General features: G+C 46.2%; 1 protein-coding gene across 1 annotated transcript; it reads left to right on the plus strand.

Moving 5' to 3' along the window:
* Positions 1-5,096: 5,096 nt before the first annotated feature.
* On the plus strand, positions 5,097-224,224 carry CNTNAP1 (contactin associated protein 1). The gene is made up of 24 exons (XM_063960038.1): positions 5,097-5,906; positions 116,674-116,775; positions 116,980-117,176; positions 123,808-123,955; positions 124,793-124,996; positions 135,239-135,423; positions 135,555-135,695; positions 143,150-143,411; positions 144,944-145,093; positions 152,492-152,663; positions 153,510-153,616; positions 154,251-154,370; positions 155,775-155,978; positions 169,770-169,926; positions 170,371-170,498; positions 174,750-174,923; positions 175,804-176,022; positions 182,166-182,405; positions 189,608-189,835; positions 195,842-195,972; positions 207,409-207,502; positions 209,364-209,594; positions 217,248-217,292; positions 223,523-224,224. Exons 1-24 carry the CDS (start codon positions 5,843-5,845, stop codon positions 223,711-223,713), a joined length of 3,894 nt encoding a protein of 1,297 aa, XP_063816108.1. The 5' UTR covers positions 5,097-5,842; the 3' UTR covers positions 223,714-224,224.
* The last annotated feature ends 14,425 nt before the right edge of the window (positions 224,225-238,649 follow it).

The following is a 238,649-nucleotide window of genomic DNA, read 5'->3' on the forward strand; positions in this document are numbered from 1 at the left end:
CTGGAGAGGGTCATGTTGGGAGGTATGACATCGCACAGTGTGTGTATACACTCCCTACATATATACCTGATATATAGTTAAGGACCAATCTACCAAAAGACACATGATATATTTGCACTATGGGGGTCATTCTGACCCGTTCGCTTGCTGCTTTTTATCGCAGCCGAGCGAACGGGTACTAACTGCGCATGCGTCGGCGCCGTAGTGTGCCGGCACATGACAGGTGCCGTGCGATGCCTTTGCACTTCTGCGGGGGAGGGCCTATATCATTTGTCTGGGAGTTCAAGGGAAAATGGGATGATCATCGAGTTGCTTGCATGGGATCCAGTAAGGATCCTGACAGTCGGGATCCTGACAGTCAGCTATAAGAGATTATACTGAAAGAGCTGAAAATGTGATGGGTCACAAATAAATCCCTTAGAATTAACATCCATTGCTGTGAGAAGCATTGCACAGAGCATGTGCCCCGAGTCTGACATGCTGGAGAATAGTGCACTTAAGCACTGTCTATATGTATAACTGGTGTAGCAAGCAGGTATCTTTGTTTACTGCCACAGATACCATTCATGTGTCCGCCTTTTAGGAGTGCAAGATGAATGGTATTTGCTGTCGCAGGCTCTGCACTTCAGCCACAGGCGTGCGCAGAGACTGACTGGCGGGTGCCGCTCCGGACTTCCCCCCCTCCACGGCATTATAGTGTTCTCTCACCTCCCCTGTCCTGGATATAAACTGCTCACCTGGGCGGCCCAGGTGAGCGGACCAGGTGAGCAGTCTATATCCAGGACAGGGGAGGCGAGAGATCACTATAATGCCGTGGAGGGGGGGGGGAGTCCGGAGCGGCACCCTCCAGTCAGTCTCTGCGCACGCCTGTGACTTCAGCGCCGACCTACTTTACGCACTGTGTGGTCAGCGCTGCAACCCAGAGGCAGCAGCCACCACTGGATGTATCTGTACTGTATGGTGGTCACTGGCATACTGTCTGTATTTTATGGTGGTCACTGGGATATACTCTATACTGTATGACAGCCATTTGAATATTCTCTGTATGGCATTGTTGCTAGGGTTAACAGCTGTTAACCGACAAAATGGAATAAACTTACATTAGTTTATGATGCATGATTGCAATCCAAATGGAATTCATGTGTATACTACTGTGAAACTAGCCAATGGAAGTCTGGGGGCGGGCTTATAGTGGAAGGAGGAAAGAAGCCTAATGGTGAGTCCCCGAAGCAGCTGTGATACACACATTGCTGCTGATCCCTGGGTAACCAGCCAACACATATCTAACATACAGCATAACATGTATAAGCAGTTAGCAGGACTACCATGCCCCAATAATTTTATTGGCAACAGGAGTAACAAATTTTGGTTGGTATCATTTTTATAAAGGAAAACACTAGTTTCACTTATCCATTATATAATAAATAAGTGGTTCCCAAACTTTTTTAAATCATAGCATCCTAGAGTATCAGCATTTTTTTTCAGGGTACTACCCATAAGTGAAGAGTTTCTTATTGAGAAAGTCAGTAAAAGCTATTCAATTAAGTAAATTGTGCTTAACTGTCATCGGCTTGTGGTCATTGACTTAGGTCAACAGTCATGAGGTCGACCACTATTGCTCGACATGCACTCGGTCGACAAGGTCATTAGGTCGACATGGAAAAGGTCGACATGAATTTTTCACTTTTTTCTCATTTTTTTGAACTTTTTCATACTTTACAATCCACGTGGACTACAATTGGGAACGGTAACCTGTGCCGAGCGCAGCGGTAGCGGAGCAAGGCACCTTGCCCGAAGCATGGCGAGTGACGCAAGCCATGCGCGGGGACACGGTGCACTAATTGGGGTTCCCTGTCACTTTACGAAGAAAACCACACCAAAAAAAGTAAATAAAACTCATGTCGACCTTTTTCCATGTCGACCTTGTTCATGTCGATCTAATGACCATGTCGACCTAGTCAACCTATCAACCTAGTGCATGTCGACCAATAGTGATCGACCTAATGACTGTTGACCTAAATCTTGTCGATCTAATGACCCGTACCCCTGTCATCCTTAGGTTCAGGGTTGTGCTTATGCTCATCATGGTTTGGTTATACAGTAATTACTAATTTGGCGATTGTCAGTTTAATATAACATGACATGAGCTGTGACCTTTTGTTTTATTTTGAATCACATATGCATATTTACTACTTAGGAAAGCCTGCTGAGACAGTGTGCACATGTCCTACTTGTCCACACTCCATTCAAGATGGCATATGGTACGGTACAGTGAAAATTCGTTGTAGTTATTTTTATTTGGACTAATAATAATAATTGGAAGTAATAAAACAAATATCCAAGTGCTGCCCCCCATGTGCCTAATGGGAAATTCACCACTGTTGGGAGTAGGAGGCCTATCCCAGGCTGATTTTTTCAATCCCAGGATTGAAAAATGCTCAATCCTGGGATTCCCGGAATCCCAGGATTGTACTGCACTTCAATTAACCCCCGTTTCAAGTTCATAATAAAAAAAATAAAAAAATACTCACTATGGAGTAGAGGGGTCACCCCTGTCCAGAAGCAGGCAGCAGGGCAGCACAGCGTGAGTAACACTGACACTGTCACCTCGTCATGTGTCACTCGCACTCCACCTGCTTTAGGCACCTGCTTTGGTCCCCCTCCGCTTAAAATAATGGCGGGAGGACGGGCAAGCTGGCTGGAGGGAAGGCACGCTGGTGGGCGGACGTGGCTGAAGTAGCATGCCTGGTTGGCAAGTGACTGCGCAGCGTGACCTCGCTGACATGACACCGCACACAGCAGACAGCTGGGGCTGGGCAGCGTCTGAGGCTGAGCTGAGCGCTAGTGCACAGCAGCGCTGCCCGGTCAAGAACCAATAGTGCACATGCGCAGTATAATCCCGGTAATCCCGCGATTGGAGGCTCCAATCCCAGGATTCAAATACCGCCGTTTTTGACCCAAAATCCTGGGATCCGGCCGATTCCGATCCTGGGATTGGCCACCCTAGTTGGCAGCCACCAGCACTGGTTTTGCCTATAACATTGACCATAATTATTAATTATTTTGATTTGGTCCTTGACCACCAACCCATGGCACTCTTGAAAGTGCCCTGCGGAACACCAGTGTGCCAGTTTGGGAACCACTGTAATACATTATTCTTGAAGTGCTGTTTATACAGTTCAGAGACTCTCTGTATTTTATATACAGTATATGTATTTATAAAGAATCCAACATTTAATAATTTTTTTCTTTAAGTTTACAGTATTTTCTTTTCATACTTTGAATAGACAGTATTCTATTTTTTTTCTTATGCTTTGAATAAACACTATATTTACGTATATTTTTTGTGTAAACTAGATTTGTTATACAGTAGGTCTGTATTGTTAATCTTTGTCAAACAACTTTTTTTTTTCTTTATATATTTTAAAATCAACACGTTTATATGTGGAGTCCCACCTCTATGTTATAATTATGTAACCAGGGGCAATACAGTAGCCACAGCAACCCATGTAGCTACTACTGGGGCTGGATCCAAAAGCAGCCTGGAGCAATTCAGTACCAGATTTTCAATGTCATATGGGCATTTTCAATAGTGGGTGCCTAATCATGGTAAAGTAGGGGCCATTGAAAACTTTGCTATAGGGTCTAATAGTCTTTAGTTACAGTCCCGAGCAGAACAATGTTGTGTGGGGAAACTAAGCTCAGGGTCTCTTTAGCAATGTTGATATTAGACTCTTGTATTCAGTTACAGGCTTGTCGATCTAATGACCCGTACCCCTGTCATCCTTAGGTTCAGGGTTGTGCTTATGCTCATCATGGTTTGGTTATACAGTAATTACTAATTTGGCGATTGTCAGTTTAATATAACATGACATGAGCTGTGACCTTTTGTTTTATTTTGAATCACATATGCATATTTACTACTTAGGAAAGCCTGCTGAGACAGTGTGCACATGTCCTACTTGTCCACACTCCATTCAAGATGGCATATGGTACGGTACAGTGAAAATTCGTTGTAGTTATTTTTATTTGGACTAATAATAATAATTGGAAGTAATAAAACAAATATCCAAGTGCTGCCCCCCAGCAAGAAACACCCCTAGGCACGTGCCTCATGTGCCTAATGGGAAATTCACCACTGTTGGGAGTAGGAGGCCTATCCCAGGCTGATTTTTTCAATCCCAGGATTGAAAAATGCTCAATCCTGGGATTCCCGGAATCCCAGGATTGTACTGCACTTCAATTAACCCCCGTTTCAAGTTCATAATAAAAAAAATATAAAAATACTCACTATGGAGTAGAGGGGTCACCCCTGTCCAGAAGCAGGCAGCAGGGCAGCACAGCGTGAGTAACACTGACACTGTCACCTCGTCATGTGTCACTCGCACTCCACCTGCTTTAGGCACCTGCTTTGGTCCCCCTCCGCTTAAAGTAATGGCGGGAGGACGGGCAAGCTGGCTGGAGGGAAGGCACGCTGGTGGGCGGACGTGGCTGAAGTAGCATGCCTGGTTGGCAAGTGACTGCGCAGCGTGACCTCGCTGACATGACACCGCACACAGCAGACAGCTGGGGCTGGGCAGCGTCTGAGGCTGAGCTGAGCGCTAGTGCACAGCAGCGCTGCCCGGTCAAGAACCAATAGTGCACATGCGCAGTATAATCCCGGTAATCCCGCGATTGGAGGCTCCAATCCCAGGATTCAAATACCGCCGTTTTTGACCCAAAATCCTGGGATCCGGCCGATTCCGATCCTGGGATTGGCCACCCTAGTTGGCAGCCACCAGCACTGGTTTTGCCTATAACATTGACCATAATTATTTTGATTTGGTCCTGGACCACCAACCCATGGCACTCTTGAAAGTGCCCTGCGGAACACCAGTGTGCCAGTTTGGGAACCACTGTAATACATTATTCTTGAAGTGCTGTTTATACAGTTCAGAGACTCTCTGTATTTTATATACAGTATATGTATTTATAAAGAATCCAACATTTAATAATTTTTTTCTTTAAGTTTACAGTATTTTCTTTTCATACTTTGAATAGACAGTATTCTATTTTTTTTCTTATGCTTTGAATAAACACTATATTTACGTATATTTTTTGTGTAAACTAGATTTGTTATACAGTAGGTCTGTATTGTTAATCTTTGTCAAACAACTTTTTTTTTTCTTTATATATTTTAAAATCAACACGTTTATATGTGGAGTCCCACCTCTATGTTATAATTATGTAACCAGGGGCAATACAGTAGCCACAGCAACCCATGTAGCTACTACTGGGGCTGGATCCAAAAGCAGCCTGGAGCAATTCAGTACCAGATTTTCAATGTCATATGGGCATTTTCAATAGTGGGTGCCTAATCATGGTAAAGTAGGGGCCATTGAAAACTTTGCTATAGGGTCTAATAGTCTTTAGTTACAGTCCCGAGCAGAACAATGTTGTGTGGGGAAACTAAGCTCAGGGTCTCTTTAGCAATGTTGATATTAGACTCTTGTATTCAGTTACAGGCTTGTATGCAACTTTTCAATTTGTACCTACATATTCACGTTTACAATGACAATATATGTATACTTTAAAAAAAACAAAAAAGAACCATATGCAGCCCATAACAAAGATGTCTACTTCTGACTTGTGAATATTGTCATGTGACCCCTTTCCCAGCCTTTCTGGGATGCTAGTGCCACAGTGTGGGAATGATAGACTAAGCACTCTGCGCTCTGCACTGCTATTATGCTGCTGTATGTAGGAAGCTGATGCTACCTCGTGTCCCAGCTTCATGCATCTTTAGAAGCCCCTGGACCAGCTAAGGTCTAAAGCTGAAATCTTCAAAATTTCAGAGGAAATCATGTATCCCTTATTGCTACTTATATGGGCTTCTGTTCTCCAGAGGGGACATTCAACCCTTGCAGGTAAGATGAAAATATGATGATGATGATGACTTTTAAAATCTCTTTTTGTTTTTTGTTTTTTTGTAATGTCTGGGAGAGGGAGCAATGTAGACAGCTTTATAAAGTTGTTATCTGCAATGCAGTGCTAAGAGCCCAAGCAGGCGCACACACCTCTGCCCTGCATTGCAGTGCTTATCCCATGCACCAGCCTGCCTTGGTCATTCCTTTATAGCACACAGGGACATTCTTACTAAAGAGCACGATGCCATCCTCTTTCTCTGCAAGCTGGTATTCACAATATGCCCAATTATGACACTTTTTAAAGTATATTCACCCAAATAGCAGATTATTTTTTTTCATTATGTATGCATTCATTATTCTGATTTCTAAAAGCACAATATCTGAAGGGTTAGGAGGTGTCCCACTGAAGTGTATGGAGCCAGATCCGCAGTCAGTGCTTTATCTGTGGGTGGTTTTTTTTGGGTCCAGTCCAAGAATTAGAATAATCACACAACAATTCTCAATATGCATTTAAAGATGTCATTGAAGAAGAAAAAATATTGCTAAGCAACTAGGACAGGTGCTAATTTCACTTATCAGTACAAGTAATTCATTTTAACAGTGTAAATGTTACAGTTTGGCTGTGGATTTAGTATAATAAAATATGTTGTATGGGAGGTTAACCCTTTAACTTTCAAAAGTCTTGCACAATGCTGTTTTAGGCAATGGAGGGTGGTTGTTAAAACACTTGCTTGGAAGGGGTTAATGGATCTTAATGCAGAACTTTTCTCCAAATGACCTCACTGCAGTCCTTCGCTACCCTGCCCTTTGCAATTTGCATCCCCACCCTTGTCTTTCAGGATGGTAGTGTAATGAGGTTTGGAATACTTTAGTGGTAGGTGGCTGGTGGGTATGATAAGTTACCATTGAATTTAACCTTGCTGTCTGCATGTTTGGAAAGAAGTCTGAGTGTCATTTACAGGATGAAGGACACATGTGTGATGTGAAGTGGGGTTGCTTTAGAGAAGATGCTCAGTGCAGAATTTTGCATGATCATTGTAGAGAAGAGCAGTGGGGAGGACTGGTTTGTCCTTTGATAGGTGTGAGGCAATTATTTATGAAGTATTTTATGAAAATCCAACACATTAGTACATCACAAACCATAGAATGACTGTGATGACCTGAAGTAATGTATGCTGCAGGAAATAAACATGGATTTTGGACTTCGCACATGAGGTAGTAAGGTCAAAGAGAACTCAATTAATTGTACAGTATATAATTCATGTGTCCCAATTTATTAATTTGCTTATGTTACTCTCTGGTAACAAAATATATGTATATAAAAATAGCTTCTAACCAATCTACTTCTGATCTGTGGATTTCATATGACCTGGCTGTTTGTAAAAACTCAGGGTGAAAAAGAACTATTACATCTACTTTTCTTAATGACTAAGTTATAATTAGGTCTTGTACCTACTGGTCATTTCATGTGTTTTTCTTGTACCACGACTGTAAATGGATCTTAACTATAGCCCAATTCCTGTTCTTACTACTAGCATAGGTTTGTGTTGCGTTTGTGCTGTATTTTCCTGAACATCTCGATGTTCACATATATTAAGCATCTTGGTAAGGCCACCATGACCTCAAAACACACCTAAAACATGCATGTCAAATATGCTTGTGTCTTACACGCTTTATATCAATGTCATTTTCCTAGCAATAAAACCACTGATGAAGTACCAGTAATAGATTATCAATATTTTTATTTTATACAGTATTGAAACAGTGTTGTCTGCAAAATAATTTATCTTTATTGGTACAGGCGTCATTTTAAGTCTGGTCATTAGAAATCTTTCCAGCTTTATGGGAGCATTAAAAAAAAATGGATATTTTCATTAACAACAGGAGATAATACGTTTACACAAATTATTGATTGCAGATATGTTTGACTAAAAGGCTAGTAGACTTTGGTCGGATGTAATGCCGCCCAGGTTCGGCAGCTTTGTAGGATGCCGGACGAATTCAGATGTTTTTTTAAAGGGGCAATCACTTACAAGGCAAAAACCATGCCTTCTGAGTGATTGCCCCTATAATAAAATCTCTGTGTGAAAAGAGTATTAATGCGCTATTTCTAAATACGTTATCTCCCTATCCATCGAGTGACTTGTTTGTTACACTGTTGGTCACCTACTAAAGTACTGCAGCTTCTTAATTTATTTCATTGCTCTTGGGCAGTATGGATGGTGTAATGGTTAGCATTACTGCCTCACAGCATTGAGGTCACGGGCTCAGTTTCCACCATGGCTCTACCTGTGCGGAGTTTGTATATTCTCCCCGTACTTGCGTGGGTTTCCACCGGGTACTCCGGTTTCCTCCCACAATCCAAAAATATACTGGTAGGTTAATTGGATCCCAACAAAAATAAGATTTTACTCACCGGTAAATCTATTTCTCGTAGTCCGTAGTGGATGCTGGGGACTCCGTAAGGACCATGGGGAATAGACGGGCTCCGTAGGAGACTGGGCACTCTAAGAAAGATTTAGTACTACTGGTGTGCACTGGCTCCTCCCTGTATGCCCCTCCTCCAGACCTCAGTTAAGGAAACTGTGCCCGGAAGAGCTGACATTACAAGGAAAGGATTTTGGAATCCAGGGTAAGGCTCATACCAGCCACACCAATCACACCGTATAACTTGTGATAAACTTACCCAGTCAACAGTATGAACAACAACAGAGCATCAAACAATGGATGCCACCATAACATAACCCTTTATTAAGCAATAACTATATACACGTATTGCAGAAAGTCCGCACTTGGGACGGGCACCCAGCATTCACTACGGACTACGAGAAATAGATTTACCGGTGAGTAAAATCTTATTTTCTCTAACGTCCTAGTGGATGCTGGGGACTCCGTAAGGACCATGGGGATTATACCAAAGCTCCCAAACGGGCGGGAGAGTGCGGATGACTCTGCAGCACCGAATGGGCAAACACAAGGTCCTCCTCAGCCAGGGTATCAAACTTGTAGAACTTAGCAAATGTGTTTGAACCCGACCAAGTAGCTGCTCGGCAAAGCTGTAATGCCGAGACCCCTCGGGCAGCCGCCCAAGAAGAGCCCACTTTCCTTGTGGAATGGGCTTTCACTGATTTTGGATGCGGCAATCCAGCCGCAGAATGAGCCTGCTGAATCGTGTTACAGATCCAGCGAGCAATGGTTTGCTTTGAAGCAGGAGCACCCAGCTTGTTGGATGCATACAGGATAAACAGCGAGTCAGTCTTCCTGACTCCAGCCGTCCTGGCTACATAGATCTTCAAAGCCCTGACTACATCAAGCAACTTGGAATCCTCCAAGTCACGAGTAACCGCAGGCACCACAATAGGTTGGTTCAAATGAAAAATGACACCACCTGCGGCAGAAATTGCAGACAAGTCCGTAATTCTGCCCTGTCCATATGGAAAACCAGATAGGGGCTTTTACATGACAAAGCCGCCAATTCTGACACACGCCTAGCCGAAGCTAAGGCCAATAGCATGACCACCTTCCACGTGAGATACTTTAGCTCCACGATCTTAAGTGGCTCAAACCAGTGGGATTTCAGGAAACCCAACACCACGTTGAGATCCCAAGGTGCCACTGGTGGCACAAAAGGGGGCTGAATATGCAGCACTCCCTTAACAAACGTCTGAACTTCAGGAAGAGAAGCCAGTTCCTTTTGAAAGAAAATGGATAGGGCCGAAATCTGGACCTTTATGGACCCTAACTTCAAGCCCATAGTCACTCCAGACTGTAGGAAGTGCAGGAACCGGCCCAGCTGGAATTCCTCTGTAGGGGCCTTCCTGGCCTCACACCAGGCCACATATTTTCGCCATATACGGTGATAGTGTTTTGCTGTCACGTCCTTCCTAGCCTTTATCAGCGTAGGAATAACTTCGTCCGGAATGCCTTTTTCCGCTAGGATCCTGCGTTCAACCGCCATGCCGTCAAACACAGCCGCGGTAAGTCTTGGAACAGACAGGGCCCCTGTTGCAACAGGTCCAGTCTGAGAGGCAGAGGCCATGGGTCCTCTGTGAGCATTTCTTGCAGTTCCGGGTACCAAGTCCTTCTTGGCCAATCCGGAACAAGGAGTATTGTTCTCACTCCTCTTTTTCTTACGATTCTCAGCACCTTGGGTATGAGAGGAAGAGGAGGAAACACATAGACCGACTTGAACACCCACGGTGTTACCAGTGCGTCCACAGCTATCGCCTGAGGGTCTCTTGACCTGGCGCAATACCTTTTGTAGCTTTTTGTTGAAACGGGATGCCATCATGTCTACCTGTGGCAGTTCCCATCGATTTGTAATCTGAGTGAAGACTTCATGATGAAGTCCCCACTTTCCCGGGTGGAGGTCGTGCCTGCTGAGGAAGTCTGCTTCCCAGTTGTCCACGACCGGAATGAACACTGCTGACAGTGCTTGCACGTGATTCTCCGCCCAACGAAGAATCCTGGTGGCTTCCGCCATCGCCACTCTGCTTCTTGTGCCGCCCTGGCGGTTTACATGAGCCACTGCGGTGATGTTGTCTGACTGAATCAGCACCGGTTGGTTGCGAAGCAGAGGCTCCGCTTGACTCAGGGCGTTGTATATGGCCCTTAGTTCCAGGATATTTATGTGCAGACAAGCCTCCTGACTTGACCACAACCCTTGGAAGTTTCTTCCCTGAGTGACTGCCCCCCACCCTCGGAGGCTAGCATCCGTGGTCACCAGGACCCAGTCCTGTATGCCGAACCTGCGGCCCTTGAGAAGGTGAGCACTCTGTAGCCACCACAGAAGAGACACCCTGGCCCTCGGGGACAGGGTGATCAGCCGATGCATCTGAAGATGCGATCCGGACCACTTGTCCAACAGATCCCACTGAAAGATCCTCGCATGGAACCTGCCGAAGGGAATGGCTTCGTATGATGCCACCATCTTTCCCAGGACTCGCGTGCAGCGATGCACCGACACCTGTTTCGGTTTTAAGAGGTCTCTGACTAGAGTCACGAGCTCTTGAGCCTTCTCCGCCGGGAGAAACACCTTCTTCTGGTCCATGTCCAGAATCATGCCCAGAAAGGGCAGACGCGTCGTAGGAATCAGCTGCGACTTTGGGATATTCAGAATCCAGCCGTGCTGTTGCAACACTTCCTGAGAGTGTGCTATGCTGATCAGCAACTGCTCTCTGGACCTCGCCTTTATGAGGAGATCGTCCAAGTATGGGATAATTGTGACCCCTTGCTTTCGAAGGAGCACCATCATTTCCGCCATTACCTTGGTAAATATTCTCGGTGCCGTGGAGAGCCCAAACGGCAACGTCTGGAATTGGTAATGACAGTCCTGTACCACAAATCTGAGGTACTCCTGATGAGGTGGATAAATGGGGACATGCAAGTAAGCATCCTTGATGTCCAGAGACACCATAAAATTCCCCCTTTTCCAGGCTTGCAATGACCGCTCTGAGTGATTCCATTTTGAACTTGAATCTTTTCAGATAAATGTTCTGGGACTTTAAATTCAATATGGGTCTGACCGAACCGTCCGGTTTCAGTACCACAAACTTTGTGGAATAGTATCCCCTTCCCTGTTGAAGGAGGGGAACCTTTACCACCACCTGCTGGAGATATAACTTGTGAATTGCCGCTAACACTACCTTCCTTTCCATGGGGGAAGCTGGCAGGGCCGATATGAGGTAACGGTGAGGGGGCATCACTTCGAATTCCAGCTTGTATCCCTGAGACACAATCTGTATAGCCCAGGGATCCACCTGTGAGCGAATCCACTGGTGGCTGAAATTTCGTAGACGCGCCCCCACCGCTCCTGGCTCCACCTGTGGAGCCCCAGCGTCATGCGGTGGATTTAGTGGAAGCCTGGGAGGACTTCTGTTCCTGGGAACTAGCTGTATGGTGCAGCTTCTTTCCTCTACCCCTGCCTCTGGCAAGAAAGGACGCACCTCTGACCTTCTTGCTTCTTTGTGATCGAAAGGACTGCATTTGGTAATACGGTGCTTTCTTAGGCTGTGAGGGAATATATGGCAAAAAAATTGACTTCCCAGCCGTAGCTGTGGAAACTAGGTCCGAGAGGCCGTCCCCAAACAATTCCTCACCCTTGTAAGGTAAAACCTCCATGTGCTTTTTGGAGTCGGCATCACCTGTCCATTGCCGAGTCCACAGGACCCTTCTGGCAGAAATTGACATTGCATTTATTCTAGAGCCCAGTAGGCAAATGTCCCTCTGGGCATCCCTCATATATAGGACAGCGTCTTTTATATGCCCCAGGGTCAGTAAAATGGTATCCTTGGCTAAGGTATCCATTTCCTCAGACAGATTATCTGTCCATGCTGCTACAGCACTACACATCCAGGCCGACGCAATTGCCGGCCTCAGTAGAGTACCTGAATGTGTATAAACAAACTTCAGGATACTTTCCTGCTTCCTATCTGCAGGATCCTTTAGGGCGGCCGTATCCTGTGACGGCAGGGCCACCTTCTTAGATAAGCGTGTCAGAGCTTTATCTACCCTAGGGGAGGATTCCCAGCGCACCCTGTCCGTTGGCGGGAAAGGATACGCCATAAGTAACCTTTTGGAAATCAGCACTTTCCTATCGGGGGAGTCCCACGCTTTTTCACATAACTCATTTAACTCATGTGAAGGGGGAAAAGTCACCTCTTGCTTTTTCTCCCCATACATATAAACCCTCTTGTCAGGGACAGGGTTTACCGCTGATATGTGCAATACATCCTTCATTGCTATAATCATGTAGCGGATGGCTTTAGCCATTTTAGGCTGCAATTTTGCATCATCGTCATCGACACTGGAGTCAGAATCCGTGTAGATATCTGTGTCAACAATTTTGGATAGTGGGCGCTTCTGAGACCCTGACGGCCTCTGCGCTGTAGGATCAGGCATGGGCTGAGACCCCGACTGTCCCAAGGCATCAGCTTTATCCAACCTTTTATGCAAGGAGTTTACATTAACATTTAACACCTTCCACATATCCATCCAATCAGGTGTCGGCGCCGTCGGCGGAGACACGTCATTCATCTGCACCTGCTCTGCCTCCACATAGCCCTCCTCGTCAAACATGTCGACACACGCGTACCGACACACCACACACACAGGGGATGCTCTATATGAGGACTGGACCTCCACAAAGCCTTTTGGAGAGACAGAGAGAGAGTATGCCAGCAGGGGTGTATCTACCTATTGGCCATGATGGCACTCGCCAGAGGCGCCAGGCAAGAAGGGGGCACCATCTGTCAGTGCCATCCATGGCCAGGGGGTAGAACCAAGTAGTGCTGTCAGACTTGGTGACTGTCTGTTGGTGCTGTCGCCAGTGTCCGGCAGCAGCACCCCGCACCTTGCTTGTAATCAGACTCAACATAAACTACAGCTCCCAGCAGCCCTTGTTGCCAGGAGCCCCCGGCAGCAAGGGCTGCTATGATCTGTAGTTTACTTTGAGTCTGATTGATCCCTAGTGAGGAGCTGTGCTGTTGGACACTGGCGCCGGCAGTGACAGACAGTCACCAGGTCAGAACCGGGCTATGGGGACGAAGGGGGTCGAGGCACAGGACTGCCCTGCCCGGCATTGGGCTAGGGCAGTGGATGGAGTGGAAGCACGGCACTCACTGCCAGGCAGCCCAGCAGCATGGAGTTGAGGGAGAGAGGACAATGAGCTACTAAAGTAAATGCAGTCAGCGTACCCTGTCTGTAATGAGGGGTGTGTGTGTGTGTCTGTGACTGAATTTATGTATGTGTGTGACTATGTCTGTATGTTTGTGTGTGTATAAGTACCTACTGTATTTATGTGTGTATTAGTATGTGACTATGTATGTGAATAAGTGTGTAACTATGGGGGTAATTCCAAGTTGATCGCAGCAGGATTTTTGTTAGCAATTGGGCAAAACCATGTGCACTGCAGGGGAGGCAGATATAACATGTGCAGAGAGAGTTAGATTTGGGTGGGGTGTGTTCAATCTGCCATCTAATTTGCAGTGTAAAAATAAAGCAGGCAGTATTTACCCTGCACAGAAATAAAATAACCCACCCAAATCTAACTCTTTCTGCACATGTTATATCTGCCTCCCCTGCAGTGCACATAGTTTTGCCCAATTGCTATCAAAAATCCTGCTGCGATCAACTTGGAATTACCCCCTATGTATGTATGTATGTATGTATGTATGTGACTGTATTTGAATCTACTGCATGTGTGACTGTAGTGTATATCATATGTACAGTATGTGTTTTGTGTGTGACTATGTATGTAAGTGTATACTGTATGTGTGTCTGCCTATGGGCAGGATCAGATATACTAATGGCAAATGTGGTTTGACTGCATTCCCCACATAAAATTAGAAAGGGGTACAACTGCAAACCCTCCAGCTGCACCTTTTTGGCAGGTACAGTACCTTATTTTTATGGTCTGTACCGATTTTTGGCTCTCTAAACTTCCAATGAAAGTATAGGAAAAGGGGCGTGGTCACCCCTTTACCCGTGGGCACGCCCCCTTTTCGAATTTGTACCGATTTTTATGTGTAAAATGTTGGAGGATATGAGACTGTGTGGCATAATGTGAATAGGAGACACTACTGTGCGTTGTAATGTGAGTAATGGACACTACCATGCTGTGTAATGTGATACTATACGGCATCATTTGAATTGGAAGTACTATTGTGTGGCAATGTCCCTTTCCCACAAGGCCACATTCCTTTTTTGACACCCCTTCCTTATTTCAAACATGTGTATGCATGTGTATGTGTGTGTGTGTGGGGGGGGGGGGGGAGGGGCACAAGCCCCTGACTTTGCCAGGGGCGCTCAGACCCCTAGATACACCCCTGTATGCCAGCACACACCCCGGCGCTATATGACCCAGGAATCACACAGTAACTTAGTGTTTACCCAGTAGCTGCTGTATATATGATTAAAGCGCTAAATTTATGTGCACCCCCCTCTCTTTTTACCCTCTTTCTACCGTGAGTCTGCAGGGGAGAGCCTGGGGAGCTTCCTCTCAGCGGAGCTGTGGAGAGAAAATGGCGCTGGTGAGTGCTGAGGAAGAAGGCCCCGCCCCCTCAGCGGCGGGCTTCTGTCCCGCGATTTTTTGTGAAATTAATGGCGGGGACTCATGCATAATACAGTGCCCAGCTGTATATATGCTGCTTTTGCCAGGAGGTACTTAATTGCTGCCCAGGGCGCCCCCCCCTGCGCCCTGCACCCTACAGTGACCGGAGTGTGTGGGTTAGTGTGGGCGCAATGGCGCACAGCTGCAGTGCTGTGCGCTACCTCATATGAAGGAGTCTTCTGCCGCCGATTTTGACGTCTTCTTGCTTCAACCCGCCGGCTTCTGTCTTCTGGCTCTGCGAGGGGGACGGCGGCGCGGCTCCGGGAACGGACGACCAAGGTTAGGTTCCTGTGTTCGATCCCTCTGGAGCTAATGGTGTCCAGTAGCCTAAGAAGCGCAACCTAGCCGCAGTTAGTAGGTTTGCTTCTCTCCCCTCAGTCCCACGTAGCAGAGAGTCTGTTGCCAGCAGAAGCTCTCTGAAAATAAAAAACCTAACTAAAATACTTTCTTATTAGCAAACTCAGGAGAGCTCACTAAATGCACCCAGCTCTGTCCGGGCACAGATTCTAACTGAGGTCTGGAGGAGGGGCATAGAGGGAGGAGCCAGTGCACACCAGTAGTACTAAATCTTTCTTAGAGTGCCCAGTCTCCTGCGGAGCCCGTCTATTCCCCATGGTCCTTACGGAGTCCTCAGCATCCACTAGGACGTTAGAGAAATCAACCATAACGTGAATGTGTGTGTATGTACTTGTGGTAGGGAATATAGATTGCAAGCTCCACTGGGGCAGGGACTGATGTGAATGGCCAAGTATTCTGTGTAAAGCGCTGCGGAATATGTGTGCGCTATATAAATAACTGGTAATAAATTATGTAGTGATTTTGTATATATCTGCGAAATTACCTGCCTGTAATGTGTTTATGTTTTGCATCATAACATTAATTTATCTTTTTCGTGCAGTAATCAATTTCCAGGTATACTTAAGAGGCTTATAGCATGCAGTGAATGGGATCAGATTTATTACCCTGGCAGGCTCGCCATACCTCAGCCTGGGTGTGGTATGGAAGGTCAACCACACTTAGGTCGACAGTGTCTAGGTCGACCATTCTCAGTCGACAGCAACTAGGTCGACAGGGATTCTAGGTCGACAGGGTCTTTAGGTCGCAATCGTCTAGGTCAACAGGTAAAAAGGTCGACATGAGTTTTTTAAAAATGTTTTGTTGGTGTCGTTTTCGCCGTACAGTGACCGGGATCCCCAATTAGTGCACCGTGTCCCCTTGCATGGCTCGCTTCTCCTGCCATGCTTCGGGCAAGGTGCATCGCTCCACTACCACTGCGCTCTGCACAGGTTACCGTTCCCAATCATAGTCCATGTGGATAGTAAAGTATGAAAAAGTTCAAAAAAAGAAAAAATGTGAAAAACTCATGTTGACCTTTTGACCAGTCGACCTAGAACATGTCGACCTAGAGACCCTGTCGATTTAGAAACCATGTCGACCTCGTTACTGTCGACCAATAGTGGTTGACCTAGACACTGTCGACCTAGTTACTGTCGACCTAGAGACCGGATATCCCTCAGCCTCTATTTACTATATAATTGCAGCAACGAAAATGCTGCTGTTATGTCTTGTGCCACCCCATAGTACTAGGAAGGTTTTTATGTGGCATACCCAAAATATTGGTAATATTTAATCAACTTAAATTGATTTAAAAATGTAGTGTTCCGGTTAAGTGGTCACTGTAAAATGGAGCATATATTGGGTAGAGGATTGTGGCCCTGGCCAGTTTTGTGTCTGTTTTCTTTGCACTTTCATTGGAAGATATGCTGCTATGTGGTTTACTATATAATTCTATTGTAATATGATTTGTTTTACAATTCTGTCTATATTGTGATAATGTATGTACTTGGATTTTATCTTGGCTGTTCCAAAATCTCCATCTAGGTACTATGGCTGCAAAACAACCCATAATCATCACAACCTCAACACGATGATTGACAATTGGTATGAGGTTCTTGTAATGGGTCTGCAGTCTATAGATCTACGGCATCTAGGTAGACAGTAAGTCGACATGCATTAGGTTGACATGGTTAAAAGGTCGACATGGTCCTTAGGTCAACATGTAAATAGTCGACATGGTCGACAGATACAGAATGTCAATAGGTTCAAAACGGTTGCTATGCCAATGGTCAACACAGCACATGGTCGACGTGAGTTAAAAAAAAAATCTATTTTTTCATACTTTACCATCCACGTGGACTACTATTGGGAATAGTAACCTGTGCCGAGCGCAGTGGTAGCGGAGAGAGGCACCTTGCCCGAAGCGTGGTGAGCCATACGAGGGTACAAAAATGTGTTGTCAACCTTTTTCTGTGTCGGCCATTGTACATGTAGACCTTTTCACGTGTCAGCCTTTTATACATGTCAACCTTTTTCCAATGTCGACCTTTTAGAGCAGGGGTGGCCAACCAGTCAGAAACAAAGAGCCAAAAAATCTTGTTAGGCACGTCAAAGAGCCGACTTCAAGCCACAGGCGCACATGCAAAAATGGGGTGTGGCCTTGTGCCTGTTAGGCCACGCCTCTGGTATAAAATACATTTAAAAAGCCAGATCCACATAAAATACTTTTTTAAAGCCAGATCCAACATAAAATACATTTAAAAAGCCACTTCCACATACCTTACTGTGTCACTTCAGCAAGCTACCTCATGTGTCACTCCTGCTAGCACACTCCTACAGTATGTCACTGCAGCCAGCTCCCCCATGAGTCACTCCTGCCAGCACTCTCCTGTGTCACTCCTGCCAGGACCCTCATGTGTCACTACAGCCCCTCCGAAAATACACCTCGTGCCATTGCAGCAGCCCCTTATGTGTCCTCTGTTTGCCAGTGGGTGTCTCACCTTTAGTATCTGGCTCTCTCAGTTCTCAGTGTCCGTAGTGCTGCTGCTGCCTGTCTGGCTGGAGTGCAGCAGTTTCCGGGTCTGTTGTGGTCACGTGACTTTGAGTGTCGGGAGCCACATTTGAATAAAGAAAGAGCCACATGAGGCTCAAGAGCCACAGGTTGGCCACCGCTGTTTTAGAGGTTGACCTAATGACCATGGCGACCTTTTGTCCATGTTGACCTTTTCCCTGTCGATCATTTGGTGTCAACCTATTAATTGTAAACCTTCTTACTGTAGATCTATTGAACCGAAACCCTTGTAGTGATATGTAGTCATCTTATTAGTTTGTGGCAAAATTATATTAAAGCTTCTTATTTTATATAGAGGTACAGTAATATCACTTCATGATGGTCAATAGTGCAGCACCTTTTTCATAAGGGGGGTACACACGGAGAGATCCGTACTTAAAATCTAAGCAATCTTGCTAGATTGCTTAGATTTTAAGCACGGATCTGCCGTGTGTATGCCCTCCAGCGATAGCGATGCGCGGCCCCGCGCATCGCTATCGCCGATGCTAGATTGAGCTGCATGCAGGCTCAATCTAGCGGGTCGCTCACTTCACCGTTGTGTGAAGTGAGCGGCCCCCCCGTCGGCTTTCCCCCTCGCTCAGCACATCGCGCTGTGCTGAGCGGGGTGAGAGATGTGTGCTGAGCGGTCTGTGTTAAGATCGCTCAGCACACATCTCTCCCGTGAGTACCCCCCTATATTCACAGGTCAGAAGCAGCCGGCATCTACTCCTCCATGTCAACAGCCAGCGCTTATTGTAGGAGCGCACGGGGAAAATACAAACACAGAATGAGTAACATTATGTCACTTATTCAGTGTTTAGGCATCCCCCTTAATTATCCCTTATTTATAGCTACCACCTAGATTTGCCTCATGGTTGCACTGGCCCTGCATATTAAATTATATGTAAGATCCTAAACAGTATAGAACTATGGGGGTAATTCTGAGTTGATCGCAGCAGCAAGTTTGTTAGCAATTGGGCAAAACCATGTGTACTGGAGGGGGGGCAGATATAACATTTGCAGAGAGAGTTAGATTTGGGTGGGTTATTTTGTTTCTGTGCAGGGTAAATACTATCTGCTTTATTTTTACGCTGCAATTTAGATTTCAGTTTGAATACACCCCACATAAATCTAACTCTCTCTGCACATGTTACATCTGCCCCTCCTGCAGTGCACATGGTTTTGCCCAATTGCTAAAAAAAAATTGCTGCTGCGATCAACTCAGAATTAGGCCCAATATCGTGGCTAATTATGTCCTCATGAGAGAAGAGGGAGCACTTTATTTTCCCACATGGCTGTAGTTACAGTACATAGCAAGTGAGGCTGAAAAAAAAAAGAACCTAAAGGATTTTTACATAGTGATTATATATTTGTATTTTAATTGTTATATTGTGTGTATTTAAATATATTGCTGATAGGTTGTTTCATACCTCATGCTTAATTGTTTTGGCTAATTAGCCTTAATAATACAATAATAAATTATTTTTATACCAGACAGTGCCTCTTTTCCTATATTTTAGCACCTTTATGGCTACTTGTTCTGAAGTAGTTTGTTAGGTCTTTCATTATAATGTAACCACTCCATTCCTTTTAATAATACGGTATCCTGTTTCTGGACCTTGTCAAGTTCTCCTATATCTGTGTTTTCCCCAATGGCTCACAGTGACCTCCAACTCAGGTTCGAACACTTATGAAAGGCTAATAACAAACACATGTGAAAGATGCTAATGATATTTGTTTTCACACATTTTCACTCCCCATTGGTGTCTTTTTGTTTCTGGAACCCTGCAACAATACTACCTCCATATTATTTTACTGGAATACCATTTGGCCTCTGTACCTTTTTCATACTTGCCTACCTGACCCTCTCCATGAGGGAGAAAATGCTCTGTTCCTGGACTTTCCTGGTAATGTATGATTGCCATCACCTGTGGTGAGCTAGTTAATTGATAAGAAAGGTGTTTCACCACAGGTGTTGGCAATCATACATTACCAGGAAAGTCCAGGAACAGAGCATTTTCTCCCTCATGGAGAGGATCAGGTAGGCAAGTATGTACCTTTCTGTGAAATAATAGTATAGCAGACGCAGTCAGAACCGTGTTATTGTCTGTTTGAGCTGTTCAGAACGGACCTTTCTAAAATTCATAGATGGAGGTGCACTACGGACAGCTGATGACTATGAAAAGAGTGGCCTGTATAACGCAGCAATAGCGCTGACTGTAGAAAAAAAGAATTCTTGTAAATGTTTTGTATTGTATAATTGTTCCTAGTGCACCTGCATTGCATATAAAGCAGCATAGATAGATGTATTAAAGCCTTTCCTGTGCACTAGCCCTTCTAGTTTATTTATACCCTTTTCAGACCGCAAATGGCGGGTTGCACCCGGGAGCTGTACACGGTGCTTCCTGGGAGCGACCCACCTCAGGCCCCTTTTACACTGGCGTCTCAAGCCCGGCATATTGCCGTGTTGGGGACGCATGCCGAGGCGGCTCTTGGAGATCGGATGATCTCCAAGCGCCACCCGTCCATACAGTGTGAATGGGAAACGGGTTGCATCGACCCGGCAAGCCATTCACACCACACAGCGACCAGGGTTGAAACCGTGTTCAACCCTGGTCGCTCGACCCGGGATATTTCCCCTGGGACCTTTCAGACCGCACAGCAACCCGGGTTACTGTGCACTCATGTGCAATAACCCACTCATGTGCAATAACCCGGGGTAACAAGCTGGCGGTCTGAAAGGGGTATTATACTTGTCACCCTAATAGAGTCGTGTTCTGGGACCATTTGAAGAATTTAGCATGTAGTGTTTTAAGGATTGCCAAGAAGGGAGGTAGCCATGGGGACAAATGATAAATACACATTATGGCCTGACCTTCTGGTGTACGGTGTCACAGAACACTGCATTTGCAGAATTTAGATTTAAGTCCTAATGAATTTTATCACCGCCCCTAATTTAATTTGAACCTATATAGGGATCTATCCACTGTTGGACTGGGGCATGCTCAGCGGTGTGGCCAGTCTCCGGGGGTGGTGTGGCCAGCCATAAAGAGGCTTGGCTAATCATTAGAGAGATCATGGTGTGGGCTCCTTGATAAATATGTAAATACTGCTTGTCTGTGCATGATAATGCATACCTCCCAACATGACCCTACATATTTATCAAGGAGCCCACACCATGCTCTCTCTAATGATTTTCCCCTGTGAGCCTGTGGGGCAGTCTGGCCCGACCCTGGATCTATCTACAAGAGAGGGAAAAAAAACAGATTTCCCCTGTACTAAAAACAAGTGTTTTCATTAGCAATGTGGCTTCTGCCCATATATACAAATTCTCAGGCCAGATTCTAGCTATCAATGGGTCTCGTTAGTAAATACTTTCTTAATCAAACTTGTCAGCATCACAGGATTTTTGACTAAAGCACACATTTTTTTTAAGGTAAATGCGTTAAAATAATTTTTATTTTTAATTATTTTTTGCTTTTTTTATTTTTGATGTTTTATCTTTCAGAGTCTCATGTGAAGAGCAGGTGGATAAATAGTGTGTTATTAGTGCGTACACATGTTGAGTCTTCTGTGAAACTGTATGGGACCAGAAACTTTAGTCTGAGATGTATGAAAATAGTAGCACTATTCAAGTGCTTTTAAAGTTTCATGATGACTGATTTGGACCTTTTATTTGTGGCGGAAAGATGCTGAGTAGAGAAGAGATAGCAGTCCTGGAATACAACATTCCGGTCTGACGGATTAGGGGATCTGACTTTAAAGAGGGCAAGTTTTGCTAAATGTACTAACAAATAGTTTTCATACAGTCTATCTGACTGTATGGGATGTCGATAAGTTGTCGATGGTCACAATGTCGACATTTACAGTGTGAATAGTGGAATGTTGAACACGGCATGGCAGTTATGTGATAAAGCATCATAATCTTTCTAATTAGAACCTTAAATATGATGTTTAATAATCTGCAGTGGCTGCTAGTGGCGCAACTATAAATTAGGCGTTACCAGCCCAAAACGTTTCAGGTGCCCAAATCCCCCCCACTCCCCCAATATCTGCTCGTTGTTAGAGGTTCTGCTTGTTGTCAGGGGATTGCCCCACTCCGGCCACCGCGGGTCTGCGGCCCTGTCGCGACTTCCCCTATTGAAAATGTCCTGCTCGTTGTCAGGGGTTCTGCTCGTTGTCAGGGGATTCCTCACCCCTCCGCCCGCCGCCGCGTGTCTGCGGTCCTGTCATGCCTGCCCTTATTAAAAATGTCCCTCCCAAAATGGCCACTGCCTCCTTTAGCATCCTTAATAACTCTCTCCTCTGAGGTGGCGGCCATTTTGGGATGGGCATTTTCAATGGGGGCAGGTGCAACGGGACCACAGACCAGCATCTCCAGGTTAGGGCATTGGGCAATGGGGTAGCAATAGCCCCCACAGACCATTAGCACCCACAAGCCAACCAGCACCTCCAAGCCAAAGCAGGGTCTGCAGGGGCTATTGCTACACTACTGGCAGCTGCTGCCCCTGGGTTGCAGCACCAATCAAAGACTGCAGGGGGGAGCCGGCCAGCACATATAAACAATTAAACGTACATGTAAAATTATATGTAATATATGTTAGCTTCTACGAGGAAGTGAGCGATAATCTTGACCAAGGTAAAGCAGTGGATGTGGTCTATTTACATTTTGCAAAAGCCTTCAATACAGTGCCTCACAAGAGACTGATGATCAAATTAAGGGAACTTGGCCTAGTATATACTGTTTGTACATGGATAGGTAATTGGCTGGATAACAGGATACAACGAGTAGTGGTCAATGGGATGTTCTCCAGCTGGGCACCAGTAGTCAGCGGTAAACCACAAGGGTCCGTACTTGGCCCGCTAATGTTCAATATATTTATTAATGACCTAGGAATAGATCTGGGAAGCACAGTATCAATCTTTGCAGATGATACTAAACTGTGTAAGGTAATTCATTCGGAAATAGATGTGGAGTCCCTACAGAATGACTTATGTAAACTTGAATCCTGGGCGTCTAAATGGGGAATGAGGTTCAATATTGAAAAATGCAGTTATGCATTTTGGGATTAAAAACAAACTTGCATCCTATTCACTTAATGGGGAAAATATAGGGGTAACAGTAGTGGAAAAATATTTTGGGGTCCTCATAGATAATACGCTCAATAACAGTACACAGTGTCAAAATGCAGCGAAAGGGGCAAGTAAAGTCCTTGCTTGCATAAAACGGGGTATTGAGACCAGGGACGAGGATGTGATCCTTCCGCTGTACAAATCATTGGTACGTTCGCACCTGGAATATTGTGTTCAATTCTGGGCACCATATTATAAAAAGGATATTGGGGAACTCGAAAAAGTTCAAAGGCGAGCTACTAAACTGATTAAAGGGTTAGACACACTGGAGTACGAGGAAAGGCTAACTAAGTTAAATATGTATACTCTAGAAAAGAGACGTCTTAAGGTGCATACACACGGAGCGATATAACTGAGCGATTTTGACTATATAGTCAAAATCGCTCAGAAAGTTAGTGCAGATCGCTCCGTGTGTATACAGGCAGCGATAGCGATGCGCGTCCCCGCTAGGTCGCTATCGCTGGGAAAAATAGTCAGTGCAGGCAAGTCAATTTTGGCTATGTCGCTGCAAAAGTTAGTCAAAATCGCTAATACTTTAAGAGGCCAGCGATTTTTCCCAGCGATAGCGATGTTGCAGGCGGCGGTGGTGCGGGCGGCGGCGGGTTGTGGCGGCGGTGCGGGCGGCGGCGGGTTGCGGTGGCGGTGTGGGCGACGGCGGGTTGCGGCGGCGGTGTGGGCGGCGGCGGGTTGCGGTGTGGGCAGCGGCGGGTTGCGGCGGCGGTGCGGGCGGCGGCGGTGCGGGCGGCGGCGGGTTGCGGCAGCGGTGCGGGCGGGGGAAATTTACCTTTATCTTGCAGAGTTTGGCAGCGGAGCGGTACCAGTTTCAAAAATGGCGCCTCAGCGTCATTTTTGAAATTCAAGATGGCCGCCGCGAGCCAATCACGGCTCGCCGCGTCATCGCCCCGCCCCCTCCCGCTGACTTATATAAGTCAGCGCGAGGCAGCGGCTTTCAGTCCGACGGCGGAGGAGGAGCGGAGAAGAGCTCCTGAAGACTGAAGATGCCGTGGAAGTCCTGGGAAGGCGGCGGCCATGCAAAAGAGCTTAAAGGCCGCCGCCTCCCAGGTGAAGACGTCGTGGAAGTCCTGGATGGGCGGCGGCTATGCAAAAGAGCTTAGCAGCCGCCGCCCACCAGGTGAAGACGCCGGAGCAAGACCCCAGAAGCCCTGGGGAGGTGGCGCCCCCCCAGGTGAAGACGCCGGAAGCCCTGGGAAGGCGGCGGCCATGCAAAAGAGCTTAAAGGCCGCCGCCCCCAGGTGAAGACCCAGTTTAATAAAGGATTTTTTAAAGAATGTGTCGTGTTTTTTTTCCAATATTTTCTGTACAGGTGGACTACAGGTGCCAGCGGGCCCTTTATGTCCGGGCATGCTGGCACTTGTGGTTCTCCAAGAGCCAGCATGCTGGGGCAGGCTTGCTGGGACCTGTAGGCCACCTGTAAAGAACAATATTACTATTGAAAGGCTATCAGCCTCCCATCCACCGCCCACGGATGGGGGGGACAGCCTCGGGCTTCACCCCTGGCCCTTGGGTGGCTGGAGGGGGGGACCCCTTGATTTAAGGGGTCCTCACTCCTCCAGTATACCCCGGCCAGGGGTGACTAGTTGGGGGGGTAATGGCACGGCCGCAGGGACCAATATAAAAGTGTCGCCCGGCTGTGGCATTATCTCCCTGGCTAGTGGAGCCCGGTGCTGGTTTGAAAAATACGGGGGACCCCTATGTCTTTTGTCCCCCGTATTTTTTAAACCAGGACCGGACGCAGAGCCCGGTGCTGGTTGTCTAAATATGGGGGAACCCTACTCATTTTTTCCTCTGTATTTTAACAACCAGGACTGGCTCAAAGAGCCCGAGGCTGGTTTTACATAGGAGGGGGGACCCCACGCAAATTATTTTTTTAACTTTTAGCTATTTAAATACCAGCCACCCTGTAAAATCGTCCTATATATGACACTCATCCCCTTATTTAAATGAGATAGTCAAAATCTCCCATAGCCAAAATCTCCCATAGCCAAAATCTCTTGCATAGTTAGACAAAATCTCTGGTAAAGTTAGTCAAAATCTCCTACTGCCAGTTCAAGGGAAAAGTTAGTCAAAATCTCTCATAGTCAAAATCTCTCCGTGTGTATGCACCTTAAGAGGAGATATTAATATCTTCACATATGTAAAGGGTCATTACAAGGAGTTAGCAGGGGATTTATTTATTAATAGAACTCTGTATAGCACACGTGGACACTCACTGAGGTTAGAGGAGAGAAAATTCCGTACAAAACGTAGGAAATGGTTCTTCACGGTAAGGGCAATAAGGATTTGGAACTCCCTGCCATTACTTCAGCTGGTGCATTATAATGTGCACAGCTAAACGAACCCGATGTGCATTTTCGCCTCTTTTCAACCTCAACAACTATGTTACTGTGTTACTATGTTTATATGTTACCTGGGGATCAGCAATCGCAGCACGTATGGAACAAAGGCACACAGTGCTTACTGTATCTTCAATAAGCCTGCCACCACACTCCCATTGGCTAGTTCCACAGAAGTCAGGGGGCGGGCTTATTGAAGCTAGACAGGCAGAGTACTGTATGACTGTGTCCTGTGCTCCGGCTGCTGAGCCCCAGGTAAGGAAGCCAGCCAGCACATATGTTACATACAACTTTATATGTATGTTTATAGGTGCTGGCCGGCCCTGCCATGCAGTCTTTGGTCGGCGCAGCCCGCTGTTTACGATCATGTTTAAAGTTCTAAAGCTCACACAGTTAGAATGCTTTAAATCACATTAATACTGTGTCAGCATGTAGTGTTCAGCATTCCGATATCCACATTGTCAGTGTGGACATTGGGGGTCATTCCGACCTGATCGGAGCTGTGCTAAATTTAGCACAGCTACGATCACTTACACTGACATGCGGCGGGGGGACGCCCAGCACAGGGCTAGTCAGGCCGGACTCCCCCCCTGCACAAGTACAAAAGCATCGCACAGCGGCGATGCTTTTGTACTTGTAGAGTAACTACCGGCCAGCGCAGCTCCTGCGACTGGCCGGGAGTTATTCTTCGCTGCCCTGGTTCGCAGTGGCTGTGTGTGACATCACGCAGCTGCTGCGGCCCGCCCGCCGCACGGTCTGGCCACGCCTGTGTTGGCCGGACTGCGCCCCTAAAATGGCGGGTAAACGCAGCCGTGCGCCCCCTACCGCTCAGCGACCGCCTCTGTCTGTCAATCAGGCAGAGGCGATCGCTAGGCAATGACGTTCTTTGGCCGACTGGCATGCGCCGGAGCACTGTGGCGCCGGCTCATGTGCAGTTCTGACCCGATCGCACCGCTGCAAACAACTGCTGTGTGCGATCGGGTCGGAATGACCCCCATTGTGGCTATCAATGCTCCATACTGAACCGTACTCAAGTTGTGTGACCTCAAGTTGAAAATCTCTTGGTAATGGAACATGTGAGTATATGAAAGCTAGAACATACTCCGAATGAGATGTTTCACTGTATTAGGTATACCAGTGGTTCTCAAACTGTGTGCCTAGGCACCCTGGCATTTGCAGGGGTGCCTCGGGATGCTGGTCCAAGACCAAATCAAAACCAAAATTATTTATGGTCAAAGTAATAGCCAAAACCAGTGCTAGTGGCTGCCAATCATAAACGTGGACAATCAGATGCATAACTTTACACCATTACATTAAGGAGCCTAAGGATGACAGGTAGGCACAATATACTTTAATATTATTTTCCAAATATATCAATAGAAAAACTTTTTTCCTAGTGGTGGTGTGAAAAAAAATGCTGATATTCTAGGGCGCCATAATTCAAGAGATTTTGGGAACCTCTGGTGTATACATAAGTTTCTAAATTTCTTTTTGGTCTGCCAGAATTTGCTTCTTCTTATATTATATATATTTTTTTTAACTAACATGTTTGTACAAGAATATTTGATCAATAAGAACTTAATTAATTGTTCTAATTGTAAAGCGCAACGGAATATGCTGCGTAATATAAGAAACTGGTAATAAATTAACTAATGTCCTTTTGAGGTTTAGGCAACTGCTACAGTATATACAACTTTTTAAAGTTCTTTGCAAGGACCCTTTGCCATTAAGCAGGGAAATTCATACCTCTTAACTCTCTTGAGTTCAGTGAGACAGTACCACTGTCAGCATGTGTTTCTCAACTTGCGGGAGGTGAGGTGATTGGATGCTGCAGGCATTAAAGCATTCTTGCCAAAGGATGCAGCAGGGATTGCTCTAACATGCGGGGGGACGCCCAGCACAGGGCAAGTCCGCTCCGCATGCCGGATCCTGCCCCCTCCCCTCGGAAACATACAAGTGCATTGCAAGACAGCAATGCTCTCGCATGTTTAGGGTTACCCCCTGCCTACGCAGCCTAGTAGGTAGACAGCTTCCCGCCATCATTTTGATCGCAGCAGCTGCGTGTGACGTCAAAGAGCCGCAGCGACCCACCCCAGCAATGGTCTGGACACGCCTCCGTTCTCCGGACCACACTCCTTAAACAGAGTGTTGACGCACACAAAACACGGCGTTGACGCCCCTTTTCCCACCCCATCCAGGTCTTAGACTGTGTTCTGAAGAGAACGCAGTTTTAGACCTCACGCATACACGTACATGCATACGCGCATGTGCTGATGTGCTGAAATCACTCCATAGCTATTTCAACATAGCCCCTGAATCATGTCATGCTAGCCCACCCCCTTTCCTGCTATAAAATGCTGCAATTTGCTCCTTTAAACAGCAGGGGGCGAGGCCAGGATGAGGAGAATGCGGAGGCCATGTGACTGATCCCTGCCCATTGGAGTTGATTGACTCTTACGGAAGGGGTTTAAATAAAGTAGGTTTTACTGCATCATAGGCAGGTGTCTCTGGTGAATTCTTTAATAATACATGCATGTTTTTTTTATCAGGATGCAGAGGGATACCACTCACCAGATTGCAGAGAACGCAGTACTGATTATGGATATTGTATTTCATTAGTGAGAGTGTGCCATTACTTCCTGGAAGAACAGTGCAGCTAATGCCAGCAAGGTCCCTGTAACATGTCTACAGTACACTGAGTAAGCAGAATGCAGTCTGCTGAGTGAGCACTATAGGTCAGGCAGGATGACTGCTGCATTTCTTGTTCAATACTTAATGTATATCACCGTGCCAGTTTCTGCATTGGATTTCTAAGAAATAATGTTGCTATATTCAAAAGCCAATGCAGTTTCATTGATAGCTACAGTAATTATTCTAACTTTCAAACAAAATATAGGGCCTAATTCAGACCTGATCGTAGCAGCAAATTTGTAAGCAGATGGGCAAAACCATGGGCCTAATTCAGACCTGATCGTATCCCTGCAAAATTTTGCGCCGGCTGTCAGCCATGCACCGGCACATGCGCACTTCTGACCTGATCGATGCGCTGTGATGAACGTCAGCAAGCGATCAGATCAGAATGACCCCCCATATGCACTGCAGGGGAGGCAGATATAACATTTGCAGAGAGAGTTAGAGTTGGGTGAGTTATATTGTTTCTGTGCAGGGTAAATACTGGCTGCTTTATTTTTACACTGCAATTTAGATTTCATTTGGCACACACCCCACCCAAATCTAACTCTCTCTGCACATGTTATATCTGCCTCCCCTGCAGTGCACATGGGGCCTAATTCAGACCTGATCGTAGATGCATACCCTCCAACTGTACTTTATTGGCAGGTACAGTACCGTTTTTTATGGTCTGTACCGATTTTTGGCTCTCTAAACTTCCATTGAAAGTATACACGCCCCCTTTTCGAATTTGTACCGATTTGTATGTGTAAAATGTTGGAGGGTATGTAGATGTGCTAAATTTAGCACATCTACGATCAGTCACACAGACATGTGGGGGGACGCCCAGCACAGGGCTAGTCCACCCCGCATGTCAGGCCCGATCCCCCTGCACAAGTACAAAAGCATCGCACAGCGGTGATGCTTTTGTACTTTAGGAGTAGCTCCCCACCAGCGCAGCTCCTACGCACTGGCAGGAGCTACTCATCGCTGTGAGGGTTGCAGCGGCTGCGTGTGACGTCATGCAGCCACTGCGGCCCGCCCCCCCAATGGTCCTGGCACGCCTGCGTTGCCTGGGTCGCGCCCCCTAAATGGCCCCCTCCCGCCCAGCGACCGACAGACAGAGGCGATCGCAGGGCTGAGACGGCCGGAGCAGGCAGGGAACGAACGCAGCCAGCCAATGTGAAGGAGAGGGACAGCTGCAGCGGCGCAGCCACCAATGACATTGCGCTGTTGTGGCTCCCGAGTCCCCCTCCCTCCTCCTCCTCCTCCTCCTCTCCTGCCCCCCGGCCCGGAGCTGCTCCTCTTCTCTCCGGAGTCCAGTGGCAGCACACACACACAGGCAGCTTGTAATGAGTCAGTTTGACTCATTACAATGCTGCTGACTTTAGGCCAAGGATGCGGGCAGTTGAGCCCCCAGGGCGACTGCGCTATGTGCCAGGCACACCTGGCACACGTAGTTACGGCCCTGTGATTAACATCATTTCAATCCTTCCCACGGACCCGCAAATCGCACCATTTTGACGCAAAATGCCCTAATGACTAAAGGTCCTGGCCCTGCACCCAGAGTGGTCTGTCTGCATCTCCTCTCCATGCTTCTCCCGTAGAGGAGAATTTCAATGTTAGCAACTATGTAATTAATGCAGATATCTAATCATCCAATCATAAATCAGCAACTTAATGCATAAACGCATGCAGACATGGTTAAGAAGTTTGCATCGATTGGAAAGTTAAACATTACCTGGTCTGATGAATCTTGATATCTGCCGCAGATGGCAGGATCAGAATTTGGCGGCATGCATTGGGCTGACCAATAAATGTCGACATGCATTGGGTCGACAGGGTGTCTAGTTCGAGAGGGTCGTTAGGTCGACACGTGCAAGGTCGACAGGTCAAAAGGTCGACATGGGCTTTTTGACTGTTTTTGGTGTCGTTTTCTTCATAGAATGACAGGGAACCCCAATTAGTGCACCGCGTACCCTCGCATGGCTCGCCATGCTTCGGGCAAGGTGCCTCGCTCCGCTACCGCTGCGCTCGTCACAGATTACCGTTCCCATTAGTAGTCCACGTGGATCGTAAAGTATGAAAAAGGTCAAAAAATGAAAAGAAAAAAAACAACAACGTGAAAAACTCATGTCGACCTTTTGACCTGTTGACCTCGCATATGTCGACCTAACGAACCTGTCGACCTAGTGCATGTCGACCTTTAGTGGTCGACCCAATGCATGTCGACCTAATGCATGTCGACCTAACGACCGCAACCCGAATTTGGCATAAACAACATAAATCCATGGATCCATCATGCATTGTATTAATGATGGTTCATGCTGTCCGAGGTTGTATATTGGTGAATGTTTCCTTGGGACATGTTAGGCCCTTTTTTACAAGCTGAGCGTTGTTTAATTACCACAGCCTGCGTAAGTGCTATTGCTGAGCATGTGCTATTTGTGGCAATAAGAAATGAATGATCACCCAAATGTGATTGAAAACGCCCAAATATAATAGAAAACAAGCAGGGACAGGGCCTCCAAAATGAGCCCATCACTGAGTGTTGTAGAAGTGACATTATTGCTAATGCGATTACTTTATTCTTCCTTCAGCGCTACTTCCATAGGGGGTAATTCATACCCTCCAACATTTTATACATAATAATCGGTACAAATTCGAAAAGGGGCGTGGCCACGGGTAAAGGTTTCCTATACTTTCAATGGAAGTTTGGAGAGCCAAAAATCGGTCCAGACCATAAAAAAAGGTACTATACCTGCCAAAAAGGTACAGTTGGAGGGTATGGTAATTCAGACCTGATTGTAGCAGCAAATTTGTTAGCAGTTGGGCAAAACCATGTGCACTGCAGGGGGGCAGATATAATATTTGCAGAGAGTGTTAGATTTGGGTTGGTAATTTTGTTTCCGTGCAGGGTAAATACTGGCTGCTTTATTTCTACACTGCAATTTAGATTTCATTTGGAACACACCCCACCCAAATATAACTCTCTCTGCACATTTTATGGGGTATATTCAATAAGAGTCTGATCCATTCCGACATGCAGTTGTCGGAATGGACCCGACAACCCCTATTCAAAAGAGCGTCCAAATCCGACTGTCGGATTTGGCCGCTCCCGTTGTCATGGCCTGCTGCTGCTGTCAGCGGCGCCTGGGGAGGGAGCTGTCTGCAGCGCCGGGGAGAGGTGTTATCGGCCAGCCGGGTGCAGTTGAAGGCGGACACTCGGGGGAGACGGAGCAGACAGCGGTGGAGAGGAGGAGACGGGGGACCAGCAGCGGCTGCAGCAGAGGCTCACGGCTGCGTCCACCCGGCTCCATCAAGCGGGACGTCGCTTGCTGGAGCCACGTGGCCGCTGCCACTGGGTACCTGCTCTACCCGCTGCTCCCCCGTCTCCCGCTCTCTGCTCACTTTTCTCAATCCGACTTTTTTTAAAGTCGGATTGAGATTGTCGGAAACGGGGCTAAAACCTGTCGGGTTTGGCCCCGCTTCCGACAATGCACGCTGATCGGCAGCTGAAGCCGCCGATCAGCGTGCATTCCGACAGCAATAAATGGGGCCCTAATGAATAGGTCGGAACCCCTTCCGACCTAAAACTGTCGGAAGCTGCCGTCTTTCCGACAAGACGGCAGCTTCCAATAGTTATTGAATATACCTATATATCTGCCCACCCAGCAGTGCACATGGGGGGTCATTCCGACCTGATCAGTGCTATGCGTTTTCGCACAGCAGCCGTTCAGGTCGGAACTGCACATGCGCCGGTGCCACAGTGCGCCGCCGCATGTCAGACAGCCGACGGCTGTTGTAGCCCAGCGAACGCCTCTGCCTGATTGGCAGGCAGAGGCGTTCGCTGGGAGAGAGCATTTTGTGGGCGCTGTCCGGCCACAGCAGGCGTGGCTGGACTGTGCGGAGGGCCACTGTGCGATGCTTTTGTACTTGTATGGGGGGGGGGCGTCCTGACATGTGGGGCGGACTAGCCCTGTGCTGGGCGTCCCCCCGCATGTCAGGGAAGATGATCGTAGCTGTGCTAAATTTAGCACAGCTACGATCAGGTCAGAATGACCCCCATGGTTTTGCCCAACTGCTAGCAAATTTGCTGCTATGATCAGATCTGGATTACCCCCCTAGTTGCATAGTTGGGGAGGTTGAAAAAAGACAAATGTCCATCGAGTTCAACCTGTATTATAAAATTATATATCATTTAGATGCTGTAACCTTGGATATTTCTATCAGTTAGGAATTTATCTAATCCATTTTTAAACTTATTTAGTGAGTCCACCATTACTACCTCCAAATCCTTACTGCTCTTACTGTGGAGAACCCTTTCCTCCGTTGTGTATGAAATGTTTTCTCTTCTAACCTCAGGGGGTATCCTCGTGTCCTGTGTAGCCTTTTTTTAAATAAACAGATCGTCTGATAAGTCCTTGTATTGTCCCTTAATGTATTTATAAATATTAATTATGTCCCCTCTCAGCTGCCTCTTTTCCAGTGTAAACATATCTAACCTTGTAAGTCTTTCCTCATAATTCAGAGCCTCTAACCCCTTAACCAGTTTGGTGGCTCGCCTCTGAACCCTATCTAGTACCAAGATATCTTTTTTTATAGTGCGGTGCCCAGAACTGTACACAATGGGGGTAATTCCAAGTTGATCGCAGCAGGAAATTTTTTAGCAGTTGGGCAAAACCATGTGCACTGCATGGGAGGCAGATGTAACATGTGCAGAGAGAGTTAGATTTGGGTGGGTTATTTTGTTTCTGTGCAGGGTAAATACTGGCTGCTTTATTTTTACCCTGCAATTTAGATTGCAGATTGAACTCACCACACCCAAATCTATCTATCTCTGCACATGTTATATCTGCCCCCCCTGCAGTGCACATGGTTTTGCCCAACTGCTAACAAAGTTCCTGCTGCGATCAACTCAGAATTACCCCCAATATTCCAGGTGCGGCCGTACCAATTATTTATATAGTGGCAGAATTACACTCTCCTAAAACCTTATTTGCTTTTGTTGCAGCATTTTGACATTGCGCACTGCTACTAAGTCTATTATCGATGAGCACTCCAAATCCTTTTCAACTACCGTTATCCGTACAGTTTCCCCATTTAATTTATAGGCTGCCCGATTGTTCTTAGTCCCAAAGTGCATAACTTTACAGTTTTCTATATTGAAGTGCGCATGAGTGGTCTGCAAACCACGTATTCTCAAGTGGAAAGTGCAGAGAGAGGGATCCGACTGATTCCTTTCCTGGAAACTCTTGCAATTTGTAGCCCATAGACTACAGAGCTAACGGCATATAGAGATGGCATTATCTACTGTGGTCAAGCTCCAGGAGTTTGGTAAATTCGGCAAAAAATCAGCTGCCGTAGAAACTATGGGGGCTGTTTTATGAACGAAAACTGGATACTACAGCAGATGTCTCCAAAATCTTCTGTCGTCACCCCATAGATATATTAATAATAATAATAATAATAATAATAATTTTATTTATATAGCGCTCTTTCTCCAATAGGACTCAAGGCGCTTAACAGATACATAGCATAATATAGTACAGAAAATAATGAAGTACATTTTCATAAAATACAGAAGCATGAAGAGTCTACTTATGAAGGGTTCTATAGTTGGGGCCTCTCGCACTGTGCGGGGAAGTGAGTTACATAGAGTCGGAGCCGCATGACTAAAAGCTCGACTCCCAGATGAATTACGGGAGATTCTAGGTACTGCTAAAAGTCCTTCATCTACAGATCGCAGTAATGGAGTGGGGCAGTATGGGGTCAGAAGCTGTTTCAGGTACCTTGGGCCCTGGTCATGTAATGCTTTGAAACTCAGTAAGCCAATCTTGAAGATGATTCGCCATCTTACAGGCAGCCAGTGAAGGGAGTAGAGGATGGGTGTTATGTGGCTAGAACGGGGCTGGTTGGTTAACAGCCTGGCAGCTGTGTTTTGCACCGGCTGTAAGCGTTGCAATTCTTTTGCTGGGAGACCAAGGTAGAGGGCATTACAGTAGTCTAATCGAGATGATACAAATGCATGTATGACTTTTGGCATATCATCTGAGGGAATTAAGTGCTTGATTCTGGCTATGTTCCTCAGGTGAAAGAATGAGGATTTGATTGTGGTTGATATCTGATGTTTAAGTGTCAAGCCACAATCCAGGACTACGCCAAGATTCCGCACACGATCACTGGTCTGTAATTCTGAATCCCCGAGTGTAAGTCCAGTTGGTTGGCTATGCTGCAGTCTTGTCCTTTGATTTTGCGGTCGTATCATAAGGACCTCTGTTTTATCCGGGTTCAGTCGCAGCCAACTGGCGCTCATCCACTCCTGTAGCTCAGCTAGACAGTCATTTAGGGTTGCTATTGGGTTATCAGTGCCCGGAGCAAAGGACAAGTACAGTTGTGTATCATCTGCATAGCAGTGGTAGACCAGGCCATGGCGCCTGATTATTTCGCTCAATGGGAGCATGTATACTGCAAAAAGCATGGGGGATAGTATAGAACCTTGTGGGACACCACATGGCAATGGCACTGGTGGTGATGAGTAGATGGATACTGATCAGGTGGATACTGTAAAAATTGGTGTTTTCTAAGGATATCTTGAAAATTTACTTTGGTAAATAGGCCCCTTAGTGAATAAAATAGTTTTAGGCAACCTCTAACTATTGGCGCACCCAGGGCACCACCTAGGTTCACCCAATAGTAGTGCCATTGTACCGGGTGTGGTATGACTTGCCGGCGCTTGGGATCCCGGCGCCCAGCATACCGGCGCCAGGATCCCGACCGCCGGAAAGCCGGCAGCAGGGCGAGCGCAAAAGAGCTCCTTGTGGGCTCGCTGAGCTCGCCACACTGCACTCGCCACGCTGCATGCACGGATGATATTTATTCTCCCTCCAGGGGTGTCGTGGGCACCCCAAGAGGGAGAATACTTGTCGGTATACCGGCGTCGGTATGCTGAGTGACAGCCGGTATATCAAGTGCCACCCATTGTACCATGTAGTCGATCTGTTCCATAGAGGCTATAAAAAAAGATTCCAGGAAAAATGTAATAGGAAGTGAGTTTCTGTGCATATGCAAAAATCTCACCTACTCGCTGTGAGTTTGGTGCGCGTCAGCAGGCGTGAGTTTGCCTGGCATGTGAGTCAATGCAACTTTAATTGCATGTAAACCCCCACATTGTAATGCGAGCTTCATTACAATGTGCAAATTTGAAAGAAGCCTGCACAGTTCAGCGAGATCTGTGCAGACTTCTGTGTGTAAAAGTAATTAGTTAAACATCTGAAAAACTAATGATGTTTGGTTCCCACCCGGAAAGCATAACCAGTCCGGGGCTCTCTGAGCCTGCCCTGGTTAACAAATACAGGGAACAAAATGTGTAGGAGTCCCCTGTATTTAATGAACAATCACCAGGTTCTTTAAACTGGCCCTGCTTATAAAAATATGGAGAACAAAACGAGTAGGGGTCCGCTGTATTTTACAATCAGCACCGGACAACACCAGCAGGGGGTTAATACCACAGCCAGGAAGCACACTTGCTGTACATTCAATGGGGCTTCCATAAGTGGCAGAACCTACGTCAGTTCTGTCACTGACAGAGCTGCCAGCCGCTACCGTGGAAACAGGCCGCTGATTTGCTGTGAATGGCCTGACTGGCGCTGGCGGTGGACACTGTGGCAGTACAGGCGATCCCACTAGATCACCAGGGCATGGGCGCAGGTCAGGTTTTCTCTCTAAACCAGTTTACTAATAGCCCGCAGTACCCGGTGGTTTTGCCAGCAGGGGGATAAGGCTTAGACCTGAAGCCACTCCCCCAGCCCCAGGGCGCCATTTCCCGCAAATGTTCCCGCCCTGGAGCTGCATATCTGTCTCTCCTTCACTCCCTGTCAGTGTCTGGGCGCCATTATCCCTCAGCTTCACTGTTCCTGGGACTGCTTGGGCAAATCCTCCTGTGTAAAGCCGCCTGGTTGACAGTGCTGTGACTTTACATGACACTTAAGTATTCTACCTGCCTTTTCAGTCAGTGCTAGTTAAGAAAGAGTGCATTTAGTCAGGGTTTTCTAGTACAATTACCCTGTGATATCCATCCAGTTCTTACTGTGTAGTGTTATATCTATTGCCTATATAGCTATATATATATATATATATATATATATATATATATATATATATATATATATATAGTGTTCACTCTAGGCTGGTTTAGCAGGGTGCCGCACCCTGCCCGTTTTTTAACAGGCAAAACCCGCCCTGCCCCTTTTGCGGCGCCCTGCTAGAACAGCCGCCCGCTCCCTGCCCTCCCGGCGTGTATAGATGCCGTGCGCATGCCGCGGCATCCATTCACGCATTGGGAGAGGGCTGGGGGAAGCCCAGCACCGACGGTGACGTCGCCGGCCACAGACGCTCTCTATAGTAGCGTCTGTGGGCCGCACCGCCCCCTAAAATGACGGGGGGGTGGCCACGCCCCCTAATTTGCGTGGCCGTGCCCCCATTTCGGACGCGTGCACATGTGCCCCCGTAGTCCGGCGCCCTGCCCCTTTTCACTCCTAGAGTGAACACTATATATATATATATATATATATATATAATATATATATAAAAGCTAGTCCAGTGCAGTATTATTGTTAGTAATAACTTCTGCATTGTACAAACTGTGACTATCTGTGTGTGCATTTGATAGCGGTGGTGTCCATTTCGTGTCTTTCACTCAACCTGCTATCCCTATATTCTATAACCTGAGGGGGCTTGATGCGTCAGGCTTATATTGATATAGGTTTTTCACAAAGATATACTCTAATACGTATTTTTCTCTGTGCTTTAGTCACCATATCTCTCCTGTATCCCTGCTTGTGCTGACTACACTGCGCAGGGGTTTGGGTAGGAGGTATTGTGCTGTTACCAATTGTACTGTGTTACCTGATACTGCAAGTTATATCATGTCTGCTTCAGAGGGTAACGGTTCTGGGGCTGAACACACTGCCGGTGTTGCTGACACCACAGATCACTATGAGGAGAATATAAAGCAGCTGTGGGCTCTGGTTCTGGGGGCTCTTTGCCCCCCAGTGGGACTGTGGCAACGGAGGCACATAATGACCCACCGTGGGCCGGTTTTTCCACGCTTCTGCATACGCTACTTCATAAACAAACACCCCCTATGGGACCCCCAATGCCGGTACAACCGTATGTGGACCCTGCAGCTAACCCGCCGTGGGCGGACGATTTATCTGCTCAATTGAAGAAGTTGAACCAGTCCCTGACTACTAAAAAGTCTGACCATCGCTCGCCAAGGGGTCCTCTAAGCGAGCGCTTGTCTCCTCACAATCCACTGCTGTCACTGACACCTCGTCTGATGTAGACGGCACTTACACTGACCCCACAGGTTCTGACTCAGATACGGCTGATGGGGAGGGTGGTTCACATGTGGATGTTCCTGATCTTTTGGAGGCTATTAAATTAATTCTACAGATTACGGATGATCCCGAACCATCCGTCCCTCCTAAGAAACCTGATAGGTTCAAGCGTCAGAAGGTGGTTAAACAAGTTTTACCTCACTCTGATCACCTAGTGGATATACGCCAGGAACCCTGAGAAAACCCGGGTACGAAGTTTGTGCCTCAAAAGAAGATGCTGGCTCGCTATCCCCTCGCGCCAGAGCTGTTTAAGAATTGGGAAATGCCTCCTCCAGTCGACTCACATGTGGCTAGGATGGTGGTTTACTCAGCTCTGCCTGTCACTACCGTCACGTCTCCCCAAGAGCCTACGGATAAATCTGTGGAGGGTTGTCTTAAAGCGATTTACACCCTCACGGGTGCTGCACAAAGGCCCACTATTGCAGCTACATGGGCTGCAGAGGCTATTGAAGCATGGGCCTTTGAGTTAGAAGCTGAAATCTCCTCTGACCATGCTAGACAATGCTTGTCATATATTGTCACAGCTTCTCGCTATATTAAAGAGGCGGCTTCTGATGCTGGTATCCTAGCAGCCAAGGCCTCTACCACGTCAGTCCTGGCTCGCCGGATATTGTGGCTGAGATCCTGGTCTGTGGATCTGGACTCTAGAAAAACCCTGGAGGTACTCCCTTTCAAGGGAGATATTCTGTTTGGGGAGGACTTAAATAAGATTGTGGCTGACTTGGCTACTGCCAAAACTGCCTGTCTGCCAAGTACCGCTCCTTCTGTGTCGAAGGCCAAAGGTACTTCCTTTCGCCCCTTTCGTCCTTCAGGTAAAGCAAAAGGTCAGGCGTACAACAAGCAGGCCCGCACTTCCAAACCTGGTAAGCCGAAGCCAAAAAGAGCCTGGGCGGCCCGTTAGCCAGCTTCCAAGACCGATAAGCCTGCCGCATGACAGGGCAGGCCTCCCCCTGGGGGATCCCAGGGTGGGGTCCGGCTTCTAGGGTATACCCAGGAATGGTTGAACACCACTTCAGATGCCTGGGTACGGGAAGTCGTCACTCGAGGTTAAGCCATAGCCTTCAAAAACCGACCCCCTCATCGATTTTGCCAGACAGACGTCCCGTCGGACCAGACAAAGGCAAGCACTCTACATTTGGTGGTACAGACCCTCCTGGATACAGGAGTCGTAGTACAGGTGCCTCTTACGCAGAGGGGCCGGGGGTACTATTCTCCGCTGTTTCTAGTCCCGAAACCGAATGGGTCCTCCCGACCCATTCTCAACCTCAAGACATTGAACAGGTTTGTGAAGGTTTGAAGGTTTCCAAGTTCCGTATGGAAACCCTTTGCTCTGTAGTTCTAGCCTTGGAACCTGGGGACTACAGGGTCTCCCTGGACATACAGGATGCTTACCTGCATATTCCTATAGCAGCGTCACATCAGCAATACCTGAGGTTTGCTATTGGCAAACTCCATTACCAGTTTCGGGCGTTACCTTTTGGTTTAACAACGGCTCCGCGAGTCTTCACCAAAGCAATGGCGGTGATGACGGTGGTACTCCGCCGTCAAGGGGTCAGGATTCTGCCGTATCTGGACGACTTGTTAATCCTGGCAAATTCCCCAGAACTTCTCCTTCCTCATCTGGATATGACGGTCCGGTTTCTACAAGCCCACGGGTGGCTCATCAACTGGAAGAAATCCTCCCTGATTCCTGCTGAGAGCATGGTGCACCTGGGAGCGCTATTGGACACTTACAAGCAGAGATTGTTCTTGTGTCAATAGAAGGTCCTGAAGCTTCAGGACAGGATTCGTTGCTTCCTTTCTCGTTCGCAAGTGTCGATACATTCGGCAATGCAGGTGCTGGGCCTCATAGTATCAGCATTCGACATGGTGGAGTATGCTCAATTCCATTCTCGCCCCCTCCAGAGGCTGATTCTAGCCAAGTGGGACGGCCTGCCTCGCCGGATCAGGTCTCAAATGATCTCATTGACTCCGTAGGTCCGTCTGTCGCTGCTCTGGTGGCTCCAGGACCAACAATTGTGCAGGGGCCGTCCCTTCTGGATATCCAACTGGGTCCTGTTGACGACAGATGCCAGTCTAAGAGGTTGGGGCGCAGTGCTGGAGCAACACTCCCTTCAGGGTCGGTGGATCAAGGAGGAATCTCTCCTCTCGATCAACATTCTGGAATTGCGGGCGGTCTTCAATGCATTGAACCTGGCCCAGCATTTAATTCAGAACCGTCCTGTTCAAGTGCAGTCGGACAACGCCACCACAGTGGCTTACATAAATCATCAAGGCGGCACTCAAAGCCGTTTGGCAATGAAGGAAGTCTCACGGATTCTACATTGGGCGGAACGCCATCTACCGGCCATATCGGCAATATTCATTCCGGGTGTCCTGAATTGGGAAGCGGACTTTCTCAGTCGTCAGGACGTGCATTCCGGCGAGTGGGGCCTCCATCCAGAAGTGTTTCAACTCCAAGTGGAAAAGTGGGGTCTTCCAGACGTGGATCTGATGGCGTCTCGACACAATCACAAGGTTCCGGTCTTCGGAGCAAGGACAAGGGATCCTCAAGCAGCATTCGTGGATGCGCTGGCGGTGCCATGGAGGTTTCGGCTGCTGTACATGTTCCCTCCGGTGTCACTCCTGCCCAGGGTAATTCGGAAGTTAAAGCAAGAAAGAGGAATTCTGCTTCTCATAGCTCCAGCGTGGCCCAGACGGCACTGGTTCTCAGACCTGCAGGGCCTATCGTCAGAGCGTCCAATTCTACTTCCACAATGCCCAGACCTCCTCGTTCAGGGCCCCTGTGTCTACCAGGACCTAGCCCAGCTGTCTTTGACGGCGTGGCTCTTGAAGCTTCCGTCTTGAGGGCTAAGGGTTTTTCTGAAGAGGTCATTAAAACTATGTTGCGGGCCCGTAAACCGGCTTCTGCTCGGATTTACCATAGGGTCTGGCATTCCTACTTTGTTTGGTGCGCATCTAACAATTATGACGCTTCCAAGTTTAGTACAGCCAAACTTTTGTCTTTTCTGCAACAGTGCCTGGATTTAGGCCTGCGTCTGGCCTCCCTCAAGGTTCATATTTCTGCCTTGTCGGTGTGGTTTCAGAGAAAAATTGCGACTTTACCTGATGTTCACACTTTCACTCAGGGTGTGTTGCGTATCCAACCTCCCTATGTCCCGCCTGTGGCTCCTTGGGACTTGTCGGTGGTTTTGGAGGCGTTGCAGGAGCCTCCGTTTGAACCTCTTGGTTCACCTGACCTTAAGTGGCTTTCCCTTAAGGTGGTGTTCTTACTGGCTATTGCCTCTGCTAGAAGAGTGTCGGATTTGGGTGCCCTTTCCTGTAGTTCCCCATATCTGATTTTTCACCGTGACCGGGCGGTACTTAGGACTCGTCCCGGTTATTTACTGAAGGTGGTGTCCTCGTTCCACCTTAATCAGGAAATTGTGGTTCCGGCCTTTGTCTCTCCTGATTTGTCTCCCAAAGAGCGGTCTTTGGATGTGGTACGGGCTCTCCGTATCTATGTGAAGAGAACTGCTTCTATTCGAAAATCTGATTCTCACGCTTTGTTTTGTTTGGATTTCACAAACGTGGCTGGCCTGCTAACAAGCAGACCCTGGCCCGGTGGATTAGAATGGTGATTGCACATGCTTATGTGAAGGCTGATCTGTCAGCTCCTACTCACATTACGGCCTATTCTACTCGGTCTGTTGGACCTTCTTGGGCGGCCCAACGTGGTGCGACCCTTGACCAATTGTGCAAGGCGGCTACTTGGTCCTCCGGGAACACGTTCATAAGGTTCTATGCCTTCGATACTGCCGCTTCCCAGGATGCTTCCTTTGGACGCCGGGTTCTTGTGCCCGCTACAGTGCGTCCCCTCCCATAAGGAACTGCTTTAGGACATCCCCATTGTCCATCCTTGTGGAGCCCAGTGTACCCCGCAGCAGAAAACGAGTTTTATGGTAAGAACTTACCGTTGTTAAAACTCTTTCTGCGAGGTACACTGGGCTCCACTAGGCGCCCACCCTGACGCACTTAGCTTCTTTGGGTTGGTATGGCATTAGCCGCTGACACTTCTCCTGTCGTGAGAGTGTGGTGTATGTGGCTACTAACCGTTGTCGTCTCTTTTCCTGCTACTGCATTGGGCTGGTTAACTAAAAACTGAGCTCCTGTGCAGGGAGGCGGGGTTATAGAGGAGGCGGCGCTGTGCATTCTGGGAACAGTCAAAGCTTTGAGCCTGTTGGTGCCTCGGATCAAGATCCTACTCTACACCCCGTTGTCCATCCTTGTGGAGCCCAGTGTACCTTGTAGAAAGAGTTTTAACAATGGTAAGTTCTTACCATAAAACTCGTTTTGTTTCCCTATCCATTTAGCGAGACTCTACTGGAGGAGAGGACCAACAGTGCCAGGGACAAGGTGAGTATGTATGAGTGTACTGTATGTATTAAAGTTTTACTGTCTAAGGTGTGTGTGTGTACTGTGTTTATTTTAATATTAATACAGTGGGGCTATAGGTACCAGTGGGCCCATCAATGTACTGCATGCTGGTACTTGTGGTTATCCAAGTGCCAGCATGTGGGGAGGGCTTGCTGGGACTTGTAGTCCTCCTGTAAAATACAATATTACTTTAAATCGAGCTTTAAAACAAATGCAATCAACTCAGCACCCACCACCCAGGCCTTGTTTTTCCAGAGGTAAACTAACTTGTTTTCTATTATATTCTGCCCGTGATATTTGTGGAAAATACTAATATTATCTGCTCATTCTAACACATCAAATAATTTTTATTTTATTTTTGTATTAAAATGTCAATAAAGTGAACCAAAAGCAAACGTGATTTATTTTTTTTAATCAACACCTCAAAGAAATACTTTTGACCACAATCCATCTTTAAAATACCAATCAGCAGGCTTCTAGGCATAGGTGTTGCAACAGGTGGGGGGGGAAGAAGGGGGGTCGACAAGAGAGCGCCTTGTCACCCCTAAAACATTTGATGGCCGCCAGTTTATGTACTGGGCCGCAGGGTACAGTGCAGCCGCCATCTAGGATTACCACAAGAAGCACTCACATGTTTTTGATAAAAGTCATGGAGACTGAAATGTTGGTTAAGTAGACACAGTTTCATTGGCGTATCTGGGCCCACACCACACACCCTGCACCCATATAATTATACTTATCCCTTTGGAGTCCAGCAGCAGGCGCTGGTGCAATAAATCACTGTGAAAATGGCGCACTGGCTATTTTCCTGGTGATGCACACATGCGCAGTAGCTATGTCCCCGGGAATAAGGCACTGGCACCATTTTCCCGGAGACCTGCAAATGCGCAGTAGACTCTAGCACAAAGCCAGAGCCTACAGCGCTGCGGCCGCTGGCAGAGAGAAGGGGGTCCTCTCTTAACCCCTTAAGTGGCATACCCGGAACATTTCCGGGCATACCACTGCTCCCCCTCCCTCCTCCTTGCAGTCCGTTCTGCCGGTGGGCGTTTGCAGAATGCCGGTGGGTGTTTGCAGGCGTGACGTCATGACGCGATCGCGTCATTCTGCAAACACCCACCGGCAGAACAGAGTACAAGGGAGGAGGGGGGGAGAGGATATCAGTGCTGGCGGGCTAGTTCCCTCCAGCACATGCTGCCCGGGGGATGGCCAATAAAAATTGGTAACACTGAACCATCTGGTTCTCCCCCATTGATGGTAAAAGTATTCAACATCGGTCATAGACCATCGATGATTTTAATTCATCGATGGTCGGTGGCCATCCCTAGCTACCCCTAGGCAACGAGCATTCCCTAGGCAACGAGCATTCCCCATGGCAACGAGCATGGATCCCAGAGCATAAATCCCCTGGCAAAAAGCATGACACAACACGTAAAACCCCTGGCAATGCGCAGGTAAAAAAAAAAAACCTGCCCTGGGAAGTATGACCAAATTCGAAAAATCCGCCACTGAAGGGGTTAATCCACCTTTGCACAGTTTGTCAAAAGAATTATTTATTGGAAGACCCATGAGTGCTGCCGTGCATACATGATATATAGGCATTTATTTATCTAGGAGGGCACCAGAGCAATTATCTTTCAGGTGACTGTAGCGTGCTGGCTGTGGAGTTCTGATACCCCTGCTTTTAGGTGCAAATTTACACTAAGAAACAAGCACTTGAAATTGACTTTTTTCCCATCTCAATGTAAAATCTAAGGGGTAATTTCCATTTACTTGCCCCCGCGATTCTGGGTGAGTAAGTGCTGCTGTATGCCGTGCTTACAGTAGCACCGGACAGAGTCGGCGCTAGCCGCTCAGCAAAGGCAGGGCCGAAACTAGGATTTTCGGCACCCGGGGCGAGGCAGTAATTTGGCACCCCCCCATACAAAAATAAATAAATCCAAATTACGCCACACATTATATTACACAATAGAGCCCCTTATTCACAATATACCACACATTAGTATCCCATATACGTCTTGCGCTTCACAGTAGTAATGCTTGCAGGCAGGGGCGGATCTAGATTATTGTTTTAGGGGGGTTGAACAGTTAATCCTGACAGTGCGATCAGCGCAGCAACTAATGGAGCAGCGGTGGTTTAAGAAAGGGGTGTGGGGTGTGTGTGTGTGTGTATATCTGTTAAAAGGCGGCGCTATTAGATGCACTGCCTGAGGGCAGCACGACTGGAGAACACTTGGCTAAGTATTCTATGTGTGAGCATGTGAGTGCCGGTATAAGAGAGAGAGAGAGAGATTAGCTTTAAAAAAGAAAGTTAGTGAATGAAAAAAAAATTCCCACTGCATTGAGCCATCTAATGACCCTAATAAGCACTAGAGACGTTTGCAGCTACAGGTATAGACAAGTATGCAGATACTGATAGAGGACCCATATAATAGCACTGTACATACATGGTTTACGTCTGTAGGATAGGAGACTGCTGGGATGTGGGCTGTGCTGGTACAGAGAGCTTTCATAGGACATCCTACACGGTTCCGGTATGAATGGTCGACCATGTTATGGTCGACAGTCATTAGGTCGACCACTATTGGTCGACATTGACATGGTCGACATGGACACATGGTCGACACATGAAAATGGACGACACATGAAAGGTTGACACATGAAAAGGTCGACATGAGTTTTTTTACTTTTTTTGGTGTCGTTTTTTGCGTAAAGTGACTGGGAACCTCAATTAGTGCACCGCGTCCCCTCGCATGGCTCGCTTCGCTCGCCATGCTTCGGCATGGTGCCTTCGCTCCGCTACTGCTTTGCTCGGCACAGATTACCGTTCCAATCATAGTCCACGTGGATCGTAAAGTATGGAAAAGTTTCCCAAAAGAAAAAAAAGTAAAAAAACTCATGTCGACCTTTTCATGTGTCGACCTTTCATGTGTTGACCATTTTCATGTGTCGACCATGTGCCCATGTCGACCATGTCAATGTCGACCAATAGTGGTCGACCTAATGACTGTCGACCATGTGAACGGATACCGCCCTGCACGCTGTCAGTGTAATATATAGCTGCTGCTGCTGCTGCCCTGGATCTGGCACGCTCACTGTACGCTGCTCTGCAGTCGATAGATCTAGACTGCAGCAGACAGCATAATGGATCCGTAAATCTCTGATGCCGGCAAAGAAGAAAGCAGAGATTTCACACAGCGGGGACTTACTGCAACTGTCTGAGGGTGCTGAATGGGAATCTCGCTCCCATAAAAATCCGGCGCCCAGGGCTTATGCCCCCCTAGCTACGGCCCTGGCAAAGGAATGCAGTGCAGGGAGGCGCCAAGCAGAGCCCAGCAGAAGAGGCGCTCTCCCTGCTCTGCATCCCTGCTGCTGCCAGGTCTGCACCTGTCAAACTGGATGACAAGTAGCCCTGGCAAAGGAATGCTGGCAAAGGATGGCAAGTAGCCCTGGCAAAGGATCACCCCCCTTCCCCGGCCCCCACCCATACAGGACATACATGCCGACATCCTGGCTGCTCTGGAAGAGAGCAGCCAGGTCGGCTCAGCAGGGGAGCGGGGCAGGCCTATGACATGCATAGGGGGTGAGACGGAGGCGGAGTGGGGTTATCGCGGTACATCGGTTAAGCCACGCCCCCTGCTCTGTAATGCCTCAATAAGTGGGCGGCCGGGCAGGGGGGACCCGAAAAATCAGGTGAATTGCCTGCTCTTCCGGGGGGCCGGGAGGGTCACCTAATTTTCGGGAGCCTCCCGCCCATTCCGGGAGAGTAGGCAAGTATGATACAGGAACAGGCTTAGGCTCAGCCGAAGCAGCAGCCTCTCTGCCCCACTGCAGCACAGCACACTGCAGCATGTGCTGTGCTGCCAAGATGAGAGCTGATGCTCCTGGCCAGTAAGGTGGGAAGGGGGTGGTAGTGCAGCGGACCAGGGCCCCTGCCAGGCCCCTCCATCAGTCCCAGGTCCGGGTAATTAGTACCCGCTCCCTCCCCCCCTTTGGGGTCACTGACAACATCCTACAGAGCCACTGTAGTAACGGAGCCTGCGAGTAATCGGAGGAGAAGGGAGAGGAGGAGCAGCGCCCTAGCCGGGACATCCTGCAGGTACCAGGTCCGCACTGTGGAGGGAATGAAGGCTGTAACTGGCATAGGGGTCATTCAGAGATGAACACAGACCGCTGCATACGCAGCCAGATTTGCGTTCATCTCTGCACATGCTGAGGGCCGCTCAGCACAAAGCAAGGCTGCACAGCATGTGTAGTGCCACCTCCCGATGCATCCGCAATTACATTGCCGACGCATTTAATCTAAGGTTGACCCCTGGCAGTGCAGCCTGGCTGCACTGTCAGCAGCCATTTTTTTTCCAAAGCATCTGTGTGTGATGTCATGCAGCCGCCCTGAAAATGGTTCTGGCCCGCCCCCATTTTTTCTGGCACCACCCCTGCAACACCTTAACCCCGCTGCCCTGTTGCCTGTCAATCACATTGGGGTCGCATCCATCAGGGATGCGACCGTAATGTATATGCCCACCGGCAAACTGCCCTGCGGGCCACTAATGTGGCGGGGTCTGAATGACCCCCATAATGAGTATAATGGGCTGTACATGGCATAATGTGTATAATGGGCTGTACCTGGCATAATGTGTATAATGGGCTCTACCTGGCAAATGTGTATAAGCTGCTTTACCTGGATAACATGTATAAGGTGCTCTACTGTGGCGTAACGTGTATTGGAGGCTTTTACTCTGACGTAACATGTATAAGCGACTCTCCTGTGCGGTGTAACGTGTATAAGGGTACTACTGTGTGGTGTAATGTGAATAACGGACACTACTGTGCAGTGTAATATGAGTATCGGATACTACTGTGCGGTGTAATGTGACTAACGGACACTACTGTGCTATTTAATGTGACTAATGGACACTACTGTGCAGTGTAATGTGACTAACGGACACTACTGTGCTATTTAATGTGACTAACGCACACTACTGTGCAGTGTAATGTGATTAACGGACACTACTGTGCAGTCTAATGTGAGTAACGGACACTACTGTGCAGTGTAATGTAACTAACAGACACTACTGTGCAGTGTAATGTGACTAACGGACACTACTGTGCAGTGTAATGTGAGTAACGAACACTACTGTGCAGTGTAATGTGACTAATGGACACTACTATGCGGTGTAATGTGACTAACGAACACTACTGTGCTATTTAATGTGATTAACAGATACTACTGTGCGGTGTAATGTTATTAACGACACTACTGTGCAGTGTAATGTGACTAACAGACACTACTGTGCTATTTAATGTGACTAACGAACACTACTTTCCAGTGTAATGTGACTAACGGACACAACTGTGCAGTGTAATGTGAGTAACGGACACTACTGAGCAGTGTAATGTGACTAATGGACACTACTATGTGGTGTAATGTGACTAACGGACACTACTATGCGGTGTAATATGACTAACGGATACTACTGTGCTATTTAATGTGACTAACGGACAAGACTGTGTAGTGTAATGTGACTAATGGACACTACTGTGCGGTGTAATGTGACTAGCGAACACTACTGTGCGGTGTAATGTGACTAGCGAACACTACTGTGCACTGTAATGTGAGTATCAGACACTACTGTGCTATTTAATGTGACTAATGGACACTACTGTGCAGTGTAATGTGACTAACGAATACTACTGTGCAGTGTAATGTGACTAGCGGACACTACTGTGCAGTGTAATGTGAGTAACGGACACTACTGTGCAGTGTAATGTGACTAATGGACACTACTATGCGGTGTAGTGTGACTAACGGACACTACTGTGCAGTGTAATGTGACTAACGGACACTACTATGCGGTGTAATATGACTAACGGATACTACTGTGCTATTTAATGTGACTAACGGACAAGACTGTGTAGCGTTATGTGACTAATGGACACTACTATGCGTTGTAATGTGACTAGCGAACACTACTGTGCGGTGTAATGTGACTAGTGAACACTACTGTGCAGTGTAATGTGACTAACGAATACTACTGTGCGGTGTAATGTGAGTAACGGACACTTCTGTACAGTGTAATGTGACTAACGGACACTACTATGCAGTGTAATGTGACTAAAGGACACTACTATGCACTGCAATGTGACTAACGGACACTACTGTGCTATTTAATGTGACTAACGGACAAGACTGTGCAGTGTAATGTGACTAACGGACACTGCTATGTTGTGTAATGTGACTAATGGACACTACTGTGCTATTTAATGTTACTAACGGACACTACTGTGCAGTGTAATGTGACTAACGGACACTACTGTTCTATTTTATGTGACTAACGGACTACTGTGCAGTGTAATGTGACTAACGGACACTACTATGCGCTGTAATGTGACTAACGGACACTTCTATGCATTGTAATGTGACTAACAGACACTACTGTGCTATATAATGTGATTAATGGACACTACTATGCTATATAATGTGACTAACGGACATGACTGTGCAGTGTAATGTGACTAACGGACATGACTGTGCGGTGTAATGTGACTAACGGACACCACTGTGCGGTGTAATGTGACTAATGGACACTACTGTGCGGTGTAATGTGACTAATGGACACTACTATGCGGTGTAATGTGACTAGCGTACACTACTGTGCGGTGTAATGTGAATAACGGACACTACTACGCGGTGTAATGTGACTAGCGACAACTACTGTGCAGTGTAATGTGACTAATGGACACTACTATGCGGTGTAATGTGACTAGCAAACACTACTGTGCAGTGTGATGTAACTAACGGACATTACTATACGGTGTAATGTGACTAGCGAACGCTACTGTGCTGAGGAGGAGGGGTCATATTAATATGTGCTGGGGAAGGTGGGTTCATAGTAATGTGTGCTGGGGGAAGTGGCATGTGTAAAAGGGTGCCCTGCCTGGCACAAAGTGTAAAAAGGAACTCTACCTGGCTCAGCGTGTAAAAGAGGACTCTACCTGGCGTGTGTAAAAGGGTGCTCTATCTGGAATAATGTGTGACTGGCTCTACCTGGCATTATAAAAGGGGCTCTAGCTGGCACAATGTGTAAAAGGGACTCTACCTGGCATTGTAAAAGGAGATTATACCTTGCGCAATGTGTAAAAGGGGGCTCTATCTTGCGTAATGCATATAAGGGTTCTACCTTCCATAATGTATATAAGTGGTACTACTGTGTGGCGTAATTTTTAATAATGGAGACTACTGTGCATCATAATTATTTACGCCCCTATATTTTACGTCATTTGTTTATGCCCCTATATTTTTGCGGCGGGCCTTTGGCATGCACTGTCCATGTTATTGATCTTGAGGGGGGCACCAAAATGTCTAGTTACAGCTCTGAGGATGAGATCGGTCACATTTGTATTTGGAGAAAGACACTAAATTGATAGTTTGCAGGAGGGCGCCGAACACCCTAGCACCGGCCCTGGCACCGGACTCACTGATTTTTGTCCTATATGCTGCATTTTTATGCCGTGACAATAACAACTTGTCCCCCTTACCAGTGGCGTAACTAGAGGCTTGGAGGCCCCTGGCAAACTCAGATAATTTCAGTATCATGCACATAGCAAAACTCCCAGAGGCCATGGAAGCATTGGCTTCCAGATGCCAGCTGTCAGATTGGCACAAAGATCTATCTATAACCACTGGTTATGGATGGATATATCTGTGATTTCTGGGCAGCCGCTGTCACTTGTCGGCGGCTACCTGGTACAATAAAGTTGACGGGGCTGGCTGGCTGGCTGACTGACTGATTGAAGAAACAAAAGGAGAGTTGGCTGGATGGTAACACAAAATGTAGGCCAGCTGGTTGGTGAGGCACTGGGAGCTGGAACTGCTGAAATGGGGGAATGGGGCTAGAGAGAACAGGGTAGCTGTGCTACTGAATCGACAGGGAGTTGGGGGGTGTGTGGCATATCCAACTGTTTCGCCTCCGGGCACCTGGAATGAACTACGCCCCTGATCATGCATATTAGAAATACGTAACAACTCTAAATACAATTTACAGTGAAACTCCAATTAATTGATCAACACATACAACACAATATATGTAAACCCGTTCAGCCAAGGACATTCTAAAGAACTGGAGTTTCACTGTATATGCAAAATAAATAATAATCAGAATTAGTTACTGTACTTGTTCAATTTTATTACTGTATAGCTTTTTCATACCGTACCTTACAATTCCTTCCTTCTGGCTTTGACCTCTGTCTATAACTTCTTCTAAATCCAGCTTCCTAGCCAGATACTGCTCGGTGGATAGAACTGCTAAACTTTTCAATCTTTCTTGACCAATGATGGGTCGCAGATAGTTTTTTATGATTTTATGAAGTTTAGAAAAAGAAAGTTCCAGGGGACACTAACCTCCACAGGCAGACCCTAATGACAGAGGAGCCTCCACAGGTAAGTGTCAGACAGCAGGGGGGTCAGGTGGGCCCAGCAGGCAGCAATATTGGCGTGGTCACAGCAGGCAATGATCCAGGAATCCGGAAATCCAAGATGCCTATCCAGATGCCAGAGCTCTTATGGACATTTGCCAGTCTAGCCATCTTGTAGTTACACCACTGGGCCTCAGATGTAATTGAATTGACCACTAACTATGTGTAGGTATAATATGGTAGCCCAACAAAGCCTGCTATTTCTAAAATAGATATCCTACCATATTTTCTCTTACGTCCTAGAGGATGCTGGGGACTCCGTAAGGACCATGGGGTATAGACGGGCTCCGCAGGAGACATGGGCACCTAAAAAGAACTTTTCCTATGGGTGTGCACTGGCTCCTCCCTCTATGCCCCTCCTCCAGACCTCAGTTAGATTCTGTGCCCAGAGGAGAAAGGGTACACTGCAGAGAGCTCTCCTGAGTTTTCTGTAGAAAAATAATTTTGTTAGGTTTTTTTATTTTCAGGGAGTCCTGTTGGCAACAGGCTCCCTGCATCGTGGGAGAGAAGCAGACCTACTTAAATGATAGGATCTGCTTCTTAGGCTACTGGACACCATTAGCTCCAGAGGGAGTCGGAACACAGGTCTCACCCTGGGGTTCGTCCCGGAGCCGCGCCGCCGTCCTCCTCACAGATGCCGGAAGATAGAAGCCGGGTGAGTATGAGAAGATAGAAGACATCTCAGGCGGCAGAAGACTTCAGATCTTCGTGAGGTAAGGGCCATTGCTCCCAGACACAACACACAGAGGCAGCACTGATGAGTGCAGGGCGCAGGGGGGGGGGGGGGGCGCCCTGGGCAGCAATAATCCTCAATTTTGGGCACAATAGAGTATGATTAGGCTGTGGAGGCAGTAAATCACAGATCCCCCGCCATTTTATTACAATTGTACTGGGACCGAAGCCCGTCGTTGGGGGGGGGGGGGGGGGGGCGGAGCTTGATCCTCAGCACTAACCAGCGCCATTTTCTCCACAGAAGCTGCATGAGAACGCTGGCTCCCCGGTCTCGCCCCTGCTGAACACTTCACAGGCTGGAAAAAGAGGGGTTTCCAGTGTTATTTGAGCGCTGGGTGTGTGCTGGCATACTCTCTCTCTGTCTCTCCAAAGGGCCTGGTTGGGGATTTGTCCCCTTATAGGTATATCCCTGTGTGTGTGGGGTGTCGGTACGTGCGTGTCGACATGTCTGAGGCGGAAGGCTTCTCCAAGGAGGAGGTGGAGCAAATGAGTGGTGTGTCCCCGTCGGTTGTGCCGACTCAGGAATGGATGGACATGTGGCATATGTTGAATGCAAATGTGGCTTCTTTACATAAGAGGCTTGATAAGGCTGAATCAGGGGAGGCATCAGATTGGACCGACTCACAGGGCCCGTCGGGGTCTCAAAAACGTCCCTTGGCACAAATTGTGGACACTACTACCGACACGGACTCTGATTCCAGTGTCGACTATGATGAAGTAAAATTGCACCCTAAGGTGACAAAAAGCATTCAGTGTATGATTGTGGCAATAAGGGATGTGTTGCATATTGCTGATGAACCCTCTGTTCCAGACACGAGGGTACACATGTTTAAGGGAAAGAAACAGATTATAAATTTTCCCACATCTCATGAACTAAATGAGTTCTTTGAAAAGGCTTGGGAGACTCCGGAAAAGAGACCGCAGATCCCCAAAAGAATTTATATGGCATACCCCTTCCCTAAACAGGACAGGGTGCGTTGGGAATCACCTCCCACTGTGGACAAGGCCTTAACGCGCCTGTCCAAGAAAGTGGCGCTACCGTCTCCAGGCACAGCGACCCTCAAGGATCCTGCGGATCGCAGGCAGGAGACTACTTTAAAGTCTATTTATTCGCATACTGGAGCTGTGCTAAGACCGACAATTGCGTCGGCATGGGTATGTAGCGCAATTTCAGCATGGACAGATGATCTAACGGCTGAATTTGGTACCATGGATAGAGATACTGTATTGTTAATTCTAGCCCATATTAAAGATGCAGTCTTATTTATGAGAGATGCTCAAAGGGATATTGGATTGCTGGCTTCCAGAGCCAATGCCATGTCTATCTCAGCGAGCATAGGCGTGCGCACGGGGGGTGCCTGGTGCGCACAGGCACCCCCTAATGTCAGGCACTCTCCATATGCCACACCTGTGCAACACAGTGGTGATCGCCGCTGCCCGCCGCCAGCCCGCCCCAGCTTGTTTCTCAAACCTGGCTGTGACATTGACTCCCTCTTCCGCTGCCTCCACCACTGAGGCAGGAAGATATATATTCTGAGTGCTGCTGCTGCCGCTGAGTATACTTTACTGGCCGGCGGCTGCAAAGGGGGGACTGACGTCATGTTGAAACATCCTTCCAGCTCACACCGCACGGCACCACACTCTCTTCTCCCGCACCACGCTCTCAATCATCGTGTGCCACTACAGCCACGCTAAGGTTCCTCTCAGGAGTACTGAGACACTGCCGGAGGACACATTCAACTGAGACATTTCTGCAGAGTCTGTCACTGAGACAGTAAGTCGCTGAGGGGGAAAGAGAGGGGGCCAGGCCAGCCAAGTGGGATTAAATGATGTTATATAGTTACAGTACATTCATGACGTGAAGTTAAGTTACTCCCTCAAAAAAATTAGATCTGTGGGTGCTCATGAAGAAAAAACAATGTAAAGAAAAGGCTTTTTTGTTACTTACTGTATTTGACCAGGCCAGCCAGGGAGAATAGCTCATACCATGTGGCGTAATGTGAATTTAGCTCATACTGTGTGAGGTAATGTGAATTTGGCTCATACTGTGTAGCGTAATGTCAATTTTGGCTCATACCATGTGGCGTAATGTGAATTTCGTCTCATACCATGTGGCGTAATGTGAATTGGCTCATACCGTGTGGCGTAATGTGAATTTCGTCTCATACCATGTGGCGTAATGTGAATTGGCTCATACCGTGTGGCGTAATGTGAATTTCACTGGGGTGTAATATATCTACTTTCTTATTAGGAACTAGGGAGAAATTAGATTACGCCATGTGATTTTACTGAGAGAATGTAAAATAGTGCTAGACATGTACCGGGGCGGTTCTAGACACGCCCAAAAGGCGGTGCTGGACATGCCCAAAAGGCGGCGCTAGACACGCCCATCCTGCGGTGCACCCCCTAATAAAATTAGCTGCGCACGCCTATGTCAGCGAGACGATCCATATGGACTCGCCAATGGACGGGTGATGCGGATTCAAAAAAGCATATGGAAGTCCTACCCTATAAGGGAGACGTATTGTTTGGGGATGGGCTGACGGACCTGGTTTCCACAGCTACCGCAGGTAAATCAAATTTTTGACCATTTATTCCCCAACAGCAAAAGAAAATACCACCGTATCAGATGCAGTCCTTTCGGTCGCAAAAGTCCAGAAGAGGTTGGGGGTCCTCCTTCCTTGCCAGAGTTAAGGCTAGAGGGAAAAGAGCACCCGCTTCGGCCGGTGCCCAGGAACAAAAGTCCTCCCCGGCTACTACAAAATCCTCGGCATGACGCTGGGGCTCCCCTGCGGGACTCTGCACCGGTGGGGGCACGTCTTCGACTTTTCAGCCAGGCCTGGGGCAGCTCAGACCTGAATCCTTGGGTGTTGGAAATAGTTTCCCAGGGTTACAAACTGGAATTCGAGGAGGTGCCCCCGCGCCGATTTTTCAAGTCGGCATTACCAGCTTCTACACCAGATCGGAATGTAGTGTTAGCTGCAATTCAAACACTGTGTCTACAGCAAGTAATTATCAGGGTTCCCTTGAACCAGCAGGGAAGAGGCTACTACTCAACCCTCTTTGTGGTCCCGAAACCGGACGGTTCGGTAAGACCTATTTTGAATCTAAAAATCCCTAAACCTGTACATGAAGAGATTCAAATTCAAGATGGAATCGCTCAGGGCGATTATAGCCAGTATGGAGGAGGAGTAGTTTATGGTGTCACTGGACATAAAGGATGCGTGCCTTCATGTCCCCATATATCCCTCCCATCAGGAGTACCTGAGATTCGCTGTACAGGATTGTCATTACCAATTTCAGACGTTGCCGTTTGGGCTTTCCACGGCCCCAAGGATTTTCACCAAGATAATGGCGGAAATGATGGTGGTCCTGTGCAAGCATGGAGTCACAATTATCCCATACTTGGACGATCTCCTGATAAAGGCGAGATCAAGAGCGAAATTGCTGAGCAGTGTAACGCTCTCTCTGAGAGTGCTCCAGCAACACGGTTGGATTCTGAATCTACCGAAGTCACAGTTGATTCCGACAACTCGACTAACGTTCCTAGGTATGATACTGGATACGGAACAAATGAAGGTTTTTCTCCCGTTGGAAAAAGCCCAGGACATCCAGAACATGGTCAGAGACCTGCTAAAACCGAAAAGGGTGTCAGTTCATCAATGCATTTGAGTTCTGGGAAAAATGGTGGTGGCCTACGAGGCCATCCCCTTCGGCAGGTTCCATGCGAGGACATATCAATGGGACCTTCTGGACAAATGGTCCGGGTCGCATCTGCACTTACATCGGAAAATAACTCTGTCCCCAGGGGCCAGGGTGTCTCTCCTATGGTGGCTGCAAAGTGCTCACCTGCTGGAGGGTTGCAGGTTCGGAATTCAGGACTGGATCCTGGTAACCACGGATGCGAGCCTACGACGGTGGGGAGCAGTCACCCAAGGAAGAAATTTTCAGGGACTGTGGTCAGACCAGCAGTCCTGTCTACACATCAATGTGTTGGAACTCAGGGCCATATACAACGGCCTTCGACAAGCGGAGAGTCTTCTTCGAAACCTACCAGTTCTGATTCAATCAGACAATGTCACAGCAGTGGCTCGTGTGAACCGCCAAGGCGGGACAAGAAGCGATGGCGGAAGCCACCAGGATTCTTCGCTGGGCGGAAAATCACGTAAGCGCTCTGTCGGCTGTCTTCATTCCGGGAGTGGGCAGACACGATCTCCATCCAGGAGAGTGGGGACTTCATCAAGAAGTCTTTGCAAACATAACACGTCTTTGGGGAATTCCTCAAATAGACATGATGGCGTCACGCCACAACAAAAAGCTTTGGAGGTATTGTGCCAGGTCTCGGGACCCTCAGGCAGTAGCAGTAGACGCCCTGGTAACGCCATGGGTGTTCCACTCGGTCTACGTGTTTCCTCCTCTTCCTCTCATCACAAAAGTGTTGAGGATCATAAGGCGAAGAAGAGTACAGACGATACTCGTTGTTCCAGACTGGCCTCGAAGGGCCTGGTACTCAGATCTTCAAGAGATGCTCACAGGAGATCCCTGGTCTCTCCCTCTGAGGGAGGACCTGTTGCAACAGGGGCCCTGTATATTCCAAGACTTACCGCAGTTACGTTTAACGGCATGGCGGTTGAACGCCGAATCCTAGCGGAGAAGGGGATTCCGGAGGAGGTCATCCCTACTTTAATAAAGGCTAGGAAGGAGGTGACGGTGAAACATTATCACTGTATCTGGCGAAAGTATGTGTCTCGGTGTGAAACCAAGAACGCGCCTACGGAAGATTTTCATCTGGGGCGTTTTCTCCACTTCCTGCCGACAGGAGTGGATATGGGACTGAAATTAGGTTCCGTTAAGGTACAAATTTCGGCCCTTTCGATTTTCTTTCAGAAGGAATTGGCTTCTCTTCCAGAAGTCCAGACGTTTGTAAAGGGAGTGCTGCACATCCAGCCTCCTTATGTGCCTCCAGTGGCACCATGGGACCTGAACGTGGTGTTGCAGTTCCTAAAATCACACTGGTTTGAACCACTTAACAAGGTTGAGTTGAAATTTCTTACCTGGAAGGTGGTCATGTTGTTGGCCTCGGCATCGGCAAGGCGAGTGTCAGAATTGGCGGCCTTGTTTCACAAGAGCCCCTACTTGATTTTTCATGTGGATGGAGCGGAATTGAGGACACGCCCTCAATTTTTGCCTAAGGTAATTTCTTCATTCCATCTGAACCAACCTATCGTGGTGCCTGTGGCTCCGAGTGACTTGGAGGATTCCAGGTCCCTGGACGTAGTCAGGGCTTTGAAGATTTATGTAGCCAGAACGGCTAGACTTAGGAAAACAGAAGCACTGTTTGTCCTGTATGCTGCTAATAAGATTGGCGCACCTGCTTCGAAGCAGACTATTGCTCGCTTGATCTGTAATATGATTCAGCAGGCTCATTCTACGGCTGGATTGCCGGTTCCAAATTCGGTTAAGGCCCATTCCACAAGGAAGGTGGGCTCTTCTTGGGCGGCTGCCCGAGGCGTCTCGGCATTACAGCTTTGCCGTGCGGCGACTTGGTCGGGGTCAAACACCTTTGCTAAATTCTACAAGTTTGATACCCTGGCTGATGAGGACCTAGCTTTTGCTCAGTCGGTGCTGCAGAGTCATTCGCACTCTCCCGCCCGATTGGGAGCTTTGGTATAAACCCCATGGTCCTTACGGAGTCCCCAGCATCCTCTAGGACGTAAGAGAAAATAAGATTTTAAACCTACCGGTAAATCTATTTCTCCTAGTCCGTAGAGGATGCTGGGCGCCCGTCCCAGTGTGGAAACTCTGCAAGACTTGTATATAGTAGTTGCTTACATAAGGGTTATGTTACAGTTGGAGTCGGTCTTGGACCGTCATGTTGTTGTTCATACGGTTAACTGGTTATGTATGTTCCAGGTTACATGGTATGATTGGTGTTGGCTGGTATGAATCTTGCCCTTGGATTTTTAAATCCTGCCTTGTATTGTCCATCTCCTCTGGGCACAGTTCTCTAACTGAGGTCTGGAGGAGGGGCATAGAGGGAGGAGCCAGTGCACACCCATAGGAAAAGTTCTTTTTAGGTGCCCATGTCTCCTGCGGAGCCCGTCTATACCCCATGGTCCTTACGGAGTCCCCAGCATCCTCTACGGACTAGGAGAAATAGATTTACCGGTAGGTTTAAAATCTTATTAAATGAGGCGAACCCTTTTTTATTTTTGATATAAGATGGTGAAGATATGGTTTTTAGATCCCCCCTTCCCTTTTTTTGGTGTACTCTGTAAGTTATTGTTGGTGATCAGTGAACGAGGAGACTCCCCCCTTTTTAAAGCAGAGTACCCCCATGTGTGTAATGGGAGATATCAAACAATGATGCTGATTCTGAGATTGATACAATGCCGAAGTTCACCAAAGTACAGATGGGTTCACGTTTATCTTGACCTTTAATAGGATTAACTGAGACTGGCCAGTCGGACTTAATCCCCTGCTGTAATGACTTAATCCCCTGCTGTATTGTTCTCTGTATTGTATTGCAGCTGAGAACAATAGATGAAGGGTTTATGCTAATAAATCATGTTGTGCCTAGGCGCAGAAAACTAGTCAAGATAACCGTGGACCCATCTGTATGTGTCAAAGAGCCTAAAAAGTTGCACAATGCATGTGTTCCATTGTGTTGTCACACAGAGTCGCAGGACTGATTGAGCTGCACAGACTCTGGAATGTACAGGGTGTTCCTGAACAATGGTGGTCATTCCGAGTTGTTTGCTAGCTGCATTCGTTGATGAGGCAAAAAAAGGCACTTCTGCGCATGCGTATGTGGCGCAATGTGCACGCGCGGCGTACTATTACAACGAACAATGTAGTTTTACACAGGGTCTAGCGTGGTTTTCAGTCGCACTGGCAGCCGCAGAGTGATCGACAGGAAGAGGGCGTTTCTGGGTGTCGACTGACTGTTTTCAGAGAGTGTTGTGAAAAACGCAGGCGTGCCAGGAAAAACGCAGGCGTGGCTGGGTGAACGCAGGGCGTGTTTCTGACGTCAAATCAGGAACTGAATGGTCTGAAGTGACTGCAAGCGCTGAGTAGGTTTGAAGCTACTCTGAAACTACACATAATTTCTCTAACGTCCTAGAGGATGCTGGGGACTCCGTAAGGACCATGGGGAATAGACGGGCTTCGCAGGAGACATGGGCACTTTAAGAAAGACTTTGACTCTGGGTGTGCACTGGCTCCTTCCTCTATGCCCCTCCTCCAGACCTCAGTTTGAGACTGTGCCCAGAGGAGATGGGTGCACTGCAGGGAGCTCTCCTGAGTTTCCTGCTAAGAAAGTATATTTGTTAGGTTTTTTATTTTCAGGGAGCACTGCTGGCAACAGACTCCCTGCATCGAGGGACTGAGGAGAGAGAAACAACCCTACTTCTCTGAGTTTCAAGGGTCTTGTTTCTTAGGCTACTGGACACCATTAGCTCCAGAGGGAGTCAGAACACAGGTTCGCCCTGGACGTTCGTCCCAGAGCCGCGCCGCCGTCGTCCTCACAGAGCCAGAAGAAAGAAGCCGGGTGAGTATGAGAAGAAAGCTGAGGTAAATTTCCCTCCTCTCATGAAGAAAAAGAGCGGGAATCTCCAGATAAGAAGCTGCTGCTTCCCAAAAAAGAATCCTCAGGGAGTATCCTTTCCCTAATGGGGCCAGGATAAGATGGAAATCTTCCCCTAGGGTGTACAAGGCATTGACACGTTTACCCAAAAAGGTAGCGCTGACTTTACAGCTATCCTCAGGGATCCTGCAGATAGCATGCAGTAAAAGTACTTTGAAGTCCACTCCATTTACACACATTCTGGTACACTACTCAGACCGGCGATTGTGTCGGCATGGGTTTATAGCGCTGTAGCAGCGTAGACAGATATCTTATCAGCGGAGATTGAAACCCTAGATAAGGATACCATGTTTTTGTCCCTATATATATATATATATATATATATATATATTTTTTTTTTTTTATATGTAAAAGATGTCTTATATATATATATATAAGACATGCCCAAAGAGACGTTAGTCTACTGGGTTCTATCTAGAGTCAAACAAGGGTGAGGAATTGTTCGGAGAGGGCCTCTCGGATCTCGTCTCCATGGCTACGGCAGGTAAATAAAATTTTTGGCCATATATTCCCTCACAATCTAAGAAAGCGCCTCATTATTAAATGCAGTCCTTTCGTTCCAATAAAAGCAAGAGAGCACGTGGTTCTTCCTTTCTTGCCAGAGGTAAGGGCAGAGGGAAAAAGCTGCACAACACAGCTAGTTCCCAGGAACAGAGGTCCTCCCCGGCCTCTGCTAAATCCACCGCATGACACTGGGGCTCCCCTGAGGGAGTCAGCTCCTGTGGGGGCACGTCTTCGACTGTTAAGCCATGTCTGAGTCCACTCACAGGTGGATACATCGGCAATAGAAATTGTTTCCCAGGGCTACAAGCTGGAATTCGAAGAAGTGCCTCCTCGCCGGTTTTTTCAAATCGGCCCTACCGAAACAACCCCTGGAAAGGGAGATAGTGTTACATGCGATTCACAAATTGTGTCTGCAACAAGTGGTGGTAGAGATTCCCCTGCTTCAAAGAGGGCAGGGGTACTACTCAACTCTGTTTGTGGTTCCGAAACCGGACGGTTCGGTCAGACCCATTTTCATTTTAAAACCCCTGAACTTTTACTTAAAGCGGTTCAAGTTCAAGATGGAATCACTCAGGGCGGTCATCGCCAGCCTAGAAGGGGATATTTTTTTGTATCTCTGGACATAAAGGATGCATACCTACATGTCCCCATATATCCTCCTCATCAGGCGTACCTGAGATTTGCGGTACAGGGTTGTCATTACCAATTTCAGACGTTGCCGTTTGGGCTTTCCACGGCCCCGAGAATTTTCACCAAGGTAATGGCGGAAATGATGGTGCTCCGGCGCAAGCAGGGTGTCACAATTATCCCGTACTTGGACGATCTCCTCATAAAAGTGAGATCACGGGAGAAGTTGCTGAGCAGCGTATCACTTTCACTGAATGTGTTACAGCGACACGGCGGGATTCTCAATATTCCAAAGTCGCAGCTGAATCCTACAACTCGTCTGCCCTTCTTGGGCATGATTCTGGACACAGACCAGAAAAGGGTTTTTCTTCCGAAGGGAAAAGCGCAGGAACTCATGACTCTAGTCATGAACTTGTTGAAACCAAAACAAGTGTCAGTACATCATTGCACTCAAGTTCTGGGAAAGATGGTGGCAACATACGAAGCCATTCCATACGGCAGATTCCATGCAAGGGCCTTCCAATGGGACCTATTGGACAAATGGTCCGGGTCGTATCTGCAATTGCGTCAGCGGATCGCCCTGTCCCCCAGGGCCAGAGTATCTCTCCTGTGGTGGCTAAACAGTGCTCACCTTCTAGAGGGCCGCAGGTTCGGCATTCAGGACTGGATCCTGGTGACCACGGACGCGAGCCTCCGAGGTTGGGGAGCGGTCGCACAGGGAAGAAATTTCCAAGGACTTTGGTCAAGTCAAGAGACTTGTCTTCACATCAACATCCTGGAACTAAGGGCCATATACAACGCCCTACATCAATCGGAGATCTTACTTCGCAATCGACCAGTTCTGATCCAGTCAGACAACATCACCGCAGTAGCTCATGTAAACCACCAAGGCGGCACAAGGAGCAGAGTGGCAATGGCGGAAGCCACCAGAGTTCTTCGCTGGGCGGAGAATCATGTAAGCGCTCTGTCAGCAGTGTTCATTCCGGGAATGAACAACTGGGAAGCAGACTTCCTCAGCAGACACGCTCTGCATCCGGGAGAGTGGGGACTTCATCAGGAAGTCTTCGCGCAGATTGCAAGTCGGTGGGGACTACCCCAAATAGACATGATGGCATCCCGTCTCAACAAAAAGCTACAAGGGTATTGCGCCAGGTCAAGAGACCCTCAGGCGGTAGCTGTAGACGCCCCAGTGACACGTGGGTGTTCCAGTCGGTATATGTGTTTCCTCCTCTTCCTCTCATACCCAAGGTGTTGAGGATAATAAGAAAAAGAGGAGTGAGAGCAATTCTCATTGTTCCAGATTGGCCACGAAGGACCTGGTATCTGGATCTGCAAGAAATGCTCACAGAAGATCCGTGGCCTCTTCCTCTAAGGCAGGACTTGTTACTACAAGGTCCCTGTCTGTTCCAAGACTTATCGCGGCTGCGTTTGACGGTATGGCGGTTGAACGCCGGATCCTAGCGGAAAAATGTATTCCGGATGAGGTCATTCCTACGCATATAAAGGCTAGGAAGGACGTGACATCTAAACATTATCACCGAATATGTTTCTTGGTGTGAGGCCAGGAATGCTCCTACGGAAGAATTCCACCTGGGCCGTTTTCTTCACTTCCTACAAACTGGAGTGAATTTGGGCCTAAAATTAGGCTCCATTAAAAGTTCAGATTTCGGCCTTATCCATTTTCTTTCAAAAGGAATTGGCCTCATTACCTGAAGTACAACTTTTGTGAAGGGAGTACTGCATATTCAGCCTCCTTTTGTACCTCCGGTGGCGCCTTGGGACCTTAACGTGGTGTTAAGTTTCCTTAAGTCACATTGCTTTGAACCACTTAAGACAGTGGAGTTGAAATAACTCACCTGGAAGGTGGTCATGTTGTTAGCCTTGGCTTCGGCTAGGCGAGTTTCAGAATTGACGGCTTTATCACATAAAATCCCCTATCTTTTTTTCCATATGGATAGAGCGGAATTGCGCCCCCCGTCCTCAATTCCTACCTAAGGTGGTCTCATCCTTTCATATGAACCAACCTATTGTCGTGCCTGTGGCTACACGTGACTTGGAGGATTCCGAGTCCCTGGATGTGGTCAGGGCTTTGAAAATTTACGTGGCCAGAATGGCTAGGATCAGAAAAACAGAAGCACTGTTTGTCCTGTATGCAGCCAACAAAGTTGGCGGCCCTGCTTCAAAGCAGACTATTGCTCGCTGGATCAGTAACACGATTCAGCAGGCGCATTCTACGGCAGGATTGCTGTTGCCAAAATCGGTTAAGGCCCATTCCACTAGGAAGGTGGGCTCTTCTTGGGCGGCTGCCCGAGGGGTCTCGGCACTACAGCTGTGCCGGGCTGCTACTTGGTCGGGGTCAAACACCTTTGCAAAGTTCTATAAGTTTGATACCCTGGCTCAGGAGGACCTCCTGTTTGCTCAATCGGTGCTGCAGAGTCATCCGCACTCTCCCGCCCGTTTGGGAGCTTTGGTATAATCCCCATGGTCCTTACGGAGTCCCCAGCATCCTCTAGGACGTTAGAGAAAATAAGATTTTAAACCTACCGGTAAATCTTTTTCTCGTAGTCCGTAGAGGATGCTGGGCGCCCGTCCCAAGTGCGGACTACTTCTGCAAGACTTATATATAGTTATTGCTTACATAAGGGTTATGTTATAGTTTCATCGGTCTTGGACTGATGCTATGTTGTTGTTCATACTGTTAACTGGGTAGTATATCACAAGTTATATGCTGTGATTGGTGTGGCTGGTATGAATCTTGCCCTTGGATTACAAAAATCCTTTCCTTGTACTGTCCGTCTCCTCTGGGCACAGTTTCTCTAACTGAGGTCTGGAGGAGGGGCATAGAGGGAGGAGCCAGTGCACACCCAGAGTCAAAGTCTTTCTTAAAGTGCCCATGTCTCCTGCGGAGCCCGTCTATTCCCCATGGTCCTTACGGAGTCCCCAGCATCCTCTACGGACTACGAGAAAAAGATTTACCGGTAGGTTTAAAATCTTATTTTTTTTGTAGCCGCTCTGCATTACAATCGTTCACACTTCTGCTAAGCTAAAATACACTCCCAGTGGGAGGCGGCATAGCGTTTGCACGGCTGCTAAAAACTGCTAGCGAATGATCAACTCGAAATGACCACCAATGTCTGAGAGGTAGCAATGCAGACGCATCAAGATATTCTTTGTCATGGGTGTGTTATGGGCTTTGCGCAGGAATGATTTTGGATTCCTACGCTTAACCGCGAACATTGCAGATAATACTCTGACAGATATTCTGCACCTAGCATGGGGTTAGTGCAAGTCCTGATTGTACTTTCGCTGGTTTGTGAATGCAGCCACTCAGAGTATTCAGCGGTATACCAGTGGCAGGTGATGCCGATGCTAGCATAAGCATAAAGTCATTGACACAACTGCAGCAAAAGACACTAATGAGGTACAGTAGCGTCCTACGTAGAATCAGCCTCAATGCGCTGTTCTCCCATCCATGGAAAATATTTTTGTTTTGTTTTTTTCATAGTGCTTGGTGATATTTTTGGTGTTATGTTTTGATATTATTTTAGTGATAATATTCCTTTAATGAAGGCTGAGGAGGTGTTTTATGTGCTATTTATAACTATATGTTCTCTTGTGCTTTTTCTCTGTATTACTGTGTCTGTTTAATTTTGCTCTGCTGCCAAAAACAGGCAGCTGTAGAGTGGTGAACTCTCATCTTATTCTGCCAAAGCAGAGGAAAATGCAGATCATTATGCACAATCATCTGATATCCATTTTAGCTACTGAAATTTACAGATAAATACATTTTAATTATGTAATGTTGCTTTGTAATTGTATAGTTTGGAGAAATTGCAGGTCTGGTTTTACGTAGTTACATCTCTAGTTTATGTTTCATATATTTAGTGTTTACACCAGTGGTTCTCAAACTGTGTGCCGTGGCACCCTGGGGTGCCTCAGGTCACTTGCTGGGGAGCCTTGGATTGGTGGTCCAGGACCATTTAAGATTATTTATGGTGAAATGTAATAAGCAAAACCAGTGCTGGTGGCTGACAATCATAAAATATGTGGACAAACAAAAACAGATCTTGTCCGTCACCACACAATTGAACCTAAGGATGGAATACACAATTTACTAAATGTAATATTTCATTTTCAATTTCTCATCAAGAAACTTTTGGCCTAGGGGTGCCGTGAAAAATTCTGATTCTTTAGGGCGCCATGATTCAAAAAAGTTTGAGAACCACTGGTTTACACCATAGTTGAACCCAGGGATGCAAATAGAACTTTGTGGGCCCCATACTAAAATCCTGAAAGAGAGACAAATAAGGTGTCAGGGGCAGAGAGAGAGAAAGAGAGGAGGAAGACAGAGAGGGAGAAAGGGGGTGTCAGGGAGAGAGACAGAGATGGTTTCATGGAAAAAGAGGGAATGAGAGAGAGGTGCGAGAGAGGGTGTCAGGAGAAAGAGAGATAAAGGGATGAGAGGGGAGAGAGAGTGGGCATTAGGGAGAGAGAAGGTGTTAGAGAGAGAGGGAGGGGAGCGAGCGAGAGTGAGAGAGATTGTCAGGGAGGTAGGGAGAGAGAAAGAAAGAGAGGGGAGCAAGAGAAAGTGAGAGAGAGTATCAGGGAGAAAAGTACGGGGAGACAGAGAGGGAGAGAGAGTGTGTCAAGGAGAGAAAGAGTGTGTTAGGGAGATAGAGAGAGTGTGTGACAGGGAAATAGAAAGCTACAGTGTCAGGGAAAGAGAAAGAGACAGTGTCAGGGAGGGAGAGAGACATTGTCAGAGTAAGTGACAGAGGGGGTAATTCAGACCTGATCACTGTGCTGCTAATGTTGTTGACCTGCGATCGCCAAAGGGGGAGTGGAAATTCACCCGTGCAAGTGTGCGATCACAGGCGAGCAGTTGCAAATACGTTCGCACCTCACTCAGTGTGTGCAGTCTCTGTGCAGCCCAGGACTTACTCTTACAATGTGATCACAATAGGCTGATTGGAGCAGGAGTTGACATCAGACACCCTCCCTGAAAACGCTTGAGAATGCCTGCGTTTTTCTGGACACTCCCAGTAAACAGTCAGTTACCACCCACAAATGGCCTCTTCCTGTCAATCTCCTTGCGAATGCCCGTGCAAATTAAATTTTCACACCATCCTGTCGCTGGCCAGTGATACCTTTTGTTGTTGTCCGACATGCGTGCACATTGAGGTGCATACACATGCGCTGTTACGACCTGATCGCCCGCTGTGCGAAAACGCACAACAGCCATCAGGTCTGAATCAGGCTCAGCGTCAGAGAGAGAGAAAGTGTCAGGGAGAGTCTGAATGTCAGGGAGAGAGAGAGAGAGAGAGAGAGAGAGAGAGAGTGTCAGAGAGAGAGACATTGTCAGGGATAGAGAGAGTATAAAGTGTCAGGAAGGGAGAGATTGAAGGAGAGAGAAATACAGTGTCGGAGAGGGAGGAAGAGACAGTCAGGGAAGTAAAGAGAGACATTGTCAGAAAGAGAGGGAGAGACAGTGTCAGAGAGATAGTGTCAGGGAGAGAGAGTTTGTGTGTCAGGGCGAGAGAGAGACTGGTCTGAGAGACCGGGAAAGACAGTGTCAGAGAGAGAGAGAGAGAGAGGGAGGGAGTGTCAGGGAGACAGTGTGAGTGAGATAGAGACAGTGTCAGGGAGGGAGAAAGACATTGTCAGAGAGGGAAAGACAGTGTCAGAGAGAGTGTGTTAGGGAGAGAGGGAGAGACAGTGTCCGAGAGAGAGGGAGAGAGTGTCATGGAGAGAGAGATAGAGAGTGAGAGACAGTGTCAGGGAAAGAGGGAGAGACAGTGTTGGCGATACAGTGTCAGGGAGAGAGCGAGTCTGGGTGTCAGGGAGAAACAGTGTCCAAGAGAGAGAGAGAGTGTGTCAGCGAGAGAGAGAGTGACGGCATCAGAGAGACGGAGAGAGATGGGCAAGAGAGAGTGTCAGGGAGAGGTGGAGAAAGAGAGAGTGGGAGGGAGCAGGAGGTACATTACCTGACTTCAGCAGGGGTCTCTGATGGGGGCTGGCACTTCATGGCATTAGGCCCTACCCCCTAAATACCCACAAATCGTGCCACTGCTCTGCTGTCAGGACTCATCTCGGAGCCAGCCTGGTAGTGGTACTCGGTAGGGCCCCCGTTGCTACACCCTCCGCGCTGTTGCAGGCTGGGGGGAGGTGCTATTGGTGGTGGTCATTCTTCCTGTGGATGGGGGGTGAAGGGGGAGCTGTGGGGTACGGGACTTGGATACAGCCCGTGACTGGGTGCCCGTGACTATGGGCCCTGGAAGCAGCCCGGGTCCCATAGCAGCTGCACCCCATGCACCCTCAGTACTTACACTACTGGTTGAACCTTTACATTAGTTGGCAACATGCTTTAGGACTAACAAACCATAGTCCAAAACTCCACCACCCACTCTCAGCATCGTACTGAGGCATGAAGGGGCTACTACGGAACAAGGCTGTCGAGACAATCAGTGGCCTGGGTGATATAAAGTGGTGTGGCCAAATATGGGGGGTGTAGCCATACTTCCTCAAATAAATGCATGTATAATACTATGTGCAATGCTACAAACGGAGGGGGACATTTGCCGTCCAGTGCTTGCAAATGATGTGGTGTTAATGGCCCGTTCCCCTGATTCCCAGTTCCGCTGGCACCGCCTCTCCGCTGATCAGATTTGACGTTCAGCGGCCAGCAATGATCAGCAATCTGTCAGGGAATCAGAGAAATTAAACATGTTTAAAATGCTTTATTTGACGATCTTGACTGTTTGAGGACAGGAAATCAGGATTTTTAAACATGTTTAATACACCTGATTCCCCGACCAAGCTGTCAGGGGATCAGAACATTGTCCCAATATGTCTGTAATGTATGGAGTCTTGAGATATAGAGAATGAGAAGGATTGATTGTAGAGGTAGGAGGAGAACCATGAGAGGACAGAATTGTACAAGCCAGTGGAGTGGGCCATTTGAAGGAGGTAGTAGCAGACAGAGTAAAGTAGAGTGAAGTGACCCTTAGATTTGGCTTATAGAGGGGTAATTGATGACCGTAGCCAGGGCAGTTTAAGTGGAGTGTAGGTTGTGAAAACAATATTGAAGAGGCTTCAGAAGGTAGCTAAGAATGTGGTAATGCCGAAGTAGACATTCCTCTTAAGGAGCCTCGAGGCAAAGAAAAAAAAAGAAAGCAATAAGGTGGTAGTTTGATAGAGAATCTAGGCTGAGAAAGGTTTACTCAAAGATGGGTGAGGCTATGGCTTGTTTGAAGGAGGGGGGGATTCAGCCAGAAGAGAGGGAATGGTGGAAGAGATAAATGAGGTTGGAACAAGCAGGGATTGAGTGGAGAGATGAAGATAAGCTGATGCGGACTCCATCCTTGGTGAGGCGGGAAGGTGGATAGTGTGACAGCAGGACTCTGGGAGAGAGAGAGAGTTATGGAAACCTTTGATTTTGGTAGTAAAATGGATGTCAAAGCCAAGAGCAGAGAGATAAGAAGATATGTAGGAGTAGGCGAGCAGTGGATGGTGTTGAAAGTGGCAAAACGGTGTCATGAGTTGAATGATTGGGAGGAGATACGAGGGTGTTGATGGAGGGTTGAAAAGGCCAAGGATAGAAGACAAATTCAGTGAAGCAGCATATTGTAGAAATCAGGGTAAAACTACACTCCGGAGCCAGAGATTGCTGAGGAGCTTGCAGTAAGCAAAAGTTCAGATAGCAGGATAACTTTCTTGGAAGAGACTTATTGCTCTGGTATGGGCTGAATGTCAGAAGATCCCTTTACAAGGACTTGCAGGTCAGTGATTAGTTGCACATGCCAGCTAGGATGAGAAGCGCTGTAACTGGAGGAATACAATCAGCTGACATGCTCCAAGATGGTGATGTCCTATGCATCAGATTCTTATCTGGAGCAGTCCGGTCCAGTCCTCAGATGTTCCAGCTATCCGGCACAGTCCAGTCCTCAGCTGTTCCAGTATCTGGTTCCATTCTGGTCCAGTACCCGGCTCACAACTGATCCAGCTATCCGGTTCCAACCCGGTCAAGTGCCCGCTAACAGCCGATCCAGCTATCCGGTTCCATCTTGGTCCAGTAATCTGGCTCCAGCCATCATCCGGTCCTGTCCGTTATCCGGTTTCAGACGTAATCCGGTTTCAGTTCATCACTGGTTCAAGACCAGTTATCTGCCTTGCCTCAGTCTTAGGGGTATATTTACTAAAATTCGTAATTTTTGGAATTTGGTTGAACATGAATGACATCGGGAGTGATAATTTGCAACTTTTTTTTATGCATCATTTACTATGCTGTCGTATTCTGCATTGTCGTGTTTTCCGATATCGATGTCATTCGTAATGTCTGGCAGTGTTTTACAGGAGTGATTAGTAAAACACTACCGGACTTAACACAATGAATCCCGGCCGGATCAGTGTGATCCATGCCGGGCTTCATTGTGTACCTTAAAAGAAGTGTGGAAAGTGTTAAAAATCCCCCTAAAAAATTGCATGGGGTCCCCCCTTCTAAGCATAACCAGCCTCGGGCTCTTTGAGCCGGTCCTGGTTGTAAAAATACGGGGGGGAAATTGACAGGGCTTCCACCATATTTTAACAACCAGCACCGGGCTCTGCGCCTGGTCCTGGTGCCAAAAATACGGGGGACAAAAGACGTAGGGGTCCCCCGTATTTTTAACACCAGCACCGGGCTCCACTAGTCAGAGAGATAATGCCACAGCCGGGGGACACTTTTATATTGGTCCCTTTGGCCCTGGCATTAAATCACCAACTAGTCACCCCTGGCCGGGGTACCCTGGAGGAGTGGGGACCCCTTAAATCAAAGGGTTCCCACCTCCAGTCACCCAAGGGCTAGGGGTGAAGCCCGAGGCTGTCCCCCCCCCCCCATCCATGGGCGGCGGATGTGAGGTTGATAGCCTTTTGTGTAAAAAAAAGAATATTGTTTTTTGTAGCAGTACTAAAAGTCCCAGCAAGCCTCCCACGCAAGCTGGTACTTGGAGAACCACAAGTACCAGCATGCGGGGGGGAAACAGGCACGCTGGTACCTGTAGTTCTACTACAAAAAAACACCCAAATAAAAACAGAACACACACACCTTGAAAGTAAACGTTTATTAAACATACATGTACACTTACATACATACTTACCTATGTTGACACAAAGAAGTCGGTCCTCTTCTCCAGTAGAATCCCGGGGTACCTGTAAATAAAAATTATACTTACAAAAAATCCAGGGTAGATCGGTCCTCTTCTTTAAGTTTGTAATCCAGGGACTTGGTAAAATAAAAAAAAACGGATTACCCGAACCACACACTGAAAGGGGATCCATGTTTACACATGGATCCCCTTTCCCCGACTGGCGGGACCCCCTGTGACTGCTGTCAAAGAGGGTCCCTTCAGCCAATCAGGGAGCGCCATGTCATGGCACTCTCCTGATTGGCTGTGCGATCCTGAGCTGTCAGTCAGTCTGCGCACTGTAGATACAATGTAGCGCATAGGCGCTCCATTGTATCCAATGGTGGGAACTTTGCAGTCTGCGGTAGACCGCGAGGTTAAGTGGGGCCAACCACAAGAGTGACCCCACTAAACCGGGGGAGGCTTGCTGGGACTTGTAGTACTGCTACAAAAAAAAATTCTTTTTTTTACACAAAAGGCTATCATTCCTCCCATCCGCTGCCCTTAGATGGGGGGGACAGCCTCGGGCTTCACCCCTGGTCCTTGGGTGGCTGGAGGGGGGACCCCTTCATGTAAGGGGTCCCCAATCCTCCAGGGTACCCCGGCCAGGGGTGACTAGTAGAGATGAGCGGGTTCGGTTCCTCTGAATCCGAACCCGCCCGAACTTCATGTTTTTTCTCACGGGTCCGAGCGACTCGGATCTTCCTGCCTTGCTCGGTTAACCCGAGCGCGCCCGAACGTCATCATGACGCTGTCGGATTCTCGCGAGGCTCGGATTCTATCGCGAGACTCGGATTCTATATAAGGAGCCGCGCGTCGCCGCCATTTTCACACGTGCATTGAGATTGATAGGGAGAGGACGTGGCTGGCGTCCTCTCCATTTAGATTAGAAGAGAGAGAGTGAGATTGATTTGAGACAGAGACACTTGATTTACTGGAGCTTAGGAGTACTGTAGAGAGTGCAGAGTTTACTAGTGACTGACCACAGTGACCACCAGACAGTGCAGTTTTATTTAATATAATCCGTTCTCTGCCTGAAAAAAACGATACACACTGACTCAGTCACATACCATATCTGTGTGCACTGCTCAGCCCAGTGTGCTGCATCATCTATGTATATATCTGACTGTGCTCACACAGCTTATAATTGTGGGGGAGACTGGGGAGCAGTGCCAGTTATAGGTTATAGCAGGAGCCAGGAGTACATATTATTAAAATTAAACAGTGCACACTTTTGCTGCAGGAGTGCCACTGCCAGTGTGACTGACCAGTGACCTGACCACACTGACCACCAGTATAGTTAGTAGTATACTATATTGTGATTGCCTGAAAAAGTTAAACACTCGTCGTGTGACTTGTGTGGTGTTTTTTTTTTTATTCTATAAAAAACTCATTCTGCTGACAGACAGTGTCCAGCAGGTCCGTCATTATATAATATATACCTGTCCGGCTGCAGTAGTGATATATATATATTTTTTATATCATTATTTATCATCCAGTCGCAGCAGACACAGTACGGTAGTTCACGGCTGTAGCTACCTCTGTGTCGGCACTCGGCAGTCCATCCATAATTGTATACCACCTACCCGTGGTTTTTTTTTCTTTCTTCTTTATACATACTACATCTCATTATCATCCAGTCTATATTAGCAGCAGACACAGTACAGTACGGTAGTCCACGGCTGTAGCTACCTCTGTGTCGGCACTCGGCAGTCCGTCCATAATTGTATACCACCTACCCGTGGTTTTTTTTCCTTTCTTCTTTATACATACATACTACATCTCATTATCAACCAGTCTATATTAGCAGCAGACACAGTACAGTACGGTAGTCCACGGCTGTAGCTACCTCTGTGTCGGCACTCGGCAGTCCGTCCATAATTGTATACCACCTACCCGTGGTTTTTTTTTCTTTCTTCTTTATACATACATACTACATCTCATTATCAACCAGTCTATATTAGCAGCAGACACAGTACAGTATGGTAGTCCATGGCTGTAGCTACCTCTGTGTCGGCACTCGGCAGTCCATCCATAATTGTATACCACCTACCCGTGGTTTTTTTTACTTTCTTCTTTATACATACTACATCTCATTATCATCCAGTCTATATTAGCAGCAGACACAGTACAGTACGGTAGTCCACGGCTGTAGCTACCTCTGTGTCGGCACTCGGCAGTCCATCCATAATTGTATACCACCTACCCGTGGTTTTTTTTTCTTTCTTCTTTATACATACTACATCTCATTATCATCCAGTCTATATTAGCAGCAGACACAGTACAGTACGGTAGTCCACGGCTGTAGCTACCTCTGTGTCGGCACTCGGCAGTCCGTCCATAATTGTATACCACCTACCCGTGGTTTTTTTTTCTTTCTTCTTTATACATACATACTACATCTCTTTATCAACCAGTCTATATTAGCAGCAGACACAGTACAGTAGTCCACGGCTGTAGCTACCTCTGTGTCGGCACTCGGCAGTCCATCCATAATTGTATACCACCTACCCGTGGTTTTTTTTTCTTTCTTCTTTATACATACATACTACATCTCTTTATCAACCAGTCTATATTAGCAGCAGACACAGTACAGTACGGTAGTCCACGGCTGTAGCTACCTCTGTGTCGGCACTCGGCAGTCCATCCATAATTGTATACCACCTACCCGTGGTTTTTTTTTCTTTCTTCTTTATACATACATACTACATCTCATTATCAACCAGTCTATATTAGCAGCAGACACAGTACAGTACGGTAGTCCATGGCTGTAGCTACCTCTGTGTCGGCACTCGGCAGTCCATCCATAATTGTATACCACCTACCCGTGGTTTTTTTTCTTTCTTCTTTATACATACTACATCTCATTATCATCCAGTCTATATTAGCAGCAGACACAGTACAGTACGGTAGTCCACGGCTGCAGCTACCTCTGTGTCGGCACTCGGCAGTCCGTCCATAATTGTATACCACCTACCCGTGGTTTTTTTTTCTTTCTTCTTTATACATACATACTACATCTCTTTATCAACCAGTCTATATTAGCAGCAGACACAGTACAGTACGGTAGTCCATGGCTGTAGCTACCTCTATGTCGGCACTCGGCAGTCCGTCCATAATTGTATACCACCTACCCGTGGTTTTTTTTCTTTCTTCTTTATACATACATACTACATCTCTTTATCAACCAGTCTATATTAGCAGCAGACACAGTACGGTAGTCCACGGCTGTAGCTACCTCTGTGTCGGCACTCGGCAGTCCGTCCATAATTGTATACTAGTATCCATCCATCTCCATTGTTTACCTGAGGTGCCTTTTAGTTGTGCCTATTAAAATATGGAGAACAAAAATGTTGAGGTTCCAAAATTAGGGAAAGATCAAGATCCACTTCCACCTCGTGCTGAAGCTGCTGCCACTAGTCATGGCCGAGACGATGAGATGCCAGCAACGTCGTCTGCCAAGGCCGATGCCCAATGTCATAGTACAGAGCATGTCAAATCCAAAACACCAAATATCAGTAAAAAAAGGACTCCAAAACCTAAAATAAAATTGTCGGAGGAGAAGCGTAAACTTGCCAATATGCCATTTACCACACGGAGTGGCAAGGAACGGCTGAGGCCCTGGCCTATGTTCATGGCTAGTGGTTCAGCTTCACATGAGGATGGAGGCACTCAGCCTCTCGCTAGAAAAATGAAAAGACTCAAGCTGGCAAAAGCAGTAGCACCGCAAAGAACTGTGCGTTCTTCGTAATCCCAAATCCACAAGGAGAGTCCAATTGTGTCGGTTTCGATGCCTGACCTTCCCAACACTGGACGTGAAGAGCATGCGCCTTCCACCATTTGCACGCCCCCTGCAAGTGCTGGAAGGAGCACCCGCAGTCCAGTTCCTGATAGTCAGATTGAAGATGTCAGTGTTGAAGTACACCAGGATGAGGAGGATATGGGTGTTGCTGGCGCTGGGGAGGAAATTGACCAGGAGGATTCTGATGGTGAGGTTGTTTGTTTAAGTCAGGCACCCGGGGAGACACCTGTTGTCCGTGGGAGGAATATGGCCGTTGACATGCCTGGTGAAAATACCAAAAAAATCAGCTCTTCGGTGTGGAACTATTTCAACAGAAATGCGGACAACAGGTGTCAAGCCGTGTGTTCCCTTTGTCAAGCTGTAATAAGTAGGGGTAAGGACGTTAACCACCTCGGAACATCCTCCCTTATACGTCACCTGCAGCGCATTCATAATAAGTCAGTGACAAGTTCAAAAACTTTGGGTGACAGCGGAAGCAGTCCACTGACCAGTAAATCCCTTCCTCTTGTAACCAAGCTCACGCAAACCACCCCACCAACTCCCTCAGTGTCAATTTCCTTCTTCCCCAGGAATGCCAATAGTCCTGCAGGCCATGTCACTGGCAATTCTGACTATTCCTCTCCTGCCTGGGATTCCTCCGATGCATCCTTGCGTGTAACGCCTACTGCTGCTGGCGCTGCTGTTGTTGCTGCTGGGAGTCGATGGTCATCCCAGAGGGGAAGTCGTAAGACCACTTTTACTACTTCCACCAAGCAATTGACTGTCCAACAGTCCTTTGCGAGGAAGATGAAATATCACAGCAGTCATCCTACTGCAAAGCGGATAACTGAGGCCTTGGCATCCTGGGTGGTGAGAAACGTGGTTCCGGTATCCATCATTACTGCAGAGCCAACTAGAGACTTGTTGGAGGTACTGTGTCCCCGGTACCAAATACCATCTAGGTTCCATTTCTCTAGGCAGGCGATACCGAAAATGTACACAGACCTCAGAAAAAGAGTCACCAGTGTCCTAAAAAATGCAGCTGTACCCAATGTCCACTTAACCACGGACATGTGGACAAGTGGAGCAGGGCAGGGTCAGGACTATATGACTGTGACAGCCCACTGGGTAGATGTATGGACTCCCGCCGCAAGAACAGCAGCGGCGGCACCAGTAGCAGCATCTCGCAAACGCCAACTCTTTCCTAGGCAGGCTACGCTTTGTATCACCGGTTTCCAGAATACGCACACAGCTGAAAACCTCTTACGGCAACTGAGGAAGATCATCGCGGAATGGCTTACCCCAATTGGACTCTCCTGTGGATTTGTGGCATCGGACAACGCCAGCAATATTGTGTGTGCATTAAATATGGGCAAATTCCAGCACGTCCCATGTTTTGCACATACCTTGAATTTGGTGGTGCAGAATTATTTAAAAAAACGACAGGGGCGTGCAAGAGATGCTGTCGGTGGCCAGAAGAATTGCGGGACACTTTCGGCGTACAGGCACCACGTACAGAAGACTGGAGCACCACCAAAAACTACTGAACCTGCCCTGCCATCATCTGAAGCAAGAAGTGGTAACGAGGTGGAATTCAACCCTCTATATGCTTCAGAGGTTGGAGGAGCAGCAAAAGGCCATTCAAGCCTATACAATTGAGCACGATATAGGAGGTGGAATGCACCTGTCTCAAGCGCAGTGGAGAATGATTTCAACGTTGTGCAAGGTTCTGATGCCCTTTGAACTTGCCACACGTGAAGTCAGTTCAGACACTGCCAGCCTGAGTCAGGTCATTCCCCTCATCAGGCTTTTGCAGAAGAAGCTGGATACATTGAAGGAGGAGCTAACACGGAGCGATTCCGCTAGGCATGTGGGACTTGTGGATGGAGCCCTTAATTCGCTTAACAAGGATTCACGGGTGGTCAATCTGTTGAAATCAGAGCACTACATTTTGGCCACCATGCTCGATCCTAGATTTAAAGCCTACCTTGGATCTCTCTTTCCGGCAGACACAAGTCTGCTGGGGTTGAAAGACCTGCTGGTGAGAAAATTGTCAAGTCAAGCGGAACGCGACCTGTCAACATCTCCTCCTTCACATTCTCCCGCAACTGGGGGTGCGAGGAAAAGGCTCAGAATTCCGAGCCCACCCGCTGGCGGTGATGCAGGGCAGTCTGGAGCGACTGCTGATGCTGACATCTGGTCCGGACTGAAGGACCTGACAACGATTACGGACATGTCGTCTACTGTCACTGCATATGATTCTCTCCCCATTGAAAGAATGGTGGAGGATTATATGAGTGACCGCATCCAAGTAGGCACGTCACACAGTCCGTACTTATACTGGCAGGAAAAAGAGGCAATTTGGAGGCCCTTGCACAAACTGGCTTTATTCTACCTAAGTTGCCCTCCCACAAGTGTGTACTCCGAAAGAGTGTTTAGTGCCGCCGCTCACCTTGTCAGCAATCGGCGTACGAGGTTACATCCAGAAAATGTGGAGAAGATGATGTTCATTAAAATGAATTATAATCAATTCCTCCGCTGAGACATTGACCAGCAGCAATTGCCTCCACAAAGTACACAGGGAGCTGAGATGGTGGATTCCAGTGGGGACGAATTGATAATCTGTGAGGAGGGGGATGTACACGGTGATATATCGGAGGATGATGATGAGGTGGACATCTTGCCTCTGTAGAGCCAGTTTGTGCAAGGAGAGATTAATTGCTTCTTTTTTGGGGGGGGTCCAAACCAACCCGTCATATCAGTCACAGTCGTGTGGCAGACCCTGTCACTGAAATGATGGGTTGGTTAAAGTGTGCATGTCCTGTTTTGTTTATACAACATAAGGGTGGGTGGGAGGGCCCAAGGACAATTCCATCTTGCACCTCTTTTTTCTTTTATTTTTCTTTGCGTCATGTGCTGTTTGGGGAGGGTTTTTTGGAAGGGCCATCCTACGTGACACTGCAGTGCCACTCCTAGATGGGCCCGGTGTTTGTGTCGGCCACTAGGGTTGCTTATCTTACTCACACAGTCAGCTACCTCATTGCGCCTCTTTTTTTCTTTGCGTCATGTGCTGTTTGGGGAGGGTTTTTTGGAAGGGACATCCTGCGTGACACTGCAGTGCCACTCCTAGATGGGCCCGGTGTTTGTGTCGGCCACTAGGGTCGCTAATCTTACTCACACAGCTACCTCATTGCGCCTCTTTTTTTCTTTGCGTCATGTGCTGTTTGGGGAGGGTTTTTTGGAAGGGACATCCTGCGTGACACTGCAGTGCCACTCCTAGATGGGCCCGGTGTTTGTGTCGGCCACTAGGGTCGCTTATCTTACTCACACAGTCAGCTACCTCATTGCGCCTCTTTTTTTCTTTGCGTCATGTGCTGTTTGGGGAGGGTTTTTTGGAAGGGACATCCTGCGTGACACTGCAGTGCCACTCCTAGATGGGCCCGGTGTTTGTGTCGGCCACTAGGGTCGCTTATCTTACTCAGTCAGCTACCTCATTGCGCCTCTTTTTTTCTTTGCGTCATGTGCTGTTTGGGGAGGGTTTTTTGGAAGGGCCATCCTGCGTGACACTGCAGTGCCACTCCTAGATGGGCCCGGTGTTTGTGTCGGCCACTAGGGTCGCTTATCTTACTCACACAGTCAGCTACCTCATTGCGCCTCTTTTTTTCTTTGCGTCATGTGCTGTTTGGGGAGGGTTTTTTGGAAGGGCCATCCTGCGTGACACTGCAGTGACACTCCTAGATGGGCCCGGTGTTTGTGTCGGCCACTAGGGTCGCTAATCTTACTCACACAGCTACCTCATTGCGCCTATTTTTTTCTTTGCGTCATGTGCTGTTTGGGGAGGGTTTTTTGGAAGGGACATCCTGCGTGACACTGCAGTGCCACTCCTAGATGGGCCCGGTGTTTGTGTCGGCCACTAGGGTCGCTTATCTTACTCACACAGTCAGCTACCTCATTGCGCCTCTTTTTTTCTTTGCGTCATGTGCTGTTTGGGGAGGGTTTTTTGGAAGGGACATCCTGCGTGACACTGCAGTGCCACTCCTAGATGGGCCCGGTGTTTGTGTCGGCCACTAGGGTCGCTAATCTTACTCACACAGCTACCTCATTGCGCCTCTTTTTTTCTTTGCGTCATGTGCTGTTTGGGGAGGGTTTTTTGGAAGGGACATCCTGCGTGACACTGCAGTGCCACTCCTAGATGGGCCCGGTGTTTGTGTCGGCCACTAGGGTCGCTTATCTTACTCACACAGCGACCTCGGTGCAAATTTTAGGACTAAAAATAATATTGTGAGGTGTGAGGTATTCAGAATAGACTGAAAATGAGTGGAAATTATGGTTTTTGAGGTTAATAATACTTTGGGATCAAAATGACCCCCAAATTCTATGATTTAAGCTGTTTTTTAGGGTTTTTTGAAAAAAACACCCGAATCCAAAACACACCCGAATCCGACAAAAAAAATTCGGTGAGGTTTTGCCAAAACGCGGTCGAACCCAAAACACGGCCGCGGAACCGAACCCAAAACCAAAACACAAAACCCGAAAAATTTCAGGCGCTCATCACTAGTGACTAGTTGGTGATTTAATGCCAGGGCCGCAGGGACCAATATAAAAGTGTCCCCCGGCTGTGGCATTATCTCTCTGACTAGTGGAGCCCGGTGCTGGTGTTAAAAATACGGGGGACCCCTACATTTTTTGTCCCCTGTATATTTGGCACCAGGACCAGGCGCAGAGCCCGGTGCTGGTTGTTAAAATATGGGGGAACCCCTGTCAATTTCCCCCCCGTATTTTTACAACCAAGACCGGCTCAAAGAGCCCGAGGCTGGTTATGCTTAGGAGTGGGGACCCCACGCAATTTTTTTTCTTCTGATTTGTAACTCTTTCCCACCCCTACCCACTGATAAACATGCACGGATCTTACGGATAAAAAAAAGCAGGTCTATTTGAAAACGGCTTTTTTGTACGATTTGTATTTTTTAGCGGCAGTGTTTGGCTATTGCCGGCAGTGATTTGTGAATACGAATTTTTAGTAAATTACCGAGTTGTATAAAATAACAGGTGTGTTTGACCGATGGTGTATTCATTTGTATTTTTTTTCTTTGCCTTCAAAAAAAATACGAATGCCCTCATCACTGCCGAGATTTGTGTTTAGTAAATTCCCGAGATGACACTTTGAAGAAAAAACACCAACTCGGTGAGAATCGTGAGCTTAGTAAATATACCCCTTAGAATCAACTACAGCAAGTAGCTTCATTAGTGCTCTAAGCTATACTCAATTCGGTCCTATCTAAAGCCCAGTGGTCCCAGCCCCTGGGCCATCAAAACAAAGTACAATGGATCCAAACAGACCGGATCCTGAAAAAATGTAAAAATATATATAGTGTACACTGTAGTATAATATGGCACTATTAAATAAAAAATAAAAAAATGCAAACACATCATTTTGGTATTATTACACAGGTGTTGGAAAGTTCTCACATCGATATCCTTCAGTGGTTGCATAAACAACAGATGGTGATCACCCGAGCTGCAGGTACACATCCCAGATGCGCCTCCCCAAGATACATAGCGCCGCCTCCTCTATAACCCCGCCTCCCTGCACAGGAGCTCAGTTTTGTAGTTGGTGCCGCAGATAGCAGGCACATAACAGAGGGACTGCTCCAGGCAGCCCTAAGAAGAGCTTTTTTAATGAAGAAAAGTGAAGACTTCAAGGGCTGCAGCAGTGTGTAGATGTCAGGAGACATCCACTGCTGCAGCTCCATCTCTCCCCAGCGGCGCTGTACACTCCCGCGCCCTGGTTGCCGGGTAACTACAGCGGGAGGCTCCAGTTTTCTTCTGGTCAGGGACACACGACTGGGGCTCTCCGGGATCGCGTGGTTGCGCTTCGGGAGGTGGTGAGTGGGTCCCGCTCGCGGGACCCGTGCTGTATCGCGATCCGGTGTGGCCGGTGGGAGGCGGGCCGTGCGTGCTGGCGGTGGACCCTGTGGCAGTACAGGCGATCCAACTAGATCACCAGGGCATGGGTGCAGGTCAGGTTTTCTCTTTAAACCTTTTTATTCGTAGCCCGCAGTACCAGGTGGTTTTGCCAGCAGAGGGGATAAGGCTTAGACCTGGAGCCCCAGCCCCACGGCGCCATTTTCCAGTAAATGTTCCCGCCCTGGAGCTGCATATCTGTCTCTCCCTCACTCCCTGTCAGTGTTTGGGCGCCATTTATCTCAGCTACACTGTTCCTGGGACTGCTTGGGCAAATCCTCCTTTGTAAAGCCGCCTGGTAGTCAGCGCTGTGACTTTACAAGACACTTATGTATTCTACATGCCATTTAGACAGTGATAGTTAAGAAAGAGTGCATTTAGTCAGGGTTCTCTGGTACAAGTATCCTGTGATATACTGTACATCCAGTTTTTACTGTGCAGTGTTATATCTATTGACTACATAGCTATATATATAAGCTAGTCCAGTGCAGTATTAGTGTTGGTAATAACCTCTGCATTGTATAACTGTGACTATGTGTGTGCATTAGCTTGCTGGGTGATTTCCATTTCGTGTCTCTCACTCAACTTGCTATCCCTATATTCTATAACCTGAGGGGGCTTGGTGCGTCAGGTTTATAATAATATAATATAGGATATTCACAAGATATACTCTAATTTGTATTTTTCTCTGTGAGTTTAGTCACCATATCTCTCCTGTATCCCTGCTGGTGCTGACTACACTGCGCAGGAGTTTGGGCAAGAGGTATTGTGCTGCTGACAATTGTACTGTGTTACCTGATATTGCAAGTTATATCATGTCTGCTTCTGAAGGTAACGGTTCTGGGGCTGAACACACTACCAGTGTTGCTGACACCGCAGATCCCTATGAGGAGAATATAGCAGCTGCGGGCTCTGGTTCTGGGGGCTCCTTGCCCCCCCAGTGGAACTGTGGCAACGGGGGTCCATAATGACCTGCCGTGGGCCACTTTCTCCACACTTCTGAATACGCTAGTTACTAAACTAACGCCCCCTATGGGACCTCCTATGCCTCCTATGCCGGTTTAACCCGCCGTGGGCAGATAACTTGTCTGCTCAATTGAAGAAATTGAACCAATCCTTGACTACTAAAAAGTCTGACCCTCGCTCGCCTAAGACCAAGGGGTCCTCTAAGCGAGCTCTTACCTCCTCACAATCCACTGCTGTCTCTGACACCTCGTCTGATGAAGATGGCGCTTACACTGACCCCACAGATTCTGACACAGATACTGCTGATGGGGAGGGTAGTTCACATGTGGATGTTCCTGATCTTTTGGAGGCTATTAAGTTGATTCTACAGATTACGGATGAACCCGAGCCATCCGTCCATCCTAAGAAACCAGATAGGTTCAAGCGTCAGAAGGTGGTTAAACAAGTTTTACCTCATTCTGACCACCTAGTGGAAATACGTCAGGAATCCTGGGGAAACCCAGGGAAGAAGTTTGTGCCTCAAAAGAAGATGCTGGCTCGCTATCCCCTCGCGCCAGAGCTGTCTAAAAATTGGGAAACGCCTCCTCCAGTGGACTCGCATGTGGCTAGGATGGTGGTTTACTCAGCTCTACCTGTCACTACCGTCACGTCTCTAAAAGAGCCTACGGATAAACGTGTGGAGGGTTGTCTGAAAGCGATTTACACCCTCACGGGTGCTGCACAAAGGCCCACTATTGCAGCAACTTGGGCTGCAGAGGCTATTGAAGCATGGGCCCTAGAGTTGGAAGCTGAAATCTCTTCTGACCATGCTAGACAATGCTTGTCATATATTGTCACAGCTTCTCGCTATATTAAAGAGGCATCTTCTGATGCCGGTATCCTAGCAGCCAAGGCCTCTACTACGTCAGTCCTTGCTCGCCGTATATTGTGGCTGGTCTGTGGATCCGGACTCTAGAAAAACCCTGGAGGTACTCCCTTTCAAGGGAGATATTCTGTTTGGGGAGGACTTAAATAAGATAGTGGCTGACTTGGCTACTGCCAAAACTGCCTGTCTGCCAAGTACCGTTCCTTCTGTGTCGAAGGCTAAAGGTACTTCCTTTCGTCCTTCAGGTAAAGCAAAAGGTCAGGCGTACCACAAGCAGGCCTGCACTTCCAAACCTGGTAAGCCAAAGCCCAAAAGAGCCTGGGCTGCCCGTCAGCCAGCTTCCAAGATCGATAAGCCTGCCGCATGACGGGGCGGGCCTCCCCCTGGGGGATCCCAGGGTGGGGGGCCGGTTTCTAGGGTATACCCAGGAATGGTTGAAGACCACTTCTGATGCCTGGGTACGGGAAGTCGTCACTCGAGGTTTTGCCATAGCCTTCAAAAACCATCCCCCTCATCGATTTTGCCTGACAGACGTCCCTTTGGACCAGACAAAGGCAAAAACTCTACACTCGGTGGTACAGACCCTCCTGTATACAGGAGTGGTAGTACAGGTGCCTCTTGCTCAGAGAGGCCGGGGGTACTATTCTCCGCTGTTTCTAGTCCCGAAACAGAATGGGTCCTCCCGGCCCATTCTCAATCTCAAGGCATTGAACAAGTTTGTGAAAGTCTCCAAGTTCCGTATGGAAACCCTTACCTGCATATTCCTATAGCAGTGTCGCATCAGCAATACCTGAGGTTTGCGATTGGCAACCTCCATTACCAGTTTCGGGCGTTACCTTTTGGTTTAACTACGGCTCCGCGAGTCTTCACCAAAGTTGTGGCGGTGATGACGGTGGTACTCCGCCGTCAAGTGGTCAGGATCCTACCGTATCTGGACGACTTGTTGATCCTGGCAAATTCCCCAGAACTTCTCCTGTGTCATCTGGATTTGACTGTCCGGTTTCTGCAAGCCCACGGGTGGCTCATCAACTGGAAGAAATCCTCCCTGCTCAGAGCATGGTGCACCTGGGAGCGCTATTGGACACTCACAACCAGCGGTTGTTCTTGTCTCAGGAGAAAGTCCTGAAGCTTCAGGACAGGATTCATTGCTTCCTTTCTCATCCACAAGTGTCAATACATTCGGCAATGCAGGTGCTGGGCCTCATGGTGTCAGCATTCGATATGGTGGAGTATGCTCAATTCCGTTCTCATCCCCTCCAGAGGCTGATTCTGGCCAAGTGGGACGGCCTGCCTCACCGGATCAGGTCTCACATGATCTCATTGACGCCGGAGGTCCGTCTGTCGCTGCTCTGGTGGCTCCAGGACCAGCGATTGTGCAGGGGCCGTCCCTTCTGGATATCCGACTGGGTCCTGTTGACAACAGATGCCAGTCTAAGGGGTTGGGGCGCGGTGCTGGAGCAACTCTCCCTTCTGGGTCGGTGGACCAAGGAGGAGTCTCTCCTCTCGATCAACATTCTGGAATTGCGGGCGGTCTTCAACTCGTTGAACCTGGCCCAGCATTTAATTCAGAACCGTCCTGTTCAAGTACAGTCGGACAACGCCACCACAGTGGCTTACATAAATCATCAAGGTGGCACTCGAAGCCGTTTGGCAATGAAGGAAGTCTCACGGATTCTGCAATGGGCGGAACGCCATCTACCGGCCATATCGGCAATATTCATTCCGGGAGTCCTGAATTGGGAAGCGGACTTTCTCAGTCGTCAGGACGTACACGCTGGAGAGTGGGGCCTCCATCCAGAAGTGTTTCAACTCCTAGTGGAAAAGTGGGGCCTTCCAGACGTGGATCTGATGGCGTCTCGACACAATCACAAGGTTCCGATCTTCGGGAGCAAGGACAAGGGATCCTCAAGCAGAATTCGTGGATGCGCTGGTGGTGCCGTGGAGGTTTCGGCTGCCGTACTTGTTCCCTCCGGTGTCACTCCTGCCCAGGGTAATTCGGAAGTTCAAGCAAGAAAGAGGAATCCTGCTTCTCATAGCTCCAGCGTGGCTCAGACGGCACTGGTTCTCAGACCTGCAGGGCCTATCATCAGAGCGTCCAATCCTACTTCCACAATGCCCAGACCTCCTCGTTCAGGGCCCCTGTGTCTACCAGGACCTAGCCCAGCTGTCTTTGACGGCGTGGCTCTTGAAGCTTCCGTCTTGAGGGCTAAAGGGTTTTCTGAGGCGGTCATTCAAACTATGTTGCGGGCCCAGAAACCGGCTTCTGCTCGGATTTACCATAGGGTCTGGCATTCTTACTTTGTTTGGTGCGCATCTAACAATTATGATGCTTCCAAGTTTAGTACAGCCAAGTTGTTGGCTTTTCTTCAGCAGGGCCTGGACTTAGGCCTGCGTCTGGCCTCCCTCAAGGTTCAAATATCTGCCTTGTCGGTGTGGTTTCAGAGAAAAATTGCGACCTTACCTGATGTGCATACCTTTACTCAGGGTGTGTTGCGTATCCAACCTCCCTATGTCCCGCCTGTGGGTCCTTGGGACTTGTCGGTGGTTTTGGAGGCATTACAAGAGTCTCCGTTTGAACCTCTTGGTTCAGCTGATCTTTAGTGGCTTTCCCTTAAGGTGGTGTTTCTGTTGGCTATTGCCTCAGCTAGAAGAGTGTCGGATTTGGGTGCCTTGTCTTGTAGTTCCCCATATCTGATATTTCACCGTAACCGGGCGGTACTTAGGACTCGTCCCGGTTATTTGCCTAAGGTGGTTGTCTCTCCCGATCTGTCTCCCAAAGAGCGGCCTGGATGTGGTACGGGCTCTCCGTATCTATGTGAAGAGAACTGCTTCTATTAGGAAATCTGATTCTCTCTTTATTCTGTTTGGGTTTCACAAACGGGGGCTGGCCTGCTCACAAGCAGACTTTGGCCAGATGGATTAGAATGGTGATTGCACATGCTTATGTGAGGGCTGGTCTGTCAGCTCCTGCTCACATTACGGCCCATTCTACTCGGTCCGTTGGACCTTCTTGGGCGGCCCGCCGTGGTGCGACCCTTGAACAATTGTGCAAGGCGGCTACGTGGTCCTCAGTGAACACGTTCATAAGGTTCTATGCCTTCGATACTGCCGCTTCCCAGGATGCTTCCTTTGGATGCCGGGTTCTTGTGCCCGCAACAGTGCGTCCCCTCCCATAAGGAACTGCTTTAGGACATCCCCAATGTCTAGCCTTGTGGAGCCCAGTGTACCCCGCAGCAGAAAACGAGTTTTATGGTAAGAACTTACCTTTGTTAAAACTCTTTCTGCAAGGTACACTGGGCTCCACAAGGCGCCCACCCTGACGCACTTAGCTTCTTTGGGTTGGTATGGCATTAGCCGCTGACACTTCTCCTGTTGTGAGAATGTGGTTTTTGTGGCTACTAACTGTTGTCGTCTCTTTTCCTGCTACTGCATTGGGCTGGTTAACTAAAAACTGTGCTCCTGTGCAGGGAGGCGGGGTTATAGAGGAGGCGGCGCTATGCATCTTGGGAACAGTCAAAGCTTTTGAGCCTGTTGGTGCCTCGGATCAAGATCCTACTCTACACCCCAATGTCTATCCTTGTGGAGCTCAGTGTACCTCGCAGAAAGAGTTTTAACAAAGGTAAGTTCTTACCATAAAACTCGTTTTGTCAAGTCAGGCTGGAGAGGAGTATCCGACGAAAGGACTTTAGCTGGAGAGACAGAGGTCACTGAAGGAAGAAATTGAAGAGGTTGTATATCCAACCTCTTCAATTTCTTCCTTCAGTGACCTCTGTCTCTCCAGCTAAAGTCCTTTTGTCGAATACTCCTCTCCAGCCTGACTTGACATGAACTTCTGAGGTTAATCATGATACGTGCAGATAAGTGTACATGAGGACACAGGTTACTGCAGACTAAGTACTGAGGTACTGTAATCTAAAGACACTGGATGAAGAATGGAAATAGAACTGTGATCAGTAAGCGCCACCTGCGATAATGAATACACAAAACTGGTGAATTAAAGACCTTGACTGTGAAGACTGGGTACTGGATACGATGACCCGATGATAATGACCGTGAAGACAAGAAGCTTGGTAGCGGTGACTAATAGATGCTGGCTGTGAAAACTGGATATTTAATAACGAATAAATAGTAAAAGACACTAAAGACTGGATACTTGATAACAGTGGCTGAAGAACACTGAAATGACTGAAGAACACTGATGATTGAATACTCGGTAACTGTGGCTGAAAACCCTTGAAGACTGAATACTTCATAACTGTGGCTAAAGAACACTGAAGACTGGATACTTGATAACTGGGGCTGGAGAACACTGAACAAGAACTCCAAGATTCCTCCAACAGCGCCAGGACACCCAAAGCCGCCGCCCAGTGGGTGAGCAGCCACAGCACCGGACTCTGGACCAAGGTGCAGCGGGCGAAAGAGTAACGACCAGATATGTATAGCTGGAGACCTCCAAGGATACATGTATGAATTGGTCTCCAACATGGCGGCTCCCGGTATTGTAGACACACAAGGGAGCGATCCATTACCTGATGCGTACCTGACTCCTGAGCTCCAGAGCCCGCAGTCTCCTCTGCCAGACCCACCGCACCTCTCACCATGAGCGGAGACCAGCCGCCCACCACTGCAGCACCCGGACAGGCAGACCATGGGACCTGACTCTGGAGGTGAGTCCCTGATCCTTGACACCCTTTTTGTATTAATGAAGCACTTTGGACATTTATTTCAAATTCACTATTTCCTTTGGTTATGAACACAAAAATAGTTCCAAGAAGGACTACTGCATAAATAGTGCTTACAAAAAAAAAAAAACAACTTTAATTGTTTGGGGAAATTACAAACAGAATTAGCACTTAGGAAAAAGCATCATATTAGAGTAACCATTAAATACCATATAAAGCTACGCGTTTCATGGAAAATCCATCCGCTTCCTCAGGCTGGTAGTGGGAGATTGACCAGAAATGGCTTTAAGTACAGAGAGTAAGGTTCTCAAATGATAATTGACAGGTGATGTGATTTAATCATAAAGTTTCTCTAACGTCCTAAGTGGATGCTGGGGACTCCGTAAGGACCTTGGGAATAGCGGCTCCGCAGGAGACTGGGCACATCTAAAGAAAGCTTTAGGACTACCTGGTGTGCACTGGCTCCTCCCCCTATGACCCTCCTCCAAGCCTCAGTTAGATCTCTGTGCCCGAACGAGAAGGGTGCACACTAGGGGCTCTCCTGAGCTTCTTAGTGAAAGTTTTAGTTTAGGTTTTTTATTTTCAGTGAGACCTGCTGGCAACAGGCTCACTGCATCGAGGGACTAAGGGGAGAAGAAGCGAACTCACCTGCGTGCAGAGTGGATTGGGCTTCTTAGGCTACTGGACATTAGCTCCAGAGGGACGATCACAGGCCCAGCTTGGATGGGTCCCAGAGCCGCGCCGCCGGCCCCCTTACAGAGCCAGAAGGCAGAAGAGGTCCGGAAAATCGGCGGCAGAAGACGTCCTGTCTTCAACAAGGTAGCGCACAGCACTGCAGCTGTGCGCCATTGCTCTCAGCACACTTCACACTTCGGTCACTGAGTGTGCAGGGCGCTGGGGGGGGGCGCCCTGAGACGCAATAAAAACACCTTGGATGGCAAAAAATGCATCACATATAGCTCCTGGGCTATATGGATGCATTTAACCCCTGCCAGAATACATAGACAAACGGGAGATAAGGCCGCCGATAAGGGGGCGGAGCCTATCTGCTCAGCACACTGGCGCCATTTTCCCTCACAGCTCCGTTGGAGGGAAGCTCCCTGACTCTCCCCTGCAGTCACTACACTACAGAAAGGGTTAAAAAAGAGAGGGGGGCACAAATTAGACGCAGCATTAACTATACAGCAGCTATAAGGGGAAAAACACTTATATAAGGTTATCCCTGTATATATATAGCGCTCTGGTGTGTGCTGGCAAACTCTCCCTCTGTCTCCCCAAAGGGCTAGTGGGGTCCTGTCCTCTATCAGAGCATTCCCTGTGTGTGTGCTGTATGTCGGTACTTTTGTGTCGACATGTATGAGGAGAAAAATGATGTGGAGACGGAGCAGATTGCCTGTAATAGTGATGTCACCCCCTAGGGGGTCGACACCTGAGTGGATGAACTGTTGGAAGGAATTACGTGACAGTGTCAGCTCTGTATAAAAGACAGTGGTTGACATGAGACAGCCGGCTATTCAGCTTGTGCCTGTCCAGACGTCTCATAGGCCATCAGGGGCTCTAAAGCGCCCGTTACCTCAGATGGCAGATATAGACGCCGACACGGATACTGACTCCAGTGTCGACGGTGAAGAGACGAATGTGACTTCCAGTAGGGCCACAAGTTACATGATTGAGGCAATGAATAATGTTTTACACATTTCTGATAATACGAGTATCACCAAAAAAGGGGTATTATGTTCGGTGAGGAAAAAATACCTGTAGTTTTCCTGAATCTGAGAAATTAAATGAGGTGTGTGATGATGCGTGGGTTTCCCTCGATAACAACTGATAATTTCTAAAATGTTATTGGCATTATATCCTTTCCCGCCAGAGGTTAGGGTGCGTTGGGAAACACCCCCTAGGGTGGATAAAGCGCTCACACGCTTGTAAGGGCTCTACCTTCGCCTGAGATGGCCGCCCTTAAGGATCCTGCTGATAGAAGGCAGGAGGGTATCCTAAAAGGTATTCACACACATACTGGTGTTATACTGCGACCAGCAATCGCCTCAGCCTGGATGTGCAGTGCTGGGTTGGCGTGGTCGGATTCCCTGACTGAAAATATTGATACCCTAGATAGGGACAGTATATTTTTGCCTATAGAGCATTTAAAAGATGCATTTCTATATATGCGTGATGCACAGCGGAATATTTGCCGACTGGCATCAAGTCTAAGCGCGTTGTCCATTTCTACCAGTAGAGGGTTATGGACACGTCAGTGGTCAGGTGATGCGTATTCCAAACGGCATTTGGAAGTATTGCTTTATTAAGGGGAGGAGTTATTTGGGGTCGGTCTTTCAGACCTGGTGGCCACGGCAACAGCTGGGAATTCCACGTTTGTACCCCAGGTCGCCTCTCAACATGAGAAGACGCCGTATTATCAGGCGCAGTCTTTTCGTGGACAAGCGGGCAAAAGGTTCCTCATTTCTGCCCCGTGACAGAGGGAGAGGAAAAAGGCTGCAGAAATCAGCCAGTTCCCAGGAACAGAAACCCTCTCCCGCCTCTGCCAAGCCCTCAGTATACGCTGGGGCTTTACAAGCAGAATCAGGCACGGTGGGGGGCCCGTCTCAATGAATTTCAACGCGCAGTGGGCTCACTCGCAAGTAGACCCCTGGATCCTTCAGGTGATATCTCAGGGGTACAAATTAGAATTCGAGACGTCTCCCCCTCGCCGTTTCCTAAAGTCGGCTTTACCGATGTCTCCTTCTGACAGGGAGACAGTTTTGGAAGCCATTCACAAGCTGTATTCCCAGCAGGTGATAATCAAGATACCCCTCCTGCAACAGGGAACGGGGTATTATTCCACACTGTTGTGGTACCGAAGCCGGACGGCTCGGTGAGACCGATTCTAAATCTAAAATCTTTGAACACTTACATACAGAGGTTCAAATTCAAGATTGAGTCACTCAGAGCAGTGATTGCGAACCTGGAAGAAGGGGACTACATGATGTCTCGGGACATCAAGGATGCTTACCTTCATGTCAAAATTTACCCTTCTCACCAAGGGCACCTCAGGTTTATGGTACAGAACTGTCACTATCAGTTCAGACGCTGCCGTATGGATGGTCCACGGCACCCCGGGTCTTTACCAAGGTAATGGCCGAAATGATGATATTCCTTCGAAGGAAGTGAATTTTAGTTATCCCTTACTTGGACAATTCCCTGATAAGGGTAAGATCCAGGGAACAGTTGGAGGTCGGTGTAGCACTATCTCAGGTAGTGTTGCGGCAGCACGATTGGATTCTCAATATTCCAAAATCGCACCTGGTTCCGACGACGTGTCTTCTGTTCCTAGGGATGATCCTGGACACAGTCCAGAAAAAGGTGTTTCTCCCGGAGGAGAAAGCCAGGGAGTTATCCGAGCTAGTCAGGAACCTCCTAAAACCGAGCCAAGTCTCAGTGCATCAATGCACAAGGGTTCTGGGTAAAATGGTGGCTTCCTACGAAGCAATCCCATTCGGCAGATTCCACGCAAGAACTTTCCAGTGGGACCTGCTGGACAAATGGTCCGGGTCGCATCTTCAGATGCATCAGCGGATAACCCTGTCACCAAGGACAAGGGTGTCCCTCCTGTGGTGGTTGCAGAGTGCTCATCTTCTAGAGGGCCGCAGATTAGGCATTCAGGACTGGGTCCTGGTGACCACGGATGCCAGCCTGCGAGGCTGGGGAGCAGTCACACAGGGAAGGAATATCCAGAGCTTATGGTCAAGCCTGGAGACATCACTTCACATAAATATCCTGAAGCTAAGGGACATTTACAATGCTCTAAGCTTAGCAAGACCTCTGCTTCAAGGTCAGCCGGTGTTGATCCAGTCGGACAACATCACGGCAGTCACCCACGTAAACAGACAGGGTGGCACAAGAAGCAGGAGGGCAATGGCAGAAGCTGCAAGAATTCTTCGCTGGGCGGAAAATCATGTGATAGCACTGTCAGCAGTATTCATTCCGGGAGTGGACAACTGGGAAGCAGACTTCCTCAGCATGACCTCCACCCGGGAGAGTGGGGACTTCACCCAGAAGTCTTCCACATGATTAAAAACTCGACAGGTATTGCGCCAGGTCCAGGGACCCTCAGGCAATAAGCTGTAGACGCTCTGGTAACACCGTGGGTGTACCAGTCAGGGTATGTGTTCCCTCCTCTGCCTCTCATACCCAAGGTACTGAGATTGATAAGATGGAGAGGAGTAAGCACTATATTCGTGGTTCCGGATTGGCCAAGAAGGACTTGGTAACCGGAACTTCAAGAGATGCTCACGGAGGATCCGTGGCCTCTACCTCTAAGAAGGGACCTGCTCCAGCAAGGACCCTGTCTGTTCCAAGACTTACCGCAGCTGCGTTTGACGGCATGGCGGTTGAACGCCGGATCCTGAAGGAAAAAAGGCATTCCGGATGAAGTCATCCCTATCCTGATCAAAGCCAGGAAGGATGTAACCGCAAAAACATTATCACCGCAATTGGCGAAAATATGTTGCGTGGTGCGAGGCCAGTAAGGCCCGACGGAGGAAATTCAACTGGGTCGATTCCTACATTTCCTGCAAACAGGAGTGTCTATGGGCCTGAAATTGGGGTCCATTAAGGTTCAAATTTCGGCCCTGTCAATTTTCTTCCAAAAAGAACTAGCTTCAGTCCCTGAAGTTCAGACGTTTGTAAAAGGGGTACTGCATATACAGCCTCCTTTTGTGCCTCCAGTGGCACTTTGGGATCTCAATGTAGTTTTGGGTTCCAAAAGTCACTTTGGTTTGAACCACTTAAATCTGTGGAGTTAAAATATCTCACATGAAAAGTGGTCATGCTGTTGGCCCTGGCCTGGGCCAGGTGCATGTCAGAATTGGCGGCTTTATCCTGAAAAAGCTCTTATCTGATTTTCCATTCGGACAGGGCGGAATTGAGGACTCGTCCTCAGTTTCTCCCCAAGGTGGTTTCAGCGTTTCACCTGAACCAACCTATTTGTGGTGCCTGCGGCTACTAGGGACTTGGAGGCCTCCAAGTTGGTAGACGTTGTCAGTGCCCTGAAAATATATGTTTCCAGGACGGCTGGAGTCAGGAAATCTGACTCGCTGTTTATCCTGTATGCACCCAACAAGCTGGGTGCTCCTGCTTCTAAGCAGACTATTGCTCGTTGGATTTGTAGTACAATTCAGCTTGCACATTCTGTGGCAGGCCTGCCACAGCCAAAAATCTGTAAATGCCCACTCCACAAGGAAGGTGGGCTCATCTTGGGCGGCTGCCCGAGGGGTCTCGGCTTTACAACTTTGCCAAGCAGCTACTTGTCAGGAGCAAATACGTTTGTAAAATTCTACAAAATTGATATCCTGGCTGAGGAGGACCTGGAGTTCTCTCATTTGGTGCTGCAGAGTCATCCGCACTCTCCCGCCCGTTTGGGAGCTTTGGTATAATCCCCATGGTCCTTACGGAGTCCCCAGCATCCACTTAGGACGTTAGAGAAAATAAGAATTTACTTACAGATAATTATATTTCTCATAGTCCGTAGTGGATGCTGGGCGCCCATCCCAAGTGCGGATTGTCTGCAATACTTGTACATAGTTATTGTTACAAAAATCGGGTTATTATTGTTGTGAGCCATCTTTCAGAGGCTCCTCTGTTATCATGCTTTTAACTGGGTTCAGATCACAGGTTATACGGTGTGATTGGTGTGGCTGGTATGAGTCTTACCCGGGATTCAAAATCCTTCCTTATTGTGTACGCTCGTCCGGGCACAGTATCCTAACTGAGGCTTGGAGGAGGGTCATAGGGGGAGGAGCCAGTGCACACCAGGTAGTCCTAAAGCTTTCTTTAGATGTGCCCAGTCTCCTGCGGAGCTGCTATTCCCCATGGTCCTTACGGAGTCCCCAGCATCCACTACGGACTATGAGAAATAGAATTATCGGTAAGTAAATTCTTATTTTTCTCCAAATAGAGAAACTCAAAAAGAAGAGAAAACCTTGATTATAAGTGAGCAAAAATGACGGGGATGTAAGAGGGAATTGAAATATGTGATTATGCTTAGCATATAGGGGCTGATTCAATTGTTGCTCGCACCCCCCCGATAGGCGCCTCTCTGAACTAATCTATTGTTGTTCCGATCAGGCGCGAATGAGCCACAGCAGTCACATTTTTTCTCGCAGCCTACGAAGGTGCAAGACAAAAATGTGTAAAAAATGCCATAGTTTGGGCACCCAAATCACCCAAACCCGGATTTTAAGCTCTTTAGTTGGGTTTAGCTGCTTTGCGTGGCTAACCCGGAGCTGTCAGGTGCCTTAACTAACAATGGGCATCTGATCGGAGAAACAACTAAAAGGCTCAAAAAGACGCCCATTCCTATAGACGCCCAGCAGGGGATGCGCGCAACAGTTGAATCAGCCCCACAATGTGTCAGTGAGCCTGTGGCAATTAATGAATAGGATTTGATAGTGACATTCTGTGAGGTATTTAAACCAAGATGGTGATGTATCAGCACTGCTGGCTGTGTAAAGGGGAGTGAGAGAGGCACTTAGGGGTATACTGTATTTACTAAACTGCGGGGGGTTTACAGAAGTGGAGATATTGCCTATAGAAACCAATCAGAATTTACTTGTCATTTATCTAGCACCTTCTAGAAGATAATGGCTAGAATCTGATAGGTTGCCATGGGCAACATCTCTACTTCTGTAAACCCGCACTTTAGTAAATATACCACTTAACCCTTTGCGGGGTTGATTATACATGGGTATTCAGTGTTGTAATTACAGTATGTCTGTGACTGTATATGGAACATTCATTTAGAACATTATTTTAAAAGGCAGAATAAAAAGTGTATTAAACAAAAGTATTTAAAAAAGGGACCTTCATTAATGAGTACTGAGGATATTGACATAATATATTATAAATAATAATAAATAAAAAACAACAACAGTATAAATGTTCAGCTGACACTATTTTTTCACTTAGTGATGCTTTTAGTGAATGTTATGCTCTTGGAGCATGTTCAGCCGTTCAAGATATTTTTTGTTTTGCGTACATGAGATGGGAAGCTGTTTCTGCTGTGTTGCAAAGTTTTTTTTGTAGTTTAACTGACAATCGTGAATAAAATAAATAGTTGTCTGAGACGTAATTGTCTATGACATGTGCCTTGCGTAAAGCAGGTGAATATGCTGCTGTTGTATCTCGAGCTCTGGTTTTCAGTGAAGCTGTTCTATTTTTGTGTGCTACCTTTTCAATCAGAATTCCGCTCATTTTGCGCTAACTCAGCATCAGTTCCCTTGTTCCTTACATTATCTAATCTGTCTATCATAGGTTAAGGAATTTGAAGGCAGTTTTAATGGGAACTAGTTACTATAAATCCTCTTTAGATGAGGTGAAGTCACAAATTTGGACCCTATTCAGGTTGGATCGCAAAATTTGAGAATCGCAATCCGACCGATTATCGAACGACTGCGCATGCACAGCATTCGCATTGCACGTGCGCACCCACAAATAGTGATTATTTGTGTAAATGCATTGTGCTTCAACGCAATAAAATTTTGATTGACCAGAAGCCAGCATTTAGGGGAGGAAACATGGCATTTTGTGGGTGTGTTTGTAAGAACGGAAGCGTGGCAAGGCGTTTTTCGAGTGGATCTCTGACGCCAGCGATGACCACTTCCAGCCTCTTGCATATGCCGAATGGTGGATGACTTTGCCTGGCACAGATAGATAAACTCTTCGATGTCCCAGTATTTGTGTATGTTTATGCAATCACATTGCGTATTGTGATGCGTTCACAATTTTTACAATGGGCGTTTTTTCCCCCACTATTTCTGGGTGGCAACTATTTGATCGTAGCAACTGCTTTTTAGCAAGATTAGAGATCCAACCTGAATAGGGTCCTTTGTCTCAGGCACACTGCCATGGGGCAGCCAAGGAAGTCTTCCTTTACTTTCTGGCTTGCTGGTGAAGTAGTGTCTGACCACTCCCTCTCTGTACAGCTGGTTCCATGTGGAGGGAAAGGGAGGAGTCAGGAGAAGGGAAAGTGAGAAATAGTAAGGGTAGGGCTGCCAAAGTGACAAACTAATGTCATGGGAGTCCCTGATTATCCGAGTGTACTGTCAGTGTAGGCATTTTGTCTGACAGACAGGGAGCTCAGCAAAGGCAGAGCAGTAGGCTGATTCCGCTTCCTTCTTTTCAGTTTGTCCTCTTTCCACCCTGCCTGCTCTTTCTGTACTGACCAAGAAAACAGCTGTAAGTGAGGCTAGATCCATGGGCCACCCTTTTGTTCTGGACGACTGTCTTAGGATTTATTTAAGTGAGGAGGTAGATTCATAGGGTTCTATTTACTAAGCCTTGGATGGATATAAAGTCGATGAAGATAAAGTACCAACCAATCAGCTTCGAACTGCCCTTTCACAGGCTGGTCTTGAAAAATGACAGTTAAGAGATAATTGGCTGGTAATTTATATCTCCATCCAAGGATTAGTAAATAGACCTCTTAGTGCATAGACCCCATAGTGCCTGATTCAGAATTGTACACAAACCCGATGGTTTGCTCACAACTCCAATGGCGAGAGGACTGCGAATGCACAGGACCCATTCTGTGTGTATGCAGATTGGGACATGTGCATCGCACACAGTGTCCCCTAAGTCGCAGCCTGGTTGACAAACCTGGGCCATTTGGGGGCAGGGAGAGGGTCACCCCTGTTTTCTGGGAGTGCCATGGTCATATTCTGCATCTTCTGATGCAGGTTTACTGGCCCTGGAAGCCCAAACAGACTGGCCTTCCTGAGTAACCTGAGAGTTACTGAGATGATTGATATTCTTGCAAGGGCTGCAGCTGCTGATCACAGACACCAGCAGGAGGCGTCTTATTTACACAGGACACCTTCTGCAACATTAGCATAATTTAGTAATAGTGATTGTGACAGCCATCACAGCTGCTACTGATTATGTTCATCTCTAAATCAGGCCCATAGTGCAGACAGGTAGAGAAGCAAGACAGGACTGTGGTCAGTCATACAGACAAAGGCCAAAACAATAACATATAGGGAAGTTAAATGCAGGACAAGGGAACACAGTCAATACATAACAGGAGAGGAAAACAGGAGTCACAAAACAAAACAGCTGGGACAGATATGGACTGTGAATAACAATAATGGTAACAAAAGTATATAGGGATAGAGAAGTGCAAAAACAAAGTTCAATAAAGCACCAGGAACAGGCAAGGCTATGTCATGCATGTACCAGCAGCTGCCGATGTATTAGGAGGCCACAAATAAGCCTGGAGGCTGCTGGGAATTAATTGCAGTTGACCTCATTAGCAGACACACAGAACGCTGCTGAAACACAAAATGAAGAGATGAAATGTTACGTAGCAGGCACAGAGGTATTTAGGTCCTCTGTTCAATTCTTAGTAGACCACCCGCCCTCACTTATGATGTGATGTAGAGTTGGACATACAGTATTTGACATAAAATACATACAACATAAAATGTGTCCCACCAGAAATATAGTTATGTGTGCATGCTATGTCAGGCATATTTCAACATGTGTGTCACTACTTGGCAACAAGCCCGAATTTAGAGGCACTATCGTCATTGTGAAGTTTGAATGACATGTCTTACAAATTTTGAGGACTGGCCAGGTGGGACATGGTTGGGTGAGTATTGTGTAGCCTGGATGGAGTAGGAGTGGTGTTAATTATATAGTACCCGGTTTGTGAGTCGACACCACTTAGGTCGACACCCATTAGGTTGACACCCATGAGTCGACATGACTCGTGAAATAGGTCGACATGACATTTAGGTTGATATGAACAAGGTCGACATGCAAAAAGGTTGACTTGAGTTTTTCAAAAAAATTTTCTATTTTGAACTTTTTCATACTTTACGATCAACGTGGACTATGATTGGGAACGATAAACTGTGCCGAACGCAGCTATAGCGGAGCGAGGGGACACAGTGCACTAATTGGGGTTCCCGGTCGCTTTACGAAGAAACCGATACCAAAAAAACATGAAAAACTCATGTCAAACTTTTTTCATGTCAACCTAATGGCCATGTCGACCTATTTCTAGTGTTGACCTAACCACTGTTGACCAATAGGTGTCACCCTAGACACTGTCGACCCTGAGTCCCATACCCAATTGTATACTGATAGTTTAGCCCTGGAAAGTTGGTGGGCCTATAGTAAATTGTGTGTTCTTGTCCATGTGTGTGTAATACAGTATATGCCTCTGTTTTTGGAAGTGTTGCTCATACTTGCCAACTCACCCGGAATATCCATGACCAAAATAGTAAGTGATCTCCCTGATGTTGTGCAGGAACCGGAAGTACAGGTTGACACTTGGCGTAATAACCTGATATGTTTCATACTGTGGTGGGAGGAGCAGAATGTTGATGAAAGTTGTGTCATAGAAGTCAATTTATCAAGAATTTTTTTTAGTGATTAACAAGGGAAAATGCCACAGAAATTCACAAGTCACTGTATTAAAATATTGTGCCAACGCATCAGTGAGTTAGAGCTGGGGCAGCCATTGTGAAAAAAAATGGAGATGCTGTAAAGGACAAAATATGAAAAATGTAATCACAGGAAATCACAGATCATATTATAGACACCATGGGAACTGCGGTGAACAGACAGTACAGCTGTGATTCTTAAGTGACACGGGATCTTTGGGAAATCTCCTGTCCGAATAGTTTGGCACATGTAGGTTAAGCTAAAAATTCACTAAATTTATCTGTAATAATGCTAATTACTGTATCTTTATGTAAAATAAGTTTGATAAATAGGTTCCATAATGAGAACAAATATATAAAAAAACAACTCTTAAATTCACAATGTCAATTATTATATTGTAAATATGGGATGCATTCAATATCCCGGCTATCGGGATTTCAGCGCTCAGCATACCAACGCCGGAATCCTGTCTGCCGGGATACCGACACCTATTCTCCCTTTTGGGGTGTCCACGGCACCTCTGGAGGGAGAATAAATAGCGTGGCGCACGTAGCGCACCACCGTGCCCGCAAGGGGCTCTTTTGCGCTTGCCCTGCTGCCGGCATTCCGGCGCACGGCATCCCGCGGACGGGATTCTGACCGCTGGGATGACGGGCGCCAGTATATCGATATCAACCCTGTAAATATATAAGGGGTAATTCAGAACTGATTGTAGATGTGCTAAAATTAGCACATCTACAATCAGATTCTCTGACATGCGGGGGGGACGCCCAGCACAGGGCTAGTCTGTCCCACATGTCAAGCCCCCCCCCCCCACCCGCACAGGTACGAAAGCATTGCACGGCGGCGATGCTTTTGCACCAGCCGAGTGCGCACACCACAGAAGCCTTCAGAGTGCGATTGCTGCCGTTGCAGCGATCGCCTCTGAATTACCCCCATAGTGTGGTAGCAGATTCTTAATACGGGGTCAATCCAAAAGAACCCTCAAGAGTTATTAAAACACAAAAAATGAAACTTTATCTTGCACATAGCCTGTATACCTTATACATCTCTATCTAACCATGATAATGTTCCCAACAAGGAGCTCAAAAAAGTAAATGATGTCACAATAAATGATAGACATAAACGTATTAATATAAGATAAATAAGCAAATACACATATTAATAACATACCACAATAATACCATAAATGACAAAAAATGCAAGCCTGTACAAATGTACCTACTGTAGTTATAGCAATGAATAGGTAACCAGGGAACACCGCTGCAGTAGGTGTCCCACATTCCTGATAGATGTATTGTTCAGGTATCCATTCTCCATTGAACAGGAATAATATGGAATTGCAAAAATAGTCACGGTGATAAGCATCTACAGTATCGGAGGAATCCGTACAATGAACAATTAATAACCTCTGGAGAAGATCATCACCACTTCCATTATTAGGACAGTGATTTGGAACTGTGAGAAAACGATCCTTATTCGGTCTATTAGGATTATTCACTCTGGCTTAAGATTGCTCGATTCGGTGACACAGGTCTTTGCAAGGCAATGTGTAGACACTTATGCAATTATAATACCTTTACTACAAAGTTGACATATCTGTTACAATTAGGTGCTTTGCGCCTCATTAAGTATTACATAAGTGTGATCAAAGGATACAGGCCCTCATTCCGAGTTGATCGCACCAAGCAACTTTTTGATGCTGGTGCGATCAACTAATCTCCGCCTATGGGGGAGTGTATTTTAGCATAGCAGGGCTGCGAACGCTTGTGCAGCCCTGCTATGCTAAAAAAGTTTCACACAAAACAAGACCAGCCCTAGACCTACTCACCCTGTGTGACGGATCCAGCGATGAAGGTCCCGGCTTTGACGTCAGACATCCGCCCTCCGTTCGCCTACGTTTTTCTTACCACTCCCCGAAAATGGCTGGAAACGGTGAGTATCCTCCCCGGAACGCCTCCCGCCTGTCCATCGTTTTGCGTTCGCCACTGCGATCACATTTGTCGCTGGTGGCATCGTTGCCCGGCAACGCTGCACGTGTGCAATGCGTCCACCGCGCATGCGCATTTCCGACTTGTTCGCACCACAGCGAAGAACTGCTGCGTGCGAACGGGGCAGAATGACCCCCACAGTTCAGTAGTTTAGGATCGTAGTGAGCTGCTGTGTAGTCTGCTATAAACTTGCAAATAGTAGGTCAAGTGTTGGTGAATGTCAGTGTAACAAGGTGGCTTACTGCTGGTGACCGATGTCACTGACAGTAAGCTGGTTAGGAGCTGGTTAGCCCTCTTCTGGGCCAAACTGTATTTTCCATAAGATAAGTTTTATTTTAAAGTCCATTTTGAGCTGCTTCTTTTCTAAAAACTTTATCTATCTATCTATCTATCTATCTATCTATCTATCTATCTATCTATCTATCTATCTATCTATCATTTTTTTTAATAGCTCCACCCCCAGGCTCATAGTTCCTGAACCAATTTCTCCAGAAAAATAGTATTGGCCTTAGTCATATGATAATAGTGGTTTCTTTCTGCATAATATGAGGCTTGATAATAGGCCGTCATAGTCTTTTTGCAGGCTTGGATCATGTATTCTGTCCATTTATTTTCGTGAAATTCTATGTTTATCCTATGCACATTCATATTGATTTATTGTTTTTTTCCCTGCTGCACTCAATATTTAGTAAAATGAGTCTGGAGGCTCACTAATGTTACATGCTGTTCGCTTTATTTAGTAGATCTTAGCATTATACAATCAATATGAATCTTTGCCAGCTTCAGTACCTCCCTGGGATGTTCACACAGTTCAATTGACTATGAGGGAAAGTCCTGCAATACTAGTTCTAAATATATATGTTTTAGGATTCAGTGGGTGCTGTCCAGTCCATTGTAGCTGGTTTTATTGAAACTTGCGGATGTGTTATGGAAACCTAGAAAGTAGGCACTGTGTAGTGGAATAATTCATATCAATCTGGTACTGAGTGCAGAGAAGACAGAAAGTGAGGGGGCAGGAAGACAGATGTCAGTGGGGGAAGTCTTCGATAAAGATTAACGCGGATAAAGCATAACTGCAATTATCAAAGAGATTTCCACCAGCTTCAAAACATCTGTTATTGCTGGCTGGACCATCTGAACTGGCTTTATTATTGATACATTGTGAAGATGTGTTACATTTAAGCTTTCCCGCAGCTTGGTGTCTTTTTTGTTTAGTGAATTTATGTATAGTTGTTTTGTTTAAAGATGGAAATCAAAGCATAATTATACAAAAATTATTATATACAGTGATCTAATGTTGCCGCTTTATGGTATTGATATAGGTGAGGATATTTGGTAACCAAGTCAATGTGGCTTCTTAGAGTTATAAAATCAGTTATTCTCCAAACGGGATGCGGTTAGCTGACCAGCACTTGGGATTCCGGCGGTCAGCATGCCGACGCCGGGATCCCGAACGCTAGAAATGGCGGCACACACAATGCCAACCAACAGGCTCTATTCCCACGACACTCATAGAGTGGGAATAGAACCTGCGTGAGCCACCGAGCCCGCTGCATGGTGAGCGCAGTGAGACTGCAGGGGGGGGGGCTTAGTTGCACTCCCCTCCCCCTCCCCCGCCTGCATTCTGCTGCCGGGAACACAGGGTCGGAATACTGACCACCGGGATCCCAGCAGCCAGTAACGCAGCCCCAAACCCTCAAAAACAGATGGCGCAAGGTTGTGGCATACAGTATCCTTAGGCAAATCCCTGTCATGAGCGAAGGTAAAAAACAGATTGCTATAAAATTGAGTTTGCATTTGATATTGAATGATGGTACTCCTGTTTGTGAGGTTGGCCTGCACCCATCCAGATGGTTATCACCTGGGGATGCAGAACCGATCAAGGCAATTTCGGTGGGCGTCCCTGGGAGGCACAGTGGGGTGACTAGCCAGACGTGGGTGTGTCGTGGCCTGCGACTACATCCAAAAATGTAGTTGTTCTGGTACTGGTGGCCATGTTCCGACGGACATTCTGCGCCACCACAGGACTGGTGTGATATCTGATGGTGCGACCTGCATTAGCGCCCACCTCCGAAACAGGCCCATAGTCTCTTCCCAATGGAATGTGCTGGTTTATTACCTGCTGTAAACATTTGCTCATTTTGCACATGCTCCTACAACACAGAGGTTCTGTTTGGAGAGATGTTTCCTTCACTTTCATGTGCTCTAATACGCTCACATCTTAAAGGGGAACAGAATGCAAGGAAACACTTTTGTAATATTTAATGTGACACTTACAACCTGGGTGGCTATGTTTTGCAATATGTTACTAGAGTGTGGTTTCCTCCACAAAAGTACTGAAAGGGCATGTTGTTGTCACACTCTTCACCGGCTCAGTAGGGAGCACAGTGTGGAGTTGTGGTTTGTTCTGCTGGAGGCAGGGGACTAGAGAGACAAGCTGCAGACCTAGGGGTATATTTACTAACAAGGTGATTCATCGCGCCCTACGGGCGCTCTTCACACCGTCGGTTGGGGCTACGCCCCGTCAACCCCTGCACGCCTTTGAACATACGCAGGCTGGTAGATAACAGAATCAGAAACACAGGGCAGTATAGAGGGCATACAGAATTGGGGTCCGGTTGAGAAAAGATAGAGAGGCGTAGGGGGGGAGAAAGGGAATGTACAGAAACGCTGTGCGATCAGTAAAGGATAGGGAGAGGCAGGGTGGTAGGGAGAGGATAAAGAGAGGGAAGGTGTTATACAGAAAATACCATTGCAAGAGGCTATGACCGGTTAACACCTGCACGGGCTTCAGCTGTGCTATAATTGTTATTATATGGAGTATTACCTGAAATTTTTTTCATGGCAGTGGGTAAATATTGTAAGGGGGGAGGGCGTGCGATTGTCAAGGGGGCGTAGCCCTTTGTGAGGGCATGCAGAGTGGCCGCAGGGCACAATGAATAACATAGTGTAGTATATACTGCTAGTGTCTGCATCATGAAGTACCAGATGACTAACAGCAATGCACTGTAGATAAGACACCAAAGTGCTGTGGCCACAGGTAGCAGAGCCGCTTCTACACACAATGGCCACAGGTAGCAGAGCCGCTTATACACACAATACCCCCAGGTAGCAGAACCGCTTATACACACAATACCCAACAGGTAGCAGAACTGCTTATACACACAATACCCAACAGGTAACAGTGTCGCTTATACACACAGTGCCCACAGGTAGCAGAGGCACTTATACACACAATGCCCACAGGTAGCAGAGGCGCTTATACACACAGTGCCCACAGGTAGCAGAGACGCTTATACACACAATACCTACAGGTAACAGGTGCTTATACACACAGTGCCCACAGGTAGCAGTGGTGCTTATACACACAATGGGCACAGGTAGCAGAGCCACGTATACACACAATACCCTCAGGTAGCAGAGCCGCGTATACACACAATACCCACAGGTAGCAGAGCTGCTTATACACACAGTGCCCACAGGTAGCAGAGCCGCTTATACACACAGTGGCCACAGGTAGCAGAGCCGCTTATACACACAATACCCACAGGTTGCAGAGGCGCTTATACACACAGTGGCCACAGGTAGCAGAGGCGCTTATACACACAATGGGCACAGGTAGCAGAGGCGCTTATACACACAATGGGCACAGGTAGCAGAGCCACTTATACACACAATACCCACAGGTAGCAGAGCCGCGTGTAGACACAGTGGCCACAGGTAGCAGAGTTGGTTCTACACACAATGGCCACAGGTAGCAGAGCCGCTTATACACATAGTGCCCACAGGTAGCAGTGTCGCTTATACACATAATGGCCACAGTATTGGTATACTCACAAAAGTTTGGGGGTTTTTGAAAGGGGGTGGGTTCAGTGAGGTGCCTATCCGTGCGGCTGATCATCCCGATTCAGGGCATCACTTGTAGCGGCTGCGGATGGTGTCCGAGGTGCTACGTGTGGTGGAGGGGTGGGTGTGGGAGGGGGTCCAGAGGTGTTGTGGGTGGCGGAGGGGTGGGTGCAGGGGCACGGATGGCGGAAAGGGTGCAGAGGTGCTGTGGGTGGGGAAGGGGTAGGTGTAGAGGGGGCGCGGATGGGGAGTGTAAATGCTGTTGGTGGGGGAGGGGTGGGTGTGGGGGACTGTGGATGAAGGAGGGGGTATGGAGGTGATGTGTGTGTGGGAGGGATGATGTAGGGGTGTGCGTTTGGAGGTGCAGGGGGGTGAGATTAGGTGATGGGTTTCAGAAGTGCTGTGGGTGGGGGAGGTGTGGGTGTGGGATGGCACGGATGGGGGATGTAGATGTTGTGGATGGGGGAGGGGTTGATGCGGGGGAGCTGTGGATGGGGGAGGGAGTCCGGAGGGGGTTCGGGTGGTGGTCCAGAGGTGTCGCGGGTGGGGGAGGGGCAGGTGTGGGAGGTCCGCAGATGGGGAGGGTGTCTGTAGATAATGCGGGTGGGTAGGTGCTGTGGTTGTGGGAGTGGCGGGTGCGGGGGTGTTGCGGGTGGGGTAGGTGATCTGGATGGGGTAGGTGATCTGGATGTGCGGTAGCCAGGGGAGGGGCGGGTGCGGGGATGACACGGATGGGGGAGTGGGTCCGTGGGTGCTGTGGATGAGTGAGGGGTGGGTTACGGTGGTTGTGGCGGCCCGGGTGTGCTGCTGCGGTGGGTGGGGGAGGGTGCCGGTGCAGGGATACCGAGGTTGGGGTAGGGTGGGGGTGCAGCTGCGGCGGGTGGGGGAGGGGCAGGGGCGGGGGTGGGGAAGAAGCGGGTATGGGAATGCTGTGGGTGGGGTGCCAGGGGGGGGGCGTGAGGGTGTGTGGATGGGGTCTGTAGATGCTGCTGGTGGTGGTGGAGGGGCAGGTGCGGGAGGCTGTGGATGAAGGAGGGGTCTGGAGGTGCTGTGCGTGGGGGAGGGGTGCTGTAGGGGAAGGTGGGGTTGCAGGGGTGTGGGGGTTAGGTGATGGGCTGTAGAAGTGCTGCGGGTGGGGGAGGTGTTGGTGCGGGATGGGGTATGTAGATGCTGCGGGTGGCTGCAGGGGAGCCGTGGATGGGGGAGGGGGTCCTGAGGTGCTGTGGGTGGTGGTCCAGAGGTGCGGGGGGTGGTGGAGGGGAAGGTGTGGTAGGTGTGCGAATGAGGGAAGGTGTCTATAGATGATGGTGGTGGGGGAGGGGCCGGAGGTGCTGTGGGTGGGCGAGTGGCGGCTGTGGGGGTGTGGTGGGGGTCCTGATGCGTGGCGGGTAGGGGAGGGCGGGTGCGGGGATCAGAGGGCGCTGTGGGTGGGTGAGGGGCTGGTGTGGGGTTCACGCAGTTGGGGAGGGCCAGCTGTGGTGGTGTTGCGGGTGGTGGAGGGGCAAGTGCGTGGGTGTTGGGGGGGAGGGGCAGGTGCTGTGTGTGAGGGAAGGGGGCCGTTTGCTGGGGTGGTGCGGTTGGGTGGGTGGGAGGTTGGTGTGAGGGTGCCACGGTTGCGGGGGCGGGTGGTGCTGCAGGTAGGGGAGGGGTGGGGGTACTGGAGCAGGGGTGCTGTGCGTAGGGGAGGGGCGGGGGTGCCATGGGTGGGGGGTTGGGAGCAGGGGTGATGTGGGAGTGGGGGGGGGGGCTGTGGGAGAAGCTGGTGTGGGAGTGCAGTGGGTGGAGGAGGGGGGGGGTGCTGCGGGTGGTGGGCTGGTGCCATGGGTGGGGGGACAGGTGCGTGGGTGCAGGGGTGCTGCGGTTGGGGGGTGGGAGGCGGCTGCGGGGGTTTCCGAGGGTTGGGAGGGGGGAGGGGGTTGCGGGAGCAGGGGTGTTGCGGATGGGGAGGGGTGTGTGCAGGAGGGGCAGATGCGGTGGTGGTGCGGGTGGGGTGGAGGGTGCAGGGGTGTAGCAGGGGGAGAGGTGGGTATGGGGGTGGGGGAGGGGGCCGTTTGCCGGGGTGGTGCAGTTGGGTGGGTGTGAGGGTGCCACAGTTGAGGGTGGGGTGGGGGTGCTGCAGGTAGCGGAGTGGTGGGGGTGCGGGAGCAGGGGTGGTGTGCGAAGGGGAGGGGCGGGGGTGCCATGGGTGGGGGGTTGGGAGCTGGGGTGATGTGGGTGTGGGAGGCGTGGGGGGCTGTGGGAGAAGCTGGTGTGGGAGTGCTGTGGGTGGGGGAGGGGGGATGCTGGGGGTGAAGGCGTGGTGCATGGGTGGGGGGACAGGTGCGGGTGGGGTGGGGGGTGCAGGGGTGTAGCGGGGGGAGAGGTGGGTATGGGGGTGGGGGAGGGGCGTGGGTGCCGCTGGTGGTGGAGGGGCGGGGGTGCCGTGGGGGAGGGTCGGGGTTTGCTGCAGGTGTGGGGGCGGGAGTGCTGCAGGTGGGAGTGGATGTGGGGGGATGCGTTGGGTGCCGCGGAAGGGGGGGGCGGGTGTCGGTGCTACGGGCGAGGACGGGAGTGCCGCGGGTGGACGGCCGCGGGTGTTGGTGCTACGGGTGGGGGAGAGGGCGGGAGTGGCGCGGGTGCTGGGAGGATGCGGTTGGTTGGCGCGGGTGGGAGGGGGAACGAGTGCGGCTGTCAGTGTCAGCATTGTCCCCTGAACTCTGCAGCAGCCGCTAGTCTGTGAGGCGGGTAGTGTGAGCTCCGCTCACAGTCAGCGGCTGCAGTGTCACCAGGAGGTGTACGGGGAGGAGGGAGACAGGGGACAGGGCGGAGAAGGGGAGGGGACTGGGCGGGGATGGGCGGTCAGAGGGAGAGGACTTCAGGTAGATCTGTGCCTGTGACTCCGCCCAGCGTAACGGCCAGGCACAGAATCACAGAGTTGGGCTAATATATAGGAGAAGCTTCCATTTTTCATTTTTCGAAGCTTTAGTAAATCTACCCCCTAAACCAGTTCTGCCCTTTATACTGCATGTAGTGTCGCTAGCTAGGCTATGGGGAAAAGGTTTTTCAGAACAACTGGAAACCCTCACCCTGCATTTGGCTATGAGTGGGACACAGACAAATGGTGCTCGGGGGATGGAGAGGATGGGTTTGGGGGGGGGGGGGGGGGGTCATGGCCACGTCCTGTCAGGGGCCCTCTGCAGAAGGGTGGCATAGTTACAACTCCTTTGCACTTCTGGGGGTAGATGTATTATACTGCTGGCTTTGGTCATTATTTGCGTGGACCCGCTTCACCTATGGATAGGTTCATATACCATCCGCATGTATGAAGCAGTCTTTTGCAGAAAAGGGAGAGTGTTAACTCGCTTGCCTGATGAATTCCACTTTCCCTTTGTCGGCTTGTGACCAGTGCTTGTGGAGCTTCTGCGCATGTGCCGGTCATCTTCTCCCAGTGCAACCGTGGCTTATTGAAGAAAAAAAACATTATTGTTCTTTTGTAAGCACTATCCCTGCCACTGTGTGGTACAGGAACGACAGCTGCAGCTGTCAAAATTGATAGCTGCAGTTGACAGTAAGTGCCGCTGTCCATTCATACATTACCTGTATGCCCGTGCACTATCGTGGAGATAGGAGCGCCGATAACGATGGGGGTGCATAGCGTCCCTGTCATTCTGATCACTTCCCTGAATTATTACATGCAAGGAAGGGGTAACTGCTACCCATAACTTGCAGTTACCGACTTTGCCCCTAATCTCCTCCTCAGTTCCCAGAGAGTAGCCTCCTGGCATCCCTGGTCCTTAAGGAGACTTTCCACCAGACAGATGTACTGATTCAGAAGTGACTGGAGACATGGTCATGATGTACCTATTGGTGGTCACCCATCTGCATCTTGCAAATGTCGCTACAAAGCCCTTCCCTGGTGCACAACCGTGTGTCCGAATGTGCAAGGACTGAGACGCCCACTGTCAGCGTCCATAGGAGCATTAATTGGTGCGTCATTAGACGCATCATCGGTCACAAAATGTAAACTTCCACCAGCTGTATGGCAGATGCAGTTCCTTTGTTCATGTATGGTGTCTCTGTAGACAACCACTATCACTGACACACCTGCGCCACTCCCATAACACGCCTATAAAACGGACCTTTCCATGCCTGCACCAAGCCATCCTCCATTTACCACCCAGGAACGCCCGTTACTTTTCCAAGACATTTCTGATACTGTACGTCTTGATTACAGCAGCGCCTGTGTGCATACACTCTATGTAACATATGCGCCCCAGGAGCATGCGCTCCAGTAGCAGGCTTGGACTGGGCCACAGGGGTGCAGAGGAAACCACCAGTGGACCCCACTACCTGGGGCCCCACCTCCTGCTCTAAGGATCAGGTTCCAGACTGTGCACTTGAATTATACATTATACCTATGTTACCTTATACTGGACTATAATATATTTTCTACAGTGCATTGCTGTTATTAATCTGGTACATTATCATGCATGCAGCAGCTGAATTTACTGTATATATTTATGAAGGGGCCCAGATGTTGCACTCTCTAATAGCTAGTCAAACTAATGAGGTGGCAGGCCACACCCCCTCTGCAGACTGACCACATCTCTAAACATGGGCCTCTACCACAGCATTTTCCTGGTGGGCCCCACATGTCCCAGTCCGACCCTGTCCAGTAGTAAGAAATGGTTCAGCCACGTGAACATCAGCATTGCCTGTGGTCTGATCAGGCCAAGAGTCTGAAATAGAGACTGACGATCAGAGAGCCCAAAGCCATCTATTGGATCAATATGGGATTATTACCTGCAAATAGATACCACACAATATACAGTGCAGTAATTGGGGGAAATCTATTTTAGCACAAATTGCTCATTAGTACATGTGCACTAGAGACCATCTTGATTCACAGGAAAGCAGCAGAACATTTCTCTATCAGTGGGAATGGCTGTTATGAATCAATTTGCTAATATACCACATTGGCAGGTCAGTAGAGAGCCTGGCTGAGCTCAGGTACTTTTCAGGGGGCGTGACCTAATCACAGGAGGCATGGCCATGCACCCTTAGAAAAAAATACAGAAAAATTGTATTTTTTAAGCACCTCCCTGGCCACACTGCAGCCCAGCACACAGCAGCTGGGCTGAGGAGAAAAGTTGCAGCTGCTGCTGCCAGGTAATGGGAGAAACCTGGGCCCCGGTAATTAGCACCCTCTCCCTCCTCTCTTAGCGCCACTACGCACTGGCTGCACTGATTGGAATCCATTAGGACCTAAACACCAATATGTTATATATGTTATATGTTAGATATAGAAGGCCTGATTCAGAGCTACATGCAATACTGATGTTCTCTTAGTTGAGCGATTATTTGCAATTGAATCTGAAATCTCCTACAGCGGATGAGTTACCCTGAGTCTACACATAATGCGTACGGTATCAGAAGTAGTGATGAGCGGGTTCGGATCCTCGGGATCCGAACCCGCCCGAACTTCACCTTTTTTTGCACAGGTCCGAGCAACTCGGATCCTCCCGCCTTGCTCGGTTAACCCGAGCGCGCCCGAACGTCATCATCCCGCTGTCGGATTCTCGCGAGATTCGTATTCTATATAAGGAGCCGCGCGTCGCCGATATTTTTCACTCGTGCATTGGAGATGATCGTGAGAGGACGTGGCTGGCGTCCTCTCAGTTTCTATGTTCAGTGGGCTGCAAATATCTGTGCTCAGTGGGCTGCAAATATCTGTGCTCAGTGTGCTGCAAGTGCAAATATCTACGTTCTCTGCCTGAAAAACGCTCCATATCTGTGCTCAGTGTGCTGCAAATATCTGTGCTCAGTGTGCTGCAAATATCTGTGCTCAGTGGGCTGCAAATATCTGTGCTCAGTGTGCTGCAAATATCTGTGCTCAGTGTGCTAATTGCTTTATTGTGGGGACAGGGGACCAGCAGTATTATATAGTAGGAGGACAGTGCAGAGTTTTGCTGACCAGTGACCACCAGTATTATACGTTCTCTGCCTGAAAAACGCTCCATATCTGTGCTGCATTGTAGTATATAGTAGGAGGACAGTGCAGAATTTTGCTGACGACCATTATAACTATATATATATAGCAGTACGGTACAGTAGTCCACTACTCTACCTCTGTGTCGTCAAGTATACTATCCCATCCATACCTGTGGTACATTTCAGTTTTGCACAGTTTGCTGACCACCAGTATATAATATATAGCAGTACGGTACAGTAGGCTACTGCTCTACCTACCTCTGTGTCGTCAAGTATACTATCCATCCATACCTGTGGTGCATTTCAGTTTTGCACAGTTTGCTGACCACCAGTATATAATATATAGCAGTACGGTACAGTAGGCCACTGCTCTACCTACCTCTGTCGTCAAGTATACTATCCATCCATACCTGTGGTGCATTTCAGTTTTGCAGTTTGCTGACCACCAGTATATAATATATAGCAGTACGGTACAGTAGGCCACTGCTCTACCTACCTCTGTGTCGTCAAGTATACTATCCATCCATACCTGTGCTGCATTTCAGTTTTTTTTGCGCAGTATATATAGTAGTAGGCCATTGCTATTGATAAATATATTACTGGCATATAATTCCACACATTAAAAAATGGAGAACAAATATGTGGAGGGTAAAATAGGGAAAGATCAAGATCCACTTCCACCTCATGCTGAGGCTGCTGCCACTAGTCATGGCCGAGACGATGAAATGCCATCAACGTCGTCTGCCAAGGCCGATGCCCAATGTCATAGTACAGAGCATGTAAAATCCAAAACACAAAAGTTCAGTAAAATTACCCAAAAATCAAAATTAAAATCGTCCGAGGAGAAGCGTAAACTTGCCAATATGCCATTTACGACACGGAGTGGCTGAGGCCCTCTCCTATGTTCCTCATGACTAGTGGGTCAGCTTCACATGAGGATGGAAGCACTCATCCTCCTGCTAGAAAACTTAAAAGACTTAAGATGGCAAAAGCACAGCAAAGAACTGTGCGTTCTTCTAAATCACAAATCCCCAAGGAGAATCCAATTGTGTCGGTTGCGATGCCTGACCTTCCCAACACTGGACGGGAAGAGGTGGCGCCTTCCACCATTTGAACGCCCCCTGCAAGTGCTGGAAGGAGCATCCGCAGTCCAGTTCCTGATAGTCAAATTGAAGATGTCACTGTTGAAGTACACCAGGATGAGGATATGGGTGTTGCTGGCGCTGGGGAGGAAATTGACAAGGAGGATTCTGATGGTGAGGTGGTTTGTTTAAGTCAGGCACCCGGGAAAACACCTGTTGTCCGTGGGACGAATATGGCCATTGACATGCCTGGTCAAAATACAAAAAAAAATCACCTCTTTGGTGTGGAATTATTTCAACAGAAATGCGGACAACTGGTGTCAAGCCGTGTGTTGCCTTTGTCAAGCTGTAATAAGTAGGGGTAAGGATGTTAACCACCCAGGAACATCCTCCCTTATACGTCACCTGGAGCGCATTCATCAGAAGTCATTGACAAGTTCAAAAACTTTGGGTGACAGCGGAAGCAGTCCACTGACAACTAAATCCCTTCCTCTTGTAACCAAGCTCCTGCAAACCACACCACCAACTCCCTCAGTGTCAATTTCCTCCTTAGACAGGAAAGCCAATATTCCTGCAGGCCATGTCACTGTCAAGTCTGACGAGTCCTCTCCTGCCTGGGATTCCTCCGATGCATCCTTGAGTGTAACGCCTATTGCTGCTGGCACTGTTGTTGTTGCTGCTGGGAGTCGATCGTCATCCCAGAGGGGAAGTCGGAAGACCACTTGTACTACTTCCAGTAAGCAATTGACTGTCCAACAGTCCTTTGCGAGGAAGATGAAATATCACAGCAGTCATCCTGCTGCAAAGCGGATAACTCAGGCCTTGGCAGCCTGGGTGGTGAGAAACGTGTTTCCGGTATCCACCGTTAATTCACAGGGAACTAGAGAATTGATTGAGGTACTGTGTCCCCAGTGGCAAACGCAGGATTTGCATGGGGGGGTTTCCAGGACTGGGTGGAGCCAATCACAGGGGTGGGGACTGAGGTGACCCAGTATATGCTGGGTCCGTAAAACTAGTGTGTCTGTGTGTGTGTATATATATATATATATATATATATATATATACATATATACATATCTACACATATATAGGGTTCACTATGGTATGCCGGCGGACAGGCTCCCGGCGACCAGCATACCGGCGCCGGGAGCCAGACCGCCGGCTTACCGACAGTGTGGCGAGCGCAAATGAGCCCATTGCGGCCTCGCTGCGCTCGCCACACTACGGGCACGGTGGCGCGCTATGCGCACCACGCTATTTTATTCTCCCTCCTGGGGGGTCGTGGACCCCACGAGGGAGAACAATTGTCGGTATGCCGGCTGTCGGGATCCCGGCGCCGGTATACTGTGCGCCGGGATCCCGTCAGTCGGCATACTGAAGACCACCCCATATATATACCGTGTGTGTGTGTATATATATATATATATATATATATATATATATATACATACACACACACACACATACATATACACATCTACATAGCATATTAAACATGCATATATATATATATATATATATATACACATACAGTACACGTATATATACACATGTATATATATCATATGTGTGTGTGTGTTTATATGTATGTATGTATATACATGTGTATATATGTATGCACATGGATATATATGTACTATAATTAAAATAAAGTAAACTTTTATTGCACTTACAAGTGCCACCAGGAAGACAGCAGGCTGCAGAGGACGCTAGACAGCCATTAATAATACTCATGCAGCTTTAAAAAAAAAAATTTTTTTTTTTTTTTTTTTTTTAGTGGAGGGGGGTTTCTGGGTGCTCGGAAACCCCCCCTGGGTGCGCCACTGGTCCCCGGTACCAAATACCATCTAGGTTCCATTTCTCTAGGCAGGCGTTACCGAAAATGTACACAGACGTCAGAAAAAGAGTCACCAGTGTCCTAAAAAATGCAGTTGTACCCAATGTCCACTTAACCACGGACATGTGGACAAGTGGACCAGGGCAGACTCAGGACTATATGACTGTGACAGCCCACTGGGTAGATGTATTGCCTCCCGCAGCAAGAACAGCAGCGGCGGCACCAGTAGCAGCATCTCGCAAACGCCAACTCGTTCCTAGGCAGGCTACGCTTTGTATCACCGCTTTCCATAAAAGGCACACAGCTGACAACCTCATCATCGCAGAATGGCTTACCCAATTGGACTCTCCTGGGGATTTGTGACATCGGACAACGCCACCAATATTGTGCGTGCATTACATCTGGGCAAATTCCAGCACGTCCCATGTTTTGCACATACATTGAATTTGGGGGTGCAGAATCATTTAATAAACGACAGGGGCGTGCAAGAGATGCTGTCGGTGGCCCGAAGAATTGCGGGCCACTTTCGGCATTCAGCCACCGCGTGCCGAAGACTGGAGCACCAGCAAACACTCCTGAACCTGCCCTACGATCATCTGAAGCAAGAGATGGTAACAAGGTGGAATTCAACCCTCTATATGCTTCAGAGGATGGAGGAGCAGCAAAAGGCCATTCAAGCCTATACAGCTACCTACGATATAGGCAAAGGAGGGGGAATGCATCTGACTCAAGCGCAGTGGAGAATGATTTCAACGTTGTGCAAGGTTCTGCAACCCTTTGAACTTGCCACACGTGAAGTCAGTTCAGACACTGCCAGCCTGAGTCAGGTCATTCCCCTCATCAGGCTTTTGCAGAAGCAGCTGGAGAGATTGAAGGAGGAGCTAAAACAGAGCGATTCCGCTAGGCATGTGGGACTTGTGGATGGAGCCCCTAATTCGCTTAACCAGGATTCACGGGTGGTCAATCTGTTAAAATCAGAGCACTACATTTTGGCCACCGTGCTCGATCCTAGATTTAAAACCTACGTTGTATCTCTCTTTCCAGCAGACACAAGTCTGCAGAGGTTCAAAGACCTGCTGGTGAGAAAATTGTCAAGTCAAGCGGAACGTGACCCGTCAACAGCTCCTCCTTCACATTCTCCCGCAACTGGGGCTGTGAGGAAAAGGCTAAGAATTCCGAGCCCACCCGCTGGCGGTGATGCAGGGCAGTCTGGAGCGAGTGCTGACATCTGGTCCGGACTGAAGGACCTGCCAACGATTACTGACATGTCGTCTGCTGTCACTGCATATGATTCTGTCACCATTGAAAGAATGGTGGAGGATTATATGAGTGACCGCATCCAAGTAGGCACGTCAGATAGTCCGTACGTATACTGGCAGGAAAAAGAGGCAATTTGGAGGCCCTTGCACAAACTGGCTTTATTTTACCTAAGTTGCCCCCCTCCAGTGTGTACTCCGAAAGAGTGTTTAGTGCAGCCGCTCACCTTGTCAGCAATCGGCGTACAAGGTTACTTCCAGAAAATGTGGAGAAGATGATGGGCATCAAAATGAATTATAATCAATTCCTCCGTGGAGACATTCACCAGCAATTGCCTCCAGAAAGTACACAGGGACCTGAGATCGTGGATTCCAGTGGGGACGAATTAATAATCTGTGAGGAGGGGGATGTACACAGTGAAAGGGATGAGGAATCGGACGATGAAGAGGAGGTGGACATCTTGCCTCTGTAGAGCCAGTTTGTGCAAGGAGAGATTGATTGCTTCTTTTTTGGTGGGGGCCCAAACCAACCAGTCATTTCAGTCACAGTTGTGTGGCAGACCCTGTCGCTGAAATGATGGGTTTGTTAAAGTGTGCATGTCCTGTTTATACAACATAAGGGTGGGTGGGAGGGCCCAAGGACAATTCCATCTTGCACCTCTTTTTTCTTTCATTTTTCTTTGCATCATGTGCTGTTTGGGGACTATTTTTTGAAGTGCCATCCTGTCTGACACTGCAGTGCCACTCCTAGATGGGCCAGGTGTTTGTGTCGGCCACTTGGGTCACTTAGCTTAGTCACACAGCTACCTCATTGCGCCTCTTTTTTTCTTTGCATCATGTGCTGTTTGGGGACTATTTTTTTAATCTGCCATCCTGTCTGACACTGCAGTGCCACTCCTAGATGGGCCAGGTGTTTGTGTCGGCCACTTGGGTCGCTTAGCTTAGTCACACAGCTACCTCATTGCGCCTCTTTTTTTTCTTTGCATCATGTGCTGTTTGGGGACAATTTTTTTAATCTGCCATCCTGTCTGACACTGCAGTGCCACTCCTAGATGGGCCAGGTGTTTGTGTCGGCCACTTGGGTCGCTTAGCTTAGTCACACAGCTACCTCATTGCGCCTCTTTTTTTCTTTGCATCATGTGCTGTTTGGGGACTATTTTTTTAATCTGCCATCCTGTCTGACACTGCAGTGCCACTCCTAGATGGGCCAGGTGTTTGTGTCGGCCACTTGGGTCGCTTAGCTTAGTCACACAGCTACCTCATTGCGCCTCTTTTTTTTCTTTGCATCATGTGCTGTTTGGGGACTATTTTTTTAATCTGCCATCCTGTCTGACACTGCAGTGCCACTCCTAGATGGGCCAGGTGTTTGTGTCGGCCACTTGGGTCGCTTAGCTTAGTCACACAGCTACCTCATTGCGCCTCTTTTTTTCTTTGCATCATGTGCTGTTTGGGGACTATTTTTTTAATCTTCCATCCTGTCTGACACTGCAGTACCACTCCTAGATGGGCCAGGTGTTTGTGTCGGCCACTTGGGTCGCTTAGCTTATTCACACAGCTACCTCATTGCGCCTCTTTTTTTCTTTGCATCATGTGCTGTTTGGGGACAATTTTTTTAATCTGCCATCCTGTCTGACACTGCAGTGCCACTCCTAGATGGGCCAGGTGTTTGTGTCGGCCACTTGGGTCGCTTAGCTTAGTCATCCAGCGACCTTGGTGCAAATTTTAGGACTAAAAATAATATTGTGAGGTGTAAGGTGTTCAGAATAGACTGGAAATGAGTGGAAATTATGGTTATTGAGGTTAATAATACTATGGGATCAAAATGACCCCCAAATTCTATGATTTAAGCTGTTTTTGAGGGTTTTTTGTAAAAAAAAACACCCGAATCCAAAACACACCCGAATCCGACAAAAAATTTTAGGGAGGTTTTGCCAAAACGCGTCCGAATCCAAAACACGGCCGCGGAACCGAATCCAAAAGCAAAACACAAAACCCGAAAAATTTCCGGTGCACATCACTAATCAGAAGTGTGGCAGATAAGTGATATGCATTCCTGGCCAGTGACAGGGCAGTGGTTACTAGTGCTTGCAAAGATGGGCCGTTCAGTGGGCATATTATGGGAGTGTCGCGGGCAGGTCAATGCAAGCGGCTGAATTCCCAGACGCAGAGTCACAAGCATAGAGGGCCATAGTCAGATGGAGACACTACACCTGCCATAATGATATTTACTGATATTTTTTGATCCTTACTATTTTTGTTTATATACTTTTTTTAATTCTTATATTTTTCAAAGAAATTATGATGTTTAGTTTTATATTTCCATTAGCCATGTGCAGTCTATTTTCTGCAAAAGTTTGGGTGACCTGGGTCACCTTAGCCCACCCTGTCCCTCCCCATCCCATCCCTGCTATTCTTACCGATCCCCAGTGCAATGGTCCTCGTACTCACCAGCTGGTCTGTCCGTTGGTGCTGCCGCTGCCCCGCCAGCTCTTACTGCACATGACACAGACGAGACAGGCTAGGGAATTATATTATAGATTCCAAATACACAGATTCTGGCTACAATTGCCACTGTGTGGCTAGGTAAGGAGCCAGCTGAAGCAATGGGTGTGGTTCATTAGGTCGACATGAGTTAGGTCGACATACATTGGGTCGAACACGTTTGGTCGACATAGTCATTAGTTCGACATGGAAAAAGGTCGATATGAGTTTTTTTACTTTTTTGGTGTCGTTTTCTTCGTAAAGTGACTGGGAATCCAAATTAGTGCACCGTGTCCCCTCGCATGGCTCGCTTCGCTCGCCATGCTTTGGGCAAGGTGCCTTGCTACGCTCGGCACAGGTTACCGTTCCCAATTGTAGGCCACGTGGATCGTTAAGTATGAAAAAGGTAAAAAAATGCATTTTTTTTTGAAAAACGCACGTCAACCTTTTTACATGTCGACCTAGTACATGTCAACCTAATGACCATGTTGACCTAGTGATCATGTTGACCTAATGCATGTCAACCAAACGTGGTCAACCCAATGTATGTCAACCTAACTCATGTCGACCTAATGACCGCCATCCTTTTCAGACATTGGGGGTAATTCCAAGTTGATCGCAGCAGGATTTTTGTTAGCAATTGGGCAAAACCATGTGCACTGCAGGGGAGGCAGATATAACATGTGCAGAGAGAGTTAGATTTGGGTGGGGTGTGTTCAATCTGCAATCTAAATTGCAGTGTAAAAATAAAGCAGCCAGTATTTACCCTGCACAGAAATAACCCACCCAAATCTAACTCTTTCTGTACATGTTATATCTGCCTCCCCTGCAGTGCACATGGTTTTGCCCAATTGCTATCAAAAATCGTGCTGCGATCAACTTGGAATTACCCCCATTGCCATTTTGTCTTGTTTAGATGGGAATCTTCCCTTTCCTGTGAGTATTTTTAAACTCCCTTAATCTTTTCTGACCTTACAGCTACACAGGCTAATGCTGGCAGAAAGCTGCAGAGGAGAGAGATAGGATAGGTCATACTTGCCTACCCTCCCGGAATGGCCGGGAGGCTCCCGAAAATCGGATGACCCTCCCGGCCCCCCAGAAAGGTGGGCAAGCCTCCCGCTTTCCCCCTCGGCCGCCCGCAGCAGTGAACAAGTAGGCGGGCCGAGGGGGTCCGATGACGCGATTCGCACTGAATCGCGTCATCGTAGCTCCGCCCCCCCCGCTATGCAGCACCTCGTTTCTCGGCACAGCACAGGAGGGTGGAGTCACGATGACGCGACCCTGATGCAACGCCCCCAGACCGCCCATCCTGCTGCCGGCCACGCCCCCGAACCACCCGTCCTGCTGCCGGCCAAGCCCCCATTCGCCTACAACGCTGCCTCCTCCCCGAGGAGGAGGCAGCAAAGTAGGTAAGTATGGTATAGGTGTTTTTTTTTTTACCACCCATTTCATGTGATTTATATAATTTTCAAAAGAATTTAATTACATTTTACTTAGATAAGTAAGTTTGTAATGTCATCATTATCACTTAATATCACTGTCTGGGCCAGACTTTCAAGATATGCTCCTCCTAAAATATATCTCTGCTGTTCCATGCATATCATGTCACACTTGCATGCTCTGTACTCATGTTCCGTACTGTACTCATCTAATGCTTGCCAAACCTATCACCTTCAGTGGGAGTACTGTAAATCAATAATGCCTCCCCCAAAATATATATATGGATGTATCCAATCCGCCCCTGTATGCATTGCATATGAGTCTTTGCTGCAGTGCAGATATGCACATTTTTAACAGTACAAACAGTGTTGGACTGGCCTACAGGGATACAGGGGAAATTCTGCCTAACTTTACATGTGGCACACAAAACTGGCCAGCTATAATGTATCACTTTCATTTATAGTTGCACTAGGATATGCCCACCACTTTTTTATGTTTGCCCCATAAGCAGCCTAACATAACATTGTTTTGCTAAAGTGCAAGAATTGTACCGCTCTAGCTGGTTTTACTTCTAACTCTAAATGCATATGGACATTTTTATCATCAGTATACAGGGACCTGAAAACACTGTGACCTGGCTTTGGGAGTAAAGATGTTCCTATGAAGGTGGATTTTGAACATCTCTGTTCCCTCGAGGTGCCCTATAGCTTCAGGGTTTGTAGAGTAAAAGAACAGTAACAGGATAAATACAAATATAAATGACAGTTTGTGTCTTGAGCAAAACCAATGGCAATGAAGTGATTGGTCTGAGTAATTTCAACAGAAGAAGTGATTGGTCTGAGTAATTTCAACAGCATTATTTGTCAGTATTTAGGGCACATTTAAGAAAATTTCTCATTAAACTTTTCCTGGATTTGTTCTCAACTGCTGAACCAACCATCATTAAACTGTTGATTAAATTAGGAAATTAGAGTTTGTAACAATAAATGCAACTATTTATCTCTGCTGCATCTCTTGTGTATTTTAGTCATATTTCTTATTTTCCCTCACAGAATGGTGCTACAATGACCTAGTTTCCCCTCTGTACTTCACGTCCTTTGAGGCTTCCTCAAGATACTCTATTTTCTACACTGCTAACTTTGCACGACTATTCGGTGAGCACATAAGCATCTGGGAATTCATAAAGAGTAAGAGGTCAAGGTACAACTGCTGAGGTGACATTTATGAGCTTAGAGCTATACACGACATTATAGGCCCACCCTGTGGCCTAAGATTATTGCAACGTTCATATAATAACTTTTTGTTATTAAACTTTCTAGTAAAAAAAAACCTGTTTCCCTATGTTCTCCACCTTTCAGGCAGCAGTGGATGGTCTCCTGCACCTGGGGATAAACAACCCTGGCTTCAAATAGACTTAAAGAGGAAATATAAAATAATGGGAGTTGCCACTCAGGGAACACATAATACGTATTACGACTGGGTGACCAAGTACACCCTGCTGTATGGTGATCGGCCAGATAGTTGGAAACCATTCTTTCAGCAAGCCAGTAATTGGGTAAGTGTAAGAATGGGGACTTTGTAGTGATCAGGGGGACGTGTGTATGATGAAATATATAGTATATCCACTGAAATGTGAATCTGGTAAGCCAGTAATTGATAACATTTAATTCTCTTTGTTCTCAGCATTTCAGCCCCATTGAAGCTGTGGTTTATCGTAGAGTATGTTATTTTTTAATACTGACTGACTTCGTCAATTTAGCCAAAGCCCAACTTCTTTATTAAGATTGTTATTACAGTATTTTTACTTTAAAAAATAAGAATTTACTTACCGATAATTCTATTTCTCATAGTCCGTAGTGGATGCTGGGACTCCGTCAGGACCATGGGGAATAGCGGGCTCCGCAGGAGACAGGGCACATCTAAATAAAGCTTTTAGGATCACATGGTGCGTACTGGCTCCTCCCCCTATGACCCTCCTCCAAGCCTCAGTTAGGTACTGTGCCCGGACGAGCGTACACAATAAGGAAGGATCTTGAATCCCGGGTAAGACTCATACCAGCCACACCAATCACACCGTACAACTTGTGATCTGAACCCAGTTAACAGTATGATAACAAAAAACGAAGTAGCCTCTGAAAAGATGGCTCACAACAATAGTAATAACCCGATCTTTGTAACAATAACTATGTACAAGTATTGCAGACAATCCGCACTTGGGATGGGCGCCCAGCATCCACTACGGACTATGAGAAATAGAATTATCGGTAAGTAAATTCTTATTTTCTCTAACGTCCTAGTGGATGCTGGGACTCCGTCAGGACCATGGGGATTATACCAAAGCTCCCAAACGGGCGGGAGAGTGCGGATGACTCTGCAGCACCGTATGAGAGAACTCCAGGTCCTCCTTAGCCAGAGTATCAAATTTGTAAAATTTTACAAACGTGTTCTCCCCTGACCACGTAGCTGCTCGGCAAAGTTGTAATGCCGAGACCCCTCGGGCAGCCGCCCAAGATGAGCCCACTTTCCTTGTGGAGTGGGCCTTTACAGATTTAGGCTGTGGCAGGCCTGCCACAGAATGTGCAAGTTGGATTGTGCTACAGATCCAACGTGCAATCGTCTGTTTAGACGCAGGAGCACCCATCTTGTTGGGTGCATACAATATAAACAACGAGTCAGATTTTCTGACTCCAGCTGTCCTTGAAATATATATTTTTAATGCTCTGACAACGTCCAGTAACTTGGAGTCCTCCAAGTCGCTAGTAGCCGCAGGCACCACAATAGGCTGGTTCAAGTGAAAAGCCGAAACCACCTTAGGGAGAAAATGAGGACGTGTCCGCAGGTCTGCCCTGTCCGAATGGAAAATCAGATATGGGCTTTTGTATGATAAAGCCGCCAACTCTGAAACTCTCCTGGCTGAAGCCAGGGCCAATAGCATGGTTACCTTCCATGTAAGGTATTTTAAATCTACCGATTTTAGAAGCTCAAACCAATGAGATTTGAGAAAATTCAAAACTACGTTCAAATCCCACGGTGCCACTGGAGGCACTATTGGGGGTTGTATATGTAGTACACCTTTGACAAAAGTTTGTACTTCAGGCACTGATGCCAATTCCTTCTGGAAGAAGATTGATAAGGCCGAAATTTGAACTTTAATGGACCCCAATTTTAGGCCCATAGACAATCCTGCTTGCAGGAAATGTAAGAATCGACCCAATTGAAATTCTTCCGTTGGAGCCTTCTTGGCCTCACACCACGCAACATATTTTCGCCAAATGCGGTGATAATGTTGTACAGTCACTTCCTTTCTAGCCTTAATCAAGGTAGGAATAACTTCCTCTGGAATGCCCTTTTCTTTTAGAATCCGGCGTTCAACCGCCATGCCGTCAAACGCAGACGCGGTAAGTCTTGGAACATACAAGGTCCCTGCTGAAGCAGATCCCTTCTTAGAGGTAGAGGCCATGGATCCTCCGTGAGCATCTCTTGAAGTTCCGGATACCAAGTTCTTCTTGGCCAGTCCGGAGCCACCAGTATTGTTCTTACTCCTCTTTTCCGTATAATTCTCAGTACCTTTGGTATGAGAGGCAGAGGAGGGAACACATACACTGACTGGTACACCCACGGTGTTACCAGAGCGTCCACAGCTATTGCCTGAGGGTCTCTTGACCTGGCGCAATATCTGTCCAATTTTTTGTTGAGGCGAGACGCCATCATGTCCACCTTTGGTCTTTCCCAACGGTTCACAATCATGTGGAAGACTTCTGGATGAAGTCCCCACTCTCCCGGGTGAAGGTCGTGTCTGCTGAGGAAGTCTGCTTCCCAGTTGTCCACTCCCGGGATGAACACTGCTGACAGTGCTATGACATGATTCTCCGCCCAGCGCAGAATCCTTGCAGCTTCTGTCATTGCTCTTCTGCTTCTCGTGCCGCCTTGTCGGTTTACGTGGGCGACTGCCGTGATGTTGTCCGACTGGATCAACACGGGCTGACCCTGAAGCAGCGATTTTGCCAGGCTTAGAGCATTGTAGATCGCTCTTAGCTCCAGTATATTTATGTGAAGGGACGTCTCCAGGTTTGACCACACGCCCTGGAAGTTTCTTCCCTGTGTGACTGCTCCCCAGCCTCGTAGGCTGGCATCCGTAGTCACCAGGACCCAGTCCTGTATGCCGAATCTGCGGCCCTCTAACAGATGGGCACTCTGCAACCACCACAGGAGAGACAACCTTGTTCTTGGTGACAGTGTTATCCGCTGATGCATGTGCAGATGCGATCCGGACCATTTGTCCAGCAGATCCCACTGAAATGTCCGTGCATGGAATCTGCCGAATGGAATCGCTTCGTAAGAAGCCACCATCTTTCCCAGGACTCTTGTGCATTGATGTACTGACACAGTTCCTGGTTTTAGGAGGTTCCTGACAAGTTCGGATAACTCCCTTGCTTTCTCCTCCGGGAGAAACACCTTTTTCTGAACCGTGTCCAGAATCATTCCCAGGAACAGCAGACGAGTTGTCGGGGTCAATTGAGATTTTGGAAGATTCAGAATCCACCCGTGTTGCTGAAGCACTACCTGGGTTAGTGCTACACCGACTTCCAGCTGTTCTCTGGACTTTGCCCTTATCAGGAGATCGTCCAAGTAAGGGATAATTAATACGCCTTTTCTTCGTAGAAGAACCATCATTTCGGTCATTACCTTGGTAAAGACCCGAGGGGCCGTGGACAAACCAAACGGCAGCGTTTGAAACTGATAATGACAGTCTTGTATCACGAACCTGAGATACCCTTGGTGTGAGGGGTAAATTGGGACATGCAGATAAGCATCTTTTATGTCCAGGGACACCATGAAGTCCCCTTCTTCCAGATTCGCTATCACTGCTCTGAGTGACTCCATCTTGAACTTGAATTTCTGTATGTACAGGTTCAAGGATTTCAGGTTTAGAATAGGTCTTACCGAACCGTCCGGCTTCGGTACCACAAATAGTGTGGAATAATACCCCTTTCCCTGTTGTAGGAGGGGTACCTTGACTATCACCTGCTGAGAATACAGCTTGTGAATGGCTTCCAAAACCGACGTCCTTTCTGAGGGAGACGTTGGTAAAGCAGACTTTAGGAACCGGCGAGGGGGAGACCTTTCGAACTCCAACATGTAACCCTGAGATATTATCTGCAGGATCCACGGGTCCACTTGTGAGCGAGCCCACTGATTGCTGAAAATCTTGAGTCGACCCCCCACCGCTCCTGAGTCCGCTTGTAAAGCCCCAGCGTCATGCTGATGGCTTTGTAGAACCCGGGGCGGGCTTCTGGTCCTGGGCAGGGGCTGCTTGCTGCCCTCTCTTACCCTTTCCTCTGCCTCGCGGCAGATAAGACTGTCCTTTTGGTCGCTTGTTTTTATAGGAGCGAAAGGACTGCGGCTGAAAAGACGGTGTCTTTTTCTGTTGGGAGGGGGTCTGAGGTAAAAAAGTGGATTTGCCGGCAGTTGCCGTGGCCACCAGGTCCGAAAGACCGACCCCAAATAATTCCTCTCCTTTATATGGCAATACTTCCATATGCCTTTTGGAATCCGCATCACCTGACCACTGTCGCGTCCATAAACTTCTTCTGGCAGATATGGACATCGCGCTTACTCTTGATGCTAGAGTACAATTATCCCTCTGAGCATCTCGCATATAAAGAAAAGCATCCTTTAATTGCTCTAGAGTCAATAAAATACTGTCCCTATCCAGGGTATCAATATTTTCAGTCAGAGAATCCAACCACACTACCCCAGCACTGCACATCCAGGCTGAGGCTACTGCCGGTCGCAGTATAACACCAGTATGTGTGTATATACTCTTCAGTGTAGTTTCCAGCCTCCTATCTGCTGGATCCTTGAGGGCGGCCGTATCAGGAGACGGCAACGCCACTTGCTTTGATAAACGTGTGAGCGCCTTATCCACCCTAGGGGGTGTTTCCCAGCGCGCCCTAACCTCTGGTGGGAAAGGGTATAATGCCAATAACTTCTTGGAAATTAGCAGTTTTCTATCTGGGTTAACCCACGCTTCGTCACACACGTCATTCAATTCCTCTGATTCTGGAAAAGCTACAGGTAGTTTTTTCACCCCCCACATAATACCCCTTTTTGAGGTACCAGCAGTATCAGAGATCTGCAAAGCCTCCTTCATTGCCGTGATCATATAACGTGTGGCCCTATTGGAAAATACGTTTGTTTCTTCACCGTCGACACTAGATTCATCTGTGTCGGTACCCGTGTCGACTGACTGAGGTAAGGGACGTTTTACAGCCCCTGACGGTGTCTGAGACGCCTGAGCCGGTACTAACTGGTTTTCCGGCCGTCTCATTTCGTCAACTGACTTTTGTAATGTGCTAACATTATCACGTAATTCCATAACTAAAGCCATCCATTCCGGTGTCGACTCCCTAGGGGGTGACATCACCATTACCGGCAATTGCTCTGCCTCCACACCAACATCGTCCTCATACATGTCGACACACACGTACCGACACACAGCAGCCACACAGGGAATGCTCTAATCGAAGACAGGACCCTCTTAGCCCTTTGGGGAGACAGAGGGAGAGTTTGCCAGCACACACCAAAAGCGCTATAAATGTATATAAACAACCCTAGAAGGTGTTGTTTTTGATATAAGCGCTTTTAATATATCAATATCGCCAAATTATGCCCCCCTTCTCTTTGTTACCCTGTTTCTGTAGTGCAGTGCAGGGGAGAGTCCAGGGAGCCTTCCTCACCAGCGGAGCTGAGCAGGAAAATGGCGCTGAGTGCTGAGGAGAATAAGCTCTGCCCCTTTTTCGGCGGGCTTTTCTCCCGGGTTTTAAGAAAACTGGCCTGGGTTAAATACATACATATAGCCTTAATGGCTATATGTGATGTATTTATTTTGCCACTAAAGGTATTTAATATTGCTGCCCAGGGCGCCCCCAGCAGCGCCCTGCACCCTCCGTGACTGAATCAGTGAGACGTGTAGCAACAATGGCGCACAGCTGCAGTGCTGTGCGCTACCTTCATGAAGACTGAGGAGTCTTCTGCCGCCTGCTTTCCGGACCTCCGTCTTCAGCGTCTGTAAGGGGGATCGGCGGCGCGGCTCCGGGACGAACCCCAGGAGGACCTGTGTTCCGACTCCCTCTGGAGCTAAGTGTCCAGTAGCCTAAGACTCCAATCCATCCTGCACGCAGGTGAGTTGGAAATCTCTCCCCTAAGTCCCTCGATGCAGTGATCCTGTTGCCAGCAGGATTCACTGAGATTTAAACCTAAAAAAAACTTTTTCGAAGCAGCTCTTTAGGAGAGCCACCTAGATTGCACCCTTCTCGGACGGGCACAAAAACCTAACTGAGGCTTGGAGGAGGGTCATAGGGGGAGGAGCCAGTACGCACCATGTGATCCTAAAAGCTTTATTTAGATGTGCCCTGTCTCCTGCGGAGCCCGCTATTCCCCATGGTCCTGACGGAGTCCCAGCATCCACTAGGACGTTAGAGAAACCCTGTTGTCTGGCTGTATAAATATATAACAAATTGTAACCAGAAATGGGACTACATATCTTGTGATTTATGCAGAGATCGTTCTCTTTTTGTTTTACAGAAGAACTCTCATTTCATTGCAGTTAATTCAATTCTTAGCTGAATGCAGATCTTTCTCTATTTAATATATACCACCAAAACCATCGCAGCCATTATTTTATTAATTAGCGCAGAGCCTGAGAAGCTTGGTCATTTGGTGTTCAGGTTAAATAACTTGTCATGGCCCATGGATTTTTCTCTATTGTGGGTGGCCAATGTCCTCTCATGTATGTCATCAGCCAACCAAATTTTCCATCCTCAGATATTCAGATTCAGACATTATATTATTGAACTTTGATCAGACATTTTGGTGGTACGATTGGCCACATATGCTTCATAGAAGTTGTATTTTAATTAAAAGCATATTCATTCTCCATCCCCACCCACCCCACCAGCTTCTTATGCATACTTTGGCTAGCATAATCCAGGTTGCTGTTGGCTGTTGCTGCCTGTCCAGTAAGATGATACAGACACGTATTCAGTGGCATGTCTGCCACTCTATGGCTGGTATACAAATAGATGAATAGTTTTACCATAGTACTAGCTCCAACTACCTCTTCATGATCTATAAATACAAGTTGCATTTCTTAATGCCAATCATTTTTATGTACTTTCAAATAGACATTCTTTGGCAATGTCAACACATCGGGAGTGACAGAGCACCGCCTCTACTACCCCATTAAGGCTCGATATGTTCGCTTCATTCCTGTGGCCTGGAATCCAAGGGGAAAGATTGGACTAAGGGTGGCTCTTTATGGTTGTGAATCTAGTAAGTGGACACCAAAGTTGAAGATGTACTCATATTCCTTAGCATTATTTTTGTGTATTCTGTTCGGTACGTGAGAGACGAATCTTGTTTTCTTGGCACGTCTATCATTTTCAGCTCTTTGCGGCTTTCTTCATTAGCCTTACATTAGTTCTTTGTAATCTGAAGAATAGGAAGCTTGGTGTTTACTAAAACACAGAAAACACAGTTCTCACTGGCCTTGGAAACTTATACAACCAAATAGCCAGGGCCATTGAGACAGCCACGGGGCCCAGGTACTGATGGGGATGTGGCCAAATCTGGAAAACATGGCATGACCCCTCCAGGAATAAAAAAGAGTGGAAAAGGCTATGTATTGCAGAGGAAAGTGGCACCATGCGCTGTAAAGTGGGATTTTTGCCCTCTTAAAAAGCTGTCTCAGGCTCCCGCTGGGCTACTCCAACAGACCTGGGCCCCCAGGTAATTAGCACAAACTACCCCCCCCTCGGTGCCTCTGCATATAGTTATCATAAAATGACTAGATTTGGAGGCAGGCTTGAAAATGATCAGATTAATTTTGGTTAGATTATTTCCTTGCGTTGTGCTGATATTTAGGTCATACAAGTGGCAGTATCATTCGATGATTATACTGTATATTATTATTGGTGGTTTATATCTAATAATTAGGGAATTAGATTAATCAGAGTGCATGGTTGAAAAGATCAAAGAAGATCATTCTGACTTTTCCAAAACATCATTGCAATGACTTTTTGTTTGCCCATCATTCATTAGTATTAGTACAGTAATAGTTGGAGACAAAACAGTCTGTACATGGAATAACAGTGTTCTTCTGTTTCTCAGACCATGATGTCCTGTCTTTCGATGGTGATGACTTAATCTCCTACCAGTTCAGAAAAAAGACCAATCGCACTTTGCAAGATGACATCTATTTTAATTTTAAGACCTTGGAGAAGGATGGGGTGCTGATGCATGCTGAGGGGACACAAGGAGATTACATTACCCTGGAATTAGAGAAGGCTCGCTTGGTCTTCCGGATGAGTCTCGGTATGAAAGACTAGAGCAACTAACATTTAGTATTGACCAAGTATGGTAAAAATAAGATAAGTGAAATGCTGAGGAGTATACATTGGGTAATATTCGTCATCTAGGAATGGAATGATTTTCCGGGCATAAAAAGAAACCAAAAGAGAAAAACAGTAAACAGTGACAAAGTAGTTGTATAATAAAAATACAATAATGGACAATAAAAGACACATGGGGTGCAGACCAAACCATGCACTAAAATAAACAAATGTGTGTAAAACAGTATTAGACCATGCAAAATAAGATCTGGGGCCAGATGTAAAAGGGTGAGAGTTTTGAAAATGTGAGAGTTTACCAGTAAACTATCACACTTTTTAAACTTGGTCAATGTAATAGAATCCGAGATCTTACAAACTCGCATGTTTTCGGGTCTTAAAAATCTTTCACGATTTAAACTGTCATCCAGATGTTTTCCCATGTTGAACATACAATGTAATAGAGTGAGCGTTTGAAACTCTCACATAAAACATGTCTAAAATCTCTCCAAAATAGAGGTGTGTTGTTTTTTTAGGTGAGTTGTATGTGTCAATGCGGAAAACAATTAGAAGTACACATTTTAAACATATTTAATAATAATAATAATAATAATAATAATTTTATTTATATAGCGCTCTTTCTCCAATAGGACTCAAGGCGCTTAACAGATACATAGCATAATATAGTACAGAAAATAATGAAGTACATTTTCATAAAATACAGAAGCATGAAGATACTAAAAGGGACACTATGGAAATGCCTGAGTAAACAGGAAAGTATTGAGTCTACAATAAATAAACATAGAAAAACTATTTCTAAATAAAAATACTTTTACCTCTACAAATAGTCTCTTTACATGTATGTGTAAAAGCACATTACACTAACCCATAATAGCTAAAATGTACCCCCTAAATAGTGTTCCTACATGTATTTTAAAACCTAATTACCTTGCTGTACCCTCTAAATAGTGTACCTACTTATACAAACAATTAAAACAAACATTCCCCCCCCAAAAAATATTATACTTCTAAATTAAGTTATGGCAAAAAAAACACAAACACATTTTCTCTTACGTCCTAGAGGATGCTGGGGACTCTGTAAGGACCATGGGGATAGACGGGCTCCGCAGGAGACATGGGCACTTTAAGAAAGACTTTAGGATTTGGGTGTGCACTGGCTCCTCCCTCTATGCCCCTCCTCCAGACCTCAGTTGATTACTGTGCCCAGAGGAGACTGGGTGCTTTTCAGAGGCTCTCCTGAGTTTCTGACAGAAAGTATTTTGTTAGGTTTTTTATTTTCAGGGAGCCTGCTGGCAACAGACTCCCTGCATCGTGGGACTGAGGGGAGAGAAGCAGACCTACTTCTGTGAGTTGAAAGGCTCTGCTTCTTAGGCTACTGGACACCATTAGCTTCAGAGGGATCGGTACGCAGGTCTCATCCTCGCCGTCCGTCCCGGAGCCGCGCCGCCATCCTCCTCACAGAGCTGAAGGTAGAAGCCACGTGAGTATGAGAAGTTAGAAGACATCAGAGGCGGCAGAAGACTTCAATGTTCTTCACTGAGGTAACGCACAGCACTGCAGCTGTGCGCCATTGCTCCCATTCACCTCACATACTGTGTCACTGTAAGGGTGCAGGGCAGGGGGGGGGGGCACCCTGGGCAGCAAATGAACCTCTCCTGGCAAAAGATGGGTATATACAGCCGTCCACTGTATATACCTACGAGCCCCCGCCAAAGTTTTGTATTTTAGAGCGGGACAGAAGCCCACCGCCGAGGGGGCGGGGCTTCTCCCTCAGCACTCACCAGCGCCATTTTTTCTCCACAGCACCGCTGAGAAGAAGCTCCCCGGACTCTCCCCTGCTTAGATCACGGTGACAAGAGGGTTTTAAAGTAGAGGGGGGGCACATAATTGGCGAATTGAGTATAAAAGTGCTATCTGGGTAAACATAAATATTGTGTTTTTGTCCTGGGTTATTATAGCGCTGGGTGTGTGCTGGCATACTCTCCCTCTGTCTCTCCTAAGGGCCTTGTGGGGGAACTGTCCTCAGATAAGAGGGTTCCCTGAGTGTGTGGCGTGTCGGTACGTGTGTGTCGACATGTCTGAGGTAGAATGCTTTTCGAGGGAGGAGGAGGAGCAAATGAATGTGGTGTCGCCGTCGATGGCGCCGACACCTGACTGGATGGATATGTGGAATGTTTTAAGTGCCAATGTAAATTTATTGCACAAAAGATTGGATAAAGCTGAAGCTAGGGAACAGTCAGGGAGTCAACCCATGCCTGTACCTATGTCGCAGGGACCTTCGGGGTCCCAAAAGCGCCCACTATCCCAAATAGTTGACACGGATACCGACACGGATTCTGACTCCAGTGTCGATTATGATGATGCAAAATTATAGCCAAAGGTGGCTAAATGTATTCGATATATGATTATTGCAATCAAAGATGTTTTGCATATCACAGAGGAACCCCCTGTCCCTGACACGCGGGTACACATGTATAAGGGAAAGAAAACTGAGATAAATTTCCCCCCCTCACATGAGCTGAAGATACCTTATCAGCGGAATTTGATACCCTGGATAAGGATACCATCCTATTGACACTAGGACATATAAAAGATGCTGTCTTATATATGAGAGATGCACAAAGAGACATTGGTCTATTAGGTTCGAGAATCAACGCTATGTCGATCTCGGCTAGAAGAGTCCTTTGGACCCGACAATGGACAGGTGATGCCGACTCAAAAAGGCATATGGAGGTTTTACCTTACAAGGGTGAGGAATTGTTTGGGGAAGGGCTCTCGGACCTGGTATCCACTGCTACGGCAGGCAAATCTAATTTTTTACCTTATATTCCCTCACAACCTAAAAAAGCACCGCATTATCAAATGCAGTCCTTTCGATCAAATAGAAACAAGAAAGGCCATGGATCGTCCTTTCTTGCCAGAGGTAAGGGCAGAGGGAAAAAGCTGCACAACACAGCTAGGTCCCAGGAACAGAAGTCCTCCCCGGCCTCTGCAAAATCCACCGCATGACGCTGTGGCTCCACTAAGGGAGTCCGCCCCAGTGGGGGCACGTCTTCGAATTTTCAGCCACATCTGGGCCCACTCACAGGTGGATCCCTGGGCAATAGAAATTGTTTCCCTAGGTTACAAACTGGAATTCGAAGAGGTGCCTCCTCGCCGGTTTTTCAAATCGGCTCTGCCAACGTCTCCTCAAGAACGGGAGATAGTGTTAAATGCAATCGACAAATTGTATCTTCAACAGGTGGTGGTCAAGGTTCCCCCGCTTCAACAGGGCAGGGGATTTTACTCAACCCTGTTTGAGGTCCCGAAACCGGACGGTTCGGTCAGACCCATTTTAAATTTAAAATCCCTGAACCTATACTTGAAAAGGGTGTCGTACGGTATGCCGGCGCTCGGGCTCCCGGCGCCCAGCATACCAGCGCTGGGAGGCCGACCGCCGGCATACCGACAGCGTGGCGAGCACAAAGGAGCCCCTTGCGGGCTCGCTGCGCTCGCCACGCTACGGGCACGGTGGCGCGCTACACGATTTTATTCTCCCTCCAGGGGGGTCGTGGACCCCCACGAGGGAGAATACTTGTCAGTATGCCGGGTGTCGGGATTCCGGCGCCGGTATACTGTACGCCGGGATCCCGACATTCGGCATACAGAAGACCACCCCTTGAAAAGGTTCAAATTCAAGATGGAATCGCTCAAGGCAGTCATCGCCAGCCTGGAAGGGGGAGATTTTATGGTATCTATGGACATAAAGGATGCATACCTTCATGTTCCCATATATCCACCTCATCAGGCGTACCTGAGATTTGCGGTACACAGAGGCGTAACTAGGGTTTTCGGAGCCCAGGGCAAGATGGAAAATGGCGCCCTCCCCCCCCCCAAAAAAAAAAAACCACACACACAAAAAGTAGCATGTGGCGAAAAAATGGGCGTGGCCACACACCAGAATGGGTGTGGCCACGCTCCAGAATGGGTGTGGCCACTGAAAATGGCCCACAGTGCCAGTTACATTGCCCCACAGTGCCGGATACATGCCCCACAGTGCCAGTTACATTGCCCCACAGTGCCGGATACATGCCCCACAGTGCCGGATACATTGCCCCACAGTGCCGGATACATTGCCCCACAGTGCCAGATACATGCCCCACTCAGTGCCAGTTACATTGCCCCACAGTGCCAGTTACATTGCCCCACAGTGCCAGTTACATTACCCCACAGTGCCGGATACATGCCCCACAGTGCCAGATACATTGCCCCACAGTGCCAGATACATGCCCCACTCAGTGCCAGATACATGCCCCACAGTGCCAGTTACATTGCCCCACAGTGCCGGATACAATGCCCCACAGTGCCGGATACATGCCCCACAGTGCCAGATACATTGCCCCACAGTGCCAGATACATTGCCCCACAGTGCCAGATACATGCCCCACTCAGTGCCCCACTCAGTGCCAGTTACATTGCCCCACAGTGCCGGATACAATGCCCCACAGTGCCGGATACATTGCCCCACAGTGCAGTTACATTGCCCCACAGTGCCAGTTACATTGCCCCACAGTGCCGGATACATGCCCCACAGTGCCAGATACATTGCCCCACAGTGCCAGATACATGCCCCACTCAGTGCCAGATACATGCCCCACAGTGCCACTTACATTGCCCCACAGTGCCGGATACAATGCCCCACAGTGCCGGATACATGCCCCACAGTGCCAGATACATTGCCCCACAGTGCCAGATACATGCCCCACTCAGTGCCAGTTACATTGCCCCACAGTGCCGGATACAATGCCCCACAGTGCCGGATACAATGCCCCACAGTGCCGGATACAATGCCCCACAGTGCCGGATACATGCCCCACAGTGCCGGATACATTGCCCCACAGTGCCAGATACATTTCCCCACAGTGCCAGATACATGCCCCACAGAGCCAGTTACATGCCCCACAGAGCCAGTTACATGCCCCACAGAGCCAGTTACATTGCCCCACAGTGCCAGATACATGCCCCACAGTGCCAGATACATTGCCCCACAGTGCCAGTTACATTGCCCCACAGTGCCAGTTACATTGCCCCACAGTGCCAGATACATTGCCCCACAGTGCCAGTTACATTGCCCCACAGTGCCAGTTACATTGCCCCACAGTGCCAGATACATTGCCCCACAGTGCCAGTTACATGCCCCACAGTGCCAGATACATGCCCCACAGTGCCAGGCCCCACTCAGTGCCAGTTACATGTCCCATTTGGCGCCAGTTACATGCCCCACAGTGCCTGATACATTGCCCCACAGTGCCAGTTACATTGCCCCACAGTGCCAGATACATTGCCCCACAGTGCCAGTTGCATGCCCCACAGTGCCAGATACATGCCCCACAGTGCCAGGCCCCACTTGGTGTCAGATACATGCCTCACTGTGCCGCCGGACCCCCCCCCCCCCCCCCGTGCCGCCGGACCCCCCCCCCCCCCGTCACTTACCGGCCGCTTGTTGCTATGTGAGGGGAGGAGAGCGCAGCGTAGCGCCTCTCCTTCCACTCACCGCTCCAGGTCTCCGGCGGCTGTCTGGCGCCGGTTCGCTAGCCAATCAGAGCTCGCGGACCGGCAGCCAATCAGGATGTGGTGGCAGCGGCGGTGAAGGGAGGGAGAGACGCTGCGCTATCCTCCCCTCACATTTAGGGTTGACGGGGGCGAGTGGGGCATGATGCCCTGGACGCCGGCGACGCCCCCCTCTCCTGGGCCTGCCAAGGCACCCAGGGCATGTGCCCCACTCGCTCTAACCTAGATACGCCTCTGGCGGTACAGGATTGTCATTACCAATTTCAGACGTTGCCGTTTGGGCTTTCCACGGCCCCGAGAATTTTCACCAAGGTAATGGCGGAAATGATGATGCTCCTGCGCAAGCAAGGTGTCACAATTATCCCGTACTTGGACGATCTCCTCATAAAAGCGACATCAAGAGAACAATTACTGAACAGCGTGTCACTTTCACTGAAGGTGTTACAGCAACACGGCTGGATTCTCAATATCCCGAAGTCGCAGCTGGTTCCTACGACTCGTCTACCCTTCTTGGGCATGATTCTGTATACGGACCAGAAAAGGGTGTATCTGCCGATAGAAAAGGCTCAAGAACTCGTGACTTTGGTCAGGAACCTATTGAAACCAAAACAGGTGTCAGCGCATCACTGCACGCGAGTCCTGGGAAAGATGGTGGCATCTTACGAGGCCATTCCATTCGGCAGGTTCCATGCACGGACCTTCCAATGGGACCTACTGGACAAATGGTCCGGGTCGCATCTACAAATGCATCGGTTGATCACCCTGTCCCCCAAGGCCAGGGTGTCTCTCCTGTGGTGGCTGCAGAGTGCTCACCTTCTAGAGGGCCGCAGATTCGGCATTCAGGACTGGGTCCTGGTGACCACGGACGCGAGCCTCCGAGGTTGAGGTGCAGTCACACAAGGAAGGAACTTCCATGGTCTTTGGTCAAGTCAGGAGACTTGTCTTCACATCAACATCCTGGAGCTAAGGGCCATATTCAACGCCCTTCGTCAAGCGGAGACTTTGCTTTGCGACTTACCAGTTCTGATCCAGTCAGACAACATCACCGCAGTAGCTCATGTAAACCGCCAGGGCGGCACAAAGAGCAGAGTGGCAATGGCGGAAGCCACAAAGATTCTACGCTGGGCGGAAAACCATGTAAGCGCCCTATCAGCTGTGTTCATTCCAGGAGTGGACAACTGGGAAGCAGACTTCCTCAGCAGGCACGACCTGCATCCGGGAGAGTGGGGGCTTCATCAGGAAGTCTTCACACAGATTGCAAGCCAGTGGGGCCTGCCCCAGATAGACATGATGGCGTCCCGCCTAAACAAAAAACTGCAAAGGTATTGCGCCAGGTCAAGAGACCCTCAGGCGGTAGCGGTGGACGCACTAGTGACACCGTGGGTGTTCCACTCAGTATATGTTTTTCCTCCTCTTCCTCTCATCCCAAAGGTGTTGAGAATAATAAGATAAGGAGGAGTTCGGACAATTCTCATTGTTCCAGATTGGCCACGAAGAGCCTGGTACCCGGAATTGCAGGAGATGCTCACAGAAGATCCGTGGCCTCTTCCTTTAAGACAGGACCTGTTGCAACAGGGGCCCTGTCTGTTCCAAGACTTACCGCGGCTGCGTTTGATGGCATGGCAGTTGAACGCCGGATCCTAGCGGAAAAGGGCATTCCGGATGAGGTCATTCCTACTCTAATAAAGGCTAGGAAGGATGTGACAGCTAAACATTATCACCGTATATGGCGTAAATATGTTGCTTGGTGTGAGGCCAGGAATACTCCTATGGAAGAATTCCATCTGGGCCGTTTCCTTCACTTTCTACAAACTGGAGTGAATTTGGGCCTAAAATTAGGCTCCATTAAGGTTCAGATTTCGGCATTGTCCATTTTCTTTCAAAAAGAATTGGCTTCACTTCCAGAAATACAAACTTTTGTAAAGGGAGTGCTTCATATTCAGCCTCCTTTTGTACCTCCGGTGGCGCCTTAACGTGTTTTTGAGTTTCTTTAAGTCGCACTGGTTTGAACCACTTCAGACAGTAGAGTTAAAATATCTCACTTGGAAGGTGGTCATGTTGTTGGCCTTAGCTTCGGCTAGGCGAGTGTCAGAATTGGCGGCTTTGTCTCACAAAAGCCCCTATCTAGTTTTCCATATGTATAGGGTGGAATTGCGGACCCGTCCTCAATTCTTGCCTAAGGTGGTGTCATCCTTTCATATGAACCAACCTATTGTGGTGCCGGTGGCTACACGAGACTTGGAGGATTCCGAGTATCTGGATGTAGTCAGGGCTTTGAAAATTTACGTGGCCAGGACGGCCAAAGTCAGGAAAACTGAAGCGCTGTTTATCCTGTATGCAGCCAACAAGGTTGGCGCTCCTGCGTCAAAGCAGACTATTGCTCGCTGGATCTGTACCACGATTCAGCAGGCGCATACGACGGCTAGATTGCCGTTACCTAAATCAGTCAAGGCCCATTCCACTAGGAAAGTGGGCTCTTCTTGGGCAGCTGCCCGGGGGGTCTCGGCACTACAGCTGTGCCGAGCGGCTACTTGGTCAGGGGCAAAAACGTTTGCGAAATTCTACAAATTTGATACCCTGGCTGAGGAGGAACTCCTGTTTGCTCAATCGGTGCTGCAGAGTCATCCGCACTCTCCCGCCCGTTTGGGAGCTTTGGTATAATCCCCATGGTCCTTACGGAGTCCACAGCATCCTCTAGGACGTAAGAGAAAATAAGATTTTAAACCTACCGGTAACTCTATTTCTCGTAGTCCGTAGAAGATGCTGGGCGCCCATCCCAAGTGCGGACTACTTCTGCAAGACTTGTATATAGTTTTGCTTACATAAGGGTTATGTTATGGTTGCTTTCAGTTTCCGACTGAAGCTATGTTGAATTTCATACTGTTAACTGGTTAGTTTATCACAAGTTATACGGTGTGATTGGTGTGGGCTGGTATGAATCTTGCCCTTGGTTTAACAAAAATCCTTTCCTTGTACTGTCCGTCTCCTCTGGGCACAGTTTCTCTAACTGAGGTCTGGAGGAGGGGCATAGAGGGAGGAGCCAGTGCACACCCAAATCCTAAAGTCTTTCTTAAAGTGCCCATGTCTCCTGCGGAGCCCGTCTATCCCCATGGTCTTTACGGAGTCCCCAGCATCCTCTACGGACTACGAGAAAAAGATTTACCGGTAGGTTTAAAATCTTATTTTTTTTTAAACAATTTACTTAAACAGGCAAATTTAATAAGAAATCCAAACAGATCAAGGGGGGAAAAACCATGAAAAAAAGTCCAAACAAAACCTATTGTGAGGAGGAAGGCCCTCAACCTCTCCCTGCCCCTTCTGGTGACCCCCCACCCACGTCCAGACGCTACGCATTGGGTGAGGCAGTCTGCGGGCCGTTCTGGTGAGAGCTGACTGCGTCCTGGACTGACCTACACAAGGCCTTCTTCCGGAACGCAGGGGTCCTGTGCACCTGGGCACCCAGCAGGTGAGGGAAGACCTGCACCACGGCATGGACCAGGGCGCAGTTCTCAGCATACGAGAACTTGATATTGCACCCTGTCCTTATTTTGCCAGGTACAGCCTCCTCTTTATCCTCCCCATGCGTACAGCATCTATTCACGGGAGACAGAGAGACTGGGGGCATGCCAGCAGCTTACGGAGCGCTGGGCATGACCCCACAATAACCGAAAATGGGGGCGTGGCTCATGATTGAGGCACTCCCACCAAGCCACACACGTTCTCCACAGGCTACACACGTGGCTTCGCTACGTGAGAAAGTCCCTCCTTGCAGCCTACAGATGTTGGGCAGTATGCCTCCTCTTCTTCTCCCTCCTCCACACTCCTCTCTCTCCTAGAAGTCATGCCTCTTTAAATTTCACAAAACAGTAATGCAAACTGAAAATTAAACTATAGTAGCTCTCTCACAGTCACAAACCACCAACATCTCTCAAAAACACCTATTGCATTTCAAAGGACAACATAGAGGATCCAGGATTTATATGATTTTGTGTGATGATTGCATCTGGTGACTTTTGGGTGCCAGTGAGTCAATTTCTCTCACACTATGCAACCCTCATAATGAAAGTAGCTTTCTAGTTGGTCTTATAAACTCGGATGCTTTCTGCTGTAAAAATCTCTCGAGAGTTAAACTCTCATGACAACTCTCATGAGAGTTATGTTTGGCACTGAAAACTCGGACGGGACCCTATTACATTGCCCGAGTAGTGGGGAAACTTTCTCGACCATAAAGCTCTCACCCTATTACATTTGACCCCTGGCTTGAATTTGTTTATCTGTGTACCATTGATTGATTGATTTTTTTTATTACACCAACATAAATGTAATCAAGTATATTGTGATTGGTGTATTTATTTATTTTGACTTATTACAAATAAGTTGCACTAAGAAATGACATTTACTTTTTAGCAATTGTTCTTTTTCATTGTCAGTAAAAAAAATTTTTTATCACTGAAACAGTCATTATTTTCTTGTAACATGTATCTCTTTTTAGTCAGGTATATTTGTTTACTTGTCATTTATTGACACATGGCACAATTCTTTGTAAACACAACTTTATGTATTATGTAAACATAATTGTGTTACCTACCGTATAAAACAGTCCAATTGCTTTTTTTATGTTTCCCCATTCAAATTTCCCCATCTCCTGTGTTAACAGGAAACAGCCCCCTCCACCCTGTAGACAGCCACACAGTTGCCATCCTGGGGAGCCTACTAGATGACCAGCACTGGCATTCTATCCACTTCCAACGTAATGGGCGTGACCTCAACATAACATTGGATGGGGAAATACAAAGGATACGCTGCAAGGGGGATTTTGACCAGCTAGACCTGGACACAGAGGTGGAATTCCATATATATTATATATATATTATATATATTTTTTTAAGTAGTAGATTAGTTATTCTTTATATAGTCCTGAAAACCTAGTTTGGGTGTTAAGAAGTTTATGGACTCCTTTCTTGTCCCTGCAGATTTTCTTTGCTGGCATTGTATATCAGGAGAAAAGCATCTCTCACAAGCAGAACTTCCGTGGCTGTCTGGAGAACATCATTTTCAATAAGGTCCACGTTGCTGACCTTGCAAGGAGAAAACATTCATCCATTCGCTTTGTGGTGAGTCTGCAGAGCAGTTTTGCTTGTATCTGTGTAGCAGAATAATCTGGTAGAGTAACAGCACATCTGTATTGTAATCAATGGATATCAAAGAGCACTAGTGTGACACCAAGGTGAGTATCACATGAATAAATAGTTCACAATATATTGCACAGAGACATTACACAGTTGCCTTAAGGTGTTTTTATTAAACTGGAATGCTTCTTCAAGAACTTTTCTTTTACTGTAAGAACTTTAAGTTGGTTATTTCTACAAAGGCATTTATGTTTTACTCAAGATACTGTACATTGTACTCTCATACATTTTCCATGCATAAAATACAAATGACAATAAAAAGTGTTGGCAAATGACAATCTTAATAATCTAAAATACCAACTTAGTAAACAGCCACATATACATTTACTCTATGAATTGGGGCCCAGTAATCTCTAAGTTTAAAGTTAGCTGAGTTTATAGTGCGTTTTTCTCATTTGTAGCAACAATAATCTTTGGCAACAATGTTTTCTCCGGGATATTCTCTAAATTAACTCAAAGTTCAACACACATACTATGGCAAATTTAAGATGAAAGTTATACTAACTATTTCCAGGTCCCATTCCTTAGTTGAGCGCTGACTGTCCAGTTCCGGCTACTTCTGTTAAACAATAGATTCATTTCACTGCAGGGCTCTGTCCTGGCACTACTTACCAGTGGTCAGTGGCGGATCCAGGGGAGGGGGGCATTCGGGCCCGTGCCCCCCCTGTCATTTGTGGCCTCCGTCCCCCGTTCTCCCCCGGCGCTGGCGCCGCACAGGGAGATGACGGGCGCCCGCTGAGATTGTGTTACCAGCGGGCGCCCGTCTCCCTGCACAGCGGCAGCCGGAGACAGGAGCTCAGTAGTGAGCTCCGGCGCTGTCACTGTGCGGCGTGCGCTATGGGAGAGACGTCAGTCATGACGTCTCTCTCATAGTGCTGAGGAGCGGACGCCAAGAGAGGACTGCAGCGGTCTGGAAGCGGGAACGGGGCTCGGTAAGTATGATGTTTTTTTCTTCCTTAATGCAGCGGGGGCATCTACTGGGGACAAACTACGGGGGGACATTACTACTGGGGGGCATCAACAAGGGGCATTACTACTGGGGGGGCATTACTACTGGGGGCAAACTACTGGGGGCATTATTACTTGCGGGCATTACTACTGGGGGGTCATCTATTGGGGGCATTACTACTGGGGTCAGCTACTGGGGGACATTTTTACTGGGGGCCATCTACTGGGGCATTATTACTGGGGGGCATCTACTGGGGGCATTACTACTGGGGGTTCATCTATTGGGGGCAAACTCCTAGGGGGCATTACCACTGGGGGCAAACTACTGGAGGACATTATTACTGGGGGGCATCTACTGGGGGCAAACTACTGGGGGACATTATTCCTGGGGGGCATCTACTGGGGGACATTATTACTGGGCGAGTTAACTGCAAAGGGGCTAACTACTGGGGGCATACTACAGGAGGGCATTACTACTGGCGGTGTAACTACAGGGGCATTACTGCTGGCGGCTTAACTACAAGGGCATTACTACTTGGAGGCTAAACTACAGGGGGCCAAACTACTGGGGGCATAACTACAGGGGCCAAACTACTGGGGGATAACTACAGGGGCCAAACTACTGGGGGCATTACTACTGGGGGCTAAACTACAAGTGGGGCATAACTACAGGGGCTAAACTACAATGGGGCAAACTACAGGGGGGCATTACTACTGGTGGCTAAACTACAGGCAGGCAAACTACTGGGGGCATTACCACTGGGAGGCTAAACTAAAGGGGGTGGGGGTAAACTACTGGGGTCATAACTGCAGGGGCATTACCACTGGGGGCATAACTACTAGGGCGCTAAATGACTGGGGGCATTACTACAGGCACCATTACTACGGGGGGCAGTACGAGCATTGCATAAGGGGCACCACTACTATGGGGTCTATATAAGGGGCACTACCAGTACAGTGGATATTGCATAATTAGCGCTACAACTGTGGGCATTGTATAAGAAGCGCCACCTCACATGCACCGAAGCCACACGCAAATGTATTTGCCCCTTCCATGGTGCCAATACACAAACCGCAACCAGGCGCTAATGATTAGCTAATTTCAATTAATAAATCACCATTCGTTATTTTCAAGCTGCAACACAGAGCCACTGACTTGGGGTCTTCAAGTCAGAATAATTAGCACAGGTGAACCCTGTGCTAATTCCCAAAGCTAATCTAACACTTAACTCTTTGCGCTAATTGTATATGGTATGGCTGATGTTCAAATAAACAAACTGCAAATTTTCTTATAATTCATGAGTTTTAATACACAAAAGACTAGACCGGTCTAAGATATCTTAACAATATAAGAACAATATTATAATCAGTATTATCACAATACTATTAAAAATAACTCAAGGAGGTGGAGCCAAGCTAACCTGTGCACAGTTCTCAAACGGACAAATTAGTAACTATATTTCAGTCCGCATAACACACTTGTTATAATGCGCAACAATTTGCTTCTAGAACCCATGTAGAAATATAAGTTCCTTAGATGTTTCTTATGTAAAAGCAATGTTCCTTATTAAATTGCCCATCAGCATAGACAGAATAATGGCATGAAGATATGCTCCTATACGGAGCCTTACGTGTGGTTTCCGTCAATATCGTGTAACGCAAGATGAAGCCCCAATGGTAAGTACAGCAGTCCCGGTTTCAGGGGATCCAGCGCCTGCAATGACGCCCGCTGATGGCGAGGATGTCCAGCCACAGGGAACAACGAGACCGCACCGTTCCAGTGCTGCTTGCAAGCACCCAGGTCCCGGTCTCTCTCCTCTCAATAGGTGTCGGGCTGATGTTAATGGTGATGAACAGCAATACAGATGGGTTCAAAGGCAATGTAAGGGTCCAAAATCCGCACTTCTGACGCGTTTCGCTCCTTTCACAGAAGCTTTATCCAAGAATTATGAACCTTATCCAAAATTATTTTAGTAAAAAAAAAAAAAAAAGGGAATCCCCCCCCAAACATCGGAACATCGGCTGGGAAGATCATCAACATCGGAACATCGGTAACAACGCGGCCATCCCAAGACAGCTGCCCGGTACACGGGGGGGGGGGATTGGGAGGAGTGGATTTACACTTTGCCAGCGGCTGTCATTGTCTGCAGCCGCTGGGTGGAGGGTCCTGCCATGCTGACCGATCAGTAATGATCAGCAGCACAGCAACACTGAGGGGAGGGTGCAGGGAGGCAGATGTACCTTCCGGTACCCCTGAAAGCAGCAGCGCAGAGAAGTTTCCCTTCCCTGCCGCTGCTAATACTGTTTACCAGACTGGTCGCATCCTGTGCGACCAAGTCAGATAAAGCACTTGTTGGTGTGGTCGCATCTGATGCAACCATGCCAGGCAAGTGGTTAAAGACGAATGTTGATGTATGCAACTAAAAGGGTCCTAAGCCAGCCTAAGGTCAGAATCTCACAATTCAAAGTTGTCAATACAATCAATGCACTACCCAGGGTCGTCTTAATAGCAGTGTAGGCCCCTGGGCAAAGCAATGCACTGAAACCTCTACCTATCCTCCAGAGGTTGGGGTGGAGGTGGGGGGGTGTTATCAGCAGCAGCTTTGATGTCCCATGGACAGATGGTGGGAGGGAGAACACTAAACTGTAGAAGGGGGCATTGGGCTGAATGAAGGGGCCCCGGTACATGACTTCCAAGACTTCTTAGCTTTCAATGGGATAAAAAACTATAGAGTCCTTTCTTTCAGGAGGTACTGGGGACTTGGGTATCAGAGTGTAGGAGCCAGAGCAATCCACTAATGTGTTAGGATATGGTGTGCTCTGTGCCTGTCTCCTTCTACACAGCAATCTATGGGCGCATCCCATAGTGTTAATCCCCTACTCACACGGAGGCGGAGATATGTGATGTAATCCCTGCTCCTCCATTTTAGAGTGGGAGAGACTGAGTCCTGGTGTGTGCAAGCGTGCAGAGCTGAGACTGGGAGTGGATCTCAGCTACAGAGACTCACAGCGTTTCCACTGCATGTATCACGGCTCCGGAGCTGGTGCTGAGCCATGTGCCGCATCTTCTCTACAGTGGGAGTCAGACTGCACAGCTGTGCAGTTCTCTGTCCCTTACCACCGGAGGCAACTCCTGATAAGTACCGCTAGCACTGCTGTTACCTTGTATGATATAAGGGTCCCCAATTACCTATATCAGTATTACATCTGAAACACCTGTGTTCACTGAATAAACCTGCATTACTGTTTAAGTCAGTAAGTGTGTGGACTGACGTCACTCCACCAGGCAATTCCAATACACTCTGCCAACATAATGAACAAAGAAAACGTCATATCTGGCGTGTGGAGCTGGAGCAGGCGCCAGCTGCCGGAAGGCTGATCTCTCTGGTTCTGGACAAGCTGCTAGTGTCCACCAAAAGGGAAGAGTCCTAGCTTTTTGCGTATATCCTCAGAAAAACTCTGAGTCAGACAGAACCCAAGATATCTGGCTGGGAAGAGGGGACAATCTGTGCATCTTTGTAAACAACTGCTTTCAGTGACAGCGTCACTCCTATAAGGTACAACATCTCTGTGCATCTTTGTAGACGGCCCTGTTACCTCTCACTCACCAACCAACCAACCAACCAACCAACCAACCAACCAGGAATGCCTCTTACATTTCTGCTCCCATGCATCCACGTTTAATCTGCAAATAAAATCAGAACGCCTGCGTGGTTTGACTCTTTCCTTATGTCCTTTTCACAACGACACTGCGTTCAACTCTGTATCACACCCTAGCTGTATTTCTTACTGGAAAGTACAGTCATAGGGGTCTGTTTACTAATCCTTGAGAGGAGATAAAGTGGATGGAAATAAAGTACCAACCAATCAGCTCCTAACTGCCATGTCTCAGGCTGGATTTGAAAAATGTCAGTTAGGAGCTGATTGGCTGGTACTTTATCTCCGTCTAAGGCTTAGTAACTTATCCATGTAATATTAAATATTAATGTGCTTCTGTGCACAGGATCTATAATCTAATTCACTACTGAAATGCATATAATAATGTAGCTTTTCATCTCAAACCTCATGTGTGCGCTTGACCACACATCGCTTGACCACATATCATTCATATTAGATAATCATTATGTTAACTCAGGTCTGTCCTGTGTAATCTGTATCATGTTTAGTATGTTCAATAAGAACCCTGTGAATGATATATGGTTGCATGTTGGTTGCATGGTGAAGAGCACACATGACAGTTGGGAATTATATATATATATATATATATATATATATATATATATATTTATATATATATTTATTTAGAATTATATTCTTATTCTCTATGTGTATTGTTGTTAAATTACTAAAGGTGAATGTAGTCTAATTCTGATGTTCACTATGCCCTCTAATAAAATAGCAGTGAAAATATCTGATGTTGCATTATATATCTCTATGATACCGACAGGTACTGCAACAGGTTGTCAAGGTTTTTAAGTGATTAACGCAAAATAAAAATCTCTATCCTTTGTCTTCTAATGGGTTTAACATGACCTTGAAACAAACTAAACTCAAGTATAAATTAAATAGAGAATTATTAGGATAAAGGAATTAAAATAAAAACCTTTCATAGCCTGGATGCACAGCCATATTAATCCTTTGTGGAAGCACATTTTTATTTTATTGTAACAGTGAGGTTTTTTTAAAGAATCTATTCCTTTGCATACCTGGACTTTCTTATACTATCTCAGTCTTTCCTTCAAAAAAGTTCAAGATACAAAAATATCAAGGCATCTCTCATGTCAGCCTTTTTGTTTTTGTTTTTTAAGAGAAATTTCAACGGGATTGACATCTGTGTTTGGGCTGGCCCATTCTAAGACTTTGATTTTCCTAATCTGAAGCCATTGCTTGGTTGTCTAAGATGTGTACTTGGATGCATATTTTGGAAAGTTAAATTCCTCTTCATCTTCAACTTTCTGAGAGCAGATTTCATGCCACAATATCTTGATATTTGGAGCTATTTATTATACCTTCTATACCGACCAAAAGCCAACTCCCACATGAAGAGAAGCAGCCCCGAAGTATGATGGCGTCACCACCATGCTTCAGACTACATTTAGTAAATAGGGTGCAAGTTTTTTGCAGGACCAAACTCACACCTTCTCACACATTTTGAAGGTGCAATATTTGTCCTGCAACTCACAAATGTTATAGCCTGTGAATTTTTTGCTTTAAGTTTTTTCAGTGGTTAAACTCACATCTTGTAATGTGAGTGTCATTACAAGGTGCAAGTTGTACAGATCCATGACTTCATGGGGAAGGGACATGGTCACAAAATAATACCAATTCAGATTTTATTGAAATGATGCCACACGGAAGTGCCACTTATACACATTACACCAGGTATAGCTCCTTATATACATTACGCAAGGTAGAGCCCCTTTAACACATTACTCCAGGCAGAGCCCCCTTTTGCACAATATGCCAGTTAGAGCCCCCTTTTACACATTATGCCAGGTAGAGCCCCTTTTAAAAATTACTCCATGTAGAGCCCCCTTTTTACGCATTACTTCAGGTAGAGCCCTTGTCACACATTATTCCAGGTAGAGCTCCCTTTTACACATTGTCAGTTAGAGTCCCGTACACACAGTACACCTGGAGAGCCCCCTTTTACACATTACTCAAGGTAGAGTCCCCTTTTACACATTACACCAGGTAGAGTCCCCTTTTACACATTATGCCAGGTAGAGTCCACTTTTACACATTACTCCAGGTAGAGTCCCCTTTTATACATTACACCAGGTAGAGTTCCCTTTTACACATTACACCAGGTAGAGCCCCCTTTTACACATTTTGCATGGTAGAGACCCCTTTTACACATTACTCCAGGTAGAGCCCCTTGCACATATTACTCCAGGTAGACCTTTTTTTTACACATTACATCAGGTAGCGTCCCCTTTTACACATTACGCCAGGTACATCCCTTTTTTACACATTACTCCAGGTAGAGCCCCCTTTTCGCTTGGTAGAGATCCCTTTTACACATCACTCCCAGGTAGAGCCCTTGCACACATTACTCCAGGTAGAGTTTCCTTTTACACATTATGCCAGGTAGAGTTCCCTTTTACACATTACACCAGGTAGGGTCCCCTTTTACACATTACGCCATTATGCTAATATTACTGGGAAGATGGTGCTGGCCATGGAGGAGGGACCTGCATCCCAGATCAAACAAGGTAAGATGCTTCCCCCCGATATGAACGGCACTCCTGCTGCGGAGCATGCTGGGCCCTTCGTTAGTTTTTTGTATATGTATTTTATTTTTAGGGGAGTGGACACACGCCCTATTGAGGCCACGCCCCATGCTGTATCAGGGCCCTCTCTACAGCCCCTGTGTTTAACTTATTTCTACACCTTTTAGTGACCTCTCACTTTTTTGTGTTTTACAACAGGGTAAGGTGCGGTTCTCTTGTGTGGAAATGCCTTATGTTCCTGTCACATTTTCTGGAATTAACAACTACCTGATGGTGCCCGGGGTCCCTGCCAATATAAAGATGATGGTGAGCTTTAAATTCCGGACCTGGGACACCATTGGCCTTCTGCTTTTCACCAAGTTTGCTGGTTCTTTGGGATCACTGGAAATGGCTCTAAGCGAGGGTCAGATCAATGTGACCATCTCCCAACCACACAAAAAAAAGCTGGTGTTTGCAGCTGGTGAGTAGTAATCGATATTGTCTCAATGCATGATGGGTCCTGACTAGTTGAGTAAACCATTAAGAGGATTAAGTATTACAGAATTCCATAATGGGGAAACAAGAGCCCATATAGCATGAAAAAGGCTCCGAAATGGATTATTCCTGTTTCCTGATCCAAGTCTAACATTTTACTTTAATCAACTTTATTTCTGCTGTTGATCTCCATGATAGATATAGGCTGCACCTTTGACAACACATCATCCACTAGCTAATACCAAAATAAGTTATTTTACAACCATAATATAATGCAGTAAGGTGCCTAGTGTACCACTTACCTTGCATATGGCACACTTCTGTCATAGTGATGATTATACGGTGCTCCCTTTAGTTTGTTTAATTTGTTTGTCACTTATCCCTAAACCTATGTGAGGGTATATTTGCTCACTAAGTGATTTTAATATAAATTATGAAGAGGCAACTCCCTTTTCCACAGAGATCCCCTCATCCTTGCACAATGTCCCGCCATTCTCCTCTTAACTGTCTTGAGTGGGATGGCTTGGGGCATCCTCTTCCACCCAGAACCTGACCAGCTCACCAGACCTTCGGCCCTTCTGGTATTTGCCAGAAGTGCAAGATGAGCAGTCCAGCCATGGGTTCCAGACTGCCTATTAGAATGATACATTATACATATGTTACATTATACTGCACAGGACTGTGGTGTATTTTCTATAGTGCATTGCTGTTATTAATCTGGTACATTTGCATACACTAGCAGTATTTACTATATATTTTTATCAAAGGGCCCCCTGGCCACACCCCTAAACATGCTGGTCCCCTACCACTGCATCCCACCTGTGGGCCCTTCATGGCCCAGTCCGACACTGAGCGTCTCTCTTATCACAAAGATGTTCAGTCTCATATTACTATGAGAATCTCTTTGATCAGGGACATGCTCATAGACCTGGGCCAGCAGAATTGTTGGTAAGTAGTAGTAGAACCATAGGACCTTATTCAGTAAGGATTGCAATTTCTGCTAAAAAGCAGTTGCTGCGATCAAATAGTTGCTACCCATAAATAGAGAAAAAGCGGCCATTGCAGAAATTGCGAATGCACTGCAATATGCGGGCTGATCGCAAAACCATACGCAATTACCGGAACAGCGAAGATTTTTCCTATCTGCTCCAGGCAAAGTCATCCACAATTCTTGCCCCACACAAGAGGCTGTTAGTGGTCATCGCTGACGTCAGAGGCCCTCCTTAAAAACGCTTGGGCACACCCGTGTTTTTTCAGACACACCCAGAAAGCGGCAGGTTTCAGCCCATAAATGCCGGCTTCCTGTCAGCCACACAGCGGCAGCATTGCGATCACAATCTGTATGCAATTTTTGTCACTATTTTTGCTCACCCATACTCGGCCAGATTGCGAATTGCAAATTTTACAATCATTACTGAATAAGGTCCTTAGTTAGGAAGAAGCCCCTAGTCGCAAATATATGTTGTTTGAGTAATTATACATGTTAGTGGATACATGGTTTTATTCCTCTTTCCATAGGATATCGGCTGAATGATGGCTTCTGGCACTCTGTCTCCCTGGTGGCCAGAGAAAACTCTGCTCTGGTGATTATTGATGAGGATGAAGGCGCACAGTTCAAAATTAACTATCTGTTCCAGCTTCGTACAGGAGACACTTATTACTTTGGAGGTATAAAAGTTACAATATTAATTGTAGTGTATGTTTCAACATCAGAAACTTGAGGCACTGACAGATAGATGCAACATTCATCCACCCACCCATCTATCCATCAGCCTATCCAGGAGCGATAATTTTAACTAAGTCAGTGACTATACTGTCCCATCTTATGCAGTTAGTGAAACATTGTAAACAGGCGAAGATAGAATTTGTCTATCTAGCAGGATGGTGTGAACCGTGGGGGGGGGCACAGGAAACCATGCAGTCTAGAGGGCACTGCTGCAGGAGGAAGCGGTCATGTAAAACTAAATCCTTTTTGCAGTCTATCAGTTTTTGAGTGCACATAGGAATAGGGCAGAATTTCTTCTGTTGCAGACAACGTGTACGTTTTTATTTACATTTTATTTTATTATTTGTTTTTTTTTTATATGTAACTTGCAAGTTTCTCCATGAGGAGGGTATCTCTAGCTTGCAGCAGTCGACCCCAGCTGCCGTGTCCTGTATTTGTGACAGTATAGGACCTATTGTAGCAAGGACACTGGTCAGGTTGAGGCCAGCACAGAGGTGAGCCCTGCAGTTGGACCAGACATGGCAGGGAAAGCTCTACAAATACCAGGGCCATCAGGGGGGAGGTGCTTTTCCCCAGTATTGGCACCTCATCCTTGGTGGGCATCACTGATAAATTGGAAAGCTCACTTGCCATTAATTATGGTGAGTGATATCATGATGCAGTGGTCTTGGACCATATTGTGGGCAGGTGGGGTCAACTGGAAGTTAACATGGCCTCTTAGCTGAACAATAAAGTAGTTCAGTACTGATTGAAGCTATTGTTTGGATGGTCTCACGGAAATACCAACTAGTGTACCTTTTCCCTCCCTGGGCGATATGTACTAGAGTATGAGTTCCATGAACCAGTGCAATTTCAGCAATTAAGGCTGTTGCTTGGAAGTGGCAATAATAAATCCAACCTGGTTTCGCCTTTTCAATTATTTCCACTTTAAATCTTCATTCGTAATTGCTGAGAACTCGCTGGTTTATGGAACTTGAACCTTATTACTTATACCTCTTGGACAGGAAAATGGTGTCCAAGTAATACAGGTACTGTATCACTGGAGTATCCAAAAAGATCATATACCAACATTTTAAGCAGAACCATTTTGGAGGCTGCCTCCAAGAGAGGACCTTTTAAATCGGGGTCCATTTTACCAGCAAGACTTAGCTTGACTGGCTTTAACAGCATGCTTGAGACCTGAGCAGGGGGTGTCAAGATGAATTACAGTTACAATCTACTGTAATCTCTGAGAAAAGTCTGGTTACTGATAACATTATGACCCACTTTACCAAATTGGTGAACACCTCCTGAGCAGTGCATTGTGGACACCAGTTGAATAGTTATGCCAGGCTGCAGATCTACTTGATTGGACTTTGTTATTCGACTGGACTTTAAACTGACCTCTGATTGGTGGAGGGCTGTAGAGGTGAGAAGACGGACTGTAAACAAGCTATTAGTTGTACATGAATTCCTATTCTTGCACCAGCACCATCTACTCCACAAGGTTAGCAGCGTCCCACAAATTTACTCAGAGGAATACATACTGTATAATGGTACTGTAAATCCCAAAATCCTATTATCTGTGTACACAAAGCATGACTGGTGGTGTCACAGCAAGCATTACTGACAAGCTGAGCTATCTTATATACTGCTTGTGATGAGAAGGGAAATATTGTGTAAAGTAGGGGCAGATTAAACAGTGCCCTTCACTTTCATGTTTCAGATACGAGAAACCCAGATTTTGCAGATGCATTTAATTTACAGAAAACCACATTCGCACTGGGCAAAATTACGTAAGAGTGAATAATTTAGCATTTCACACATGAGTCACAATTGATACATTTCACAAGTTATTCATTGTACTTAAGGTACGCATAATTTAACATGGATTGCTGTTGCATGAAGACTGTGACATCTTCATTTAATCTACAATATAAAACTATTTAAATTCTTGTAAGTGCATAATGCGAAGAGTCTAAATACGTTCTTTGGAATATATTATTCACAACATAATTTGTGTAAGCAACATTAATGTGAATATGTTTGTGTTGTAATATTTTCATTAAATAAGTTTTGGCTTGTGGGTCAGAATCAGGGCTCACTAGGTAAACTGTGGAACCTTAAGATTTAGCATCACAAAGCCAAGACAAAAGGGAAGATGCAAAACTACTTTTATCATATGTTAAGTGTGACAGTATATTACAGAACAGGTACTGTAGTTTGCTTGGGAGGAGCCCGAGATACAAGGCTCTGAGGTGCAATGTTCTGCAGAAGCATGACTGATCTTCTTAGTCCAGCTGAATCCTTCAGCTCCAACACCTGGACTTCTCACTGCAGAATTCTGTAAAACTAGTATAAAGCCCATCAAAATGATGGACTCCAGAGCCGGATTATAGGGGGGCAGTCGTTATTCATACAGGAGCTGCCAGGTTTTTGGAAGTCCTGCTGCTGGGAGCTGGGGCTTTGTCATGCTGAGCAGGTACTGTGTGTGTGTGTGTGTGTGTGTGTGTGTGTGTGTGTGTGTGTGTGTGTGTGTGTGTGTGTGTGTAGCATTTTATCTGGCTACACACACACTGGCTATACATAAAGCAGATAAGCCAGTTATCTGCCTCCTTCTCACCCGCGTCATCTCCAGCCCCAGCACCAACCCCTCCTCATCCCGGTCACTGCATTGCTCACCCCACACAGGGTTTCACCCCTTCCTGCCAGATATTTCTTTCCATTTTTCCCGTATATACACATGAGGAATGCATTTATGCTAAAAGCTGCAGAAAAAAGAAAATGGTGACCTGTTCAAATATATATACACCCTGAAGCGCGGGTTATCTGCACTGTCACTTTTGTATGTGGAAATTTGATCTGGTGGGGGTTGGGAGGATCCTTCTGTGATAAATTGCGGGTTTCTCTTGCTGCTAGTGAGCGCACCTTGTGACTTCCTTTCACTTTCTGGTTTTATGATTTACCTTCTCCCTCTGCCGGTAAGTAGTGACACGTGTCCCCGATGCCTCTGCTCTGAGCGCTATGAACCGTCTGGTGGCTCCTGCATCCATTTCCTGGTTACTGCTGCTACTTGTTGCAGAGTCCCAGGATGGCATGTAACCTGAGCAGAGCCGGCCCTAACCAATATGATGCCCTAGGCAAGATTTTGGCTGGTGCCCCCTAGCACCGCAGCTAGTTCTGCAGGAAATGCCTGGCATGAGTCAGCTGGCAGCTCTGCTAACGTCGGGCGCCTTTTGTTTATGAAAATGCATCTTATTTGCATTACTATGTGGGTATGACGCACAAACAGCTTCTGCTGATTAAAATTATATGCTGCATGCCTAGAAGTATATTCTGTGTGCAACTGCGGCTGTATCTGCATATGAAATGCTACATTACAGTGATTTCCAGGAATACACTGAAACGCAGCATTTCATATGAAGATACAGCCGCAGTCACACACAGAATATAGGCATGCCACATATCATTTTAATCAGCAGAAGCTACTGGTGCCCCTAAGCATACCAAATGCCCTAGGCATTTGCCTAGTTTGCCTATGCCTAAGACCGGCTCTGAACCTGAGGTAGCTGCATAGTACATGGAGAAGATGGTGTAGAGTATGCGGTATATAACGGGAGGTGGGGGGTGCCCTGTATATAGAGGGAACTATATAGAGAGGTATGGGGATGCAGTGTGTATATAGGAGTAGTATATAATGGGGGTGCAGAATTTGGAAGAGGCTGGGGGTGCAGTATACTGTATATAAGGGCAGTATATGGTGGGGGATGCAGTGTACATAGGGTGTATGTATGTGTTCCTAAGGGAGCCCTGTCAGGCACCCTCCAGAGGAGTAGCATTAGCTTTTTATATAGATTGTGATACATGGCAACTGCCACACCAGAAACCTACACCTACCCCTACTCTCTCTGTCCCCAACACCCGCTGTCCATATGCAGCAAGTGTGAAACAGTCAGATCAGTACTATTTTTAATTAATTAGTAGTAGGCTGTAACATCTCCATGCATTATCACTTTCACTTTCAGCACACAAAGGAGTCATTTGGTCCCTGTGACGGCTTTAGTGGCTGCCAGCGCACATAACATAGGTGCAGAGGAGCAATAGCCTTTTATTATATAGGATACTACTGCTGGTAGACAACAACACTGCACTCCCCAGCACTCCTCATTAGGGTCAGCCACCGCCCTCTCTGATTACTTCTTTTTGAAAGGGAATAGTTTATTTATTTATTACCAGTTATTTATATAATGCACACATATTCCGCAGCGCTTTACAGAGACTATTTGCTCATTCACATCGGTCCCTGCCCCAGTGGAGCTTGCAATCTATATTCCCTACCACACAGGTGCCGATTTATGTTTTTGCTGGTGGGTGCTTGGCGGGCGCGGGAATGAACGGGCGGCCGCGACAGTGACTAATGCCCATTACACATTATGCAACACACCATAATGCCCATTACACATTATGCAACACACCGTAATGCCCATTACACATTATGCAACACGCCCTAATGCCCCTTACACAACACACAATATATCAATACATATATAGGATAGATATAAATATTACACGTTCTTTACAGGGGAAAATAAAATGATAATGAATGGTGGTATAGATCAGTCCATGTATGGCTGCGACCCAATGAGAGAGAGAGAGGGAGGGAATGAGAGGAGGGGGGGGAGAGAGAGCGGGAGAGAAGGAGAGCCACTGTTTCTGCGGGCAGCGGGGGTTGCGGGCAGCGTTGTACACAGTGAGTGACACTACTCACTGTTACTGATGGTAGCTGCTGCTGCTGCTAGCCCCTGCAGTGGACTTAGATGCGCTGGGGGCTGCTGAAGCGTTTCCGTACAGTGTAGTGTAAAAAGTCCATTTAAAATGCCCGCCGCCGGGGAGACAGGCACTAGAGATCAAATGTGACCTCTAGCGTCTGTCTCCTCCTTGGCGGTGGCCATTTTTGTGTGGTTTTTTTTACACTACACTGTACGGAAGCACTTCCACAGCCCCCAGAGCGTCTAAATTCACTGCGGGGACTGCGGCGGCTAGTGGCCGGTAACTGGGGCAATGGCTGGTTCCGTGGGTGCTCCTGATTGTCCATGGGTGCTTGGGCCCGGGAGCACCCAGGGAATTGGCACCTATGCCCTACCACATGTACACTAGCACACATTCATACTAGGGTTAATTTGTGTTGGGATCCACCAGTATATTTTTAGACTGTGGGAGGAAACCGGAGTACCCAGAGGAAACCCACGCAAGTATGGGGAGAATATACAAACTCCGCACAGGTAGAGCCATGGTGGTAATCGGACCCATGACCTCAGTGCTGTGAGGCGGTAATGCTAACCATTACGCCATCCGTACAGCCCCAACCATGCTGTCATGTCTTTCCTTTGGCTGGTACTTGATTAACTGCCCCTTGGTATTGGGGCCAGATTAACATACTGCTAGGATTGGGTTTACCTTTAAAAAGGGGCCGATTATGAGAAGACCCTTTCCACAGCCCAGATACAAAAGGTGCCCTGCTGCTAAGGCTACTGGAACTCTGTATACTCCTTTTTTTCAGAACAATGGGAGTTTGGCTTCCTTGGTTAGGAGAGCCTCCAAGAATTAACCCATGACTCATTTTTTTTCATAGATTTAATTTCCAGTGGATTGACATTTATCACACCTCTCTATCCCTGCCTCCCCTCTACCAATCACATTATTGCTGATCTGTCTCCTACAGGATACAGTTTAAACTTCTCATCTTAACCTTTAAAACTCTTTCACTCTCCTCTCCATCCTACATATCCAAACTCATTTCCATCCACAGCCCCTCCTTCAGTCATTTAGTGCCATTCCATCATATACCTAATTGAATTCACATAGATATAAATACATACTGTATATATGTTAGATATAAGTCTTCACATGGTAGCAATATAGGAATACCATACCTAGTTACAGGAGATGTAATTAGAATTCCTTTGTTCCTTTACAATAGATTCCCCTAGTGTAATAGTTCCCAAACATTTTTGAGTCACAGCGCCCTAGAGTATCAGAATATTTTTTATGGCACCCCTAGGCCAAAAGTCTCTTATTCAGAAATGTTTAAATAATTATTAAATTAAGTAAATTGTGTTTATATGTGAACTGTAGGTCCAATTGTATTTTGAGGGACGGGATTTGATTCTGTTTGTCCACATATTTTATGATTAACAGCCACCAGCACTGGTTTTGCCTATTACTTTGACCATAAATAATGTAAATTGGTCCTGGACAACCAATCCAAGGCACCCCTGCAAGTTCCTCGGGGCTCCCCAGGGCACCTAGGCACACAGTTTGAGAACCACTTACCTAGTGTATAATAAAGTGACTATTCATTAAGTTTGACCATTGCTTGGAGCAGTAATTCTGCAAAAGCTACAAATCTAAAGACAGGGTAAGTTGTGCTCCAAGTACTGGGATGTTGTTCCCTTCCCAATAACCAGGGCACCTGTAGGACAGACTACAAAAGTATCTGTTCTTGCTTTTCATTTTGTGAGAAACAAGGAAAAATGTTAATAACAAATAAAGGCACAATCATTGATAACCATCTCTCTCTCTCTCTCTCTCTCTCTCTCTCTCTCTCTCTCTCGATGCGTAAAAGTTTCCCACACATGGTGGCAGAACCAGTGACCAAACTGTATTGCTCTGGTTGCTAAGCGCTCAGGTCAAGAGACAGGGGGTCTATTCATGAAGCAGTGAAAAGTGTGGAGAAGTGAGCCAGTGGAGAAGTTGCCCATGGAAACTAATCAGCATTGAAGTAACATTTATAATTTGCATACTATACAATTATACGGAGCAGCTGATTGGTTACCATGGGCAACTTCTCCACAGGCTCACTTCTCCACTCTTTTCACTGCTTCATGAATAGACCCCAGGATCTCAAAGGACAGTTAATGCAGTCATCTGATGACAATGCATACTGTTAATTAATTAATCACGTTTTTATCTTACTTAATAATGGCATCTGAATTACCAGTGGTTTCAGCTCACAAGCAGAAAAACTGAGCAATTTGAAGCCAATTTGTTCTAATATATTACTAAGCTGAACATGCAAATAGCTGTGTGGGCAGCTTGAGCTAATATTTTGTTGGCAGTAATCTTTAAATGGTGTGTCTTTCACAAATTGTGAGTGCAATACTATTCAATATTCTCTTTAACAACTTAAGTTTGAGTGGTATATTCAAGGCTTTCTAAATGTACAGTATTTGTGAACTCATTTTTGAACTCATATTATTAGATATCTGCATTGGATTGTCATCTGTCCAGTCCATACATCCAGTGGTCTTACTGTAGAAGGGTAGGCATGCCTAGATCACCATCTTTTTTTTATCACACAGGTTGCCCAAAGCCAGCTGCAGGTTCTGCCTGCTTTTCAAACCAGACGGCATTCCATGGGTGCATGCAGCTGATAACTGTGGATGGCCTGCCTGTGGACTTCCATCGTATGCAGCTGGGATGGCTTGGAAGGTTCTCGGAAGTTATGTTCAATGTTTGCGCTATTGCGGACAGGTAATTATTTACTGTATCTACAACTGATTATGAAAAAAATACACATGGGGCATACTACTAAACATCAGTGTTGTCAGCAAAGAGCATTAATCAATTTCTGCAGATCCAAAATGAAGGGACAGCTAATTCCCTAATATTGCAAAACACAAGAAAAGTATGAGACAATTGGGGCAGTCCAATCCTTTCAACTTATTTATCTACACACAAAATATTTGTGTGTTTTTCTATGAAAAATGGAGTATGGGGGTTATTCAGAGTTGTTGGCAAAACAAAATAGTAAGCAATTGGACAAAACCATGCTGCACTGCAGGTGGGGCAGATGTAACGTGTAGAGAGAGTTAGATTTGGGTGGGTTTTGTTCAAACTGAAATCTAAATTGCAGTGTAAAAATAAAGCAGCCAGTATTTACCCTGCACAGAAACAAAATAACCCACCCAAATCTAACTCTATCTGCACATGTTACATCTGCCCCACTTGCAGAGCAACATAGTTTTGCCCTATTGTTAACATTTTTGGTTAGCTAACAATTCTGAATAACCACCCATGTGCATGGAAATAACATTGATCCTGTTATTTTTATGTTACTGAAGATGTATTTATTATAGAAATCTATTAAAGAGACTATTATCTGTATTGAGAATATATATTTAGCAACTAATATTCAAGATAATTCACTTATGGAAAATTATGTTTTCTAGATTTTACTTTATTTTTTAAAGGGCTGTTTATTTGTAGATTAATCAACAGATTAATTTATAGAGACTGTTAGAGAGATCACCTAGCGATAGGATGTCTTTTGTCTAAGGATTTAAATTGTTGTGTTCTTACCATCTCTCTGGATTACAGATGCAGACCGAATCCTTGTGAACATGGAGGCCGCTGCTACCAGTCCTGGGACGACTTCTTCTGCTACTGTGACATGACCGGCTACAAGGGTGAAACCTGCCACAAATGTGAGTGTCCATTGTAATTCAAAGACAGGATACTATAAAACTCAGTTTCCAACTGTCCCAACCTAAGAATAGTATTACTAATTAGACAGTTTATGTTCATTCTTATATTTATTCTCCAAATGACTGAAATTAAAATCCATGTATTGCTTACACATGTATACTATAGCAGAGTCAGTCTTTTGTAGGAGTAACTAGTATACATTGGAATGTAGCCTATCATTTCACTAGAGGTATAACTGGAAGTTTTGTCCCAGACAGAAGTAACGGGATAGAGTGATCAAATCTTGGAGAGAGATAAAGTGAAGAAGTTGCTCATACCAACCAATCCGATTTTAACTTTCATTTTACAGGTTGTGTGTATGAAAAATGAAATAAGCTGATTGGTTGCAATGAGCACCTTCTCCGCTTTATCTCTCTCCAAGAATTGATAAATCTCCCCCTAAGAAGTCAGACTCGGTTGAGCGCTTCTTTGCTGTATTAGTGTCCACTGTGTTCCCAGGTTATGTGCTGGTAACCCTCATTGTCTATGCACTGACATGGGGAGACTAGATGTACCAATCAGTTACTTTTTATTGAGAAATGTAATGTGTTTGTTTTTCTGCTCATCTAACGCTTAATTAATTTTTCTTTTAAGCTCTGTACAAGGAGAACTGTGATGCCTACAGGATCAGTGGGAAATACTCCGGAAACCACACCGTGGATCCTGACGGCAGTGGCCCCTTAAAGCCATTTACTGTCTACTGTGACATTTCTGGTACTGTTATCTCACCAATGCAATCCAGACATGCTGGGAATTGTAGTTCAGTTAGAAAACAGTGCCTCAGTCCTAAAATATCTACATACAGTAGTTACAGTTATTCCACTTATGTTACACTTCGTGTACTCTATCATACACCATCTAACATACTGTAGCAACAGTTCAGGGACTCATTGCCCAGTTAGTGTTGGCAGAGTATATTGGATTCCCTGGTGCAGTGACGTCAGACCACACACTTAGTGACTTAAACAGTAATGCAGGTTTATTTAGTGTACACAGGTAACTCAGATGTAACACTGATAGCGGTAATCAGGAGCTCATATATCACACAAGGTAACAGCATTAGGTAGAGGTACTTATCAGGAGATGTCTGTGGTGGTGAAGTGTGGAGGACTGCACAGCCGTGCAGTCTGACTCCCGCTGTAGAGAAGATTATGCAGTGCCTGGCTCAGCGTCAGTTCCGGAGCTGGGATTCATGCACTGGAACACTGTGAGTCTCTGTAGCTGAGATTTGCTCCCGGTCTCAGCTCTGCAGACTTGTACACTAGGACTCTGTTACACTCTCCTCACTCTCTCTGAGATGGAGTAACAGGAACGATATTATATGACTCCGCCTCTGAGTGACTCCTGGCACTAGAGGTCTAACACTAGGTGATGCTCCAATAGACTGATACACAGACGGAGACAGGTACAGAGCGCACCATATCCTAACAGTTACTAGGCAGAAAAGGGCTAGCCAGGAAATGTTTCCCCTTCTTCCCTCATAGCATTACAGGGTGTATTTACCTATATTTATCTATTTATTTCTATTTACCGTTTGTGTATACAGTGGCACCTCGCTGAGGGGGAGATGCACTAAGCCTTGGAGAAAGATAAAGTGGGCTGAGATAGAGTACCAGCCAATCAGCTCCTAACTGCTACAGGCTGTGTTTGAAAAATGACCGGAGCTGGTTTGTTGGTACTTTATCTCCATCTACATTATCTCTCTCCATAGACCCCTACCTATGTTTGGTACACTCCTCCTTCCTCCATGCCTAGATCTGGCCAGGCTCAGATACATTTATGTCTCCTTCTATGGCTGTTGCTACTCTCAATCATATTTTCTTTACATCAAATCAGTAAGTGTAACATATACTGTACAATGATAATCACAGTCAGAAAATGTCTAATTACTATTAAGGGCTTTTGTTTTTCTTGTAAATGAGAAGTTTCAAGCAAACTATAATTACTGCAGAGTCATATGGCTGTTACTTAATTGTGGAGTACTACAAGTGTTTTGTCAGATGCGAGAATGAAGGTTATATCTAGATGTTCTCTCTATTTGCCCAGCATTATATTATGTTAAAGTGAAAATACAGTATAACTTAAAAAAAGGAAATAATATATTTGTCACCTGATTAGAGGAAAGAGCTTGGACTATTGTGCAGCATGACCGGTATTATCGCAGCAAAGTTGTTGGTTCCAGCCCTGATCAGCCGTACCTGGGAGAGTTACATTACTGGAACGCGTCGTGGGGTGAAGTGTCCTCGCTGGCTAATGGATCCGAATACTGCGAGCAGAGAATAGAGTTCTCCTGCTACAAATCCAGGCTCCTCAATACACCAAGTAAGGGGGATACATGTATACTGTGTACTGGCTTACTTTCCAAGAAAATAGACTAATAAAAATGTGGTAAATGTGATGTCTGCCATACTTAGATGAAACCAGTGATAAAATGCCAGGTTGTAGCACTACAAGTTGTTAATAAGCCACTCCACTTTTGGAACACTGACTTCTATTTATTTTTAAATACAGTATGTCCTTGATATTACTTCTATAGCATGTGCAATGATGAACAGGAACATATATTATGTAATGATGGACTGCAATTATAAATGAAGAATCTTCATACCATATCTCACCACTTTCTCCTGTGTTAAGGGCCCCATACACTAGGCCGATTATGCCCGATTTAAGCCCAATTCGGGCATTCGGGGTGCTTTTCCCCCGATCCGATCCGATGTGCGTTCCCGTGGGCATCGGATCGGATCCCTCTAGATCCGACATATCACGAGTGCTGCACTCGTGATATGTCGGATCCCGCAGTAAATAGATAGGATAGTAAAAGATACATTGTATGCAAAAAAACCTGCATACGATATATCTAATACTATCTTACCAGCGGGGAGGCTGCCGGGAGGTTGGACGAAATCTTATACGACATGACGGACCATCATGTCGTATAAGTGTATGGGGCCCTTTAGCTCTGGCATGCTATGTGTGCCCAGTGTACAGAATGATGCCATGTAAATGGTATACCCAGGAATATGTTCTCTAGAAAGGGGGTGGCTTATTTGCATATGTGTCCTTAATTGCTTAACACCTTTACTAACTGTTTTCATTGTTGCAGAAAGACTATTGTTTAATAGGAAAGGAAGTATATAGGCCATCTAGGTGCGTTCCTACAATACAGGTTTCTCAAATACTTTACTTATATTAAGAAAAAAAGCTGGTTGACCTTGTGAAGTAACATGAACTGGCATATATGTGTATTGCTATAGCAGAGAGTTGAAGATTTACTTAAATCTGCATAGCTGGAAAAAGGAGACAGAGTACAGCAGTGGTGTAACTATAAATTTTGCTCCCCCGCCAAAAAAGTTTCTGGCACCCCCCTACTCCATGGCATTTTGGTAAAACAAAAAAAGGAAAAACACACACACACACAAACAGACATTAATGTTTACGTTAACAAAATAACTACATTTTAAACTGGCAGTATCAGACATAACCAGTCCATAAACTCAGATGTGTGTATGCTAAAAAAATTGCTGAACCTGCATAGACTGCACTCAGGGGATATTGAATATATGGCTCACAGGTAAGATTACCGGTAGGCTGACACACCTGTGGGGCTGCCAGGTAACCAGAAGTCAGCCTCAGCCTCCTCTTCTTCCTAATCCTATCGTATTCTCTGACAGCGACAAAAGGGCGAGGTGGGTGGGCTGGCGGAGGTGGGGCAGTGGCCACTTCCTGCATTGTTGCTCGCGCTCAGATGGGGTCACGGACAGACAGTGTGTGTGAGTGATAGCGTGAGAGACTGACACTCACACACAACCACAGGCCGCAGCAGAATAGATGTGTGGGTGGACGGTGGAGGCGGGGTAGCAAAATCCTGGCTGCAGCGCTCTCTAATCCTTTCCTTAATCAGGCTGCCTGTGTGCAGTTAAGGTGGGTAGGCGGAACTGCCAGCCCAGTGGAAGGGAGCGTCAGTCAGCCAGTCAGCGCTGGAGCCCCCAAGCCACCGTGGGGTCTGCGGGAGTTATTGCTACGCCAGTGGAGTACAGTCATCTGCTTTATATATACAGTACCTGAAAAAAATGCCTTTGATACACTCAGACTACATACCAGATCTAATGACCAATCAGAAGTAGCTCTGCTCAGAAATATGTAGGCTCTGCTTCTTTTTCAGAGAACAGATCTTGAGTTTTGTTTGGTACATTAATGTCACATTATTCTGAGATTCCAACAATATATAATTAATACAGGGATCACGTCACATAGCAAGGGACACAAACAGGTACACTGAGAAAGATGTGAGAATGTAATGTACATTTTGACCATTTCTCTATCGTCCTAGTGGATGCTGGGGTTCCTGAAAGGACCATGGGGAATAGCGGCTCCGCAGGAGACAGGGCACAAAAAGTAAAGCTTTAGGATCAGGTGGTGTGCACTGGCTCCTCCCCCTATGACCCTCCTCCAAGCCTCAGTTAGATTTTTGTGCCCGGCCGAGAAGGGTGCAATCTAGGTGGCTCTCCTAAAGAGCTGCTTAGAAAAGTTTAGCTTAGGTTTTTTATTTTACAGTGAGTCCTGCTGGCAACAGGATCACTGCAACGAGGGACTTAGGGGAGAAGAAGTGAACTCACCTGCGTGCAGGATGGATTGGCTTCTTGGCTACTGGACATTAGCTCCAGAGGGACGATCACAGGTACAGCCTGGATGGTCACCGGAGCCTCGCCGCCGGCCCCCTTGCAGATGCTGAAACGAGAAGAGGTCCAGAATCGGCGGCAGAAGACTCCTCAGTCTTCTTAAGGTAGCGCACAGCACTGCAGCTGTGCGCCATTTTCCTCTCAGCACACTTCACACGGCAGTCACTGAGGGTGCAGGGCGCTGGGAGGGGGGCGCCCTGGGAGGCAAATGAAAACCTTTTTTGGCTAAAAATACCTCACATATAGCCTCCGGGGGCTATATGGAGATATTTAACCCCTGCCAGAATCCGTTAAGAGCGGGAGACGAGGCCGCCGAAAAAGGGGCGGGGCCTATCTCCTCAGCACACAGCGCCATTTTCCCTCACAGAAAGGCTGGAGGGAAGGCTCCCAGGCTCTCCCCTGCACTGCACTACAGAAACAGGGTTAAAACAGAGAGGGGGGGCACTAATTTGGCGTTAGAAATATATAAAAAAGATGCTATAAGGGAAAACACTTATATAAGGTTGTCCCTATATAATTATAGCGTTTTTGGTGTGTGCTGGCAAACTCTCCCTCTGTCTCTCCAAAGGGCTAGTGGGTCCTGTCCTCTATCAGAGCATTCCCTGTGTGTGTGCTGTGTGTCGGTACGTGTGTGTCGACATGTATGAGGACGATGTTGGTGAGGAGGCGGAGCAATTGCCTGTAATGGTGATGTCACTCTCTAGGGAGTCGACACCGGAATGGATGGCTTATTTAGGGAATTACGTGATAATGTCAACACGCGCCAAGGTCGGTTGACGACATGAGACGGCCGACAAACAATTAGTACCGGTCCAGACGTCTCAAAAACACCGTCAGGGGTTTTTAAAACGCCCGTTTACTTTAGTCGGTCGACACAGACACAGACAGGGACACTGAATCCAGTGTCGACGGTGAATAAACAAACGTATTCCTTATTAGGGCCACACGTTAAGGGCAATGAAGGAGGTGTTACATATTTCTGATACTACAAGTACCACAAAAGAGGGTATTATGTGGGATGTGAAAAAACTACCGTAGTTTTTCCTGAATCAGATAAATTAAATGAAGTGTGTGATGATGCGTGGGTTCCCCCCGATAGAAAATATGGGCGGTATACCCTTTCCCGCCAGAAGTTAGGGCGCGTTGGGAAACACCCCTTAGGGTGGATAAGGCGCTCACACGCTTATCAGAACAAGTGGCGGTACCGTCTATAGATAGGGCCGTCCTCAAGGAGCCAGCTGACAGGAGGCTGGAAAAATATCATAAAAAGTATATACACACATACTGGTGTTATACTGCGACCAGCGATCGCCTCAGCCTGGATGTGCAGAGCTGGGGTGGCTTGGTCGGATTCCCTGACTAAAAATATTGATACCCTTGACAGGGACAGTATTTTATTGACTATAGAGCATTTAAAGGATGTATTTCTATATATGCGAGATGCACAGAGGGATATTTGCACTCTGGCATCAAGAGTAAGTGCGATGTCCATATCTGCCAGAAGATGTTTATGGACACGACAGTGGTCAGGTGATGCAGATTCCAAACGGCACAAAGGTGTATTGCCGTATAAAGGAAGAGGAGTTATTTGGGGTCGGTCCATCGGACCTGGTGGCCACGGCAACTGCTGGAAAATCCACCGTTTTTACCCTAAGTCACATCTCTGCAGAAAAAGACACCGTCTTTTCAGCTTCAGTCCTTTCGTCCCTATAAGAGTCATATCTGCCCAGGGATAGAGGAAAGGGAAGAAGACTGCAGCAGGCAGCCCATTCCCAGGAACAGAAGCGTTCCACCGCTTCTGACAAGCTCTCAGCATGACGCTGAGACCGTACAGGACCCCTGGATCCTACAAGTAGTATCCCAGGGGTACAGTTTGGAATGTCGAGACGTTTCCCCTGCGCAGGCTCCTGAAGTCTGCTTTACCAAGGTCTCCCTCCGACAAGGAGGCAGTATGGGAAAAAAATTCACGAGCTGTATTCCCAGCAGGTGATAATTAAATTACCCCTCCTACAACAAGAAAAGGGGGTATTATTCCACACTATATTGTGGTACTGAAGCCAGAAGGCTAGGTGAGACCTATTCTAAATCTAAAAAAATTTGAACACTTACAAAGGTTCAAATCAAGATGGAGTCACTCAGAGCAGTGATAACGAACCGGGAAGAAGGGGACTATCTGGTGTCCCGAGACATCAGGGATGCTTACCTCCATGTCCAAAATTTGCCCTTATCACTAAGGGTACCTCAGGTTCGTGGTACAGAACTGTCACTATCAGTTTCAGACGCTGCCGCTTGGATTGTCTACGGCACCCCGGGTCTTTACCAAGGTAATGGCCGAAATGATGGTTCTTCTTCGAAGAAAAGGCGTCTTAATTATCCCTTACTTGGACGATCTCCTGATAAGGGCAAAGTCCAGGGAACAGTTGGAGGTCGGAGTAGCACTATCTCGGATACTGTTACAACAGCAGGAGTGGATTCTAAATTAGAGATGAGCGCCTGAAATTTTTCTGGTTTTGTGTTTTGGTTTTGGGTTCGGTTCCGCGGCCGTGTTTTGGGTTCGAACGCGTTTTGGCAAAACCTCACCGAATTTTTTTTGTCGGATTCGGGTGTGTTTTGGATTCGGGTGTTTTTTTCAAAAAACACTAAAAAACAGCTTAAATCATAGAATTTGGGGGTCATTTTGATCCCAAAGTATTATTAACCTCAAAAACCATAATTTACACTCATTTTCAGTCTATTCTGAATACCTCACACCTCACAATATTATTTTTAGTCCTAAAATTTGCACCGAGGTCGCTGTGTGAGTAAGATAAGCGACCCTAGTGGCCGACACAAACACCGGGCCCATCTAGGAGTGGCACTGCAGTGTCACGCAGGATGTCCCTTCCAAAAAACCCTCCCCAAACAGCACATGACGCAAAGAAAAAAAGAGGCGCAATGAGGTAGCTGTGTGAGTAAGATTAGCGACCCTAGTGGCCGACACAAACACCGGGCCCATCTAGGAGTGGCACTGCAGTGTCACGCAGGATGGCCCTTCCAAAAAACCCTCCCCAAACAGCACATGACGCAAAGAAAAAAAGAGGCGCAATGAGGTAGCTGTGTGAGTAAGATTAGCGACCCTAGTGGCCGACACAAACACCGGGCCCATCTAGGAGTGGCACTGCAGTGTCACGCAGGATGTCCCTTCCAAAAAACCCTCCCCAAACAGCACATGACGCAAAGAAAAAAAGAGGCGCAATGAGGTAGCTGTGTGAGTAAGATTAGCGACCCTAGTGGCCGACACAAACACCGGGCCCATCTAGGAGTGGCACTGCAGTGTCACGCAGGATGTCCCTTCCAAAAAACCCTCCCCAAACAGCACATGACGCAAAGAAAAAAAGAGGCGCAATGAGGTAGCTGACTGTGTGAGTAAGATTAGCGACCCTAGTGGCCGACACAAACACCGGGCCCATCTAGGAGTGGCACTGCAGTGTCACGCAGGATGTCCCTTCCAAAAAACCCTCCCCAATCAGCACATGATGCAAAGAAAAAGAAAAGAAAAAAGAGGTGCAAGATGGAATTGTCCTTGGGCCCTCCCACCCACCCTTATGTTGTATAAACAAAACAGGACATGCACACTTTAACCAACCCATCATTTCAGTGTCAGGGTCTGCCACACGACTGTGACTGATATGACGGGTTGGTTTGGACCCCCCCCAAAAAAGAAGCAATTAATCTCTCCTTGCACAAACTGGCTCTACAGAGGCAAGATGTCCACCTCATCTTCACCCTCCGATATATCACCGTGTACATCCCCCTCCTCACAGATTATCAATTCGTCCCCACTGGAATCCACCATCTCAGCTCCCTGTGTACTTTGTGGAGGCAATTGCTGCTGGTCAATGTCTCCGCGGAGGAATTGATTATAATTCATTTTAATGAACATCATCTTCTCCACATTTTCTGGATGTAACCTCGTACGCCGATTGCTGACAAGGTGAGCGGCGGCACTAAACACTCTTTCGGAGTACACACTTGTGGGAGGGCAACTTAGGTAGAATAAAGCCAGTTTGTGCAAGGGCCTCCAAATTGCCTCTTTTTCCTGCCAGTATAAGTACGGACTGTGTGACGTGCCTACTTGGATGCGGTCACTCATATAATCCTCCACCATTCTATCAATGTTGAGAGAATCATATGCAGTGACAGTAGACGACATGTCCGTAATCGTTGTCAGGTCCTTCAGTCCGGACCAGATGTCAGCATCAGCAGTCGCTCCAGACTGCCCTGCATCACCGCCAGCGGGTGGGCTCGGAATTCTGAGCCTTTTCCTCGCACCCCCAGTTGCGGGAGAATGTGAAGGAGGAGATGTTGACAGGTCGCGTTCCGCTTGACTTGACAATTTTGTCACCAGCAGGTCTTTCAACCCCAGCAGACTTGTGTCTGCCGGAAAGAGAGATCCAAGGTAGGCTTTAAATCTAGGATCGAGCACGGTGGCCAAAATGTAGTGCTCTGATTTCAACAGATTGACCACCCGTGAATCCTTGTTAAGCGAATTAAGGGCTGCATCCACAAGTCCCACATGCCTAGCGGAATCACTCCCTTTTAGCTCCTTCTTCAATGCCTCCAGCTTCTTCTGCAAAAGCCTGATGAGGGGAATGACCTGACTCAGGCTGGCAGTGTCTGAACTGACTTCACGTGTGGCAAGTTCAAAGGGCATCAGAACCTTGCACAACGTTGAAATCATTCTCCACTGCACTTGAGACAGGTGCATTCCACCTCCTATATCGTGCTCAATTGTATAGGCTTGAATGGCCTTTTGCTGCTCCTTCAACCTCTGAAGCATATAGAGGGTTGAATTCCACCTCGTTACCACTTCTTGCTTCAGATGATGGCAGGGCAGGTTCAGTAGTTTTTGGTGGTGCTCCAGTCTTCTGTACGTGGTGCCTGTACGCCGAAAGTGTCCCACAATTCTTCTGGCCACCGACAGCATCTCTTGCACGCCCCTGTCGTTTTTTAAAAAATTCTGCACCACCAAATTCAAGGTATGTGCAAAACATGGGACGTGCTGGAATTTGCCCATATTTAATGCACACACAATATTGCTGGCGTTGTCCGATGCCACAAATCCACAGGAGAGTCCAATTGGGGTAAGCCATTCCGCGATGATCTTCCTCAGTTGCCGTAAGAGGTTTTCAGCTGTGTGCGTATTCTGGAAAGCGGTGATACAAAGCGTAGCCTGCCTAGGAAAGAGTTGGCGTTTGCGAGATGCAGCTACTGGTGCCGCCGCTGCTGTTCTTGCGGCGGGAGTCCATACATCTACCCAGTGGGCTGTCACAGTCATATAGTCCTGACCCTGCCCTGCTCCACTTGTCCACATGTCCGTGGTTAAGTGGACATTGGGTACAACTGCATTTTTTAGGACACTGGTGAGTCTTTTTCTGACGTCCGTGTACATTCTCGGTATCGCCTGCCTAGAGAAGTGGAACCTAGATGGTATTTGGTAACGGGGGCACACTGCCTCAATAAATTGTCTAGTTCCCTGTGAACTAACGGCGGATACCGGACGCACGTCTAACACCAACATAGTTGTCAAGGCCTCAGTTATCCGCTTTGCAGTAGGATGACTGCTGTGATATTTCATCTTCCTCGCAAAGGACTGTTGAACAGTCAATTGCTTACTGGAAGTAGTACAAGTGGGCTTACGACTTCCCCTCTGGGATGACCATCGACTCCCAGCGGCAACAACAGCAGCGCCAGCAGCAGTAGGCGTTACACGCAAGGATGCATCGGAGGAATCCCAGGCAGGAGAGGACTCGTCAGAATTGCCAGTGACATGGCCTGCAGGACTATTGGCATTCCTGGGGAAGGAGGAAATTGACACTGAGGGAGTTGGTGGGGTGGTTTGCGTGAGCTTGGTTACAAGAGGAAGGGATTTACTGGTCAGTGGACTGCTTCCGCTGTCACCCAAAGTTTTTGAACTTGTCACTGACTTATTATGAATGCGCTGCAGGTGACGTATAAGGGAGGATGTTCCGAGGTGGTTAACGTCCTTACCCCTACTTATTACAGCTTGACAAAGGGAACACACGGCTTGACACCTGTTGTCCGCATTTCTGGTGAAATACCTCCACACCGAAGAGCTGATTTTTTTTGGTATTTTCACCTGGCATGTCAACGGCCATATTCCTCCCACGGACAACAGGTGTCTCCCCGGGTGCCTGACTTAAACAAACCACCTCACCATCAGAATCCTCCTGGTCAATTTCCTCCCCAGCGCCAGCAACACCCATATCCTCCTCATCCTGGTGTACTTCAACACTGACATCTTCAATCTGACTATCAGGAACTGGACTGCGGGTGCTCCTTCCAGCACTTGCAGGGGGCGTGCAAATGGTGGAAGGCGCATGCTCTTCACGTCCAGTGTTGGGAAGGTCAGGCATCGCAACCGACACAATTGGACTCTCCTTGTGGATTTGGGATTTCGAAGAATGCACAGTTCTTTGCTGTGCTGCTTTTGCCAGCTTGAGTCTTTTCATTTTTCTAGCGAGAGGCTGAGTGCTTCCATCCTCATGTGAAGCTGAACCTCTAGCCATGAACATAGGCCAGGGCCTCAGCCGTTCCTTGCCACTCCGTGTGGTAAATGGCATATTGGCAAGTTTACGCTTCTCCTCCGACAATTTTATTTTAGGTTTTGGAGTCCTTTTTTTTCTGATATTTGGTGTTTTGGATTTGACATGCTCTGTACTATGACATTGGGCATCGGCCTTGGCAGACGACGTTGCTGGCATTTCATCGTCTCGGCCATGACTAGTGGCAGCAGCTTCAGCACGAGGTGGAAGTGGATCTTGATCTTTCCCTAATTTTGGAACCTCAACATTTTTGTTCTCCATATTTTAATAGGCACAACTAAAAGGCACCTCAGGTAAACAATGGAGATGGATACTAGTATACAATTATGGACTGCCTGCCGACTGCAGACACAGAGGTAGCCACAGCCGTGAACTACCGTACTGTACTGTGTCTGCAGCTAATATAGACTGGTTGATAAAGAGAAGATGTCTATGTAACTATGTATGTATAAAGAAGACTGAAAAAAATCCACGGTTAGGTGGTATACAATTATGGACGGACTGCCTGCCGAGTGCAGACACAGAGGTAGCCACAGCCGTGAACTACCGTACTGTACTGTGTCTGCAGCTAATATAGACTGGTTGATAAAGAGAAGATGTCTATGTAACTATGTATGTATAAAGAAGAATGAAAAAAAACCACGGTTAGGTGGTATACAATTATGGACGGACTGCCTGCCGAGTGCAGACACAGAGGTAGCCACAGCCGTGAACTACCGTACTGTACTGTGTCTGCAGCTAATATAGACTGGTTGATAAAGAGAAGATGTCTATGTAACTATGTATGTATAAAGAAGAATTAAAAAAATCCACGGTTAGGTGGTATTACAATTATGGACGGACTGCCTGCCGAGTGCAGAGACACAGAGGTAGCCACAGCCGTGAACTACCGTACTGTGTCTGCTGCGACTGGATGATAAATGATATAAAAAATATATATATATCACTACTGCAGCCGGACAGGTATATATTATATATTATATAATGACGGACCTGCTGGACACTGTCTGTCAGCAGAATGAGTTTTATTTTTATAGAATAAAAAAAAAAAAAAACACACAAGTGAAGTCACACGACGAGTGTTTAACTTTTTCAGGCAATCACAATATAAGTATACTACTAACTATACTGGTGGTCAGTGTGGTCAGGTCACTGGTCAGTCACACTGGCAGTGGCACTCCTGCAGCAAAAGTGTGCCCTGTTTAATTTTAATATAATATGTACTCCTGGCTCCTGCTATAACCTATAACTGGCACTGCAGTAGTGCTCCCCAGTCTCCCCCACAATTATAAGCTGTGTGAGCTGAGCAGTCAGACAGATATATAATATATATAGATGATGCAGCACACTGGCCTGAGCCTGAGCAGTGCACACAGATATGGTATGTGACTGACTGAGTCACTGTGTGTATCGCTTTTTTCAGGCAGAGAACGGATATATTAAATAAACTGCACTGTGTGTCTGGTGGTCACTCACTATATAATATATTATGTACTCCTGGCTCCTGCTATAACCTATAACTGGCACTGCAGTAGTGCTCCCCAGTCTCCCCCACAATTATAAGCTGTGTGAGCTGAGCAGTCAGACAGATATATATATATAATATTATATATAGATAATAGATGATGCAGCACACTGGCCTGAGCCTGAGCAGTGCACACAGATATGGTATGTGACTGAGTCACTGTGTGCTGTGTATCGCTTTTTTCAGGCAGAGAACGGATTATAAAGTAAACTGCACTGTCCTCACTAGTAAACTCTCTCCACTCAGTCTCTACACTTCTACAGTAACAGTACTCCTCCTAGTCAGCTCCAGTAAATCTCTCTCAGTCTCTTATAATCTAAATGGAGAGGACGCCAGCCACGTCCTCTCCCTATCAATCTCAATGCACGTGTGAAAATGGCGGCGACGCGCGGCTCCTTATATAGAATCCGAGTCTCGCGATAGAATCCGAGCCTCGCGAGAATCCGACAGCGTCATGATGACGTTCGGGCGCGCTCGGGTTAACCGAGCAAGGCGGGAAGATCCGAGTCGCTCGGACCCGTGAAAAAAAACATGAAGTTCTGGCGGGTTCGGATTCAGAGAAACCGAACCCGCTCATCTCTATTCTAAATATTCCAAAATCGCAGCTGATCCCGACAACAAGTCTCCTGTGCTTAGGGATGATTCTGGACACAGTCCAGAAAAAGGTGTTTCTCCCGGAAGAGAAAGCCAGGGAGTTATCCGAGCTAGTCAGGAACCTCCTAAAATCAGTGCATCATTGCACAAGGGCCATGGTAAAAAAATGGTGACTTCCTTCGAAGCAATTCCAGTCGGCAGATTTCATGCAAGAACTTTTCAGTGGGATCTGCTGGACAAATGGTCCGGATCGCATCTTCAGATGCATCAGCGGATAACCCTATATCCAAGGACAAGGGTGTCTCTCCTGTGGTGGTTACAGAGTGCTCATCTTCTAGAGGGCCGCAGATTCGGCATTCAGTTTTGGATGTTGGTGACCACGGAGGCCAGCCCGAGAGGCTGGGGAGCAGTCACACAAGGAAAAAATTTCCAGGGAGTGTGATCAAGTCTGGAGATTTTTCTCCACATAAATATAGCTAAGGGTAAATTTATAATGCTCTAAGCTTAGCAAGACCTCTGCTTCAAGGTCAGCCGGTATTGATCCAGTGGGATAAAACATCACGGCAGTCGCCCACGTAAATAGACAGGGCGGCACAAGAAGCAGGAGGGCAGTGGCAAAAACTGCAAGGACTTTTCGCTGGGCGGAAAATCATGTGATAACACTGTCAGCAGTGTTTCATTCCGGGAATGGAAACTGGGAAGCAGACTTCCTCAGTAGGCACGACCTCCACCCGGCAGAGTGGGAACTTCATGGGGAAGTTTTCCACATAATTGTAAACCGTTGGGAATTACCAAAGGTGGACATGATGGCGTCCCGTCTGAACAAAAAACGGGACAGGTATTGCGCCAGGTTAAGAGACCCTCAGGCAATAGCTGTGGACGTTCTGGTAACACCGTGGGTGTACCAGTCGGTGTATGTGTTCCATCCTCTGCTTTTCATACCTACGGTACTGAGAATTATAAGACGTAGAGGAGTAAGAACTATACTCATGGCTCCGGATTGGCCAAGAAGGACTTGGTACCCGGAACTTCAAGAGATGCTCACAGAGGACTTATGGCCTCTGCCGCTAAGAAGGGACTTGTTTCAGCAAGTACCATGTCTGTTCCAAGACTTACCGCAGCTGCGTTTGACGGCATGGTGGTGGAACGCCGGATCCTAAGGGAAAAGGCATTCAGGAAGAGGTCATTCCTACCCTGGTCAAAGCCAGAAAGGAGGTGACCGCACAACATTATCACCACATGTGGCGAAAATATGTTGCGTGGTGTGAGGCCAGGAAGGCCCCACGAAGAAATTTCAACTCGGTCGATTCCTGCATTTCTTGCAAACAGGAGTGTCTATGGGCCTCAAATTGGGGTCCATTAAGGTTCAAATTTCGGCCCTGTCGATTTTTCTTCCAGAAAGAATTGGCTTCAGTTCCTGAAGTCCAGAAGTTTGTCAAGGGAGTATTGCATATACAACCCCCTTTTGTGCCTCCAGTGGCACTGTGGGATCTCAACGTAGTTCTGGGATTCCTCAAAACACATTGGTTTAAAACCAGTCAAATCTGTGGATTTGAAGCATCTCACATGAAAAGTGAACATGCTCTTGGACCTGGCCTGGACCAGGCGAGTGTCAAATTGGTGGTTTTTTTCTCAAAAAAGCCCATATCTGTTTGTCCATTCGGACAGGGCAGAGCTGCGGACTCGTCCCCAGTTCTCTCCCTAAGGTGGTGTCAGTGTTTCACCTGAACCAGCTTATTGTGGTGTCTTGCGCCTACTAGGGACTTGGAGGACTCCAAGTTGCTAGATGAGGTCAGGGCCCTGAAAATATAGGTTCCAGGACGGCTGGAGTCAGGAAAACTGACTTGCTGTTATCCTGTATGCACCCAACAAACTGGGTGCTCTTGCTTTTAAGCAGACTTTTGCTAGTTGGATGTGTAATACAATTCAGCTTGCACATTCTGTGGCAGGCCTGCCACAGCCAAAATATGTAAATGCCCATTCCACAAGGAAGGTGGGCTCATCTTGGGCGGCTGCCCGAGGGGTCTCGGCTTTACAACTTTGCCGAGCGGCTATTTAGTCAGGGGCAAACACGTTTGTAAAATCCTACAAATTTGATACCCTGGCTAAGGAGGACCTGGAGTTCTCTCATTCGGTGCTGCAGAGTCATCCGCACTCTCCCGCCCGTTTGGGAGCTTTGGTATAATCCCCATGGTCCTTTCAGGAACCCCAGCATCCACTAGGACGATAGAGAAAATAAGAATTTACTTACCGATAATTCTATTTCTCGGAGTCCGTAGTGGATGCTGGGCGCCCATCCCAAGTGCGGATTATCTGCATTACTTGTACATAGTTACAAAAATCGGGTTATTATTGTTGTGAGCCATCTTTTCAGAGGCTCCGCTGTTATCATACTGTTAACTGGGTTCAGATCACAGGTTGTACAGTGTGATTGGTGTGGCTGGTATGAGTCTTACTCGGGATTCATAAATCCTTCCTTATTGTGTACGCTCGTCCGGGCACAGTACCTAACTGAGGCTTGGAGGAGGGTCATAGGGGGAGGAGCCAGTGCACACCACCTGATCCTAAAGCTTTACTTTTTGTGCCCTGTCTCCTGCGGAGCCGCTATTCCCCATGGTCCTTTCAGGAACCCCAGCATCCACTACGGACTCCGAGAAATAGAATTATCGGTAAGTAAATTCTTATTTTTTGCTTAATATTTTGACAGTGGGTCTACCATACAGCTTCTGGATGGGGCGAAATAATGAAAGACATTACTACTGGGGTGGCTCTAACCCTGGTATTCAGAGGTGTGCTTGCGGCATAGAGAAGACTTGTGCAGATCCAAGATATTTCTGCAACTGTGATGCTGATCACCTTCAGTGGTATGTAAAAATGTAACTCGGGTGATATTATATTCAGCACAAGTGACCAATGAAATCATGTAAAATAAAAGCTATTTAGTATGTCACATACTTTTTAAAGTAACCTATCGGTACCTGACATGTTTTAGTGGTACATGCATAGTCTTTATAGAAATGAGTGCACATTGTAAATATCATTTTGTGTTGGTTAATAACCTGCCTTCTTGTGTTCCCAATAGTAACATTGTTGTTAATAGAGAGACTAGTTTAACTGAATGTATTGTAAGGGGGTCATGTAATAGCGTGCGAGATGAATGCATCGGCGATATTATGGCAAGTCTGCCCGATGGTTTAAAGCAGTAGTGTAATCATTTAAAAGGCAAAACCAACCCTGTATGGCTTGTTTTTCAATATCCCAATATCTGTTTGACCACGTGTATTCTTTCTGTTGTGAATTTTGTTTAGGAGATATGACAAAGGTTTACTGACATTCCGCGATCATCTACCAGTGACCCAAGTGGTTGTAGGAGATACTAACCGTTCCAGCTCTGAGGCCTGGTTTTTAGTTGGACCTCTACGTTGTTATGGAGACAGTAAGAGATGCTTATCTCCCAACTTTACCAGTTTCAAAATCATGACTTATCTGCCCAGCCTGCATGCAACTCTGCCCACTCATTCTCCTGATCCATCTAGCAGCTCTTACCTTTCAGAGCTAGGCCACACTACAGTAGGCTCTGAAAGCATCACACATGTTCTGTGACTGTCTGATTAGGGCCTGATGTGGATGTGCATCTCACCTATAGTAATCCAAGTCCAGTGATTCCCAAACTGTGTGCCTAGTAGTGATGTGCGGTGAAGTCAATGGCTGGGGAGGCACTTTTGAGATGAATATGAATATACGGAAAATAGAAATCACCCAAGAAAAATTATATGTATAAAAAAATTGGAGGAAAAAAAAGAAGCTCCGTAAATAATAATAATAATAATAATAATAATAATAATAATAATATTATTATTATTATACTGACATACTGAATGAGAGAGGTACACACACAGAACTAGTACTCCCATCAATTTAATGAGGAAGAGCTGAGCCCACGCATTGCCCTACATCAGCTGCATACTTGATGGTCTCCTCACTGGCAGTGCTGGTGTAGGTCGGGTCCTGGCAGCCGTTTCTTTCGGGAGCCACAGGAGGGGGCTTCAGAGTCACCAAGGAGGATCCAGGAAAGATGGAAGGCCGGGCAGCAGCGCCAGGACAAGCCGTAAAGAGAATGTGTGAGCTCGGCGGCTGGCAGGGTACTCAGGTCTGCGCGCCTATCTCGGGTATACAGCAAGGCTTCCTATATGGATGCTGTCACCTCCTCCCGGTGTGCGGTGCTGGCGGCGCAGGAGAGAAGTTTTCCTCATTGGTGCGGAGCAGGGTGGGAGCTTGTGTCCCTCTGGCTTTTTCTTACAGTGTCAGTGCTGTTCAGACTACCTGGAGTGGTCCATCATAGCTAAAGGCACGTACCCCAACTGTGAGGCATGCCTCACATTGCTCTTTTTCTAAGGTGTATTATTAGCCATGGTGTGGCCCCGCCCAACCCTTCACACAGTGACAGGCCGTGTCTGACTATGAGATGTGAGGCAGAGCTGTTGCTGCCTCACATCTCATTTCTCCCTGCAATTCCAGGGAACCCCGCAAATCTGCCAAGTTGTAACTATAAAAATGATTGCAAATTACAAAGAATATACTTATAAGTTATAAATATCTTGTATTAATCTAATTATTTTTATAGTCAAAACTGTAGTATGACAGGCAGTAAGAGCCTCCCCTGCCTACCCTGACTGCACATCCCTGGTGCCTAGACACCCTGGGTTGCAACAAGGCACTTGCAGGGGTGTCTCTGGTTGGTGGTCTAGGACCAAATCAAATTATTTATGGTCAAAGTGATAGGCAAAACCAGTGCTAGTGGCTGCCAATCATAAAACATGTGGACAACCAGAAGCACAACTGTACATCACCACGTAACTGACCCTAAGGATGACAGGTAGGCACAAATTACTTAATTTAATATTTTTTCCAAATGTATCAATAGATAACTTTTATACTAGGGGTGCCGTGAAAAAATGCTGATTCATGAAAGTTTGGGTACCACTGTCCTCAGTGGCGGAACTAGCGAGCAGTGGGCCTATGTGCGACAAAATGCTTTGGCCCCCTCATCCTATCCAAGTCCACCTACTTAGCAACAGTGCCGTAATTAGACATTTTAGCACTGTGTGCAAGAAACGGCATCGAAGCCCCCCCCCCACTTCATGTAAAACAGGCACGGTGCGCGCCATAGGCGCGCGCATAAAAAATAGGGGTGTGGCTTCGTGGGGAAGGGGTGTGGCCACAAAATAATACCAATTCATATAATGGTGCACAGTAGTCTCCATTATTCAAATTACGCCGCACGGTAGCACCACTACACCAGGTAGAGCCTCTTTCACACCTTACGGCGGGCAGATTCCCCTTTTTACACATTACGGCAGACAGCGTCAACCTTTTACACATTACGGCAGACAGCGTCCCCTTTTTTACACATTACGGCAGACAGCGTCCCATATTTACACATTACGACAGACAGCGTCCCCTTTTTTATACATTACGGCAGACAGCGTCCCCTTTTTTACACATTACGGCAGACATTGTCCCCTTTTTACACATAAAGGCAGACAGCGTCCCCTTTTTTACACATTATGGCAAACAGCGTCCACTTTTTTACACATTACGGCAGACAGCGCCCCCCTTTTTTACACATTACGGCAGACAGCGTCCCATATTTACACATTACGACAGACAGCGTCCCCTTTTTTATACATTACGGCAGACAGCGTCCCCTTTTTTACACATTACGGCAGACATTGTCCCCTTTTTACACATAACGGCAGACAGCGTCCCCTTTTTTACACATTATGGCAAACAGCGTCCACTTTTTTACACATTACGGCAGACAGCGCCCCCTTTTTTTACACATTACGGCAGACAGCGTCCCCTTTTTTACACATTACGGCAGACAGCGCCCCCCTTTTTTGCACATTACGGCAGACAGTGTCCCCTTTTTATACATTGCAGCAGACAGCTCCCTCTCCACCTCCCTCCTCTTCCTTCACCCCCCCCCCGTAATCGGTGCGCACCTCTCCTCGGCGGCAGCTCTGGCTTTGGGCCCCTGGACAGTGGCGGGCCCCAGTGCAAGGTACTGCCTGCACTGGCGGTAGTTTCGCCACTGACTGGCCTAGTCAATAAGCCCTGGAACATGTGAAAGGGGTGAATTGGCAGCCATACTATAGACCGAATTCCCAAATCTATAGTGTATCCTGGGGCTTCCATAGTATGCTTCATTTTTGCCAAAATACAAAGTTTAAATTCAGATTTTATTTAAAAGATGCTAGCATATTGCTAGCAGAGCCCTACTGCCTTTATTACTAATTAAAAATCATATTTAGATGCCCATTTGTCCCCGAGAAGAGGCAGAGATGATAGACCTGTGATGTCCTGCCTATGTGTGCAAGGCCAGAATCCATAGGCCACAACCACAGAGACAGAGAATGAAAGGCAAGTTATCATGACAGAGCAAATCCAAATTCAAACAATGATTTTCTGTAGGCACACTTGCTTACTTACATTGGCCTTAATTTGGACAGTAAAGCAACTGTGTCTATACAGCTGGATGATTCCATGTAACTCACGTTACATTTCATGTTCATTTTTAAATGCACCACACGCAAAAATGAAGCCGAAACTTAACATTTTAATAATATGACAATAATATATGGGGTAGGTAGTTATAATTAATGCTTAGAAGTAGAGAAAATGTACAAGCTTAGTAGTTAAATGTTATTGTTTATATGTGTGACTCATGTTACACCAGAATGGACATAGGAGCTGAGGGGACTTACACATTCATTTAAACCTTTTTTTCCTAATTATTTTTACAAAATGATTGTTATACTATACACTTAAGATCCTAAACTTATGATTGACATACAAACAAAAAACTGACTGTTAACCAAACTATACTTAAAATAAATTTTGACATGTGACTCATGTTACATACGAATGAGACTCACGTTACATTTCTGTTCCCTGTCAAAGGGCTCTGATACAAATTACTCAAACCTGTACAATCCACATGACTTAATCAATATAGGGTCTGTTTATCTTCCTATGAAGACTTATAAAATATTTCATCTGGTGATAATGGCCATATAAAATCATTTTATAAAATACATGGACATTAGCCATTTTTTGCATCCACTTCAACAACTTCCATATATGTTCAATCTTTACACATGAAGGAAATCGATACGTGATAAATGCTGTATATCAATTTTTAATTATCACACACTATACTACGATCTTTTAGCAGCATAAATATACCAACATTTAAGTGGTTATATGATATTTAATTTTCATGTATTGTGTCCTATATTTCATGGAATGACCCAGCTGTATCTAATGGACAAACCTAAGATTATTACTTACAGCCATATAAATCTGGAAAATTCTAATTCTGTGAAAGTGATATTCTTCTATAAGCCCTACAGGAGTCTGTACAGTACATTTCTTTAATTGTGAGTGAGGGGTGAGATTAGTGTATTAAGAACAAAAATCGAAAATGTTAACATGACCATTTCAGGAATTCATGAACATCTAATGAAAATATATCTCATTAAATGAATACTCAATACAAATTTCTACTCTGACTTAATTCTATAAAATTTTCTTTAATGATATATATTTAATTAAAGATAAAGTGGTGAATGGCTGTACATATGCATTTCTGGCTGTTTAGATATGTTTTCTCATTGACTGACAGGGAATACATGGAATACTGTAACATTTATGAAAGCAGCCAGCCTTATTTTCCCAACCTTCCGACCAGAGAAAAGCATGGATATATCCTTTTACTTCAAGACCACCTCCTTGTCTGGAACGTTTCTAGAGAACATGGCCAGTGACTTCCGGATCTTCATCAGAATTGAACTGAATAGTAAGTAAGGTTTCCTCATGGTTTCTGGTCAGGCTAGGATAGTAATAGATTTTATCTATCTATCTATCTATCTATCTATCTATCTATCTATCTATCTATCTGTCTATCTGTCTGTTTGTCTCTCTGTCTGTCTATCTACTGTTATTTTCATGCAAGTAGTACCGTTCCAGGAATTTAATACTAAATGTACTATTTTGCTGATGTTTATAGTACATAACAAATATTGTATTTTAGTAGATCATTCCACTCACTTCATGGGCCAGAATTTAGTGTGTGTCTGTGTGTAGTTGTTTTGTGATTATTATTAAATGAATTGAACAGAGAAAAGGGTCTAATCTTGAAGCAGTGAAAAGTGTGGAGAAGTGAGCCAATGGAGGAGTTGTCCATGGCAACCAATCAGTCACTACGTATAATCTTATAGAATGCACTTTATAAATGCTACCTCAACACTGATTGGTCGCCATGAGCAACTTCTCCACTGGCCACTACTCCACACTTTTCACTGCTTCATGAATGGACCCCAAAAGTTAAACACCGTTCACCACTCTCAACTCTCTATAGCACTGCACTATCTTCTGTTTCGAAAGTCTGCCCAACAACTGTAAAAAAATAATATATATATGTGTGTGTGTGTGTGTGTGTGTGTGTGTGTGTGTTTAACAGAAGGTGTCTATATAGCTTCTTTAACAAGTTTCATAGTGAACTTATGAAACTGGTTCAGCTAACAAAATGGCTACCCCCACTATATGTAGGTCACCGTCACTGTCAATAGTTATTCAGGGTTTGTATCAAAAGACTCAATTTTTATACACATGTAACAATGCATATTAACAATGATCCATTTTATTAACTGTCTTCCTTGTGTTCACAATTCCACCAGCAACATATGACTTGGTTTTTATTTATGATATTGGGAATGGTCATGAAAATGTGACTGTAAAATCACCACTTCCCCTAAATGACAACGAGTGGCACCAAGTGAAGGCTGAAATGAATGTCAAGCTTGCCCGGCTAAAAGTAGACAAAATGCCTTGGGTGATCCGCAACTTTCCTCTCCAGACCTACCTCAATACCTCATATGATCGACCACTTTATGTAGGTGAGTTCACAGAAACTATTTAATAATCTAAGTGTCACTGACAAATGGCCTCCACTGTCTAGCTGAGTTTGTAACGGCTATAGGGCCTAATTCAGACCTGATCGCGGCAGCAAATTTGTTAGCAGATGGGCAAAACCATGTGCACTGCAGGGGGGGGGAAGGGGGTTTAACATGTGCAGAGAGAGTTAGATTTGGGTGGGGTGTGTTCAAAGTGAAATCTAAATTGCAGTGTATAAATAAAGCAGACAGTATTTACACTGCACAGAAACAATATAACCCACCCAAATCTAACTCTGTACATTTTATATCTGACACCCCTGCAGTGCACATGGTTTTGCCCTTTAGCTAACAAATTTGCTGCTGCGATCAGGTCTGAATTAGGCCCATCATTTATGTGTAAGCAATAGTCAGACAGATCTCCATGCACGGACGCAAATGAAGAGTTTTATAATACAGCGTATACGCACATGCAAATATACGTATGTTTGCATATGTCTGCCTATTCAGAGTCATTCTGTCTTTTTGTAAAATTGGGCGTTTCGGGGCAGGAACTGGACAACGAGAATGCAAGCGCACAGAACTGCCCTGACTTGTGAAAGTGTCATGCCCGTGTTTGAAAAGCTCTTTGTGATTCTGAGTCGTGTGTCGTGATTCTGAGCCTGTTTTTAGACTGATCTTTTGCACCTAGCATGTTGCTGTTGCAAAAGCCAGTAATAAAGATGACTACTGGCATAACATCAATGGATGGCATAGCTTCCTGATTTCAGATGTGCACAGTGGCGTCAGTCAGGGGTGCAGAATACCATCTGCGGGGGGTGATGCCAAGATAGCAAAGCTATGGTGTCACAAGCAGTGGAGGTGGATGACGCGCACATGTGCTGTCACCCACACTGTGCCGGGGGAAGCTAGGGGCTTCCCAGCATCTATTGGAGTGCATGCCAGGGGCATGACATGTGGCCACAATCCCAAATGTCATACACCAAGTGGTGTGGTATTGCAAACACGAGGCCATGCCATATTTTGCGCACATGCATTAGATGAATGGAATCTCGCATTAACATAAAGTAGTAAAGCTGGCTTCCACAGCTGCCCACAAATACAGCCACTTTCATGTTCCGTCATTTTGACGGGCTACTAATGAGTTCTTCTAGAAGTTCTCAAAAGTTTAAATGGAAGACCATTTTTATGTGCAAGAAAGAATGTTGATATTTTGTTAAACATACAGTAGATTCTGACATATTTTTGGTTGTATATTCAGAGATTCTTATCTGCAAAGAATTTTTTTTAAGTGAGCTTTCAAATTAATTTTTGTAAATCGATAAATACCTGAACTAGATTGGATGTTACAAATGTTAGCCCTTTTGAAGCAGCGATTGCTCATGTTCTGTTTATATAATAAGGTTTTGCTGTGGTGCGCTCCCTGGGTCACTATGGGCAATGTTCACTGTCCAGAAGGAGGGTATTTGCATCTGGTGAAGAACTCTCTATTCGGCAACAATTCCCCACTCCAATTCGCGTGGTTTTCCCAAAAATAAAAGAGAGAGCAATATATAGTGAAGTATAGTCGGACTTAATTTTGCTCACATCCAATAATAAATCCAATCACATGTATTAAAAAAAAATGTAGAAATTTAAAAACTGGAATCCACCATGAATTGGCAGATCCATGTACCAGATTTCGTGGGGTGTCAGTAGTGCCCACCCAAATACGCCTGTGGTATTATTTCCATTAATTCCCAGTAGGTCTCCTCCAAGATACTCCACCACTTCACCACTCCGTTTAGAGTTACGTACCCAAAAGTAGGAGGAAATAGCAATATATAGTGAAGTACTGCTTATTCCGATGTGCAAATGGTATTTTATTAAAGTGCAACACAAAGTTATTACGTCTTTAAAATAGAGATGAGCGGGTTCGGTTCCTCGGAATCCGAACCCGCCCGAACTTCAGGTTTTTTTTACACGGGGCCGAGCGACTCGGATCTTCCCGCCTTGCTCGGTTAACCCGAGCGCGCCCGAACGTCATCATCCCGCTGTCGGATTCTCGCGAGGCTCGTATTCTATCGCGAGACTCGTATTCTATATAAGGAGCCGCGCGTCGCCGCCATTTTCACACGTGCATTGAGATTGATAGGGAGAGGACGTGGCTGGCGTCCTCTCCGTTTAGACTAGAGTACTAGAGAGAGACACAAATTTTGGGGAGCATATTATTAGGAGGAGTACTACTTGCTGCTGATAGTGTGACCAGTGACCACCAGTTTAATTAATCCGTTCTCTGCCTGAAAAAAAAACGATACACAGTGTGACACAGTCACATACCATATCTGTGCTCAGCCCAGTGTGCTGCATCATATGTAATACTGTATATCATTATCTGACTGTGCTGAGTGCTCACTGCTCACACAGCTTAATTGTGGGGGAGACTGGGGAGCAGTTATAGCAGGAGTACATATTTTAAGTACAGTGCACACTTTTGCTGCCAGAGTGCCACTGCCAGTGTGACTGACCAGTGACCACTGACCACCAGTATTGTGATTGTCTGCTGACCACCAGTATATTGTGATTGTCTGCCTGAAAAAGTTAAACACTCGTCGTGTGGTGTTTTTATAAACGCATTCTGCAGACAGTGTCCAGCAGGTCCGTCATTACATAATATATACCTGTCCGGCTGCAGTACTAGTGTGATATATATATATTTTAATTTTATCTCATTATCATCCAGTCTATATTAGCAGCAGACACAGTACGGTAGTCCACGGCTGTAGCTACCTCTGTGTCGGCAGTCGCTCATCCATCCATAATTGTATACCACCTACCCGTGTTTTTTTTTTTTTTCTATCTTCTTGATACTAGTAGCTTACTTTAGGAGTATGCAGTGCTGACAGACAGTGTCCAGCAGGTCCGTCATTACATAATATATACCTGTCCGGCTGCAGTACTAGTGTGATATATATATATATTTTAATTTTATCTCATTATCATCCAGTCTATATTAGCAGCAGACACAGTACGGTAGTCCACGGCTGTAGCTACCTCTGTGTCGGCAGTCGCTCGTCCATCCATAATTGTATACCACCTACCCGTGTTTTTTTTTTTCCTATCTTCTTGATACTAGTAGCTTACTTTAGGAGTCTGCAGTGCTGAGTCTGACAGACAGTGTCCAGCAGGTCCGTCATTACATAATATATACCTGTCCGGCTGCAGTACTAGTGTGATATATATATTTTTTAATTTTATCTCATTATCATCCAGTCTATATTAGCAGCAGACACAGTACGGTAGTCCACGGCTGTAGCTACCTCTGTGTCGGCAGTCGCTCGTCCATCCATAATTGTATACCACCTACCCGTGGTATTTTTTCGAAGGGCCATCCTGCGTGACACTGCAGTGCCACTCCTAGATGGGCCAGGTGTTTGTGTCGGCCACTAGGGTCGCTTAGCTTACTCACACAGCTACCTCATTGCGCCTCTTTTTTTCTTTGCGTCATGTGCTGTTTGGGGAGTGTTTTTTGGAAGGGCCATCCTGCGTGACACTGCAGTGCCACTCCTAGATGGGCCAGGTGTTTGTGTCGGCCACTAGGGTCGCTTATCTTTCTCACACAGCTACCTCATTGCGCCTCTTTTTTTCTTTGCGTCATGTGCTGTTTGGGGAGTGTTTTTTGGAAGGGCCATCCTGCGTGACACTGCAGTGCCACTCCTAGATGGGCCAGGTGTTTGTGTCGGCCACTAGGGTCGCTTAGCTTAGTCATCCAGCGACCTCGGTGCAAATTTTAGGACTAAAAATAATATTGTGAGGTGTGAGGTGTTCAGAATAGACTGAATATGAGTGGAAATTATGGTTTTTGAGGTTAATAATTCTTTGGGATCAAAATGACCCCCAAATTCTATGATTTAAGCTGTTTTTTAGTGTTTTTTGAAAAAAACACCCGAATCCAAAACACACCCGAATCCGACAAAAAAAATTCAGTGAGGTTTTGCCAAAACGCGGTCGAACCCAAAACACGGCCGCGGAACCGAACCCAAAACCAAAACACAAAACCCGAAAAATTTCAAGTGCACATCTCTACTTTAAAACATATCTCATAACATCAATGTGCAAATTTGCAGAAATAAATACATAAAAGATGAAATCCACCACAGATTAGTGGACCCACGTACCAGAGTTATTGGGGTGTATCAATAACCACCCAAAAACGCCGCAAATATTGCTCCCTGGGATTTGCAGCAACAGTCAGCGAATTCCCCCTGGATACTGTAGGTAACTCCAACCAGTCACCAACGCGTTTCTGCCCTTCAAGGGCCTTTGTCAAGGTCAAAGGCCCTTGAAGGGCAGAAACGCGTTGGTGACTGGTTGGAGGTACCTACAGTATCCAGAGGGAATTCGCTGACTGTTGCTGCAAATCCCGGGGAGCAATATTTGCGGCGTTTTTTGGGTGGTTATTGATACACCCCAATAACTCTGGTACGTGGGTCCACTAATCTGTGGTGGATTTCATCTTTTATGTATTTATTTCTGCAAATTTGCACATTGATGTTATGAGATATGTTTTAAAGACGTAATTACTTTGTGTTGCACTTTAATAAAATACCATTTGCACATCGGAATAAGCAGTACTTCACTATATATTGCTATTTCCTCCTACTTTTGGGTACGTAACTCTAAACGGAGTGGTGAAGTGGTGGAGTATCTTGGAGGAGACCTACTGGGAATTAATGGAAATAATACCACAGGCGTATTTGGGTGGGCACTACTGACACCCCACGAAATCTGGTACGTGGATCTGCCAATTCATGGTGGATTCCAGTTTTTAAATTTCTGCATTTTTTTTAATACATGTGATTGGATTTATTATTGGATGTGAGCAAAATTAAGTCCGACTATACTTCACTATATATTGCTCTCTCTTTTATTTTTGGGAAAACCACGCGAATTGGAGTGGGGAATTGTTGCCGAATAGAGAGTTCTTCACCAGATGCAAATACCCTCCTTCTGGACAGTGAACATTGCCCATAGTGACCCAGGGAGCGCACCACAGCAAAACCTTATTATATAAACTGAGATTTTTGGGATATTGGTGACCATCCCGTCTGGTGGACTGCAGCACCTTTGAACTGAAGCGCCATCTATACATTTCTTTGTTTTCGCTCATGTTCTGTTTGACTTTATTTTAGTATTGACTTTTATATGTTATAGTCTTTATTAATGTACTGATGTCGCGGTAGCAGCGCCGTTGACCAAATTATATGCCTGTTATATGTACAGTATAATAAATCTTTGTCTTAGCAGCCCTGTTGACCTGCAGGACAAGTATAATAGTGAGCGTTAAGGCCCGTACACACTGGCCGATATATCGCCCGTTCTCGTGAACAGCCGATATACCGTGGGTCCGTCGGCCAGTGTGTACGGCCAATACGTCTGTGAACGCTGTCGTTCACAGACGTATCGCGTCGGCCCCGCAGCACAGCCGATGGCCAATATATCTACCGATATATTGGCGCGTCACTGTGTGTGTACGGCGGTTGGCCGACCGCCCGTACACATGCTGCGGCGGCCGGCGGTGATTGACAGCTGAACTGGGCGGGCCCGCCCAGTTCATGATGTCAGTCCCCAACGGATCGGGCAGTGTGTATGCTCAACACACTGCCCGATCCGTCCATAGATATATCTGCAGATCAGTTGACCTGCAGATATATCTTCCAGTGTGTACCCACCTTAAGTCACCTGCACATTTCAGATGACATAATAAGCAGTGAGAAGCAACTCTCTGGCACAATAGTGCTGATATGTTGTACAAATGTGGCATCACGTAAAGTACACGTGTGAGTTTAGCCTATTTAATTGCTCTTTCTTTGTCATAAATCACCTTAGCAGTAGCTGTTGAAATCTCTTGCAAAGCCCCACTACAATTCAGGTTGTAAACATGTATCTGAGTCGTAACTACAGTAGATTATACAGTTCTACTGTTAGGCACGCAATTATTCTGCCTAAATGGCCTGATACCATTAATGATGCTGTGTAAACGTGTCTTATACATTATAGTTGAATGTGAAGCAAAGAATGAACTGGAGATGAAGATTTAGCTTGGTGGTCCTCTATCTATAGACGGACCATCCATTTTATTATCCTTTTATTCTTCTTGATCACAGGTACTGCGGATTACAAAATGAAGGCGTACATTGGTTGTCTCCGTGGACTTCGGATGAACGGTGTGACCTTAGATTTGGAAGGCAAGGCCAATGAGTCTTTAGGTGTGAGAACTAACTGCACAGGCTACTGTGAGAGGCCCCGGATGGAGTGTCAGAATGGGGCCCGTTGTGTAGAGCGATACAGTTACTACACATGTGACTGCAATGGAACAGGCTTCGAGGGTCCTTTCTGTACCAGAGGTAATGGAAGATTTCATTGCGATGGTCAGGTAGATGATTACACAATTTACAATGCAGAAACTGCAGATGTATCTGTTTAAACTGTGGCTTCAGTCACTCCAGGTCCTGGACTTGCCAGTTTCAGATGTTTTTCTTGCAAGCTGCCGTAACTTTTCCTCTCACTGAGTTTTATTGTGCTTCGCACATTTATTGGCAAGCTGCTCAATCAGATTGTGATGTCACTCAGGTGCTAAAAGGGAGGGGTAATTCTGGGTAAGAGAAAAACATATAGCTATCCATAATGCACACTGGGGGAAATTTACTAAGCTCCCGATTTTGACCGAGATGCCGTTTTTTCATCAAAGTGTCATCTCGGTAATTTACTAAACACTAATCACGGCAGAGATGAGGGCATTCGTAATTTTTTGCAAGTCCAAGTAAAAAATTACGAATGAATACACCATCGGTCAAAACGCGGCTGTTTAAGTATGAATCTCGGTCATTTACTAAGAAGTGCAAAGCAAAAAACAAACAAACACTGCCGTGAAAAATTACAACTCGTAAAAAAGTGCTAAAAAAAAACAGACCTTTTTTTTTTATTCGTGATTGGATAGGCATGCACGGATCCATGAGATCCGTGCATGTATATCAGTGGGAAGGGGTGGGAAAGTGCTTATTTTTTCAAAAAAAATTGCGTGGGGTCCCCCCTCCTAAGCATAACCAGCCTCAGGCTCTTTGAGCCGATCCTGGTTGCAGAAATATGGGAAAAAAAATGACAGGGGTTCCCCCATATTTAAGCAACCAGCATCGGGCTCTGCGCCTGGTCCTGGTCCCAAAAATACGGGGGACAAAAAGAGTAGGGGTCCCCCGTATTTTTAAAACCAGCACCGGGCTCCACTAGCTGGACAGATAATGCCACAGCCGGGGGTCACTTTTATATAGTGCCCTGCGGCCGTGGCATCAAAAATCCAACTAGTCACTCCTGGCCGGGGTACCCTGGGGGAGTGGGGACTCCTTCAATCAAGGGGTCCCCCCCCCCCAGCCACCCAAGGGCCAGGGGTGAAGCCCGAGGCTGTCCCCCCCCATCCAATGGGCTGCGGATGGGGAGGCTGATAGCCTTTGTTGTAAAAGAAAAGATATTGTTTTTAGTAGCAGTACTACAAGGCCCAGCAAGCCTCCCCCGCATGCTGGTACTTGGAGAACCACAAGTACCAGCATGCGACGGAAAAACGGGCCCGCTGGTACCTGTAGTACTACTACTAAAAAAATACCCAAAAAAAGACAAGACACACACACCGTGAAAGTATAATTTTATTACATACATACACACATACATACATACTTACCTTATGTTCCCACGCAGGTCGGTCCTCTTCTCCAGTAGAATCCAAGGGGTACCTGTTGAAGAAATTATACTCACGAGATCCAGGGGTCCAGGCTCCTCGGGAAATCCAGGGGTAATCCACGTACTTGAAAAAAATAACAAAACGGTGTCCCGACCACGAACTGAAAGGGGACCCATGTTTGCACATGGGTCACCTTTCCACGAATGCCAGAAACCCACTTTGACTTCTGTCTAAGTGGGTTTCTTCAGCCAATCAGGGAGCGCCACGTTGTAGCACTCTCCTGATCAGCTGTGTGCTCCTGTCCTCACTGACAGGCAGCACACGGCAGTGTTACAATGTAGCGCCTATGCGCTACATTGTAACCAATGATGGGAACTTTCTGCCCTGCGGTTGACCTAAAGTGACGTCACCGCTGAGCAAGAAAGTTCCCAGCATTGGTTACAATGGAGCGCATAGGCGCTACATTGTAACACTGCCGTGTGCTGCCTGTCAGTTAGGACAGGAGCACACAGCCGATCAGGAGAGTGCTACAACGTGGCACTCCCTGATTGGCTGAAGAAACCCACTTAGACATCAGTCAGAGTGGGTTTCTGGCAGTCGGGAAAAGGGGATCCATGTGCAAACATGGGTCCCCTTTTAGTGCGTGGCTCGAGTGTCCGTTTTGTTATTTTTTTCAAGTACGTGGATTACACCTGGATTCCCCGAGGACCCTGGACCCCTGGATCTCGTGAGTATAATTTCTTCAACAGGTACCCCTTGGATTCTACTGGAGAAGAGGACCGACCTGCGTGGGAACATAAGGTAAGTATGTATGTATGTGTGTATGTATGTAATAAAATTATACTTTCACGGTGTGTGTGTCTTGTGTTTTTTTGGGTATTTTTTTAGTAGTAGTACTACAGGTACCAGCGGGCCCGTTTTTCCGCCGCATGCTGGTACTTGTGGTTCTCCAAGTACCAGCATGCGGGGGAGGCTTGCTGGGACTTGTAGTACTGCTACTAAAAACAATATCTTTTCTTTTACAACAAAGGCTATCAGCCCCCCCATCCGCAGCCCATTGGATGGGGGGGGGACAGCCTCGGGCTTCACCCCTGGCCCTTGGGTGGCTGGGGGGGGGGGGACCCCTTGATTGAAGGGGTCCCCACTCCCCCAGGGTACCCCGGCCAGGGGTGACTAGTTGGATTTTTGATGCCACGGCCGCAGGGCACTATATAAAAGTGACCCCCGGCTGTGGCATTATCTGTCCAGCTAGTGGAGCCCGGTGCTGGTTTTAAAAATACGGGGGACCCCTACTCTTTTTGTCCCCCGTATTTTTGGAACCAGGACCAGGCGCAGAGCCCGATGCTGGTTGCTTAAATATGGGGGAACCCCTGTCAATTTTTTTCCCATATTTCGGCAACCAGGATCGGCTCAAAGAGCCCGAGGCTGGTTATGCTTAGGAGGGGGGACCCCACGCAATTTTTTTTTTTAATTTTACAGTGTTTAATTAAAAAAAAAAAAAAATAGAACCCCAGCACGGATCACACAGATCCGGCCGAGATTAATTGTAAAAAAGTCGGCAGTGTTTTGCTAATCACTGCCGTAAAAAACACAAAAAAAACACGAATGACATCAACATCGGAAGAAAAGAAAAACCCGAATACGACAGCTTAGTAAATCCATCGTAACAAATTCAAAAAGTTGCAGTTTTACACTTTCGATGTCATTCGTGATTGAACTTTGACCTGAAACGGGAAAATACGAATCTTAGTAAATTTACCCCACTGAGTGAGAAATAACACTACATAATAATCAGATAATACAGAGTTCTTAGTTGCGTATATCTGCAGATATAGGGTTAAGCCCCCAGGCCGAATGGCAAGGCATCTCTGTCACTGGGGGTCCCTAATACTAAACAACAAAAACTGAAATCAAGCGCTCTGTCACTCTAATCAATATGCTGCCAGTAACATAGGGCTACCCACCCCTATTAGATAAAAAAAATCAAACAAGAAACAAAGAAACTGGTGTTACAGCGCATATAGATTAGAACTAAAAAAACATTTTTTTATTAAAACACATATAAACATGTATATAATGTGCAATTTGTACCACCGGCCGGTCAACGTACTAATTCAATGATATATTTAAAACAGACTAGATACAACATGTAATGTGACATATTACTCTGTCTCCACTTGTAATTCTTAGCAACACATGCTGTGATAGCTAGAATGTAACTTTTCTGATGTTTACTGCAACTTAATAGCACACAGAGTTCTCCTTTGTGTAACTATAGAACAGTCACTTTTGAGAAAAGAAGAACTTTTTCTTCACAATAAATGTGAGCTTAGGAGCTGTTTAACTGTCCCATTTAGGTAGCCAAAGTCCGTTAATAAAGTGAAACTGTGCCTCCTCTAAAAGCGTGTCTGGCCAGACAATTAAACAGTATCGATCTCACCACTCCTGCTTGTGGATTCTTTCACCAGGAGCGTCCTCCCCGGCTGCTGGTGCTTTAACCTTTATCATGCAGTCATCTCTGGGGGATCATGAATAGAAGTGAAGAATCCGTGGAGCGTTATAGCTGGCTATCAAGATCTCCGGATACAGTGGTGCAAACAGCAATGAGATGAGTAAATTTACTCATCTCATTGCTGTTTGGCTACCTAAATGGGACAGTTAAACAGCTCCTAAGCTCACATTTATTGTGAAGAAAAAGTTCTTCTTTTCTCAAAAGTGACTGTTCTATAGTTACACAAAGGAGAACTCTGTGTGCTATTAAGTTGCAGTAAACATCGGAAAAGTTACATTCTAGCTATCACAGCATGTGTTGCTAAAAATTACAAGTGGAGACAGAGTAATATGTCACATTACATGTTGTATCTAGTCTGTTTTAAATATATCATTGAATTAGTACGTTGACCGGCCGGTGGTACAAAGTGCACATTATATACATGCTTATATGTGTTTTAATAAAAAAAAATTTTTTAGTCCCTAATACTAGGTGTGGGTCCGGGCTGCGGGACCCCATCATGTTGGCATATGCCGGCTACTCCAGGGCAGCACACAGGTGAAAATTAGTAAGGGTTAATAAGAAGCACATAAGTGCTATGTAAGTGAGGTGTGATTAAAATAATACAAAAATATATACAATGTGATAGGGAAAATCATAAGTGTTAATAAAGTGTTAGGGTGTGCCAACCTGAAGCAGCCTAGCCATACCAACACAGGGAAAATCGCACCCCAGACCCATCCCATAAATAATGACAAATATGTCTGGGTCTAATAGCCCAGTGTAAGGCCACATGATAATGGCTCCTACAGCATCTGAGAGCCAGCTTACCTGGAGACACCCCTACTTTCTCCAATGGCACTCTGGAGTCAGCAATCCCTCCTAATGCTGACCCATCCATGCCTCTCTAAATACAATGCACATTTATTGGCAAGCTGCTCAAACAGATTGTGATGTCACTCAGGTGCTAAAAGGGAGGGGTAATTCTGGGTAAGAGACATTTTTTTTGCTATCCCTAATGCACACTGAGTGAGAAATAACACTACATAATAATCAGATAATACAGAGATCTTAGTTGTGTATATCTGCAGATATAGGGTTAAGCCCCCAGGCCGAACTGCAAGGAATCTCTGTCACTGGGGGTCCCTAATACTAGGTGTGGGTGTGGGGTGCGGGACCCCATCATGTTTTATTGTGCTTCATCTGCAGTGAAATGTCTGTGTGCTTAAATTCGCAGCCTAGCATCCTTAGTACACTGTTAGTGCTGTCCTGCTGCATCTGCAATGTGAATAAAATGCAAAATTTTAAGAATAATATGGTGCATTACGCCTCTCGGATTTGCTCAGTCATGTATGGCGTATAGAGATATATGAGGATACATCTGTAGAACTACACAAAAGCAGAATTAGCAGCAGCACTAGGACACCGTCGGAGTGAAGTCACACTGACTCATCGAATACTGCCGCTGCGCTACCCACAACCAGTCCGCAACTCCCTAAGTAACACTGATCAATGCTGTCAGTCTGCGATGGGATGCTCTCTCCCCGCCTCCTCTTTCAGCTCCTCCCCTATCCTACTTATTTCACTGACCCCATCTTCCGCTGTATGACTGGGACAGTCCTTGATCCTTGGGCTCGGGGGTCTGATGTCACGATCTTGTGACCGTCCCCAGTGCCAAATGTATAAGGGTGGAGAGGAACAGCGGAGGAAGCCTCTGCATCTCCCTTTCACCCACTCCCCATCACCATTTCTTCGACACCCACAGCTTGTCCCCATCACCCTCTGCCTTTCCCTTTCACTCTCTCCTTGTCACCCTCTGCCTCTTCCTTTTACCCATTCCCCGTCACCATTTTCCTCTCTATCACCCACAGCCTTTTCCTATCACCTTTCTTCACTCACCCTCTGTCTCTCCCTTTCATCCTCTCCCTGTCACCCTCTGCATCTACCTTTCACCCTCTCCCTGTCACGCTCTGCCTCTTTTTTTCACCCACTCCTATCATCATCTGACTCTCCGTTCCCCACAGCCTTTCCCCCTCACCATCTGAACACAGCCTCTTTCGGTTACCTTTTGCCCACTCATTATCATTCTCTCTTTCTCCGCTGCCCGTCACCCTCTGCCTCTCTCTTTCACTCTCGTGGTCACCCTCTGCCTCTCCCCATCACAATCTCTCTCACCCTGTCACCCTCTACATCTCCCTTTCAACCGCATGTGACATGTTATTAACTTTGGATGGGGCCCACCACTCACAGGTTCCGCCACTGGATCTACAGTATCAGAAACAGAACAATGATGTGCAAACTTGGCAGATAAGAGCAGGAGGAACTATTTAAATACCTTTTTTGTATTTCTTTAATATAATATTTCTATGTGCTGGTGGGGGGGCTGGTACAGGGCACAGTGCTGCCCTGCTCTGGCACTGAGCCTGCATTCTAGTATTTATTTTCCACCTTATAAATGTTCTCATTTAGGAGTAACTTATTTATACTAAAACTGCAATAAACAGATTTGCTCTAATTTGTTCTCTGCAGTGTTCATTTTGCAGATTGCTGTGTTTTTGTCATCAACATTTATAGCATACAGTATGTGTCAACTAGATACAGTCTTTGAATTATATAATATTGCTGAGAATTACGGACATACAGATGTGTCCTCCTACATCATTGCAACAGTCACGTTAAACTGTCCTTCTAGTTGTGCCTAGTCGTGAACGCATTTACTATCGCCAGGCATCTTGCACAAGCAGACTGCTGATTAAAATGATTTGTGGCATGCCTATATTCAGTGTGCAACTGCAGCTCTATCTGCATATGAAATGCTTTACAGTGTTTTCCTGGAAAACAGCCACTGACACTGTAACATAGCATTTCATATGCAGATATTGCTGCAGTCGCACACAGAATATAGCATACCGTATACAGAGCAACATCGCTTGGAGAGTGATACAATGGAGAGAGAAAAAGCACCAACCAGTCAGATCCTAACTGTCATTTTTCAAACACAGCCTGTAACATGGCAGCTAAGAACTGATTGGCTGGTTCTTTTTCCCCCCTCCATTATATCACTCTCCAAGCGATGATGCAACTAGTCCATAAAAACTTAATAAGCAGAGTATGCTTTTGTGTCTTATTCATATAGCGATGCGAATAAGACGCATTTTTGGCAAAAAAAGACGCCCAATGTTAGCAGAGCTGCATGGGAACTGGCATATTGAGGCTAAATGTATGAGGACACAACTGTATGAGGCAGAAACTATCTCATCTTTCCGTGATGACCTAATGATCTAGTAACTTCACTGTCAATGGGTCTACTTTAAGAGTATCAACTTACATTACTAGGTCTTCTGTTGTTCTGTTTTTGGGTGAATGGTCTTCCAATCTTTCCTTAGACATTGGCGCATATTTTGAGGCAGGAACCTGGCTCCGTCACAATATCCTGTCAGCTGGGATGGTTGCTGCCCAAGAATTTGCCAAAGTTGTGTCACTTCCGCTTTTTGTCAGCAACCTCACCCGTGAGGAAATTTCATTTAGCTTCAGGACGACTACAGCTCCAGCTGTTCTTCTGTACATCAGCTCATTCTCCTCTGATTACATAGCATTGCTTCTCAGACCAGATGGTGAGTGGCTTCTTGTACATATAATAAAGTTTGAAATGTTTGCTAAAAAAAAAGTTCTCTGAAAATGGACCACACTTTGTTTGCTCTGTAGACAAGTTCCAAGTCATGCCTACATGTTGTTATATTGCTGGGATTACTGGGCACAATGTGAACATGCGCACAGCAAGTATGCAAAGGGCAATGGATGATTTTGGTCATCACTGTTAGTGTGTGCGTGTATAGGGGCCTCACTTATTAGCAACAAGAGCATTTACTGTAGGACGGGATCAGTACTAAATGCCGCCGGTCGGTATCCCGGCGGTCAAAATGCCGACGCCGGAATCCCGACCACACAATCCCGACAGGGGTGGTGAGCGGAACGCAGCCCCTTGCGGGCTCGCTTCGCTCGCCACGCTGCGGGCACGGTGCCTCGCTACGTTCGGCACACTATTATATTCTCCCTCTATGGGTGTCGTGGACACCCACGGAGGGAAAATATGTCGGGATTGTGGCGGTCGGGATTCCGGCGTCGGTATTTCAACCGCCGGGATTCCGTCCGGCGGCATCTTGACCGCATCCCTGTAGGACATATATTGGAAATCATCCTATGCTTCACAAGCCAGCTGTGGATGGTATAACATGTATGGTCACACAAGTCAAAATAATAAAAAATATAGTTGTTAACTAGATAACACAGATATATGGGAGAAAACTGTAGCTTTTACTTATAAACAATGTCTCTTGTTCTCAGTAATAAAAATCTAATGATATGGCACATACACCTGCCTTCCCTTGATTAAATGAAGTTTCAGTTCATCAGTGCAACCTGGAAGGCCCATGGCCCCCTTAGCTCATTACTGAGGCAGTGCCCCAGTGGACCCCAGTAAGCGAAGAAGGCCTCAGTCTCCAACTTTCGTTTCATTTTGCGTTTGTATGCAAGATCAGGCATATTATTGTGGATAACCTACACTGAGCAAAAAAACACCCTAAACTGCCGATCTCCTCCCTTTGAAAGTAGCAAAACCTGTACGTGCAGTCCTATATATACACATACAGTATGTGGTGCGTTTGTGTGCTTCCTAAAACATTATAGTTGTATAAAAATAGGTGCATGTCATCACAAAGCAAATGAGATTTGCATCTCAGTAGAGCATTTTTCTCCATTACTAAAAATACACAAATTATACACCTCAATAATTTCATATGCTTGAAGTACCCCATTGCGATGAGCAGGTTAATCCTTAATCCGTTGAGTATAAACAGGAAAAAAGTTGACACCGTGGAAGATACAGTACTATAGTGCTTCTCTCACTTTAGTTGTCTTTGAGTATCTTCCCAAGCTGCCTTTGGAAAATATATAAAGAGATAACATGAAAGGTAATATTTGGACTGCATTAAAGAAGTTATTGGAGAGTATAATTTGCTTTTCTCATACATCCTAGAAGATGCTGGGGATGCTTCAAGAACCATGGGGTATAAGACGGGATCCGCAGGAGACATGGGCACACTATAAGACTTTGAATGGGTGTGAACTGGCTCCTCCCTCTATGCCCCTCCTCCAGACTCCAGTTAGATTCTGTGCCCAGTGAGACTGGATGCACACTGAGGAGCTCTCCAGAGTTTCTCAGAAAAAAGACTTAGGTTTGTTATTTTCAGGGAGACCTGCTGGCAACATGCTCCCTGAATCGTGGGGAAGCAGACCTACTTCTCTGCGTTCAAAGGCTCTGCTTCTTAGGCTACTGGATACCATTAGCTCCAGAGGGTTCGATCACTTGGTGCGCCTAGCTGCTTGTTCCCGGAGCCGCGCCGTCACCTACTTCACAGAGCCAGAAGACAGAAGCCGGGTGAGTATAGGAAGATCAGAAGACTTCAGTGACGGCAGAAGACGGCGTTTGAGGTACCGCGCAGCGGTCGCGCTTCGCGCCATGCACCCACACATAACACGGCACTGCAGGGTGCAGGGGGGGTGCCCTGGGCAGCATTGGACCCTCAAATGGCACTGGCAAAAGTAAAAACAGTGCCTATGCACTAGTTACGGAATCCCCGCCAGTATAAATATGAAATTTAAGCGGGACTGAAGCGCGCCATGTAGGGGGCGTGGCTTGGCCCTCACAGCTCTGACCAGCGCCATTTTCTCTTCATAGAAGTTGCAGAGACGCTGAGCCTGGCCTCCTACACTGCTGTACAAGTAACAGGGTGCAAAACGGGGGGGGGGGGGCACATGTGATTTGGTGCTAATTCTTTATATATATAAAGCGCTAACATGTCTGGGCAGTCTTTTTACTCGCTTCAGTACCGGGATAGGCGCTGGGTTGTGAGCTGGCAGAACTCCCTCTGTTTCTCTCTTACAGGCTTTGTTCGAGCCTGTTCATGGTCCCGAAGCCGGATGGCTCAGTCAGACCGATTCTGAACTTAAAATCCCTCAATTTCTTTCTAAAAAAATTCAAGATGGAATCTCTCCGAGCAGTGATCTCCAGTCTGGAGAAGGGGGATTTTATGGTGTCGGTCGACATAAAGGATGCCTACTTGCATGTCCCCATATATCCTCCACATCAGGCTTACCTGAGATTTGCTGTTCAGGATTGTCATTACCAATTTCAGACGTTGCCGTTTGGTGAAAATCCTCGGAGCCGTAGACAGACCAAAGTAAAGGCGGAAATGATGGTTCTCCTGCGCAAGCAGGGAATCACAATTATCCCCTACTTGGACGATCCCCTCATAAAGGTGAGACCAAGGAGCAATTGCTGAAAAATGTTGCCCTTTCACTGACGATTCTGCAACAGCATGGTTGGCTCCTAAATTTGCCAAAATCACAGTTGGATCCGACGACACGGCTGTAGTTCCTGGGTATGATTCTGGATACAGAATTGCAGAGAGTTTTTTTTCCAGTGGAAAAGGCTCTGGAAATACAGAACATGGTAAACAGATTCTGAAACCAGCAAAGGTGTCAGTTTTTCAATGCACTCGGTTGCTGGGGAAGCTGGTGGCGGCCTACGAGGCCATTCCGTATGGCAGGTTCCATACCAGGGTGTTTCAGTGGGACCTGTTGGACAAGTGGTCCGGGTCTCACCTGGACATGCACCGGAAAATAATTCTATCTCCCAGGACCAGAATCTCCATTCTGTGGTGGCTGCACAGTTCTCACCTTCTGGAGGGACGCAGGTTCGGGATTCAGGATTGGATCCTGGTGACCACAGATGCAAGCCTCCAAGGCTGGGGAGCAGTCACACAGGGAAGAAATTTTCAGGGAAAGTGGTCAAGCCAGGAAGCTTGTCTACACATAAACATTCTGGAATTAAGGGCCATTTACAACGGCATTCTGCAAGCAGAACATCTTCTTCGAGGTCTGCTTGTCTTGATTCAGTCAGACAACGGGACAGCAGTGGCGCACATAAACCGCCAGGGCGGAACAAGGAGCAGAGCGGCGATGGCCGAGGCCACGAAGATTCTTCGCTGGGCGGAAAGACATGCCAGCGCTCTGTCAGCAGTCTTCATTCCAGGAGTGGACAACTGGGAAGCAGACTTCCTCAGCAGACACGATCTCCATCCAGGAGAGTGGGGTCTTCATCGAGAGGTCTTTGCAGAAGTGACAAGTCGTTGGGGAATTCCCCAAGTAGACATGATGGCGTCCCGCCTCAACAAGAAACTTCAGAGATATTGTTCCAGGTCAAGCAAGGGACCCTCAAGCGATAGCGGTGGACGCCCTAGTGTTTCCGTCGGTATATGTGTTCCCTCCACTTCCACTCATTCCAAAGGTGATAAAAATTATAAGAAGAACAAGGGTTCAGGCGATACTCATTGTTCTGGATTGGCCAAGAAGGGCCTGGTATCCAGATCTTCAGGAGCTGCTCATAGAAGATCCCTGGCCTCTTCCTTTTCAGGAGGACCTGTTGCAACAGGGGCCGTGCGTGTATCAAGACTTACCGCGGCTGCGTTTGACGGCGTGGCAGTTGAACGCCAAATCCTAGCCCGAAAGGGTATTCCCAGCGAAGTTATTCCCACACTTCTTCAGTCTAGAAAAGAAGTTACGGCAAAGCATTACCATCGTATTTGGAGAAAATATGTGTCTTGGTGTGAATCCAAGAAGGCTCCTACGGAAGAATTTCACCTGGGGCGTTTGCTCCATTTTTTGCAAGCAGGTGTGGATGCGGGCCTAAAGTTAGGCTCCATTAAAGTTCAGATTTCGGCCTTGTCGATCTTTTTTCAGAAAGAATTGGCCGCCCTTCCAGAAGTTCAGACCTTCGTGAAAGTCGTGCTACACATCCAACCTCCATTTGTGCCTCCTGTGGCACCGTGGGATCTTAATGTGGTGTTGCAGTTCCTGCAATCGCATTGGTTTGAACCTTTGCGCAAGGTTGAGTTGAAATTCCTTACTTGGAAAGTAGTCATGTTGTTGGCCTTGGCGTCCGCAAGGCTGGTGTCTGAGTTGGCGGATTTGTCTCACAAAAGCCCCTATTTAATCTTCCATGCTGATAGAGCGGAGTTGAGAACTCGTCAGCAATTTCTGCCAAAAGTGGTTTCATCATTTCACGTGAACCAGCCTATTGTGGTGCCAGTGGCTACTGGCACCTTGGCGGAATCGAAGTCTCTCGATGTGGTCAGAGCTTTGAAGCTCTATGTCGCCAGAACGGCTCAGATTAGGGAAATGGAGGCTCTGTTTGTCCTGTGGGCTCCCAACAAGATTGGGGCTCCTGCTTCTAAGCAGACTATTGCGCGCTGGATTTGTAATACGATTCAGAAGGCTCATTCTACGGCAGGATTGCCGTTACCGAAATTGGTGAAAGCCCATTCTACCAGAAAGGTGGACTCATCCTGGGCGACTGCCCGAGGGGTCTCTGCGTTACAACTTTGCCGAGCTGCTACTTGGTCAGGATCAAACACCTTTGCGAAGTTTTACAAGTTTGATACCCTGGTTGAGGAGGACCTCTTGTATGGTCAATCGGTGCTGCAGAGTCATACGCACTCTCCCGCCCGTTCCAGAGCTTTGGTATAAACCCCATGGTTCTTGAAGCATCCCCAGCATCCTCTAGGACGTATGAGAAAATAGGATTTTAATACCTACCGGTAAATCCTTTTCTCTTAGTCCGTAGAGGATGCTGGGCGCCCGTCCCAGTGCGGGCTGTATCTGCAGTTTGGTTATAGTTACGCTCATGTTGCGTTGAGTTCATTCAATCTGTGACTGTTGTTGGTCATGCCGTTGCATGCATTGTTGTTGAATGCCATGTTGTACGGCGTGTTTGAGGTGTGAGCTGGTATGTATCTCACCTTCGTTTTAAAATAATTAACTAAATCCTTTTCCTCAAAATGTCCGTCTCCCTGGGCACAGTTCCTATAACTGGAGTCTGGAGGAGGGGCATAGAGGGAGGAGCCAGTTCACACCCATTCAAAGTCTTATAGTGTGCCCATGTCTCCTGCGGATCCCGTCTATACCCCATGGTTCTTGAAGTATTCCCAGCATCCTCTACGGACTAAGAGAAAAGGATTTACCGGTAGGTATTAAAATCCTATTATTTTCTCCTCGGTCTTCATGGCAGCTTTAATGAATAAGATGTACCCAAGCAATAATAAAGGCTGGGTCCAAAAACCAAGCAAACACTGATCTATACATATATAAAAAATGATCAAGTGCTTGAAGAACTTTTCCTACAAATTGTACATCTGCACTATAATGTTTTAAGAATACATGAATCAATGTCAATCCCACTGCGTTACATACTGTAGATCAGGGATGGGCAACCTGATGTCCTCCATCTGCTGTTGAACTACACATACCAGCATGCCTTGCTACAGTTTTGCTATTTGGCCATGCTGAAACTGTTGCAGGGCATGCTGGGATGTGTAGTTCAAAATCAGCTGTAGGACCAAAGGTTCCCCATCCCCGCTGTAGATCATCTGCTGAATCCAGACCCATATATGTCCAGGTTGAACTGCTCTTGTAGAATGCACCTTTAGTATGTGTTGTACTACATTCCTTTATCATATCGATTTCTACTTACTTTTTATCTTTCAATGTCTGTGTTATCACAGGGACCTTGCAGTTGAATTACCAGCTGCGCAGCAAAAGCCCAAATGTCTTCCAGCTGAGTAAGAAAAACATGACAGATGGCAGACCTCACAGAGTTAACATCACCAGGGACTACCGTACGCTTTACATTCAGGTAAATTCAAGCTTTGCCCATTGGGAGACATTCTGCCTGATTCTGAGTCTAACGTGATGGCAGTGTTGGATGCTTTGAAACGATCTTTTCCTTCACAGCATGCATCTAGATTCCATGTACACAGAGTTGCAGTTAAGACTGAGGCGCATGTGAACCAAAAATGTTTTGAAAATATATTCGGCCATACTTGGCAGTGACAGGGAGGTGACTAAGCGGATGCACTGAGATGGTCTGTGTTATGGGCATGGTTGTATACAGAGACACAAAATCTCTCACAATGGAGGCCATACTCAGACAGTGAATCTACACCTGACATAGGTCTGCTGTATGTTTCGATGATGTGACTGATGGTGCATCTAAAGACACATCATGAGATATTTCAGTGTGCGTCTCAGTCCTTGTACATTCAGATACACAGCTGTACACCAGGGAAGGGCTTTATAGCAACAATTCCTTAAAGCCACAGATGTGCGATTGGCATAATACAAAGACACGGAAACGACTGGAACTGACTCAGAACCAGGCCCATTTTGTGATACAGCAGGTCACGGATATGGACTAAATTTAGTGGTGCAGTACTCTTGTGCCAATGGAGAGTAGCTTGCTTGTGTAATGAAAATGATCGAAAATCAAATATTTTTTAGGTAGCTCATATTCTATAGTCAATGATAGTATAAGCTAAACATTTGTGGCAATTCGGACGATAGAGCTGCAAGGGTCCGATGAAGAGGCCATATCTGCTTTTCTGTGGCCCTTACTTACTCTGCTTAATATACTATGGTGATATTTATCAAATCCTGGAGAGAGCTGGAGAGCAGGGTCAGAATGGCCCACAGACAAGGCCATCTTAACAGCATTGTATGCCATGGGCAAAGCACCCCCCTCCCAGCACCCCCCTCCCAGTAATAAAATCAGACCACAGATTGGACACTCAGTTCCCCCTCCCCCCAATTTACACCATTAATAAAATCAGACCCCAGATCGGATACCCACTGCTCTCTCCACCCAAGTAATAAAATCAAACCCCCACTGACGCCCACCCCTTAATAAAATCGTACCCCAGAGCAGACACCCAATACCCCCTCTCCACAATAAATACAATCAGAACCTGGATCTGACAATCTGCCCCTACACACACAAATTAAAAGAAAACTGAAAATAACACCCCAAACTAAAAAAAAAATATATATCATAACTAGAGATGAGCGGGTTCGGTTTGTCGAGATTCGAACCCCCCCGAACTTCACCTATTTCACACGGTTCCGAGGCAGCCTCGGATCCTCCCGCCTTTCTCGGTTAACCCGAGCGCGCCTGAACGTCATCATCCCGCTGTCGGATTCTTGCGAGATTCATATTCTATATAAGGAGCCGTGCGTCGCCGCCATTTTCACTCGTGCATTGGAGATGATAGCGAGAGGATGTGGCTGTGTTCTCTCAGTTTCTGTGTTCAGTGTGCTGCAAATATCTGTGCTCAGTGTGCTGCAAATATCTGTGCTCAGTGTGCTGCAAATATCTACGTTCTCTGCCTGAAAAACGCTCCATATCTGTGCTGCATTGTAGTATATAGTAGGAGGACAGTGCAGAATTTTGCTGACCACCAGTATATATATAACAGTACGGTACAGTAGTCCATTGCTCCATCTCTGTGTCGTCAACAATACTATCCATCCATACCTGTGCTGCATTTTAGTTGTGCGCAGTATATAGTAGGAGGACAGTGCAGAATTTTGCTGACCACCAGTATATATATAGCAGTACGGTACAGTAGTCCATTTCTCTACCTCTGTGTCATCAAGTATACTATCCATCCATACCTGTGCTGCATTTTAGTTGTGCGCAGTATATAGTAGGAGGACAGTGCAGAATTTTGCTGACCACCAGTATATATATATAGCAGTACGGTACAGTAGTCCATTTCTCTACCTCTGTGTCGTCAAGTATACTATCCATCCATACCTGTGCTGCATTTTAGTTGTGCACAGTATATAGTAGGAGGACAGTGCAGAATTTTGCTCACCACCAGTATATATATAGCAGTACGGTACAGTAGTCCACTGCTCTACCTCTGTGTAGTCAAGTATACTATGCATCCATACCTGTGCTGCATTTTAGTTGTGCGCAGTATATAGTAGGAGGACAGTGCAGAATTTTGCTGACCACCAGTATATATATAGCAGTACGGTACAGTAGTCCATTGCTCTACCTCTGTGTCGTCAAGTATACTATCCATCCATACCTGTGCTGCATTTTAGTTGTGCGCAGTATATAGTAGGAGGACAGTGCAGAATTTTGCTGACCACCAGTATATATATATATAGCAGTACTGTACAGTAGGCCATTGCTATTGATATATTACTGGCATATAATTCCACACATTAAAAAATGGAGAACAAAAATGGGGAGGGTAAAATAGGGAAAGATCAAGATCCGCTACCACCTCGTGCTGAAGCTGCTGCCACTAGTCATGGCCGAGACGATGAAATACCATCAACATCGTCTGCCAAGGCCGATGCCCAATGTCATAGTAGAGAGCATGTAAAATCCAAAAAACAAAAGTTCAGTAAAATGACCCAAAAATCAAAATTAAAAGCGTCTGAGGAGAAGCGTAAACTTGCCAATATGCCATTTACGACACGGAGTGGCAAGGAACGGTTGAGGCCCTGTCCTATGTTCATGGCTAGTGGTTCAGCTTCACATGAGGATGGGAGCACTCATCCTCTCGCTAGAAAAATGAAAAGACTTAAGCTGGCAAAAGCACAGCAAAGAACTGTGCCTTCTTCTAAATCACAAATCCCCAAGGAGAGTCCAATTGTGTCGGTTGCGATGCTTGACCTTCCCAACACTGGACGGGAAGAGGTGGCGCCTTCCACCATTTGCACGCCCCCTGCAAGTGCTGGAAGGAGCACCCGCAGTGCAGTTCCTGATAGTCAAATTGAAGATGTCACTGTTGAAGTACACCAGGATGAGGATATGGGTGTTGCTGGCGCTGAGGAGGAAATTGACAAGGAGGATTCTGATGGTGAGGTGGTTTGTTTAAGTCTGGCACCCAGGGAGACACCTGTTGTCCGTGGGACGAATATGGCCATTGACATGCCTGGTCAAATTACAAAATAAATCACCTCGTCGGTGTGGAATTATTTTAACAGAAATGCAGACAACATTTGTCAAGCCGTGTGTTGCCTTTGTCAAGCTGTAATAAGTAGGGGTAAGGACGTTGACCACCTAGGAACATCCTCCCTTTTACGTCACCTGGAGCGCATTCATCAGAAGTCATTGACAAGTTCAAAAACTTTGGGTGACAGCGGAAGCAGTTCACTGACAACTAAATCCCTTCCTCTTGTAACCAAGCTCCTGCAAACCACACCACCAACTCCCTCAGTGTCAATTTCCTCCTTAGACAGGAAAGCCAATAGTCCTGCAGGCCATGTCACTGGCAAGTCTGACGAGTCCTCTCCTGCCTGGGTTTCCTCTGATGGATCCTTGAGTGTAACGCCTACTACTGCTGGCGCTGCTGTTGTTGCTGCTGGGAGTTGATCGTCATCCCAGAGGGGAAGTCGGAAGACCACTTGTACTACTTGCAGTTAGAGATGAGCGGGTTCGGTTTCTCTGAATCCGAACCCGCCAGAACTTCATGTTTTTTTTCACGAGTCCGAGCGACTCGGATCTTCCCGCCTTGCTCGGTTAACCCGAGCGCGCCCGAACGTCATCATGACGCTGTCGGATTCTCGCGAGGCTCGGATTCTATCGCGAGACTCGGATTCTATATAAGGAGCCGCGCGTCGCCGCCATTTTCACACGTGCATTGAGATTGATAGGGAGAGGACGTGGCTGGCGTCCTCTCCGTTTAGACACTTGATTTACTAATTTTGGGGAGCATTAGGAGTACTCAGTAGTGTACAGTGCAGAGTTTTGCTGATAGTGACCAGTGACCACCACTTTTATTTATAATCCGTTCTCTGCCTGAAAAAAGCGATACACAGCACACAGTGACTCAGTCACATACATACCATATCTGTGTGCACTGCTCAGGCTCAGGCCAGTGTGCTGCATCATCTATATATATTATATATCTGTCTGACTGCTCAGCTCACACAGCTTATAATTGTGGGGGAGACTGGGGAGCACTACTGCAGTGCCAGTTATAGGTTATAGCAGGAGCCAGGAGTACATAATATTATATTAAAATTAAACAGTGCACACTTTTGCTGCAGGAGTGCCACTGCCAGTGTGACTAGTGACCAGTGACCTGACCACCAGTATATAATATTAGTAGTATACTATCTCTTTATCAACCAGTCTATATTAGCAGCAGACACAGTACAGTGCGGTAGTTCACGGCTGTGGCTACCTCTGTGTCGGCACTCGGCAGCCCGTCCATAATTGTATATACCAGTGACCTAACCGTGGTTTTTTTTTCTTTCTTTATACATACATACTAGTTACGAGTATACTATCTCTTTATCAACCAGTCTATATATTAGCAGCAGACACAGTACAGTGCGGTAGTTCACGGCTGTGGCTACCTCTGTGTCGGCACTCGGCAGCCCGTCCATAATTGTATATACCAGTGACCTAACCGTGGTTTTTTTTTCTTTCTTTATACATACATACTAGTTACGAGTATACTATCTCTTTATCAACCAGTCTATATATTAGCAGCAGACACAGTACAGTGCGGTAGTTCACGGCTGTGGCTACCTCTGTGTCGGCACTCGGCAGCCCGTCCATAATTGTATATACCAGTGACCTAACCGTGGTTTTTTTTTCTTTCTTTATACATACATACTAGTTACGAGTATACTATCTCTTTATCAACCAGTCTATATATTAGCAGCAGACACAGTACAGTGCGGTAGTTCACGGCTGTGGCTACCTCTGTGTCGGCACTCCGCAGCCCGTCCATAATTGTATATACCACCTAACCGTGGTTTTTTTTTTTTTTCTTTCTTTATACATACATACTAGTTACGAGTATACTATCTCTTTATCAACCAGTCTATATATTAGCAGCAGACACAGTACAGTGCGGTAGTTCACGGCTGTGGCTACCTCTGTGTCGGCACTCCGCAGCCCGTCCATAATTGTATATACCAGTGACCTAACCGTGGTTTTTTTTTCTTTCTTTATACATACATACTAGTTACGAGTATACTATCTCTTTATCAACCAGTCTATATATTAGCAGCAGACACAGTACAGTGCGGTAGTTCACGGCTGTGGCTACCTCTGTGTCGGCACTCGGCAGCCCGTCCATAATTGTATATACCAGTGACCTAACCGTGGTTTTTTTTTCTTTCTTTATACATACATACTAGTTACGAGTATACTATCTCTTTATCAACCAGTCTATATATTAGCAGCAGACACAGTACAGTGCGGTAGTTCACGGCTGTGGCTACCTCTGTGTCGGCACTCGGCAGCCCGTCCATAATTGTATATACCAGTGACCTAACCGTGGTTTTTTTTTCTTTCTTTATACATACATACTAGTTACGAGTATACTATCTCTTTATCAACCAGTCTATATATTAGCAGCAGACACAGTACAGTGCGGTAGTTCACGGCTGTGGCTACCTCTGTGTCGGCACTCGGCAGCCCGTCCATAATTGTATATACCACCTAACCGTGGTTTTTTTTTCTTTCTTTATACATACATACTAGTTACGAGTATACTATCTCTTTTTCTTTGCGTCATGTGCTGTTTGGGGAGGGTTTTTTGGAAGGGACATCCTACGTGACACTGCAGTGCCACTCCTAAATGGGCCCGGTGTTTGTGTCGGCCACTACGGTCGCTAATCTTACTCACACAGCTACCTCATTGCGCCTCTTTTTTTCTTTGCGTCATGTGCTGTTTGGGGAGGGTTTTTTGGAAGGGACATCCTACGTGACACTGCAGTGCCACTCCTAGATGGGCCCGGTGTTTGTGTCGGCCACTAGGGTCGCTAATCTTACTCACACAGCTACCTCATTGCGCCTCTTTTTTTCTTTGCGTCATGTGCTGTTTGGGGAGGGTTTTTTGGAAGGGACATCCTGCGTGACACTGCAGTGCCACTCCTAGATGGGCCCGGTGTTTGTGTCGGCCACTAGGGTCGCTTATCTTACTCACACAGCGACCTCGGTGCAAATTTTAGGACTAAAAATAATATTGTGAGGTGTGAGGTATTCAGAATAGACTGAAAATGAGTGTAAATTATGGTTTTTGAGGTTAATAATACTTTGGGATCAAAATGACCCCCAAATTCTATGATTTAAGCTGTTTTTTAGTGTTTTTGGAAAAAAACACCCGAATCCAAAACACACCCGAATCCGACAAAAATAATTCGGTGAGGTTTTGCCAAAACGCGTTCGAACCCAAAACACGGCCGCGGAACCGAACCCAAAACCAAAACACAAAACCCGAAAAATTTCAGGCGCTCATCTCTACTTGCAGTAAGCAATTGATTTTCCAACAGTCCTTTGCGAGGAAGATGAAATATCACAGCAGTCATCCTGCTGCAAAGCGGATAACTCAGACCTTGGCAGCTGCGGTGGTGTTAAACGTGTGTCCGGTATCCACCGTTAATTCACAGGGAATTAGAGAATTGATTGAGGAACTGTGTCCCCGGTACCAAATACCATCTAGGTTCCATTTCTCTAGGCAGGCGATACCGAGAATGTACACAGACCTCAGAAAAAGAGTCACCAGTGTCTTAAAAAATGCAGTTGTACCCAATGTCCACATAACCACGGACATGTGGACAAGTGGAGCAGGGCAGACTCAGGACTATATGACTGTGACAGCCCACTGGGTAGATGTATTGCCTCCCGCAGCAAGAACAGCAGCGGCGGCACCAGTAGCAGCATATCGCAAACGCCAACTCGTTCCTAGGCAGGCTACGCTTTGTATCACCGCTTTCCATAAGAGGCACACAGCTGACAACCTCTTACGGAAACTGAGGAACATCATCGCAGAATGGCTTACCCCAATTGGACTCTCCTGGGGATTTGTGACATCGGACAACGCCACCAACATTGTGCGTGCATTACATGTGGACAAATTCCAGCACGTCCCATGTTTTGCACATACATTGAATCTGGTGGTGCAGAATTTTTAAAAAAACGACAGGGGCGTGCAAGAGATGCTGTCGGTGGCCCGAAGAATTGTGGGCCACTTTCGGCATTCAGCCACCGCGTGCCAAAGACTGGAGCACCAGCAAACACTCCTGAACCTGCCCCGCCATCATCTGAAGCAAGAGGTGGTAACGAGGTGGAATTCAACCCTCTATATGCTTCAGAGGATGGAGGAGCAGCAAAAGGCCATTCAAGCCTATACATCTGCCCACGATATAGGCAAAGGAGGGGGAATGCACCTGACTCAAGCGCAGTGGAGAATGATTTCAACGTTGTGCAAGGTTCTGCAACCCTTTGAACTTGCCACAGGTGAAGTCAGTTCAGACACTGCCAGCCTGAGTCAGGTCATTCCCCTCATCAGGCTTTTGCAGAAGCAGCTGGAGAGATTGAAGGAGGAGCTAAAATGGAGCGATTCCGCTAGGCATGTGGGACTTGTGGATGGAGCCCTTCATTCGCTTAACCAGGATTCACGGGTGGTCAATCTGTTGAAATTAGAGCAGTACATTTTGGCCACCGTGATCGATCCTAGGTTTAAAGCCTACGTTGTATCTCTCTTTCTGGCAGACACAAGTCTGCAAAGGTGAAAAGACCTGCTGGTGAGACACTTGTCAAGTCAAGCGGAACGTGTCCCGTCAACAGCTCCTCCTTCACATTATGCCGCAACTGGGGCTGCGAGGAAAAGGCTAAGAATTCCGAGCCCACCCACTGGCGGTGATGCAGGGCAGTCTGGAGCGAGTGCTGACATCTGGTCCGAACTGAAGGACCTGCCAACGATTACTGACATGTCGTCTACTGTCACTGCATATGATTCTGTCACCATTGAAAGAATGGTGGAGGATTATATGAGTGACCGCATCCAAGTAGGCACGTCAGACAGTCCGTACGTATACTGGCAGGAAAAAGAGGCAATTTGGAGGCCCTTGCACAAACTTGCTTTATTTTACCTAAGTTGCCCCCCTCCAGTGTGTACTCCGAAAGAGTGTTTAGTGCAGCCGCTCACCTTGTCAGCAATCGGCGTACGAGGTTACTTCCAGAAAATGTGGAGAGGATGATGTTCATCAAAATTAATTATAATCAATTCCTCCGTGGAGACATTCACCAGCAATTGCCTCCAGAAAGTACACAGGGACCTGAGATGGTGGATTCCAGTGGGGACGAATTAATAATCTGTGAGGAGGGGGATGTACACAGTGAAAGGGGTGAGGAATCGGAGGATGAGGAGGAGGTGGACATCTTGCCTCTGTAGAGCCAGTTTGTGCAAGGAGAGATTGATTGCTTCTTTTTTGGTGGGGGCCCAAACCAACCAGTAATTTCAGTCACAGTCGTGTGGCAGACCCTGTCGCTGAAATGATGGGTTTGTTAAAGTGTGCATGTCCTGTTTATACAACATAAGGGTGGGTGGGAGGGCCCAATGACAATTCCATCTTGCACCTCTTTTTTCTTTCATTTATCTTTGCATCACGTGATGTTTGGAGACTATTTTTTGAAGTGCCATCCTGTCTGACACTGCAGTGCCACTCCTAGATGGGCCAGGTGTTTGTGTCGGCCACTTGGGTCGCTTACTTTTGCCATCCAGCGACCTTGGTGCACCTCTTTTTTTCTTTGCATCATGTGCTGTTTGGGGACTATTTTTTGAAGTGCCATCCTGTCTGACACTGCAGTGTACTCCTAGATGGGCCAGGTGTTTGTGTCGGCCACTTGGGTCGCTTAGCTTAGCCATCCAGCGACCTTGGTGCACCTCTTTTTTTCTTTGCATCATGTGCTGTTTGGGGACTATTTTTTGAAGTGCCATCCTGTCTGACACTGCAGTGCCACTCCTAGATGGGCCAGGTGTTTGTGTCGGCCACTTGGGTCGCTTAGCTTAGTCATCCAGCGACCTCGGTGCAAATTTTAGGACTAAAAATAATATTGTGAGGTGTTCAGAATAGACTGGAAATGAGTGGAAATTATGGTTATTGAGGTTAATAATACTATGGGATCAAAATGACCCCTAAATTCTATGATTTAAGCTGTTTTTGAAAAAACACCCAAATCCAAAACACACCCGAATCCGACAAAAAATTTTCAGGGAGGTTTTGCCAAAACGCGTCCGAATCCAAAACACGGCCGCGGAACCGAATCCAAAACCGGTGCACATCACTAATCATAACTTACCCCTCCTGCGGTCCTGTGCTGTCTCTCCTCATGCTTCCATACAGTGAATTGCTGTTAGCACTCTGATTGGTGGGTAGCTCCAGCCATCCACCAATAAACATGCTGACAATTCACTGTCTGGCTGCAGGCTAGGAGGCAGGTAGAGAATTCTGCCTGGCCACTCTGTGTGTAATCCACAATCAGAACAGCCAGGAAGCGTCTTTCTGGGCCTGCCTCTCAGCCGGCAGACCTATGCACAGAGTGAGCAGCCGCACACTCTGTGTAGTGTGCAGCCACTCGCTTTGTTGATTGTGGATTACATATGGTCAGGGCAGCCGGACAGCATTCTCTACCTGCCTCCCAAGAAATACGGGGACAACAGCCTGGGCTGTAGATGACTCCCAGCCCACCCCTGCTCAACGGGCCCTTGGCATGCCAGATCTCATTTGTCGAAATTGCGTATAAGTCACAATATGATGCCACTAAGACGTACCAGGAGATTGTGCTGATTAATTTGATATGTAACACTTGAATATCTGTGTGTGACTGAGTCTGTATACGGAACACAAAGGTACTTGCATGGAAAAAAGCCACGTCCAGTGCATCATACTGTAGCACTTCGTATGCAGATTCAGAGACTCAGTCGCTCACACATATACAAATGTAGCATATCAAATTGATTAGCACAGACTTTAATGCAGTTTCGACAAAACTGGGATCCGGCGTGCTAAGATGAGCTGTTTGGTGCGACTGAAGCAAAGATGTACAGTATGAGGACGGTAGGCTTGTTATTGAGTGAAAGTGTTAGGGGTTTGATTACATGTGTTAGTTAAGTGTTAGTAATGCCGTAATATCAAAGTGACAAATAAGAAAAGGTGGTATGGAATTGAAAGGGAAGAAAAAAGTGGTAATTGAATCAATGATTTTAATGTGAGCTTATATAGTACTGGAAACAAGTGAGAAAGTGATAATTAAAGGGTCTATTCATGAAGCAGTGAAAAGTGTGGAGAAGTGAGCCGGTGGAGAAGTTGACCATGGCAACCAATCAGCATTGAAGTAACATTTCTAATTTGCATGCTATAAAATTATATAGAGCAGATAATTGGTTGACATGGACAACTTCACTGGCTCACTTCTCCACAATTTTCACTGCTTCATGAGTAGACCCCCAAATCTTTGTGAAATTGATATGAAGTGTTATAGGGTTAGATAAATTGGTACTTGCATCTAGTCACTGTTTCTCAAGAAGGTCTTCAGAACCTCTAAGTGTTCACATTTTCCAGGCAGCCCAGCAGGTACACAGGTGTGTTGCCAACTGTCACATTTTAAGGATCCACAGGTAACCTGGAAAACATGAACTGTGTGAGGTCCTAAAGGCAGATTTTGAGAACCACATATCTATTTAGGTAATATGTATGTGGATAGGGTGAGGTGGTGTGTTATTGAACATTGTTTTAAGAGGAGGTGATATGGTACTGGAGGCATAGGAAAAGCAGAAAATTGAACATGTGCTATTGAGGTGAGGTAGTATATACGGTACTCAAAGGGTAGGAGACAGTGGTTATTGGAGATATGTGATATTATTACGGGGAGGTTTCATGGTATTGGAAGGGTAGAAGACAGTGGTAATTGGATCTTCTGGCTATTGAGGAGAGTCTGTATGGTATTGGAATGGTAGGAGAAAGTGGTAAAAGCTGAATGTATACTTACAAACCCCATTCTCTGAGATATGTAAAAGAAAGCTAAGTGTCCAACTTCTAGGTTATGGTGTAGTCAGGTGGTAAGAACAGTATTAAGCCCATTGTGTTTTAGGCCAGTATGTCTCAAACCCAGTCCTCAGATACAGATAAACAGAACATGTTTATGTATTTGCAAGCTGGGGCACAGGTGTATTCATTATTGACTAATACATTGTAAAAGATTCACGGGTGGTACTAATACTGCATATCACTTAATTTCGGATGGTGGCCTGGAAAATAGGCAGACTTAGCGGTCATGGAGGACTGGATTTGCGAAACACTGTTCTATGTGCTTTTATAGACTGATATGGTTTAGCTATAAAGCCAGCACTGGTAAGGGTAAACCAGTGTTAGGCTAATCACATGCTGGATGATATTGTGAGCCGGTTTGATCACTTAATTAAATGTCAAAAATGTGTGCGTTTGGCGTGAACATTAATTCTGCTCCTTACAGGTGGACTATTATGACGTGGTGGAGAAGCAGTTCTTATTGTGGGAAGACCCGAAGTTTGACACCCCAAAAGCTCTTTATCTAGGAAGAGTTGTAGGTCAGTTTTCCTATCCTAGCTCTCTGTACATGGATGTATTTTAGTTCTGTACCCATAGTTATTAGTTTGCCATCCATGTATTTGAATAGTCATTTATTTCCTCTTTGTAAATCCGCACCTAGTTTAAAAGAGATTGCAAATCTTCCCGTTTTGCACAATAAACCCATTGAGCATTGATAGCACACCTGTCACACATTGTGGCATGCAGATTATCCGTTGACTAATACACTTTTCAGACAGAAATGTCTGAAATTCCTGGCTTTTACCTGGCATTTCAGTGCCGGGTCGCTTTGCCGGACATAGCCTGACCCCCTTTTCACACAGGGAAGTAAAGTGCCGGGTGAAGCAGTTTTACCTGGTAATTTGTGGATCAACGCCGGTATTTCTTCTGTGTGAAAGGATCAACCCGAGCCAAAATTCCCGGGTCTCCAACCCTGGTAAATTCCTGGGTCGAAGTCTCGAGAATTTCAACCCGGGTTGATACTTTCACACAGAAAACAATCCGGGTTGACACAGCAAATTACAGTGTGGAAACCTTGGAGTAAATTTACTAAGATGGGAGTTCTATTTAAGATGGGATGTTGCCAACAGCAACCAATCAGATTCTACTTCTCATTTATCTAGCACCTTCTAGAAGATAATACCTGGAATCTGATTGGTTGCTATGGGCAACATCCCATCTGAAATAGAACTCCCATCTTAGTAAATTTACCCCCTTGTGTGAAAGGGGTATAAGTGTTAGTGGCATTACTGAGCCAACTACTGTATCACTTTGCATCTCATACCTCATACCCCTTTCACACAGAGGTTCTTATCCAGTAATTGGCTTACCTATGTGAGAGTGGGGTCAGGCTGTGTCTGACAAAGCAACCCGTCACTGAAATGTCAGGTAAAAGCTGGGAATTTCAGACGTTTCTGTCTGAAAAGAGTATCAGTAATGTTCCTAGTGGATTCTCGAATATTGATTTGGACCAAAAAGTTGCAGCTCCCAACTCATATAGGAGATCCACGACAAAAATATTTATCCTGTGCTTAGTCTGTTCAGTGCTGAATGCTCTATCTGCCTGACGTTCTGTTCTCACATCCTGTAGAAACTATTTATTAGGGCAGCGTAGATGTGATGCAGGCTATCATCTCTGTATTACTATAATATGCTCTATATTGGTCTAACATTGCTGGGGACATTTCCAAAAACTGGTGTAAAACAAATAAAGGTTATTTTTCTCTCCATAGCAAAGACAAAAACAAAAAGATGATTCTGTCATTTTATAACTTACAGTAACTCCTTTTACCTTTCCACTAGTTTTGCAAAATATTCCCCATTGTAGCACAATGTGGCACATTATAATAACGTTGTGGTGTGTCAGCATAGGGTAAACACAAGCTGTCGGCACATCAGTGAGGTGACAGCACTGCGCCTGAGACACATACTGTGGATACTAGGGCTGTTAGCACCAAATGTACCCAGCTCAGGACAGAATTGTCATTTCATATCTATACTTATCTTATACCATTGGCTTAAGAGATGTCAGCTTGGTATATGCCAAGTAACAGCAATCAAACAGAGAGACCCAGGAGTTATTGGCACAGATCCAGAGGGTTTAGATAGACTGGAATATCAACACCACAATTCTGACATGTTACGCCTCATCAAAAGCCTCCGTTTGAAGACGCAAAACATGTCAGAGCAGAGGTTAGTCGTTTGCGGCGTGGGGGTGGGGGGAACTGTGATATGAATATTGTGTGTGTGAATTTATTTTTACTGCTTTGGTATAATAAGTAAAGTAAAGGTCATCTGGACCTGTTCCTGGAGCAACATAGTCTGGTTACTGTTGACCTGCACCTGCTTTTCTGCTTTTAGAGACTGGCGCAATAGATCAAGAAGTGCAGATGTTTAACACTCCAGGTTTCATAGGATGCCTAGCAAATGTACGCTTCAACAACATCACACCGATACGAGATATCTTCCGATCACGTAGGGCGGCAGTACTGATCACGGTGAAGGGATCTCTGGTGGAATCTAACTGTGGTGCCATGCCCTTGATGGTGTACCACATACCATATGACTTGGACCCATGGTACATTGGGGCAGGTGAGGTACAACAACTTATCGTCTGTGACATCTCAATCACTAGGGAATCCCCAAATTTGGCAGTGGCAATAAATTCATAGGAACAAAAAAAAGAAAGTTTAACAAGGTCTGATTTTTTAAAATATTTTTTTATATCATTTTTAGGAAGATGGGGAGAAATATAAATGGGTTTTCCACCAAGGTTAATTTATATGTGTTGTCTTCTGAATGCTTTAACCACATCTTTATATAATCAGGTATAGATTTTGTCTGTAAAGTGACACAAAACTGCTGCGTGGATACCGTAACAGCAACATGCCACTGGTTTCTATTAAATGTATACATTATGACGTTAAAATATACGTCATGGTAAGAACTTACCGTTGATAACGTGATTTCTCTTATGTCCACAGGTATCCACAGGATAACATTGGGATATAGTTGAGCGACAGCGGAAATGGCACCAACACGGTCACAAGCTTTCTGGCCTCCCAGGATGCATCGGGGCCTTCACCATATAGTCCCGCCCACTGACTCAGTCAAATCAGTTCTTTCCACAGCGAATTAGGCAGGAGCATCAGGTAGAGACCTGTTTAGGCGATAAGAACACACATGCACACCCTTCCATACAAGAAGGAAGAGGTTTTAGTGATTGTCAAGATCCTCAAATCAGGTGCGTCAGGGTGGGATCCCTGTGGATACCTGTGGACATAAGAGAAATCACGTTATCAACGGTAAGTTCTTACCATAACGTATATTTCTCTGGCTGGATCCACAGGATTATCCACAGGATAACATTGGGATTCCCAAAGCCATTCTAGTGGTGGGGACGCTCCTGATTACACAGGAGGACCTTTCGCCCGAAGTCTGCGTCATGAGAGGCAATAGTATCCAAGGCATAATGTCTAATGAAATGTGTTTATGGAAGACCATGTGGCTGCCTTACATATCTGTTATTATTATTATTATTATTATTATCCTTTATTTATATGGCGCCACAAGGGTTCCGCAGCGCCCAATTACAGAGTACATAAACAAATAATCAACTAGGAAAACAGCAACTTACAGTTGGCTACAATATAGGACAAGTACAGGGTAAATACACATAGTTACATCAGCAGATGACACTGGAATAAGTATCAGGTGGCAGAAGACTGCTGGATTTGGTGCAGCTGAAGATTATTAAAGTAAGAAAAGGGTAAGCACATGAGGGAGGAGGGCCCTGCTCGTGAGAGCTTACATTCTAAAGGGGAGGGGTAGACAGACAGGGGTGACACAATTTGGGTACATAGAGAGTGTAGAACAGAGGGTTAGGATGAGATTTGGCTGGGTTTGGTGAAGAAGTGGGTCTTGAGAGCCCGTTTGAAGTTTTGTACAGAGGTGGAGAGTCTGAGAGGGAGAGGTAGGGAATTCCAGAGAAGTGGTGCAGCACGTGAAAAATCTTGGAGGTAGGAGTGGGAGGAAGTAATCCGTAGGCAGGAGAGTTGGCGAGCATTAGCAGAGCGAAGAGGACGGGTGGGAGTGTAAAGCGAGATAAGATCAGAGATGTAGATGGGAGAGGAGTGGGTGAGGGCTTTGTAAGCAAGTGTGAGAAGTTTGAAATGGATTCTGAAAGGGAAGGGGAGCCAGTGAAGGTCTAGTAAGAGAGGAGAGGTGGATGTAGTGCGTTTGGTGAGGAAAATGAGCCGGGCAGCAGCATTGAGGATAGATTGGAGTGGAGAGAGGTATTTGTCAGGAATGCCAGTCAGGAGGAGATTACAGTAGTCCAGTCTGGAGATGACCAGTGAGTGTTCTGCTGAAGCACCCTGTTGTGCTGCCCATGAAGGACCTACCTTACGTGTAGAGTGTGCAGAGACATTAGCCGGAGTAGGGAGATCTGCATGAGAATAAGCTTCTGATATTACCATTCAGAGCCATCTCGCCAGCGTTTGTTTACTAGCAGGCCATCCTCTTCTATGAAATCCGTAGAGGATGAAGAGAGAATGTGTTTTTCTGATGGCACTAGTACGATCTATGTAGATTCTTAAAGCTCGAACCACGTCCAGCGACGCTTCTCCCGCAGATAGTCCCGATACCTGAAAAGCTGGGACTACAATCTCTTCATTCAGGTGAAACTTTGATACCACCTTTGGAAGATAACCAGATCTCGTTCTGAGTACTGCTCTGTCTGGAAAAAAACTTAGGAAAGGAGACTTACACGATAATGCTCCTAAATCTGACACTCTTCTGGCTGACGCCATTGACAGTAGAAAGAGTACTTTAGCCGTTAACCATTTAAGATCTGCTCTCTTAAGTGGTTTAAACAGAGGACCCTGGAGGAATTTAAGAACTAAATTCAAATCCCAGGGAGCTGAAGGAGGAACAAATGGAGGTTGAATATGCACAACTCTCTGAAAGAAAGTACGTACATCCTGTAAATCAGCGATCTTTCGCTGAAAACATACAGTTAACGCTGATACTTGAACTCTCAAGGAAGCAACTTTCAAACCTTTATCCAATCCTGCTTGAAGGAAATCCAAAATCCTGGATACTTTAAAAGATCTTGGATTCAAATTTTTTCCAGTACACCAATGAATATAGGCTTGCCATATTCTATGATACACACGGGCCGAAGAAGGCTTTCTTGCTCTAAGCATAGTTTGGATTACTTGATTCGAAAATCCTCTAGCCTCTAAGATAGAGGTTTCAACAGCCACGCCGTCAAAGACAGGCGATCCAGATGACTGTGACAACAAGGACCCTGCATTAGCAGATCTGGACGTTGAGGGAGCAGCATTGGTGCTTCCACGGACATCCTCAGTTGATCTGTGTACCAATGCCTTCTTAGCCAAGCTGGAGCTATTAGAATTATTGCTCCTTTTGCTTGCTTTATTTTTCTCACTACTCTGGGTAACACAGATATTGGGGGGAACAGATACGCCAGATGAAATCTCCATTCTACTGACAGTGCGTCTACAAGGACCGCTCCGGGATCCTTCGTTCTCGATCCGTACCTCGGAACTTTGTTGTGTAGACGAGACGCCATGAGGTCTATCTCTGGTAGACCCCATCTGTTCACTATTGCCTGAAACACTTCTGGGTGCAATGCCCATTCGGTTTCCTGAATGGTGTGTCGACTGAGAAAATCCGCTTCCCAGTTCAGTACAACTGGGACAAACACTGCTGACAATGCTGGAAGATGGAGTTCTGCCCATCTTAGAATGGGAGTTACTTCCTCCATCAGTCTCTTGCTGTGAGTTCCTCCTTGATGATTGAGGTACGCTACTGCTGTCGTATTGTCTGAGCGAATCTGGACCGGTCTTCCTTGCAGACTGTCCTTTGCCTGAACCAAAGCCATGTAAATGGCCCTTATTTCCAACAGATTTATTGGCAGGCAACTTTTCCTTGTGGTCCATCTTCCCTGGAACCACAGGCTTCCGAGTGCCGCACCACCAGCCTTGCAGGCTGGCATCTGTTGTCAGAACTTGCCATTCTTTTATCCAAAAGGGTCTCCCCTTGTTTAAACGATCTGTCTGTAGCCACCACGCTAGAGACCTTTTTACGTTTACTGGAAACTTTATCATCTGCTTTTTTATCGTCTGATGATTTCCGTTCCATTTGGTCAGAATAAGGCGCTGCAATGGTCTGGAGTGGAATTGCGCATATTCCACCATGTCGAAGGCTGATACCATCAGACCCAACAGTCGCATCGCTGCATGGACTGACATTGTCTGGGCGTGCAACGCTTCCTGAGCCATGACCTGCACCTTGACTATCTTTTTCTCTGGTAAGAGAACTTTCTGTAGGTCTGAATCCAATATGGCCCCCAAATGAACCATCTGCTGTGACGGATTCAGAGACGACTTTTCCCAATTTATGAGCCACCCATGTCTCTGTAAACAAACTATTGTCTGTTGAAGATGGCTCAACAGTAAATCTTGCAAATGTGCTAAGATTAACAGGTCGTCGAGGTATGGGAATATTCTTATCCCCTGTTTGCGCAGACAAGCTGCCATAACCACCATAATTTTGGTAAACACCCTGGGTGCTATTGCTAGCCCAAAGGGCAAGGCTTGTAACTGAAAATGTTCCTGGAGGATGGCAAACCTGAGGTAACACTGATGAGACAGTGCTATAGGCACATGTAGGTAAGCATCCCGTACATCCAGAGATACCATGTAATCTCCCGGTTCCATAGCCAACATTATGGAGCGTAACGTCTCCATGTGGAACTTTGGGATCCAAATGTATTTGTTCAACATTTTCAGATTGAGAATTGGTCGATATGACCCATTTGGCTTCTGGATTAGAAATAGATTGGAGTAAAACCCCTGTCCCCTTTGTGATGGAGGTACTGGGACAATCTCACCTGACTGCAGTAATTTTTGGACTGCTTCTTGCAGGGCATTGGCCTTCGACTCTATACGAGACGGGCTGGTGCAAAAAAATCTTTGAGGAGGCTGCCTCCTGAATGGGAACCCATACCCCTCAGATACTACCTTCTGCACCCAAGCATCTACTGTTGACTGTTGCCATATGTGTGCAAAATGAAGGAGTCGGCCCCCAACCCTGGAATCCTCCAGGCGGAGGCCCGTCTCTTCAGGCTGATGATTTCTGTTCAGGCTTGGAAGCTGGCTTTTTGCTAGCCCACTGCTTCCTACCCCTGGTTTTAAACTGGGGTTGCTTAGGCTCCTCTTTAGCTTTCGCTTTGCTTTGCCAACGAAAAGAGCAAAATTTTCGACCCTTGGACTAAGGGTTATAGGTTGCCGGAAATCTGACCTTCTTTGATTCAGCCTCTGATTCTAGGATATCAGATAATGGTTTTCAAAACAATATATTACCAATGAAAGGCAATGCTTCCAATTCTTTCTTGGATTCTGCATCTGCCTTCCAGGTACGTAGCCAAACTGCTCTGCGAGCGACTACTGTCAAGGCTGAAACTTTAGAAGCAACTGTACCTACATCAATTGCTGCCTCTTCCAAGTATTGGGCAGATTGTCTTAAACGGCTAAAACGATCCTCTTGCTCCCTACTAGGAGAAGAGATGTCATTCTCTAGTTCCTCTATCCATTCGCCCATTGCCTTTGCTACCCAGGCCGAAGCCATAGCAGGTCTTACCACTGCTCCTACTAGAGAAAATACATTTTTCAAAAGGCTATCTACCCTTCTGTCTGTGACATCATTTAGTGAGGTAGATGACAGTGGTAAAGCAGATTTATGCACAAGTCGCAGAACATGTGCATCTACTTTTGGAGGAACTTCTCTTTTTGAACACTCCACAGCTGGAAATGGATAATAAGAATCCCATCTTTTAGGAATCTTATATTTCTTACTGGGCATCGCCCAAGACTCATCCATCATTTCCGTCAGCTCATCTGACGCTGGGAATTCAGCTTTAACTGATTTTGTTCGTTTAAACACAGGTGCTTTAGATTTTAACACTGTCTTGGCTGGCTCTTCTAAAGAGAGAACAGCCTTCACAGCATTAATAAGTTCAGCTACATCTTCTGAACTAAAACTCTGCGACTGATCATCATACGGAGTATTTGAATCTACTGTATCATCTGTTGTATCATCTTGTGTAGTCTGCCACATAGACGTATCTGTCTTAGTCTTACCTGTCTCTTGGTTGCTTGTAGAGGCTACTGGAACCAAGCCGTAGGAAGGGAGCTGCATGTATGGGTTAATAGTGTAACCTAACCCTTGAGGTGGTGCTACCGGAGTTAACCTGTCCGCTATTGAAGATAGAGTCTTTGCGAACATATTCCATGGTGGCTCTGTTGGTGGTTGAACCAACTCCTGTTTTTTACTTTGCTGAAAAGCAAAACAGTTCGCACACAAACCCTCATAAGCAACCAATTGGTTCATATCAATTAACCCTGTCTTACAAGATAAGCATGTTAGGGCTGTAGGAGTGCTTGATAAATTCTCCTCGTTACTTTGCCGCTCAGAGACATGGTAATAATCTGTTAATGACGACACAATTTGTGACTGAAAATCACCTATATATGAGTATATAGAAGTGAGATCAATCTGACCACAGTGCATCTGAATTGAGGGTCAGAACAGGACTGACATTACACAGAAAAGTCAGCACACATACTAGCAGTCAGTCACATGTTAAAGCATTAGACATTGTCATATGAGAATACAACCCCCATAACAACTTATACATAAGTAGGAAAATTGTACTTCTGTTTTTAACTGGTTCTTTTTCAACATAACATGCAGAAAACACAGTAGGTCTCATATGCAATAGGTACTAAAAATTAACAATTCATACTAAAAAGTAGAGAGAATTTTTAATACTGTATACCCTGCCTCCGGAGAGCGGGATACAGGGAGACTCACCACACTTCCATATCCAAGCAAATACGCTCGTAAGACGCTGAGTGGATTCAGACGCTACTGATGTACACTACCGCTCTTGATAACTGATAACGGACACGGTCGCACACTGACGGACACGGACGCTCAGCGACTTCTACGTGTATGCAGACGCTAAGGCCTGCGACTCGGTCTAGGCGGGATTTCTAGTGTACACAACCGCAGCGTCTAAGCTGCGACCGAGTACCCTCGTGGTAGCGTCTGAGCCGAAAGTGAGGTCATTCAGTTCATGGACGAGAGACACGCGGGAACTGGTCATGAACTCGGAGGAGGGGCGGCCAGAAGAGCGTCTGAATCCCCCTGTTGACTTAAACTCTAAGGATCGCGGCCTCTCCCTAGTCCTGGCGCCTATGATCCCTGGAGCGTAGCGCTGTCGCACTCGAGATGTTCGGCACATCAACACACTGTTTACAGTCTCCATCAAATCAGTGTAGCTGTGTCCTGACCCCTCTAGTAAGAGGAAATCCATAGACTTACCGTCCCCCCATGCTCCGGCCACAGCCTGGTTACGTCTGCTGGACCTGCTAGAACATCCGACACAGACTCCCGTCGAGACAGCACTAATACCGCGAAGGTAAGCGTTGTTGTGACCCGGTGGGGATTTGTTGGAGCGACTCTTTCTAGTATGCGTTTAAGATGCTGTTAAGAAAAGTCGCTCAAAAAAATATAGTAAGTCTATAAAAATAAAATAATAAAAGCTTGAGGCTGCTTTTCTCAGCAGCCCTGTGACCATGCGGCTTCCTGCCGCACCAAGCAAAAAACTGATTTGACTGAGTCAGTGGGCGGGACTATATGGTGAAGGCCCCGATGCATCCTGGGAGGCCAGGAAGCTTGTGACCGTGTTGGTGCCATTTCCGCTGTCTCTCAACTATATCCCAGTGTTATACTGTGGATAATCCTGTGGACCCAGCCAGAGAAATGGCTGATTGTGTGGGAGAGAAGTATACTTTAACAATTTTACAACATGCTATGTGGAATCAAATAGTAGTAGTGGCATTCATACTACAACTCACTATGGTCAATGTAAGAGCAGCAGTGGTCAGCAAGACTCCTGTGAGACAAACATTCAACAATCATGATGCCAAAACAGCCAGAATGCATGTTAATTCAACAGAAATAGCCACGCAGATTCATGTTTATATGTGAATTTTTTGACAGATTTTTAGATGAATGAATTTGTATAGTATGTATCATTGTTGCAGTTTGCGTCTCTGTTTGATTTGGCCTATCAGTGGTATGATTTTGTTCAGCTGGTATGTGCTGGTCTCCCTAAAGATCCTCGGTAACTGATTCTGTTCTGTCTTCTAGTATTTCCTCATGTACATGATGATGGACTCGCTGGGATTATTGCATGTGAGTATTTTCACTCCATTATGCATGTAATCATCACACAGGCTAGATAGAATATGATAACCCAGGTGTTTGGAGATATTTTATGATTAAGAATAGAGCACTCATCTAATAGAAGGATCCACAGTTGTGGCACTCAAAATAAAAGGAGAAAGCAATTATGTAGCACAGTTTGGCCGCAGGTGATTCAACACCTTGTGCACAGAACCAAGGGGGTCATTCCGAGTTGATCGCTCGCAAGCGGATTTTAGCAGATTTGCTCATGCTAAGCCGCCGCCTACTGGGAGTGAATCTTAGCATCTTAAAATTGCGAAGGATGTATTCGCAATATTGCGATTACACACCTCGTAGCAGTTTCTGAGTAGCTCCAGACTTACTCGGCATCTGCGATCATTTCAGTGCTTGTCGTTCCTGGTTTGACGTCACAAACACACCCAGCGTTCGCCCAGACACTCCCCCGTTTCTCCGGCCACTCCTGCGTTTTTTCCGGAAACGGTAGCGTTTTTTCCCACACGCCCATAAAACGGCCTGTTTCCGCCCAGTAACACCCATTTCCTGTCAATCACATTACGATCGCCTGAGCGAAGAAAAAGCCGTGAGTAAAATTCCTAAGTGCATAGCAAATTTACTTGGCGCAGTCGCAGTGCGGACATTGCGCATGCGCATTAAGTGGAAAATCGCTGCGATGCGAAGATTTTTACCGAGCGAACAACTCGGAATGAGGGCCCAAATGCATACATTTGCTCATATGCAGCATTATGTATATCGTGTTGTGCACCTATCCCATGAGTATGCTTCATTATATACCAGTCATCAGCCACTGCTTTGTGCCAACGATACATCTGAAAATGTGTATTTATCCTTCCATTTAACTGTACATAGCCCACAGTGACATCAACACAACCTCACTGAACTTTGCCACAATGTAAACCTGGTGAATGACTGGAGTAATACACAAACCTGTACGACTTCCTAATCATATAGACATACAGTAGGTGTTCAATGCCCTTTGCCAGAAAGTCTTCCTCCTTTGGAGAATTCTTCTGGTCTAAAGCTGGAATCACCTTGATTCAGATGGAACTTGGAGTATACTCTGGGCTAAAATAAAAATTTGGCTCTAGGACTAAGAACAGCATTGTCTTTACTGAAGATGAGGAATGGGGACCTACTGTACTATGCAAAGCTAAAAGTTCCAAAACTCTAATGACTGTGGAGACCGCTAACAGAAAAGCAGTCTTGTAGGTCATGAACTTTACAGTAACTCTACCAAATACTTTGATTTGAAAGGAGGGTCATATAAAGCTGTCCGCACCACGTTAAGGTGTCAAGGAGCTTTTGGGAGATATTTGGAGGTTGCACGTGCACCACTCCCCTATAAGAAGGCTTCCAGTACATGTGCCTGATCGCGTAGATCACCAGATCCTTCAGGTAAGGGATGAGTGGCAGTCTGTTAGCTCTGTGAATGGCTGTCATCACTGCCATTATCTTTGTAAAAACCCTTTGGACAGAGGCTTTCATCTCAAGAGTTCCAAAGTGAGCAGCCTGCCCATGATGCTGAATGCTTGTCATAGGGTTTGGGAGCTAGATGTCTTTCTTCACAAGTCTGTTTACCTCTGCAGCCCTACTTGAGGGTTGGAAAATGGACTTTCCATGGCATGGAAACTAATTTTATCCAAATTAGGAATAAATAGGACATCCCAAGAATATGGAAGGAATTCCTCTTGGACATGGTGTCCACCTCACAAATACAAGAGTACAGGGTATCCTGAGACTGTAGAAGCTGACCCCAATTAGTCTAATGTAAATGGCTGCTTCCCCAGATAACCAAAGGCCTCATGGATATCCTCCACCAGAGTTGTAAAATCTAATTTTGGACTGCCAGATTCCAGACCCTCCATCCACTGTTCTGACCACCATCCTACAGCCTTATTAACACAAGCCAAAGATAGAAAATCTGAGTCTCATGAAGGGCCCTGCTATAGTGTTACGGGTAGCCTCAATCTTCCTAACTGCACTATCCCATATGGCAGCAGTGCTCAGACTCTTAATGGTGGTGGTCTTAGCAGTGATTCGTGTTTTATTACATCTTGCTAGGGAGAGTATAAGGATACTTCAATCTGCAGAACTGAAATATGCAATCAGACTACACCCACATTTGGTTAAGCAGTTCCTCCGAGTAGAAATGAAAAAGAAACAGTTGTTTGCCTGTCCTCTTAAACATCTATTTGGAACTTGTCACTATTATTTCTAGCGACTGCATGATGTCAGCAATTACACTAGAATGTCCACTGCCAGCTTCCTGTTGGAAGACTAAGACCTTTCTGCAGCATCACATTCCACTTGAATGGAAAACTCAGAGTGAAAATCCTCCGGAGCCTGGAGCTTACCCCCGTAAGCTGCGGCTTCCATGGTCTAGACATAGTGGTGGTGGCTGTCATAATCTGTACCAAGGAAGAGGACACCTGAGGCAAATCGGTTAGTCAAATGCAGCTGCGGTGAACGCAGAAGGGCTCTGACATGAAGATAAAACATGTTTACCCCAGTGGCTCCCATGGTAAGGGGCAGAGCTAGAATCCCTGCTTAGATCTCTAGGTCATTTGGCTAGTTGTGTAAGAGCCTGCAACTGCAGCTGGGGTGCTTTTGTAGGTGAGCAGAGCTACTGGTCCCCCTACTCACATATTGCACAAAAGACAATTTCGGGTGACACTTGGAGTAGGCAAACTTTTTTACCACTATCCCTCATCCAGCCTGGATGTACACCCCATCCCAGCTATAGAGAAAATTAAAGAAAAGATCAAGACAGCAGCCATTGGACAATTCATTGTGAAATGGAGCTGTCAAAGACAGGGAACAGCCCGCACAATGGGGTCATTCAGATCTGATCTCTGCTGTGAGTTTTCTAACAGCAGGCGATCAGATCCAAAGTGCGCATGCGTATGCACCGCACTGTGCCGGCGCGTTGCACGGCTGCAACTGGCATCGGCGCCCTGCGACGGAATGGTGGGTAGAATCCATTCACGTGGGCGTTCACAAGCAGATTGACAAGAAGAGGCCGTTTGTGGCTGGCAACTGACCGTTTTCAGGGAGTGTCCGTAAAAACACAGGCGGGATCAAGCGTTTTCAGGTAGGGTGTCGGACGTCAGCTCCGGTCACGAACAGCCTACTCTCATCGCACTGGAAGAGTAAGTCCTAGGCTGCGCAGAGACTGCACAAAATCAGTTTGTGCAGCTCTGCTACACATGCGATCGCACACTTGCACAGCGAAAATACACTCCTCTTGTAGGCGGCGACTAACTGATCGCAGTACTGCAAAAATCGCTGCCCAGCGATCAGATCTGAATGACCCCCAATATCCATTGGACCAATACACCTCACTACTAAGTGCATCAGATAAGAGTTCAAATAGGGAGGAGGCGCTGCTGTTGGCTGCTCACAGGAAGGTTGCTATTTCCTTGATTATGGGCTTCTCTAACTGACCAAGGAGAAAGTGCCAAAAGGAGGACACCTCCCTCCAGGGCCCAGCAAAGAGGCAGAACAGCCCTTTAAATGGAAAGGACTACTGCCCTCTCAACACTAGGCACCCTGTACACAATTCTTTTGTGCAGGATGGAGCAGAGGGCTGAACCAAAACTGAAATCTGACTCTGACAAGGGAGCAACCTACCTCAATGCCATGCATTTTCTGATTGCTGCATAAGGCTACCTGTAGTAGCAATGCCTTACTGAAAGTGGGTTTCAAACAGAGGGGCAGATGTATTAACCTGGAGAATGCATAAGGAAGTGATAAACCAGTGATAAGTGCAAGGTGATAAATGCACCAGCCAATCAGCTCCAATATGCAAATTGACAGTTGGGAGCTGACTGGCTGGTGCATTTATCACCTTGCACATATCACTGGTTTATCACTTCCTTATGATATGATATGGCTCAGAGTTCAATAAAAACAAATAAATAAATTCATATATTCCATATATCTTTTTTATTATCACATATGAATATATATATAAAGAATAAACTATTTAGACCGGTCAAATATAACACTAACAAAAATCTTACCTAACTAAAGGAGGTGGATCTTAGATAAACTTCTGTGCACAGAATGTAATGAAAAATTAATAAAATCACTAAAAAGTCAGTCCATGTATTGGATCATAAAATTAATTAACCAGCTGTAATTCGCACCTATGTTTATCTAAGATCCACCTCCTTTAGTTAGGTAAGATTTTTGTTAGTGTTATATTTGACCGGTCTAAATAGTTTATTCTTTATATATATATTCATATGTGATAATAAAAAAGATATATGGAATATATGAATTTATTTATTTGTTTTTATTGAACTCTGAGCCATATCATATCATAATATACATAGCGCAGGAGGAGATTTGTTTGTTGTTCCAGTGTTACCGGAGACTGTAAAGTGCCGGTTCTTTTTGACTTGATTTACCCCAAGTCAAGCTTTCTCTTGCAGCTTGAATATACACTAATTGCAATATTATTTGTATAAAATTTTCATTACCAGCAACACAATCATTTAAATCTGGTGATGATATATTAGCGCCTGGTTACTTTTTGTATTATCACTTCCTTATGCCTTCTCCAGGTTAATACATCTGCCCCAGAATGAGATGCTGATCATGGCAATTCTGCAGCCACTCCAGGCATCCCAAACTGAGGCTGACAGATGCTAGTCCCAATGCTGAAAACAGAATAAACTAAAACTAAATTTAAAATGAGTGTCTGCACCAGGTCGCCAATAAAAAAGCGTCCAGGTCCTACAAAATATACTGAAGGGATCCCGCCAGTCAGTGTGCTGGCGCCGGAATCCCGACACTTGTCAGTATACCGACAGGTGTAAGTGTGCAGTCAGATTACTTCTAAAATGTATTTAAGCAAATCATAGAAAAATATACATAAAATGAGATAATAATATCCACACACAATAATAATAATACATGGTGTAATCTATTTACTAATAAAATGTATGCAAAATATTAAACATTCAAGAAAACCCCCCCACTGTTTTATTATTATGCATGGCCATATATTTACAGCAGTTGATTTAGTGATAATAGAGCCTATTGTTTGCAGCACAGGGAAAACAGATGCCTAATGCAGAGGCGATCGCTGCTACAACAGCAATCACACTCTGAAGCCCTTTACACAGTGCGCATGCGCGGCAGGCACACTGCGCATGTGCAGCCAGTGAGATGCAAAAGCATCTCACTGGTGTGATTGCTTCTGCCTGATTGACAGGCAGAGGCGGTCGCGGGGCAGGAGGGGGTGTACCAATGGCGTTAGAACGCCGTTGGGGGGGGGGGGGGGTGCGTGGTCCAGACAACGCAGGTGTGTCCGGACCGTTGGGTTGGGTAGCCAGCTGCCAGCACAGCTAGGCTGCACAGGTAGGGAGCTACCTGGCAGGTGCGAAAGCCCTGTGCTGGGCGCCCCCCCCACATGTCAGAGAACCTGATCATAGATGTGCTAAATTTAGCATATCTACGATCAGCTCTGAATCACCCCTGGAGAAAGCACTGGCAATACAATATGATTCTAAATGCTGTTTACCTATAAATTGCGATGATACAATTTAAATAATGCTCACACATGCATATCAATGTACAATATGTCCTCATACATCTTTGCTGCAGTCACGCCAAACAGCCCATCTTGGCACAACAGTTCCCATGAGACTCTGCTAGCGTCGGGCATCTTTGACCGAAAATGTGCAATGCACTGTGACTATGATGCACAAGGAGACTGTGTTGATTAATTTGATATGTGACACTTGTATATCTGTGTGCAAATAAGTCTCTCAATCTGCATACGAAGTGCTACGATGCAGCCTTCTTCCTTATCAGGTTCCTTTTGTGCTTCATAAACAGACTCATTTACACACAGATATACAAGTGCTGCATATCAAATTAATCAGCACAGTCTCCTGGTTCATATTTTTTGGAGAAAAAGGCGCCTGATACCAGCGCAGTTGGATGGGACCTGTCAGCTCACTCGCACCAGGCATCTCCTGCTGTGTGGCGCATTGAGGCTAGATGTATGAGGACACATCTTTATGTATGTTATTTGTAGTCTAAGTATTATGTTTCATTTTATGTACATACAGATTTATTTAATTTTTGAGGGCTAGTTTTATTTTGTTTGATATGTTCTTCATGTTTGATGTAATACTATAATGACAATATATGTCTAGTAATACAATGCTTTTTCTTCTTCTAACTAGTCATAGTGATCTTCCTCTTCCTCATTGCGGTTGCAGCATTGTTTCTGGTTTACCATTACTTTCACCGATATAAAGGATCTTACCTTACCAATGAACCAAAAGCTGTAGATGCTCCAAGCGCTCCAAAGTCTTCCACGAGGAAAGAGCAGCCCCTTCCCCAAATTGAGGAGGAAGGGGCAAAGGCAGAATAGTCCTAGGGTAGCCATATCCAGGAAGCAGCAGCCATCTGTTCATGGGACGTCCGGGAACTTTTGCCAATAGCACCTTCAGATACTCGGTCCAGAATATTTTGGGGGAAAGTTGAAGGATGGACCTTAAAGTGACAAGTAGAATGGATTGAGAAAGCTAGGAGCACAGTATCTTCATCCAGACAAGTTGATGAGCAGCAAGGTCTTTGGGGAGTGAGTATACCATTCATATTAGGTTGAAACCCTGGATGACCTACTCTCAAAACTAGATAGATAGTAAGAAATACTTGTGTTACTGCCGGTCTTCATCACTGTATTTCCAGTACTGGGAATAATGTTGACGTATAACTATCTTGGTATGAAGGACAATTGAGATTGCTGATGTTTCCATTAAACTGTGAGCAGCAGGGGTTGAGCCTTGATATAGAAAAAAAGAAGACAACCTTTGTCATTGAATCTGTAACATCAGTACTACTGCTTTTTATCAAATTAATTACATAATTTTGTTACCTTTTTTGTTGCAGCCTAGGTACCATCAAGCCATATGAATTTCTGTGCCATTTAGCTACAGGTACTGTACATTAAATCTTGTACCAACCATTAGTTTACTCACACCTGGATACCTGAGAAAGTCTAAAGCTGGGTACACACTGACATCGGAATGAATGCCCTTGAGCCCAGATTCTGTATACACATTAGAACGTGTTTTATGAAGGACGGAACAATCATGTTCCATCATTCATAAGCATAAACTAGGTAGCTAGCAATATCGCTAGGTTTGATGTGCAGCACATCAAACCTGGTGACCTTCACTAGCGACCACAGGAGCGCGCAATCACCCATACACCATACATGCGATGTAGGCAATTTGTCGCTTCTAAACGTTAAATCGGCCCAACATCACTCCGGTGTGTACCCATCTTTAAAACTGCAACCACAGAACTGTCCCAGCTGTCATCAGTTATGCATGATATCCCAGGTTTCTACACAATCACAGATGAAATTATTAGCAACACACTTTGATTTTGTACAATGAGCCAGGTATTAATACACCTGAGCTCCTGCCAGGGAATCTGGAAAACATGCACTTACGGGGTTTCTGAGAACAGGACCTTAGACTGGTCTAGAAGGACATATCTTGTGTCATTAATCTGAGATGTGCGATGCTGGAGACTGGAACTGTTTATTTTGGTTTTATGGCTTCAAGATTAAAAAAAAAAAATAAGAAAAAAAATCCCAAATGTTTCCCCTAAAATTGGTGGCTGTTGAATCTACAGTCTTTTCTTTCTGGCTTCTTCCAAACTGATACAAATATGTCACTCAATAATTCAAATAATGTATATGCATAGGACCATGAACCTGAAATACTGAGATGTAAAGACTGAGGCATTTGTCATCAGTCAAGCTATAATCACTCTATAATGCATAGGTGTGTTTACAGATTTCCTCTAAATAAACCTCCTAAAGGACACTGTAGCACCCATAATGAGCAGACTTGCTTTCGCATGAGGCACAGTAACATGGCAGACACCCCTTCCTGCACAGCAGGTATTGACCGCAAGTGAAAAAAATGAGCTGAATGTTAATTTGAGAGGCTTGGAATACTAAAAGATCTGGGTGCTGAGAGGTTTATGTGCAGAGCATGAGTTATCAGAGGTTGGATGAACTGTGCAATGCAATGCCATTTTCAGACCCTTGCGTTCGATACAATAAGCTCTGCTTAAGGCTCATGCACACTAGATGATATTGTCAACAATATTGTTCACTTTGGGCTTTATGAGCGATATCGTTCACAGTATCGTCCAGGGTGTATGCAATGAACAATGCGTCAACGATGGTTTTTATCTTCTGAACATGCAGCTCCATTTAGCTTATATTGTTTATTTAAAAGTGTATACTGTTCAGTGTGTACATGATGAACGACGGACGATATGAACGATATTCATCATAATAGCCACCCTGTAATGCCAGCCCATTATTTAAATTAGCCACCATTGGTATCCCAGACGATGCTAGCAATATCGTTCATTTTGTATGCACAATATCAAGTTTGCCTGGAAAGCTCAAGGGAAATCTTTCACCAATATCTTTCATAGTTCATATTCTCTAGTGTGCTGTGTATGGGCCATAACTTCCAGCTTACCTTAATATTCCAGTTTCTCCCCTGTGTAAATGATTAGAGGTATTTTTTAATTCAACACACAGGTAACTAACAGAGGTTTCAGTGGGAAAGTTGGGAGCAGACCAATTTGTTCCTAGTGGAAGGTGTCCTCTTGGGTCACTTTGCATTGCATTCTTCTACAGTCTTTTGTTATGTAACTGCAAAGAAGTTATTCTCATCTTGTATTGTAGGATTGCTGTCCTTGTGCTATTTTCAGAAGGCACAGTTTAATTTCAGTTTGGGAGACATTAAAGCCGCAGGCATTACTGGAAGAAGAGGAATCACATGATGCTCACATCCAGTAATGCCCCAAGAACACCCCTGCTTCTGAGTTGCCAGGCTGCTCATGAGATTAGGTGCTTTAGGTTGAAGGCCGAGGAGTTTGTCCTTTAATGTATGTATCTGCAAAAGCATTGTATTTTACAGGAAACAATTCCAACAAGAATCTATGCTTGGCAGTTCTTGCTATGAGATTGGAAGCACCAGTAATTCTACTATATAGCGACCAGGGTGATAAAAAGAGTGGATGTGTAAATCTATTGCGTAATAACTGAATTACTTTTGACTAAAAAAGGTACAGCCTTTGATATGGGTGGCAAAATGTGTTGATAAAATAAAAATGACACACAATATAATATAATGCTAGAAAAATAAATTGCATACAAAGGCATAAACCATAAATTTCCCAAAAGCCAACAAAGGCAAGCTAAAAGCATTTCTAGGGGCTCTAATGGTATGTTGTGTTCTCCTTTGCTGTCCCAGAGGAACTGGTGTTTAGGTCAGTTCGTGGTCCCTCTGTCCTGGGTATAACATGTTAATGAAATTAATAAAGGAAGTTGGGTATAAGAAGTACAATCCAGTGCAAAAAAAATGGCTTCTTACTCGTACAAAGTCTTTGTAGTCTAAGTGATAAAGTGGAGTAGTAGAGACAGTAGGAATACTTCTAGTTTCTCATGCTGTCTGTGCTGGGACTGAAGACTGCAGTTGGCAAAATATCTGCAATAGTGTTTGTTTGGACAATCAGACTTTGTCTGTTTTCTGTACTGTACTAACTTATTAGGATTTTTGTATCTGTTTTTACTCACACCATCTTTCCCTGGGGCTGGAAACTCCGAACCCCCTCCTGGGACTGGAAACTCGGAACTCCCTCTTGGGGGTGATGCCACATGGGACTTGGAATTGTACCCCCGACACTTGAAACTTGGGCTGGCGCCAAGTCACTGAGAAATTGGGCCGACACAATGAGAGTGGTCCCTATTCTGGGTTTACAAATGGGACATGCTTGGATGAAGTGTCCTGGACCACCGCAGTACAAACAGAGTTCATTGTACTTACGATACTGGCATTCTGCTTCTGAAAGACTAGACTGCGGGATGCTCCGGAACCTAAAATTTACTCAAAGCAAGGGTAGGGTGCCTAGTATTCTTAGTCTCTGATGTCCCTTTCAGGAGTAAGACCCGGCCGCATTCACATGCAAAAATATGGGTTTTTGCTGTATGTCTGAAAGGGGTATGAGTCTCCTGTTGTTTCTGGTCTGTAAGCAACTTTATCTCCAATGGATACTTCAGCAGTAGAAACCACAGAATTTTTGGCTGAGTCCGGAAGTCTTCACAGCAACTCTGGCAATGAAAGCAACTACTCAGTTACTAGGTCTTGCAGTTGAACAAGGTTTCTTTTGAAACATTCCAGAAGAACAAAGTCCATGGAGCACAATAATTTGTGAGTTAACCCGTGGAACAGACATTACATCTGGCAGCCTGTAGTTACTCTGTACTGTTTTGGGATGGATCATACTGTCATGGTTCTCTAGGAATAACTGTGTGCGTGTGTGTGCGTGTGTGTATTTACCAGAATAATGTAATACTGTACAACCACAGCATACGTGAACTAGTCAGGTTAATTGGCAGTGGCACAGACAGGATACAGTGCAAGCAAGTTAGTGGTAGCAGGCTGAAGACACAGGTTACCGGAACACAGTAAAACAGGAATAGTATAAGCAACAATGTCCAGAAATATACGGATGAATGCAGGGATATAGGAATTACAATAATATCATTGAGTAGAAAACAGAGGGTTAACTGAATCACAGTAAATCAGGATTAACACAGTATCAGCAATGTGAGAATGATAATTTCCGGAGGTGCACTGGTTAAAGCAGGTAAACGTGTAAATGGTAATGCTGGTATAAACAAACATTTGAATGAATAGCAAAATTGAGCCAGGAGTCTAAGAAGTGAACCGAATGTAGTTTGAACACGGTAGAGAAGATTGCAGGTAATAACTGAAGAAGCCGGATAGGATCTTATCAGGATATCCAACTGAATGGCAATGTAGGAGGCGAAACTTAGATCCGGCAGGGCAAATACTGGATGAACATAGAACTGATAGCAATATAAAGCAGATGATTTCCAAGCAGCAAAACTAGCCCAAATGAGAAAGGTACAAATAAATATATATATATATATATATATATATATATATATATATATATATATATATAGGCTGAATACAGGAAGAGATTCAGTAACAATCAGGCACAGGAGAGCAGGCCAGGAGAACAGACATAGGGTTCTGCAGTAAGTAGAGCACTCTCATAGCTGCTGGATCAGCTAATCAAGTCTGGCTGTTTGATCACAGACACGGGGTCATTCAGACTGGATCACTGCAGCGGCAGCGATCACAGTCTGAAGCCCTTTGGGGAGTCGTGTGCACCCTGGGAGGCCCAGTGAGATGCTTTAAGCATCTCAGGGCTGCGATCGCCTCTGCCTGTTTGACAGGCAGAGGCGGTCGCGGGGCGGGAGGGTGCATGCCAGCGGCTCTGCTCGAGCAGGCCGCGGTTGCTGCGTGATGTCACATGCAGCCGCTGCAACCAGGGACGCGGCGGGTAACCACCTGCCATCGCAGCTTGGCTGCCCAGACAGGGAGCTACTCGCCAGGTGCACAAGCATCGCCGCCGTGCATACTTTTGCACCCGTGTGTGTGTGTGGGAGGGGCTGGGCCTGACATGCGGGGTGGACTAGCCCTGTATTGGGTGAACCTGCGCATGTCTGAGAAACTGATCATTGATGTGCTAAGTTTAGCAGATCTACGATCAGATCTGAATTACCCCCACAGAGCAGATAGACTAAAGCCCTCCACACACTAGTGAGACCATTAGGCCGATGCACACAATATCGATTTATTGGAACGATATATCGTTAGTGAAAGTGCAAATTGTTTGCATTTCACTAACAATGACGATCCGATGCGCGGTCCCACAGGCCATATGATGGATCCTCTGATCTTATGTGCTGCACATAAGATCAGGCGATCTGGGAAGCGATGAATTACAGGTCGTACGATAGATCGTTAGGTACTTTTCCTGACCTAACGATATCATACTCCAGGAGCTGCCTGAGAGTTGTGGGGGAAATCATGAGACAATGCTGGCCGTCCATTAAACATGATCAGTCTGAGAGTAGCATTACTGCTAGAACAGTGGTACTGCAAAAGATTATGAGAGAATCAAACAATAAAAAAAACAAAAAAACACTGGAAGGGGATAAAGTCACCATATTCACAGTGACCATGTCAAAGGTCGACATTCATGATGTCGACACTTGGAAACCGTCAACATACATGTATGAAATGGAGACACTGTCAAAATGTTGCCATTTACATTTGGGTTAGATATACACTGACCTTAAAAACGCAGTGCTGACATGGTTGTTATGGCGACATCAAAAATGTAAAAATGGACCGTGTTGACAAGCTGATTGTTGACATAATGAACCCAGAGTAAGGGATGTTTTAAATATTTACAGGAGTAAACTAAGTTCATTTGCACGTACAGGGCGCAACATGGCGTTTTGTCTCACTATTAAACTCTAAATCAAGGTTCCCCACGTATGTGTGTAGTGCTTTCATAGTTCTCTCTTTATTTCTTAGGATTATTACTGGTATAAGAAGTTAATATAGTTTTCCAAGAACATAATTGATAAATATATTTTTAGCAATGGGAATTAGGGGTAAATAAAAACAATGGCTGTTTAGGGTACAATCCAATACTGTATAAAAATCCTGATCAACACCCTAACATTTATACCCTTGTGGAAGTTTGGTACCAAACCTGTTCAAAACATGCTGCTGGAACAAACACTATTGCCATGCCTGATATCAGCAAACTTCCATCATAAAGATAGCGTAGCCATCTGGGGGAATCGTACTCTCTCTCCACTTCACTACTTACTGCTGCAAACAACTGCACTGACCGCACAATAGTCCTCTGTACAATTAAGAAGTTTTTGGCTCTGTTGCAATTACTTATATTTATCCCTCACTTACGCTGTTCATGTTATTACGTTATTAAGGGTGGCAGTATGACTGAAAACAGAGGAACGACACGTTGAGAAAAATACCAGTCCATTATGGACAACAAAGAAGATTACTGCATTCCATTAGAGACTCTAGAAATGTTTCTAAGCATGCAACTGTACTATGGAAGATACTGTAGGTTTATGTATTTGCCTTTGAATGCAATTTGTTTTTATTGCATTAAGTCAACTGTATTTTTTCTTAAGCAATATATTTACAGATTAACATAACTTTAAAGGAACCCAGTAAGAGTATTTATTGTGTGTGACAGAAACTCCAATGTGCAGCAATGTGTACAAATGAGAAAAAAGGCCAGACTGCGCTTTGCCTATATAACAGTGCTCATTGTGCAACTTTCACCAGAGAATGGGACACTTGCACAAGTACAGCATTCTGAAGGGGACAAATGATAACTTACTATCAAGCATTACAAGAACATAAATACTTGAGATGAGCGGGTTCGGTTTTACTCGGTTCTCAAAACTGAATCTTATTGACTATCCAAAACACGTGACATCAGTGAGCCAATAAGATGTCGTTTTGAGAACCGAGTAAAACCGAGTAAAACCGAATCCGCTCATCTCTAATAAATACACAGAGTGTCAGATATCCCGGGACCACCCTGAATTTCTCCATGGCTGCTGACCAAACCCGATATAAATCCATCTTCAAAAGACACTGCCAGTACAAGAACAATACTTCAATATAATACTTGTGACTTCCTATTACAGCAATGTAGCTTTATAAATAAATAGGAATGCTTTGGTATTGTATATTTCACATTATACACAGATATGCAAAAAAAAAACACCCCAAACATGGAATCACTTTATATTTAGGTGTTATTTACGATTAGCTTGTGACTTCAATCACTTTACATTTCTAAGGGGGGGGGGGGGGGGGCATGTTGTCACATATATATGTAAGGGAGACAGCTAAGCAGCCATTAGGGCTGAGTGCTGGATTTAACAGAGAAAAAGTGGATCATAGACCGACTGGAGTGGTGACCGGTGACAGGCATGACCGTAAAAATGTGGTTGGTTGCTTATATACATCCCTCATCTGTCTCACACGTGATTGTCAACAACACAGATATAGGGATCCTGGATATAAGCATACTGGTGAGTAGATTAGTTGCATTACACCTTCTACACTTGACTACTTGGGTACATACTATGTATATATATATATATATTTATTTAATTCCTTTAAACTATGTACACAAACGTTATCTCCTCTAGAAATACAGGGAGCAATATTACAATGTTGACCTTTTTCTTCTGGTCTTTAACAATGTGAAAGTGTGAAATGATGGCCTAGGGAGAGACTAGAGATGGTAGATTTAGTAACATCCGTACAAATATCACAAATGGTGTGTAATACAAAGCAGACTATCAGACAATTGCTTTTATAAATGTAAACTGCACTTGAATGAACAAATTAAAGTGGTTCTTAAACTCACATTATAGAGCAAGCTACATGCACGGGAGGCAGCCATTTTGTGGCCAGATCACGAGTAAAAAGCCGTGTAACAAAGCACTAAAACTAGTAATATCAATGATGCATAAAATAAGACAAAGAAATGTAGTATTTCTAGGTTTGTGCTTACCCATTACTAGTGGGTATATTTATTAAACACATTTTAAAGGATATACTGTATAAGTATCCCCAGTATGTACACAGGGGGTAACACAGGAAATCAGAGATGTCTATTGTGGTTCTCTTGTTTCCGATCGCAATAGCAGCCCCCATCAGGGGCTTCTATGGGGGTTCTATACTGTAAGATTTGCCAAGCTCGGCTTAGCCCTGGCAGTGAGCACCATCTTAGATGGCTTTAACCATTGAAGCCTATGGCTGCTCGTCTGAATACAGAGCATGTACAGTACTGTACCAGGGTCCAGAAGCAGAAAGTAAAATTAGCGCATTAGTGATGACTTTACTTTTACACATCAAGGGACAGACTTCTACCGGAGCTCCTATCCCTTGGTGTGTTTCTGAATACATCCTGGTGGTACATAGCTTCTAATTGCAAGATAAGTAGCAATAACAAATTCCAATTATCATATCTAAAACCTGATAATTAATAAAGAGCTAACACCTGACTGGCAGCAAAGAAAACAAGGAATTAATAACTGTGTTCTGTGAACACCAATGGGTTAATCCATCCGAGGGTATTTAGGGCCACACATCCTTCCATCTGGTGTCTTCTGATTTTTTCCAATCCAATCTCAACACAATGTATTAGTAACAACAAAATTTGGGTACGGGAATAAAGTACTGCCAGAGCTGCTTCAAGGAAACACAATTAATGGTAAATAAATCATTGTTTGTGTCTTTCTCCTTCTCCATACCGAAGGGGGGGATACAACCCTGCTTCTTTACATAAATTTTCAATCGAGGCAGATTTCTATGCCATAATGCTGCCATTGCTCTAGTTCAATGTGGTCTACAGAAGTTCTGCCCCTCTTTGGCATCCTGTTTGCTAATCACAACTGCAGATCTGGCCAGGCATCTTGATCTACAACATTTATCTGCCAACTTGCGAGAAAACAGGATTGTAGTTACTGCATATAGAATTTTACCCAAGGTACATATATCTGGGTACCCAAGGGTTTATGAGCAGGACTAAGATTTGTTGGATTAATCTTTGTTTTCTCTGATGTTAGAAACTCTTTGCCTTGAAATGTGTCTAAACACATACCTTATTTTCAACTCTGGGTTGATCTCTCCTAGTACCTGTAAGAATAGCTGAGGCTTAAACAGACTCCTTAGAGGACTTTACTGCTCTTTCACTGTCTCTTCCTAAATGACATACTGATCTCCAGAGGCAAACGCAGGATTTACTGAGGGGGGTTTCCGTATTGCACACATATACATAGCACACCACACCACACACACACATTTGCATTGCATACACATGCATACTGTAGCACACCGCACACACACATACACATTGCACACACACATACTGTGTACATAGCACACCATACATACATACATACTGTAGCTCACCACACACATTGCATACATACACATAAATAGCACACAGACATATACATTATATGGCACACCACACACACACATACATATGAGTATACATAACACACCACACACATTATACACACACACACTGTATCTATAGGACACCACACACACGCATATACATAGCACACATTGCACACACATACATAGCATACAACACACACACACATACTATACATACACACATATACATAGCACACCACACACATTGCACACACATACATAATACACCACACACATAATACACATTGCAAACTCATACATAGCATACCACATACACAAACATAATTACCTGGCAGCCCCTGCATTTCAGATTGTGTGGACGAAGGAGCAGCTGTGGGCTGAGCATGTGCAGCAAGTCCCCAACTCTCCCGTCCATGCCGGTCAAAGCTCTCTGCCGCAATCGCGGTTTATTTTGAGCTGGAGACACAGCTGTCTCCGTCTCTGTAAAAAAGAATCTGATCCATCAGGTGGGGTTTCTGGGTACTCAGAAACCCCCCGCTGCGTGCGCCACTGATCTCGTATTGCCGTCGTTTAGCCAAGAATATAATCAATACCTTTGTGAATGCTCTAGGAGAGGTTCAGACTAAAATGGAGACACTTGCATTGTGAACCTCAGAAAATTCTGATGTAACATCTTTATGAAGATATGAATGCTTGAAATCTACTGAAGTAAACATAAATTTCCAACTTCAGTCTCATTTCGGGTGATTCTGAGTGATTTAACCTTGGACATCCTAGTAGCTAAACATTGACTGAGGTTCCTTAAATCTGGAATCATACAGTAACCTACATTTTGATTTTTAAAAAATAATTTCAGTCAAAACATCTTTTGACAAACAAGAAAGTTGCAAAACATATACTGATTTATTAGTGGCAATAGGCTTTTCTTTATAGACATAACTTCTTGTTGTGTCCTTCCCTTAAGAATATTTCTCGCTTCCTTTCACCACTGCCACTACCCAAGTGTCTGTAAATGTTGAGGACAACTCCTGCAGAAAACTGGTGCACTCTGCTGGAATCATTGGCAAAAAGTAACCTCCAAATCAGTTTATTCTTCTGCAGACAAGAAAAGTGTAGAGAAGTTCCAGTATGAAATGGCCTTCCAGAGCCTACTTCTATTACCTGTCCAGACTGACTTCACACAATCAATGTTGAGAGTAGGTTATATCGTTTCTATCTGAAGGTACTAATTCTCATATACGTGCTTGCTATTCAGGCATGTAAGCACAATGTTTGTCAAATTGCAATGATTAAAGCCATAGCTCCAGATGAAATGCCCAACAGAGGGCCTGGATCAGTGAAGTACGGTAATACAGCTTCCAATGCGATTTTATCCGCAACACAACTGCTGATATCAGCAAGTGAAGCTGCCATCCATAAATGAAAAGAGACATCCACTGGAGCTACCGCAACTCGTTCGCAATTGCGTACACATATTGAAAGAATAAGGAACATTGGGCTGAAAGGTAGACCTATGGCTACGCAGACTGGACCCAGCAGTAGTCACGTGGGCGCCATGTTTTTGTACGTTAAGGCAAGCAGCTAAAGGGAAATAAACTCCACAAACAACCATGACATACCTGCATTTCTACAATCACTCACATCTAATACTATGTTAACACCCCCAAATGGTCACTTCCTGTCAGTCACTTAGCAAAGGAATCCTCATTGTGGGTTCGCAGTGGAACCTTGACACATTTGTAACGCCAACGCAGCACATGTGCATTCTGCCGATAATCGCTCCGTTGTGTACTATAGAACTTCAGCTTTGCATACTTCTCTGAATCAGGCCCAGAGTCCACAAACACCTCACTCACAAATTCTGTTGTGCACTGTATGAGTTGGACTATCTTGTAAGTTCATTTCAAGATCATTTATCCAAACATGTAAAGACCTAGAAGTTATTGCCATACCAAATACATGTTTTAATGGTGCTCCTGTGGTAACATGCATCTTTTTTAAAAAGATTTCAGTTTGCTCCATCCAAAACATCTCAAACAATTTGCATCTCCAAAAGGACTTATAGTCCTCTTGCAAAGTTTGGCAAAGGCCTCGTCTTTCTTGGGAGGTATATTCCATATCTTGTGTCCTCTACAGGAAAAAGGTACATAGTTTATTCTGCTTGAACTAAATTGCCATTTATCTGGATACTTTCAGTCTTCAGCAATAATTTAATTATTTAATTATAGGGAAAAGTATAGCTCCTTTTCATATATCCAAAAAACATGTCTTGTAGCGGCTGTTTATGTTTGACGTTCTCTATTTGCACGACAGTGGTATAAAGTATTCTTCCCCCGAGGCCTCTGCTAATACCTCATCCAAAAATTGTGATGTACCAAGATATTTTGGGCCTTAATAGGAGCAATTCATCTTTTGTAAAGTGGTGGTATTGCCCATAGCAACCAATCAGATTCCAGATATCATTTCTCTATTGCACCCTAGAAAATGATAGACAGAATCTGATTAATTGCTATGGGCAATACCTCCATTGTATGTGATAAGAAAGGAGGAGTGACCCTACATACCTTTCATGTATGTCATCTTTTTCTCCTGATTATACTGGTATTCACTACCATGGATAAGAAGACCTATCTACTTACTAGCAGCCACATTGCCTAAAGCACTGGTTTCAAAATAAATATAATTGGCAAAATAAAAATCCATGCTCCAGTGTAGGGAAGCCAATCCCGGGCCATTTTTTAAGTCCCGGATATTTTAACTATGTGGCCGCCCCGCACACATAACCGGATACCGCGGGCGGGTGGGAAACTTCACAGCCTGTCTCTCCCCCAGCACCGGCGGCGCAGCATAACCTCACGCTGCGCTGGAGAGCCGGAAGAAGGAAGACGGGCAGCTTCTGAGCGTCCTGTGGACGCTCAACGCTAATCCCTCAATCCCCGTTTTTTTGCCCTAAATCCTGGGATTGGCCACCATACTCCAGTGTCCTAGTAAGGCAGGAACATACTCTGTCTGATAAATAGTAGAATATGTCCTCATAGTTTAGTGTCACGGATAAATGGAGAAATAAGGTGACCTCCTTCATCTAAACCTAGCATAGGAATTAGATAAAAAGAATTCATCTAATTGGTTGATTACTTGTTTAACCCATGATGTGCTTACACAGATACATGTGAAACTCTGCAAACAATGGGCCTAATTCTGAGTTGATCGCAGCAGCAAATTTGTTAGCAGTTGGGCAAAACCATGTGCACTGCAGGGGAGGCAGATGTAACATGTGCAGGGAGAGTTATATTTGGGTGGGGTGTATTCAAACTGAAATCTAAATTGCAGTGTAAAAATAAAGCAGCCAGTATTTACCATGCACAGAAACAAAATAACCCACCCAAATCTAACTCTCTCTGCAAATGTTATATCTGCCACATCTGCAGTTCACATGGTTTTGCCCAACTGCTAACAAACTTGCTGCAGCGATCAACTCAGAATTACCCCCAGTGTGAGGCTAAACCTCTGTTATGAACATCACATTGGTGATGTGTCACACATGTAATTTCAGTTGCTTAATACCGTCAACTACACACCTAGATCCAAAAGTAACAATGTGCCTCATATTTCATGTGTCTCTTCATGTGTGTACAGAACCATGTACAATGTACTATTTTCAATGTTTCTTACAAATCAGGTTCATAGTTATCTCTTATCATTTAAGAGAAAATTAAAATGTATTTTAGATTTGATTATTTTCAGCATAATTATATCTTTTGTCATCTACGAGGATGTATCATAAAGTTTCATTTATCACCATGAACAGAATGAGATAGAAAGTTAAATGCGGTATGTTGAACTTCTCCACATAGTCCCCCTGCAGAGCCACACATTTCTGCCAGTGTTTCTTGACCTTCCACAACCCATAATCATAGAAGTCCTGCAATTGCCTCGAGAACCACTGTTCCACTTCCAGAATTACATCATTTGTGTTGTCAAATAGCCTACGCCGAAATCACTTCTTTATCTCAGGCAAGAGAAAGAGGTCGCTGGGTTCAGGCGAATAGGGGGGATGGGACAAAATTTCACAGCCACACCCGTCGGCTTCCACATCAGATGCTTGGTCATGGGTGGGTGCATTGTGGGGTAGGACACAAATGCCTTTGCTGATCATATCACAGCATTTTCTTTCACAGCATCTTGCAATTTCTGCAGAAGGGTGCAGTAATAAGTGCTGGTGATGGTCTGACCTTTCAGAAGGTAATCGGTTAGGATTATGCTATGAAAGTCCCAAAAAACAGACAGCATGAACTTCCCTGCAGATTTCTGCACCTTAGCCTTTTTGGGAGGAGTGTTTCCACTCTTTGCTCATTTCTTTGGTCTCCAGATTGTACAGGTAGACCCAGCATTCTTCCTTAGTCATGAGATGTGCAAAGAAATTTTCTCCAGCCTGATCCAACAGAGTCAGCATCCGCTGCAAAAGTTCAAATGGAGTTTCTTGTGAAATGGGGTCAGCAAGCAGGGAATCCATTGTGATGACGTGCAGTTGCTCATGCATAATCTTCCATACAATTCCATAACGAAGACCAACTTCTTTCATGATCACTTCAATGGTTAGTCATCTGTCTTCAGGGACAAGAGTCTCCACTTTCTTCACCATGTCAAGATGGAGCAGAGAAGGGAAAGGGGAGACATGATAAGAGACTTTCAAATACAGCAAGGGTTTTAATAAAGTCCAGGAGGGAAACATTCTTCAAATGAAGTAATAGAACATGAGGACACGCACTGAAACTGGAGGTAGGTAGGTTCAGGGGAAATTTGAGGAAAAATTATTTCATAGTAGAGACCTTATAAACATGCATGGGATAGACAAAGATATCCTTAAAAAGAAATAAGGATCAAATAAGGTTTAAGGTAAAAAATGGGCAGACTAGATGGACCTTATCCATCTATCTAAGATGGTTCTTATCTGCTGTCAATTTCTCGGTTTAAAAGATCATCCGTGATTGAGGGTCTCCCAGATTGAGGCTCATCTGAGAGGTACATGTGTCCAGTTTGAAAGTTCCTTTTCCACGTCACAACAGTGTCGTATGATGAACTTTCATCACCATAAAGAGCCACCATTTCATCAAGGATTTGCCGGGCGCTGTTACCCTTCAAACTGAGCAACTTAATAACACTGCAGGCTTCAGTTTTGCCCATAATGCAGGTTATCTACCAGCTCTTGAAACAAAACAAGTTGACATAAGAAGCTGTAATTTACAACATAATGCATATAAGGATCAATGATTATGTTGATCAAATTACATTCGGATATCTCAATAACTTGATGGTGATAATTGAAACTTTAAGATAACCCCTCGTACGTATGCGATCATGTGCAGCTAAGAGTTTTGCCAGTTAGTGAATGTAAAATGAGTCCAGTGTCTTATGTAAG

Source organism: Pseudophryne corroboree, chromosome 3, assembly GCF_028390025.1.
Source record: "Pseudophryne corroboree isolate aPseCor3 chromosome 3, aPseCor3.hap2, whole genome shotgun sequence".
NCBI lineage: Eukaryota > Metazoa > Chordata > Amphibia > Anura > Myobatrachidae > Pseudophryne > Pseudophryne corroboree.

Coding starts and splice junctions, on each gene's coding strand:
- CNTNAP1 (XM_063960038.1), top strand. CDS start 5,843: ATGTATCCCTTATTGCTACTTATATGGGCTTCTGTTCTCCAGAGGGGA. Junction 145,094..152,491: donor AGACACTTATTACTTTGGAG/GTATAAAAGTTA, acceptor TTTATCACACAG/GTTGCCCAAAGCCAGCTGCA. Junction 154,371..155,774: donor TGTCTACTGTGACATTTCTG/GTACTGTTATCT, acceptor TCACCTGATTAG/AGGAAAGAGCTTGGACTATT.